The sequence below is a fragment of the Schistocerca serialis genome, chromosome 10 (assembly GCF_023864345.2).
Source record: "Schistocerca serialis cubense isolate TAMUIC-IGC-003099 chromosome 10, iqSchSeri2.2, whole genome shotgun sequence".
NCBI lineage: Eukaryota > Metazoa > Arthropoda > Insecta > Orthoptera > Acrididae > Schistocerca > Schistocerca serialis.
Window position 1 is genome coordinate 141,188,923 of NC_064647.1, and position 288,358 is coordinate 141,477,280.

Genomic DNA, 288,358 nt, shown 5'->3' on the forward strand with positions numbered 1-288,358 from the left:
GGACAGATGAGAGGAATAGATTTACGGTGAGGAGCGTTATGTGTACTTTACTGACCTGTTTAAACTTCTGTAAATACAGTCGCACTGACTTCTATTAGGCAAACCTGAGTTGCTGAATGAAATTTCATCTTTGAAGAAATATGATTGCAGTGTGGAATCCACAAAACCATAAATTCCTTGTGTTCACTAAGAACTTTTTGTAGTGATTGTTACTGTATGTCTTTCTACATTCTGTGTTATAAATGTTACATTTCTCAAGAAGTAAATTTCTGAAAACTTGAAATGTACTTCTTTCCAGTCCTTCCATTCTTTGTTTGGTTTTGTACACGCACACACACACACACACACACACACACACACACACACACACACACACACGCAAATATCAGTGAAGACTATATTTGCAGAGGAAGAAGAAATGTTAGCAGTAAAAGTGATATTTAACGAGAAATAAAAATTGTCCCACTTTTTGACCAAGAAAATGTATGAAAGTCCCACTTTTGTCCGAAGAAAATATGGTCACCCTAGACGATGAAGATGTACGATTTTAGATATGAAATATTGCGAGCTCTATGTATCATATGTGTGTGTGAATAATATTATACTGAACAATATTATCAAGTATATTTTTTATTTTTTGAAGTGAAGAGAACAATACATAAGCAGAATTTTCTTGATTACGACATGCGCCGGTGTTCATGGAGTCCGTCGCCTGTAGGTACAATTAAAATGCAAGCCAAATCCGATGCCCAAAAGATACAAATAAGCACTGAACACTTTTTTAATAACACAATCGTATTACATCCTACAACAATGTGTTTTCAGACGCATAGTCAATAATATTTAGTACTATTTAATTAATTTATTCATTTCTTTTTTTATTACACCATAAGACATTGGAACAGAGAAGACTCCGAAAAGGCCAAAATATTAAACGCCTTTTCAATAACTGTTTCACAGAGGAAGACCACAAAGTAATTTTTCTTTTAAATCGTGGGACAAATGAAAGATTTCGAAACAAGTAACCAAGGAATAGAAAAGACACTCAGATCGCTCAATGGGACCTCACGTTACGCCAGTTCTATCCTACACAGAGTATGCAAAGAAATTTGCATCTGTTCTAGCAGCAGTGTGCTCTAGATCTCTAGGAGAGCTAATTGTTCCTAGTAGTTGGAGTAGTTGGAGAAGCACTGGTCATATTCATTTCCAAGAAGGCTCATCGAACAGAAGCACAAAACTATAGACCTAAATCTTCGATGTTGCTCTAATGTAGGATTTTGGAACACATTTTATGACAGTTCTGGAGACAGAAAATCTCCTCTGTAGGAATCAACATCCGTTCGTCCACTAGTAGACAAAGGGGGTAGTTACTGTGTTTCTTGACTTCCAGAAGACACTTGATACAGTTCCGCCCTGCCGCTTAATGTAGAAGATACGAGTGTACGGAATATCAGACCAAATGTGTGATTGCATTGAGTATTTTCTAGCAAACAGAACACAACATGTCATTCAAATGGAAAGAAGTCTTTAGACGAAAAGTAACTTCGGTTGTGCCACAAGAGAATGTTATAAGCCCATTTCTTTTCGTAATACAGGGTGCGTCAAAAAAATGTATACAAACTTTGAACTGTCATAGACAATTTATTTCCCGTTCTATAAGGTTAAATATCTGTGAGAAAGTAATGTTATGTTTCTACAACAGGTGGCAGCAGTGGCAAGGAAGTAACTGCAACATGGAGGACGTGCGTTTGAGCTTCGAAGCACGGAAGCAGATAATTAAGTGGTACTGGAAGGTTGAGAATGCAGCTGCGGTTCGAATACAGTGGAGAAGTGAGTATGGTACAGAACCACCTTCAAGGTTAACAATTACACGTCTACGAGACAAATTCGAAATTCGTGGAACAGAGTGTGATGTGCATAAAGGTCGGGGCGACCTCGTACAGCTACAAGTGATGATTTCACAACTGTGGTCTTGGAACTGTTTCAGCGTTCGCCTCAAAAATCTTCAAGACAAGTGTCATGTGAGAGTAATGTAAGTGTTAGTAGTGTGCTACGCATTCTGAAGAAAGGCAAGTTTCGTGTGTACATTCCAAGGCTGGTGCAACAGCTGTGACGATGATCCAGATCGAAGGTTAGAATTTTGTGAATAGGTTCAGGAGATGGTGAGACGTGAACCGGCATTTATGGGTAGCATAATTTGGTCGGATGAAGCCCAATTCAAACTCAATGGAAGTGTCAATAGGCTGAAGATAATCCTCACATTACAGTTGAAAAGGCTGTGAATTTGCCTGGCGGAAATGTGTGGTGTGGTTTGTCTGCAAGGGGACTCATTGGGCCTTCCAGCTTTGAAGGTACTGTTACTGGAGAAACGTACCTAACAATGTTTGCTGACTCCATATTCCCTGCCATTCGTGCATTATTTGGTAATGATGAGTTTTATTTCCAACAAGATGGCGCCCCGCCGCACTATCATAGGGATGTACGAGCATACCTGGATCACAATGTGCCAGGCCAGTGGATAGGATGCAGGGGACCAATCGAGTTTTCTGCACGTTCTTCAGACCTCTCGCCGCTGGATTTCTTCTTATGGGGCACAGTAAAAGATGAGGTGTATAAACGTAAACCACGTAACCTGGACACACTTTGGAATGAGATGCAGGCGGTGTGCCCAGAAATCTCATTGGACACTTTGGTACGATGTACGCAATCAGTGGTGACTCGTACTCAGAAATGTATTGATGCTGAAGGCCACCAGTTTGAACATTAATCACATTTGAAAAGTACATTTATTTTTCCAATTGGACTTTAAGCTTTCCATTTCCAGAAATTTAACATTGTAGAACGGGAAATAAATTTTCTATGACGCTTCAAAGTGTGTATACATTTTTTGACGCACCCTGTATATGAATGAACGACCTAGAAGATAACGTCGAGAGTTCCATGAGGCTTTTCGCAGATGATAGCGTTGTACACAGAGAACTCGCAATGTCAGAAAATTGCAGCGAAATGAGGGAGACCTGCAGGGGATCGATGCCTGATGCATACAGTGGCAACTGACCCTCAACATAAACAAATGTAACACATTGCGAATACATAGACAGAAGAACATTTATCATATGATCACGCCATTGCTCAAAAATCAGCGGAAACAGTTACTTTCATCAAATACCTAGGAGCATGTTTATGGAGTAATTTGCATTGAAACAAAATAGGATTGATAGAGGAAATAAGGAAGACCCAAAAAATAGCGCGTTTACTTACAAGTTCATTTAGTATATGTGGAAGTGTTGTGGAGATGGTCAGTCAACTAACACTATTCATACTTTCCTTGGTCTTCTGTGCTGGTTGAAAGGCAGTTCGAGGTGATGTCACTTCAGCTGCCCTCCCATGTCCATTGTTTTGCATGCAGTGACACTGCATCTACCTTGATAATGTTGGGTGCTGCTAATTGCGAATACATCATCCAGCATAGCTGTCAATCTTACTACTTCTCTCACATCTAGGCTTCCTTTCAAGCTAATAGTCGTCTTAATCCCTCCTTTTCTAAAAATGCACACAACTTTACCCAAAATTAATTATGTATGATTACAGCTGAATCATCTAGGTCTCTCCATTCATCCCCACTGTGACTAAGTCGTCCTCGTGGATCATTTTGCATTTTTTACCTATAGCACTGATAATATAAATGCCACTCACTAGAAGGACTGGTACGTTGTACCACATTCCAAGCATTTGTTTTCTGATTTCTGCAAAACTCCATTAATGTTACTGCTAGTGTCCACTAATGGACGTCTATAGTTGGTTGTACTACCTTACTTGATCTTCTTCATTTTCTCATCATAGGTTTCTCATAACAGTCAGTATTATTGTCCGCTCTTTATATCTGTATCAACGTTGCTGTTATACAGTTTGTCTCCTCATTAGACCTCATCAAGAACACTGCTTAATTTTCCTCCCCCAGATTACGTCAGATTATGGTTGTTCCTAAATCTCGTCTGCACCTGTGAGAATGGAAGCGTGTGCAGACAATTCGTCATTGTTCACGACAACTCCCTGTGTTGTACCTACCAAGCGTTTACTCTTGTGTGTACAGAAGAGAAAGTGAGATATTGGCAGTAAGTCTTATCACCCCATGAATAGTACATTATGTTTTTTTTTCTGGAGTTAATAATCGTCAAAGAGGTTTTACCACATACACGGTAGGCTGAATAACCACCTTTTATGGCGTGGACTGCTGTGAAGCGCTCAGGAAGAGACTCAGTGAGGTTCTGCTCTGTACTGACAGGGAGATGTATTTGCTGATTCTATTGTCATTGCCAGGTCCACTGGGTTTCTTGGTTGAGGATCTATGACATGAGCCGGCCAATCAAGGTGGCCCCTTATATTCTCGATTGGGATTAAATCCTGGGAGTCAGGTGACCAGGTAAGTATGGTAAAATCATTATTGTACTCTTCAACCTGCACACGTAGACTGTGAGCTGTGTGACAGTTTATATTGTCCTGCTGTTAGATGCCATCGTGACGAGGAAAAAACAAATCGCATATGGGGGTGGACTTGGTCCCCAAGGATAGATACATACTTCTGTTGATCCATTTTGCATTCTAGAATGACGAGATCTCCTGGGGAATGCTATGGAAACATTCCCCAGACCATGTCTAAGACTGGAAAGTTGCACAAATCGCACCAATATTCAAGAAATGTAGTAGGAGTATTCCACTAAATTACAGGCCCATATCATTAACGTCGCTATGCAGCAGGATTTTGGAACATATATCGTGTTCGAACATTATGAAATATCTTGAAGCAAATGATCTATTGACACACAGTCTACACGGATTTAGGAATCATCGTTCTTGTGAAACGCAACTAGTTCTTTACTCACACGAAGTGTTGAGTGCTATCGACAAGGGATTTCAAATTGATTCCATATTTCTGGATTTCCGGAAGGCTTTCGACACTGTACCGAGCAAGCGGCTTGCAGCGAAATTGCATGCCTATGGAATATCGTCTCTGTTATGTGACTGGTTGAGTCATTTCCTGTCAGAGAGGTCACAGTTCGTAGTAACCGTCGGAAAGTCATAGAGTAAAACTGAAGTGATTTCTGGCTTTCTCCAAGGTAGTGATATAGGCACTTTGCTGTTCCTTATCTAGATAAACGATTTGGGAGACATGAGCAGCGGTTCTTTGCAGATGATGCTGTCGTTTATTCTCTAGTAAAGCCATCAGAAGATAAAAAAAAATTGTAAAACGATTCAGGAAAGTTATCAGTATGGTGCGAAAATTGGCAATTGAGTCTAAATAATGAAAAGTGTGAGGTCATCCACATGAGTGGTAAAAGGAATCAGTTAAACTTCGATTACACGGCATATCAGTCAAATCTAAAGGCCATAAATTCAACTAAATACCTAGAAATTATAATTACAAACAACTTAAATTGGAAGGAACACATAGAAAATGTTGTGGGAAAGGCTAACCAAAGATTGCGTTACATTGGTAGGACACTTAGGAAATGTAACAGTTCCACTAAGGAGACTGTCTACACTATGCTTGTCCATCCTATTTTAGAATACTGCTGCGTTGTGTAGGAACCTTACCAGATAAGATTGACGGAGTACATGGAAAAAGTTCAAAGAAGGGCAGCACGTTTTGTATTACGGCGAAATAGGGGTGAGAGTGTCACTGAAATGATACAGGACTTTTGATGGACATCATTAAAACAAAGGCGTTTTTCGTTGCGGAGGGATCTTCTCAAGAAATTTCAATGACCAACTTTCTCCTCCAAATGCGAAAATATTTTATCGACGCCTACCTACATGGGGAGAAACGATCACCATGATAAAATAGGGGTAATCAGAGCTCTTAGGGATAGATATAGGTGTTTGTTCTTTCTGCACGTTATATGAGATTGAAATAATAAAAAATTGTGTGGTGGTTCGATGATCCCTTTGACAGGCTCTTAAATGTGATTTTTAGAGTATCCATGTAGATGTTGATAACACTCCCTACTCTGGCCTGGACCCTTCTGACTTGTTCCAGGGCAACACATGCCAGTGGTTATCAGTATGATGTAGTGTGATACATGATTCATCTGTAAAACAACTTTTCACCACTCAGTTGACGTCCAGTAACAGTATTGGGATGCAGATTTGTCGCTGATGAGGAGCAGTCAGTGTTGGTGGACGAGGCAAGCAGCTGCTGCAGAGTTCTCTTAACAGTTCTCGAAGAGACGCTGTTGGTAACCCCTTGCTTCATCTGCGCTTTCATTTTCTCAGCGTTGCTCACTTATTCCCCTGAACACATTTCCGCAGCTGTTGTTCAGCCCTGTCATCTATGGCATGTGGTGCACCACAGTTGCCTCAGTGCCCATTTTGGATAGCGCCCTTTTGTCATGCATAGTACAATTTTAGCACATTTTAAATCAAACACTTTACAAACTTAACTGTTTCGGAAATGGTTCGACCCGTGGCTTGAAAGCTAGTGATCATGCCATATTGGTTGTCAGATGATTGAATTATATTCTCTGGAGAAGCCATGGTTCTGTTTTATTGGTGTATATCCCATCACCCATGAGGTGTTTTCATTTCAGGCCATGTCTTCCTGCTGTGTGGAGGTCCCTTTACGTTCTGCTGCCTGTGTATGTTGTTATGACTGTCAATGTCCACCCCACCAGACGGCCCAGTTTAAAAGAAGATACAGGAGTATAACTCTCTTCATTGTTTATCCTAAACTAAGGTTCACGAGAAATATGACCATCTTCATCCTGTGTCGATGACACCTAACTTGCCTCTGTTATGACCTTACCCTCCCTTTTCCTTACGCCAATCGCGCCCCCTCTCCTCTCCTCGTCCCCTGACATTCCATGGTCTTTCCCCCTATTGTCGGTTCCCCTTCCTGGTTAGAGAAGCGTTCCCTTCTCCAGTGCCCATTGGTAATGTAGCTTCCTTCCAGCACCCCTTGACTGGGTGTCTTCCAGGCTAAAGGCTTACTGCCAAAACTCGGCCATGGAACCCAAAGTACATGGTTTGCAAGACCTCCAGCTCTCTCTCAGTTCCAGATCTTACAAAAGCCTGCTCGCTCTCTCTCTCTCTCTCTCTCTGTCTTCCTCCATTCCCTACCCTCGTGACATTTCACACAGAGGAAACATAATTTCCAGGACAAGGCCCCATTCGGTGCCCCCTGACGAACTACCTGCCTCCTCTCAACTTGAGTGTTAACCTCCTATGTATCGATGTCACCATGTCCATGTTGGTGATGGAGGGTGACTTGTGATGACTTAGTGGCATGATTGGCTCCAACTCGTTCGCCTTTCAAGAGGATCGCCATTCCATGCTTATTCAAATTAATTCTCCCTTACTGGAGTTGCAATTCATTATTTCCTTTTACTCTACAGCTTGTATCGTTCTCCGGGAATCTCATTTTATTGATGCTCACTCATCAACCTTTCATGGATTCCACGCATTCTGTCAAAACCAGGTCGGCCCTTTGAGAGCTTACAGTGGTGTTTGCATATTGGTCTGTATGGGCATTGCTAGTACATGGGCCCCTTTGTACCACATTGGAAGCATTTGCTCTCCATGTCCATTTGGACTCTGTGGTCATGATTTAAATCTTCATCTCCTTCCTGCCGAACTGCACTCCTTCAACAGCTGTCCCCTCTATTCTTCCTCGTAGGGAATTTTAGTGTCCACCACTCTTTGCGGGATAGTGCTTTTTTTTCTAGTTGGCGGCTTCTAATTTACCGTTTCTTACAGACCATGACAAGTGCCTTCTTGATGTTGTTTCCCCTACTTGTTTTAGTGTCGTCTATGGCACTTTCTTTGTAGTTGTTGTTTTACTCATTTCCCGTCTCTTTCTTCATTCCTTACACTGGTCGCCAAACAATGCTCTCTACCACAGTGACCACTTTCCATCGATTCTCATATTCCCTTCCCACTTCCAGATGGCCAGATTACCCCACTAGGATTTCCATCGTGCTGATTGGCCACTCTGTACCTATCAGGTCGTATTTTTGCCTTCTTCATTAGGTTGTATTGATGAAGTAGGAGTGATCTGTGCAATAAGATATTTCATGCTGCAACATTACTGTTCCTCACTCGACTTGTTGCTGACCAGTTCTGTGATGGAGCATGGCCATTGACACCGCCATTCATGCTCGCAGTCAAGCCTTGCAACATCTTAAATGGCAACTGTCCCCCACCAGTCATATAACCTTTAACCATCTTCACACCAAAGCCTGTTCCATAATCAAACTTGAGATCACGTTGTCTCCTCCCTAGGTTCTGTACCTTTGTCACAGTTATGGGTGACATTCAGCACCCCACCCCCTCTCCCAAAACTGTCAGCAGCTATTCACGGCCTTCTGCTTCCAGTTGGTGGATAGCTCAATGATCTCCCACAAAACACCTCATGACCCATTTTGCAATGGATCAGCATCAGTCTCCTATCCAGCTGCATTCCTGTTTAGAAAACAGAGGGATGAATCTTCTCACTTATATTTTTCTCCTGGTCAGGTTGAGTCCTACATTGAACCTTTGACTGAATGGGAATGTCTTCTGGCCCTCTCTTCCCACTACTCAGCACCTGGCCCTGTTCCATCCATAATTAACTGCTTCAGAACCTCAGTCGTCCACAATGACAACATCTCCTCCAGGTTTTTAATCCTATTTGGGTCCAAGGCATTTTCCCCTTTCAATGGAGAGACAGTATTGTGATTCCTGTCCTTAAGGCAAGGCAAGGATCTATTGTTCCTCGATATTTACCGGCCGTCCTCTGCAATTTATCTGAACAGTTGGTAGCTTGAGGGCTCAGTTGGTTCCTGAATTCTTGGTATCTTTTACTCCTTGTCAGTTGTCGTAAAGGCAGGTTAGAGGCCATAGGTGGGGGAGTGTTCATAGCAATTAACAGAAGTATTGTCTCTATTGAGTTTGATGTTAAGTGTGACAGTGAAATCATCTGGTTGTTTGTAACAGATGTTGGTGAAGCGAAGTTAATTGTTGAATTTTTTACCGCACACATGATTCTGCTGTGACAGTTCTAGAGTCATTCAAAGAAAGTCTATGGTCGATAGCTCGTAAATACCCAGATAATGCAATACTAGTTGGAGGCGACATTAACCTGTTAAGTATAGACTGTATGTCCCTGGATTCATTGCGAGGGTTACCGTAGTCATGCGAAATACTTTACGTTTTCTGAAAACTGTCTTGAGCAGTTAGCTCGGCAGCCCACATGCAATGGAAATATCTTAGACCTTGTAGTTACAAATAGGCCAGATCTTATCGACAATGTCAGTATAGAATCGGGGATTAGCGATCTTGAAATCATTATAGCGACTATGATTACAAAAGTTAATAAATCACTCAAGAAGGCTAGGAGAGTGTTTCTGCTAGATAAGAGTTCCAGTAAAATACATTTAGAGGAATTATGGGCAAATTTCAAGCAGATAGTAGATCATGGTATAGAGAGTTATTTGCCTAGAAGGTGGATAAAGTGTGGAAAAAAACCCACGGTGGTTTGGTAACGAAATTCAGAGGATGCTGAGGAAGCTGAGGCTGTTGCGCTCTTGGTTCAAAAGGGAACGAACAAATGACGATAAGTGAAGGTTAGTAGAGATTCGTGCGTTTATGAAAAGATCTATGCACGAAGCATACAACAACTACCACCGTCACACCTTAGCGAAAGATCTGGTGGATAACCTGATAAAATTCTGGTCCTATGTAAAATCGCTATGTGGGTCTAAGGCTTCCACTCAGTCTCTTGTTGACCAGTATGGCGTGGTATTTGAAGATAGCAAAACGAAATTCGATGTTTTGAAATTTATGTTCCAGAAATCGTTCACACAAGAGAATCGTACAAACATACCATCATTTGACCATCGGACTGATTCCCGTATGGACGACATAAAATAAACATATGTGATGTAGAGAAACAACTGGAAGATATGGGAACAAACAAATCACCAGGTCTATGTGGAATCCCAGTTCGATTTTATGAAGAGTGCTCTACAGCATTGGCAGCTTATCTAGCTGGTATTTATCGTGCACAAAGTCCCAAACCACTGTAAAAAGGTGCAGGTGACTCCAATATGTAATAAGCGTAAAAGAATGGACCTGCAGAATTACAGACCAATACCCCCACTAACTTCTCTTTGCTGCAGTTCGAATACCATAAACTTTCTTGAGACAGAACCATATTTCCACGAATCAGCATGGTTTTAGAAAGCATCGCTCGTGCGAAACTCAGCTTTCCCTTTTCTCACATGATATACTACGAGCTATGGATGACAGGAAACGGCCAGATCCCATATTCCTACACTAATGGCCATTAAAATTGCTACACCAAGAAGAAATGCAGATGATAAACGGGTATTCATTGGACAAATATATTATACTAGAACCGACATGTGATTACATTTCCACGCAATTTGGGTGCACAGATGCTGAGAAATCAGTACCCAGTACAACCACCTCTGGCCGTAATAACGGCCATGATACGCCTGGGCATTGAGTCGAACAGAGCTTGGATAGCATGTACAGGTACAGCTGTCATGCAGCTTCAACACGATACCACAGTTCATCAAGGGTAGTGACTGGCGTATTCTGACAAGCCAGTCGCTCGGCCACCGTTGACCACACGTTTTCAATTGGTGAGAGATCTGGAGAATGTGCTGGCCAGGGCAGCAGTCGAACATTTTCTGTATCCACAAAGGCCCATACAGGACCTGCAACATGCGGTCGTACTTTATCCTGCTGAAATGTAGGGTTTCGCAGGGATCAAATGAAGGGGACAGCCACGGGGCGTAATACATCTAAAATGTAACGCCAACTGTTCAAAGTGCCGTCAATGCGAACAAGAGGTGACCGAGACGTGTAACCAATGACACCCCATACCATTACGCCGGGTGATACGCCAGTATGGCGATGACGAATACACGCTTCCAATGTGCGTTCACCGCCATATCGGCAAACACGCATGCGACCATCATGATGCTGTAAACAGAACCTGGATTCATCCGAAAAAATGTTTTGCCATTCGTGCACCCAGGTTCGTCGTTGAGTACACCATCGCAGGCGCTCCTGTCTGTGATGCAGCGTCAAGGGTAACCGCAGCCATGGTCTCCGAGCTGATAGTCAATGCTGCTGCAAACGTCGTCGAACTGTTCGTGCAGATGGTTGTTGTCTTACAAACATCCCCATCTGTTGACTCAGGGATCGAGACGTGGCTCCACGATCCGTTACAGCCATGCGGGTAAGATGCCTGTCATCTCGACTGCTAGTGATACGAGGCCGTTGGGATCCAGCACGGCGTTCCGTATTACCCTCCTGAACCCACCGATTCCATATTCTGCTAACAGTCATTAGATCTCGACCAACGCGAGCAGCAATGTCACGATACGATAAACCGCAATCGCGATAGGCTACAATCCTACCTTTATCAAAGTCGGAAACGTGATGGTACACATTTCTCCTCCTTACACGAGGTATCACAATAATGTTTCTCCACGCAACGCCAGTCAACTGCTGTTTGTGTATGAGAAATCGGTTGGAAACTTTCCTCACGTCAGCACGTTCTAGGTGTCGCCGCCGGCGCCAACCTTGTGTGAATGCTCTGAAAAGCTAATCATTTGCATATCACAGCATCTTCTTCCTGTCGGTTAATTTTCGCGTCTGTAGCACGTCATCTTCGTGGTGTAGCAATTTTAATGGCCAGTAGTGTAGATTTCCAGAAAGCATTTGACATGGTGGCCCATTGTAGGCTGTTAACGAACGTACAATCATATGGAAAAAGTTGAGAGATATGTGAGTGCTCGAAGACCTCTTAAATAATATACACAAGGGTACCAACACGAGTGCCCCAGGGAAGTGTAATAGGAGGGCTGGCGTTCTCTATTCAAAAATGATTTGGCCGACAGGGTGGGCACCGAGCTGCGGTTGCTTGCTGACGATGGTGTGGTATACGGTAAGGTGTCGAAGTTGAGTGACTGTAGGAAAATGCAAGACGACGTAGACAAAATTTCCAGTTGGTATGATGGAAGGCAGCTAGCCATAAATGTGGATAAATATAAGTTTATGCAGATGAGTAAGAAGATCAAACCTGTCATGTTCAGACAAAGTATTACTAGTGTTCTGCTTGACATGTCAAGTTGTTCAAATATCTGGGCATAACGTTGCAACGCAATATTAAATGGAATGAGCGTATGAGAACTTTGTCCGTACCAGTACAGATTATAGGAAGACACAGAAGCAATTCAGAGGTGGGCTGCTGGGTTTGTTCCTGATGGGTTCGAACAACACATGAGTGTTATGGAGATGCATCGTGAACTCAAATGGGAATCTTTGGAGGAAAAGCGATGTTCTTTTTGGGAAACACTATTGAGGAAATTAAGACAACCGGCATTTGAAACTGACTGCTTAAAGATTCTACTGCTGGCAACAGACGTTGCACGTAAGGACCATGAAGGGAAGATACGAGAAATTAAGGCTCATACACAAGCATATAGACAGTCGTTCTTCCCTTGGTCTATTTACGTGTGGAACTGGAAAGAAAATGTCTAGTAGTGTTACAGAATGCCATCCGCCACGCACCATATGGTGGATTGCGGGATATCTATGTAGATATAGGTGTAGACTTTCGAGAGTGACAGTCTCTGATCGATCATCTTGATCATTTGCTTCGATTGGAAACTGCAATTCGACAGACCTTTTCTCAGCACCACCATCTTTTCGCAGTTCTCTTCAATCTCTGTAAGGTTTACAACACAGTTTGGCGGTGTCATATCCTACTTACACTACATCAGTGGGGCCTTTGGGACAACCTCCCTACTTTTATTCGCCAGTTCCTGTCGCACCAATCGTTCAGAGTTTGGGTTGGCACCATTCTCAGCTCTCCCCCGACCCAGGAGAACAGTGTTCCAAAGGAATCCATATTAAATGTCCTTCTTTTTCCCATTGATATTAATGGACTTGTGGCCTCCACGGACTGTTGGTCAACCTTGCTTTGTATGTAAGTGATTTCTGTATTTGGGCTAGCTCCTGCTCAGTAGCCTCTGCAGAGCGGCAGCTCTGTGGTGCTATCTGGTATGCCTCTGCATGGACATTCTCGAGTGGTTTTCAGCTCTCTCTTCTTAAGTTGGTGGTGCTGCATTTCTGTCGCCATACTATGGTCTATTCTGAATTCGAGCTCTACCTTGTCAACCAACATCTGACCGTGCTCCCCATGATCCATTTCTTGGATCTTCTTTTTGACCACAGTCTTACTTGGTTGCCCTGTATCTGCTTTCTGAAGATTGGCAGTTTTTGTAAACTCAATGTCCTTTGCTTCCTCGCCCACACATCTTGGAGCATGGATCGTCTGATTCTTCTCTACCTTTGCTGGGCATTATTTCTGTCTTACTTGGGCTATGGTTGTTAAGTTTATGGATCAGCTGCTCCTCCCATGCTGCTCCTCTTGCGCCAGGTTTTCTATCGTGGTATCCTTTTAGCCACTGATGCGTTTCGCACTAGACCTGTTGCTGATGTTGTGGTTGATGCTGGGATCCCTCCGCTTTTGGTTTGGCAGTCTCATTTCCTGGTTTCCTATGCCAGTGCTACCCAATCTTCCCCTGCTCACACCCCGTATTCTATTCTTTTTGCAGCTCTGGGATGTTGCCACTAATCCTCAGGCATGTTTACTGATTAGGCACTTCCTGACGTTTCACTATTTCCATTTCTATCTCCCTTCCTTCGCTTCGCCACCTTCTTTCCCGACCCCCCCACCCCTCTTGATTAGTTTCTCGACGCCTTTGCCACAATGGTGTTCTGCTGTTTGTTCCACTAGCTCTTTGAGAGTTTCAGGATGCTGTTGTTTCTTGCACTGATGGCTCTGAATCCACCAGTGATGTGGGATATGCCTTCACATCTTCTGTTGGCGTGGAACGCATCTCTTCCCTGCCATATGAGGGGTGTTTACTGCAGAGCTGATGGTCATCTATTGGGACCGCTTCCATCACCTGTGTTTTCTTATATGTGAAGTCAATAAATGGCCTTCAGGCTATGTCACTGTTTTTCCCACCACCACTTGACGCTGCCATCCACAACCTTCTTGCTGATCTTGACACTGCTGCTTCTTCATTTGATTTCCTTTGAACTCCCAGGTAATGAACTTGATGATGTGGCTGGCATCCCTCCACCTCTCTGGGGGTGTATTTGTGGCTTTATGTCAAATACCTTTTTGCTCAGTTGTGGGGAGATTCTTTTAGGGGAGGGGGGGAGGCACCTCTCCCCACCTCTCCCCCCACCTAATCCCCGCCTCCACCTACCTAATAAACTTCGTGTAGTCAATAAAACTTCCACAAAATGGCGTTCTTTGCTCCACCTCTCCTGGCAGGAATCTACCACCCTCTGATGTCTTTGTATGAGCCAAACTAGGTTGACCATGGCTTTTTACACCACAATGAACTGACTCTCATTTGTAATTGTGGGGTCCTCTGTCAGTGATACATATTTTGCTGAGTTGCTCCCATCTTTTTGCCCTTCACACTAAATACACCCTCCCACCTTTCTTGTCCTAGGTGTTAGTGGATAAGTGATTTGTATTCGCAGATTGGAGCACCTGATTTCCCTCTGTTTCTGGAGTCTCTTAGTTAACATTGGCGTTGGTTATGGAGTCATTGGGCATGCCTCCACGCCAGTCAATTTGTTTCCCCTTTCCTTGTGTCTGCTTTCCCTGGTGTTGTTCCTGTTATGATCGTGGTATGGTGTGGGGATCAGGAAGAATCAGTGGCAGTGCTGATGCCCCTATGCACATAGTGTCTCTGGGGCATTCCTGCTCTCGCTGTCTCCTCCCTCCTGCTCTTTACTCTTCCTGCAGCCACAACATTTCTTTTACCTCTTTGTTTGCCCGTTTTCCCTTCCCCTTGATTGGACTGTGCTCTTTGTCTAGTTCCTCCCTTGGTTTCTGCCGCCTTATATGAGACTAGTGAGCACGCTGTTTGACCCTGTCCACCAATCACCCAACCAACCAACCATCTTGAAGGCGTGTCTTAGCAGACATCTCTTATTCATGGCTGTGTGTGTCAGTCTCGTCGTAACTGCCGTCTGCTTCACGTCTGCTGTGCAGCGAGCTACCTTAATTTAAGTATTAACTGTATTTTTCTTACTTGTCACTTCTTCTTCCGTGTGTATTTGCTTTTAGGAAGCTTTAATTGTCGGGTGCTATTAATAGTGTTCCATAGATTTCGTGTTTGTTTTGAATACAGTCAGAGAGTCTCTTTAGTCAGCCATAGTGCCAGTAGAGTCAGTGTCGTCGTAACTGCCGACTGCTTCACGTCTGCTGTGCAGCGAGCTACCTTAATTTAAGTATTAACTGTATTTTTCTTACTTGTCACTTCTTCCGTGTGTATTTGCTTTTAGGAAGCTTTAATTGTCGGGTGCTATTAATAGTGCTCCATAGATTTCGTGTTTGTTTTGAATACAGTCAGAGAGAGTCCCTTTAGTCAGCCATAGCGCCAGCAGTGCTAGTGTTTGTTTTCAATACAGTCCAGAGACAGGTAATGCTATTTTCATTGTTTTCTGCAACAAGTGTCTAGTAACCACAGTTTAGTCAACTATCATCCGCCTTTAGTGAATTAGCAGTCTAGTTAAAGGTTGATTAACTCTCTTCAGTAAATTGATTTCTTAGGATGGATAGGATGTGTGACTGCTGTGTACGGACGCAGGAGGAGCTGGCCACTGTTTGCGAACAGCTCAGCGTGTTGATGGGCGCGGTCAGCCGTCTTCAGGCTGCTGCCTCGGAGTGTAGCGGCAGTGGGAAGTCTGGTGCGTCGCAAGGTACACCCCAGGTGTTACATGCTTCACCCACTGTCCCTGCCGTCAAGACATCTTCGCGGGTACCGGGCGCGGTTGGGCCACCCTCTCCACAATGGGAGTGGCGGGTTCAGCGGCGTTCGCGGCGCACGAGGCGGAGGGTGAATGTGGAGGCTGGCCGTGTGGCATCACCCGCTCTGCCTGTGAGTGGACATGTGGCTGCTCCTTCAGCAAGGTCAGAGCAGGCACACGGGGGAAGGGGTTTATTAGTTATTGGGAGCTCCAACGTTAGGCGGGTGATGGAGCCCCTTAGGGAAATAGCGGAAAGGTCGGGGAAGAAGGCCAGTGTTCACTCTGTCTGCTTGCTGGGGGGTCTCATCCGAGATGTGGAGGAGGCCCTACCGGCGGCGATAGAGAGCACTGGGTGCACCCGACTGCAAATTGTTGCTCATGTCGGCACCAATGACTCCTGCCGTCAGGGTTCAGAGGTCATCCTCAGTTCGTAAAGGCGGTTGGCGGAATTGGTGAAGGCGGAAAGCCTCGCTCGCGGGGTGAAATCAGAGCTAACTCTTTGTAGTATCGTTCCCAGAACCGATCGCGGTCCTCTGGCTTGGAGCCGAATGGAAGGCTTAAACCAGAGGCTCAGACGATTCTGCGGAGATCTGGGGTGCAAATTTCTCGACCTCCGCTATCGGGTGGAGAAATGTAGGGTCCCCCTGAATAGGTCAGGCGTGCACTACACGCCGGAAGCGGCTACAAGGGTAGCGGAGTACGTGTGGAGTGCACATGGGGGTTTTTTAGTTTAGAGAATCCCCTCCCTACGCCCGACAAGACGCCTCCTGAGACGCAGCAAGGTAGGAGTAGGCAAAATGAAACAGGGAATAACAATATTAATGTGCTAATAGTAAACTGCAGGAGCGTCTACAGAAAGGTCCCAGAACTGCTCTCATTAATAAACGGTCACAACGCTCATATAGTACTAGGGACAGAAAGTTGGCTGAAACCAGATGTAAATAGTAATGAAATCCTAAACTCAGATTGGAATGTATACCGCAGAGACAGGCTGGACAGTGAAGGGGGAAGCGTGTTTATAGCGATAAGAAGTGCAATAGTATCGAAGGAAATTGATGGAGATCCGAAATATGAAATGATTTGGGTGAAGGTCACGGTTAAAGCAGGCTCAGTCATGGTAATTGGATGTCTCTATAGGCCTCCTGGCTCAGCAGCTGTTGTGGCTGAGCACCTGAAGGATAATTTGGAAAATATTTCGAGTAGATTTCCCCACCATGTTATAGTTCTGGGTGGAGATTTTAATTTGCCGGATATAGACTGGGAGACTCAGACGTTCATAACGGGTGGCAGGGACAAAGAATCCAGTGAAATTTTTTTAAGTGCTTTATCTGAAAACTACCTTGAGCAGTTAAACAGAGAACCGACTCGTGGCGATAACATATTAGACCTTCTGGTGACAAACAGACCCGAACTATTTGAAAAAGTTAACGCAGAACAGGGAATCAGCGATCATAAAGCGGTTACGGCATCGATGATTTCAGCCGTAAATAGGAATATTAAAAAGGGTAGGAAAATTTTTCTGTTTAGAAAAAGTGACAAAAAGCAGATTTCAGAGTACCTGTTGGCTCAACACAAAAGTTTTGTCTCAAGTACAGATAGTGCTGAGGATCAGTGGACAAAGTTCAAAACCGTCGTACATAATGCGTTAGATGAGTATGTGCCAAGCAACATCGTAAGAGATGGAAAAGAGCCACCGTGGTACAACAACCGAGTTAGAAAACTGCTGCGGAAGCAAAGGGAACTTCACAGCAAACATAAACATAGCCAAAGCCTTGCAGACAAACAAAAATTACGCGAAGCGAAATGTAGTGTGAGGAGGGCTATGCGAGAGGCGTTCAATGAATTCGAAAGTAAAGTTCTATGTACTGACTTGACAGAAAATCCTAAGAAATTTTGGTCTTATGTCAAAGCGGTAGGTGAATCAAAACAAAATGTCCAGACACTCTGTGACCAAAATGGTACTGAAACAGAAGATGACAGACTAAAGGCCGAAATACTAAATGTCTTTTTCCAAAGTTGTTTCACAGAGGAAGATTGCACTGTAGTTCCTTCTCTAGATTGTCGCACAGATGACAAAATGGTAGATATCGAAATAGACGACAGAGAGATAGAGAAACAATTAAAATCGCTCAAAAGGGGAAAGGCCTCTGGATCTGATGGGATACCAGTTCAATTTTACACAGAGTACGCGAAGGAACTTGCCCCCCTTCTTGAAGCGGTGTACCGTAGGTCTCTAGAAGAGCGTAGCGTTCCAAAGGATTGGAAAAGGGCACAGGTCATCCCCGTTTTCAAGAAGAGACGTCGAGCAGATGTGCAGAACTATAGACCTATATCTCTAACGTCGATCAGTTGTAGAATTTTGGAACACGAATTGTGTTCGAGTATAATGACTTTTCTGGAGACTAGAAATCTACTCTGTAGGAATCAGCATGGGTTTCGAAAAAGACGATCATGTGAAACCCAGCTCGCGCTATTCGTCCACGAGACTCAGAGGGCCATAGACACGGGTTCACAGGTAGATGCCGTGTTTCTTGACTTCCGCAAGGCGTTCGATACAGTTCCCCACAGTCGTTTAATGAACAAAGTAAGAGCATATGGACTATCAGACCACTTGTGTGATTGGATTGAGGAGTTCCTAGATAACAGGACGCAGCATGTCATTCTCAATGGAGAGAAGTCTTCCGAAGTAAGAGTGATTTCAGGTGTGCCGCAGGGGAGTGTCATAGGACCGTTGCTATTCACAATATACATAAATGACCTTGTGGATGACATCGGAAGTTCACTGAGGCTTTTTGCGGATGATGCTGTGGTGTATCGAGAGGTTGTAACAATGGAAAATTGTACTGAAATGCAGGAGGATCTGCAGCGAATTGACGCATGGTGCAGGGAATGGCAATTGAGCAAAGTTTCGAGAACATACCTTCACCGAAGAGTCAAGCAATATATTGCTCCCTCCTACGTATATCTCGCGAAGAGACCATGAGGATAAAATCAGAGAGATTAGAGCCCACACAGAGGCATACCGACAATCCTTCTTTCCACGAACAATACGAGACTGGAATAGAAGGGAGAACCGATAGAGGTACTCAAGGTACCCTCCGCCACACACCGTCAGGTGGCTTGCGGAGTATGGATGCAGATGTAGATGTAGGTGTAGATGAGTGTCCTTAGGATACGGTTTTGCGTGTGATGTCACTCATCAGACAACACTACATTTACATATAATTAAAAACCTACTTCTGAGTTCTTGTGTTAGCTGTCTCTAAACTGTGTCCCACACAAAATAAACAGACACCATCCTTACAAGTCTTGAAGGCCCAATGGTACCGATCGACTACTTTGTCATCCTCAAGTGCCACCAGATGCAGATAGAGAATGGCACGTTGTCAGCACACCACTCTCCTGCCCATTGTCAGATTTCGTGACTGGTGTCGCTACTTCTTAATCTGGTAGCTCCTCAATTGGCCTCACAAGAGCTTAGTGCACTCCACTTGCCTACAACACACAGCAGACCTGCACGGTGACCCACCTAAGTGCTAGCCACGCCTGACAGCGCTTAACTTCGGTAATCTGACGGGAAACACTGTCAGCACTGCGGCGAGGCCGTTGGCGTACACCACATAAAAAGAAATAACTATATAACTTTAAATTTAATGCCATCCTATACTAAACAAGGAATCAGAATCGTATCTAGATGCAGTTTAAGCCTCTCAACCCAACTTTCAAACCCGAAACTGTCAATTGACAGGTATGTCTCCTCCACATCAAAGCGAATACTGCATCTCATGTCTTAGTGTCAACTCCCAACGCACTAAAAATGCTCTAGTTCCTGTACAATATTTACTGACAATAATTTATGGTTGCCTTTCTTCCTTTCTAGTTCAGAAGCGGCCAGGTATATCTGAGTGTCATTGACACAGCTTTCTTTTCAGTTCTGAATTTCGTACGACTATGTAGTTAGCTGTAGGTGGATGGGTCACAGGTGTCTCTGCTCGTCAGCGGCAAGTGCCACGTATTGATCGACCAGCACGCAGCAGTCCCGCCGATCTATGAACATAGTAATACACTTTTTTAAACTACATATGTAACACTGAAAGATCTAACTTCCATTCATGACGTCGACTGATTTTCGTTGCAGGGATGTCCGTAAAGCTGTCGCCACTGTACTGTGTCTTCATACACCTCCATTGTGGCCGAGCGGTTCTAGGCGCTACAGTCTGGAGCCGCGCGACCGCTACGGTCGCAGGTTCGAATCCTGCCTCGGGCATGGATGTGTGTGTTGTCCTTAGGTTAGTTAGGTTTAATTAGTTCTAAGTTCTAGGGGACTGATGACCTCAGAAGTTAAGTCCCATAGTGCTCAGAGCCATTTGAACCTTTGAACACCTCCATTAATGAAAAAAAAAAGATCGTTGCAACGAGTCGTACTGTCAGAGTAGTATCATGTTGTTACACTACTGGCCATTAAAATTGCTACACCACGAAGATGACGTGCTACAGACGCGAAATTTCACCAACAGGAAGAAGATGCTGTGATATGCAAATGATTAGCTTTTCAGAGCATTCACACAAGGTTGGCGCCGGTGGCTATACCTACAACGTGCTGACATGAGAAAAGTTTCCAACCGATTTCTCATAGACAAACAGCGGTTGACCGGTGTTGCCTGGTGAAACGCTGTCGTGATGCCTCGTGTAAGGAGGAGAAATGCGTATCAACACGTTTCCGACTTTGTCAAAGGTCGGATTGTAGCCTATCGCGATTGCGGTTTATCGTATCGCGACATTGCTGCTCGCGTTGGTCGAGATCTAATGACTGTTAGCAGAATATGGAATCGGTGGGTTCATGTCGGTAATACGGAACGCCGTGCTGGATCCCAACTGCCTCGTATCACTAGCAGTCGAGAGGACAGGCATCTTATGCGCATGGCTGTAAGCGATCGTGCAGCTACGTCTCGATCCCTGAGTCAACAGATGGGGACGTTTGCAAGACAACAACCATCTGCACGAACAGTTCAACGACATTTGCAGCAGCATGGACTATCAGCTCGGAGACCATGGCTGCTTTTACCCTTGACGCTGCATCAGACAGGAGCGCCTGCGATGGTGTACTCAACGACGAACCTGGGTTCACGAATGGCAAAACTTCATTTTTTGGAATGAATCCAGGTTCTGTTTACAGCATCATGATGGTCTCATCCGTGTTTGGCGACATCGCGGTGAACGCACATTGGAAGCATGTATTCGTCATCGCCATACTGGCGTATCACCCGGCGTGATGGTATGGGTTGCCACTGGTTACACGTCTCGGTCACCTCTTGTTCGCATTGACGGCACTTTGAACAGTGGACGTCATATTTCAGATGTGTTACGCCCCGTGGCTCTACCCTTCTTTTGATCCCTGCGAAACCCTACATTTCAGCAGGATAATGTACGACCGCATGTTGCAGGTCCTGTACGGGCCTTTGTGGTTACAGAAAATGTTCGACTGCTGCCCTGGCCAGCACATTCTCCAGATCTCTCACCAATTGAAAACGTGTGTCAATGGTGGCCGAGCGACTGGCTTGTCAGAATACGCCAGTCACTACTCTTGATGAACCGTGGTATCGTGCTGAAGCTGCATCGGCAGCTGTACCTGTACACGCCGTCCAAGCTCTGTTTGACTCAATGCCCAGGTGTATCAATGCCGTTATTACGGCCAGAGGTGGTTGTCCTGGTTACTGATTTCTCAGGATCTATGCACCCAAAATGCGTGAAAATGTAATCACATGTCAGTTCTAGTATAATATATTTGTCCACTGACTACCCGTTTATCACCTGCATTTCTTCTTGGCGTAGCAATTTTAACGGCCAGTAGTGTATTTTGTCATCCGCCAACTGGCTCCTATCCCAGCATTGTTGCGTGTTCTGCTTGGTAGCGACTACAGCTGCCACTCTGCGAGAATTCCTCTCAAATCTGTCGTTATTTTTGGCCTTGACGCAGGGCGTGGTAGGTGCAGGCTATCGTAGCTGCCTGTGTTAAGAGGCCGTCTGTCGAAGCTCTACATCTACATCCATACTCTTCATACGACTATGGAGTGCATGGCAGAGACTACATTCCGTTGTACCTGTTACTTGGTCTTCTTCACTTTTCATTCACGTATGAAACAAGTAAATAATGTTCAATAAATATGTTAACCCATCAACGTTCTGAAATAGTAGCAAAAAGGTCCATGTCCTTTTATGACAATTGTTTGTTAACCGGAGGACTACTTTTGGTTTCGATTGTCATTTCTAGGTGAATACTTGCGCAAATTTTCAGCAAATTCTAGTTTGAGCGTTTTCTGTCTTTCTGCTGTCATTTAAATAGTTTTTTTCGAAACATCTGCAAGGTTTACATAGACTTCTATTAATGGAACATCTCTTCAGTGGTCCTCACTCTGTAAAAGTGTTTATTCATCAATGCTCCAAAAGCAAGATAGTGTTGTTTTGTGATCAATGACTTCTGGGTGGTAGGAGAGCTATGAGAAGAGCTTAAACCTGTCTCCTCATATCACTAAGACAATAGGAATACCTGAAATTAAGTATTCTTCTCACACCGACAGTGATTTGCGGAGTATATATGTTGATATAGAAATATGCATTAGAGTTTTATGGTCCCTCTCAATTAATTTCTTTCATCTGCCAGAGTACTTATTGTTATTTGCGTTATCCTGATGTTTCATTCAAAGTAATCCTGCTATCAACGAAATTGTCTAAATCTAACTTCTGTGGAATGCTCTGTGACAAATTTTGCGAGATTTTGGATTCTAAAGTAATGCCTCACATGAACTCTGGTCCCTGTGCTGCCACTCGAAGAGGCCAAAAGATTATGTCCATTGAAGGCAGTGTGTTCCTACATTATAACCTTGTTTGCTGGATGTTTGAGACGGTTGACATCACAGCCAATTTTTCATTTACAAACTTGCAGTGTTATGACAATAGTTCATGTCACATTTTTCTCTGCTTTCTGCACTACTATCCCTGTTGATGTAGAGGACGACAAGACTGATCATGACAGCATATACGGGAATAAAATTTGTACAAGACATCTGAGGCACAGATGTGGCAGCTGCAAAAAGATGCTCCACAGTTGCAGGAACTGAAGGAGCACACAGACTTGAAAAGATGTGAACTTCTGCAGTGGTGTAGCATGTGTCAGAAAACGTCTGAAGACTTAGCAGTTTGGAGCGCACAGTGGTGAACGCCCATACAGCAATGGCGTTTGCAACAAGACCTCCACTCAAAATTCGCAGCTGAAGCACGTCAGCGGTTGCACCCTGGGGAACATCGCTACAGCTGTTGGGTTTGCAGCAAGACATTCTCACACAAAATTAACCTGAACAAGCATATGCAGTTGCACGCTGGTGAACTTCCATATAGCTGTGGCGTTTGCAACAAGACATTCGTGCAAAAGTTGTCACCTGGAGCAACAGTCGCTTATGCATACTGGCAAACGCCCATACAGCTGTGGGTTTTGCAGCAAGATATTCGTACGAAAAACTTGTCTGAAGAGCATTTACGGCTACACACTGACAAACAGTCCCCCATCTGTTTCGTCTGCCACGAGACAATCAGCCTTTGGCAACTGAAACATCCCTCACAGCTGCACACTGGTGAACGCTCCCATAGCTATGGGGCTCGTAGCAAGGCATTCGTAAAAAAAAAAGTCATCTGAAGCAGCATTTACAGTTGCATACTGGCGGGCGTCCGTACATCTGTCGCATCTACAACAAAATATTTGCGCAAAGTTGGGCACTGAAGCAGCATTCACAGCTGCAGGCTAGTTCATAAAGCTGTGAGGTATTCAGGATTACCAGCAAGTTGAAAGAATGGTCGTGACTTCACACTGATGAAAAGACGTAGATTTGCAACACTCGCCAAATGTACGCAACTTTAGAATATACCTACTTTTTCATGTTTATATACTTGTGACGTTATACTGCAGAGATTCGCAATGAGCCACAGACGAGAAATATTCACATTTTCTCACAGCACACGTAAAAACCATCAGAACCTAGACTGTGAGTGCACAATGGTGGTATTGATGTGATTGTACTGTAAGTAGCTGGAGAGGAGAAACAGCTTAAAAAGTGCTTCCGTAATCACGCATCAAATGTGATTCAGATGTCTCTATGTCCTGTAAGGTCAAAAGTTTTCATTATCTCATCTAAAAAGTAATGTTATATTGTTACTTTTCTTGGTGTAAATACCTGGTACACATGGAGATCTCTGTGCCACAATGCAGTAGCAACTAGAGCACACAAAACAAAATTTATCAGCCTATCTGCACTTTGTCAGTAGCCTGCGCCACTTTCTCTTTTCTCCTCTAGTGGTGTGCTACGGCATTTTGATGCATGGATTTCAGCGCATTGCAGATTTGTACACACACGAAAGATGTTTTACATCACCTCGGATTCGGGGGTTCCGGAACCTGCACAGAAAATTGGAATAGAGATCAACCTAAACATCATTTCCGCCCTTTTTATTGCTCATGAAAACCGCACATTGCACGTTGTACCACCATACAGCGAGACCTTCAGAGGTGGTGGTCCAGATTGCTGTACACACCGGTACCTCTAATACCCAGTAGCACTCCCTCTTGCATTGATGCATGCCTGTATTCGTCGTGGCATACTATCCACAAGTTCATCAAGGCACTGTTGGTCCATATTGTCCCACTCCTCCACAGCGATTCGGCGTAGATCCCTCAGACTAGTTGATGGGTCACGTCGTCCATAAACAGCCCTTTTCAATCTATCCCAGGCGTGTTCGTCAGGGTTCATGTCTGGAGAACATGCTGGCCACTCTAGTCGAGTGATGTCGTATCCTGAAAGAAGTCGTTCACAAGATGTACTCGATGGGGGCGCGTATTGTCGCCCATGAAGACAAATGGCTTGCCAATATGCTGCCGATATGGTTGCACTATAGGTCAGAGGATGGCATTCACGTATCGTACAGCCGTTATGGCGCCTTCCATGACCACCAGTGGTGAACGTCGGTGCCACATGATGCCATCTCAAAACAGCAGGGAACCACCACCTTGCTGCACTCGCCGTACTGTGTGTTTAATGCGTTCAGCCTGACCGGGTTGCCTCCAAACACGTTTCTGACGATTGTCTGCCTGAAGGCATATGCGACACCCATTGGTGAAGAGAACGTGATGCCAAGCCTGAGCGGTCCATTCGGCATGTTGTTGGGCCCATGTGCACTGCGCTGCATGGTGCCTTGGTTGCAAAGATGGACCTCGGGACGATGGGGGTGCACACAGTTTGGGTCGTAACACGACGTCGTGTGGTTGCACGAAAAGCACGATTGTCACGCTGAAGGCATATGCGACACCCGTTGGTGAAGAGAACATGATGCCAATCCTGAGCGATCCATTCGTCATGTTGTTGGGCGCATCTGTATTGCGCTGCATGGTGGCTTGGTTGCAAAGATGGTCCTCGCCATGGACGTTGGGGGTGCACACAGTTTGGGTCGTAACGCGACGTCGTGTGGTTGCACGAAAAGCATTATTCAACATGGTGGCGTTGGTGTCAGGGTTCCTCCGAGCCATAATCCTTAGGTAGCGGTCATCCACTGCAGTAGTAGACCTGAGCGAGGCATGTCATCGACAGTTCCTCTCTCTCTCTGTATCTCCTCCATCCCCCAACAACACCCCCCCTGCGGGTTCTGGGGTTAGAATAGGCCCGTGGTATTCCTGCCTGTCGTAAGAGGCGACTAAAAGGAGTCTCACATGTTTCGGCCTTATGTGATGGTCCCCTCTCAGGTTTGACCTCCATCCTTCTAAATTTATCCGAAGAGCGAGCCAATTGGGGAAGGGCGCCTTACATGGTGCACTGTATCCGTCGTGCAATTAGACCTTTAGCCGGATTTCTCGTCGTTGCAATGGTGTTCCCCTCGTTTTCGATCTCTTGGGCGAGGATACGTCCCTGGGTGCGATTACCACGCTGCCCTCTGCAGTGTTTCTTTTCACTGCGACGATGACCTTGGACATTTTTGCACCTAAGATCCAGCACGGTAGCCAGCCCATTGTGGTGGGGCCGCCATGTACCCTCTTGGTTGTAGCCCCCTGACAACACAGGGATCGCTCTACTGATGCCTGCGCCGTTAACTCCCCACGTATGCCAAGGAGTAGATGCCTATCCTCCTGGGGTATCGGGACTCCCGGCAACGGCCCTCCTGCCAGGTGGCCTTTGCTGTGGCTGGGTGGCGCCCGTGGGGAGGGCCCTTGGTCGGAGTAGGTGGCATCAGGGCGGATGACCCGCAATGAAGCGTGGTACATCATCTCTCGCTGGCGGCCAGCCGCCAGCAGTCTCTAAGCGTTCTCGGGCTCAATTTAATGCTCAGAAGTACGATCCGAAAACGTTCCCCTCCCTGGCCACGCCGTGGGAAGACCGTAAGTCTCAGGATGGAGGTAACAGTTATTCGCCCCAATTCTTAATTTGTACGAGAGCTGATGGGGATTCTTTTCTCTCCACAAAGCCTCAGTTCTTCGTCGAACATTTAGAGGACAAGTTTGGGGAGGTGGAGGGCTTGTCTAAAATGCGCTCTGGGTCAGTACTGATACAAACGGCATCCTCCGCCCAGTCACGCAGGTTACTTGCTTGTGACAAGTTGGGGGATGTTAACGTTACTATTACACCACATAAGAGTTTAAATATGGTCCAGGGTGTTATTTTCCATAGGGACCTCCTTTTGCAGTCTGATGACGAGCTGCGCGCCAACTTAGAACGTAGAGGTGTTCATTTCGTCCGGCGCGTTCATCGGGGTCCGAGGGGCAATCAGGTTGCTACCGGTGCCTTCATCTTGGCCTTCGAGGGTGATACGTTACCGGAAAAGGTCAAGGAGATGGTCTACCGATGTGACGTCAAACCCTATATCCCTCCCCCGATGCGGTGCTTCAAGTGCTGGAAGTTCGGCCATATGTCTTCCCGCTGCACTTCCAGCCTCACATGTCGAGATTGCGGACGCCCATCTCATCCCGATACTCCATGTGCCCCGCCTCCCATCTGCGTCAACTGCGGGGAGCACCATTCACCTTGCTCGCCAGACTGCAAAGTCTTTCAGAAAGAGCGCAAAATCATGGAATATAAGACCCTGGACCGGCTGACCTATACTGAGGCCAAGAGGAAATATGACAGACTCCATCCTGTGAGAATGACATCTTCTTATGCAGCTGCTACACCTGTGCTAGCCCCATCAGTTTCGAGACTTCCAGCCAGCTCGATAAGCAGTAAGACTCCTCCTGCCCCCTTGCCAGTGGGGGGCTCTACCCACCGGGTTGCTCCTGCGCCACCTACCTCAGGGGCAACACCATCCCCCCTATCAGGGACGTCCGTCCCTGCTTCTAAGATGGAGAAGTGTCCAACTTCTTCGGCTTCTCACGCTCGCAAGGGGTCCCTCGGGTCCCTCCCTTCCCGGGTTTCCACCAGTGGGAAGGCTGACGACCGACAGTGGCGTAAGTACCCGCAATCAGCTGGTCGACGGGCTTCACGATCCTCCTCAGTCCCGGAGACTGAATCGGTGAAGCCCTCCCAGCCAGTTAAACCCAAGGAGCAGCGTGAGAAATCAAAGAAGAAGAGCTCTAAGCCCAAGGAACTCGCGGTGGCAGCCACCCCACCGCCACCTTCCAGATCTGCGTCTGAGAATGAGGTGGAGATCCTGGCGTCCGCTGAGGACCTCGATCTCGCCGGTCCCTCAGACGCCATGGATAGCGCTAGCACGGGTGCTCAATCGGAGCCAGCAGGTGACCCAGCGGCGTAATCTGCCTTCCCAGTCCCGTCACGCCTTTGTCCGCCATGGACACTACCATCCTCCAGTGGAACTGCAGCGGTTTCTTCCACCATTTGGCTGAGCTCCGCCAACTTCTCAGCCTTCGCCCTTTCTTCTGCATTGCTCTCCAGGAAACTTGGTTTCCAGCGATGCGAACCCCGCCGTCCGTGGCTATCGGGGTTATTATAAGAACCAAGCAGCTTATGAAAGGGTGTCTGGTGGCGTCTGCATATATGTCCTTCACACTCTGCACAGCGAGTCTGTCCCTCTCCAGACGCCTTTAGAGGCTGTCGCTGTACGCGTGTGGACGCCACAGGCTGTTACCGTCTGCAGTCTTTACATTCCACCGGATGGTGATGTCTCGCAGCCTGTCCTGGCTGCACTGGTCGCCCAATTGCCGCCACCTTTCTTGCTATTGGGCGACTTCAACGCCCATAACCCTCTGTGGGGTGGGTCAGTGGCCACAGGTCGGGGCGCCATCGTTGAGCATTTATTGTCGCAGCTCGATCTCTCGCTGTTAAATGATGGTGCCTTCACACACTTCAGTGTGGCGCATGGCACCTACTCCGCCATTGACCTTTCCATCTGTAGCCATAGCCTCTTACCATCTGTCCAATGGAGTGTGCATGACGACCTGTGTGGTAGTGACCACTTTCCGCTCTTTTTGTCACTACCACAGCGTCACTCTTCTCATAGCCCTATCAGATGGGCTATGAATAAGGCTGACTGGGATTTGTTCTCCTCCACTGCCGCTTTTGAGCCTCTCTCTACTGATGACATTGATGCGGTGGTTCAATCGGTCACCACCGGCATCGTTACTGCCACCGAATCTGCCATTCCCCGTTCTTCTGGGTCTCCGCGGCGGAAGGCTGTGCCTTGGTGGTCGCCTGAGATCGCTGAAGCGATTAAAGATCGCCGGTGGGCGCTCCAGCGTCACAAGCAACATCCCTCCTTAGCGCACCTTATCGCCTTCAAACGGCTGCGTGCGCGGGCCCGCCTCCTTATCCGCCAAGGCAAGAAGGAGTGCTGGGAGCGGTATGTGTCCACCATTGGCCTCCATGTCACTCCCTCGCAGGTCTGGGCCAAGATTCGATGCGTCTACGGCTATCGGACCCCTGCCAGCGTCCCTGCGCTCTCACTGAATGGAGCCGTGTGTACTGACTCCGACGTCATTGCAAATCGCTTAGCAGAGCATTTTGCTATGAGTTCCGCTTCTGTGAATTACCCCCAGGCCTTCCGCTCCATTAAAGAGCGGCTGGAACGTCGGAGCCTTTCGTTTCGCACCAACCACCCGGAATCTTACAATGCTCCATTCAGTGAGTGGGAATTTCGCAGTGCCCTAGCTGCTTGCCCTGATACCGCTCCTGGGCCAGATGGCATCCACTGTCAGATGCTGAAACACCTTTCAGTGGACTGCCAGCGGCGCCTTCTCGATCTTTACAACCGTCTTTGGGTCGAGGGGGAGTTTCCGTCGCAATGGCGGGAAGGCATTGTCATCCCCGTTTTGAAACCTGGAAAGACCCCTCTGGAGGTGGACAGCTACCGTCCCATTAGCCTCACCAACGTTCTTTGCAAGTTGCTTGAACGGATGGTGAGCCGGCGCTTGCATTGGGTACTGGAGTCTCGGGGCCTTCTGGCTCCGTCTCAGGGTGGGTTCCGTAGAGGCTGCTCTGCCACAGACAATCTGGTGAGCCTGGAGTCGGCCATCCGTACTGCTTTTGCCCGCCGTCAGCACCTGGTCGCTGTCTTTTTCGACATGCGGAAGGCGTACAATACGACGTGGCGTCATCACATTCTTTCTACGCTTCATGGATGGGGTCTTCGGGGCCCTCCGCCGATTTTTATCCGCAATTTTCTGTCGTGTCGTACCTTCCGCGTGCAAGTCGCGGCCTCGTATAGTTCCTCCCACGTCCAGGAGAACGGTGTGCCACAGGGCTCTGTTTTAAGTGTCTGTCTGTTTTTAATAGCCATTAACGGGCTTGCTGCGGCCGTGGGAAATTCTGTCTCCGCTTCCCTGTATGCTGACGACTTCTGCCTTTACTACAGCTCTACTGGCATTGCAGCTGTTGAACGTCAGCTACAGGGCGCTATCCGTAACGCGCAGTCTTGGGCTGTAGCGCATGGGTTTCAGTTTTCGGCAGCCAAGACCCGCGTTATGCATTTCTGCCGGCGCCGAACAGTCCATCCTGAGCCGCGGCTTTATCTTGCCGACGAACTCCTTGCTGTGGTGGAGACCCACAGGTTTTTGGGGGTGGTTTTTGATGCCTGGTTGACTTGGCTGCCTCATATCCGGCAGCTTAAACAGACGTGTTGGTGGCATCTAAACGCTCTGAGATGCTTGCGCCACACCCGCTGGGGCGCCGACCGCTCTACCCTGTTGCGGCTCTACCAGGCGTTAATCCAGTCCCGTCTGGATTATGGGAGCCTGGCTTATGGCTCAGCATCCCCATCTGCGTTACGGGTGCTGGACCCAATTCTCCACAGCGGGATATGCCTTGCCACTGGTGCTTTCTGCACCAGCCCTGTGGACAGCGTACTAGTGGAGGCAGGTGTCCCTCCACTGCGGGTACTGGCTGCTTATGCTGCCCATGTTTTTAGTTTGCCCGGGCATCCAAATTACCGTGTCCTGTTCCCGCAGTCGGTCGTCCATCTGCTGGACCGGCGGCCCCGGTCGGGTTGTCCGATCGCCGTACGCGTCAAGGAGCTTCTCTGCGGGCTTGGGTTTTTCCCTGTTCCGCCTCCTTTCCAGGTGCCTCTGCGTACACCCCCGTGGTGTGTTCCTCGCCCTTGCCTTCGGCTCGACTTGGCACAGGGCTTGAAGGACTCGGTCCCTCCAGAGGCCTTCCGCCGCCGCTTTTATTCCAGCCTTGCCACGTATCAGGGCTCTGGAATTGTTTACACCGACGGTTCGATGGTTGCTGGTCGTGTCGGGTATGCGCTAACTTTAGGGGACCATTCCGAACAACGGTCCTTGGCGGCTGGCTGCAGCGTCTACACTGCTGAGCTAGTCGCCATCTTTCGAGCCCTAGAGTATATCCGCTCTTGCTCAGGTGAGTCCTTCGTGATCTGTAGCGATTCCCTGAGCGGTTTACGAGCTCTCGACCAGTGTTTTCCTCGTTCTCGTCTGGTGATGGCTATCCATGAGTCCCTGCATACTCTTGCGTGTTGCGGCCGCTCTGTGGTCTTTGTGTGAACCCCCGGTCATGTCGGTATCACGGGCAATGAACATGTTGACCGCCTGGCGAAAGAGGCCACGTGTAAACCATCTCTGGATGTTGGCCTCCCAGAGACTGATTTGCGGGAAGTCTTCCGCCGCAAAATCTTGGCGCTATGGGACGATGAATGGTGCGGACTGACACTGCGCAATAAACTCCGTGCTGTGTGCCGGTCGTCCCTGCGAGCCACTCGCAGGGACTCAGTAGTTCTTTGCCGGCTCCGCATTGGCCACTCCCGGCTGACACACAGTTATTTACTGCGCCGGGAGGACCCTCCTCTATGTCGCTGTGGGGCGGCTTTGACAGTAGCCCACATTTTGATGGCCTGCCCCCTTTTAGCTGTGGTCAGGCAGACATTTGCGCTGCCTGCTACGCTCCCTGCCCTTTTAACAGACGACTCCACTATGGCTGACTTGGTTTTACGTTTTATTCGGGCAGGGGGATTTTATCATTTAATCTGAGTGTTTGTTTTATTTTATTGGTTTGTGTTGATTCTGGCCTTTGGCCTATGATTTTAAACTGATTTTTTAAATGTGTTTCTAAGTGGTTGGCTTTTCCTTTTTATTTCTATGGTCGGCCAACCACCGTCAAACTCTGTGTGGTTTTATTTCGTTTCGTTTTGTCTTGTCTTTGTCTCAGTTTCTCTTGTTCTGTCTCGTCTGTGGTCTCTTCTGTCCCTCGTTTTTATTCTCTGTGGGTGTCTTTGTATTTGGACAAAGGGACCGATGACCGTAGCAGTCTGGTCCCTTTAATCCCCCAAACTAACCAACCAACCCCCAACAACATCGCTTTGGTTCACTACGAGATGCCTGGACACTTCCCTTGTTGAGAGCCGTTCCTGGCACAAAGTAACAATGCGAACGCGATCGAACCGCAGTATTGACCGTCTTGGCATGGTTGAACTACAGCTGAGCCGTGTACCTGGACAATACGGACTGTGTCGAAAATGTTGAGTGTCACAAGGAGGTTGTATATTTTAATTTGATTATTGTGAGGTTTAACATATATTTAGACTCTTGTAAGTATAGACAACTGTTCTAAAGACATCACCATTATTGTATAGCGAATCTCAAGCTTATTTCGTGAACAGTACTTCACACGAATGGCTTCCATCGTTGGTGCTTCACTGCTGAAGATATTCAGGGAAGCTCATCATTACGGTCTCAGACATTTTTTGAGGGATAGCCTCTCTTTCTTCCTGTATTACAGCTTTCAGCTCATTAGTATTCTAGAGTTGCCGTGAAAAAACATTGCTCTGGAGATGACTCCACAGAAAAAATTAGGGACTGAATGATCAGATGATCTTGCCGGCTATATCATCAGCATAATGTTTGTGGAAAGTGGGGCCCCAAGGTAGTCATTGAATTACAGACCACCTGGGCTGTAAGCCTACTTGCTATAAACATATCACATTTAGATGCAATGTTCCTGCATCTGTGGAATGAAGATATTATTATGTACGAACACACACTGTCGCAGCAAAACCCATTCATAAAATATTCTCAGGATTAAAGCTACATCAGATGGTTTAGTGTCCACGAGCTTCCGCGAGAGGCCTCCTCTACCATTGTCCAGAGTTTCACTGTCGTGTGGGTGCCGCAGCCGTGCTTACATAGCTGCACCATCACCAGTGACATCACCGGTGCTCAGTCCCACACCATACACGGTAATGTTTCAGTGGCGTGACTGTCATGCCCACTTCAACTACTCAGTCACAGAATCCTAGGCCTTACTCTACTGCAATCCGACGCCTTTATTAAGGGTGTTGCCCAATATTTTGATCTCTGTTGCCTTGTTTATTACGCTTTCCCAGCAGCCTTTGCTCCATTCAGAAACAGAAGTCTCGTCGAACCCAATTCTGTGTTCATTTTTCAGTGTATGTTCCGCTACAGCCAACTTTTCGGCATAGTGCATGTTCTGTGCAGCGCTGTTCATTAGTGCGGACAGTCTGACCGACATAAAACTGACAACACCCACACGGTATTTTGTATATGCCTACATCGTCATTCAAAAGGTTTAAGTGTATACAGAACGCCCTATGCTTACAACGTTAAATTGAGCTAAAAGTTAGGAACATTTTCTCATTTGTTATTTGGACGATACTCTTGATTTTTTCACAGAACGCAGAGGTATGTTCTGCTGTTATGCTGAATTATTAATTTTGGAAAAACAATGTATAGTTTTTCAGATATTTTATTTTTTGTAAATGTTAAAAAAAGTTATACATTTTAACAAGTATTTTAAAATTTACATCCATTAATACAAAATAATTCCACATATATTTTAATTCAGATATATTAGAAGGTCTTAAGGAACAACTACAGAAAATTTCATCTTTCTACCATAAACAGGCCCTGAGAAAATGTACCTTATACACAAAAAAACTAAAGTTACGGGAAATTAGCTTCAAAGTTTTTACTTCAGTACAAGCCTGCTCCATAGCTTGTATCATCAGAATCGTCCAACAGCTTCCTCTTGATGGCTCTGCTATGCTGTCTAGCCATCTTTGAATATACTTTTATGGTATTATCTGAAGACCTGAGCCGTTCCTTGTCCAAACAAAGCATAGCTGTGGCAGTTCGTAGTCCTACACAGAGCCCCAACTTCTGCAGAACTTTGCACTTTGTTATATTGCCCTGATTGAATGATGGAACAGCATCATAAACGCCAAAGTGGAGTGTGCTTATACCCACAAACACAGTTTTAGCTAGTCTATTCCATATCACATGGTTCACACACTCATTTGGATTTTGAGTCCGGCCATGAAGACATTTCTTTAGTAGACTAATATCTGCGAGGTCTCGGATTATTGGTTTTATTCCATCCATTATGGCAGGTGGCAGGTGATGAGGGTGATTGTATTGTTTCTTAGTTACCTTGCCTCTGTTGTACTTGCACCAACTATCGTCTCCTTTTGGACATAGCCCATGTTGGGGATTCCCATTGTTTGAAGCTGTATGAAAAAAGAGCCCAGACTGCTCTTCTCATTGATTCTGCATCTGCTGTATTCTGTCTTATTGCTAGACCATAGCACTTCTGAATATGATCTATTGTAGCATCTGTCAGTCTATTTTTCCATCGCTCATTTTCTTGCCTTTCATGCTAGCCTTGAGCCGTCGAAGTCTTGATCCCATCCTTTTCTGAACATGGGCAACGCACTCCAGTTTGGAAATCTTCACATCGTTGCCACATGGTCTCAGTTCCTCAATTTCTTTGAAAGCCTTTGAGTCACCATCTTCAAGATAATTTATGTACCTAACGTTGTACCATTTTACTGAGCGTTGATAAATACTTCTTACACCAGCAACTTCCATATCACCACTTGACCCATAGTAATTTGCCATGCACTCCTCTTCATGTTTAGTTTTCATTTTCTCCTTACATCTGCAATGCTTGGAAAGTATTGTCACATCAACTACCTTACCAGTGTCCACACTTGTAGCTGTTACTACACCATTCAGAGATGTGTGGCCTCTCTTCTGCCAGCTTCCATCAAAAGCTATGGACATGTCTCTGCTATTATTATTTTCAACAACTGCTTCCTCAATAGCATCTTTCATGTTTTCCTGTGCCACATCTTCTACAGCAGAGCCTATTGCAATTATGTGTTTGTTAAATTCTGAAGGTGGAGGAGGGAGGTTCATCACACCACACAACATGGCACCTGCAGCCCTGCCCTTTCCTATACACCGTAATCCATAAACCAGTCTAATGTTTATATCGTATAGTTTACCTGTATCTGCAGTAACATGTGAGGAATTGAAGAAAGTAACACTGTGTTTGCAATAACTGCACATTAACTTTAATTCACAAGCAAGTCCTACATGTAAGTTTGTTTTCAATGAAACACCACATTTTCCACATTGTTTGCAGCACACATTGTTCTCCAAAACGTCTGATAATAAAGAGACGTTAATTACCTCATATTTTGTAGTCCCAGCATTTAGTTTCCTGTATTCTTCTTCAATTCCAGCTAGTTTTCTTCTTGAAGCACTTTCCGGTGTAGTGGCAGCAGCATCACTCAATGTATCACTACCAGTGTTGAGGTTAGTCGCTACTGGGACATCAGATACTGATGAAGATGAATCAGACGAATTTTTAGTACACTTTACTTTCTTGCGCCAATGTACACGCTTTCTAAATACCTTCAGACTAGGTCTTGGCATGTTGAAGGAAAGAAAACTCAATGACTTCTCCACATACGACTTTCACAACAATGACATGGATGTACTCACAAAGGAAACAATACAAATGGTGCAGAATCTATTGTCAACTGTCTAGCAGTGTAGCCAACAGAAAAGCTAACTCTCTTATGCTCAATTATATCTCTGGCAAGGCTGTCTATATCAGGTATATTTCGCATCTCATATACAAGGTGCAGAACATCGTGTGTCGAAATTATTTTAAAAAATTATTTAAAATAGTTCTATTCACGTCATCCAAATATTTTATGCATGGTATTAAACGGGAGAGTCTAAATTTTTCGAAAATGCATTTACCCAAAAATCGATTTTTTCATCGAAAAACTCATTCCGTATACCCTTAATAGTCATCCGATTTACTGAGGTTGAAGGCTGTATCGATTTTATGTCTCTTCAGGACCCGTCTAATCTTCCCTGTTATTGAGCCACAAAGAGGTAAAAACGCAATCTTGTTCGTGTCCTCTTCAGAGGCTTTCTGCTGTCGTGGCTTGGATGAAACTGCTTGCGAAATTTGTCTGTTGTTGCAACCATTTTCCGTGAAAACTTTACGTAAGTGGCTGAGTTCCCTCAGCAGATTTTTGACATCTGAAATGGTTTCAGCTCGATGTACAAAGGTCCTCGGAGCAGACCGTTTCTGTGCTGAGTGGGCTTGTGGTAACGCTGTGACCGAGGCACGCATTGGTTTCACAGAAGACAAGGGCGTTCGGGAATGGCAAGGAACCCTTCTTCTCTACTTCCATCATGGACTTAATGTGGTGCCCGCATCTCGTGGTCGTGCGGTAGCGTTCTCGCTTCCCACGCCCGGGTTCCCGGGTTCGATTCCCGGCGGGGTCAGGGATTTTCTCTGCCTCGTGATGGCTGGGTGTTGTGTGCTGTCCTTAGGTTAGTTAGGTTTAAGTAGTTCTAAGTTCTAGGGGACTGATGACCATAGATGTTAAGTCCCATAGTGCTCAGAGCCATTTGAACCATTTTGAACTTAATGTGGTCATGATACCATATAGCCTCACGGACATTAAAAGCTGGAAGAGTTCCTGCAACACATCAACAATATCGACGACCACATATGGTTATATAAGTTATACAACCACAAAAACAGCATCCAAACGACAGTCAACCACTTGACAGTGGCAGAGGAGTTCTCTGTCAAAAGGTCTCGTACAGCTAACCACTAGACACGGCTTAAAAACCAGAGAATATTTCATTAAAAGAAGATATTGTTAATCATAACCACCTACTGCTCAGAATAGACAGTCGCCGGCCGTTGTCTTCAAAACAGAGGTCTAACAATTTCAGTGGTAACCATACAACGACTTTTGGTCTACAATGTGCCTTTTCGTGAATGAGTTTGAGGTTCCTGTCCTAGTAATATCAGAAATTTTTTTTTACTAATAAACCCATTCAGATGAAAATTTGTCTCGTCAAACACCACAACATTTTTTTCATAAAGGAGTCATCCTGGTCTGTTCTGTTCAGTAATGTAATTGTGCATTCTCATTTGCAGCCTAAAAGATTGAGATCTTAAATCCTTTTTACAAGCCTCTGCAAAGATGTGCTAGGGACTTGTATTGTTCTGGAATATCGACAGACAGATCCCTGAGTGCTTTGTTGCAGAGCTGCTGAATTTTTTCGTCCACAAAATTTTTATATTAATACCTCTCGTATTTGTGGCTTGTCCATCTGTAACAGGGTGATTTGGTTTACTCGCGTGCATCCAGCACTACCTATCCATTACCGTTGTTCTTCTCAAATAGAAATGGCAGATTATTGACTTGACAGAGAATGCTAGAAGTTTTGACCTTAGGTTAAATCAGTAAACGGTTCATAACCATCTGCCCAGACATTTTGCGGTCATAATGACATTGAAGCAGAGGAGACGCAGAAAATGCTAGCCACCCTTTTCGAAAACCGTTTCACACTTTTATTCGTCCATTGAATCGTTGGATAAATGACAGATATAGAAATCAGTGAACAACGAATGGAAAAGCAACTGAAATCGTGCAACTGGACCTGGAGGGATACCATTTCGATTCTGCACAGAGTATGCACAAGAATGTAACCATCTTCTACTAGCAGAGTACTGTAGGCCTCTGGAAGTGCTCCTAGTAGTTGGAACAAGCACAGCCACTCCAGTTTCCAAGATGGATCATCGAACAGCCGCGCAGCTGTAGACCTAAATCTATGAAGTTGCTCTGATGTAGAATTTTGAAATATGTTTTATATACACTTATTAGCACACATCTGGAGACGGTAAATCTTCTCTATGGTAATCAACATAGGTTCTGAAAACACCGATCGTGTGAAGCCCAGCTCACTCTGTCCATCCACGAGCAGATGCAGATGCCCATGTAGTTCTTTGAATTCCGGAAGACATTCGATTTAGTTGTGCACTGCCACTTACTCACACTCACTCACACACTGGTCATACCGGACTCGGGAGTCCATTATCGCAGCAACGTATTTTCGCCATCTGTCCCTGTCTTGGGCTATTTCCTTCCATTCACCTTCAATACCTAGGCTCCTCAAATCAGCCTTCACATTGTCCTCCCATCTACGCCTCGGTCTCCCCACGGGACGTTTTCCCTCTAAGTGCCCTACCAGTACTCTGCGCGCTGCCCTGCCCTCATTCGAGCTCCGTGACCCGCCCATCGCAGCCTACGTGATTTAATAATACTGATTATGTCAGGGCTTGAATAGAGTTCGTGAACCTCTTCGTTATGCAGTTTTCGCCACTCTCCGCTAATGTCATCCCTCTTTGCTCCGAAAATTTTCCTCGAAATTTTGCGGGGGGGTAAAACATCTGAAATGTAACGTCCACTGTTCAAAGTGCCGTCAATGCGAACAAGAGGTGACCGACACGTGTAACCAATGGCAACCCATACCATCACGCCGGTATGGCGATAACGAATACACGCTTCCAATGTGCGTTCACCGCGATGTCGCCAAACACGGATGCGACCATCATGATGCTGTAAACAGAACCTGGATTCATCCGAAGAAATGACGTTTTGCCATTCGTGCACCCAGGTTCGTCGTTGAGTACACCATCGCAGGCGCTCCTGTCTGCGATGCAGCGTCAAGGGTAACCGCAGCCACAGTCTCCGAGCAGATAGTCCATGCTGCTGCAAACATCGTCGAACTGTTCGTGAAGATGGTTGTCGTCTTGCAAACGTCCCCATCTGTTGACTCAGGGATCGAGACGTGGCTGCACGATCCGTTACAGCTATGCAGATAAGATGCCTGTCATCTCGACTGCTAGTAATACGAGGCCATTGGGATCCAGCACGGCGTTCCGTATTACGCTCCTGGACCTACCGATTCCATATTCTGCTAACAGTCATTGGATCTCGACCAACGCGAGCAGCAATGTCGCGATATGATAAACCGCAATCGCAATAGGCTACAATCCGACCTTTATCAAAGTCGGAAACGTGATGGTGCGTATTTCTCCTCCTAACACGAGGCATCACAACAACCTTTCACCTGGCAACGCCGGTCAACTGCTGTTTGTGTATGAGAAATCGGCTGGAAACGTTCCCCATGTCAGCACGTTGTAGGTGTCGCCACCGGAGCCAACATTGTGTGAATGCTCTGAAAAGCTAATTATTTGCATATCACAGCATCTTCTTCCTGTCGGTTAAATTTCGCGTCTGTAGCACGTCATCTTCGTGGTGAAGCAATTTTAATGGCCAGTAGTGTAGATTGACTCTTTGAGCTCTCACTTATTCCCGATTCCTACTTCTTCAAAATTTTTACTGTCTTGTACTTTGATTTGTTGAATTGGGCACAGTTGTAAGAAAAGTATTGTTCCTTCGCATGTACCTTACATTCTGCAGTCGTTATGATCATTGTCTGGTTAGAAAAAATCTTCTTATGCCTGTGCAATACCTCAGCAACACTGTTGATACTTTCCTTGGTCTTGTGTCCTGTATGCAGTGTCACTGCACTTGCCTTCATAGTGTTGGGTGCTGCTAATAGCGAAAACATCAGCCAGCATATCTGTCAATTGTACTACTTCTCTCCATCCAAGCTGCCTTTGAAGCTAATAGACGTCTTAATTCCTCCTCTTCGCAAATGGACACAATTTTGTTTAAAATTAATCCTATAAGACTAGGTTAGAAAATTTAAAAAGGGAAATGGATAGGTTAAAGTTAGATATAGTGGGAATTAGTGAAGTTCGGTGGCAGGGGTAACAAGACTTTTGGTCAGGTGAATACAGGGCTATAAATACAAAATCAAATAGGGGTAATGCAGGAGTAGGTTTAATAATGAATAAAGCGGGTAAGCTACTACAAACAGCATAGTGAACGCATTATTGTAGCCAAGATAGACACGAAGTCCACGCCTACTAAAGTAGTACAAGTTTATATGCCAACTAGCTCCGCAGATGACGAAGAAATTGAAGAAATAAATGATGAAATAAAAGAAATTATTCAGATATTGAAAGGAGACGAAAATTTAATAGTCATGGGTGACTGGAATTCGGTAGTAGGAAAAGGGAGAGAAGGAAACGTAGTAGGTGAATATGGATTGGGGCTAAGAAATGAGAGAGGAAGCCGCCTAGTAGAATTTTGCACAGAGCACAACTTAATCATAGCTAACACTTGGTTCAACAATCATAAAAGAAGGTTGTATACATGGAAGAAGCCTGGAGATACTGACAGGTTTCAGATAGATTATATAATGGTAAGACAGAGATTTAGGATGAACTGTAGATTAAAACCGAAGAAACTGCAAAAACGTGGGAATTTAAAGAGATGGGACCTGGATAAACAGACTAAACCAGAGGTTGTACAGAGTTTCAGGGAGAGCATAAGGGAACAATTGACAGGAATGGGGGAAAGAAATACAGTAGAAGAAGAATGGGTAGGTTTGAGAGATGAAGTAGTGAAGGCAGCAGAGGATCAAGTAGGTAAAAAGACGAGGGCTAGTAGAAATCCTTGGGTAACAGAAGAAATATTGAATTTAATTGATGAAAGGAGAAAATATAAAAATGCAGTAAATGAAGCAGGCAAAAATGAATACAAACGTCTCAAAAATGAGTTCGACAGGAAGCGCAAAACGGCTAAGCAGGGATGGCTAGAGGACAAATGTAAGGATGTAGAGGCTTATCTCACTAGGGGTAAGATAGATACTGCCTACAGGAAAATTAAAGAGACCTTTGGAGAAAAGAGAACCACTTGTATTACTATCAAGAACTCAGATGGAAACCCAGTTCTAAGCAAAGAAGGGAAAGCAGAAAGGTAGAAGGAGTATATAGAGGGTCTATACAAGGGTGATGTACTTGAGGACAATATTATGGAAATGGAAGAGGATGTAGATGAAGATGAAATGGGAGATACGATACTGCGTGAAGAGTTTGACAGAGCACTGAAACACCTGAATCGAAACAAGGCCCCGGGAGTAGACAACATTCCATTAGAACTTCTGACGGCCTTGGGAGAGCCAGTCCTGACAAAACTCTACCATCTGGTATGCAAGATGTACGATACAGGCGAAATACCCTCAGACTTCAAGAAGAATATAATAATTTCAATTCCAAAGAAAGCAGGTGCTGACAAATGTGAAAATTACCGAACAATTAGTTTAATAAGTCACGGATGCAAAATACTAACGGGAATTCTTTACAGACGAATGGAAAAACTGGTAGAAGCCGACCTCGGGGAAGATCAGTTTGGATTCCGTAAAAATATAGGAACACGTCAGGCAATACCGACCCTACGACTTATCTTAGAAAATCGTTTAAGGAAAGGTAAACCTACGTTTCTAGCATTTGTAGACAGAGAAAGCTTTTGACAATGTTGTCTGGAACACTCTCTTTCAAATTCTGAAGGTGGCAGGGATAAAATACAGGGAGCGAAAGGCTATTTACAATTTGTACAGAAACGAGATGGCACTTATAAGAATCGAGGGACATGAAAGGGAAGCAGTGGTTGGGAAGGGAGTGAGACAGGGTTGTAGCCTTTCCCCGATGTTATTCAGTCTGTATATTGAGCAAGCAGTGAAGGAAACAAAAGAAAAATTCGGAGTAGGTATTAAAATCCATGGAGAAGAAATAAAAACTTTAAGGTTCGCCGATGACATTGTAATTCTGTCAGAGACAGCAAAGAACTTGGAAGAGCAGTTGAACGGAATGGACAGTGTCTTGAAAGGAGGATATAAGATGAACATCAACAAAAGCAAAAGGAGGATAATGGAATGTAGTCGAATTAAGTCGGGTGATGCTGAGGGAATCAGATTAGGAAATGAGACACTTAAAGTAGTAAAGGAGTTTTGCTATTTGGGGAGCAAAATAACTAATGATGGTCGAAGTAGAGAGGATATAAAATGTAGACTGGCAATGGCAAGGGCAGCGTTTCTGAAGAAGAGAAATTTGTTAACATCGAGTATAGATTTAAGTGTCAGGAAGTCGTTTCTGAAAGTATTTGTATGAAATGTAGCCATGTATGGAAGTGAAACATGGACGATAACTAGTTTGGACAAGAAGAGAATAGAAGCTTTAGAAATGTGGTGCTACAGAAGAATGCTGAAGATTAGATGGGTACATCACATAACTAATGAGGAGGTATTGAATAGGATTGGGGAGAAGAGAAGTTTGTGGCACAACTTGACTAGAAGAAGGGATCGGTTCGCAGGACATGTTCTGAGGCATCAAGGGATCACCAATTTAGTATTGGAGGGCAGCGTGGAGCGTAAAAATCGTAGAGGGAGACCAAGAGATGAATACACCAAGCAGATTCAGAAAAATGTAGGTTGCAGTAAGTACTGGGAGATGAAGAAGCTTGCACAGGATAGAGTAGCATGGAGAGCTGCATCAAACCATTGTCAGGACTGATGACCACAATAACAACAACATACGACTAATGATGAAATATCTCGGTCCTCTCCATTCATCCTGCTGCGACTAAGATCCTCTCAATCATCATTTCGCTTTTTTGCACCTAGAGCACTCGCAGTACAGATGTCACTCACTGGTAGGATTGGTATCGTTGTGCCACATTTCAGGCATTTGCTTTCTAATTTCTGCGAAACTCCATTAATATTACTAGCAGAGACCACTAATGGACGTCTATAGCTGGTTGTACTACCTCACTAGGATCTTCTTCATTGTTCCTCGTAACAATCATATTGCTGTCCACCCTTCATATCTGTATCGTCATTGCTGTTGTACAGTTTTTTTTCCCACGAGCGGACTTCATAATGATCCATGTTTAATTTTTCTCACCCAGATTGCGTCAAAGTGGCTAATGTTGTTGTTAAACATCGTTTGCACCTGTGGGAGTGGAATCGTGTGCAGACAATTCGCCGTTGTTCATTACGATTCCTCGCACTGTACCTCCGAAGTGTTTACAGCGTAGGAAACAGAGGAGAAGGTGAGAAAACCCTAATAGGTCTGATTACCCTACGAACGATGCGTTGTTGTTTTTTGGAGCTAATATTCGTCAGACAGGTTCACTACATACACTATACATTCTGTAATTTTTCTGAAAGTATTTAGAAATGTGTTCCCAAGAGCATGGAGTGACCGAAAGAGAATTTATTACGTTATAGGTTTCATCCAAGGTAACGTCCGCCCCCGCTAGCTGAGTGGTAAGCGCGACAGAATGTCAATCCTAAGGGCTCGGGTCCGATTCCCGGCTGAGTCGGAGATTTTCTCCGCTCAGGGACTGGGTGTTGTGTTGCCCTAGTCATCACCATCTCATCCCCATCGACGCGCAAGTCGCCGAAGTGGCATCAAATAGAAAGACTTGCACCCGACTAACGGTCTACCCGACATTTACATTTATCCAAGGTAAAGCAGCTGTCTAGGCATATAATGAAGCCGACAAATGCGTGATATTGAGCAATCTGAAAGAACTTTCTTGGCCAAATTTTGGTACAAGACCGTATTGTGGAACCAGAGCCTTTCAATGCTAAATATGGTAATTTGCGCCGGTATTTTGAGAAATATTTGAATATGGGCCACTTTCTTGATGAACCTGTAGCTACGCACGACACTCTCCACGCACTGAAAGTCAGACTGCCTTTTAGCATTAAAGAGAAGTTGCTGCACATTCCAGACAATAATGGAGAATATTTTCTGTCTGTGCTTCATTCTGTTGATATGTTATATGTGGATCAATGTTCCGCACAGCAAAATAGCTGTCACAATGTGTACGTCAGTGGCATGCAAAACGCGCAAGCTGGCCAACTTAATCCTGGCTAGCCAACTTAATCCTAGCGCGCCGGCCGCTGTCGGTTATGCAGCGCAGAATTAACACCTTCCTTCCGCCAAAATGGTTCAAATGGCTCTGAGCACTATGGGACTCAACTGCTGAGGTCATTAGTCCCCTAGAACTTAGAACTAGTTAAACCTAACTAACCTAAGGACATCACAAACATCCATGCCCGAGGCAGGATTCGAACCTGCGACCGTAGCGGTCTTGCGGTTCCAGACTGCAGCGCCTTTAACCGCACGGCCACTTCGGCCGGCTCCTTTCGCCAACCAATACAAGTACCAACATCAGTAGACACACGCCATTATGAACAATAATCATAATATCTTACACATCAAGCTACAACCCATACAGGAGGCGCCGCGACAATGGTAATGGAAATAACAGAAACGGAAACAACAAAAGCTGGAACAAAAGCAGAAACAATTATCAGCCTGTACAAAATCAACAGCGAAACTGGAACAGTAACTACGGTAATGCGTGCCAAAATACTGGTCCACCACCACAGTACAGCACCAACACAGATCCGTGGCAAATACCGCCATAGCTTGTACAAAATCAAAAATTGGGCTTTTCCCACTAGTCAGCAGGTAAGTCAAGGTGCTAAACCGCGAAAGCCACAACAGATTGGAGAGTGGATTACACAATACCCTAATGTAAACGTAATAGAAGTGTCAAGTGAACCCGCGGTCTAGGGCGCCTTGTCACAGTCTGTGCGACTTCCCCCGTCGGAGGTTCGAGTCCTCCGTCGGGCATGGGTGTGTGTGTGTTGTCCATAGCGTAAGTTAGTTTAAGTTACAGTAAGTAGCGTGTAGGCTTAGGAACCGATGACCTCAGCAGTTTGGTCCCATAAGACCTTACCACAAATTTCCAATTTGTCAAGTGAAACTCCACCTCCGCCTGTATCATCACCTGCACCGTTTACGACGACGTCAAACTAAAGACAGTCACTACTGAGCCCCAGGTCGTGGCTGAAGAAGGTTTGGGGGGAAGACTTCGATATCAAATCATTGTTTGATACACCCACTGATGACCAACACAATGATTATGTAGCAAATAGTTTTAAGCAACAACTACTGTTATTTATACGCTACGATCATGACGGCAGCTTATCTGATGAACTACTGCAGGAAAACACACATTGTCGTTCATATAACAATGAACTAGTTTTACTACAACAAATGATATAGTAGGAGGAATTCCAACCAGCATTGTTTTGGACACAGGAGCGGCTGTGAGTGTTTTGTCGTATAATTTCTATAAGAAAATTATCGAATTTGAACCTGTACGAGAGTTCCCTCTTCAGAAGTGTAAGATTTTAACTGCCGGGGGTAACAAGTCTAGAACAGCTACGAAACATGTTTTTGTGACCATTAAGATAGGTAATGGAACACTACAATGGCCATTCCTCGTGGTCCAGAATCTAATTACTAATTGTATTATAGGTTTGGATATGTTATGTGAGAAGGACAGTATTACTGACTTCTCGAAACGTAAATGTTTCCTTAGACATAAGCGCAGTGAAATCACGATTGGATTGGATACCAGGACTCTCAAACATGACAAGAGCAACGAAGCAAACATACAGGTACTCGCAACTGATAAAGAATATGACGACTTGAAAACACTGATTAGCCGTAAGTAAAGTGAAACTACTGCTATTACTGGTGATGAACGCAATGAGCTGTATCAAGTACTATCTAAGTGTATACAGATCTTTACCAAACAACCAGGTGTCATTAAGACATTTGTTTATAAAACTGAAGTAAGGTCTCGTCGAATTTTCTATCACAAAACCTATAATGTACCACTATCTCAACGGACTGCAGTGTGGCAAGAACTCAAACAGATGTTAGAGTGGAAAATCATCGGACCTTCCACATCTCCCCACTGTAGTCCATGACTTCTTGTCAAAAAATATAACAGAAATATTAGAGAGGTGTTGGACGCGCGTGCCATAAATTAAATTATACTACCTGTACGCACTAAACCAGAATGTTTAGAGGAACGATTACAATAACTTTTAGATGCTAAGTACTTTTCCACCACCAACTTAACAACTTCGTTTTGGTAAGTCGCAAGCACTCCTGATTCCAGAAAATACACTGCTTTCATATTCGGGGGGGGGGGGGGGGGGGGGGGGGCGGCGAACGTATCAATTCTGTGTTCTTCCTTTTGGACTGAGCGTCAGTTCACGCGCATTTATTACTGCTTTGGATACTGTGCGTGGTGACGAGTTAGTTGAGACTGTTACATATTATGTCGATGATCTTTTGATAGCTACCAAGACTTGGAATGAACATCTTGACACTCTTGAAAAGATTCTGGATAAATTTGCGCAAGCTTGTGTAGCTGCTAACCTAAAGAAGTCAAAATTTGCTTGTAGTGAGATTAGGTACCTTGGACACATAATTAATGCACAAGGTATACATCCTGATGTAGGTAAGTTGGACACTATTAGGAATTTTCACACTAAAAAACAACTGAAGTATTTTCTAGGACCCTGTTCTATCGACGGTTCCTGTCACAACTATCGAACAGTAAGCATCTCCTAGATTTACTTAAGAAGAATCAGGTATGAATCTGGTCTGCACAGTGCCGGATAGATTTTGATAACATTAAGCATGCACTGGTACATGCAAACATTTTAGACCACCTAGACTTTAGTTTAGACTTTTGTATGACGTGTGACACGTCATGCAGTGGCTTGGGTTGTTACCTGTTTCAAGTAGTTAAGAATGGGGAATAGGAGCAGGTAAAAATCATTGGATTTGCAAGCCGTACTTTAAGTGAAAGTCTATCTATCTATATCCGAATCCCGCTCCAGCTACTGCCGGGTCTGGGTGCTGATGAGTCCTTTCCATTTGGCTCGGTCCTCCCACCACTTTTCTTCCTCCACTTGCTGCCAGGTCACATCTCTCCTTTCTACAGATATTCTCACTCCCATTTTCCACCGTGTTCTTGGGCGCCCTCTAGGTCTTTTCCCATCGATCTTTAGTTCTTCCATAATTTTGGGGAGTCTCTGCCCATGCATCCTCTTAACATGCCCATACCATCTTAATCTCTTTCTTTCAATTTCTCCTCTGACACTTTCTTGTTTAAGGTCATTTCTAATCTCTCCATTCCTTACTCTGTGCATTCTTGTTTTTCCCTTAACTGCTCTGAGAAATTTCATTTCCCCTGCTTTCAGTCTGCTCCAGTCCCATAGGGATGTAATAATTCTTATACATAAGGAGTTTTGCTCTTTCTGAAACTTCATCATTCCAAATCAGGTGTTTTATTGTTTGGTAGAAATTGCCTCCCTTCTGTAACCTCCTATTAATTTAGTTAGTTATTCTTCCATCCCTAGATATTTCACTCCCTAATTAAGTGAAATTTTCTACCACTTTGAGGGGTTCTCCATTCAAGGTAATATTTCCGTAGATCCCTTTCTCTCTTCCAAATACCATTACTTCACTCTTATCTTTATTTATTTTTAATCCATACCTTTTCATTATTTCCTTCCACACATCAAGCTGTAACTGTACATCTACCTCTTTATCACCCCCTATTACCATATCATCTGCAAAAATCATCTTTTGTCTTTTTCTTTTACTATATCTTTAACTGCTCTATTTATTCCCTCCATCACAACATTAAAAAGTGCAGAAGATAGAATACTTCCTTGCTTAAGTCCTTGTCTTATTTCGAAGTATTCAGAGTTCCCCAATGGTGTTCTAATTCTACAATTGTGTCCTCTGTACATTGTCTTTATAACATTAATGTATCCACCTTCTATATCTATCTTCTTCATTTCTTCCCAGAGTCTTTCCCTGTCAACTGAGTCATATGCCTTTTCTATGTCTATAGAAACCATTATCACCCTTTTGTTATACCCCCAACTTTTTTCCATCAGTTGACAGATAGAAAATATCAGGTCGATCGTGCTTCTTCCTTTCCTAAACCCATGCTGTTCTTCACTCAGCTCCTTTTCTATCTTTTCACTTATTCGATTTAGTAAAATTCTTTCAAAAATCTTGCCTGTATGACTCATAAAGGTTATTCCTCTGTAGTTTTTACAAAGTCTTTTATTGCCTTTCTTGAAGATGTGAACAATGTCTGCTGTTCTCCAGTCGTCAGGTATTTTACTACTTCTCCGCACGCTTGATAGTACTCTATACAGCCACTGCATTCCCACTGGAGCTGCTGCTCTTATCATGTCCACTGATACTTCATCAGGTTCTTAAGTGAATGTGAACGTACTTAATCAACAACGGAATTTGAAACTCTTTCTATTGCCTGGGTGTTCAAAAAGTTTAACTATTATTTGTACGGAAAACACACGAAAATTTATACAGATCACCAAGCTCTGACATTTTTGTTAACATGTAACTTAGTTCATCCTAGATTATCACGCTCATTTGAGATTGAATACATTAAAGGTGAAGACAACATAATTGATTATGCTTTGTCCCGTCTTCCACAAGGTATGGATGATTCTAAAACTGAGCTTGATAATGTCAACAACTACAGAGAACTTCTAATGCAGGATAAACAATATTACCAATATTAAATTGCTTTGGGTAGAAATATGGCAGCTTTACAAAAATCTGATCCGCACTGGAACAAGGTAAGTACTTTAGTCATAGATCGACCTAACCATCCACTGTCTAGTCGTTATCTAATATATAATGACGTGTTATTCTATCGTCGTCATCCTCATGACTCTTAACTGGTGTCAATGTATTCCCAACAGCTCGGAACACAACTTAATCTGGCAGAGACACTTAGTTTGGGGACATTATGGAATGAAGAAGTGCGTTGCAAAACTTAGCATGTATTGTTATTGCGCAAATATGAGACGAAAAATTCACACTGTACTTAAAACGCGCATATCTCGCCAGAAATGTAAACCTCAGAACCTATCTTCAAAGACAGATCTACATTCCATACTACCCAGCAAACCTCTGGAGATAGTAAGTACGGACATAAGTGATCCACATCTAGCAAGTAGTGGTGGTGTGAAGTATGTTTTAGCGTTTTATGACATATTTTCTAAACATGTTGAGCTGTACGCCATAAAATCTGCAACTGCTAACTCAGTCATCAGCTGATTCTCACGTGACTACATTCCTCGCGTGGGAAAACCCAAGGCAATTTTATCTGGCAACTCTACGTACTACACAGGGTACAAATGGCGTAAATTCTTGAAGGACAGTAGCATTAAGAGCTTCTTTATCTCCAAGTTTAGCCCACAGTCTAATCCTACTGAACGAATTTTCAGAGAAGTGAACAGATTCATGAGGACGTATATACCTACACAGCATTCTAATTGGGTAAGTTATTTGTCAGTATTTGAAGAAGTTCACATCACCCTGAATATATATGACACAACCTATACACCTAATGAGCTTATGTTCTACCGCAAAGAATCAAATGAGTGGAGTGATCCGCTGCCGAAGATTTCACCTCAGCAGCTGTCGCATGATGAAAAGGTAAGAGAAGTACTAAACACGCTGACGCAGCGTGTTAATGCAAGAAACAGATACTATTCTAGTACTATCAGGGTGCGATTTGTGCTTTTACCAGTGGGGGGGGGGGGTGTTTTAGGGGGTTAGTAGAATTATATATGTTACTAGCTTGGACTGTGGCGTTACGCATGGTTAAACAGCTATTTATAAATAGATGTTAATGCCGAAACTCACTATTCACGCGTATGCACTATCAGAAAAGCCATCCCTTGTTATATCTTTAAAAGTACATTATAGATAAAGCTTGTTTACAAAATCATCTACATACAGGTATACAAGGGGAATTCAAAAAGCAGAGGCACATTTGTGAAAAGCTGTACTTATTCTGATGATAGAAAACTGAAACATATTAATAGTATTAATAGTAAGACTTATTAAAAACTTTCAGTGTTCGGCTCCACAAATTTAAATTATATGAAAAGTTTTACTACAGTGCATGGGAACTAAACATCCCAGGTTGGGATGCATAAACTAAAACCAGAGGAGGGGATGGTCTGATGCAGAGGGGGGGGAAATCCCCCCCCCCATCCACCCCGTGCAAATCGCACACTGAGTACTATTAAGCAAAAGCAGGAATTCAAGGTAGGCATCCATGCACTATTGCGTACTTACCACAAATCTTCTGCACTAAAACGGCGCAATGCGAAGTGGTGTGTGCTGTACGACAGTCCGTATGTAATTGTCAACATACAGCATCCTGGTGCATACCTGTTGCAGAACATAAAAACAAATAGAATCATTGGGCTTTACGCTCATCGACAAGAGTATTTCATTCTAAGTAGAAAACATATATCTGGTAGTAATGAGTAATTAAACTGTATATTTATAAAACAGGTACCTCTCAGTACTACTGCAGGGAAATAAGGCTGCATAAGAAATTTTATTTCAACTGATCCAGCCAGCAGCAGAAGAAGAAAGAAGAGATTTCGACTTCGCTGAACGTACATAAATAACCTCAGCCTGAATTTTAACTCAAATGTTATAACGACATTTACACAAGTGCGATGACAATATTTTTGAGGCAACATTATTGACTAACTGTAGCGTCGGTCAAGGACTATTCATGAGTGATTGACGTGTACACAAAACCACACATCAACCAAACACTATCACCTAGGAACAGATTAGATGCACTTCATACTGCATAACACATGTTTTGTGAAGCCAAGGCCATATACACACTCTACACACATTCGTAACGCGAGAATTCTGTAGGTTTGATTCACATATACTAATGGACAAACATCTAAAGCAATTAGACGTTTGTCCATTAGTATATGTGCGCTTGGGCTCGTTTGCTGATGTATCCAGATATTGTGTATAATCTTTCCAATTTCAGGTGACATCCTTGCGCGAATGCAAGATTTGGTTCAAAAATCTGTAATGTCTATAAAATTATGTAAACCCAAGATGTAATTTATGTATAATTATCTATATTGATGTAAAGCAAAATGTAATATGTTGGTATGTAAAGGTGATCAGAATTTATAATATGTATAAAACTGAGTAAACCACGAGATTTACGTGAAAGAGACTGCTTTAAAGATATTCTACATACATCGCAATGTCTGTAACCGCGATGAAGTATGTGTGCAAAATTGTTACAACTATTCTTCATATATCGCTAAGAGAATGATCGCGATGAAATAATTATGTAAAAAACTTGATAACATTCTTTGTACGTCGCCATATGAACTGTGAGCGCGCTGGAACTCTGCATGTGAAGTGCAATAACATTTGTAGTGCATCACCTAATGACATTTACCACAATGTAACTGTGCATAATAAGGACCTGGAAAATACTGAACCTACGGTCGAGACGCACAAAAGCACTGAAGACAACTCCAAGGGTGGAGGAATTTTCGATGGGACATCAGGGAATGTAATGTTCTAGGAATACAACAGCCACTCTTACCTGGACAAATCGCTGACCGATGCCAGCAGTTTGCCGTCCGAAGTCTTGCATCCATGCCTTCACGGAACTTATGTTGTGGAATGGAAATCCACTGGTCTTCAATAATGCGACGCATGACCTAGGAAGAACAGTGTTATCAGTGAAAATAAACAGTGCAACGAGAGAACATGCCCACATATCGGTTGACAAATCTGTGTACAGTGACGTCGATATGCAATAATATGTACATTAGGCAAACTACCAAAACAATGCTCACCTTTGCGCTATTATTGTATGTATTATGTATATGAACTGCAAAGGAGGACACATTGTACAAGAACAGCTAATCTAAAACAGAAAGACATTTTAAATTTTATACTTTCCATGAGAGACAACGACCAATAATGAAATGTATTTTGCTTTAACCCGCGATCACTTGCGTTGTTAGAAAAAATCTAGCATTTATTGTTTTAGTCAAATATTCCAGCACATTTCCAAGATAATGAACTGACGATCTAGAAATATTTTCTTTCATATCCTGTGCTTCAATTAATCTGTGACTCGGCAATCAGATTTCAAGAATAGCTTGACAGTTGTGCCATAATTTGAAGTGGTGTGCAGCGTTAGATTTTTTTCTAACACGGGAGTCTTCCCGTAACAATTACTTCTGCATTCGTGGAATACCGCCTTGCTCCACTTTGAGTCTGTTTCTTGTACTTGTAACATGTGGCTGTGTTCGTTTGTTTTCTCCTGAAAATGTTCAGCGTATGTTACATCTTTTATAAGAAAAGTTAGTATTCTTACTGGGTTTTACGAATTGAATGAAACAATTGTTTATACAGAGTACATGACATTCTCTGTCGGATATGAAAATATATAAAACTTTCCAGGGAAGAAGTCATGTCAGAGGAACAGATATTGGTGCGGTTAGATGAACCACTAGAGGAGGATATTTGCATAGTGGGTCTGTCATCAGATACTGACACACCCTCTGAGCATGAAGAAATCAATGCCGCAAAATATCAGTTAGACAGCGAATCTGATATTTCTGCTACAGCTTTCTTGGTAAGGATGGAATAAATAAGATTGGTTGAAGCAACACGCTCCTCCAGCAAAAACTGCCCATCAGAATACTGTAACACAGCTTCCAGGTGTGAAGGGTGTTGCAAAAAATTTGAAAACAATTTTGGAATGATGGATATTATTTTTTCCAGACAGTGTAATTGGCGGCATTGTGGAATACACAAACCAAGAACTTGACAGAATGGCAGCATCCTATTCACAGCCTGCTCGAGATTGCTCACGGACAGATTTTGAAGAGTTATCTGCTTTCTTTGGTGTATTACATCTCGTAGGAATGAAAAAGGCACAGAATCTCAATATTGATGAGCTATGGGCCACTGATGGGACTGCACCGGATTTTTTTATTGCATCAATGAGCAAATGAAGGTTCCACACACTTATCCAAGCCAAGTCCCTACCACGCCGTAGCGGAGAACCGAGGCAACTGTCCCCCAGTTGAAGCAGCTGATCGCCGCCATTTGCAGGGATGAATCCTAATACTGGTGTTGTGATTTGAAGTGTATGAGATGCAACAAGAGCAAATTGAAGCACAAATTAAACACGTTTGTTTAAAAAAAAAACTGAGTATTCAAGTCTATTTTAAAAGTATACTTAAATGAATGATGTTTCCTAATTTCCGAAATACGTCTGCATAGAGACGCGAAATTTAAGAATGTAAGACTCTTTCCTGACACTCTTTCCTGAAACTTTTAAAGTAGCAGATAGTACGATTATATTTGCCCGTAACTCCTTTGCCATTGCAATATTAGTGAAAAGTCCATCACAAGTAGCAGCTAACACACTGACATTTACATCATACAACACTGTAATGGCCATCTCCAATAACATGTCACTGTGAGTAGCGTTAATAAGCGAGATTACTTTATCGTTTACTAAGTTTTTAGCTTTTAGTTCTTCTAAAATATTTGCTAATTTGCAAATCTTCTGCATCTGTCTTTTGCACTTTTTGTTCACGGTATTTAACTTTGTCTTATATTGCACAATTTTTTCTTCCTTCCTTTCTTCAGTTTTTTCGAACTTTCCCTTCAGCTGACTTAGACTTGATGGAAATGAATAATTGTGGTCTCCAGTGTAAGCAGAAACGTGCACATCCACACACACGTTTTCTGCTGTCTCAACATTTCTTGGCTTTGGCTTTGTAGGTTTTCTTGCCTTAGTAACCTGGAAAAGGAACGTTCAAAATTATACACACTGACAGTATTTCCACACTATTTAACCTAGGCCTATATTGCACGATTTCCAGGACACTATACCTTTTTCAAATGAGTTGGAAATCCAAATACTGTCGGTATAGCACCGTCCTTCAGCTGACGTCTATTTACATAATTTTCCATGTAACAATTCTCTTCAAAATGAAGAGCGCACAGCAAATGATTTGCTGTCGGTTGGAAGTTCTCTCTCCGAGTAGCAACTATCCATTTCCGATTTAGAAAATCACGTGTAAGGGGAAGCCTAAACATGATACATGATGTATTATTTCTCCATGAAAATACTATATACAAGTAATAGAAAGTAACAAACAACCAGAAATGACTGACCTGTGATATGTAACATTGTTTCCGTCTTCGTCTTAGCTTCCATTCTTGCTGTTACAATTAAAAGCAGCACACGAACGAACCATGTTTACGCACTGTTTCCCTGAAAATGGCGACTTCCATCACGTTCAATGTGGGGACGCGACACTAGCGCCAATGTGCGGTCTAGTTTTTATTTAATAAGTGTATGATCCAAGCTATACGTTTTGACGACAAATCTACGAGAGCTGGGGGAAGGGAAACAGTTAATCTACCACTTATTAGAGAAATATTTGACGAATTTGTGGATGTTTGCAAGAAGAGCTATAGTGCCGGTGCTTTGACAACGGTAGACGAGATGTTTGAACCATTCTGTGGACGTTGCAAATTCAGGCAGTATATAGCAAATTAGTCTGCAAAATATGGCATCAAGGTATATACGCTCTGTGATGCCAGAACGTTTTATACGCTAAATATGGAAGTATACGCAGGCAAACAGCCTACTGGGCCATATCAAGTACCCAATGATGCAGATGATGTGGTGTTACCATTGATTCGACCGATTGACAAAACAGGCAGAAACGTGGCGATGGACAATTATTTTACATCTATAATATTGGCTAACAAAATGTATGTCAATCATTGACTCACAGTAGCAGGTACTCTACCGAAGGATAAAAGAGAAATTCCACCAGAACATCTGGACGTAAAGTGTAGGCAACTAAACAGCAGCATATTCGCATTTGAAGAATAACCAAACAACAACTGCTTGATTTGCTAACACGTCCCAAAAAAGAAACAGGAAAGGAATGTTCTAATGTTATCCTCCATGCACAGCGACGATGCTATACTCGCTGACAGTGGCGGAGTAAACAAACATGAAGCCATTACATTTTACAATCTCACAAAAGGAGATGTGGATGTTGTCGACCGTTTGAAATCAGAATATTCTGTTTCAAGAATAAGCAACCACTGACCTCTTACACTGTTTTTCAGCTTGTTGAATATCGTAGCAATAAATGCTCAAATAATATATAAAGTAACCACAAATGACTTAATTACATGGAGAAGATTTATCACAGAATTGAGTATGATGCTTACAAAAGCCCACACGATCAAACGCATGTCGATTCCGAGGATATTACTTCGCTTGAAGGAGAAAATAAAAGATGTTGAACACATTTGCAAACTACCGACTGCTAAAGAAGAAAATGTATCAAGAGAAAAAACAAGATGTCACTACTGCCCTAAAAGGAAAAACAGATTGACACAGCATCGCTGCCATCCTTGTTCCAGCCCTAACTGTAAAGAACATACAACATCAAGTGATCTTATTTGCCAGGGGTGTATGTCACAAGAAGCCATATCTGGATTTGATGAGTAAAAAGGAGTGTGGTTAATCTTAATTCATCACTTGCTATAAATATTACGAACTGCTGTTCACACAAGTGCTGTAATTGTAATCAAAAAAGTTAGTGAAATCTTTGCATGTTGAAATATTTTTAAGTTTAGCAAATTACATGTTCCTTACCATGTTTATACTAATTTATAATGCTTTGGTAATAATAAAGAAATGATTTGTTTTATAAACATGTCTTTGCATGGCATAAAGAGATATAAAAGGTGCAAGATCTCACTGATAGAAAAAATCTGACTCGGGAGTTGTCGCGTGACAACAATATACACTAGTGACCATGGGTTAATATATGTAGTAGTTTTAAGATTATTCTTCCTGTTTTAGATGTTAGTGCATATTTTTTGTAAAAACTTCTTGGAATGTCCTGTCACAGTGATATCTTGCACACATGAATTGTATATAAACTGTGATCATTGTTGCGAGTTCAACTAACGGCTACTGCCAGACTGAAATATACGAGATTGCACATGCACAGCAGCTGCAATACCAACATTGAAATCTTCTGGGCCCACGCGCCTCATTCAGTATTGTATACCATGAACTGTATTTGAATAAATGTTGTACTGAATGTGCTTTAGAGTGAATTACTGGCTTGCAGGTGCGTTCTTTCGCCTCGCAATTCAGGAGACAATTTGAAGGCACATTTGGAGGATGGGCATGGATATATAGCGAAAACGTCGGTATAAGTTCAGAGTATAAATAAAGAATTACATAAGATATTAATTAGTATATGTGCTTGTATTGATTGTGACATGCAACCGCTGAAACATTAGAATAATTATGCAGTTCAGTTGCCTTGCCGAAAAGACGGCATCTTTTTTGTTCTGGAAGCCGTCCTGACCGGATGTATTTCTACCATCGCTGCAGATAATTATTGGGCACACCACCATTAATATACAATATATATCGAGGCCTAATCTCAATAAGCATACTCATAGCTGCACACAGCAACAGAATTTATGTAAATGTCTGTATGGTTAATTTAGTATAATATTTTGTGAATACAGTGCTATCACTTAATTTTGTGTTTCATTCATGTTACAAGCTATTGTTTCAACTAAACGGCGTCTTGGCAAGGCTAAAGGTTCCGTGTTACAAATTATATCAAAGGTCCATTACGAACTAAAACTTTGGAATTATTCAAACTACGAAGTCCGATATTTTCAATAAAATCATGGTCAATTTAGAATGAACGGATCTTACGCAAAAAGCCATTATCAAGTGCGCAAAGTTTGTATAAACTGACCACATACTATTATCATTAATTATTATTATTTGCTTGTTCTTCGATTTACTCAAACCAAACAGGAAGAGTCATAGCGGGCAAAATCAAAGCCTCTCTAACTAACTCTTATGACCAACAAGTGAATGTGGTAGCAGCTCGATCAGTTCTTTAATTGCAAAAAAACCGTCAGATAAATCTTATCACGAGTGGGCAACAGATTTGCAGGGTATCACAAGGAAATGTAAATTCAAATCTACTTGCAATGCTTTATATTCGGATGTTACGTTGTGTGATGTGATCATGTGCATCGCACCTGATGTCAAATTCAGAGAACAAATTTCGAAACGGTCAGATCCATCATTTCAGCAAGTAGTGCAAATCTTGGATCAGTACGATTCCGGTGTCTTGTCGGCTCATACATTTGAGCAGCCTGATATTTGTTGGGTTTAGTCCCTTAGTTGCAATCTCCCCATTCCGCACCGCGGCGTGTGCTGGGCACGTCGAGTGAACAACGTTCCACGCAGCGTAAGCAGTTCGCTAAACAGGGGGCTACACAAGCGAACAGAATTAAGTCTTGCCCTAGGTGTTATTCGCGGTACAAATGCCAATACTGCCCCTCCCGCCAAGCTTGTGGTAGAAAAGGATATGTGTTTGCAACGGAACAAACGTCAGAATTCGGCCCACTCACAAAAAACTCGTCACAAGGCCCACTTCATTAATGCAGTATATTCCAAATCTGCAACTAGCAGGAGGGTAGTTTCGTCACTGATACGTCAGTCAAACGAACCTTTTGTTCATTTACCTACTTGTTTGTGGGAAACGTGTGAAATTTCAGTTGGACCAAAGGCGGGGGGGGGGGGGGCTGTCACATTGCTCAATTATCACACATATGAACTGTTAGGCTCCATACGCCTGTCTAAATCTAGAACGCAACTGACGGCTTATAATGGACAAGACATTCCCGTTCATGGAACATGTGCTTTGCATGCTATGTGGTGCTCGCATACGTGACCAGTGACCTTTACAGAACTACAATCATACGTTTATGAGAACATATTTGGCCTTGATTCTTTTGAAAATAAAAAGATAAATAGTTTGTATTCTCATAAGAATATTAAAATGTTGTTGTTGTGGTTTGATGCAGCTCTCCATGCTACTCCGTCCTGCGGAACCTTCTTCATCTCCCAATCAGTGCCTACTGCAACCTACATCCTTCTGAATCTGCTTTGTGTATTAATCTCTTGGTCTCCCTCAACGATTTTTACCCTCCATACTTCCCCCCAATACTAAACTGGTGATCCCTTGATTCCTCAGAACATGTCCTACCATGCCACAAATTTCTCTTCTCCCTAATTCTATTCAATACCTCCTCATTAGTTCTGTGACCTACACATCAAACCTTCAGCATTCGTCTGTAGCACCACATTTTGAAAGCTTCTATTCTCTTCTTGTCTAAACTGGTTATCGTGCATGTTTCACTTCCATACATGGCTACAATCCATACAAATACTTTCTGAAATGGCTTCCTGACACTTGTTAAATCTATACTCGAAGTTAACAAATTTCTCTTCTTCAGAAACGCTTTCCTTGCCATTGCCAGTCTACATTTTATATCCTCTCTACTTCGACCATATCAGTTATTTTGCTCCCCAAATAGCAAAACTCCTTCACTACTTTAGGTGTCTCATTTCCTAATCTGATTCCCTCAGCATCACCCGACTTAATTTGACTACATTCCATCATCCTCGTTTTGCTTTTATTGATGTTCATCTTATATCCTCCTTTCAAAACACCATCCATTTCGTTTAATTGCTCTTCCAGGTGCTTTGCCGTGTCTGACAGAATTACAATGTCAACGGCGCACCTCAAAGTTTTTATTTCTTCTCCGTGGATTTTAATTCCTACTCCGATTTGTCTTTCGTTTCCTTTACTGCTTGCTCAATATACAGACTGAATAACATTGGGGATAGGCTACAACCCTGTTAGATTAGATTAGATTAATACTAGTTCCATGGATCATGAATACGATATTTCGTAATGATGTGGAACGAGTCAAATTTTCCAATACATGACATAATTAGGTTAATTTAACAACATACTTAAGTTAATATAACAACTTTATCTTTTTTTAATTTTTTTATTTTTTTAAATATTTTTTCTTTTTTTTCCTTAATTTATATCTAAAAATTCCTCTATGGAGTAGAAGGAGTTGCCATTCAGAAATTCTTTTAATTTCTTCTTCAATACTTGTTGGTTATCTGTCAGACTTTTGATACTATTTGGTAAGTGACCAAAGACTTTAGTGCCAGTATAATTCACCCCTTTCTGTGCCAAAGTTAGATTTAATCTTGAATAGTGAAGATCATCCTTTCTCCTATTATTGTAGTTATGCACACTGCTATTACTTTTGAATTGGGTTTGGTTGTTAATAACAAATTTCATAAGAGAATATATATACTGAGAAGCTACTGTGAATATCCCTAGATCCTTAAATAAATGTCTGCAGGATGATCTTGGGTGGACTCCAGCTATTATTCTGATTACACGCTTTTGTGCAATAAATACTTTATTCCTCAGTGATGAATTACCCCAAAATATGATGCCATATGAAAGCAATGAGTGAAAATAGGCGTAGTAAGCTAATTTACTAAGATGTTTATCACCAAAATTTGCAATGACCCTTATTGCATAAGTAGCTGAACTCAAACGTTTCAGCAGATCATCAATGTGTTTTTTCCAATTTAATCTCTCATCAATGGACACACCTAAAAATTTGGAATATTCTACCTTAGCTATATGCTTCTGATTAAGGTCTATATTTATTAATGGCGTCATACCATTCACTGTACGGAACTGTATGTACTGTGTCTTATCAAAATTCAGTGAGAGTCCATTTACAAGGAACCACTTAGTAATTTTCTGAAAGACAGTATTGACAATTTCATCAGTTAATTCTTGTTTGTCAGGCGTGATTACTATACTTGTATCATCAGCAAAGAGAACTAACTTCGCCTCTTCATGAATATAGAATGGCAAGTCATTAATATATAATAAGAACAACAAAGGACCCAAGACTGACCCTTGTGGAACCCCATTCTTGATAGTTCCCCAGTTTGAGGAATGTGCTGATCTTTGCATGTTACGAGAACTACTTATTTCAACTTTCTGCACTCTTCCAGTTAGGTACGAATTAAACCATTTGTGCACTGTCTCACGAACTTCCCTACTACTGCTTCACTTTCATGCCCCTCGACTCTTATAACTGACATCTGGTTTCTGTGCTATTAAAATAATATTATGAATAACATATTTATTTTCGCAGATGTTGCAGTTAGCTGTCAAGTAATTTTGTAAATAAAATGTTTCTGTTTTCATATAGTATCCAGACGTAGGGATTTTTTTCTAAAAGTGCCGTTAAGTTACGCGATTTTCCAGAAACTTAGACCCTTCAGCTCATATTAGAGGTGCTACTGTTCTCTCGCAGTTACAATATTTATCTGTTGTTACAATGTTCTTAATGATGTTTTGTTAAAATATGATAATTATACTATTTGAAAGTGCCATCAGCTCATTTTCAAATAGTAATGAATCATATTTGTATAAGCCATTAGCTCTTTTTACATGGTGTTACTGACTTTAAAAACGACTTGTCTGAAATGTTCTAAAACTGTTGAACATTACGCGTAAACATCAATCGCAGATATACATCAACCAATGTGTAAATAGCAAGTCAACAATGAACAGACTTTAAAAGAAAATAGGAATCATTGAAATTATTACTCGTGAGGATGATCGATTAAGTAAAATCGATTATCAGAACAAGCTCGATTAATTGCTACGAAAAGCCCCAAACCCCCTACTAGTAATTTTACAAACAAATGTGAAACGTCAAACAAACTCATTGAAGATGTAATCAAGTTTTAACTTAATGTTTGTGAAAGAGAAGTGACATGCTAAAAGAAATAACCTTAACTGACCTTCTGAACATTCACGCCGGAGATGTATATCTTTATCTATTTTGTCCTTAGCATCTGATAGTTCACACAGTGCAACAGAAGAACTTTTTTTTAAAGTTTACGTATATTTCAAGAGTTGTTGTCGACAAGAGACTTTATACGGTACTTTTGGGAACGTTATTGACCAGCTGAAGGCCAATGTGGAATGCTTCCTCTTGACTAAATTATGTATTTGCGCGTAATACATGCAGGTCTGTGAATTTCACAGTTTTGCTTTAGTCTGCAATCGGCGGCACTGTGTGTCCCGTTTTTTGAAAACGAATTTTACAGTGTCGAAAATATGTAACCAAGACAGCGTTAGCATCTCATCGGTTTGGAAATGGATTTTGCAGGAGTCTATAGCTTTACTTGCTTTAATGATTATCATGGCTTTCTATTGCATTCTGAAAGTCCTAAAGGTAGCTAGAGAAGACGGATTGAAGCACCACTTACGGCCATCCTAAGGACATTCATATATTAATATTTGTTGCATAGATCATGAAAACGACATTTCGTAATGATGTGGAACGTGTCACTTTAACATAAGTTTTGTTGTTGGTTGAATATCTGTCAGACTTTTAATGCTGTTTGGCAAATGACCAAAGATTTTTGTTGCAGCATAATTCACCCCTTTCTGTGCCAAAGTCAGATTTAACCCAGAACAGTGAAGATCATCCTTTCTTCTAATGTTGTAGCTATGCACTTAGCTGTTATTTTTGAAGTGGGATGAGTTATTAATAAATAATTTCATAAGTGAATATATGTATTGGAAAGTACTGTGAATATCCTGAGTTCCTCAAATAAATGTTTGCAAAGTGATTGTGGATAGGCTCCAGCTATTATTCTGATTACAAAAGCAGTGAATGAAAATAGGCATAATAGGCTAATTTACTGCCATGTTTATCACCAGAATTTGCAATGACCCTAATAGCATAGGTAGCTGCACCTAACCATTTCAGCAGATCATTGTGTTTTTTAACAATTCAGTTTCTCATCAATGCACATTCCCAGAAATTTTGAATATTCTACCTTAGTGACAGACGTGTGTTCATAGTCTATAGGCTACTTATCAATGGTGTTATATCGATTTTTGCAAACTGTCTGTACTGTTAAGTTCTACCTTTGGCATTCTTCCAGTTACATATTGATTAAGCCATTTGTGCACTGTCACACTTGTACCACATTACTGAAGCTTATGTAGAAGAATTTCATAATCCACACAATCAAAAGTCTTTGAGAGATCACAAAATATCCCAGTGGATGATGTTTGGTTATTCAGTCCATTTAATATTTGATCAGTGAAAACATATACAGCACTTTCTGTTGAAAAGTGTTACTGAAAACCAAAATTGACATTTCATTAGTACTTCATTTTTACAGAAGCTACTGTTGAATACATTACTTTTTCAAGAATTTTGGATAAAGCTGCCAGAAGTGAGATTAGGCAGTAGTTGTTTGCATCAGACCTATCCCCTTTTTCATGCAATGGTTTAACAATAGCATATTTCGGTCTGTCTGGAAAAATGGCCTGTTTCAGTGAGCCACTACATATGTGGCTGAGAATCCTACTTACCTGTTGGGAACAACCTTTAATACTCTGTTGGAATATGCATCAATTCCATGTGAGCTTGTACTTTTGACTGAATTAATTATTTTCCTTATTTCAGTAGGAGAAGTGGGTAGAATTTCAATTTTATCAAACTGTGTTGGCATTGCCTCTTCCATATACTGCCTTGTCTATTCTAATGAATAGCTTGATCCTATTTTCTCTACAACACTTAAAAAATGGGTATTAAAAAGGTTTTCTACTTTTGACTTCTTGTTAACAAACTTTTCATTTCCTGTGCTATTGGTTGCCCAGTTTCCCTTTTAACAATATTCCAAATTGTTTTAGCCTAATTTTATTACCAGATGTGCTAATCTCGGACATAATGCACATACTTCTGGACTTTTTAATAACATTTCTTAATACAGTGCAGCAGTTTTTATAATGTTTCACTGTTTCTAGATCGGCCACCCAATGAAAATCTTATTTCATTCAACGCCACATTGGGCAACTTGCCCATGAATGATGAGGATGAAATGAGGACAACACATCACCCAGTCCATGAGAGGAGAAAATCTCCAACCCTGCCGGGAATCGAATCCAGGCCAACTTGCATGGGAGATATGGAATCTTTCAGAAAATTCACTTTGAAATCCCCACAAACAATAATTTGCTTTCCTCTGTCTGACAGAGAGCACAACAAAGAATCCAAGTTTTTCAAAAATAACTGAAAATTTCCCTGTGGGGACCTACAAGTTGCTACAATTATAAAAGTACCATTATTGAGTTTAAGCGCACATACACATGCTTCTATATGTCACTCTACACAAAAATTTTTAGGCTCCAAATTTTTTACACTATAACTCATTTTAACATACAGTATATGGAAAATCCTCCCTCCGTAGTGTCTCTACTTATGTCTGCTGAAAGCTTATATCCACCTGCATTTACCTTTTCCATACCTCTGACTATATGATGTTCAGGCAGGCATAGTACATCTACTCCACCCTCAATTTCTAAATCTTCTAAACAAACAAGAAGCTCATCTACTTGGTTTTTAATTTGCTGACCTTCTGATCCAATATACTAACATTATATTTCACTGCTTTTATGAGAATCTTTTGACCTACTAGCATTGTTTTTCACTGTCTTCCTATGAGAATCTTCTGATGTCTCTACTACCTGCCTGTTTGAGCTTCTTATTGAGCTTAATTTCAACCAATGTTGGATGATTGGACACTGACCTTAGCCTAAAAAAGAGGTTCACTGTCCCCCCCCCCCCCTTCCCCAAATATTTTGCTATCACCCCATCCAGTTTACCATTCCCTTTCCCACTGAGATGCAAGCCATGTCTTGAGAAATCCCACCTACCAGTACCACCAACAGGAACCAAACCTATGCCTGACAAAGTAGTAGCCGAAACAGCTGATCTTGCTCCATATTGGCCCTGCTGACAGAGCTGTTCAATTGGAGCCGATAAAAGCTGGAATGAAACCAACATCTGTATGGTTTTCTGCAAATGCTATTTTTAATAGGTCACACTCAATATTGCAGCCCTGACCCTATCAGTACTATCTCCTGCTACACCCACTATCATACGTGATCCTGCTTTGTAAAACACTTGCACAATGATTCTACATCCTTTATCAGTTGGCTAAGACCTGCACTGGGCTTGAAAATAGTTGTGTCTTGGTACCTGTCACCTAATTTTTCCTGCAAGATTTGGCCCATACCTCTTCCATGGCTGCTACCTAACAACATAACTTTTCTCTTACTTTCTACTTTTTTGAAATGGTTGGTTTCCTAGTGAAAGTCTGTTGAGTGCTGACTACACTTACATCTACTTGAGCCTCTTCCTTAATTGACTGAGGTAGCAAGGCAAATCTGTTGTTTGTACCAATGGTGAAACTGTCAGATATTGTTCTCTTTCTGTGACCCCTGTTCCTTTCTACCACTTCCCACCCGTCTTCACCCTTCTCCCCCTTTAACCTCATCAGTTCCTCCCTAGCATTAAGCAGCAGTTCAGCCTTAAGGCCTCTAATCTTCCCTTTCTGTTCAGCTATTTTCCTATCCTAACAGTTCGAGATAGTCTATATATTTACTACACTGCATATTATAATACAATTGTGGCTTTAAATAATTGTAGAATCAATTTGGTAGAAAGTAATTTGTTCTTTATACAGTCAGAAAACACACATGCATAAAGTAAATAAATTTTAACTTAAAGCAATTGAGTGGAACAGGAAATAATTTGGGCAGCAGTGCCCAATACATTCTTGTGGAGACATACCAGAAATTTTATTTCTGAATGTTCTTGGAGAATTGTATAATTTGCTTGCAGTAACAATCTTGTTTCCCTCAACAGCAGCCTCCAGTGGATTTTTAACTTCACCAATAGAATACTGAAATATCTTATTCTTTGTGTGTGTGTGTGTGTGTGTGTGTGTGTGTGTGTGTGAGTGAGAGAGAGAGAGAGAGAGAGAGAGAGAGAGAGAGAGAGAGAGAGAGACACAGAGACAGACATGCAAGTAACACCACAATCTGTAGAGATTTACTGTGTATTATATATGTCTTATATAAATGTTTGAAAGTGACTAAAACAAGACACACATAAGTCTGTACTTCTGACCATAACAGGGAACAAAGACTAAATGTGGATCTGTTAATGGCCATTGAAGTTTAATTGTACTTAACTTTACCTCCCAAAACATTAAGTTTCTGCTGTGTACAGTTGTTTCGTTTTTAGATTCGAATATGCATCTCCACATCTGTCATTTTATAGATTTTGTCTTCTGTTCCTTAAGTGCTAGCTCTGCAAATAGAATTATGAGGAAGTAATATCAATCCATGTTGCTGCACCCTGATTTGTGTTGAGGCAGTAAAGAAGTTTGCTATTCACAAATGAAACTTCTATCGGCCAGAAGTGCAACTTCTCGGTATTTGAAGAATCTACTCTTAAATATAATCTGTTTTTACTGCTGAGCTGTTCTGTCAACTCTTATCCTCTAGAGTCAGTTTGTATTCTAACATAACTATTGGTTATCAACACTGAACTGACTGTTCCTTTGTATAATTTGTTATCAACCGTGTTTTGTGTGAGGAGGAATTCTGTTACTCTTGAGAATCTAACATGTAAAAGAAGATGGAAAATTGTCCTTGAGCAGAGACAACAGTGAAGTGGTGAGACTGGGTGAGGCAAGGAAAATTACAGTAACTATAATGAAATTGAATGCTGTCAGGGCTAGAGAAAACTGTTCATTCAGACATGTTTTGAAGACTCTTTCATTCAGTAGAATCCACAATAATGTGAAAAAGATAAAATATACATTTCTGTAGCCTACATATCCAAAAAACCACTAATAAATGTGGTTAGAAATAGATATCTTTTGTTATTACTTACATCATCAGACATAGAAGTAACTTTAGACGTGCTCCAGGGAAGGATGATGGCACCCTTGCTGTTAATGTTGCATGTTAATGACTCGTGGACAATATTGGTATAACCTCAGGCTTTTTTCAGGTGGTGCAGTTACCTGGAATGAAGACAGTCTGAGAGAAGCTGCATAAATATTCAGTTAGATCTTGGTGAGATTTCAAAGTGGTGCAAAGATTGTCAACTTGCTTTAAATGCTAAAAAAATGTAAAATTGTGCACATCACAAAATAAGAAACCTAGTATCCTAGATTGTAATATCAGTGAGTCACTGTTGGAATCAGCCAGATCCTACAAATACTGGTGTGTAACACTTCATAGGGATATGAAGTGGAATGATCACATTGGCTTAGTTGTGGGTAAAGCAGATGGTAGACTTTGGTTTGTTGGTAGAATACTGGAGAAGGGCAATCATTTTACAGAGGAGATTGAAAACAAATCACTAGTGTGACAAGTTCTAGAATATTGCTTAAGAGAGTGGGACTTGTACCAGATAGGACTAAGAGGAGATATTAAACATATACATAGAAGGGCTGCACAATGGTCACAGGTTTGTTTGATCCATGGGAAAGTGTTGCATAGATACTGGAGAAATCGCACTGGCAGACTCTGGAAGACAGATGTAAACTATCCCAAGAAACTCTGTTAGTTTCAAGAGGCCTGCTTTAAATGATGACTTTAGGAATATACTACAATCTCCTACAAATCACTCGCATAGGGATTTTGAGAATAATTACAGCATACTCATACTCATAGGCTTGAACGACCATTCTTCCCTAGCTCCATACCTGAATGGAATGGGAAGAAACCCTAATAACTGGTACAGTGGGATGTACCCTTAACCATGCACTTCACATTGGTTTTCAAAGTATAGATTTAGATATGGATATAGAAGCATTTACTATATTCTGTTTACAGTTATACATATGTAGTGTAGCATCTTACATTATTACCAGAAAATCTCCTGTTTTGTGCTATAGATTATTCAGATGCTAGCCGGCCGAAGTGGCCGTGCGGTTAAAGGCGCTGCAGTCTGGAACCGCAAGACCGCTACGGTTGCAGGTTCGAATCCTGCCTCGGGCATGGATGTTTGTGATGTCCTTAGGTTAGTTAGGTTTAACTAGTTCTAAGTTCTAGGGGACTAATGACCTCAGCAGTTGAGTCCCATAGTGCTCAGAGCCATTTTATTCAGATGCTATTCATCAAATGCTAGATCCCATAATGTTTCTGTTGAAAAAATATATTTGATGCTGTATCATGAAGTAGCATTTCGATGGAACATTATTTGCTACAAATTCTAACAGTGCTTTGCAAATCAGTAGTCAGTGTTGAGATAATTTTTGGAATGAGTGCCTAATGAGACAGTCATTTCATTTTGATTGAATTTCTGAAAGATTTACTCTTTCCTGTTCTAGTCTAAGGGCAGTTGATTTTAAGAGAATCTAGATTCTTGTAAACAAACAATAATGAGTGAATGCAAACTAACTCCACCTATGTATGTGTATAGCAGTTAAGGTTTTAAAGATTTGCCTAATTTTAACTTCTACAAAACACTAATCAGCTGGTTGAAGCTTCAGTGAAACAAAATAAGCCTTCCTTCAAATACATGCATTAATTCTCCAGCAAACGAATCTAGGACTTTACACCTACTTTTGTTATGGTACATGATTTAGTCTCAGACTGTTGTTTGTGGTTGGTGTTCATTTACATGTTTTTGTTTTTCAGAAGATGGCATCAGGGAAATGCAGAAGTTCTGTTTGTGGTGCAACTCTCATCAAACAAGAGCCAGTATGTAATGTTAATATGACTAATTATGTTGTTTGTTAACATTCAGACAATAAGTCAAAAATAAAACCACTTCCTCTTTTATCAATAAAGGAAAAGGAGTAAGTGTTAAAAATGGTTTATTATTCGGTGCAGTCACATAAAATTTCAAACAGAAATTATTGATTGAGGTAGTCAGATCTTTTATTGCTCATACCTGTTTTGGCACCTACATGCCAACTTCAGTGAGTCACACTTATTTTTTGAAAATATAGTACATGTTTGACTGTTTTTTTGTTATTATTTTAGGTTTCAAAGTTAGATTATGTGTATCTATCATACTTAGGACTTGGAAAGTCTGAGATGGAATAATGGCAATATTATGAAAAGAAAATTTGCTGCTCACCATGCAGTGGAGATGCTGAGTTGCAGATACATACAACAAAAAGACTGTCACAATCAAAGCTTTTGGCCAAACAGGCCGTAATCAGAACAGACATCAAGTGCACCCCCGACCCCCGCCCCCTCACGCGACCTCAGTATCTGACCTGTTACTGGCACTGTTTCACTGGCCTTGGGTGCAAGAGACTGTGGTTGTGTGTGTGTGTCTGGGGGGGGGGGGGGGGGGGGAGGGGGGCAGGGCTGATCCAGCATCTCTGTTATATGGTGAGCAGCAACTTTCCTTTTCTTAATATTGTCATACTTAAGACTTTGATTCAACAAAGCAACATGTTGTAGATTTTGTGACCTGTCAGCAGGTTTTTTTTTTTTTAGCCTCACTGCTCTTCCTGGTGTGTTAACTGTAGAATGTTTGCATCTCACCTATTGCAATTTCTCTGCTATTTTGTTTCATCGGTTATTAACAACAGAATGAATTATTACAAATTTTTGGGTTAATCTGTGAGCTGGTTCTCTCAACATGTTTCTTCACAGTTTCACACCCCAGAAATCTTTGGCTAACTGAAGTGCTCTCTTTGTTTTTATGGTTGATGTTATTCAAGTGTTTTACTAGTCTTAATGCACTACCATTTATTTATTTTTGATATAGTACTTCCATAGATGCAGTCATGTTGCTTGTTTGTATTTGCAGTATGTAGGGTGTTCAAAATAGTCAGATAATAAGAGACATGATAGTATTCATTGGAACAAGAAAACAGGTCTGAGGAACATAGGTGTAGAAACACATTTATTGTGGGATCAGAACATTACTTCATAGGAGAGGCTCAGTGTGATAACTGTTGAAGACATTGCATCCCTCTGCTCTTTGGAACTGGAAATCACACTTCCTTCGGAGCTGATGCTTTTGTTGTACGTGTGGGCATGTATTTGATATTGTTGGGCTCGGGGGAAGTGGAATTGTACACAGTTCTTCCACCTTCACTTAGGAGGTGTTCTTTATATCTTACTTTGAACGGTCTCCGTATCTTTCCTTTGTAATTGTCGGTACAGTCATTACATGTCATTTTAATGTTCTTCTGCCATAACATAGTATGTAGTAAGTTTGAATAATCTTTTGTATTTGTAATGAGATATTATTGTGCCTTTTTATATATATCTTAACATGTTTTCGTTGTTAAGCTGTCTAGGTTGTCAGTATTTATTTCTGAAGATGATGGTTTCATAAACGTTAAGGAGTTTAAATAAACTTTCCATTTTGCAACTGATTGGTTGTTTATTATTTCGTCAAGATGATTTTGTTCTGAGATTGCTGCTTCAGCCATGTACAAAATTTAAAAAAGTTAGTACTTGTTGTGACTCGCTGATCATTCAAAGCGCCGCCACGCAATTATGCGCGTCCTCTACGTGCGGCGCTGTCTGCCAGACATGCAGCAGCTGCGCCACCTAAGCGGCCAGCCGAGCAGCGGCCGCTAGACTGGGACTCAGCGCTTATTCGAATGCTAACATGTACACATGTCTTGCTTGTCAACTTACTCTGTGACTTATATGTGTTGTGTCGTTCTGAAATATATTTGTTAAACTTGACGTTATAACAATTGGCGACAAGGTAGTGGATTTTTCCTTTTCACCGTTGACCAACAGGTTTCCATGGCTACTGTCGAGCAACTATTGCAAAATCTCCTTGAACAGCAAATGCTTCTAACAGCGGCGATTCGCGATTTCGTTGCGGCGTCAAATGCGGGGCGTTTCTCGTCGTTGGCTATACCTCCTTTTCCTCCTTACGACGAGACGGCGTAAGACTGGTCTGATTATGAAAAACGTCTTCAACAGCACTTCTTGGCATTTCATGTCACGGACGAACAACCATGTAAGTCTCTATTCCTTTCCTGGATTTCACCTCAAATATATCGGTTATTGTCACAATTCGCTCCTTTGAAGGATCCTGCGTCTTTGTCCTTTGCTGAAATGTGCTCACTTCTGTCTGTCTATTTTCAAAAGCAAACGCATGTGGTAACCTCTCGTGTTGCCTTTTATCGTTGTCAGAAACAGCCGCATCAATCCTATCGCGCTTGGGCTGCTGAACTTCACGGCCTCAGTTGAAAGTGTCAATTTGTTACTGACGTTCACAAAGAATCCTATGCCAATTCCATGGTACGGGATGCTATTATCCAGTCGGCGCCCGACAAAGATGTTCGGCAACGTGCCCTTCAGTTGGCAAATCCGACTCTAGATGAAGTTCTCTCCATTGCGCAGTCTTTTGAAATTTCTCCCACTGCTGGGGCGCAAATAGAGGCGTGGGGTGATGTCGGGGAAATACAACCTCTGTGCGCTGTTGACGACGCGTGCGGCGCGTCCCCGCCGGCCGACGTGGCCGCAGTGCGCTCCCATGAGCAGCCTCGACCTAACCGTAAACAACCTGCTAAGAAACTGCAGCAAAACCCCCGGCAACTTCCTTCATGTCCACGGTGTTTTACGAAACATTCACGTATAGGATTGTCCCCAACGTTGGGCTGTGTGTCACAATTGCAAAAAGAAAGGTCATGTGTCTTCCGTTTGCAAATCCGACCGCATACATGATGTTCATGAACATGACGCTGATTCTGATTCTGTGTTGTCTGTCAATTGCACTTCTTCCCTTTCAGGGAAGTTATTCCTCAATGTCCAAATCCTTGGTTGAGATGTTCGCATGCAGGTGGATACCGGTTTTGCTGCCACCATAATTATTTCTCAGACGTATCTTCAATTGGGTTCTCCACGCCTGTCACCTGTCACTCGGCAATTACAGACGTACAATAAGCAGAAGATTTCTCTCTTGGGACAATTTAATGCTGAGGTATCTTACAAATCCGTCGTTTGCACTGTTCCCATATTTGTGGTCGACCAGAGTAACTCAGAGAATCTTTTTGGTTTCGATGCCTTTCGTGTTTTTGGGTTCTCCATAGATGACTCTGTCAATATCGTCTCTGATGCTATTCCTTATGCTCAATTGGATTCCTTGTCGACGACATTTTGTCCCTTTTTTCTCCTGGGTTAGGCTGTGCAAACGGCTTTGAAGCTCTTATCACGCTCAAACCCACTGCTCGGCCTAAGTTTTTTCAGGCTCGGCCCATTCCTGTTGCCCTTCGTGATCGGGTAAAGCGGGAGCTGGATCGTCTCACTACTTCAGGGGTCTTGCTTCCTGTCACTTCCAGTGAGTGGTCCTCTCCTGTCGTCGTCGTTGTTAAGCCAAATGGTGATATTTGTCTCTGTGACGATTTCAAAGCCACTGTAAATCCTCAATGCCTCATCAACACTTATCCTATGCCCGGACCTGAAGAACTGTTCACTAAACTTGCTGGAGGCCAGTATTTTTCTAAAATTGACCTGTCAGAAGCTTATCGTCAACTTCCTCTCGACGCTGCTTCCCAGCAGTTTGTGGTCCTTAACATGCCTTGCAGCCTCTATCAATACCAACGCTTGCCTTTCGGGTTGCTAGCGCCCCTGCTCTCTTTCAGCGATTCTTGGAACAATTATTGCTCGCTATCCCTGGGTGTATCAATTACATGGACGACATTGTTGTCACTGGCTCCACCACTGAAGAACATCTTCAAAATCTCCGCACACTTTTTCATGTCTTACAGACTGCCGGTCTTAAGTGTAATCTTCAGAAATCACAATTTTTGAGGCATCTAAACTCTCTCGGGATGGTATTCGTCCACTTCAGCAAACTGTCGCTGCGATCGATGCCCTTCCTCGCCCAACATCTGTTAAGGAACTGCAGGCCTTCTTGGGGAAAATAGCATACTATCACAAGTATGCGGCTTCGGTAGCTCAGCCATTGCATCCCCTGTTGCATAAAAACGTGCCTTTTCACTGGTCCGCGTCATGCGATGCGGCTTTCCAGAAATTGAAGACTATGCTGAAACAGGCCCCATGCCTGGCTACTTATCGAGCTGGCCAACATCTTGTTCTTGCCACAGACGCCTCTCAGTACGGGGTCAGTGCAGTCCTTGCGCACCGTTTTTCTGACGGTTCTGAATAACCCGTTGCTTATGCCTCCAAAACGCTCACGGATGCCCACTTTTTTTCTTGTTTCATCCATCAACGTCACTTCGGTTATGCTCTAACTCTAGGGGACCATTACAAACAATAATCCTTGCTGGCTGGCTGCAGCATTTTCACTGCGGAGCTGGTTGCCATCTTTCGTGCCCTAGAGTATATCCGCTTCTGCTCAGGTGAGTCCTTTGTTATCTGTAGTGACTCCCTGAGCAGTTTACGAGCTATCGACCAGTGCTTCCCTCGCTCTTGTCTGGTGGTGGCTGTCCAGGAGTCCCTCCATGCTCTTGCCCATTGCAGACGCTCTGTGGCCTTTGTGTGGACCCCAGGCCTTGTTGGGATACCAGGCAATGAACATGTTGACCGCCTGGCCAAACAGGCCACCAGTGAACTGACTCTCGACATTGGCCTCCCGGAGACTGATTTGCGAGCAGTCATCCGCCACAAAGTTTATGCGCTTTGGGACGCTGAATGGTGCGATCTGACCATGCCCAATAAACTCCGTGCTATCAAGGAGACGACGACTGTGTGGCGGTCATCCATGCGAGTCTCTCGCAAGGAGTCTGTTGTCCTCTGCCGGCTGCGCATTGGGCACACTCGCCTGACGCACGACCAATTATTGCGCTGTGAGGATCCGCCTCTATGTCGCTGCGGATCCGTTTTGTCTGTGATCCACATTTTGTTGGAGTGTTGCCTTTTAGCTGTGCTCATGCAGACGTTCGCGCTGCCTGACATGCTCCCTGCCCTTTTAACTGATGACTCTGCCATGGCAGTCTTGGTTTTGCGTTTTATTCAGGCAGGGGGCTTTTATCATTTAATCTAAGTGTTTGTCATGTCCTTTTTGTTTTGAGTCTGGCCTTTGGCCTACGATTTTGGATTGAGTTTTTAATGTGTTTCTTGGTGGTTGGCTTTGCCTTTTTTTTTCTCTGTGTTCGGCCAACCACCGTCACACTCTGTGTGATTTTAATTTGTTTTCACTGGTCTTTGTCTACGTTTCTCTTGTCCTGTGTCGTCTGTCATCTTTTCTTTGTTCACTTTAATTCTGTGTGGGTGTTTTTAAGTTTTGGAAAAAGGGACCGATGACTGTAGCAGTCTGGTACCTTTAATCCCCCAGACCAACCAACCAACCAACCAACCCATATATCCTACTCGAGAACCTTCAGTGGCAGTGCTCAGAAGTCATAGGTGGAAAAATTGGTAGTAATGGAGACCAGGATCAGGGTGAGAACCCTAATAGTTACGGCAGCTGCTTACAGTTAGTGGGAAATCCAGGCACAGAGTTTCTGTTGTCAGAATGTAATCATTTATGTTCTGTAGGCTGGTTCTTGTATTCAGTGTTGCATCTGTAGTTAACTCTTTTCTTTTCATTCAGGTTGAGGCTGACCCACTTGCATCCCCAGAGCAAGAGATCGAGCACATATCTGTTAAGCAAGAAACTCCTGTAAGTACTAAAAAGACAGCTGTCTTCAGAGCTTGCAAAAAGTAATGTGGCTCGTCACAGAAACATGTTGTCTTCTTGAGTGCTGAGCAGTTGTGTCCCTCTGTTTTGAACAGGTAGTTGCCTCAGTTTACAGCCACTTGCTGACCTGCACACCTTGAACATTCTCATTGCTATCTCTTCACAACATAGAATTCCACTGCAGTCTTAGCACACCTGTTGGTTGCAGGGAAAGCTCATCATAATCAAACACATATGATTATGTGCACAACAGCCAATAGAAAATCTAGGATTGACTGATGACAGTGTTATGAAACTCTCTGGATCCATTGTGGACACGGGACAGCGACTGTTCAAATATTTACCAAGCAAAATCGCCAGATTGGCACATCTTTTGAGAAGTTATTTTATTTTGGCAAGTAGTTCTGATATTTTAATGTCATCTTCAAGTCCCATATGCATTTCATGCGTAGACCATCATATGTACTGATATTAGCATACTGGTACCATCAGTGTCTGCATGCCGTGAATTCATTATTCAAGTGCTTCCTTTGAAGACATAACAACTTGTTGTCAAGTTCTCAAAGGAAGCACTGGAATAACATATTCACAGACCATCCTGGGGGCTCGCCACTCTTTGGTGTCTTTTCCCTTCCATGCTGAATGTATATTCTCTTGCTATTCTTTTTCCCCTCTCTTGGGAACATGTCTAGGATGTTATTGGGAATGTTCTGCATTGTCTGTCGTTGACATAAGAACAGTCTCACCTTTGTTTTTCGCTCCCTTTTCCTTTTTTTGTTTCCCTTCTCCTCTTGTTCCTCCGCTTCAGCACTTGAGGTTCCTCTTTTTCTTTTTCCTCCCTGTGCGCTCCAGACAGCTGGCCCATGTGTTTTATGCATAACAGGTGACTGGGTAATTTGTAATTCCCAGCCCTGGGTCTACAGGTAGGGTTTTCACGTACCCCCTGCTACTGGTCAGGACCAGGGAGTGGTGATTTCCTGAGCTGCTACCTTCCCAAATTGCCAAGTGGTCTCTCTGTCAGGTGTTTGGGAGGTGTGACCTAATGTGTGGACAATCATCTAAGGCAGGTGTGCCCTCTTGTGAAAGGGGACCCCAGCTGGAAGGAGTGCACCATTTGAGATACTGGCAATCATGGGGGATTTTCTCGCAATGAGCCAATCATCTTCACAATCAGTGTCTACGAAATGTAAACAGAATCAGGCTAATGATTCAGGGACCCTTCCAGCTACACCACAGTTCCTTGTAGTTTCACGTGCTGAAGATGGTCAGTCCTTCACAACGGTAATTCCATCCATTATTCAGAAAGGTGTTGATGCAATTGCCAGTCCTGTGAAATCCTGCTCTCATGTACAGAATGACACTTTGCTTTTGGAGGCTGCTTCTGACTCTCAAGCAGAGCTGCTTGCTGCCTCTCTTCTCGATTGCTATCCTATTCGTGTTGAGGCCCATACAACTCTGAATTCTTCCTGTGGTGTTATTTACACTGGGCTGCTTGGCAGTCTAACTAATGCCAAAATCCAATCATATCTGTCTGATCAGGTTGTTATTGCCGTCCATTGGGTGATGAAAGAAGTAGATTCCTCTGTAGCGCCCACCCTCACACTTTTTCCCACCTTTGATAGAGTGGTGCTTCCATCCAAGATCAAAGCAGGCCATGAAATTATCAAATTCTGACCGTATATTCTGAACCCAATGTGCTGTACCAGTGTCATCATTTCAAGCACACTAGGAGTCTTGTCGACACCCAGCCAAATGTGTAATCTGTGTTACAGATGTGTACAAGAGTGATTGTCTGCCTCCTTCTCCCCACTGTATCAACTGCAACGGCGGCCCTGCTATGTCCTCTCACGATTGTCCCATGTATCTTGATGAGCGGGCTGTCCAGGAGATCAGTGTAAAGGAAAAAGTGCCTAGACAGTCACTCACAAGTTATTGGCTAGTCACAAACCCTGTGTTCTCCCATGTGGCACTTATAGTTCTGTTCTTGGTACCTCTCGCTCCATGAAGGACATTGCCATGCAGACATGCAACCTCAAATTCAGCTCTGAGGTTGTGAAATCGTCCAGTGTCAAGGTAGCATCACAACCCCGTCATCCAGCTGTGAAACAAGCCATCAAACTCTCACTTCAAGGGGCGGAGCCACCTGCCAACCAGTATCTGAGTTTTCCTCTGCTAACTGGAAAAGCTCAAAGAAGTCCAACAAAGGCAAATGGTCTTCTTCGCTGACTTCAAGATCCTCATTGACAGTGTTATCACATGATACCTTAGCCCACTTGGCCTCTGTGTCACCTGTATGCACCACCAACTGTTTTTCAGTGTTGGACTCCACGGACTGACCTCTCAAGCAAGCTGATGCTTCTGTGGACCTCATGGAGCAGGATCCTCTTCCTTTTGTACCCTGTAGCAGCAAGTCTTCGCAGGCTACCATTCGGCAGCCTTCGAGCTAACACCCTTTCATTTCTTCCTCATCATGACTCTCTTCCATGGAATGTTTGTGGCCTTCGGTTCCACAATGAGGTTTTTAACTCTGCTTACATTATATTATGCCTTAGGAAAAGGTAAACTGCACAAATGACTGCTAGTACTGCAATTATACGTGTAGCTGTTACATTAATGATAATTGCATTCTGCTTTTGTTCACAGTGGTATTTCTGAACATATCATCATTTCATCAACAGCATTCTGAAGCATTCATATTTTTCAAAAATAGTTGTACTTCACATGACCAGTTATCTGTCTGAACTGTTCGTTTAGGATACTTACCAATTTTTTTCTGATAGAACTATGAGAATTTCCTGTTGTTTAGATACAAGTAATACTTTATTAACCAAGAATGTAATCCTCTGTCTATAAGACTGACTCCATCCACTTGGATGTGCATTACTTTGTATACCATTGAAATTGTGATGTAAAGCTAGTTACTGATAATTATAGATAATTAACTATGGAAGCATTATAGTAAAATGCTACACTGCTCTTATTTACAGAAATCACAGCCTTCAGACGTGCAGGGAAATTCCTTTTCTGCTTGCAATAATCTCTGAAAAAATGTTTTTGGTGTTAACAGCATAGTGCTCAATTGTTTATCTATAGGATGGTGGACAACTTCTTAAATTTCCAATTGTATTCTAGCATCACTTGCACTGCTTTCTATTTCTCTCATTAGCCTAGCTAATTTTTTTCAGGTGATTCTGTATTATACTTGAATCCTTATTCATGGCAATCATTGAACATTAGCATATTGCTGTAATCCAATTGTTATTCTATTGAACATTTTAGTCATATTTAACAATCCTTGCTCCATACCTGTAATTTGGGTCATATGCTAATGCACTGCTGTTTCTCTGTTATGCTACTTCTTGCACTTGACCTATTCTACTATTTGAACTTGAAATATCATCATTATTTGCTGTGCCAGACATGGTGTTTAGTAATTTACCACTCACATTCAGCCATCCTCTCTTGCTCCTTACTAGAGAATGTTGTACCTCTTACTTGCTGCTATTCCTCTCTCAGCTTATCATAGGAAAACTTAAGTTCATAATATTAACTCCATATGTCTCCCATCATATTTCCCCATTTTGCTTCCGTTAGCTCCTTTAAGAGGATACCTTGCAACCTTCTCTCTTTGTTCATCACCTCCCAGATGTTGAAGATTGGTCTGAATGACCATCTGTGATTTGTGAGGAGTGCATCCAGCTGCTGCATTAGCAATACCCCATTTCTCAAAGGCTGCTTGACAATTCCTTGTGCTCTGAAGATGAGCAAGATCATGACATTCACTAAACTCCATCTAAGTGTCATCCTGTGTATTCCTTGGTCTCAACCTGTATGGCCTATTCTGTGGTATTTCTTTATTCATTTGCTTTTCTAATTGGTGTAGCACTCCTGGATATTTCTTTCTAAAGGAAAATTTTAAAACAGAGTTGGGAATTTCTACTTTTACTTTGCTACCATTAACTTCAGTTCCTTTCTTATCTGTGAGTATCTGAACACTAACTTTAGTACCACTAATGACCCCCTGCGGGTTCGGGGGTTAGAATAGGCCCGCGGTATTCCTGCCTGTCGTAAGAGGCGACTAAAAGGAGTCTCAGACGTTTCGGCCTTATGTGATGGTCCCCTCTCGGGTTTGACCTCCATCTATCTAAATTATTCCGAAGAGCGAGCCAATTGGGGAAGGGCACCTTACATGGTGCACTGTATCCTTCGTGCATTTAGACCTATAGCCGTCTTTCTCGTCGTTGCAATGGTGTCCCGCTCGTTTTCGATCTCTTGGGCGATTACCACGCTGCACTCTGCAGTGTTTCTTTTAACTGTGACGACGACCTTGGCCATTTTTGCACCTAAGATCCAGCACGGTAGCCAGTCCGTTGTGGTGGGGTCGCCATGTACCCTCTTGGTTGTAGCCCCCTGACAACACAGGGATCGCTCTACTGATGCCTGCGCCGTTCACTCCCCACGTATGCCAAGGAGTAGATGCCCATCTCCCTGGGGCATCAGGACTCCCGGCAATGGCCATCCTGCCAGGTGGCCTTTGCTGTGGCTGGGTGGCGCCCGTGGGGAGGGCCCTTGGTCGGAGTAGGTGGCATCAGGGCGGATGACCCGCAATGAAGCGTGGTACATCATCTGTCGCTGGCGGCCAGCCGTCAGCAGTCTCTAAGCGTTCGAGAGCCCATTTTAAAGGTAACGTTTATGACCCCAAATCGTTCCCCTCCCTCGCCACACCATGGGAGGAACGACAGGCATTGCGTGACACTGAGACGTATTCGCCCAGATATCTTGTCTGTACCAGAGCTGATGGGGAATCTTTTCTATCCGTGAAGCCGCAGTTCTTTGTAGAGCATTTAGAGGACAAGTTCGGGGAGGTGGAGGGCTTGTCCAAGATGCGGTCTGGATCGGTGTTGATAAAAACGGCATCCTCTGCCCAGTCACGGAGGTTGCTCAATTGTGACAAGTTGGGGGATGTTTCCGTTAGCATCACGCCGCATAAGAGTCTGAACATGGTCCAGGGTATTATATTCCACCGGGATCTTCTTCTGCAGTCCGACGATGAATTACGCGCCAACCTCGAACGACGAGGTGTTCACTTCGTCCGGCGCGTCCATCGGGGTCCGAGGGATAATCAGGTCGCCACCGGTGCCTTCATCTTGGCCTTTGAGGGTGATGTCTTACCCGAAAAGGTTAAGGTGATGGTTTACCGTTGTGATGTGAAACCATATATCCCTCCTCCGATGCGGTGTTTTAAATGCTGGAAGTTCGGGCACATGTCATCTCGCTGTACTTCCAGCATGACGTGTCGGGATTGCGGACGTCCTTCGCATCCTGATACTCCATGTGCCCCGCCTCCTATCTGTGTTAACTGCGGAGAACACCATTCCCCCTGCTCGCCGGACTGTAGGATATTGCAGAAAGAACGGAAGATAATGGAATATAAGACCTTGGACCGGCTGACCTACCCCGAGGCTAGACGGAAATATGAGAGGCTCCATCCTGTGGCAATGCCGTCGACCTACGCCGCTGCTGCAACGCCGGTTCTCCCGTCATCACGAATCGGCTCTAAGATCGGTCAGCATCCACCGGCCCCCTTGCTTGTGGGGGGCACTTCACACCCTGTTGCTCCTGCTCCATCTTCTTCAGGAGCAACACCCTCCCAACCTTCGGGGACATCAGCTCCCCCTTCCCAGCCGGAGAAGCGTAAGACTTCTTCGGCTGCTCTCGCCAGGAAGGGATCCCTTGGGGACCTCCCTTCGCAAGTTCCGACCAGTGGCAAAGCGGACGCCCGCAAGTGGTTGAAACAACCGCCAGTCCCTGGTCGTCGGGCCTCGCGGTCGTCGTCTGTCCCTGAGACTGACCCAGTGAAGCCCATGCAGCCTGAAGAGCCGAAGGCACAGCGTGATAAGCAGAAAAGGAAGAAAGTCCCCAAGACCAACGGTAATACGGTGGCACCGATCCCGCCGCTCCCTACAAGCTCTGCCTCTGAGGACGAGGTGGAGATTCTGGCGTCCGCTGAGGACCTCGCTCTTGCCGGTCCCGCGGACGCAATGGATGGCATTTGCACGGATGCTCCATCGGAGGCAGCAGGTGCCCCAGTGGCGTAATCTGCCTTCCCAGTCCCGTCACGCCTTTCTCAGCCATGGACAATACCATCCTCCAGTGGAACTGCAGCGGTTTCTTCCACCATTTAGCTGAGCTCCGCCAACTTCTCAGCCTTCGCCCTTTCTTCTGCATTGCTCTCCAGGAAACTTGGTTTCCGGCGATGCGAACCCCCGCCCTCCGTGGCTATCGGGGTTATTACAAGAACCGAGCAGCTTATGAAAGGGTGTCTGGTGGCGTCTGCATTTATGTCCTTCACACTCTGCACAGCGAATCTGTCCCTCTCCAGACGCCTTTAGAGGCTGTCGCTGTACGCGTGTGGACGCCACAGGCTGTTACCGTCTGCAGTCTTTACATTCCACCGGATGGTGATGTCTCGCAGCATGTCCTGGCTGCGCTGGTCGCCCAATTGCCGCCACCTTTCTTGCTATTGGGCGACTTCAACGCTCATAACCCTCTGTGGGGTGGGTCAGTGGCAACAGGTCGAGGCGCCATCATTGAGCATTTATTGTCGCAGCTCGATCTCTCGCTGTTAAATGATGGTGCCTTCACACACTTCAGTGTGGCGCATGGCACCTACTCCGCCATTGACCTTTCAATCTGTAGCCATAGCCTGTTACCGTCTGTCCAATGGAGTGTGCATGACGACCTGTGTGGTAGTGACCATTTTCCGATCTTTTTGTCACTACCACAGCGCCACTCTTCTGGGCGCCCTAGCAGATGGGCTATGAATAAGGCTGACTGGGACTTGTTCTCCTCCACTGCCGCTTTTGAGCCTCTCTCTACCGATGACATTGATGCGGTGGTTCAATCGGTCACCACCGGCATCGTTACTGCCGCCGAATCTGCCATTCCCCATTCCTGTGGGTCCCCTCGGCGGAAGGCTGTGCCTTGGTGGTCGCCTGAGATCGCTGAAGCGATTAAAGATCGCCGGCGGGCGCTCCAGCGTCACAAGCGACACCCCTCCCTCGACCACCTTATCGCCTTCAAACGGCTGCGTGCGCGGGCCCGCCTCCTTATCCGCCAAGGCAAGAAGGAGTGCTGGGAGCGGTATGTGTCCACCATTGGCCTCCATGTCACTCCCTCGCAGGTCTGGGCCAAGATTCGACGCGTCTACGGCTATCGGCCACCTGCCAGCGTCCCTGCGCTCTCACTGAATGGAGCAGTTTGTACTGACTCCGACGTCATTGCCAATCGCTTAGCAGAGCATTTTGGTATGAGTTCCGCTTCTGCGACTTACCCCCAGGCCTTCCGCTCCATTAAAGAGCGGATGGAACGTCGGAGCCTTTCGTTTCGCACCACCCACCCAGAATCTTACAATGCTCCATTTAGTGAGTGGGAATTTCGCAGTGCCCTCGCTGCTTGCCCTGATACCGCTCCTGGGCCAGATGGCATCCACTGTCAGATGCTGAAACACCTTTCAGTGGACTGCCAGCGGCGCCTTCTCGATCTTTACAACCGTCTTTGGGTCGAGGGGGAGTTTCCGTCGCAGTGGCGGGAAGGCATTGTCATCCCCGTTTTGAAGCCTGGAAAGAACCCTCTGGAGGTGGACAGCTACCGTCCCATTAGCCTCACCAACGTTATGTGCAAGCTTCTCGAACGGATGGTGAGCCGGCGCTTGCATTGGGTACTGGAGTCTCGGGGCCTTCTGGCTCCGTCTCAGGGTGGGTTCCGTAAAGGCCGCTCCGCCACCGACAATCTGGTGAGCCTGGAGACTGCCATCCGTACAGCCTTTGCCCGCCGTCAGCACCTGGTCGCTGTCTTTTTCGACATGCGGAAGGCGTACGATACGACATGGCGTCATCACATTCTTTCTACGCTTCATGGATGGGGTCTTCGGGGTCCTCTGCCGATTTTTATCCGCAATTTTCTGTTGTGTCGTACCTTCCGCGTGCAAGTCGCGGCCTCGTATAGTTCCTCCCACGTCCAGGAGAACGGTGTGCCACAGGGCTCTGTTTTAAGTGTCTGTCTGTTTTTAATAGCCATTAACGGGCTTGCTGCGGCCGTGGGAAATTCTGTCTCCGCTTCCCTGTATGCTGACGACTTCTGCCTTTATTACAGCTCTACTGGCATTGCAGCTGTTGAACGTCAGCTACAGGGCGCTATCCGTAAGGCGCAGTCTTGGGCTGTAGCGCATGGGTTTCAGTTTTCGGCAGCCAAGACCTGCGTTATGCATTTCTGCCAGCGCCGAACAGTCCATCCTGAGCCGCGGCTTTATCTTGCCGACGAACTCCTTGCTGTGGTGGAGACCCACAGGTTTTTGGGGGTGGTTTTCGATGCCCGGTTGACTTGGCTGCCTCATATCCGGCAGCTTAAACAGACGTGTTGGCGGCATCTAAACGCTCTGCGGTGCTTGAGCCACACCCGCTGGGGCGCCGACCGCTTCACCCTGTTGCGGCTCTACCAGGCGTTAATCCAGTCCCGTCTGGATTATGGGAGCCTGGCTTATGGCTCAGCATCCCCGTCTGCGTTACAGGTGCTGGACCCAATTCTCCACAGCGGGATACGCCTTGCCACTGGTGCTTTCCGCACCAGCCCCGTGGACAGCGTACTAGTGGAGGCAGGTGTACCTCCCCTGCGGTTCCGACGCCAACGTTTGCTGGCCGCTTATGCTGCCCATGTTCTAAGCTCGCCCGGGCATCCAAATTATCGTCTCCTGTTCCCGCGATCGGTCGTCCATCTGCCAGATCGTCGGCCCCGGTCTGGTTGTACAATAGCGGTCCGCGTCAAAGAGCTTCTCTCTGGGCTTCAGGTTTTTACTGTTCCACCTACTTTCCGGGCTACTTTGCATACACCCCCATGGTGTGTTCGTCGCCCTTGCCTTCGGCTGGACCTGGCACAGGGCCCGAAGGACTCAGTCCCTCCAGAGGCCTTCCGCCGCCGCTTTTATTCTATCCTGGCCACGTATCAGGGCTCTGGTATTGTCTACACTGACGGTTCGATGGTTGCTGGTCGTGTCGGGTATGCGCTCACTCTAGGGGACCGTTCTGAACAACGTTCCTTGCCGGATGGCTGCAGCGTTTACACTGCTGAACTGGTCGCCATCTTTCGTGCCCTAGAGTATATCCGCTCCTGCTCAGGTGAGTCCTTCGTTATCTGTAGCGATTCCCTGAGCGGTTTACGAGCTCTCGACCGGTGTTTCCCTCGTTCTCGTTTGGTGATGGCTATCCACGAGTCTCTGCATACTCTCGCCTGTTGCGGCCGCTCTGTGGTCTTTGTGTGGACCCCCGGTCATGTCGGTATCCCGGGTAACGAACATGTTGACCGCCTGGCGAAAGAGGCCACCAGCAAGCCATCTCTGGACCTTGGCCTCCCTGAGACTGATTTGCGGGCAGTCTTTCGCCGCAAAATCTTGGCGCTATGGGACGAGGAATGGCGCGACCTGACAATGTCCAATAAACTCCGTGCTGTCAAGGAGACGACGGCTGTGTGGCGGTCATCCCTGCGAGCCACTCGCAGGGACTCAGTAGTTCTTTGCCGGCTCCGCATTGGCCACTCCCGGCTGACACACAGTTATTTACTGCGCCGGGAGGACCCTCCTCTATGTCGCTGTGGGGCAGCTTTGACAGTGGCCCACATTTTGCTGGCCTGCCCCCTTTTAGCAGTGGTCAGGCAGACATTTGCGCTGCCTGATACGCTCTCTGCCCTTTTAACAGACGACTCCGCTATGGCTGACTTAGTTTTACGTTTTATTCGGGCAGGGGGATTTTATCATTTACTCTGAGTGTTTCTGTTTTATTTTATTGTTTTGTGTTGACTCTGGCTTTGGCCTATGATTTTCCACTGGTTTTTTAATGTGTTTCTAAGTGGTTGGCTTTTCCTTATTTATTTCTATGGTCGGCCAACCACCGTCACACTCTGTGTGGTTTTAGTTCGTTTTGTCTTGTCCTTGTCTCCGTTTCTCTTGTTCTGTATCGTCTGTGATCTCTTCTGTTCCTTGTTTTTATTCTCTGTGGGTGTTCTTTGTCTTTGGAAAAAGGGACCGATGACCATGGCAGTCTGGTCCCTTTAATCCCCCAAACCAACCAACCAAGTACCACTAATGGCTTTTACAGTGACCGTGTACCACAAAGAGTAGCTCCCACCATGGACAGTTCTACTGAGTACAGATTTATCAAATGGATGATTACACTTGAGCCATAGTTCTTTTACCTGCTCCTGCCCAGTGCTAAATGTGTTTCCATATTGAGATATGACAATAGTGCCTCTGTATCTAGTTTACTGAACGTATAACTGTTCGTACTAGTTTTAGCTGATCTTCTTTTGAAATCAGATTGCATTGTTAAAAAATTTGTAAGTAGCGCACACACGTGAAATTTATAACAGAGCAGGTCAGAACCATCCAATATAATGTAATGTAATATAATGTAACGTAGCATAATATAATGTAATTGTTTTCCTTATTTGATTTAGTCATATGAGTAACGCATGTACGACTGTTACAGAAATTAACTGTTTTCTTATCCCAACAGGGAATTTTAAAGTCTGATTGTTCAAAATATAATTTACAGATCACTGCTGCAGATCTACCTAAATTTAACCTGTTCCTGCAATTGATGACTAATAATTATGATAATAAACTTAGTGAATTAATGTCACATTTTGTTATTATTCTAAGAGCACACATTTTGTTTCTGCCATATTGCGATAATTCTATGTAAAGAGGAAACTGTATAGGCAGGGTAAGCCACAGTGTTCTACTGACTTGAGTCCTTCAATGGTGCTATTCCCATATATCCCACTTGAGAACTTCTAGTTGCAATGTTTGGAAATCACAGGTGGAAAACCTGGTGATAATGGAAGTCAGAATCAGATTGGGAAGTGTGCTCAGATATTGTAATAGAAGGTGTCTGCTCAAGATAACTGGCAAATTCAGGCAGTGTTTCTGTTGTCACAGTGTAATCATTTATATTCTGTAAACTAGTTTCATAAGCAATTCTTGTACTCAATGTTGCACCTGCACTTAACTCATTTCCTTTCATTCAGATTGATGCCAACCCACTTGCATCCTCCAAGCAAGAGATGGAGTATGTATCTGCTAAGGAAGAAACTCCAGTAAGTAATAAAATTCACCTGTCTTCTGAGCTTGCAAAAAGTAACGATGCTCTGCACAGAAACACATTGTCTTCTTGAGTGCTGGGTGATTCTGTCCCTCTGTTCTGAAGGAATGGCTGCCTCACTTTACAATTGCTTTCTGGCCTGCATGCTTTCAGCATTCTAATTTCTTACTCTTTACAACATAGCATTCGGCTGCAGCCTTGGCACACCTTAGGTGCAGGGAAAGCTCATAATAACCAAACACACATCATTATTGCAAAGTCAACCAATGGTAAACCCAGGATGGAATAAAGACAATGTATGAAAATGGTAGATTGCTACTTACCTTACACTGGAAATGCTGAGCCACAGGCAGAAACAACAAAAACAGTGCGAAACACAAAAGGTATACTTTCGGCTGAAAGGCATCCTTCAGAAGTACACAACATACACCACACACACACACACACACACACACACACACACACACACACACACAAAAAGCTCCACCATTGTGTTTTTAAACTGCAAGGGTTACATTGTGAAGGACTCGATTCGTTCACCTATAAATCCTGCTCCAGTGATCCCATTCCAGAAATCTAAAAGGATCTCTGGTCCCTCCTGAAATCCGTAGGCCCATCGCAGAACCTTTCATCGTAATCTGTCTCTCTCCTCACGTCTACCACTCCCCACACTATCTTCTACATGCTTCCTAAAGTTCATAAACCCAACCATCCGAAATGCCCCATTGTCACCACTTATTGTGGCCCCACTGACAAAATCTCTGCTCTCGTAGACAAAAACCTTCACTCCTGTTCCTTTACCACCTGGTGACCTCATCACTATTGATGCCACCTCCCTTTTCAGTAACATCACTAATGACCCTGGCCTTGCTACTGTTGAACACTAAATTTCCCAACAATGGCAGATTCTGAACCTACAACCTCCTTCCTGGTCACCTTCACAATCCTAAACTAACCTCCTGACCTTGTACAGAAAATGATCTCCCATGCCTTATCTCTTCAGTCACCCATCACTTTCCAAACTCCCACCTTCTGGTCACAGAGGATCATTCCCCTCAGGACTCTGTACAACCCAGGACTGGAGCAATTGAATCACATTCTCCGCCGGGGTTTCGATTACCTCTTGTTGTACTGGAAATGAGGAATGTGTGCCTACTATCCTTCCCACCTCTCTGACTCGTATTTTGCCACCCACTGAACCTATCCATGGTTCAGGAGATATATGATAGGATAGATACTGAGATGCGTGAAAAACTGCTGCATAGTGCATGATATTTAAATTTGTTACTACTCTCGTTGCAACTCTATACAGAGCACATTTTGCAGACAGTATCCACATATGTCACTGAATGTAGTACAAAATTAGATCATTGTATGACACTTCTGTTAGTTCAAGGGATATGAGATATGTGAAAAAATGCCACATTGTGCATGGATTTTTAATTCACTTATTCTTTACTACAAAGAAACTTCTGGAGTCGAGTCAATTCAGGAAACCCCTGGCATCTGGCAGCACTTTTGACTGTCTTTCAACTTGAAACTGAAACAGCTATATCCAACGATAAGTCTGTAGAGCTGTGAAGAGGCATTGCCATAGAAACATTTACAAAATCACCAAGCAGGGCAATGCACTGGTTAGCATACTGGAATTGCATCTGGGAGCAAGAGGGTTCAAACCCACTTCCGGCCATTCTGATTTAGGTTCTCTGTGATTTCCCTAAATCAGTTAGGCAAATGCCAGGATGGTTCATTTGAAAGGGCACAGCTGATTTCCTTCTCCATCCTCCCCTAATTGGAGCTTGTGCTCGATCTCTAATGATCGCATTGACCGGATGTTAAAGCACTAATCTCCTATTCCTCCTGTTGTAGTCAGGCATAGCAGCTATGCTAAACATACAAAAACTGCCTGGGATCACATTTCTTAATTTGGATTTTGTACTTATACATTTGTACATTATGCATATTTCTTTGTACAACTGTTTCATAATTTTAGAGGTGGTTTCACAAATACATGGAAATTCTAATAGTAAATTGACAAAATGAACACTTGGGTTTTACAGCTAGCTATCTATGTAAGGATCATAAATTTAAATTCTACATTTGTTAGCCCCCATCTCGCTAAAAAAAAAACTATTAATTGCAAAGGACTCTAAATTAGAAAGGGCTGGCTGGCTCTGCATACATCATTGGCTGCACGTTGTAGAAGGGGGAAAAAAGTTGGTTGGTGTTTATGATATGACTTAAGCATTTATACGAACACAAGGGTAACTCTGTTTACTCCTTGTCATTGTTTGCAGGAGTGGGATGTGCCTGATGACCACGATAATACGCATGATCCACAAAGCATCATCAAAGAGGTGAGTTGTTCTAATGTTGTGGTGGATAATTGCACTACATAATGTAGAATAGTAATTTATTTGTTCCCCATAGAGTATTTGGATTTTGAACATATATGCCACAAGTAATGTCATAACTTGCTGGAAACAATTACAAAAACACAGTTTATCTCAATTAAGTATGGATAGTATGGTGCAAATGAAGGTAATCTATTTCCTTAAAGTGCATTCATTAATACTATAAAACACTTATTACTAAGATATTCCTGTAGAGTGACTTCCCTTTAGGTACTTTGGAAGCTTGTTAAACAATTTGATTCCTATGTTACACAGTCTGTAGTTTGTATAGTGCCTTGCCAGGTGACACACACACACACACACACACACACACACACACACACACACACACACACACACACACACACACGTGGACAGAGAAAATAAACAAATTCGGTTGTTGCTATATCAAATCAAGTGAACATCAATGGTAACTACACACATCAGCAACATTAACTCTGTATTCAGTGGAGGGAAAAAGTGTAACTTGTGAGTGGAGTAGTACAAAACATTTATTGTGTTTGTGTGTGCATTTCCACATCATCATCAGTTGTAAGGAAACACAAAATGTCTGTGTATAATGAAATTACATTTCATAGATAACATGATTTGCTAACTTAGTAACAAAGCTCACAGTAACACCTTGTAGTTAAGATGACAAGCTATCACTGTACAGTAATGCAAAGTGGGCCCACTGAACTCCAATATTTGAAAACAATACTTTGTCAGCGTCAAAGCAACAGCTCACAAACTCAGTTTTACTCACTACCTTGTTTGGAACATAACAAATGAAAATGGTTTACATCCTTACCATGCAGACAAGCCTAGATGAGAAAGTAGAAGATTATACAAGCTATGCCAATTTTTGTGCCTGAGCTGAGGGCGACATCAGTGCTCAACAGTGTTAATATTCCATATGTCATCTCGTTTATGTATATGACAATTTTTACCATGGAAGCAGTATTTAATGTCCACAACTGTCGCCAGTATTAATATGAAAATCCTCATCAAATTCAGTAAATTGGTCACTATGATTTTTTGACAATGTCTGGTCATCTTTATTGAGCCTCGTTTCCCCTCCTCCTTGTATAAGTGGACGCAATTATTAACAGTTCTTGCAAGTGGAATTGCCCAGAAAGTGTTCCTGTCCTAAGGTAACTCATTTATATTTTTATGCAAGATTTAGCTTTCACCTGATTTTTCTTGGTAACATAATCTAAATGTACTATCACATGAAGGAAATTAAATTGATATTGTTAGAATGGTAATAATATATATTGTGCTTAACTTCAGTGCAGTATACAGAAGTTCAACATTCTAGTTGTTATTGAGTAACCTGACATACATTTCTTAATAGCTTCAGTTTTTATTTATTTTTCAATGGCAAAACAAACACACACACACACACACACACACACACACACACACACCCTGTTTCTTTCACTCCTTCCAACAAAAAGTAGTGCCATGTTTCTATTCAATGCAATGACCGGACAGTCACATGTTGTTGTTGAATGCTATCTGACTAAATACTGTACATCAGTTAAAAGTGTGTGGCTATTTATGAAATTTTTAATAGTACAGAGCAGTATTCAGTTGTTAGTAAACTTAACCATAATTGAAGCAGTTAGTGTACAAAGAGTAATAAATTTCTAGTGGTATTTTTGTTTATTCAGACCTTGATATTTGAAAGTACTACTTTTTAAGAACATAGTAAGTACATAATAGTTAGCAAATTCCAACACTGTATTTTTAATTTGTAATTTCATACCTGTGTTCATTGTAACATTATTGTTAACACTTTCAGAGATACATTATGAATTCTTTACAGTGCTGTATTACTGAATTACAAATAATATTGTTCTTATTGCTGAAAATTTGTGTGAAAACTCTTGATACAATGAGTGCATTTTGTTTACGAGCAAGTGTTAACAAAAAGTAAAATGCTGTAAGAACTTATATCAGCACAGAATAAATATAAATCATACATATGTCATTTATTTACATCTCAGTATGGTGAAATGAACATTGTTTTCTTAATAAATTAATGTAAGTATGTGAAATACACATGGCATTGTGTTATTTACTACATGAGAATTGCGTTCACCAGCACTACCCAACATTTGAATATATGTTATGCTCTTCACGTACACCAAAGGATCTTGTTGCAACAGAACAGTGTTCTACCACATACTACTCTGGCAGTCTGGTGAGTCAAGTATTAGAGTGCAGGTAGATTGGGTGTGGTTGCTCCCCCCTCCCCACTCTGAGAGTGGCCTGTCAGATTGCTTTACTAGGCATTTTTATGTCGTGTTTCGTGAAAGATCACATCTACAGGACACCATTCAACATTCATTAAGAGCTGATTGCAATCATTTTTTGAGACAATGCTCATCATGTTAGACAGTTGCTGATGTTGCTGATGTTAACTTTGCACCAATGTCAAAGGCAGGAATTGTATGGCATGTGGGTAGATTAAATAACTAATGAGGGAGTACTGAATCATACTGATTGGGGGGAGGTATTTATGGTAAGGCTTGAGTAAAAGGAGAGATTAGTCAAGGACACATTCTGTGGTGCCAAAAAAGTCAGTTTGGTAATAGGATGAAGTGTGAGGGGAAAATATTACAGGGGGGATTAAGGTTAGACAGTAGTAAGCAGGTTCAAACGTACGTGCATTTCAGTAGTTACACCGACATGAAGAAGCTTGCTCAGGATAGACTAATGTGAAGAGTTTCATTAGTAAACAGATGACACCTTTATACTTAAGATCGTGTCCTATCAACAGATCCCTTCTCCTAATCAAGTTTTGCTATAAATTTCTTCTCTACAGTTTTATTCATTATTTCTTTATTAATTATCCAATGACCCCATTAATCTGGGGTGTTCTTCTGTAGCAGCACATTTCAAAAGTTTCCTCTCTTTTCTAGATGGTACTGTCTATCTCCCACCTCTCACTTCTGCATAAAGTTACACTTCAAATTTTTCAGAAAATATGCCTGCATTTTTGATCCTCTTTGCTTCTAAAATCTTCAGTTATTAAGCTCCCAAATTGCAAATTTTTCTGTTTCCAATATCTCATTTTGCAGTCTTAGTCTCCCAACATCACCTTATTTAATTCAGCTGCATTCCATTACTATTCTGCAGTTAGACACATTAATCTGTACTCCTATTTTATTTTTCACCTGTTGACAGGCGCAAAAAAAAAGACAGGAAACTTTCTTAGATTTTGGACAAATGTTTCTTTTGCACTGGAGTATGCACAGGCGCACACACACACGTACATGTATGGCCTCATTGTGCAAAATGGAGTGGGTGAGGGGAGAAAAGAGGCAGGGAGTGGGAGGGAGGCTTGGGGAAGGATGGCCGATGGCTCGTAGGGAGGAAGCAGGTGTGTGAGATAGGAATTTGCGACAACAGCACACGTCAACACACGTGACAATGTGATGATGTGAACGTGGTGACAGAATAGAGGAAGGAGAGACTGCAGGGAAGAGGGTGTTTGTAGAGGAGGGTAGTCAGAACCGGCACTCATAAATGATTTACATTCTGCTAGAACCTTCCATGCCTGTACTTACTTGCTCCTTATTAACATATGTTTCTGCTTGCAGACACACTCATGTAACACAGTGACATTATAAGTTATAGAGTGTAGCAATCAGTGGTCCTTTTTTAGATTTTATTACACAAATCCAGATTTCGGCTAGTAGCTAGCCATTCTCAATGCACTGTTTTCTATTCTCAGTGCATGTAAGTCCCTGTTGTCCAGGCATCAGTCACAGTTCTTTGAATACAGTAGTGCATTGAGAATGGCTAGCTCCTAGCTGAAATCTGGATTTGCATAGTAAAATGTAAAAAAGGACGACTGAGTGCTGCACTCTATAATTTATGTCACATGTCACCGAGTGCAACTACTTTAGTGCAACCACTTAAGGTTACCTGGCAGTGGCTTTAAACATTAGTTATGAATGTGATTTCATGAACTACCAGCCATATGTTTGCTACCATTTTTACATATTTTGATGCACTTCATCTATTATAAAGATGTGATAGAGACGGCCTGTTTATTTGCTAAAAAAAAAAAAAAAGCAGCAGCTTTTATTTCAAGTGATATTATACTCCGAAAAGTGGTGACTAACGGGGCTTTGGTGAAGCTATGATAGGCCAAGCTAGCCAGCAGTGGATCTACAACCAGCTTCCAACAAGGTAACTAGTCTTAGATAGGATGGACATAAAATATAACTACCCAGAAATGCAAATGGACTACAAATTGGAACTGTGTACTTTGGAACACTGAGAGGAAAGGTAAAAAAGATGGTGGATATGATAGAAAGGAGAAAGCTTGATATTCAAGGCATGGGAGAGACAAGTAGAAGGCACCAGGAAACTGAGGAGAAGTTACAGATAGTATTGGAGTAAAATGAGGAAAACAAAAGGGAGTGGGAGCTGTTGTGAGCGATCTTCTAAAAGAAGAATTACAGAGGACAAGTGACAGGATAACGGAGAACAGAATTATCTATGTAAGCATAGACCAGATGTGGTTTAAATTCAAAGAAATAGTTTTGATAATTGAGAGATTTGTACCAAATAAATTTAAAAGATGTGGTACTGATATCCCATGGTAATAACATAGGAACAGTCGGTATTGTAGTCGTAAACTGTCATAGTTGTGCTGGGAAAGAACCACAGCTCCAGGTGCTAATAGAAAGCACCAAATCTGAAATTGCTATAGGTACAGATATAACATTTTTCAGAAAGCATAGATTAAATACAGTTGGTGGTAGTGTTTATTGCAGTCAGAAGTAATTTACTTTGTAGTGAAACTGAAGTATATAATTCCTGCGACTTAGTATTGGTCGACATTATATGTGACAGTCGTAATAAATTAATAACTGGTTCCTTTTACCAGTCCCCAAACTCAGATGATACAGTTTTTGGACAGTTCAAAGAAAACTTGAGAGTAATTTCAAATAGGTACCATCAATCATATAGTTATAGTTGTTGGGACTTCAGTCCACCATTAATATGTTGGCAGAGATACAAGTTTGAAGTTGGTGTTAGGCATAAAACATTGTCCAAATCATTCTGAATGCCTTCTCAGAAAATTATTTTGAACAAATAGGAGCTCACTTGCAGTGTAAATGTTTGCAAAAACATACTTGAGCTCTTAACAACAAATAATTCTGGCCAAAAAGGGCGCATCATGACAGGTACGGGGACTGGTGGCCACAATATTGTTGTAGTTAGACTGAATACTGTAACATTCAAACCCACCAAAAAGAAACATAAAATACATCCATTTAAGAAAGCAGATAAAAATTCGCTTGACACCTTCCTTAAGAGACAGTTACCATTCCTTCCTGTCTGATTGTATAAACATAAACCAGATGTTCAAATTCAACTGAGTGGTATATACCAAATAGATTAATAAGAGATGATACTCATCCCTTGTGGTGCACAAAACAGGGCACAACACTATTGAAGAGACAAAAAACCATGCAAAATTTAAAAGAACACAAAATTCCTGAGATTGCCAAAGCTTTACAGAAGGTTGAAATATAGTGTGAACTTCAATGCAAGATGCTTTTAATAGTTTCCACAGTGAAACTCTGTCTCAAAATCTGGCAGAAAACCCAAAGAGATTCTCATGATATGTAAAGCACAACAATGGTAAAATGCAACCAGTACCTTCACTGTACGATAACAATGGTGATGTTATCGATGGTACTGCCAGTAAAGCAGAGTTACTAAACTTGGTTTTCTGAAATTCCTTCACGAAGGAAGATGAAGTAAATATTCCAGAATTCAAATCGAGAACAAGTGCTAACGTGAGTTATTTAGAAATAAGTGTTCTCGGCGTAGCGAAGCACTTTAAAACACTTAAGAAAGGAAAGGCTTCCACTCCAGATTGTATACCAGTCAGCTTCCTTTCAGAGTATGCTGATACAAAAGGTCCTTAGTTAGCAGTCATATCCAACTACTTGCTTGTAGAAAGATCTGTACACTAAGACTGAAAAGTTGCATAAGTCACACCAGTGCCTATGAAAGGAAATGAGTAATCTACTAAATTACAGACCCATATCACTAATGTCAATTTTCTGTAGGATTTGAGAACATATACTGTGTTTGAACATGATGAATCACCTTGAAGAAAATGATGTATTGACAAATAGCTAACATGGATTCGGAAAGTATCGTACTTGGGAAATACAGCTAGCTCTGTTTTTCATGAAGTAATGAGTGCTGTCGACAGGGTACATCAAATTAATTCCGTATTTTTGATTTTCAGAACATGTTTGATACCATTCCTCACAAGTGAATTCTAGTTAAATTGTGTGTCTGTGGAGGATGATTTGTGTCCTGTCAGAAAGGTTCCAGTTTGTAATAACTTATGGAAAGTTACCATTTAAAACAGAACTAATATCTGGTGGTCTCCGAGAAAGTGTTACAGGCGGCCCTCTGTTGTTCTTGAGCTATGTAAACCATTAAGGAGGCAATCTGGACAAGCCTCTTAGATTGTTTGCAGATGATGTTGTCAGTTGCCATCATGTAAAGTCATCAGTTGATCAAAATGAATTGCAAAATGATTTGGACAAGATATCTGTATGGTGCAGAATGTGACAATTGACTCTAAATAAAGAAAAGTATGAAGTAATCCAGCACTAAAAGCAATCTGCTGAATTTCAGGCACACAATAAATCAGTCAAATGTAAAGGCTGACAAATTATTCCATCCTGGATTTTCCATTGTTTAAATTTAAATGCTGTAAACTCAACTAAATACAGATAATTGAAATTTCAACGATCACATAGATAATGTTCTGGGGAAAGAAAGCAAAAGACTGTGATTTATTGGCAGATAACTTACAAAACATAACAGGTCAAGTAAGGAGACTGCTTATACGAGGGTCAGTCAAAAAGTAATGCCTCCTATTTTTTTTTCTACGTTTAATTGTCAGGAAATTTAAATGCAATTACATAGGTTGAAAACCACAACATTGAGGATCATTTTGTCATTTTTCAATGTAATCTCCGCCCATCTCTACAGTTTTGGTCCATCTTTGAACAAGGGCATGTATCCCAGCACGGTAAAAATCACAGCTCTGCTTCCTAAGCCATTGACGCACGGATGTTTTGACGGCCTCCTCATCTTCAAAATGAATCCCACGATGAGCTTCTTTTAGTGGCCCGAACAGATGGAAGTCTGATGGTGCCAGGTCAGGGCTGTATGGGGGATGAGGCAAAACTTCCCATCCAATTTTGACAATCTCGTCAGAGGTGTGACGACTGATGTGTGGTCTTGCATTGTCATGCAAAAGAAGAACATCTGCCATTGATTTTGTTGGGCGAACTCGCTGAAGACGTGCTTTAAGTTTGTTGAGGGTTGTGACGTATTGAACAGAATTTATTGTGTATCCCTGCTCCAAAAAATCAACCAGAATCACACCCTCTGTATCCCAGAAAACTGTTGCCATAACTTTCCCTGCCGATCGCACAGTTTTGAATTTTTTCTTCCTCGGCGAGCTTGTGTGACGCCACTCCATTGACTGCCTCTTTGATTCGCGTTCAAAAAAATGCACCCATGTTTCGTCCCCGGTCACAATTTTTTTCAGAAACTCATCTCCCTTCAAACGGAAGCCCTGCAAGTGTTGGGAGGCTATTGTTTTCCTTGCCTCTTTATTCTGATCGGTTAACATTCTTGGAACCCACCGTGCACAAACTTTTGAGTACCCCAATTGTTTAATAATCGTGATCACACTGCCTTTACTAAGAGAAATAATGCGACACACTTCATCTGCAGTCACCCGACGGTCACCACGAATGATGTCATCAACTTGCTGAATCTTGTGTGGAGTCACTGCACTCACCGGCCTGCCGCTCCGCTTTTCGTCAGTCAACGGTGTTTGCCCTTCAGCTTCCTTACAACGACGAACCCATCGTCTAACAGTGCTGACATCCACTGTCACAACACCATACACCTTCTTCAGTCTTTCATGAATGCGTATGGGCGTTTCACCTTCTGCATTCAAGAATTCAATCACACAACGCTGTCTCAAACGAACATCGATGTCGGCCATCTTACAAACTTCTGCTGTGCTGCCACCTGTTGACACAGAAAGTTACTACTGCAGTGGATTGCAGAAGAAGGTTTGAGGAATGGCGCCAAATTCAAATTTTTCACTTAACTTAATTTCTTTAAGTAGAAAAAAAATGGGAGGCATTACTTTTTGACCGACCCTCGTACTATACTTGTTCTCCCTCTTCTGCGGTATTGCTGTATGGTGTGGGATTGGCATCAGATAGAGTTGATGGAGGACATTGAAATTTCATGAGAAGGTCCTGTCACAGCAAAAACACCTTTGTTTTAATGACTGCAACACCAATTCACGTATCACATCTGTGGCAATCTCTTCCTTATTTTGCGATAATACAAAATGAGCTCCCTTTCTTTCAATTTTTTCTATCACCACCTTTCTCCTCAGAATGTGAAAATATTTTTTGATGCCCACCTATTTAGGGAGAAATTATCACCATAGTAAAATAAATTAGGGATCATATGGAAAGATTTAAGGGTTTGATTTTTCCATGCACTATTAGAGGGTGGAACGGTAAACAAGTACCTTAAATGTGGTTCTATGAATCCTCTGCCAGGCACTTAATTGTGAATTGCAGTTAATAATGTACATATAGACAAGGGAAAGAAGTATGGAGGTAGTTCAGATGTATGCCACTCAGGTGGGTTACACATATCAAGAGGAGGAGGAATTTGAGGAAACTAAAAAATCTTTTGAATGGACAAAGTTATGGGCGACTTGAATGCAGATGTAGGGAGTGAAAGCCAAGGGTATGAAATGTACTGGGAGCTGAAGGATGGGGGAAGTAGAAATGAAGAAGGAAACAGTTTTCTGGAATTCTGCAAGAGAAATGGTTTAGTGATAGGTAACTCCTGGTTTCAGAAGAAAGAGAGCCATGAAATAGTGTGATACAGAATGAATCTAACACACAAATCTTTGGTGGATTATGTTCTCTGTGACTGGGAAACAAAGAGGACTGTAATGGATATAAATGTACTACCATCTGACGCACTGGATAGTGACCACTGGCTACTAGCGATGAGCATGAGAATCATGAAGGAATGGAGGAAGAGAGAGAACCAGGAAGGGAGAATTAGAGTATGGAAACTGAAGGAAAAGGAAGTGAGGGAAGAATACAGTGAAATTATAAGGGAAAGGTTACCAAACAATGATCTAAAAGCAGGAGAAGAGGAATGGAGCGCAATTCAAAAGTGCTATGGTTGAAGCTATGGTAGGTGTATCTGGACGAACAATTGGCAGAAACGTTGGAAAGTGACACCATGGCAGAATGAAAATGTCAGGGTGGTAGTGGGAAGGAAGAGCAAGGCCTTCAGATTGTGCTTCTTAGAAAGGACTGAATTACCAAGAGAGAAATATCAGAAAAAGAAGAAAGGGGCACATAAGACAGTGGCTGAGGAGAGAAGAAACTGGATGGAAGAATGGATAAAGATGATAAAGGAAGTTAGCTAAGAAAGTACCATATGGAATGGTCAAAAGTAAGAGGAGAGGTTTGAGAGAAGATGTAACGATGATGGATAGAAATGGGAAGGGGGAGGGAAGGAGAACTTGACATGATAAAAAATGGAAATAGTGCTGGTCAAGATGAAAGGAGGAAAGGCACCAGGGATGGATGAGGTAAGTATCGAATTGGTGAAGGCGGCAGGGGACGGTGATGATGTGGATTGAGAAGACTCTGGAAGACTATAAGAGGGCACTAATTGTCCTTGTATTCAATAAAGGTAGTAGGGAGGATTATAGGAACTACAGGGGAGTCACACTGATACCATACTGTGCCAAGGTATATGAAAAGATCCTGGAGAGCAGAATCTGGACAAGGGTTAAGAACAAATTGAGAGGGGAACAGCATGGCTTCAGACCTGGGGAGGTCAACTGTTGGCCTCATATCTGCAATGAGGCTGCTCTAGTAGCACCAATATGAATTTGGGGGAGACCTTGTGGTGGCCTTTGTTGCTATAGAAGAAAGTTCTGGGAAGCACTGGAAAAAAGACACAAGTATAGTGGAGAAGGTGTACTGTGGAAGTCTGAGTTGTGTGAAAATGGAAAATGAAAGAATAGATTGGTTTATGCAAACAAGTGGTGTTAAGGGCTGTGCATTGTTATATTTCCTCATCATGGATGAGGTCATGACTGTGATGGCAGTAAAAAACTGGAGAAGACAAGATGAAAGAAATGGTGGTCACGGATGGCTTGATGATAATCTGGGGAAATAGGGAGGAAGAGATTCAGTAACAGCTGAATGCTTGGGAGAGAACCGTGGGACAGTATGAAATGAAATTTAATGTAAACAAATGTGAGATCCTGTTACAGCTGGAAGGAAAGATAGATCAACTAGTGGGATGAAGATTGGAGGTGAACAATTGAAGAAAACTGAAGTGTCGAGTACTTGAGAAGTGCGACAGAGGAAAATAGAAGAAATGAGAAAGAGATCAGTGAATGTGGGAGACAGGTAGAAACATTCCTGTGAAGTGTTAGGAGCCTGGTTTGGATCAAAGACCTCCCACAAAAAAAGAGATGTAAGCATATTACAGGCATGTGAAATGAATTTCCTCAAAAGTAGGCTAGGAGAATAAAATGGTAAGGGAAATAGTGAAATAGGAACCCCTGCAGAGACATCAAGGCTAAGATGGAATGGTCAGTTAAAGAGAGGGGACAGCAAGAGGATTCCCAAGAAGATAAATCAAATGGAGGTGAGAAGGAAATGACCTAGAGGAAAACCAAGGGGGTAAATGACTGAAAAATGTGGAATGTGCTGAAAAGATAGGCGAGGAGCGGACCAGAGTGTACACAGAAGATGGTGGGAAAGCAGGACTAGATGGGGAGCCTTTCGTTCCAGACAGACTCAGCCAGAGGCAGGAAACTGTTCATCTTCATGATGATTATGACGACGATAATGATATGATACTTGATGTAATTATTCTTCATTTTTGATAACTCCTCTCTTCCATCAGTGCAAACTTACCACTTATGTAAGTGAACGCTGTCACATGATCCCAATGTCACTAACACCTATATCTGAGCTCCCTTGAATATTTACATATGCTTAAATGAACTCCGACAGGTCAACATTGTCACCATTTTCTGTAAATGAAGTGCAAAATAATCAGTAAACTCACAAATGGCTGACCAAAGATTTTTTTCTAGACTCTGTAGTAGTTAATTATGCAACACGGTCCCATGCGGCTGTCATAACATAAATTTTGTCTTCGACACTTATCAATTTCAAATTTTTTATTACACCATTTCCGCTCCTTTTCATGAAACTTATGCATCAGCTGTATCTTATATATGTGCATAACATTTTCCAGATCTTATTGGTCCAGTGGTTGTAACAGATCTGTTATTTTAGGCTGCAGAAATTTCACACTGATGCCACCACTGACCCGTTCTTCTACATGTGGGTGTAGCAGAGCATTGTCAAGTGACATTATGGCCTCCAGAGACAAATCTTCCTCTTTTAGAGATTTTATTACACTTGGCACAAAATCTTCAAAGAATCAGTTTTCAAAAAGCAAACTGTCCATCTATAGATTCGCCCCGCCTCGCCCCGCCCCCCTCGCCCCGCCCCTGCCCGCCCCGCCCCTCCCCTCCCCTCCCCTCCCCTCCCCTCTCGTCCCCTCCCCTCCCCTCCCCTCCCCTCCCCTTTGCACTGGTAACATTGCTTGACCAATCTGCAGACATCCTTATACAAGGTTGGCCAAGTAAGGTGTTCCCTGACTCTAGCTAAAGTCTTGGCCAGACCCAAGTGTCCACCAACCACCGAATTATGGAAGACAGCAGGAACCAGCTCCGTAGGAAGACAAATCTTTTCTCTGTTATCTCTCTTAGTGTGATAGCAGACAATCCCTTTATGGACACAATACCCTGACACCTCCTTCCCCTCGGCAAGCTGGCCTTTAATCGGAGCGATGTGTACATCCTGCTCTTGCCTTTCATGAAGATTACCAAAGAGTTCAGGAACCTCGGATAAAATACCCATTGCCCAACTACAGGGTTCGACCCCAACGGCTTCCTGCTCATTACTAGTCCCTTCGTCAAACATCCTGCTTAGAGCATCGGCGACAGAGTTCTCCGTTCCTTGAATATGTCGGACTGTGAATCTAAAGGCTGATATTCTAACTGCCCACCGAGCTATTCTACCAGTTCTCCTGGGGTGCGCCAAGACCCAACTCAAGGCCTGGTTGTCTGTCTCCAGTAAGAAAAGCCTATGCTGAAGGTAGAATCTGAACCTATCAAGTGCGAATAGAACGGCAAGCGCCTCCAACTCACACACGGAATATTTGAGCTCCGCTGCAGAAAGCATTCTTGAAGCATAAGCAATAGGACCCTTCTCACCATCACCTTCTTGCAGGAGAACGGCGGCTACGCCTGAAATCGAAGCATTAGTTTGAACTACGAAGGCCTTACGAAAATCGGGGACAGCAAGAACAGGTGGGTTCGCCAGAGTGGCCTTGATTGCCTCAAATGTTGACTGCTGGGACTCACCCCACTGAAATGCTTGATTTTTCTTATGCAGAAGATTCAAGGGCGCAGCCAACTGAGCGAATTGGGGTTCAAACTTTGTAAAGAAGTTCGCCATTCCAATAAAGCGAGCAATTGCCCTTCTATTCTTTGGAGGAGGAAATTTTTGAAGATCCTTAGTCCTGTCCTTATCAATACGGACCCCACCGGCTGACACCAAGTGCCACAGGAATGAAATCTCCTTGGATGCTAACTTAATCTTAGATCGTTTGACGGTAAGACCCACACTACGCAAGCGTAGAAGGACCTGTTCAAGGTGTCGAAGATGCTCCTCAAGACTCGCACTAAAAATTACCACGTCGTTAAGATAATTCTAAAGAAATTTATACTTAACATCGCCTAAGACATTATCCAACAACCTAGAAAGGACGGCAGCACTGGTAGACAGACCAAAAGGGACTCAATTGAACTCGAATAAGCTCCAGTCAGTGCAAAATGCAGTAACTGGTTTAGACTGCTCAGCAAGAGGAATCTGGTAGTATGCCTGGTTCAAGTCGAGTACAGTGAAGATCTTTGCCCCCAAAAACCGAGTAAAGCAGTGATGTAGGTCTGGCAATGGCACTGATTCCAAAACTACCTTCTGATTAAGCTGCCTATAATCAACTGGCCTGTAGCCTGAATCTCCCTTGGGGACCAGGAACATGGGCGACGAATAGGCAGAAGTGGATGGTCTAATTATCCCCTGTTCTAACATTTTATCTATAATACGACGCAAAGCACCATCTTAGGGGGCGACAGGCGATAAGGCGGCAGCCTAACAGGAACATCATCAGTTAATTGTATCTTGTAACATATACGGTCAGTCACCCCTAACTCATCAGTTAACACATCAGGGAACTGGCTCAAGAGCCCCAAAATGCTTTCTCGCTCCCCCTTCTCCAGATGACCGACACCAAAGCCGGAATCAGACACCGAAACCTTATTAACACCCGATACCCTCTGGCAAGAGCACAACGAAAACTCCCTATTAGGACAAAAATTAAAGAAAAACTTCTTAGCAGCATAATTCAAAATCATGCCGGTATGCATCACATCCGAGCAACAGACGAACAGCAAGATTCTTAACCACCAACAATTCGACAGGCCAGGAAAAATCACCTACAGACACACTCCCCATACAGCAACCTACTAGAGGTAACACCTGTCCATTGACAACACGACATCCCTATAAGGCAAATCGCAAGGAGGGTAAGCGACACTTCTGTTTATTATCCAGATAAGACTGGTAATCCAACAAAGAAAAACTACTTCATGAATCCAACAAGGTGCAGACTGGTTCGTGGTTAAGGAAGGCACAGATCAACGGCAAGGACTGACCGAACACGGTCCTTATCCATTTGCAAGACCTCAAAGGTGGTTTATCGCGTCCAGTACCTCCCAAAACTTGGCATCAGCTTCTTGGATGCGGCTTCCTCTGCTCAGGACATTCACGCACCAAATGATTCAAAGCACCACAACAGAAACAAGCGCCTCTTTTACCTGCCATCCTCGATCCCCCACTACGGTTATGCTGACGGTTAGAGAAATTGGGCACGGGGTTTCCGGAACTTACATTTCGACTCCCAACACATTCTCCTACACAGGTCTGCGCCCCCGCATGACCTGCCCCACCACGCCTACTGTCAGCATAACGTAATCCTTCAATGGTCAACATGAGCCTATCTAGATCCTGGAAGGACACGGGCTTATTGGCAAACATTATTCGCGACCTATCCTCGGGCCTATTACCTTACAAAATAATGTCTATCACCTCTCCTTCAACAACATTTAGATTCAGAGCTCGTATGCAACCCTAACATCCTCAATATACTGCTGGAGTGTCTGAGTCGACCTCTGAACCCGGCGGTAGTACTGGTTAACTAAATCTGCTCTCACGCGTTCGGTCAAGCGACTATCAATAATCCTCCTACGCAAGTGCGACAAGCCCTCTCCGTGCTCCAAGACTTGACCAATGATAGAGCTCAACATTCCTTCACACAAGAGATAAATAAACTGCAAAATAGTATGATGTGTCACCTCTAATATATCAGCTTGAATTTCCAAACGTACTAATAACCATAGAACTTTGACAACACCGGGCAACTCATCCAAGGTCAGTTTATTTATTCCGTGTACAAATATGAGCAAAGGGTCAGGTAACTTAGCAAAGGACTCAGGGGGACAAGGATTAGTCCTAGCGCCACCACCTGCTAGGTCAGAATCATCCCCCCTGCGGTAAACTAACTCTTCAACATGCCCTACACTCTCTTCAAGGCAACCTACCGCATTAAGTTGAGTCTGCAACTGCATTACCTTCCTGACTAATTGTCGAATAGTAGTACTTTGCTCCGGAGTAACCAGCACTCGTTCTAAATCATGCAGTCTACCTGCCCAGTGATTGAGATGGGCTTGAATATGACCGATCTGTTTGCGAGAAGGATTACTACCACCCATAAACTCCAAATTGTCTTGCACACTTGAAAGGGACGTGCTACACAACGCAAACGTGGCACCTACCTCACCGACGCCCTCTACCGTTGCGCACACCGGCCGGTCCGAGACGCCCTGTAGCCGCGCGCTCAACTCGGCCACGGTATCGTCAGAAGGAGCCCCACGAACCTCCGACTTATAAGCTAGCAGCTCTCTGCGCAAATAACCGATACCCGGGCAACTCCTCAGCTGCGAGTGGCTCGTCTGCTTAGCCTGAAACATTTTTACAAGAGAAAGTATGCGCTCCAAACAAATTTCAAACATAATACTACCTAAGCTCGCAATTGTGAATAGTGCTGCTAGCACACGTAACCCAGACACTACCACACTCTGCTACCATTGTACTGGTAGATAGGACAGCTTGGCTGTGGAAGTGGAAGGGTAGCCCACAACATAGACAGACAACAGTATTCACAATTACAAGCGCCCAAGCTTTAATGATCTTCCAGCAATAAAGGCTCTTAACAAATTTCAATTAAGCAAGGACATAAACTTGGTTGCAAGCATATGTTAACCTTCAACCAGTGAATAACTCCAATAAAGAATTACCAATCAATATATCGTAGATCCCCCCCCATGAACCATGGACCTTGCCGTTGGTGGGGAGGCTTGCGTGCCTCACCAATACAGATAGCCGTACCGTAGGTGCAACCACAACGGAGGGGTATCTGTTGAGAGGCCAGACAAACGTGTGGTTCCTGAAGAGGGGCAGCAGCCTTTTCAGTAGTTGCAAGGGCAACAGTCTGGATGATTGACTGATCTGGCCTTGTAACAATAACCAAAACGGCCTTGCTGTGCTGGTACTGCGAACGGCTGAAAGCAAGGGGAAACTACAGCCGTAATTTTTCCTGAGGGCATGCAGCTTTACTGTATGGTTACATGATGATGGCGTCCTCTTGGGTAAAATATTCCGGAGGTAAAATAGTCCCCCATTCGGATCTCCGGGCGGGGACTACTCAAGAGGATGTCGTTATCAGGAGAAAGAAAACTGGCGTTCTACGGATCGGAGCGTGGAATGTCAGATCCCTTAATCGGGCAGGTAGGTTAGAAAATTTAAAAAGGGAAATGGATAGGTTGAAGTTAGATATAGTGGGAATTAGTGAAGTTCGGTGGCAGGAGGAACAAGACTTCTGGTCAGGTGACTACAGGGTTATAAACACAAAATCAAATAGGGGTAATGCAGGAGTAGGTTTAATAATGAATAGGAAAATAGGAATGCGGGTAAGCTACTACAAACAGCATAGTGAACGCATTATTGTGGCCAAGATAGATACGAAGCCCACACCTACTACAGTAGTACAAGTTTATATGCCAACTAGCTCTGCAGATGACGAAGAAATTGAAGAAATGTATGATGAAATAAAAGAAATTATTCAGATTGTGAAGGGAGACGAAAATTTAATAGTCATGGGTGACTGGAATTCGAGTGTAGGAAAAGGGAGAGAAGGAAACATAGTAGGTGAATATGGATTGGGGGACAGAAATGAAAGAGGAAGCCGCCTGGTAGAATTTTGCACAGAGCACAACATAATCATAACTAACACTTGGTTTAAGAATCATGAAAGAAGGTTGTATACATGGAAGAACCCTGGAGATACTAAAAGGTATCAGATAGATTATATAATGGTAAGACAGAGATTTAGGAACCAGGTTTTAAATTGTAAGACATTTCCAGGGGCAGATGTGGACTCTGACCACAATCTATTGGTTATGACCTGTAGATTAAAACTGAAGAAACTGCAAAAAGGTGGGAATTTAAGGAGATGGGACCTGGATAAACTAAAAGAACCAGAGGTTGTACAGAGATTCAGGGAGAGCATAAGGGAGCAATTGACAGGAATGGGGGAAATAAATACAGTAGAAGAAGAATGGGTAGCTTTGAGGGATGAAGTAGTGAAGGCAGCAGAGGATCAAGTAGGTAAAAAGACGAGGGCTAGTAGAAATCCTTGGGTAACAGAAGAAATATTGAATTTAATTGATGAAAGGAGAAAATATAAAAATGCAGTAAGTGAAACAGGCAAAAAGGAATACAAACGTCTCAAAAATGAGATCGACAGGAAGTGCAAAATGGCTAAGCAGGGATGGCTAGAGGACAAATGTAAGGATGTAGAGGCCTATCTCACTAGGGGTAAGATAGATACCGCCTACAGGAAAATTAAAGAGACCTTTGGAGATAAGAGAACGATTTGTATGAATATCAAGTGCTCAGATGGAAACCCAGTTCTAAGCAAAGAAGGGAAAGCAGAAAGGTGGAAGGAGTATATAGAGGGTCTATACAAGGGCAATGTACTTGAGGACAATATTATGGAAATGGAAGAGGATGTAGATGAAGATGAAATGGGAGATATGATACTGCGTGAAGAGTTTGACAGAGCACTGAAAGACCTGAGTCGAAACAAGGCCCCCGGAGTAGACAATATTCCATTGGAACTACTGACGGCCGTGGGAGAGCCAGTCCTGACAAAACTCTACCATCTGGTGAGCAAGATGTATGAAACAGGCGAAATACCCTCAGACTTCAAGAAGAATATAATAATTCCAATCCCAAAGAAAGCAGGTGTTGACAGATGTGAAAATTACCGAACTATCAGCTTAATAAGTCACAGCTGCAAAATACTAACACGAATTCTTTACAGACGAATGGAAAAACTAGTAGAAGCCAACCTCGGGGAAGATCAGTTTGGATTCCGTAGAAACACTGGAACACGTGAAGCAATACTGACCTTACGACTTATCTTAGAAGAAAGATTAAGGAAAGGCAAACCTATGTTTCTAGCATTTGTAGACTTAGAGAAAGCTTTTGACAATGTTGACTGGAATACTCTCTTTCAAATTCTAAAGGTGGCAGGGGTAAAATACATGGAGCGAAAGGCAATTTACAATTTGTACAGAAACCAGATGGCAGTTATAAGGGTCAAGGGACATGAAATGGAAGCAGTGGTTGGGAAGGGAGTAAGACAGGGTTGTAGCCTCTCCCCGATGTTGTTCAGTGTGTATATTGAGCAAGCAGTAAAGGAAACAAAAGAAAAATTCAGAGTAGGTATTAAAGTTCATGGAGAAGAAATAAAAACTTTGAGGTTCGCCGATGACATTGTAATTCTGTCAGAGACAGCAAAGGACTTGGAAGAGCAGTTGAATGGAATGGACAGTGTCTTGAAAGGAGGATAGAAGATGAACATCAACAAAAGCAAAACAAGGATAATGGAATGTAGTCTAATTAAGTCGGGTGATGCTGAGGGAATTAGATTAGGAAATGAGGCATTTAAAGTAGTAAAGGAGTTTTGCTATTTGGGGAGCAAAATAACTGATGATGGTCGAAGTAGAGAGGATATAAAATGTAGGCTGGCAATGGCAAGAAAAGCGTTTCTGAAGAAGAGAAATTTGTTAACATCCAGTATTGATTTAAGTGTCAGGAAGTCATTTCTGAAAGTATTCGTATGGAGTGTAGCCATGTATGGAAGTGAAACATGGACGATAAATAGTTTGGACAAGAAGAGAATAGAAGCTTTCGAAATGTGGTGCTACAGAAGAATGCTGAAGATTAGATGGGTAGATCACATAACTAATGAGGAAGTATTGAATAGGATTGGGGAGAAGAGAAGTTTGTGGCACAACTTGACCAGAAGAAGGGATCGGTTGGTAGGACATGTTCTGAGGCATCAAGGGATCACCAATTTAGTATTGGAGGGCAGCATGGAGGGTAAAAATCGTAGAGGGAGACAAAGAGATGAATACACTAAGCAGATTCAGAAGGATGTAGGTTGCAGTAGGTACTGGGAGATGAAAAAGCTTGCACAGGATAGAGTAGCATGGAGAGCTGCATCAAACCAGTCTCAGGACTGAAGACCACAACAACAACAACAACATATCGTAGATAAAGGACTGCTTTACAAGAATGCTTAAATTAAGTAAAATCATGAAAGCTAAGTTACAAATTTTATGTTAAGCTTCAACAGGTGAATAACCCCAATAAATAATTCTCATTTAAATAAAACATAGATAGGAAAATCCCTTACCAAAATGCTTGAATTGTGTAAAATCATGAAAAGCTGAGTTACAACTTTTCTCACAAACTACTTAGGAATTTACAGCAAATAAACACGTTTGATCTGTTTAACCAGAAGGTTACTGCCAAGTCCAAGCAACTGAAGCCACTCAGAGCGGGCTACCGCCACAACGCTGGTCATCAACCGACATCGTCACGGCCCAGTGGCCACCGTGCTAAAACAGACTAACGTTTCGGTAAGTGACCGAGAGCAACACAGGAGTAACAGTGACTGAAAGTCGGCGTACGCCTTACGAAACACGGCACACCCTGAAGTGGGAGCAGGCACAGCTGACTAGCGACCATACAACCACGAGCAAACAAATCTCATGCTGCCTGTACTAACGCAGCAAATGATAGCGAGCAACAAGACGCCACACGCAAAGCAGCAACCGTGCCTACCCCTCGACCACAGAATGTGCCCTGTCTCCTTGTCTATGGTAATACAATTTATAGCATACAAGAAATGATTTAATAATGGCATTAGTTCAACGCAAGATCAGTGAACAGTTAGGTCCAGTAAAGATTTACCAAAGGATTTACCTTCCAACCAACTTCTGGACCACAGGCGGAAATTAGTAAACTTGGCATAAGTTTTCACCAGACCGATAAACAAGAAATCAAATTAAACAGTTGCCAAAAATACAGTCACGATACGCAAGCCCTTCAAGACCTTGCTATCTTACTCACAGTTATCATTAACGGCGAAACATACACAAATGAATGACAAGAAATTCACCATTGAAAGCAAAAAAACAACACACCACAAAGGTTAAATTAATTAATTTGCAGACAAGCCAGTCACTGAAAGCTCAGTTTCACAAGATTAGGACTAACCTCACTCAGCAGCAATACACTTGTGTGCGTGATAACTAGGTTGCCCAAACAGGACTCCAAAACCCAAAACAACAGGTCACACGTTAGCTGTCTTGTTCTCGGATACTAGGCACCACCGGGCTAAGACAATCGCGACGAAAAAAAAAAAAAAAAACTCTGAAATTACAGCTGCCTGCAGCAAAACAAATGAGTCATGGTGCATGAACTTAAAGCACAAGCCACTGTTCCAGTCGGAGTGTAACCTTTTCAATGCACATACGGACAGAACAACACACGTGGGCAAAAGGGAGCAGCAGATACGTACCAAGCAAACTATACTGCGCCAAAATGTGACCCACGTCACGTCCACAAACCGGAGCACTGCTCCCGGAGCTGGTATCTGCTCGCTGGACTGCCGCAACGCTCTGTCCCCCGGAAAGCGATGCTGACTGCCGCCTTGCTCAATGCTCCCTTCTCAGCCGTGCACAACAACTCTTCTCTTGTCGCCTCAGAGTGCGGCCGCAATGTCCGTTCTCTCCTGCCGTCCACCCCAGACTCCCGTACTCATACTCCCTCCCTCATTAGGACCCGCTCCGACAGGAGGTGCTCGCGATCGCACATAGTGCCGACCTCAACCAGAGGAGTAATTGATAGCGTCTTGCGCCCGAGAGCCGCGCCACGGCTCACATAGGCTTATATAATGCTGCCAGGAACACCATTACAGTGTTTGATTACTTTGTGAAGCAAATATGCCTGTCAAATAAAAACACAGGTTTTGTTGCTTTACAGCCTGAGTATGGTACTTCTAATAGACAAATATGGAAAATGTCGTTTCCTTTTTCACATTATACAGTAATCTATGGAAACACATCTTAAGTGTGGTACTGTATTATCTGTAAAAATCAGTACACATTATCCGTTTGAACTTGCTAACTGTATTTAAGCCATGGACTGCCTCTTCCATTTTTATCCCACAAACTTCTTTCCTCTACTGAACTGTTATTTCCTGAATCCTTGTGGGTGTGTCCTATCTACCGATCCACACATCCAACTGTTTATTAATCTGTAGCACCACATTTGAAAAAGCTTCTATTCTCTCCTTGCCTGTCCTGCTGATTGTGTAAATTTCACTTCCATGTAAGGCTACACACTATACACTTTCAGGGAATAGTTTACATTAGGTGGTTCAAAATTCCTTTTCTTCACAAATGCTGTTCTTGCTATTGCCAATTTGTATTTTATCTCCTCTCTGTTTTGGCCATTATCACTTACCTTGCTATCCTAATAGCAAAACTTTGCTATTATTCCCTAATTAATTCCCTCATCAATTGCCTGATTTAATTTGACTACATTCCTTTACCCTCATTTACTTTTATTGATATTCAGGTTATACCCTCTTTTTGAGCCAATATTCATTGTATTCAACTGCTTTTGCAAGTTCTTTCCATCCCTGACATAATTATGATGTAACTGGCTAACAGAAATGTTTTAATTTCTTGCTTGCGCCTTAATTCCTCTCCAAATTTCTCCTATGTTTCATTCACTGCTTGGTCAACTTACAGACTGAACATTATCAGGGAGAGGCTACACCCTTGTCTCATTATCTTCATCTACTTTTTCGCTTTCATGCCTTTTGACTTTTATAACTCTGGCCTGGAGTCTGTAAAGGTGCAAATAACTTTTGACTCCTTGTATTTTATCCCTGCCGCCTTCTGAATTTCAGAAAGTGTATTCCAGTCAACACTGTCAAAAACTTTTTCTAAATCTGCAAATGCTGTAAATGTAGGTTTGCCTTTCTTCAACCTATCTTGTAAGGTAAATCATAGGGTCAACTTTGCCTGTTGTGTTCCTTCATTTCTCCGGAATGTTTACTGATCTTCCTCAAGGCTGCTTCTACCAGTTTTCTGTTATACTTTAAGTAATGTATGTTGGACTTTTTCAACCATGACATATTAGATGGTTCAGTAATTCTTGCTTCTGTCAGTACCTGCCTGTTTAGGACCAAAATTATTACATACTTTTGCATATCTGAGGGGTTTTTATTTGTGTGATAATCTTGCGCATGAGGTGGAATAGTTTTGTCATGGCTGCCTATTCCAAGAACTGAAGACTGTGTAGAAGCAATAGGTCATCTACAACCTGGACAGATTCCTGACTGCAGCTCTAAAGATTGAAGAAAATCAAAGAAAAGCAAAGAACCTGCAAAATTATTTGGATGGAATGAATAGTATTTGAAAAACTAATCATGTTAGAAGTAAACAGCATATAAAATTCTGAAAAGTCTTCTCTATAAGTATTCTTATGGAATGTTGCTGTATATGGAAATAAAGGTGGACGACGATCAGGGCAAACAAGCAGAGAATATAAGCTAGAAGCTTCTGAAATTTATTGCTACAGGAGAATGCTGAAGATTACATGGCTATTTGAGTAAACAAAGTGGTGGTAAATCCATTTTGGGAGAAAATAGCGTGGTGGTACAACCTGACTCAAAGAAGTGGCTGACTGATAGGACACATTTTGAGACATCAAGGGATCACCAATTTAGTATTGAAGGGAAGTTGGGGGAAGGGGGTTAAAAGTCATGGAGGGAGACCAAGAGATGAATATAGTTAGCAGATCCAGAAGGATGTGGGTAGTGGTTGCTGTTCAGAGATGAAAAGACTTGTGCAGCGTAGGATAGTGCAGAGAGGTGCATCTAGTTAGTCTTCAGACTAAAGACCAGAGCTACATTATTTAGACTCACTATTGTACAGTTTTACAGATTAGCAGCACTCTTGTAGAAGATGTGCTTAAGTCAGATAAACTCAATAAATTCTAATCACAATATTTGTTGTGGAATTAGTTCCATAGCTACACTTTGCCTTTGTTTTATTTATTTATGTTTCTAAATCTACATCTTTATACATACTCTGCAAGCCACCATACAGTGGGTGGCTGGGGGTACCCTGTACCACAACTAGTCATATCAATACCTGTTCTACCAACAAATACAGCAAGGGAAAAATGACTATGTACAGCCCTCTGTATGAGACCTAACTTTATCTTCATGGTTGTTGATGAAATGTATATTGGTGGCAGTAGAATCATTCTGCAGTCAGCTTCAAATGCCAGTTCTTTAAATCTCCCCTCCCCTGCCAGGGGGCTCATGGTTCGTTCACGAGTTCATGTGTGGTGCACATGGGGCCTCGCACTATGGCAGCCAATTCTTCTTTCCCTGGCTGTGTTTCCTTCACCCTGCCCACCCTCCCTATCCTCACTCCTTTCGCATTGTTGCCTCCTTTCCCTCTTTTAGTGTTGTGATTTATGCTGACCTGGCTAACCACCTGTTTCTTGTATTGGTTGTAATTTTGTTCCTTTTGCCTGTACTTTCACCGTTTTGGCGTTTAGGTCCCAACTTGAGGTTTGACCTCCACTTCAAAATTTCCTGTTTTTAGTGTGAACCATGGGGGGAAGAACTCCCTCCCTGGCATCTACAGTGTGGATTCCTCTGCCCTCTTCCTTCCCCTCTCCCTTTCCCACTGTAGCCCCTTCTGCCCTGCTAGGTCACCAGCACGTGTGGCCAGTCCATGTGGTGGGGCTGTTGTGTACCCATATGGCTGAACTCTTTGACAACACAGGGATCACATTACTGATGACTAAGCTATTCCCTTCCCACGTATGCCAAGGAGTGGTTGCTTGTCTTCTTGGAGCATTGGAACTCGCGGCAACGACCGCCGTGCCAGACAGCCCTTGCTGTTGCTGAGTGGTGCCCATGGGGAGAGCCCCTGGTCAGAGTGGGTGGTATCAGGGTGGATGCTTGGCACACGAAGTGTATCAAGCTGCAAAAATCTGATCGTTCTCAAACAACTGTCTCTTTGAATGGTGAAGGACCTTTGAATGCTACTTTGTATGACCCAGCAACTTTCCCTCCCCTGGCTACACCATGGGAGGAGGGCCAGGCTCGTCACCTCGTCCCTACTGGGATGGATGGGGACACTTTCACCACCACAAAGCCATTATTTTTCTTGGAAAATATTGAGGACAACTTTGGTGGAGTCTCTTAGTAAGATGCGGTTGGTGTCCCTGTCGATCGAAGCTCCTTCTGCCACCCAGTCTGCAGCTCTTTGTGTCTGTGATTGTTTTGGCAATGTCCCAGTGTCTTATCACTCCTCACCAATCTCTGTATATGGTCCAGGGAGTAATTTTTTAAAGGGGTCTCATCCTGCAAACCGATGAAGAACTCCGGGCTAATCTGGAGCAGTGTGGCATTCTTTTTTTTTTTTGTGATGTGTGCGGAATGGTTGCAAAGACAATCACACCGATACTGGTGTCTCCATTCTGGCTTTTGAGGGGAATACCCTCACAGAGGTCAAGGTTATGTGCTACAGATGTGATATGAAGCTGTACATCCATCCACCGACACGGTGCTTTTGGTGCTTGCGTTTCAGGCATGTGCCTTCTGCTGTACACAGACCCTTTGTGTGGTGACTGTGGCCACGCACTCCATGATGGAAGCCCTTGTGTTCTGCCGTCTTTGTGTCAGTTGTGCTGACCACCACTACCCTCACTTGCTGGACTGCCCGGCTTACAAGAGAGAAAAGAAGGTACAAGAATACAAGTCCCTGGATCATCTGTTTTATGCTGAGGCTTGCCAAAAATATGAGAGACTCCATCCAGTGTCACTATCTTCAACTTTTGCCTCTGTTACTTCCTTTCCTCCTCCTCCCTTGTTCTTATCCCAGCTCCATGCCACTCTCCCCTCCGCCTCCCCTGCAGTTCTCACAACCTCCCGTCAGGTAGCTGCTCCCCCTCCCTGGCCAAAGAAATGTTTCCCTTCTTTGACACCTGCACCGGTGATCGGGCTCCTTCCTGGGACCTCTCTGTCCGGCGTATCTCAGGCCAGACATCTGTTACCACCACTTGGCTGCGAGGTGCACCATCTGTGCGCCCCAAGGTTGCCCGCTCTCTTTTGGTTCCCAATCTTGCAGAAGCCTGTACTCACCCTATGCTCTGCCCTCCTCCACCTCAGAAAGAGAAGAAGAAGCAACATAACTACCAAGACAAGGCGTCCCCAGTGCCCCCGGAGGTGCCATGTCCCCCCTTGCAACCTGTATCTGACGTATTATTTATCTATCTCACCCCATTCTTGTCGGTGACAGCTACTGACCATGTGACCTGACCTCCTCCTTGGCTTCTTCATGTCTATCCTGGACTCGCACCACATGATCATCCAGTGGAATTGTAGCAGATACTATTGTCACCTACTGGAAATGCAACATCTTGTCTCTTATTCTGCGTTCTGTCTCGTTATTCAAGAAATGCATTTCTGTGATGACCACTCTCCAACTTTTTGTGGTTATCGGGCATTCTGTCAGAACTGTGCTGACCCTTGGGTAGCATCTGGTTTGGTCTACACTTTGGTTTGCTCAGATGTCATTAGTGACTGTATTCCCCTACCACCTGGGAAGCAATAGCAGTTAGCGTGCAAATGACTCCTGCAATCACCATTTGCAATGTCTACCTCCCTCCAGGAAGGCCACTTGCTTATGTTGCACTGTATACCTTAATCCAGCAACTCCTGCCCCAATTTCTCCTCCTTGGGGACATCAATGCCCACCATCCAGTGTGGGGGAGTGTCACTTCAACAGGTAGGGGTATCCTAATTGACCAACTTATCACAGACCTCGATTTGTTTCTCCTCAATGATGGTTCCCCTACCCACTTCAGTGCCGCTCATGACACCTTCTCTGCTATGGATCTCATGATCTCCTCTCCTGCTCTCGTGGCTTCCCTACATTGGTCATCCCGTGATAACCTTTGTGACAGTGGCCACTTTCTGATGATTCTATTGGGACCAACTGGCCTTTATATATGTCTGCTGTCCACTTTAACCCCCCCCCCCTCCCCTCCCAAATTCCATTGATGTAGTCATGCAAGGCATCTCTGCCACTCTTCTTCATGCTGCTGGCACTGCTGCCCCCTATCCACAGGTCCCCCTCTTCATCAGCCAGTACCGTGGTGGACCAAGGATGCCACAGTTGCCATCCAGGACCGCCGACGGGCACTGCAGTGATTTAAGTGACACCCTTCACAGACCAACCTCCTCACTTTTAAGCATCTCCATGCTAAGGGTCATTACCTTACTAAGCGGAGTAAAAAGGAATGCTGGGGGTGCTTTGTTTCCTCCCTGGGGACATGTGCCTCATCATAACAAGTTTGGTCAAAGCTTCGTAGCCTTCTGGGCCACCAGCAACAGTCAGCTGTCCAGGTTGTCAACCTCCAAGGAACTCTGTGCACTGATCCATTGGTCCTCACAGAACACCTCGTGACTCACTTTGTGATGGCATCGTCATCCTCTTCATACCTTACTACCTTTCTCCTGCAGAAACCCCCCCCCCCCCCCCCTATGTTTCATCCTGCACCACATTGAGCTCTATAATGCATCTTTCACTGAATGGGAATTGGTGCAGGCTCTTAGCTCTTCATGAGAAACAGCCCCAGGGCCGGATTCCATCCACAACTAGATCATAAAACACTTGGCAACAGCTCCTCAAGGTCTTCAATGACATTTGGCTCACGGGTGCTATTCCGTCACTTTGGTGAGAGAGTATAGGTATCCCTGTCCTTAAGCCTGGAAAAAACCCAATGTCTCTTGACAGTTACTGCCCCATTAGCCTTACAAATGTACTTCGTCAACTGCTCGAAAGGATGGTCAACTTCAGATTATGTAGGGTATTTGAATCTTGAGTCCTTTTGTCCCTGTATTGGTGTGGCTTCCAGGCAGGGCGATCTCCAACTGACCATTTACTCCAATTGGAATCAACCATCCGACAGGGTTTTACTCACTGCCGGCACCTTGTCGTAGTCTTCTTTGACCTACATAAGGTGTATGACATGGCTTGGTGCCATCACATTTTAGTTACCTTCCATGACTGGGGCTTCCGTGGTCCCCTTCCTATTTTTATCTGGGAGTTATTATCTTACTGGCTCTTCTGGGTTTGCCAGCCACTGTGGCCGAGCGGTTCTAGGCGCTTCAGTCTGGAACCGCGCTGCTGCTGTGGTCGCAGGTTCGAATCCTGCCTCAGGCATGGATGTGTGTGATGTCCTTAGGTTAGTTAGGTTTAAGTAGTTCTAAGTCTATGGGACTGATAACCTCAGATGTTAAGTCCCATAGTGCTTAGAGCCATTTGAACCATCTTCTGGGTTCGAGTTGGCACTTCACTCGATGCCCCTCAGATTCAGGAGAATAGTACCCCACAGAGTTCTGTGCTAAGTGTCGTGCTCTTCCTCATCCCCATCAATGGGCTTGCGAACTCTGTTGAGCCTCTGGTTACCCCAGCATTGTACATTTTTTGCATCTGGTGCAGGTCCCACTCAGTAGTGTCTGCTGAGTGCCAGCTCCAATTCATCATCTGACAGGCCTCTGCGTGGGCCACTGCCCATGGCTTCCAGTTTGCTCCCTCCTAAACGTAGGTGATGCATTTTTGTCATTGACCCACAGTACGCCCCGATCCAGAACTTTATTTAGGTGACCAGCTTGTCGATGTTGTAGCACATTCCCGTTTCTTGGGTCTTATTTTTGATAACAAGCTGACATGTTTGCCCCCACATTCGCCCCCTAAAGATTACATTTATGCAGAAGCTTAATGCTATCTGCATCCTGGTCCACACATCTTTGGGTGAAGACCGTTCCGGTCTTCTCCATCTTTACCGTGCTCTGTTCTTGTCCAGACTAGATTGTGGTAGTTAGGTTTACAGTTCACCAGCTCCTTCCACTTTTAAACTCCTTGACCCTGTCCATCATTGTGTGGTGTGTCTGGCGATTGGTGCCGTTCTCACTAATCCTGTAGATAGTCTCCCCACAGAAGCAGGGATTCCTCCTCTATACATCCAACGGAGCCAACTCCTTGTTTCTTACACAATCGCCATTCGCCAATTCCCTGACCATCCTGTGTACCCTGTACTCTTTGCCAATGAGGGATGTCTCCCCCCTAACACCCACCCATGGGTGGGATTGCTGGTTGGCACACGTCTCACTTCCCTCTGTTGGGATCTCCATCTCCACTCACTGGACTGCACCCTGTGTCTTTCCCGTCTTTCCTCCCATACCCCCACCCCCAGGTGGTGCCTAGACCATGGATAGGACCAATCTATACGAGGGTCCTAAGGTCTCTGTTGCTCCTATGGTGGTTACCGGCGACTTGTATGTGCCATCCGTGTAGAGTTACAGGGTGCCACCATCTTTTACACTGATAGTTCTAAGACTATTGATTAGGTGGGATATGATGTCACATCTCCTACTGGCTTCGAGCACCGTTTATTGCTGGGTTCATGCAGTGTGTTCACAGCAGAGCTTATAGCCACTCCCAGGGCACTCCTTTTTGTTTCTCAGGTCTCGCTCCACAGTGTTTTAATTTGTTCAGACACCATGAGCAGCCTGCAGACTATCAATTGATGTTACTCTCGTTATCCTTTGGTCTCTGCTGCCCATGACCATCTCTCTGCCCCTGAGTGTGTCGCCTGTTCAGTTGTCTCTCTCTAGTTCCCAAGTCATGTGGGTATCCCAGGGAACGAGTTGGCTGACCATTTGGCTAGAGAACCAGATACTTACCCCCCATTTCCTTTCATGATTCTAGCTGCAGATATTCAGAGCTACATCAAATCTCTCTTTGCCCAACAGTGGCATGCCATCCGGAGTGCCACTGCTCATAGTAAAAAAGTCAGCACAATCAAGGAGTGTTCTGCAGTTTGGTGCTCTTCTTTCTGCTCCTCTTGGAAGGAGTCCACTGTTTTATGCCGTTTCTGCGTTGGTCATACCCGTCTCACCCATCGTTTCCTTGTACGTAATGGCCCACCCTCACAATGTGGTTGTGGAGTTAGACTGACGATATCTCACACATTAGTGGAATGTCCCCTTCTTTCAGCCCTTCATGTAAAGTATAGTCTTCCCAATTCCTGAAATGTAATATTAGCAGAAGTTCCACAGATGGTTGACCTGGTCCTCGGTTTCCTCCAGGAAAGTGGTAGTTTTTATTTCCAGGTATAAGGATCTCCTCTAGTCTTGGAGCAGGGGTGGGGTGGTTGTAGTAGGGACTTCTTTTACAGTCTTCTCAGTCTGTGACCCCATGACACCCCCCCCCCCTCCCTTTTTTTGCAGTTTTTAGATTTAGTTTTACCTTTCATGTTTTTACTGTGTTTGTTTAATGTTCATTATTTTGTAATTTGACTCCCCTGATGATCTGTCCACTTTTAGCAGACCCTCTTTCTTCTGTAGCTCACTTTGGAACTGCGGGACTGATGACCTTGCTGTTGGGTCTCATACCTCTCTCAATCAATCAATCAATCAATCTAAATTTTCTCAATAGTATTCCTTAAAAAGAACATCCCCCCACCCCCCTCTCCCCCAGAGATTCCAATTTGATTTCCCAAAGCATCTCTGCAATAACTGCATGTTATTCAAACCTAATGGTAACAAATCTAGCTGCCAGTCTCTGAATTACTTCAATGTCTCCCTTCTATCTAACTGGGGTGGATCCCAAACACTTGAACAGTATTCAGGAATAGTTTGCACTAGTTTCCTATATGTGGTCTCTTTTACAGATGAATCACACTTTCCTAAAATTTTCACAATAAATTGAAGTCGACAATTCTCCTTCCCAACCACCATCATCACATGTTCTTTTTGCAACATTATTCCCAGATATTTAAACAATATGACTGTGTGAAGTAAGACACCACTGATACTGTATCTGCAAATAACAGGATTGATTTTTGCACTCATCTGTATTAATTTAAATTTTTCTACATTTAGAGGTAGCTACCATTCATCAAACCAACTAGAAATTTTGCCTGTCATTTTGTATCGTCCTATACTCACTCAGCTTCAACAGCTTCCCATACGCCCCAGCATTATCAGCAAACCACCTCAGATTGCTGCCCACCCTGTCTGTTAGATTATTTATGTAAGAAAATAACAGCGGTCCTATAAAACTTCCACGAACACTTGCTGTTAAGAACAACATACTGGGTTCTATAACTTACGAAGTCTTCGAGCCACTCATATATCTGTGAACCTATTCCATATCCTCTTACCTTCTTTAACAGCCTGCAATGGTGCACCATGTCAAATGCTTTTTGGAGGTCTAGAAATAGGGAATCTGCCTGTTGTCCTCCATCCATAGTTCCCAATATATCATGTGAGAAAAGGGCAAGCTCAGTTTCACATGAGTATTTGAAAAACTAATGCTGATTCATGGACATATAATTTCGGTCCCAAGAAAATTTATTATGTTCAAACTGAGAATATGTTCAGGGATTCTGCAGCAAATCAATGTAAGGGTTGTTGATTTTTAATTCTGTTGGTATGTTCTGTTGCTGTTCTTACGTATGTGAGTCTTGGTAGTCTCCTGTGCTTTCTGCCCAGTCACTGGTGATTGCACTGGGCAAGGTAAATGCAAGCTAAGAAAAGGGCCAATAGTGTAAAGTACTCATTGTAAAACCGGACTGGGATTCCATCCGAACCTGGCAATTTAATTGTTTTGCACTCTTTCAGTTGTTTCTGTGCACCAGGAATGCTATGTTGTCCATACAAGACTCTTTGTGATGGTCAAACAGTGGTGTGTTTGTATGATTCTCGTGTGTGAATGATTTCTTAACCTCGGAAAGTTAAAACTTCAGCTTTCATTTTACTATCTTCTACTGCTGCATCAGACTGGTCAATGAGTGACTGGATGGAAACCTTAGTGGTTTTACATAGGAACATAATTTTTCCAGGTTCTCGGCCAGTTCTTGTGCTAACGTATGACAGTGGTAGTTGTTGTATGCTTAATGTGTAGATCTTTTCATAGACACAAAAAGCTCTAATAACCTTTTCCTTTCATCAGCTCTACATTCTCTTTTGAACCAAGAGTGCAACAGCCTTGCTTACTCAGCATTCTTTGTCTGTAGTTTTGGGGTTGCTGGCCATGTAAACTTTTCATTTCTTAGAATGTCAGCCATTTGTATGGATTTTCAATATTTTTGTTAAGAAAACTAGCAAACATTTAACTGTGACAATAACATTTAGTGGAAGCCTAAAACTGATACTCCTCAATTATGTGTTTCTAACTTCTTTGGGTGTTCAGTCCTGTTTTCCTTGCATGTTTAAGGAGCATTAGGCTACTTCTGGGGGTAAAATGCCCTTGAACTGGCCCTACCTGTAAGAGACCTTCTGAAACACCACACAAAAATGTGTTATCCCAGTTTATTGCACTGTTTCTCCTGATAGGTCAACAGGGCATTTTTAAATCCGTGTTACAAACTTCTTGAAGAGGCGAGTGAGAATGTTTTGAATAGGAACCGATGCACAATAGTGTACCATTTCTGTGCTACACCCATTTGAAAACGTGTTTGCCAGGTAGGTTTTGCAACAGGGCAGTCATAGTGGGGGTTGCTTACATGGGATTGGCTGATGTCATTTAACATCTATCCTACCTCTCACATGGTTCAAGCATCATTCACATATCTGTGAGTGTTAGAGGTGGTATGGAGTGTTGGTGGTGGTATGGATATAGTTGTTGGTCATCCTCCACAACTTTCCAGTTTGTGCTGGGAGCAACACTGGTTGCATGAGCAATTGCTCGTGTACTCATTGACGAGTTCTCTTCAACATGATGCAATACAACCTCTTCCAATTTGGGTGTGCAGTGTCTCCTTGGAGCACCATAGCTCCACTCGCTGAAGATGAAGGTACCCCTTCCTCGAAGCCATTGCGTAATTGTGGCTAAAACGGTATATGATGAAGTCGGACATTGTGCACAGTGATCTTGATAAAGGCGATGAGCATCTCTTCCAGTACTGTGAGCTTCATCACACACAAGGAGCATGTCAGTGTATTCTGTGAACCTGTACTTAGCCATGTTGCTCTAAAACTCATAGACACATGAATGAGGCTCAAACCAAGTCAGAGAGATAGGCTAGACATCAAATGACATCAGCTAATCTGATGTAAGCACCTCTGCCCCACACCCAATGGTGAGCACCCTGTTGCAAACCTACCTAGCAAAATGCTTTCAAACTTTTGTAGCATGGAAACGGTACATTTCTGGCCTTGGATATCTATTCAAAATAATATCTACTCACTCCCTTCTACAAGTTCTAGAAGTCTGTAAAGTAAATATCTGAACACATTGTATACTACAGTGCCACCCAGTGCTATCTGTTTCAAGTAAATCAGTCATCACCATGACAGTGTCCTCTCATGCTATGACCATTGTGGCTGAGCAGTGTGATGTGATGTTGGCATTCTCTCTATTGTGAAAACACCACCATTTGCCATGATGTTACATAACATAGATGTCCAGGTGAATCAGTATAATGGAGCTTAGTGGTTTGATTTTTAATGTTTTTCAGCAGTAGTGTATACTGTGCCTGACCCTAATCAAACTTGGTGGGAGATTCAATGTAGTATTAATGCCATTTTGGCAATGTTTTTCTTCTAGATTTCTCTGATAGAGCAGCAGTAGTCACAACACCTCAACAGGACTGAATGGAACTCCTTCCATTTATCATGAGACTCTTTCCACTGATATGCAGAGTTCCATTTATCCTCTGTTAGTTTGTATTTAATGGCATAAATTTTTGACATATTCAGATTATCTGTTGTGAAACCATATTACAACTGTCTCATCTGTCAGTACTGATAATTTTATGCTTTACCTTAAAATTTCTATGCCATTAGGGACTGTCAAATGTAAAAGGCCAGCAGGAAACATGCATTGCCAAACATAAAGACTGATCCTAGCACATCTCATATCTGGCATCAAACTCTAACAAGGCTCAACTGTAAACTAAAGGCATATGCTTTCGCCTACCAAAGATAGTATTATTTTCCATTGTTTGAAAGATAGTATTATCCTAGACCATATGTATCACAGCCCAAACAATGCTACTGTCTATCAAATAATACACTATGTGATCAAAAGTATCCGGACACACCATATTAGATGCATTGTGCTGCCACCTACTGCCAGGTACTCCAAATCAGTGACCTCAGTAGTCATTAGACATCCTGAGAGGAGAATGGGGTTCTTCATGGAACTCACAGACTTTAAAAGTGGTCAATTGATAGGATGCCAATTGTGTCATATGTCTGTGCACAACATTTCCACACTCCTAAACATCCCTAGGTCCACTGTTTCTGATGTGATAGTGAAGTGGAAACATGAAGGTACACATACAGCACAAAAGTGTACAGGCTGACCTCATCTGTTGACTGACAGAGACCGCTACAGTTGAAGAGGGTCATAATGTGTAATAGACACATCACACAGGAATTCCAAACTGCATCAGGATCCACTGCAAGTACTATGACAGTTAGGTGGGAGGTGAGAAAAATTAGATTTCATGGTCAAGCGGCTGCTCATGAGCCACACATTACACCGATATATGCCAAACTACACCTCGCTTGCTGTAAGGAGTGTAAACATTGGATGATTGAACAGTGGAAAAAACGTTGTGTGGAGTGATGAATCATGGTACACAATGTGGCAATCCGATGGCAATGTGTGGGTATGGGGAATGCCCAGTAAACACCATCTGTCAGCGTGGGTAGTGCCAACAGTAAAATTCGGAGGCGGTGGTGTTATGGTGTGGTCATGTTTTTCATCAAGGGGGCTTGGACCTCTTGTTCTTTTGCATGGCACTATCACAGCACAGGCCTACAGTGATGTTTTAAGCACCTTCTTGCTTCCCACTGTTGAAGAGCAATTCGGGGATGGCGATTGTATCTTTCAACATGATTGAGCCCCTGTTCATAAAGCACGGCCTGTGGCAGAGTGGTTACACAACAATAACATCCCTGTAATGGAGTGGCCTGCATAGAGTCTTGACCTGAATCCTATAGAACCCTTTTGGGATGTTTCGGACCACTGACTTCATGTCCAGCCTCACCGACTGACGATGATATCTCTCCTCAATGCAGTACTTCGTGAAGAATGGACTGCCATTCCCCAAGAAACCTTCCAGCACCTGATTGAATGTAGCCTGTGACAGTAGAAGCTGTCATCAAGACTAAGGGTGGGCGAACACTGTATTGAATTGCAGCATTACCAATGGAGGGTGCCACAGACATGTAAACCATTTTTAGCCAGGTGTTCGGATACTTTTGATCACATAGTGTATTTTTGATGTGTCATCGAGGAATTTGTTTTTCTGCATCTTTCTCTCAGTTGCTAGTACCTCCAGAACAATTCTTTTAATTTCTTGCTATTATTGATTAATTACTTGAGAGCCTGGTTTTTCTCGAAGTGTGCAGGACTTGGGCACATCTAAATTGCATTCCTACGTGCTAGTATGATGGCACTTTATCCTAATGCACAGTATAAATGTTCTGTATGATGTTTGTAAGTACCACATTCCTAGCTATATCTCTTCCTAAAAACCACTTGTTAGACTGAAACCAAAGGAGATTGGATAATTATTTCTCTATAACTTTGATTGTTAGTTTGGTGTACCCTATGACCTCATGGGGGCATTTTCTTTGAACTGTTTGGTGAATGTTACCTTAAAAAAGATTTCCTCATGTGAGCATGATGAAGATGAGGAGAAGAAATTTAGCCAGGGCAGTTGAGAGGTGAGTCATTTTTCCCTGCAACACAATGACCATAGCCAGTCTCTCCAAGTGTCAGCACATGTACATGTGCATTGACATGTGGCCTCCAACTAAGAAGGAGACCCAGAATAGTTATTGTGTCATACATACAGTTTAGATTATGGAGCCGGACCTAATAACTAACTTGCATTATTTCCTGTATTCCAAGTTTCGTTAACCTTTAAATGCAGATTATTTCCTTATTGAAAATTTAAAGAGAAAAGAAACTGTAATACAGTTATTTCATCAAGATGACAGCAACTGTTAAATTCAGATAAAAATTTAAATGACTTCTTTCTCCTTCCTTGAGGCGATGCAGTGATACAAAGGCGACTGTTTTAACTGTTGTAGCCAAGTCATAGCATGTACTTTTTAGCCACTGCTCCTTTCAGTAGTTGGTACTGGCCCTATTTTTTTGGGACCAGAAGGTCATTATGAGTAGACACTCTGAGGTCATAAAATTGTGAATTGCAACCACTCCAGTCTCACTTTTTGCCAGCTTCTCTTCTGACCATTGGTTGCAGCTAGATGACTCCAATATGATCACACTCCACTCTTGTCACTTGCTGCCTTGAGCCAGAATACATTTTGCCTGTTCATTACTTTGAGTAGAAGATAGTAATGTCACTTGCATATAGGTGCCACTATTTTCACTTGCCATGCAGGAGTAGGTTGTGGTATTTGCCATTAAATGACAGCTTCAGCCTTGTGGGAGGAAATCACAGCAACTGCCTGCCTTTGTCACCTCTGTCGTAATCGCATAAATTCAGCCCTCTCTGTAACACATTAGGATTCCTACATGTGTTGAATTGTTTCATGCACATTAGTGCAGGGCGTATATTCCCTGAGACAACTGGGAAATCTGGGAAAATTGTGGGATTTTTTCATCCAGGAAAATTTGGTGAAAACCTGGGAATTTTTTATACTGGGTGTTTTTCATTTTTCAGTTAAGTTTTATAATTTTAACTGGGAAGAACTGTCACTAACAAAGAATTTTAATTTAACCTACTACTGCAGTATAATACTGCAGTAATAAAATGTAAATGAGAGGCGGACACCAAAATAAAACTCTAGTTGCAAAGAAAATGTGTCATTTACAACAACATGGACAGTGCACAGACAGGTGTCTGCTGACGCCAAAGTATGTCAAAGGCCTTAGGACGAAGACTATACAATACTATGTAACAACAAAATGCTTTCAATGAGCATGACACCACAACTGTTTACATTTCTGAAAGCTCATAGGAAAATATTGCAAATGGTGGTTTGAGAAGCTTTACTTTCAAAGTATATTTCCTCTTATGCAAGATGAATTATGTTAGTTGTGAGGATGTGTGCTGAATTTCTTCACTCATGGAGCATTTGATTCTCATTCAAAACTCAACTCTTTGAGCAGCAGCCATTTAAAAAAAATCTTGCCTAAAAGACAAGCTATTTATGTCATTATTAAAAATTTTAGAGGCGTATCTTAAAGGGTAACACTTGCTAAAATTGACCAGTATCAAATATGAAAATTTAGCTTTTGTTGTAGCTATGCTGTGTGTATATCCGTTTAAACTGTTAACTTTTCCTGTTTCGTGTTCACGGTACTTAATTCATGTTGCTATTGGCAAAAGAGAACCACGTGTATGAATATCAAGAGCTCATATGGAAAATCAGTCTTAAGCAACTAAGGGAAAGTAGAAAGGTGGAAGGATTACATAGAGGGCCTGTACAAGGGCAACATTCTTGAAGGCAATATTATGCAAATGGAAGAGGACATAGATGAAGATGAAATGGGAGATATGATACTGCATGAAGAAATTGACAGAGCACTGAAACACTTAAGTTGAAACAAGGCCCCGGAAATAGACAATATTGCATTAGAACTACTGATAGCCTTGGGAGAGCCAGTCATCACAAAACCCTCCCATCTGGTGAGCAAGATGTATGAGACAGTTGAAATACCCTCAGACTTCAAGAAGAATATAACAATTCCAGTCCCAAAGAAAGCAGGTGTTGACAGGTGTGAAAATTACCAAACTATTAGTTCAATATGGAAAAACGTGGAAGTAAACCTTGGGGATGATCAGTTTGGATCCCGTAGAAATGTTGGAACATGTAAGGCAATACTGACACTATGATTTATCTTAGAAGATAGGTTAAGGAAAGGCAAACCTGAAAGGAGGATATAAGATGAACATCAACAAAAGCAAAACAAGGATAATGGAATGTAGATTACCAAATGAGACATTTAAAGTAGTAGATGAGTAGATGAGTTTTGCTATTTGGGAAGCAAAATAACTGATGATGGTCAAAGTAGAGAGGATATAAAATGTAGACTGGCAATGGCAAGGAAAGTGTTTCTGAAGAAGGAAAATTTGTTAACATTGAGTGTAGAATTGTCAGGAAGTCTTTTCTGAAAGTATTTGTATGGAGTGTAGCTACATATAGCAATTAAACATAGACTATAAATAGTTTAGGCAAGAACAGAACAGAACAGAACAGAAGGTATAGAAATGTGATGGTACAGAGGAATGCTGAAGGTTAGATGGATAGATGACATAACTAATGAGGAGGTACTGAACAGAATTGGTGAGTAATTTGTGGTGCAGCCCGGCTAGAAGAAGAGATTGGTTGTTAGGACACGTTCTGAGGCATTAAGGGATCACCAGTTTAGTATTGGTGGGAAGTGTGGCCGGTAAAAATCATAGAGGGAGACCAAGTGGTGAATAAACTAAGCAGGTTAACAAGGACTCCAGGTTACACAGTGACTCGAGGATGAAGAGGCTTGCACAGGATTGAGTAGCACGGAGAGCTGCATCAAACCAGTCTCTAGACTGAAGTCCACAACAACAATAAACAACATTGGCTGACTGTATCATGTGTCCTATGGTCTGAATATCTGCTGTCATTGGCTGGCGATATCACATGACGTGAGCTATAATTGGCTGACAAAAGTGCATCACAATCTTGATTTCAGTGGTGCTGAAGCTACCATGCTGTATTTGGTGGAATTCATATTTATACTTTCATGATATGAAAATGTGGAGTTTCCATGTTTCCATGGATCAAAGATCTTTCCAAAATGCCTTGTTTTTTGCTGGGTTTTATTTCCTAAAGTGCTGGAAAATTTAATACTGGTGTATAAAATCTTAACCAATTAAAGGATTGATAAATTTTACAGCTCCGAGAGACAGTATCTTACCCCTTAACACACAAAAAAGGTGCTTTCACTTGGATTATAGTGTATTTTCACCTTGGGAAAAAATGTATTTGTAACTGGAAAATCCAAGAATTTTTCTCTTGTCCATGTACCCACTATGCAGTAGTTCATATGGTATTTAAGGCAATTTGTAGTTTCATGTATTGATTCCTGTATTCATTGGTTGGTACCCCTATCTTTGTGATATATTTGTAGTTTTAGAAAATCAGTGACAGCTGCACTGGGCTCTGCCAATCTGTTTGGAAAGGGCTCCCAAAACCAGATTTCGTAAACTAATTTCCCAATACTGCTTGTGGGTGCCACAAATTGGTTCTGGAAATCTGCTTCTAGTTACTGGTTTCCCAATTCTGCAATCAGTTTTTGCTCCCATGTAAATGCAGCAGGTTTTGAAATGTGCTTGGGTTGTCAAGTTACATCTTGTTTTCAGAACATTCGTTTAATATGGACTTACTTTGCAATGAAGGAGAAGCAGAAATATTAGACTGAGCATGAAACTGTCTGTAATATTTAAGTGAAGAGAAATAACAATTGTGTTGACTGTATCAGAAAGTGGATCAGCTATTTTCAGACTTATAGAGTACACTGATGGAAACAAAATTGCAGCACCAAAGAGGAATTTTGTGACATAAACAAAAGTTTATAGGCGTGTTTCCAAATCTGAAATAAGTCTCTTCATATTTCGTGCCACTCGTGTGAGAGAGGTGCTGGTAGCGCCACTATGAGGATGTATTTATCTATAATGAAGTACTGTCTAAAAGAAACCGCATAAATATTCGTTCGGATCTTGATAAGATTTCAAAGTGGTGTAAAGATTGTCAACTTCGTTTAAATGTTCAGGAATGTAAAATACATAGTATCCTACAACTGTAATATCAGTGAGGCACTGTTGGAATTGGGCAGCTCATACAAATACATGGGTGTAACACATTATAAGGATATGAACTGGAATGATCACATAGGTTCAGTTGTGGGTAACACAGACTTTGGTTTATTGGTAGAATATCGAGGAAGTGCAATCAGTCTACAAAAGAGATTGCTTACAAATCACTTGTGTGGCTGGTTTTAGAATACTGCGCAAGTGTGTGGGACCCATACCAGATAGGACTAACAGGGGATATTGAACATATACAGAGAAGGGCAGCACAAATGGTGACAGGTTTGTTTAATCTGTGGGAGAGTGCCACAGAGGTACTGAAGGAACTGAACTGGAAGATTCTTGAAGATAAACATAACTATCCTGTGAAAGTCTATTAACAAAATTTCAAGAAATGGGAAAATGGTAACTCTAGGATTACGCTAGAACCACCAATGTATCGCTCCCTTAGGATCATGGGGTTAAGATTAGAATAATTACTGCATTTACAGAGACGTTCAGTCAATCATTCTTCCCACACTCCATTAGTGAATGGAACAGGAAGGAACTCTAATGACTGGTACAATGGGGTGTATCCTCTACCATACACCTCATGGTGCTTTACTGAGTATAGATGTAGATATTGATTGGACATGGTGAGTTGACATAAGTCAAGAATACCTTTAAGGTGGCGAAGACACCATTATCAACATCTCACTGAGTTTGAATGAGGTTGTGCAATAGGGCTACGAGAAGCTGGATGTTCCTTCTGCAATATTGTGGGAAGACTTGTCATTAATGTAGTCACTGTCATGATTGCAGCAGTGCTGGTCATGAGAATTTACTGATGCAAGAAGGCTAGGCTCCAGATGGCCACATGGCACTATGAAGAGGAAAGACAATCGTGTTTGACATATGGCTCTGGTCCATCATACTGATCTGCAGCAGATATTTGAGCAAAAATTGTCACACAACAAACTATTACAAACTGGTTACTTCACGGACAGCCCCGAGGTACAGGCGTGCATTCCACTGACCCCAAACCACTGTCATTTGCGACTTCAGTGGTGTCAAGTGAGAGCTTGTTAGAGGGCAGGGTGAACATTGGTTGGGTTTTCTGATGGAAACTGGTTCTGCCTCGGTGCAAATGATGGCTGTGTGTTGGTTAGGATGTGGCGATTTGAGGGCTTGCAACCAACCTGTCTGTGTGCTAGACACGCTGGACCTGCACTTGGAGTTATGGTCTGGGGTGCAGTTTGATATGACAGCTGGAGCACTCTTGTGGATATTCCACACATCCTGACTGCAAATTTGTACATCAGTCTGATGTTATGACTGGTTGTGCTGCCATGCATGAACAGGATTCTAGTGGGGTTTTCCAATGAGATGACGCTCGTCCGCAACTGCTATTGTAACCCAACATACTCTACTGTGTGTCAACATGTTGTGTTGTCCTGTCTGTCGCCAGTCAAGCACACATAGGAGATCATTGGATACCAACTTCAGCATCATCCACAAACAGCATTAAACATCCCTGTATTGGCTGATCAAGTGCAACAGGTGTGAAACTCCATCCCACAACAACAAACTGTATGAGGCATGTTGCATTTAGATGAGATTTTTAATGTGCAGCATCGATTAATCTATATTTATGCAGTATGCTGATATAAATATAAAAAAGAAACACAAATTATGGCACTTCAGCTTTAGAAACATCAAAATCAACATGGTGGCCACTCTATTTGCTTCTGTCAGCCAGTCACATGATATAAACGTGTTATTGGGTGGTACTAAAGAACACTGAAAATTTTTATTCAGTATTATTTTTACTATTTCATGAAAGAAGTTAGTGGTGACAGATTGATCTGTAATGTAAGTTGAGGTCTACATTCAGTTGAAAGGTGACAATTTGATAGTTGGCAAAGGCAAGGAATGTGATTCCATAAAAAGTTATCGTACTGTCATGAGATGTGCTGTGTCTGGTGTGGCCTAGCGGTTAGTACCGATGACTGGGTCACTTGTTCTAACCTGACTGCGCACAGTTTCTTGTCATTTGGAATTTATCAATTTTGGAAGATTGCTGAAATTTCTTATGCCTGTAATATTTGTATGTTCTGGAATATTTGATGTTTGTGTGAATAGCTACACTCCCAGTCCAGAAATTCAGTTCTGTTCTGGCTTTGCTATAAATACATTTTCAGTGCTAAGTGTTGGAATTCACTACTGAGCCTGCTTTCAGATTTTAACTTGATTGTTGTTACAACTTGCCACTGGTGCTCATGCAGCATGATTTAAGTTCTTCCACATATCATATGTGATTACTGTGATTACTGTTATGTTTGTATAATGTTTGTTGTTATCAGTCACCTGACTGGTTTGATGAGCCTGCCACAACTTCCTTTCGTGTGCTAATATTTTTCCTCAGAGAAGTACTTGTAGAAAATTTCTTGAATATTTGTTGGATATAGTCCAGCCTCTGACATCCCCCACAGTTTTTACCTTTTGCAGCTTCCTCTAGTACTAAGGAAGTTATTCCCTGATTCCTTAACACACATTCTGTCGTCTTGTCTCAGTGTTCTCCATGTATTCCTTTCTTCAGTGTTTCTGGGGAGAACCTCCTCATTTCTTGTCTTATCAGTCGAGCTAGTTTTCAACATGTCTCTACAGCACCAATTCACAAATACCTCGATTTTCTCCTTTTCTTGTTTTGTCATGGTCCACGATTCACTTCCCTACAATGCTGTGCTCCAAACATATATTCTCAGAACTTTCTTCCTCAAATTAAGGCTGATGTTAATATAGAAGACACCTTTTGGCCACTGCTGCCCTCTTCAGCAGTGCTAATATACTTTTTATGTCCTTGTGTTGTCTGTCATGCAGAATTGCAGAATTCCTTGACATCATCTACTTCTTCATAACTAATTTTAATATAAAGTTAACTTATAATCTCATTTCTGCTTCTTCTCATTACTTTCATCTTTCTTAGGTTTACTGTTACTCCGTAGTGCGTTCTGGACTGTTCTTGACTCTTCATTCCATTCAACAAATCCTGTTGTTCCTCTAAACTTTCACTAAGACTAGCAATGTCATCAGTAGATCTTATTGTTGTCATCCTTTTACATTGATTTTAATCCCACTCATGAACATTTCCATCATTGCTTCTTCAGTGTGTAGATTGAAAATAGTGGTATACCTCCTGTCTTACAACTTTTTTTTTTAACATTCTTGGCTTTCCATTCTTGTTTTTCCTTCTTGGTTTTTGTACATATTGTGTATTTTGTATCTTTCCCATTGGTTTACATTTGTTGTCCTGGGAGCATCTTGCACCATTGCCAAATACTTCCTATAGCTCATCAGATACTTCGAACACATCTTGGTTTTCTTTAAAATCTTGCTTCCATTATCAAGCGTAACTTCAGAATTGCCACTCTGGTACCTGTACCTTTCTGAAAACCAACTCAATGTCATCTAACAGAGCCTCGTAATTTTCTTTTCCATTCTTGTGTATATTATGCTTGTGATTGAATGTTAGAAGAAGGAAATTGAACAGGTTCCAAGGTGAACTCTGTATTTTTGTAGCTTAAGCGTGATATTTGGTGGTGCTCTACAAAAATAAACAGTTGAATTGATGCTGCACATTAAAGATCTCTCCAATAACATTATTGTTTGGGTACAATTTGAGGTGCAAAACTGCCAATACATAGTTGAGTAAAACTGATAATGGAATGTTGAAAGCAGGCTGTTTTCAAGTGAAGTCAAATAGAGAGCATCAGTCATTTTAAGGTTGTATGCATACCTTAGCCTCATGATGATGATGATGATGATGATGATGATGATGATTAACTGAGTTCAGTATGAACATTTAACAACTATCAGTTTACAATATTGGTGAACTTCTGCTCTCAGATGTTCAACATTTTTTCACAGAAATAAAGAAAATATCAAATTTCACTATGTTTCAAGGGAACTGCCGATATCACACTTTGTCATTAAAAATAACGGATTTTGTGTAATAATATTATGAGAAGGAAGTTGCTACTCACCATATAGCAGAAATTTTGAGTCACCGATAGGCACAACAAAAAGACTCTCACAATTATAGCTTTTGGCAGTTAAGGCCTTCGTCAACAATAGGCACTCACAAACATGACTGCAGTCTTAGGCAACTGAAACCACACTGCAGTGGTTCGTGGCTGAAACCTATAATTGTGAGAGTCTTTTTGTTGTGCCTATGTGCGACTCAGCATCTCCGCTATATAGTGAGTAGCAACTTTCTTTCTCATAATATTGTTGCATTCCATTCTGGATTTTCCATTATTTATTTACACAAAATTTTCATACATTTTGAAAGGTTTGTACCATAGTTTTCCTGTTCCTTCAGTTCTCCACAATGTGCAAAAATTACCACACAACCTTTGTCAAGAATATCCTTTATTTATTTTGCTTTGGCCATTAACAAATTGTAGCAGTGTTGCAAGTTTTTTGATGTAAATACTATGTTCTGATTTTTTAGAAGACTTGAGTACTGACCACCTCTATGTCAACATGACATCAAAACCTAATCTTCCTTTTGTAAGATGGACAGCCTTCCATACACTCACTTTCACTGTTTCGTAATGCTCTGAGCAACATGATACAGAGTTTATGTTTTCTCTCTTGTGGAGACACCACCATTTCCTATGACGTACATTCCATCATCCCCAACCATGTGACTCGGTGTTAAACCAGCTGGAGTTGTTGACATTTGATGCAATTGAACAAGGACATTATCTGCTGGACTGATTATAATGCCTACATGTACCTGTGCATTACAAATGTTCTATATAATGTTTCAGAATGCCATGCATTTAGCTGTAATCACTTCGGTCAACGCGTTTGATTAGATGTGAAAGAAAGAAAGTGGACAGAGTATTTCTCTGTGATTTTGTCTGAAAGTTTGTTGTAGTCTCTCTCTTGTCTTGTGTGTTGTGGTCTTCAGTTTTATGTAGCTCTCCATGCTATTCTGTCCTTTACAACCCTCTTCATATCTGCGTAACAGCATTGATTTCAGCCTGCTTCATGTATTAATGCCTGTCTCTCCCTCTGCAACTTTTACCCCTAGCACTTCCCTTCGCAACCAAAGTAGTTACTGCTTGATGCCACAAGATGTGTCCTATCAAACACTCCCTTCTTTTACTGAAATTTTGCTATAAATTTCTTTTTTCCTCAATTCAGTACCTCCTCACTCATTATTCGATCCGCCCATCTAATCTTCAGCATTCTTCTGTAACAATACATCTAAAAACATCTATTCTCTACTTGCCTGAACTGATTATTGTACACATTTGACTTCTGTACAAGATTACACTCCAGATAAGTACCCTCGGCAAAGATTTCCTAATGCTTAACTTGATATTAGATATCTGCAAATTCCTCTTTATCAGAAATATTTTTCTCACTGTAGCCGGTCTACATTTTATGTACTGTTTTCTTCAGCCATCATTAGTTACTCTTCTGGCCAAATTGCATAAGCCATCAACTACTTTTGGTGCACTGTTTCCTCATCTAATTCACTCAGTATCACACGATTTCACTTGACTGCACTGCATTAACTTTGTTTTACCTCTTGTCTTATGAAGCATTTTTAAAATTGTTCCAGGAGTGTTCATCTTCAGAAGACTTTCTGAGTCCTAGCGCTCCCAGTATTGAGGACGACGACGAGGAAGTTGAGGATGCAGCGAGTGAGGATGACTTTCAGGTGAGTCGTGTTTCCCGTGGCCTGTCCACCACTGGTGTGTTGCTGACAGCCATGTGCAGCAGAGGAAGGTCAAGCTACATATCATGTATAGTCCGATTCACAAAGAGTGGCGGTTCATGCAGGCCGTAGCAAGGATGGGGATTATATTGTTGCCTGTTCCAAATAACAGTTGCATTACCTGTGTACATGTGCTTTGTGCTTGAAGAAAGCCTGTATCTTGCAGATTGCATCCCTCACTGCTTAAGTAGAATTTCTCGCTTACTACCACCTCCACCACCACCACCACCACCACCACCACCACCACCACCATTTAAGACAACTCGGAAGAAATGGATTAAAAATTCAGAGAATAATTTACTATAATCACATTTAATACTCACATTGGCTATGCTATTCACACAGCAGACAGCTCAGAACACTACTGAATGCTCATTGGCTGTTGTAGAACATGTGATGTAGGTACGTGGAATGAGCCTAAAGTACCCCGCCATCATTTGTGATTCCAAATATAGCTGTCTGTAGAATGTTAAATTTGCTTGTCACCCTTCATGCTAATGTAGTCTAGTGAATAGGGAATCTTAGTAAAAAAAAAAGGCACACCCCTCAGTGCATTATACTTCTTATAAAGAGGTATGCAGTGTGTTTAAAAAGTTCTCATATTTGTATGACAGATAGTGCTGTCAATACTAGAAATAAAATGTCCTATAAACTTATGTCTGGAAATAAGTACTTGAAGTATGAGCCATTTTGCTTATCTCTGGAGTGGGCAGTATTCAGTGGTGCAGACTATCTTTTTGCTGATATTAATTGCTCATTTCTTACTGTTGTGTCTGTCTTTATTCGTACAAGGTGAACTCACATCCTGGCTCTTCTTCATACTTGGAGGATTTCAAGGTTATTGCCTGGGCATCAGTTTCCTAATGCAGTATAACAGAATACACACAAACAACTTGGTTATTCATCTTTAAAGATGAGAAAAGTTCAGAGTGCTATTAAGTACAAAACTTTTATCATCAGTTAATATAATTAGCAGTAACTCAGTCTGTATGTAGAAGCCTAGCAGTCGTGGAGTTGCTGGATTAAATCCCAATTTATTTTTACTTGTTTTCAGATTTCATATTTAGTACTAAGTAGAAATGTTGGTTATCAAATATTGGCTCATACTTTTAATAAAAATAACATATTTGTTAATAAAAGTGAAATGCAAGTAATAATAAATAAAGGTGCAAATAATGAGATTCTAAACAGGAAACTTACGATTACTAGAATTTCATGGTATGCACTCGGCTTGCAATGACAGCATTAAAACATAACAAATGTTTCGTACATTCTCAGCAATCTTCTAATTTTCAGTTGCAGTTTTTAGAGTTTCTTTGAGATTTCTACTGTACTGCTGTAGGCATTTCATTACAGACTGTAAGTATGAAGAAAATCAAAGAGAGCAGATCAGTCTGTAAGGTCTTCTTGTTTGGGCTCTGATTGTAATGCTGTTGTCAGACAGTAGCACTTAAAACTGTCTCCTAAATTGGCTTAGATTGGTGTCTGTTGGAATTAGAATAAGATTAGTGATTCTGTGGAGTGCGAACAACATTAACAGAGGAATGGAGTTCTATTATTCCATATGGGATAAGGCAGACAAAGAAGCAGTCATGGTATAATGCTACAGTTTATCTAATTGTGTCAACTGACAGGTATATTTTGTATGCCTCAAGTGACCTCTTCAGTTTTGCATTGTGTGTGGAAAAGTATTCAGCGGTCTCTTCCAGCAACTTACAGACAAGTGATCATTTGCAAGTAGGATAAGGGATTGCAGTAGAATCCCCGCAGTTTGTAAACCAGATAAAGGGGAACAAGTGTTACAATGAAAAGAAAAAGATCCTGAGACAAGTGAGCAAGTGTTTAATTCTCCATGGCCACTCTATGCAAGCTGTCAAGCCACAAGACCTCAATGGCAGATTACACTTCTGTCAATGGATCCTAAGATGGAGAGCTAAAGATGCGCAGTTCACGGCTTGCATTTAATGTGCATGTCAGGATGGTAGCAGGTGGGCATCTGGGGTGTTTTCCCTCTACAGAAATTGATAAATGCCAGGATTCATGGAGAAGGTGGACTTTATTGCTAAAAGTTACCACTAAGTTATACACCATTCATGTAAATTGGCTATGGCCATGGAGTAAACCGCACATTGTACGAAAAGAGCATTTCACCCTCAATAGGAAGCATGGGACCCAGCCAAGAGTACTGTGGAGTAGTTTATGTAACAGCTCGTGCCACTGCCCGAGGCTAAGTTAAAATGATGGAAGTAAAATACAGTAAAAGTTTTTACTATAGTTATTTGTTGCCATGTACAATTTCTTCCCCCTTCCATGAGAGGCAGTTATGCGTGTGTGATTGTTACAATTGTTGACACTAATCACTCTGAATGATCAATCCAAAACACACAGTTTTTCTTTTGATGTACATGGTAGATGGCCAACATTAGTGTTTCTTATTTAAAAAGGGGCCTTAAAGCTAGTGGAGGGTTGAATTCTCATTTTGAAAGTTGATCGTAAAATATACACTTAGGGCAGAGGGGTACAAAGTTTGTTTTTACTTTACAGTACCATGATCCATTGGTGTCACTTGAGTTGTTCATAACTGGAAGTCTCTGTTAATATAATGTCTTTTTTCTACACACTTTGCAAAGCCATCGGAGTTGGTGCAGCAGCTGGTAGTGGAATGCATGCCTGGAGCCAATGCACTGGTAGGCACCGTGGTGCTGACTGGCTCGGCTGGAAGCGTTGTCATCCAGGCACTGTAATACGTCCCCGGAGTCAAAATGGATAGAGGGTCGACTGGCCGAATGAGAGGATGTCAAGTACCTGCGACTGCAACACTCACAGGCAGGAATCATGTCAATGGGGGCTCAACAGACTCAGAATAAACAGGGGTAATTCAACAATATGAATACAGAACAGGCCTGTAAGAGGTGTAATTGGCAATTAAAAAATGAAGTATTATTATTTTCATTGCAAATAGTTTACTTTTACTCATGGTATCTGAAAACTACTTGCCCGTAACCTGTCTTTCATAAATTTGCTTGTAACTTAAATACACTCCTGGAAATTGAAATAAGAACACCGTGAATTCATTGTCCCAGGAAGGGGAAACTTTATTGACACATTCCTGGGGTCAGATACATCACATGATCACACTGACAGAACCACAGGCACATAGACACAGGCAACAGAGCATGCACAATGTCGGCACTAGTACAGTGTATATCCACCTTTCGCAGCAATGCAGGCTGCTGTTCTCCCATGGAGACGATCGTAGAGATGCTGGATGTAGTCCTGTGGAAAGGCTTGCCATGCCATTTCCACCTGGCGCCTCAGTTGGACCAGCGTTCGTGCTGGACGTGCAGACCGCGTGAGACGACGCTTCATCCAGTCCCAAACATGCTCAATGGGGGACAGATCCGGAGATCTTGCTGGCCAGGGTAGTTGACTTACACCTTCTAGAGCACGTTGGGTGGCACGGGATACATGCGGACGTGCATTGTCCTGTTGGAACAGCAAGTTCCCTTGCCGGTCTAGGAATGGTAGAACGATGGGTTCGATGACGGTTTGGATGTACCGTGCACTATTCAGTGTCCCCTCGACGATCACCAGTGGTGTACGGCCAGTGTAGGAGATTGCTCCCCACACCATGATGCCGGGTGTTGGCCCTGTGTGCCTCGGTCGTATGCAGTCCTGATTGTGGCGCTCACCTGCACGGCGCCAAACACGCATACGACCATCATTGGCACCAAGGCAGAAGCGACTCTCATCGCTGAAGACGACACGTCTCCATTCGTCCCTCCATTCACGCCTGTCGCGACACCACTGGAGGCGGGCTGCACGATGTTGGGGCGTGAGCGGAAGATGGCCTAACGGTGTGCGGGACCGTAGCCCAGCTTCATGGAGACGGTTGCGAATGGTCCTCGCCGATACCCCAGGAGCAACAGTGTCCCTAATTTGCTGGGAAGTGGCGGTGCGGTCCCCTACGGCACTGCGTAGGATCCTACGGTCTTGGCGTGCATCCGTGCATCGCTGCGGTCCGGTCCCAGGTCGACGGGCACATGCACCTTCCGCCGACCACTGGCGACAACATCGATGTACTGTGGAGACCTCACGCCCCACGTGTTGAGCAATTCAGCGGTACGTCCACCCGGCCTCCCGCATGCCCACTATACGCCCTCGCTCAAAGTCCGTCAACTGCACATACGGTTCACGTGCACGCTGTCGCGGCATGCTACCAGTGTTAAAGACTGCGATGGAGCTCCGTATGCCACGGCAACCTGGCTGACACTGACGGCGGCAGTGCACAAATGCTGCGCAGCTAGCGCCATTCGACGCCCAACACCGCGGTTCCTGGTGTGTCCGCTGTGCCGTGCGTGTGATCATTGCTTGTACAGCCCTCTCGCAGTGTCCGGAGCAAGTATGGTGGGTCTGACACACCGGTGTAAATGTGTTCTTTTTTCCATTTCCAGGAGTGTAGATAGTTATAGAAAGCTATTGGGAGGGCTATGCCTGTGAAGTGATGTGACTCATCAGAAGTTACCAATGGTATTCACCATTTGGCTGGGGGTTCTGGTACAACCTGTGGTGGTGGCCCACGGACTTACAGTAGCCATATTTATTCAAAACCCATACAATAATTGTAATGATTAGTAGAGATGCAGGCACAGACATAACCCTTGGAATGACCACCCGATTGGAATAATTCTGAGCGTACCATTCAGCAATGTGCATGGTAGCATGGTCAAGAGTAATTTGTCCATGTTCCTTGACTAGGAGTCCATTTATGGGCTGTAAGAGGTGGCTTTGAGATGTGTTGGATAATGTCAGGTAGGGTAAAGATACCGATACTTCAGGCAGGTACAGCAGGAATGGCTTAAGACCAACATTATGGGTATAAAACAAATTAGCTGAAAATTTAATAGTAGATGTGATGTTCAGTAAAAGGCTGCTGTCTGCTAAGGTGATATTGCATGCCTGAGACACGGACATAGTCTGGTAACAAGTTGGGAAGATTGTAGTAAGCTGATGCATGGAATACATTAGACTATTGCCGACAGGGGTGAACCAAGGCCATGCATTGTCAGAACAATGCGAGGGCAAGAAGAGCTGGTAGTTTCTTCGAGAAACATTGTCAGCTCACACCTCTTTACCTGAGTATTAAGTGATAAAGAGGGACACATGTAGTAATTGGTGTGTGAACAAGACTGAAGGTCATTGAGATGCAAGGTAGCGTGTGTTTGACGATCTCTGCTAATTACCGGTATGTCATTGGTTTGCTAGAGTATGTGTTTTTCAATTGTAGGCCAGATAACTGGGAATGGATGTAAGTGGTAGCATTCAACCTTGCAGTTGGCAGATGTGATGGGTGTGCTTGCTGATTGGAACAAATGTACCTGAGCAGTGGAGGAATATCATGATAGAGTTGATTCCCAAATAGTATAAATCAGCTGCATGGGTGGCAACAAGTGGGATGACATATTAGTGAGAAACACTGTGTAAGAACATCTTTACGGTTAGTAAGTTAGGGCTTAGTTTTTGTTGTAGGCCTAACTGAATAGTAGTATGAAGGGTATTGACATGCAGTTGGAGTGCATGTGTATTGTAGAGTAAGATCTGTGGCGCTCTGGTTACTTCAAGAGAAGACATATTCATTAGCTCATGGCACACATTAACCAATTCCAGCTGTATCGAGCTTCTCAATTCTTCATAGTGGTATATTAAATTGTTGGGTGGTTGATAACCTTCTATCTTCAATATGTTCAAGACATACGTGCTTGGGTACAAGAATCTCATGGTTTTTGTTGGAAAGGGACGTGATTGGTTCAAAGTGTTGTCCCATCGATCAGCATTAGTCTGATCAGGAGTGCCAAATACTGTTTTCAGTATCATATTACCTGCATTAAACCGAGCTCGTTTTACCCGATGGGATGGTACCGTGTTTGCGGTGCTTCCCAATTGTTTCTGGGCGGCAATAAGCACCCGTTTGACATCCCATAGGGTATGAAGGGTCTCAGTATGGCTTAAAAGGCAGAGTATTGATTTATAAAAAATTAAACAATTGGTAACCTGTTTTAAGGCTGTTTCTTCTTCTTGTAAAACTGTCAAATTCAAGTTGGTCACTATGAACATTTGATGTGACAGGTACAAGAAGTTATCCAAATGTTTGAATGCCATACCTGATGAAGATGGATGGTTTGGAAAGGGTGGAGCACCCTCAATACTAATGAGTAGGACAAATGCAATATAGCATCTCACCATCAAGAAAGTGTACAAGACTCTTGACTAACACGGTAGTTCTGTTTGGATCGGGTCGACAGCTATATCAACTTGACCACCAGGCTCCTACAATGAACCAACATACTAGTTACTATAAAAGTGTTATCGGGGAGGGGGGGTGGGGTGGAAGGGGGGAGGGGGAGAACTCTGCTGACACCGATTAATAAATACATAAATGACACAGATAATCCTAGCAATCTAAAGAAGCTGAAAGCTATACCAGACACGGACACCAAGATGTTACTTGATGGTGAATATATCACCTTTTTGGACTGGAGATTTTCACTCCACCGCAGAGCAAAAATTTCATTCTGGAACCATCCCCCAGGCTGTGGCTAAGCCATGTCTCCGCAATATCCTTTCTTCCAGGAGTGCTAGTTTTGCAGGTTCGCAGAAGTGCTTCTGTGAAGTTCGGAAAGTAGGAGACGAGGTACTAGTGGAAGTAAAGCTGTGAGGATGGGCCGTGAGTCGTGCTTGGGTAGCTCAGATAGTAGAGCACTTGCCCGCAAAAGGCAAAGGTCCTGAGTTTGAGTCTTGGTCCGGCACATGGTTTTAATCTGCCAGGAAGTTTTGAAAGTGCATAGTTCGCCATTTTTGATTTATAACATTTTACAAACTTGTGCAAACAGTGCAGACATAAAGTCTGAGCCTTGATCAGTAAGTATTGCATCAGGACTTCCGAAAGGCAGGACAAAGTGATTGCCAAAGGCGCAAGCAATAGTTTCAGTGGTCATATCCGCAATTGGTACCAAAATTAAGTATCTAGAAAAATGATCATTAATAGACACTATATATTTATTATTTTTGGTGCTTTGTGGAAATGGGCCGCAGATACCTATAGCCACAATTTGAAATGGTTTCACTGCTTCTGGTAAGGTCTGTAAGGGAACTTTAGTCCTTGGTGGAGGCGCCCTTTGCAACAAGGCAGACAGTGTTTGTCTGTCAACCTCTCCACCAATAATTTGAGGCTATTCTTGCTTTAGTGGCTCAATGCCCATTTTGTCAGGCCTGTAAACTATCATGACACTGTGCTATTATTTGTTGTTGCAATTCTTTAGATATTACTACTTTGTTACCCACCGGTGTCTTATGATATACTATACCATCTTCTGTAACAAAATCAATTTGTGATGCATACCGGTGGCATTCTACATCTCTTTTCCTTGTAATTCTTTCAGTTCTTCTATGGAAACCTCATCTTTTTGCACAACTCTAACCTTCCTGCTTAGGCCGTCGGCATTGCTGTGCAGGCGACCAGGCATATGCCGAACTGTATAGTCGTATACTGACAATTTTAATTCCCATCTAGTCAAATGACTATTGGGATCTTTTAAGCTTAACATCCATACTAAAGCAGCGCAGTCCATAACCTCAATAAACTGACATAACACTTAAAGTAATTTGTTCCAAACATGAGAGCGAGCAACTCCTCAGTGGTTGTTGTTGTTGTGGTCTTCAGTCCTGAGACTGGTTTGATGCAGCTCTCCATGCTACTCTATCCTGTGCAAGCTTTTTCATCTCCCAGTACCTACTGCAACCTACATCCTTCTGAATCTGCTTAGTGTATTCATCTCTTGGTCTCCCCCTACGATTTTTACCCTCCACGCTGCCCTCCAATACTAAATTGGTGATCCCTTGATGCCTCAGAACATGTCCTACCAACCGATCCCTTCTTCTGGTCAAGTTGTGCCACAAACTTCTCTTCTCCCCAATCCTATTCAATACTTCCTCATTAGTTATGTGATCTACCCATCTAATCTTCAGCATTCTTCTGTAGCACCACATTTCAAAAGCTTCTATTCTCTTCTTGTCCAAACTATTTATCGTCCATGTTTCACTTCCATACATGGCTACACTCCATACGAATACTTTCAGAAATGACTTCCTGACACTTAAATCAATACTGGATGTTAACAAATTTCTCTTCTTCAGAAACGCTTTCCTCGCCGTTGCCAGCCTACATTTTATATCCTCTCTACTTCGACCATCATCAGTTATTTTGCTCCCCAAATAGCAAAACTCCTTTACTACTTTAAGTGCCTCATTTCCTAATCTAATTCCCTCAGCATCACCCGACTTAATTAGACTACATTCCATTATCCTTGTTTTGCTTTTGTTGATGTTCATCTTATATCCTCCTTTCAAGACACTGTCCATTCCATTCAACTGCTCTTCCAAGTCCTTTGCTGTCTCTGACAGAATTACAATGTCATCGGCGAACCTCAAAGTTTTTATTTCTTCTCCATGAATTTTAATACCTACTCCGAATTTTTCTTTTGTTTCCTTTACTGCTTGCTCAATATACAGATTGAACAACATCGGGGACAGGCTACAACCCTGTCTTACTCCCTTCCCAACCACTGCTTCCCTTTCATGTCCCTCGACTCTTATAACTGCCATCTGGTTTCTGTACAAATTGTAAATAGCCTTTCGCTCCCTGTATTTTACCCCTGCCACCTTCAGAATTTGAAAGAGAGTATTCCAGTCAACATTGTCAAAAGCTTTCTCTAAGTCTACAAATGCTAGAAACGTAGGTTTGCCTTTCCTTAATCTTTCTTCTAAGATAAGTCGTAAGGTCAGTATTGCCTCACGTGTTCCAGTGTTTCTACGGAATCCAAACTGATCTTCCCCGAGGTTGGCTTCTACTAGTTTTTCCATTCGTCTGTAAAGAATTCGTGTTAGTATTTTGCAGCTGTGACTTATTAAGCTGATAGTTCGGTAATTTTCACATCTGTCAACACCTGCTTTCTTTGGGATTGGAATTATTATATTCTTCTTGAAGTCTGAGGGTATTTCGCCTGTTTCATACATCTTGCTCACCAGATGGTAGAGTTTTGTCAGGACTGGCTCTCCCACGGCCGTCAGTAGTTCCAATGGAATATTGTCTACTCCGGGGGCCTTGTTTCGACTCAGGTCTTTCAGTGCTCTGTCAAACTCTTCACGCAGTATCGTATCTCCCATTTCATCTTCATCTACATCCTCTTCCATTTCCATAACATTGTCCTCAAGTACATCGCCCTTGTATAGACCCTCAATATACTCCTTCCACCTTTCTGCTTTCCCTTCTTTGCTTAGAACTGGGTTTCCATCTGAGCTCTTGATATTCATACAAGTGGTTCTCTTTTCTCCAAAGGTTTCTTTAATTTTCCTGTAGGCTCTATCTATCTTACCCCTAGTGAGATAAGCCTCTACATCCTTACATTTGTCCTCTAGCCATCCCTGCTTAGCCATTTTGCACTTCCTGTCGATATCATTTTTGAGACGTTTGTATTCCTTTTTGCCTGTTTCACTTACTGCATTTTTATATTTTCTCCTTTCATCAAGTAAATTCAATATTTCTTCTGTTACCCAAGGATTTCTACTAGCCCTCGTCTTTTTACCTACTTGATCCTCTGCTGCCTTCACTACTTCATCCCTCAAAGCTACCCATTCTTCTTCTACTGTATTTATTTCCCCCATTCCTGTCAATTGCTCCCTTATGCTCTCCCTGAATCTCTGTACAACCTCTGGTTCTTTTAGTTTATCCAGGTCCCATCTCCTTAAACTCCCACCTTTTTGCAGTTTCTTCAGTTTTAATCTACAGGTCATAACCAATAGATTGTGGTCAGAGTCCACATCTGCCCCTGGAAATGTCTTACAATTTAAAACCTGGTTCCTAAATCTCTGTCTTACCATTATATAATCTATCTGATACCTTTTAGTATCTCCAGGGTTCTTCCATGTATACAACCTTCTTTCATGATTCTTAAACCAAGTGTTAGTTATGATTATGTTGTGCTCTGTGCAAAATTCTACCAGGCGGCTTCCTCTTTCATTTCTGTCCCCCAATCCATATTCACCTACTATGTTTCCTTCTCTCCCTTTTCCTACACTCGAATTCCAGTCACCCATGACTATTAAATTTTCGTCTCCCTTCACAATCTGAATAATTTCTTTTATTTCATCATACATTTCTTCAATTTCTTCGTCATCTGCAGAGCTAGTTGGCATATAAACTTGTACTACTGTAGTAGGTGTGGGCTTCCTATCTATCTTGGCCACAATAATGCGTTCACTATGCTGTTTGTAGTAGCTTACCCGCATTCCTATTTTCCTATTCATTATTAAACCTACTCCTGCATTACCCCTATTTGATTTTGTGTTTATAACCCTGTAGTCACCTGACCAGAAGTCTTGTTCCTCCTGCCACCGAACTTCACTAATTCCCACTATATCTAACTTCAACCTATCCATTTCCCTTTTTAAATTTTCTAACCTACCTGCCCGATTAAGGGATCTGACATTCCACGCTCCGATCCGTAGAACGCCAGTTTTCTTTCTCCTGATAACGACATCCTCTTGAGTAGTCCCCGCCCGGAGATCCGAATGGGGGACTATTTTACCTCCGGAATATTTTACCCAAGAGGACGCCATCATCATGTAATCATACAGTAAAGCTGCATGCCCTCGGGAAAAATCCTCAGTGGTACTGTAATTAATTTCTGCTGAATTCATTTGTCTGGAGGCGTAAAAAATTGGTCTTTTCTCACCATTATAGTCATGCCTTAAAACAGTTCCGACAGTGTAATCTGAAGTGTGTGTCAAAAGAATAAAAGGTTTTTCAAAATCTGGATATACAGGATGTCCCATTTATCTTGACTACCCTAAATAACTGTTTTCCAGATGCAAATAAAAAAAAATGTTTCAAGAAAATGTTCTTTAGCTGTCAGGATGACATCAATCAGCAAGGTTGCCTTCATTGTAGCTTTGTTTTTTACAAAGATATGATCAGTGGTATGACTTTTTTAAATGGCACCCAGTATTTTTTCAGTAATTCATTTCCTCTCGTAAAGACCTATTCAAAAATGTATCACAGTGTACCATTCACTGAAACACATCATCATTCATTACATAACACAACACTGACTTTGAGCCTGGGATCACAAACTCATCCACTTGCTGGAGTTGTCAGAAAACAAATGAAAACCAAGTAAAAACATAGCACAAAATTAACTTTGAATGTTCTCCTCCTGGGCGAGGAGAGTCAAAGGTGCTCAAAATGGTGATCCCGGACACTGATACACTGGGGCACACATTGAATGTAGGAATTATTTACTGTTTCCAGTGTTGCCTACTGAAGAGAATTACAAGCAACCACTATACGTTCCTGCATGTCCTCTGGAGTTGTTGGAATATCACGATAGACAACGTCTTTAATGCATCCCCAAAGAAAAAAGTCCAGAGGATTTAAATCAGGAGACCTAGCAGGCCAAGTAACTGTTCCTCCTCAACCAATCCATCTGGCAGGATACCTTCGGTTCAGAACACAATGTGCACATAAGGCATTATGTGCTGGACATCGATCGTGTCAATACCACATAAGTGTTCTGGTTCTCATCGGCACTTCATCCAGAAGAGGAGGAAGGATTCATCTGAGGAAGTTGACATACGCTGTGCTGTTTAGACTACCACTGATGAAATAAGGGCCCATAATTATAGTACCAAGCATCTTAAACCAGACATTAACACTCCATTGACGCTGATGTTCCACCTGCCGAAGCCATCGTGGTTGTTGCTGGACCAATAATGCATGTTCCTTGTATTTACCTGTCCTTTGTTTGAGAAGGAACATTCATTTGTAAATAGAACATCGGAGAAGATGTTCGGGTTGGCGAGGATTTGCTGCTGTGCCCACTGACAGAACTGTACATGATTCTGGTAATCATTCCCATGTAATTCTTGATGTAGTGTACGTGATAAGGATGAAACCAGTGATGTGTAAGAATATGATATACACTTGTTTTAGGAATGCCAAGCAGTTGAATGGAATGGACAGTGTCTTGAAAGGAGGGCATAAGATGAACATTAACAAAAGCAAAACAAGGATAATGGAATCTAGTCGAATTAAGTTGGGTGATGCTGAGGGAATTAGATTAGGAAATGAGACACTTAAAGTAGTAAAGGAGTTTTGCTATTTGGGGAGCAAAATAACAGATGATGGCCAAAGTAGAGAGGATACAAAATGTAGACTGGTAATGGCAAAGAAAGCATTTCTGAAGAAGAGAACTTTGTTAACATCAAGTATTGATTTAAGTGTCAGGAAGTCGTTTCTGAAAGTATTTATATGGAGTGTAGCCATGTATGGAAGTGAAACATGGACGATAAATAGTTTGGACAAGAAGAGAATAGAAGCTTTCGAAATGTAGTGCTACAGAAGAATGCTGAAGATAAGATGGGTAGATCACTTAACTAATGAGGAGGTATTGAATAGAATGGGGAGAAGAGGAGTTTGTGGTACAACTTGACTAGAAGAAGGGATCGGTTGGTAGGACATGTTCTGAGGCATCAAGGGATCTCCAATTTAGGACTGGAGGGCAGGATGGAGTAAAAATTGTAGAGAGAGACCAAGAGATGAATATACTAAGCAGATTCAGAAGGATGTAGGCTGCAGTAGGTACTGGGAGATGAAGAAGCTTGCACAGGGTAGAGTAGCATGGAGAGCTGCATCAAACCAGTCTCAGGACTGAAGACGACAACAATAAACAACAATAATCTCTTGTTCATGCTCTTGTGTGCTCACATGTGGATTCATAGCAACGGAAGCGAGAAAGTAACTGCGGCTGCTTTGTTTATGTGAATGCTATAACGATTACGTTGTCATGGGTAGAAACTTCCCGTTTCCTGAAGCGTTGCAGCAAGATGAGAAAACATCCATCGGGAAGGTGGGTTCTTATCAGGATATCTCTTTCCGTACAGTTCTGCTGCCTGCGTAGCATTTCACCTACCTTCAACAACAACAATAAAAGAAATGTTATGTTGATTTGTAGGAAGGACAGCCTTTACTGATTGCCTACTCTACACAACAGTTTTTAAAGGGGCTAAACCACTGTACTAAATGTACCCGTGCATAAGAAAACAGTATTGCAATTATTGTTCTGCTAACAGTTCTATTCCAGTTTTATTTTACTTCACATTGTGATAAGGCTAATATCACCTCACGAAAATTTCTCCATTGTGTTATCCATACCATACCTTTGCACTGTTACATTAATACCTGTTATTATCTTGTGTGGCATGAGTTGTGTGCACTTCATTCTGTAGACCTCCTACTATATGGCAGAAAAATAGAAAGTGTTAACCTGGTGTACACATCCTAGCAAATTAGTAAAGTAACTGTGGTGAGGTCTGTAAAAGCGGAAATAATATTTGTGAAGGCAGGGTGTGTGTTGCACAAGAAGCAGAAATGTCTCTCTGGAACTGTGGCTGGCAGTGCTGTATTCTCTGACACTAATGGTAAGACTAGTGTCTAAAATATCAGTTTCTCTGTTTCATAATGTTTGACAGAAATTGCTTTCCCTCTTAATTGTTGAAGCAGGTTTATCAATAACATAGTTTGAAAAAGATTTCTTACCTAAGTGCACATCAAAACAACAAGCTTTCTGCATCATTCATAAATATTTATTGAACACTATAGTTTTTTATGCAAATATTTGTCAAGATTACAACATAGAAAACAGTGCTTGCTATTTTGAACTGTTTAAACAGTAACTTTCAGATCTGGAAGTTGTTATAAAAAGATACAAGTTAGAAATACTTCAGAGTAGAATTAACTAGAGTAATTGTGCAAAAGCAGGATACATGCTTGCAATGTCTATATGGAGAGAATAGGTACGACACTTAATTATTTCAGTGTTGACATTCTCAAGCAAATGTCAACTATAGAAGAAAGTAAAATATAATTGTATGAGTATGATCCAAAGTTAGTGGTATGAAGCCGCATGCAAATGAAATTTCAGTAAAAACATATCTTACAGTCATATTTACGATATATGTATGTCAAACATAGTGTGTGAAAATCATTGTCGTAATGATCAAATAACTTACAGATGGGTGACCTCATCGGCACCTGCCGATATTTTGACAGGAGCACGTGCTGCCATTTTTGAGGCAAAATTGTGGAGAGTAAGTGCTGTACAAAGAAATTTAAAACCTCAGTTTGCAGAGGAACTCTGGAAAGATTCTCCCCCCTCCCTCCCTCCCACCCTCCCTCCCTCTTTTCGCTGCCCCTCCTTCCCTCCCTCCCTCCCTCCCTCTTCTTCCTCCCTCCCTCCCTCCCTCCCTCTTCTTCCTCCCTCCCTCCCACTTCTCCCTCCCTCCCTCCCCCTTCTCCCTCCCTCCCTCCCTTCCTTCCTCCCTCTTCTCCCTCCCTCCCTCCCTCCCTTCGTCTCTTCTCCCTCCCTCCTCTCTTCTCCCTCCCTCCTCTCTCTTCCCCCTCCCTCCTCTCTCTTCCCCCTCCCTCCTCCCTCTTCCCACTCCAACCTCCCTCTCCCCCTCCCTCCTCCCCCTCCCTCCTCCCCCTCCATCTGCCCCTCCCTCTACCCCTCCGTCCTCCCCCTCCCCCTCCCTCCTCCCATTCATCCCTTCCCTCCCCCTCTCATCACCCCCCTCTCATCGCCTCTCTCACTCTCTTATTCCCTTACTCTGTTATCCCCTTACTCTCTCACCCCTCCCTCTCTCTCACCCCCTCCCTCTCTCTCACCCCCTCTCTCTCTCACCCCCTCCCTCTCTCTCACCCCCTCCCTCTCTCTCACCCCCTCCCTCTCTCTCACCCCCTCCCTCTCTCTCTCCCCTCCCCCTCTCCTCTCCCCTCCCTTCCTACACTGTCATCCCCTATCCCCTCCCCTCCCATTTCCTCATCACCTCTCCCCTTTCCTCCTCACCCCTCCCTTCCTCCTCTCCCCTCCCCTTTCCTCCTCACCCCTCCCCTTTCCTCCTCATCCCTCCCCTTTCCTCCTCACCCCTCCCCTTTCCTTCTCACCCCTCCCCTTTCCTTCTCACCCCTCCCCTTTCCTTATCTCCCGTCCCCTTTCCTCCTCTCGTCTCCCCTTTCCTTCTCACCCTCCCCTTTCCTCCTTTCCCCTCCCCTTGCCTCCTCTCCCCTCCCCTTTTCTCCTCTCCCCTCCCCTTTCCTCGTGCCCTCTCCCCTCCCCTTTCCTCGTGCCCTCCCCCCTCCCCTTTCCTTGTGCCCTCTCCCCTCCCCTTTCCTTGTGCCCTCTCCCCTCCCCTTCCCTCCCCACCCCTTTCCTCATGCCCTCTCCCCTCCCCTTCCCTCCCCTCCCCTTTCCTCCCATCTCCTTTCCTCCCCTCCCCTTTCCTCCCCTCCCCTCACCTCCTCTCCCCTCGCCTCCCCTCCCCTCCCCTTGCCTGCCCTCCCCTCGCCTTTCACACGCCCCTCCCCTCCCCTTTCCCAGGCTGCTCTCCCCTCCCCTTTCCCACTCCCCTTTCCCCCTTCCCTTTCCCCTTCCCCACGCCCCTCCCCTTCCCCTCCCCTTCCCCCTCCCCTTCCCCACGCCCCTCCCCTCCCCTTCCCCCTCCCCTTCCCCACGCCCCTCCCCTTCCCCCTCCCCTTCCCCACGGCCCTCCCCTTCCCCCTCCCCTTCCCCACGGCCCTCCCCTTCCCCACGGCCCTCCCCTTCCCCACGCCCTCCCCTTCCCCCTCCCCTGCCCCCTCCCTTTCCCCCTCCCCCTTCCCCCTCCCCCTTCCCCCTCCCCCTCCCCACGCCCCTCCCCACGCCCCTCCCCTCTCCCCCTCCCCACGCCCCTCCCCTTTCCCCCCTCCCCTTTCCCCCTCTCCTTTCCCCCTCCCCTTTCCCCTCCCCTTTCCCCCTCCCCTTTCCCCTCTCCCCTTTCCCACGCCCCTCCCCCTTCCCCCTCCCCTTTCCCCCTCCCCTTCCCCTCACATCTTCCCCACGCCCCTCCCCCCTCCCCTTCCCCACACCCCTCTCCCCCACCTTACCCCTTCTCCCCCACCTTACCCCTTCTCCCCCACCTTCCCCCTTCTCCCCCACCTTCCCCCTTCTCCCCCACCTTCGCCCTTCTCCCCCCTTTCCCCCTCTCCCCCTCCTTCTCCCTCTCCCTCTCCTTATTGGGAGGACGACGATTCAATCCTGTGTCCGGGCATCCTGATTTAGGTTTTCCGTTATATCTCAAAATTGCTCCAGGCAAATGCTGGGTTGGTTCCTTTGAAAGGGCATGGCAAATTTCTTTCCTCATTCTTCCGTAATCCGATGAGACCGATTAACTTGCTGTTTGATCTTCTCCCCCAAGCAACCCAACCCAATCTCCCTCTCTCCACCCTCTGTCCACCCTCTGGCCCCCTCTTCGCCCTCCTCCACCCTTTCTCTCTCTCTCTCTCTCTCTCTCTCTCTCTCTCTCTCTCTCTCTCTAACTCTCTAAATGCTAGCACCATCAAAAACCAAAGATGACCTATGCCAGAAGTTATCAATAGTGGAATTAATAATCAACAGGCAAGGAAGCATTAACTCTGTCCCTCTGCTTTTGACAAGGGAGAGACCAGTATTCTGTGCAGAATTTAAACAATATCCAACATCTTTGTTTATAAGCTTACTTGCTACCTTAATTTCAACTGCTTCCTTAAGAACACTATTTTAGTAGCTGAACGTGCTTGTCAGAATCTCTGTGTTGTTATATTCCATGGGGTGAACTGTGACAAGAGAATGTTCTGCAATGGCAGATTTACTTGGCTGTTGTAAGCATGTGTGATGCTTCTGCTCAGTACACCAGTCCTCCACAATCTTGATAATCTGACCAATATGTGACATGTTACAATTCCTGGAATATCATAAACACCCGCCTTATGCAAACCAAGATCATTCATTACACAACCAAAAAGGATTGTGATCTTAGATGGTGGTTGATAAACACTTTTCACCTCATATTTCCACAAAATGCAATCAGTCCTGTTAGAAATGCTCCCTGTGTAAGACAAAAAGGCAATAAAATTTTGTAGCACTTCTGTATTATCACCACTCACCCAATGCTTGTCTGGTCTGTCTGTCACTATAACCATTCTTATGAAAGGTGATCTTGAGATGGGCTAACTCATCTGACTAACTCTCTCGGTCCAAGATAACATGGGCTCTGTGAATGAAGGTATGAAATATCCTTCACGTTGATCTGGATGTTGACAACTATCAGCCCACAGATACAAATTAGAGTGAGTAGGCTTCCTCTATACGGCATGTCCCAGTGTACCAGCAGCTTTCCTCCTGACCAACACATCAAGCAAAGCAGACAATCATCCTTTTCTACCTCCATTATGGAGTAAATATGTGGGTGGATTTAATTCAGGTGTTCCAAAAGTATGTGGAAGTCAACAGACATCAAAATAGTTTGTTAATTTAGCACTAAAATTAATCTCAATCATTCCTAATAAATTAGATGGGGGAATGTAACTGAGCTGAGAGACCACATCAAAACTTCTAGAGTAACAGTGTCAATGAAAGACATATCCTCTAAACAGCATAAGAAATCCTCCAATTTCTGCTATAAGGATCAAGAGAATAGCAAGGTATTTTGCTGCATGATACATCACAATCTGACGAAAAGGAACCTTTTCTTTATGGACCTTAAAAGACTATATAACATAGGGGTAACAGCACAGTAAGAATTAAGATTCTAGATAGTCTCCTGTGACAAGGAACTTTTCTTCAGAAGGCTGTTAGTTTTTCTCTTGGCTCTTTTGTGGTATCAGCACTGTTCCTGCAGTCTGCTGGATCAGTTAGTAACACTGCATCTTTTGAACATAGCCCTGCTTGTCCAAAACATTGGTAGTATTGCTCTTGTCCGTAAGTAAAATAACAATATCTGGATGAACTGCACTCCAAGTGAATATAAAGCAGCCCTCTCAGTTGCTATTATATTACTCTTGGGTGGACGTGCCCCAGTCAACACGACACGCTTCTCTCCTACCCTCCTCTGCAACATCAGGAGATAGTTTAAAACCAGCCTGTTCAACAGAACTAATTAAATCAACCACTGGCAAATGCTTGGGCGTTGATGCAAAATTTAAACCTTTTCCTAACATAGATAACCACAACCTTTATCCATGTGATCTATCACACAGTTTCAAGATGTGTGTTGCCAAATCTTTTTTTTACCCTGTGAGGGATAAATGTTCATTGGGAAAAAGAAACGGGATTTCATTTCTTTACCATGGACAAATGAAACACAAAATTACTTTTTGTGATTTATTGGTCTTCATTATATTTTAATGAAGAATTTGTAAGTTTTAACATTCATTTGTTCGATTTCCCATATTAAAAAAAAGCAATGCAGCTATAACCATAGTTGAAAATGGTCATTAATTCACTTTTTATCAAATTTGAGGTGCATTTATTTCGTACATCATTCCATTTCAATCTCATCTGTGAAAAAACACTTCCTGCGAAGCAGTTGAAGCTAGGGGTACTATAGATAAACGAAAAGACTTGAAAAATGTTAAGGATTTAATTCTTGGAAAACCTATATTTGATTTTCTTCCATTTGTTAATTAGACCTTTACTTGTGACATCAAAAGACTGTGCCACAGCTAGGCTTCTTTTAACTATTCAAAATTCTTGGTATTAGGGATCCATGTTCAGGTAAATGATCCTTAACAGTTCCACAACTTCACATGTGATTATCTTTTCTAATAATTCATTGTGGAATTATAGAAAATGAGATTTTAGGGCAGGCCATATTTTTAATACTCTTTCAACAGCAGGACTAAGAGATAAGGATCTTGGGGTAACATGTTTCATTATTTCCTCCCATTGCATCTCATTCACTTTGAGTTGGAGTTGCAAGTCCACTCTTCATTTTGCAGATCTACTGAACTGAATGCCTATATTCAGCATCAAACTTTCTACAGCAACTTTTAGGTTACCAGTATTGTATTTTGCAGCATTGTGGAGAGCATGGACGGGCAACCAGCATTGGAAATTTTATCATTTTCAGCTAAAAGAAGTATGTAAATGAAATATTTTCTATCAAAGTTTACACTGGTATTGTCAACAGTGAATGCCAAAACTTTATTGAAAGATAATCCATTCTTGTCCACTGTGTCTGTTAATAACTTTGAAAGTTGATATGCACATTCTTCATTACAGTCTACAAATTCCAGCAGATGGTTTACAACAACAGTATCATAATTAAAGTATTATCAGCAATTTGGAAACATTTTCTATTTTTTATTGCTTGCATCTGTCACTACAGAAAAACATATATTTGATTCATTGGACAATACTTTGCATGCAGTAGTTTCTGCTTTGTTCTTGCACAGCTAAAATTTCAGCGCTTTTTGACACTCTGTGGATACATGCTAATAATTTGTTTGTAGAATCCATACTATTGTAACTAAGAGAATGCTTTACCACGTGATGAACAGATGTATGTTCTCCAGCAGTAATCTTGTCCATCTCTAAGGCAGGTGGTTCAGGCATTGAGAAATATTTGAATGAGGTACTTGGTCCTCTAATCATCATCCAATACACAAAAGATGATGGTTTGTGTGTGATGAGGCACAGACGGAGATTGCATTGTTGACAGTTCCAAGCAACCATTGCGGTAAGCGCATGCCCGTGCTTTCTGTTTGAAGAAAGTGTATATCCTGCAAATTATGTATCTCAGTTACTTATGCAGAATTTATCACTTATCACCACAATCGACAATGACAACTTGCAAAAAATGGAATTGAAATTCATTAAACAATGTGCGACTATCATGTTTAATGCTTGCATTTATGTACAGCATTCCCAGCAGAGGGCTTCGAAGATACTGAACGCTCTTTGGCTGTCAGAGCGTACATAACATAGGTGTGCAGAACTGTCCTAAACTCAGTTGCCATTGTTCGTTACTCCAACTATAACAACAGTCATTTGAGATGCATGTTGTTTTACATCAGTGGCGCTTCCATGAGCATAGAGGAATCTTTATTGCAGAGGCGACAGTACACCTTGTATGAGTTTCCTTGTCTTAACCAGGAATAACTATTTTCCCAGTTTGGATTATATTTGGTAATCCTTTTGGTTTTCTTAGAAAGTATTCCATCACTTGTAGAAGAATTATCTGTGTCACTGTCACTTAAACCACACATTTTGTCTACAATTTTAGAAATATTTCATGAGCGTAACACGTTCAACCCTCAGCAGTTGTCACAAAACAATGAAAAACTTTTAAACTAGGATGACATTCAAGAATGGAATTAAAAAAATCCTACCAGTATTGTTAATACATGTTGACACAGCATTTAAACGCGTTAGCAAAGGGCGAAAATGTTAAACACAAAAAACACAAAATTGTAGAGTGAAAGTGGGATGGATAATAAACAAATAGAATAATGTAAAACACAGACTGAGTTAAACAGGGATGTGTGGCACTGCATAAGAGGATGGGAATCGTTGCATATCAGCCCTGCCTGGCACAATCATAGACTGAGACCTGAGCTAGTCATATATTCGTGATGCACATGCATAAGTAACAGGTACGTACAAGCTGTAGCACAAAAGATTTCGCAATATGGGACAGAGCCTGTCTTGGCGAAACATTTAAAATTATGTGGGAAATATGGGAGTCTGGTAAGACTAGTCAAGGTATATTATTAGACTCTGGGCCAGTAAATGTTCAAAACTGCCAAATGCCAGACACTTACAGAATGTAATTCCCTTTCAGACTGTGTCCATGAAGCACTATCCAAGCAATACCAAGAAAAAGCTGAAATTTTTGAAGCAGTCATTAAATGAAGCTGAAACAATTACTTGGAAACAATTAAGTTGACGACAAGTGTAGTGGATCCTTTCACGCTTGCAACAGCTGAGCAAATCCGCCATTGCAGAACATTGCCTTTGCACCGGTCATCCTATGGAATATAACAACATGGGGATTCTGGCATGCACGTCCAGCTGTTGAGATCATGTCATTCAGCAAACGGTCCAAATTAAATCAGCGAGTAAAACCTTATAAATATAGTCTGTGAGTTTTGTTGAACCTTTATATGGAATCCTGCTCTCTCCATTGTCAAAAGTTCTGAAGTTGATTGTCTTTGGTTTGTGATGGCACTGTGTGTGTGTGTGTGTGTGTGTGTGTGTGTGTGTGTGTGTTTCTCTGCAAACCATTGTCCATATCATTCAAACTCTCTTATATTTTAGCACTGATTTTCTTGTTAGCCAGTCATATAATTTTAATCTGAAATTTTTAAATGACAAGGATCAAACAGCAAAAGGAAACATACCAAAAATTTTCAGTGTTCATTTTATGGGAGTTTGCTGTTATTGTTCGCTTGTGCTTTGGGATGTCAATGTTTGCCTTAGTTCTAGTCTCATGTTTATGAATTGTTCCTCTGGTAACACATTCTTTAATGTTGTTCTTGATGAAAAGTGCAGACTCATAGACACACTTATTCACCTCTGTTAGTACCCTAAGCTTGATGAAAAGAGGGTGGCAGTGCTCTTTAGGACCAGCCTTTCATATGACACTGGCAGCTTTTTCTTCTTTCTGTCTTTTTTTTTCTTTTCTTTTATGTTCCTGGTACGAGGAGAATGTCCCCATATGAGTAGGCCATATGAAATATGTGACTAAAAGAGTGTGAAATAAGTCATACATAATTATTGATAATCGTAACTCTGTTTACACCTGAGTTAGAACACTCTTCAAATCTTCTTACAGGCTTTGTTGATACATTCTTCCCAATTGAGTTTGCCATCAGTATGTATTCCCAAGAGTTTGACATATTTATTATCTACATTCTTTGACAGTCCTAACATAAGCATTTGGGTTTTGTTAGGATTACAAACAAGTTTATTTGCCAAACCAATTTAAGGCAGTCAAGAATTTCTTGCATAATGTTCTCAAGAGTTGGGATGTCATGATGTGAAGTAAGTAAAGCTGTATCATCAGTGTAGTTGATAACGGACTGTGATACACAATGGGGCATGTCGTTGACAGCTGCAGTTAAACACAAGCGGCCAAGAACAGAACCCTGTGGAACACCTGTACCCATTTCTACTAAGAAGCCGTCTGCTGCTGTTCATGTAAGAAGAAATTACTGCTAATGTAGATTTTTTTATACCTTAATACCCTAATTTTGTTAGCAAAAGGAATGCATTCAAATGCTTTACGTAGATCAAATGACATTTTCTTCTTATTTTCTAAAACTGTTAAAATCTTATCAGCAATTTCCAGAACAACTACAGTGGTATATTTACCTGGTTGAAATTCATACGGACTGTTGCAAAGGAGTTCATGTTTGTTTTTCAAAATAATTGCTTAATTGAATGTTCATGAGTAATTCAAAGAATTTTTAGAATATTGCCACAATATGAACTGGTTGGTAGTACTGAGGGAGCTGCATATTACCCATCTCGAATATGGGGTAACTTCTGAGATTTTGAGTGAATCCATAAAAACTCCATATTCTAAACATTCATTGAAAATAATGGTTGTTTTTATAGTATTAAGAGTATATGCAGTGTGCATGTCTATTATGATACATGGAATAGAATAACAATCAAAAGAGGAAAAATAGTACGAATGGCCATTGAATGTGATCATTTTAACACTTGTGTCCACGTTGGGTTACCTGCATTACCTTTATAATTATAACAGGCAGTTTTTCAGATGTATTGAAACTAGTGTACACAATCCTCAGTTTATTCCTAATTTTGTCTTTACAAATGTCATAATAAAAGCAAATTTTAAATACCTTCAAAGAACAGCATTTAAATTTGAAGGAATGTAATGCACCCTCTCATCTTTATTTGGGTTACCCATGTAAACACACATCTCCGTTAGAGCAGGTGTGGAGTTCACAAATGAAAGATTTTGTTTTGAATAATATATTAATAGTATTGTTATTTATTAGAAACCAAGTAATAGTACAACAGATATAGTCATAAATATGTGGAAAATATATCAATGTGACATAACTATTAAGTTTTGCTGCTCATTACAGTGTAAATGTAAACTTGGAATTATTATTTATTTACAAAGTACATAGACGGTTGTAATGCAGTGTTCATCACATATTGGTTTCTTATATTTCTTGCAACTCCTCTATCTTTTGTTTAATTGAGATTTGCACACACAAGTCGCTAATGATTTTCAGCCATCCAGAAGCATCTTGCTTTGGCTGAATCTCCACTTGTTCAGGAACTAGAGTTAGAGGTCCTCCTATTATGCACTTAATACCTGTTTTGACAGAAAAATTTCTCGAACGGTTCAAATGGCTCTGAGCACTATGGGACTCAACTGCTGTGGTTATCAGTCCCCTAGAACTTAGAACTACTTAAACTTAACTAACCTAAGGACATCACACACATCCATGCCTGAGGCAGGATTCGAACCTGCGACCGTAGCAGTCGCACGGTTCCGGACTGCGCGCCTAGAACCGCGAGACCATCGTGACCGGCAAAATTTCTCATACATTTAGGACTAGATGATGTAAAGACAGTGGAAGGCATTGCCAAATGTTTCCCAGATCCAGTAGAAACAGTCTGCATATGAGTGTGACATTTTTTACTTGATGATTGTTTTCTGTGTAAATGATACCCCCAAGCAAACAATATTCAGAATGTTGTAAAAAAATGCTAGTAGCCATCTCTGTGTCCTCCATTTTACACTGTAATGAGAACACACCTTGTCCATATTATCAGTGCCCCATTTTGTTCTGTTATAATTATGTACAACATCTGGCTTTGAAGCAGGGCCAGAAGTGGATGCACCATAATGCATAAAGGATAACATTAGAACTAGTTTCTTCTTTTTTGGAGCATACGAACACAGAGAAACATTACCTTCACTGATTCCAAATATAGAAGACAGCTCTTGGCATGAAGAGGAAGGGTGCATTTCTGGCGGCGCATAGGGCTTGTTTCTTTTCACGGTACCAGTACCAACTGTGGACAGATGCCAAGTCAAAAGCCTTGCAAATGTTAGAATTATGAATAAATTGTCAGTGACTATATTTCTGCGAGTACCTTTGAAATGAATGATGGGCTCCATGTGGTTCCCAAGTGGTGCAGCGACTGTAAACCATAAAATCACCAAATATGCAGCAACCAGTTGCAAAATCATGTTTTATTTATTCAGTTTTGCAAATCGATTTCAACTGATTAACAGCCATCATCGGTGATTTCAACCAATATGTACCCTGAGTAGTAATACTATCTTAAGCAGAGGTCAAACATAAACTTTATGACTAATGACATTGTAATTTTGTCAGAGATGGAGAAGGACCTGGAAGAGTAGTTGAATGGAACGGACAGTGTCGTGAAAGGAGGATACAAGATGAACATCAACAAAATCAAAATGAGGATAATGGAATGTAGTCGAATTAAATCGAGTGATGCTGAGGGAATTAGATTAGGAAATGAGACGCTTAAAGTAGTAAATGAGTTTTGCTATTTGGGGAGCAAAATAACTGATGATGGTCAAAGTAGAGAGGATATAAAATGTAGACTGGCAGTGGCAAGGAAAGCATTTCTGAAGAAGAGAAATTTGTTAACATCGAGTGTAGATTTAAGTGTCAGGAAGTCATTTCTGAAAGTATTTGTATGGAGTGTAGCCATGTATGGAGGTGAAACATGGGTGATAAATAGTTTGGACAAGGAGAGAATAGAAGCTTTCGAAATGTGGTGCTACAGAAGAATGCTGAAGATAAGATGGGTAGATCACTTAACTAATGAGGAGGTATTGAATAGAATTGGGGAGAAGAGAAATTTGTGGCACAACTTGACTAGAAGAAGGGATTGATTGGTAGGACATATTCTGAGGCATCAAGGTATCACCAATTTAGTATTCGAGGGCAACATGGAGGGTAAAAATCATAGAGGGAGACAAAGAGATTAATACACTAAACAGATTCAGAAGAGAGTAGGTTGCAGTAGGTACTGGGAGATGAAGCAGCTTGCACAGGATAGAGAAGCATGGAGAGCTGCATTAAACCAGTCTCTGGACCGAAGATTTCAACAACAACGACAACAACAACAACGCCTGTGTCTACATTTGACCAAATGATAAACTGTAAGGCAAAGTCAGTGCCCTTTTGTATGTCAGCTACAGAACAAGGAATTATAAAAGACATGTTACTGTGGGGTTAGACTGTTAAGACAGTCACCCACAGATATAGTGAAAATGTCATAGTGCTTATGTTGGTATTTAGATGGCTAAGTGCTGAACAAAATGCTTATTTGTTAATGGTGCATATTATACGTAGACCTATGTCTATGGTACAGGCTTGAACACATTCTAAATCACAATACAGTACCAATGGTTCTGTGTATAAATAACCATGAAACTGCATCATACTGGATGAAGTGACAACATGAGCTTTGTCAATGCCTGTCTTGATGCTAGATGCCTAGGTTATGAGATTAAGAACTGTTGTGCAGTAACAAATGCTGCAATTTTAATTAACTCATGGCAAGTAGTGTGTTTGTACCGAGGAGAAAATATCGTCATAAGTATGATGTCTAAGTGTACACCTGAAATTGCCTTAATGTGTGCTACATGGATGATATTTATAGTGACTGATATTAGTAAGTATCATCTAAGAATCAATTTAAATTGAAATACATTGTGGTATCCAACAGAATTAACCATCATGTAATTATAACTATTGAGAACAGTTGGTATGTATCCCAAACATCACTAAGTTTTCACGTAGACATTGGGCTACATATCACTTCTGCTACCAGCTGATTATTGAAACTTTTTTCCCCATACAACAAGTTGTAGTTGAATCATACATGTTTTTTTTTTTCCTTACAGCTATATTAGATGAATAACAATGTCTTTTGGTTACAAAGCTGCTATTATAGACAGAAGCTGTTTCTCCTGGCTGTCATGTTGTGCAGTTCAGTGTAGTAAGTTTTCTTTTAGCCTAGATGTGTATTAGGTGGTGTTTTTACAACAAAGACTAAATAATGAAATATTTTTACTGTCAGTTCTCTCTACATATTATTATTATTATTATTATTATTATTATTATTATTATTATTATTATTTTATCGTAATATTACTCTGGCATTTGGCTCTGTGGAAGTAGAATGCCTGCTAAAGGTAATGGACCTACATGGCCATTAGAGGGTACAGACTTGCTGCTGTCCTGTACTTACAGCATGAGCTCACCACTGATCTCACTGCGTGAATACGATTCCCATAGTGTTCCTTGTGGTCTGTATAAATACGGCTGCCCAGCGAATGGTTTATCAGTTCTGTACTCACGTCTGATATTGTCAGTTGCTGTCATCACTTCACTGCGGGCTGTTGGATAATAATCTCATTTGGTACTTCCATCTGGTCGCAATTGGAATTGTGTCTATCTTTGCCCTTTGCCTGTTGACATAGTGGCAAAGGTTTCCAATTGGTACTTCATTGTTTACATAGGTTGGTTTGTTCTTGTCCTCCTTGGTGTCCTTTTCGCTCTCACTCAGCTTTGTTCAGCTAGGATCTGCTTGACATTTTGTTCTCTTCCACAGGCTGCACTCCCACTTGCAGCTTCAGGTGGATCTCTTCTGGATTCTGATGTGTGCACTGATACAGCAATTATACCATTTGTAGGTGTCTTCTATCTGTGCTGCCTAAGTTTTATTACACAAATTGTAATAGTTTTATAACCATAATTGTTGGTTGTATTTGTTTTTAAATTACTGTGTAGTATTTCCCCCTTTACATAATTGTGTTACATTTACATTTCATTTTATTATCACGAATCTGTGAACCCATGTACACAGTGTCAGTCAGTTGATTTGCTGCCTCAATGTTGGTGACCTTGACTGACTGACATTATGGCCAGGCAGGACATCTTCTCTTACGTCACACCCAAGTCGCTAAAATCATGATTGCACACTATGTTTCACATACGTATATTGTAAATACAATTGTAAGGTACGATGTGCTGAAATTTTATTGTACATAGCTTTGTGCCATTGACTTTAAGTCATATCCATATAATTTTATTATATTTTGTTCTACAGTTGACGTTTACTTAAGGATATTAAAACTGAAATTGCTAAGTATCTTACCTATTCCCTCAATAAAGGCACCACATTTTTGTATCCTGGTATGTACTTCCAACAGCCTTTCTGTAATTACTCCTATTACTGGTATGGTTTTTGGAAGTATTTCTCATTTGTGACCTTTTATAACAACTTCTAGATCTGAAGATGACTGTTGTAACTGGTTGAAAATAGTAAACATTGTTTCCTATGTTGTGATCTTGATAAATAAAGGTTTTCATGAAAAAATCTATTTCTTTCTGTTTACATGTCACTCTCTCCATGCCAACTATGTGAGGTAATAATAGAGTTTTATGTAAAGCTAACAGTCAGAGGCCAAAATGTTGTCCTATGAAATGTGTGATATGACCCTAAGCACATCACTGGAAGAAAATTGTATCTTTTAGTTGTTTGTTCTGCAATAATTTGCCAAATGCATTGAGAATGATCATTTCCATCTCTGTTCATACTGTGGAAAAAAGGTCCCAGAATTTATTTGGTTTTGAGAAAAGATTGAAATTTTCTAATGAAACAAGGTATAAAGCTGGTTGGAAATGAAATTTGTAGGTAGTAAATATAATGAAAGATCAAAATAGACTCGTCTCAAATTGTGATCACTGTAAGGAATTACAGTGTTAAGAGCACATATGGAGCTAGCATGGCAGACATTGTTCAGTGCTGCCAACAGGTCACTTTTGTCGCCTGTAGTCACCATTTTTTTTTCTTCTAGTTACTCTTCCTTGTTAGAAGTCACTCTTAAACAATTTTTCTGTACTCAGATGTGATTTGGACAGCTTGGTGGCAGAGAGAGAGAGAGAGAGAGAGAGAGAGAGAGAGAGAGAGAGAGTAAACAAAAATGATCTGTAGGGAAAGTGATATGTAGACTTGATATTGGTGTCTTAACAAATGAAAATATTTACACATTCGAGGCTCTCGTGAGACAGTGACATCAGAGTTTCCATTTGTCGTATTATCTTCTGCAACAACTTACTGCATTGGTGCATCATCTGAAGGGCAATGGGCAGATGTTCTGTGAGAAGTAACTGGTTTGTCAAGGAGGATGGAAGAGGAGCCAAAATGTTTGAGTGGTCAAAGAAACACTGTGAACTTTAATTTTTTTGTTGTGTGTAATACTGTCATAAATGTGGAAAAGGAAGGGTTTCAGGCTTTGAACCAACATGCAGTGACATCAAGACATAAGTTATTTTGTACAAAAATGTGTGCCACAGCAGTTTGGTCTTGCAGGTCCAGTGTGCAGTTCAGCATCTTCTGTGAACACTGATGATCTATCACTGTCTCTTTGAACAGTGAAATTGCATATTGTTAAGGACAGTGCCATTATTGTGGAAACAATATGATTATTAAAAAGTGCTTGTTCAAATTGTGTAGCTGCTTTATGTCAAGGCATCATTGATCTTTTTGTGAACTCTGCTTCCTGGAGCTGTTCCACAAGATTCATTTTGAGTAGAACTTATTCCAGTATATTCTGACTGAAGACCTAGAAACTTATTTAAAAAGCAGCTGCCAAATGACATCGATAATGCATATTGTTCTCTGTGTTTTGATGAAACAACGAACAGTGGTGGACAAAGTAACAAGAAACTGTGTTTTGCTGTTGGTCAGCAGCTCAGAGTAAAATTGTGAGCCATTGTTTCCAGACTTTTTCAGTGGTGAAGCAACATCTGAGGATATGGTTTGTAAACTTACAAGCACATTAGATTCAGCAAAACTTTCTTTTTATAAACTGTTAATGTGTTGGATTAAGCCCCAAATGTTAATAAGAAAGTAATGAGGCATTTTAATTCACAAGTCTGTCTTGTAAGAAAAAAGAAACTTATTGATGTAGACTTCTATAATATTCACCTCCTGCGTAATTGATTGCGTTGTCTAGGAGAATATGCTTCTGATCTGATTGTGTATGTATGTCTGTAAGTAATGTCTTAAATGGTTGTCCATAAGGAGTAGAAGACTTCTTGGACATACAGCGTTCATTGAGATTGTCTAGGCGTTCTGTCATAACGTGTTGTCCATCCAGACAGTTAATCCTGGAATCAGCTACAGGGAGAATGCTTCAGCTGCAGGCTCATGTCAGAAAATATTTCTTACACTTGCTGCTCTAACTTCAAACAGTGAAACAGACACTTTGTTCAGCTTCTTTAAAATCCCACAGTGAAAGCTGAACTGGCATTTACTTGTTCCACTGCATACATTTTTGTCCAATTCTCCAGAACATTCCAGAAGAAGGAGCCATTGAACCTTTGCTTCCCTGTGAAATGGAGAGACTTTAGGTATTGGCAGGAAGAGTTTGTAAACCATTTGTATTGAAGATGTACGAACTTTCAGGAAATATTTCACAGGAATACAATGTGCAGCCTTCACTACAAAAATGTTTTGTGGTGATGACTTTACAGCAGGTGTCTAAAAAGGACCACCTTCAATTCTTGACACATGTTGAGAACTGTTTTACTGAGGCCTGTAAATATTAGTTTTGTGCATAAGTTTGTGCTATTTTCATTTTGCGTGTTGATATTCCATTTGCTTTGGGTTATTTATTGATTTTCATTTTTTTATTTATAATAAATTGTCCCAATTTGAGTTTACATATTGTCACTTTGTTATTAGGAGATAGTGGATGCTGGAAAACGGAGTATCAAGCAGAGAAATCAGAAAATTTTTGCACCATATTCTTCTGTTTGAGTTCAATAGAGGTGTGACAACAGCAGAGGCAATTACAAATATTTTTGCTGTGTATGGGGATAATGCCATTATACAGACCATGGCAAGAAAATGGATTTCTCATTATAAGGATGGCTGTTCTGACATTAGTGACCCGACACATTCAGGAAGACCTTCATGGCTTGATGAAGATGGTTTAAATGCATTAATCAACAATTATCCACTTCAGTGTACTCTACAATTGGTAAATGTGATGAACTGTTGTCATTCCACCATCATATGACATTTGCATACAATGGAGATGATTCAAAAATTGGATGTATGGACACCGTGTACTATAAGCTAAAATCACAGAAGTTAGCGGGTGGCCAGATGTGCATCTCTGCTTGTTCATCTTCAATTGGCAGCTGAATAATACTGATGATTCCTATCCTGTCATTACTGGTTATGAGAAATGGTGTCTTTATGCTAACATAAGGAAAAGAAAGGGATGGTCGAGCCCAAAGAAAGCAGTAACTCCCTGTACGAAGATCTGCACACATCCACAAAAGATAATGTTTGCACCTGGTGGAACAGTGGTGGTGTGATGCACTATGCATTGCTTCCTTGAGGTGGAACCATCATTGCTGACATTTATTGTCAACAACTGAGATGTCTTGCAGAAGCAATCCAAGAACAACAACTGGGAACACTATGTGAAGTGATGATACTCCATGCTAGTGCACCCCCACCCCTCTTGTCATGTTCTGGTAGACACAAAAACCACTATACAGGAGTTCGGTTGAGAAGTCATTCTGTGCAAACATTACTCACCTTATCTCTTTCCCTAAGAGTTTCACTTTTTCTATCCTGTCAAACAACCTTGAAGGAAGTTCCTTTCAGGATGAAAATGTGTTCCAAACATGGCGTGATGAGTTTTTCACCCCAAAGCCACATGATTTCTACAGTCACAGTATTGGAACATTACTCCAGCATTGGCAGACTGTTATAAATAGTGAAGGAGAATATGTTATAGACGACTTAAGTCTCTGTTATGTGTATCTGTTGTGTTTATTAAACTTATGTGAAAATGTTATGAACTTGTGCTCCAAACAAATACATTCTTCTTAAGGCAAACCTGGCAGGGTCAAAGAATCTGTAGTATTTTTGGTGTCTTCAGCCATGTAAGAGAACATTAGCAAAAAGTATCAGTGATAATGTAAGCCTCACAAAAGAATTGGTGCAGGATGTGGATTGTGATCAGCTAGTGGATGAAAGGAAGCTTCTACCATTGAAAACTGGCGTAAGTTCAAGTGCAACACTGACTCCAGTTGATAGTTCTGGGAATCAATTCATAAGGATAGTATGTGTGGCAGGAGAACCAAACTATCTGCACCCAAGTAAAGTGATACTCTTCTAGCTGTGTACCATGGGAATGCTGAGGTTGAAAGGAGTTTTTCTGCATCAAAAGGATATCTTACAGAAGACTGGACATCACTCTTGGAAACAGCTGTCAGTGTACTAACAACAGTAAAAAATACAGTGAAATTGTATTACAACAAACCAGAAAAGGTATCTATGATGAAAGAGATTCTTTCTTTGGTGCAGTGTACATAAAAGAAACACCATAACTACAAAGAAGAAGAAGATGAAGAAGAAGAAGAAGAAGAAGAAGGAAAGGAAAAACAAAAATCTGAAGAGCAAAAACGAGCAACACACGAGGAAGAAAGTCAACAAGAACTGGCAGCAGAGGTAAAGGAGATTTCATCATGTGAAGAAATACTTAAAAGATAGCAGTAACAGCAATAACTTACTGCAGTTCAAAAGCAGAATTCTGGAGCAAATGAATGACCGAAGGATGCCTTACAGAAGAAACACTTTCAAGAAGAAAGATTTTCACAGCCCATGTTGATAGGTGCTCTTCAGGTTCAGAAAGATGCTCAGAATCAGAAACGAGATGCAGATACTCTTTTTTCTTAAAATCGTTTTAACAAAAAAAGCAAAGAATTAGAAGTGTTAATTACTTCAGTGTAATTTTCTATGCAATAACATGCTAATTTATCCATCTTTTCTTACCTACAATATATGACTTAAGTTATGATATAAAATATTCATTAGTAAAGATAGAATGTTTGCAAACTGTTCACTGATTATGTAATTATATGTAAATAATGGCCAAACCACGTAAAAAAGTCATGTATTTACTATCAATATCCATGCATTAAACTGAAAAGAAGGTAAAATAAGTATAAAGCACGTCACTCCACACAGGTATTACAGTAAAGGTCAAATAAATTATTTCTTCTTATTTGTTCTAAAGCTTCAGTTAGAATGTATGGGAATTACTCTCTGCTCAAACTGATACCTTGTGGAGCAGCTACAGGGAAACATAGCCTCAACACCGTCACGAATGTCTTGACGTTAAGCAGTTGAATAATTGAAACAATTATCCTGTACCATCTTCTTCGAAGAGCATGTCACTTCTCACAGAACATCTGTCCATTGCTCTGTGTCAGACAAAATAACTGTCTTCAGCACTGTGGTGGGTTCTTAGATCACTTCTTGAGGAGGCCGAGATCATACAACAACATATACTAACACATTGGATTACTTTATTATGGCTTGAACAAGATGAAATGCTTACCTCTGAAATAATCCGTGGCCACAGGAATGTCATGTATATTTGCGACTGTCACAGAGCACAACTCCCTCCCATTCATTGTTGCACCTGGCAGTGGCTGTACTCACTTGTGATTTTGTTGCAAGGTACAAATCTTGACATATCACCCCATTCTTTAGATGACACCTCATTTTCCCCCAAAACACTTCCAGTCATATTGTTGTGTCACATGACAATGGCAGAGGAGGGGCAGGACACTGAATGCAGATGTAGATGATATCTTGCGAACCATGGATGAAGGGTATCAGACGGATGCCATATTCCTTGATTCCAGAAAGCGTTTGACTCAGTGTCTCGCTGCAGACTCCTAATTAAGGGACGAGCATATGGGCTCGAAAACTTCTGAAGTAATAGAACCCAAACCCAGTACGTTGTCCTCGATGGTGAGTGTTCGTCGGAGGTGAGGATATCATCTGGAGTGCCCCAGGGAAGTGTGGTAGGTCCGCTGTTGTTTTCTATCTACATAAATGATCTTTTGGATAGGGTGGATAGCAATGTTCGGCTGTTTGCTGATGATGCTGTGGTGTACGGGAAGGTGTCGTCGTTGAGTGACTGTAGGAGGATACAAGATGACTTGGACAGGATTTGTGATTGGTGTAAAGAACGGCAGCTAACTCTAAATATAGATAAATGTAAATTAATGCAGATGAATAGGAAAAAGAATCCTGTAATGTTTGAATACTCCATTAGCAGTGTAGCGCTTGACACAGTCACATCAATTAAATATTTGGGCATAACATTGCAGAGCGATATGAAGTGGGACAATAATGTAATGGCAGTTGTGAGGAAGGCGGATAGTCGTCTTCGGTTCATTGGTAGAATTTTGGGAAGATGTGGTTCATCTGTAGCAGAGACCGCTTATAAAATACTAATACGACCTATTCTTGAGTACTGCTTGAGCGTTTGGGATCCCTATCAGGTCGGATTGAGGCAGGACATAGAAGCAATTTAGAGGTGGGCTGCTATATTTGTTACTGGTAGGTTTGATCATCACGCGAGTGTTACGGAAATGCTTCAGGAACTCGGGTGGGAGTCTCTGGAGGAAAGGAGGCGTTCATTTCGTGAATCGCTACAGAGGAAATTTAGAGAACCAGCATTTGAGGCTGACTGCAGTACAATTTTACTACTGCCAACTTGTATTTTGCGGAAAGACCTCAAAGATAAGACCAGAGAGATTAGGGCTCGTACAGAGGCATATAGGTAGTCATTTTTTCCCTCGTTCTCTTTTGGAGTGGAACAGGGAGAGAAGATGCTAATTGTGGTACAAGGTACCCTTCGCTACGCACCGTATGGTGGATTGCGGAGATGTAGAAGAGGAGACAGGAAGTGTAATGACAGATGATGGCTGTAGGGACCTCAGTAGCCACCTTGTGAGTGACCGGGAACACCAGCTAAAAAACTGGCCACAGGGTGCACACCTGCATCCAGTAACACATGTTGTAGTTGGGGAGATGTCAGCTCAGGCTGCAGGACGGGTGCTGATGATGGAGACATGAGTCATACTGGTGATGCAACATCAATCTCTGTCAGCACCACTGTGGCAGCGCCAGCCATGACTGGAGTAGAAGTGAATATTGCTGCTGTTGTTGACCCAGTGACGCGCTGTGTCTGCTGGTAAAAATTCTGTGACAGAATCACTGACATAGTGCTGAAGTTGACACTGATGCAGCCCAATGGAGCCTTAGAAGACATAAGATGAACATCCAAAAACCTTTGTGATGACACCATGGTCTCAACGCTGTTCCAAAATATTAAAAGAAGACTTCATTCTGTCATCGAAACTTTACCCAAACTGACAAAACACGTTGTTACCAAGGAGCCATGGAAGATACAACAGGCTATGCTGGCAATGACTATATAATAGTTCTGCGAGTGACTTCCTGTCACTTGGAAAGGAGTGGTAGATCTTTAAGATGGTCTCCCTATGAGAGCTTAGAGTTACTGAATGTTACACACCAAAGGAGGTAGTGCAGTGGTTAGCACACTAGACTCACATTCAGAAGGATAACAGTTCAAACCTGTTTCTGACTATACTGATTTAGGTTTCCTGTGATTTTCAGAAATCACTTCAGGCAAATGCCGAGGTGGTTCCTTTGAAATGTTGAGGCCAATTTTCTTCCCCTTCCTTTCTTAATCAGAGCTTGTGCTCCATCTCTAATGACCTCATTGGTGATGGGGCGTTAAACAATAATCTCCTCCTCCTCCTCCTCCTCCTCCTCCTCCTGAATATTACAGGTCACTGGTAGATCTTCATTCGCAGACAAGTGTGTGTTAGCAGGATGAACCCTGTTCATTTATTACCTGTTCTAAATGTTCAGGTTCTTTGTGAAAGAAGGAGCACTTTTCCTTGTTGCACTTTAAACCAGGCACTGAAAGAACTCGAAACAAGCAGTCTAAATTTGCTATACATTCAACAGGTATACGACCCATGACAACAATATTGTCAAAATAGTTTGTGCATGGAGGGACTTTCAGAGTTATTTGTTGCAGCACCTGTTGAAAAATAGCAGGAGCCAAAGCAGTTCCAGACAGTAGTCTTTGATTAGATTAGATTTACTTTCATTCCAATTGATCCGTAGTGAGGAGGTCCTCCAGGATGTGGAACATGTCAGAAAAACAACAATACATGACAAATATTTACAACTAAAACAAATAAGCTAATGTACCATCCCACAGGTCCCAAGTGGAATGATCGTCATTTTTTAATGAACACTAAGAGTCATTTTACAAATACTAATGCACTGAATTTAAAATAAAAAAGTTTTTTTATTTATTTATAAGGTACACACACACACACACACACACACACACACACACACACACACACACACACACACACACACACACACACACACACACAAATTTTCAATGAACACATTACTGCACTGAAATTGTGCAGAAGTTATGTTGTACTTATGTACAAATCAGTTGGTTTTACTAAGAAATTGATCAATGGAGTAGAAGGAGTTGGCCACCAATAAATCCTTTAGGCTTCTCTTAAACTGAATTTCATTGGTTGTTAAGCTTTTTATGGCTGCTGGCAAGTTATTGAAAATGTGTGTTCCTGAATAATGCACACCTTTTTGTACAAGACTAAGTGACTTTAAATCCTTGTAAAGATTATTCTTATTTCTAGTATTAATTCCATGAATTGAGCTGTTGGTTTGAAAAAGTGATATATTTTTAATGACAAATTTCATTAAGGAATAAATATATTGGGAAGCAGTAGTTAGTATCCCTAGTTCCCTAAACAGGCTTCTGCAGGATGTTCTTGAGTTCACACCACATATAACTCTCACTGCACGTTTTTGTGCCCAGAAAACTTTAGCTTGGCTTGATGAATTACCCCAAAAAATAATCCCATATGACATTATGGAATGAAAGTAAGCATAGTATGCCAGCTTTTTCATTTTTATATCCCCTATGTCTGACAAAATTCGCATTGCAAACAGAGATTTGTTAAGACGCTACAGCAGTTCTGTGGTGTGCTCCTCCCAGTTGAATTTATTATCAAGCTGTAATCCCAAGAATTTAACACTGTCCACTTCTATCTTCTTGTCATCGTATGTTAGACATATATTCTTGGGACACCCCTTACAAGTTTTGAACTGCATGTAGTGTGTTTTTTCAAAGTTTAGTGACAATGAATTGGCTAGGAACCAGTGATTAATGTCCACAAATATTTTATTGGCTGATCTTTCTAAGACTACACTTGATTTGCTATTTATTGCAATGTTTGAAACTGTAACAATCCAATTGTGAGTGTTGACCACAAAATATTGCTTGGGCAGCTTGTCCAGGGATAACAGGAAGTATTCCTCATGTAAATCAATCCTGTAATAGACTCTGATCTGTCTCAGTCTGTCCATTAATTCCTCCAGCTGTGGGAGAGGAAGTGAATATATGAAAATCAGCACACACAAGTAAATTTCCTAGCAGGTTTTATGAATGACTGAAGGTGATGCCCACTGATTTGCAGAAAACTGTTGTGTAACCCCACTTTTTTCCATTGTTGCTATTCCTGAGCAGATTTCTGACATACTGCGTGGGAGACAGGCCTTGCATGAGAAAACCATGGTTGCGCATTGTCTTTAACGGTAATGTACACATTAAGATTGTTAGCACTTCATAATGCTACAAACAGTTCTCTTTACTGATTACAAAAGTCATAAAGATTAGTATGAGCCACAGAAACTCTGATTTGTAACAAGTTGTCTTGTATGCACGGTTTGAAGAAATCAAACAAGTCTAAGGAAAAATTTTTGCACTGTTCCTAGAACTAAGTACATGGAATGAAACACATTATCTAACATCACAAAAAGTTGCTGACAAACTGCATATGTCAAGTTCTGATGTTTCATGGCCAGTATATGCCACTGGAAATATTTCGTGTCATTACAAGGACAAGCTTGTCTGACAATTTGAAAATCACTGAGTAAAAGACGTCCACACTTATTTGTAGTGCATGTCATGTACCACAAACCTGAAAGTTTTTATGTTGAGGTTTACTGTTAATCGGAGCCCTGTCTTTATTCACATTAAAATTAGCGTGAACTGAGTGTCTTGTGCACTTTTAACATGAGAAATACATGGAGCCTCAAAATCAACCCCAGTAATTCCACAAGAGGCAAATCTTTTTTCAGGCTATTTTAGAATAGCATCATGAATGCGTACATCTGAAACATTTTAAGTGATTGCATCATGTAACGTAATGCTGTTATAGCTTAGTCCACAAGAACACTTGAACTTTTTAGTCCCCTAATTTTGGATATGCACTGTTTTAAAGTCAGATCAGGCTGCTTCTTGAGCCAGAAAATTTTAAACCTCACTTCAGTGACATGATCCTGAGCATCAAAATGTTCACCTAGCATCCGAACAAGCTCATTGTAACTAGCATCTTCTGGGTGAGAAATTTAGCACAGTTTTAAAAACAGACAGTACTTTGTCGGCTCCGACCAGTGAAAGGAAAAAGCATTGTGTGCCATACCTGTAATGCTGTATGTGGTGAAGTGAGCTTCTGTCTGCATTTGATATTCTAACTAATCCTCTTCATTACTGTTAAATGGGTGAAACTTGGGTGCAGCAACCAGCTGTGGTACTGCTTGTTATGATAGTATTGTAGCCATTTGTTGTAAGCTGATGAAGTCACTCGATCTGCTGCAACTGAAACTAAACAGTATAATTTACAAACATTTGCTGTGGCAGCCCAAATATGGTTGAACACTTTATATGATGCACAAAATATATAAATAGTACTTCGTGCTACCCTTCTCTGTATGTATTCAATACCCCATTACTCCTATCTGGTATGGGTCCCGCAAGTGATTTGTAAGCAGTCTCTTTTGTAGACTGATTGTACTTTGCCAGTATTCTATCAATAAAATGAAATCTACCACCTGCTTTACCCACAACTCAACCTGTGTGATCATTCCATTCCATATCCCTACAGTGTGTTACATCCAGGTATTTGTATGACCAGGGCAGTTCCATCAGTGACTGACTGATATTATAGTCATAGCAAACTACATTTTTTCTTTTTGTGAAGTGCAAAATTTTACATTTCTAAACAAATAGAACAAGTTGCCAATCTTTGCACCATGTTGAAATCTTATCAACATCTGACTGAATATTTATGCAGCTTCTCTCAGGTAGTACTTTATTGAAGATAACAGCATCATCTGCAAAAATCCTGATTTTACTATTAATATCATCTGCACGGTCAGTAATATACAACATGAACAGCAGGGGCCCCAACAAACTTCCCTGGGGCACATCTGAAGTTACTTCTGCATCTGATGATGACTCTCCATCCAAGATAACAAGCTGTGTCCTCCCTACCAAAAAGTGCTCAATCCAGCCACAAATTTCAGTTGATACCCCATATGATTCTACTTTCAACAATAAGTGTAGATGTGGTACAGAGTCAAGTGCTTTTCGAAAATCAAGAAACATTGCATCCGCCTCGTTGCCTTGATCCAGAGCTTTTGGTATGTCAAATGAGAAAACTCGATGCAGAATGGTATGAGCAAGTTCTCAATTGTTTGTTACAAACAGAAGAGTGCTGGAAACTGTTGCCGTCATGCATATTTTACACTAGAAATTCAGTGCTACAAAAAATGCAGAATGTTAAAAAAATTTTATCACTTTACACAAAAAAATATTGCCATTTGTGTTTTTGCATTGACTGGTAACAGATTAACCAAACATCATCTTGTGTGATTCTCAAAAGTTTTCAGATGGGGATTTTTGAGTAAATAATTTGTAAGAACTGTAAAAATGCAGTTTTTACATTTTTAGTAATAAGTATTTATATAATGCAGATAGCTGGAACAGAGAAGATACTGTTTATAATTACATCAGTTGTATCTGGTAATGCAACAGAAAAGATAGCATTCTGTGTCTTTCCAAATAAGAAAAAAATTGTAAAAATTAACTTAAATTTTGTATTTTTGTCTTAAATTGTAAGTTAAAGGAAGCAAATAAGTGAGCAGGTGTCAGCTAAATTTCAGCACACTAAGAGAGAGCCTTAATGCAAAACATCTGCCATGTCTCCAGTACTTTTGGTTTATTAGTTATATTTTTTTTGTTCTCCATTGTTTTAAGAGTTATTTACAAAATATACATTTTCAAAGGGCTGTACCATTTACAGAAACTAAGATAAAATGAAACTACCTTATTTCTTAACACTTACGATATGGGGGTCTAATATAAATTTTTTCCATAGAGATTCATGACAACAAGTTGACATGACCTGTGTGATTTGAGATGAAACCACCCATGTACTTTTATATGCTGTCACATTTGGTACAGTGTTAGACACAGCTTAGCATTTTAACACTGTTTGCACCAATGAAGTGTCATGTTAAATAATTTCATAGTAATATATTCTGTTAGGTTTGTTTGTGAGTAAGTGGTTTACGATGATGTAATGCAGATGGTGGTGATGACTTTGAATTTCATACTAATTTGGTTTCTTTCCATACTATTTATGGTTTGCAATGAACAATGTTGTGTGTCGCTGTAGCATTGACTGATAGTATGTGCTGCTGTTGTTGTTTACTGTTCATTGCTTTTAAATGCACTACTGTTTTGGGAAACATTTTAAAAAATATATCAAAAAGCCTTTAAATGTCTTGCTGTTTCTGGAAAATTTTTAAAACCTGAAATGTGGTAGTTGCCTGTACTTTCATAGTATTAATTTTTGTGCTTGGTAACTGGAAATTGTAATAAATAAATTCCCCCCCCCCCCTCCCCCCACCTGAGGTTTCCTTGTGTCAGTGTAGGACCTAGACCATCAGTATTATGTTTGTTCTGCCAGTGTTCATAGAAAAATATGACTTTGGTAGACATGTATGTACAATCTTAACACATATTGCGTGCTGTTACAGAATATACCATTTTCTGTATTTGGTAAATATCTCATGGTATGATATGCTCTGTATCCTGTAATATGCACTCAGTTTTTATAACAGTGTATGAATAAATATTAATTTTAACTTTCTGCCTCACAGAATGATTTGAAAATGGGTTCAAGTAACCTGAAATTAGACTCGTGAATTAAATTTGAAAAAAATTGAATCTTACTAATTTGGCTGTTTTCTACATGAAACTGGTTAACACAAGTTGCTGTCCCATTATTTATCTAGCATGCTGGAAATCCATATAAATAATATTGTCAATGGGAGATAATAGTTTACCATCATTAACATAAAATGAAGAAAGTAATGGGCCTAATACTGGTCCTTGTGGGACCTCTGTTAATACATTCCTCCATTGTGGTGTTTTCGCTTTATTACACAATGTTGGCAGAATATAAGTGTGAGTGGAGCCATTGTACAGCATGTGTAGAAAAATTTGACTTTTGATTAAGCAAGTAGAGCATCAAAGTTGGCAGTATTGAAAGCTTTGCTGCAATCCTAAAAGTACATAATAATTTCATCTCATTTGTTCATAGCTGGTTTCAGTTTGTCAGTCACTTTTATAAGAGCAATTGTCATGGTGCACTTTCTCCGGGAAAAAGGTTATTTGATGTATAGCACTTTGTAAGCTAATTGTGAATTATGTATTTCATTGGCTTAGATAATGCTAGTAGAACACAGATGGGCTTGTAGTCAGTGTGTTCATTGGAGTATTCCATTTTGGGGAGTGGTTTTATGAGTCACTGCTTCTAGGCTATTGGGAGCTTTAGGAGGCCAGAGAACAGAGTTGTGGATTGACAAGGAAATTGATCATTGGCACTGTAATGTTATTGTGTCCTTCAGCTGCTGAACGAATTTGTCTTCTGGACCTTATTAAAGCTTATTGGCTGCAGAAATATTTTTTTTTTTTTTTTTTATTTATCAACCACTGATTCGTTAAGGGAATGGATGGTATGTACACTTACTTATACATTGGTGAAGTGAAAATGTTGGTGTGGTGAAATATTCATTTAGATCCTCAATAGGAATTAGCGGTTCAGCTCTGGATTTGAGTTTTGCTTTCCCTAGTCTTCATTGGTTTTTCTGCAATATCTACATCTACATCTATACTCCACAAGCCACCCAACGGTGTGTGGCGGAGGGCACTTTACATGCCACTGTCATTACCTCCCTTTTCTGTTCCAGTCGCGTATGGTTCGCGGAAAGAACGACTGCCGGAAAGCCTCTGTGCTTGCTTGAATCTCTCTAATTTTACATTCACGATCTCCTCGGGAGGTATAAGTAGGGGGAAGCAATATATTCGATACCTCGTCCAGAAACGCACCCTCTCGAAACCTGGACAGCAAGCTACACTGCGATGCAGAGCGCCTCTCTTGCAGAGTCTGCCACTTGAGTTTGCTAAACATCTCCATAATGCTATCACGGTTACCAAATAACCCTGTGACGAAACGTGCCGCTCTTCTTTGGATCTTCTCTATCTCCTCCGTCAACCCAATCTGATTCCACACTGATGAGCAACACTCAAGTATAGGTCGAACCAGTGTTTTGTAAGCCATCTCCTTCATTGATGGTCTACATTTTCTAAGGACTCTCCCAATGAATCTCAACCTGGTACCCGCCTTACCAACAATTAATTTTATATGATCATTCCACTTCAAATCGTTCCACACACATACTCCCAGATATTTTACAGAAGTAACTGGTACCAGTGTTTGTTCCGCTATCATATAATCATACAATAAAGGATCCTTCTTTCTATGTATTCGCAATACATTACATTTGTCTATGATAAGGGTCAGTTGCCACTCCCTGCACCAAGTGCCTATCCGCTGCAGATCTTCCTGCATTTCGCTGCAATTTTTTAATGCTGCAACTTCTCTGTATACTACAGCATCATCCGCGAAAAGCCGCATGGAACTTCCCACACTATCTACTAGGTCATTTATACGTATTGTGAAAAGCAATGGTCCCATAACACTCCCCTGTGGCACGCCAGAGGTTACTTTAACGTCTGTAGACGTCTCTCCATTGAGAACAACATGCTGTGTTCTGTTTGCTAAAAACTCTTCAATCCAGCCACACAGCTGGTCTGATATTCCGTAGGCTCTTACTTTGTTTATCAGGCGACAGTGCAGAACTGTATCGAACGCCTTCCGGAAGTCAAGGAAAATAGCATCTACCTGGGAGCCTGTATCTAATATTTTCTGGGTCTCATGAACAATTAAAGCGAGTTAGTCTCACACGGTCACTGTTTTTGGAATCCATGTCAATTCCTACAGAGTAGATTCTGGGTTTCCAGAAACGACATGATACTCGAGAAAAAAACATTTTCTAAAGTTCTACAACAGATCGACGTCAGAGGTATAGGTCTATAGTTTTGCGCATCTGCTCGACGACCCTTCTTGAAGACTGGGACTACCTGTGCTCTTTTCCAATCATTTGGAACCTTCTGTTCCTCTAGAGACTTGCAGTACATGGCTGTTAGAATGGGGGCAAGTTCTTTCGCATACTCTGTGTAGAATCGAACTGGTATCCCGTCAGGTCCAGTGGATTTTCCTCTGTTGAGTGATTCCAGTTGCTTTTCTATTCCTTGGACACTTATTCTGATGTCAGCCATTTTTTCGTTTGTGTGAGGATTTAGAGAAGGAACTGCAGTGCGGTCTTCCTCTGTGAAACAGCTTTGGAAAAATGTGTTTAGTATTTCAGCTTTACGCGTGTCATCCTCTGTTTCAATGCCATCATCATCCCAGAGTGTCTGGATATGCTGTTTCGAGCCACTTACTGATTTAATGTCAGACCAGAACTTCCTAGGAATTTCTGTCAAGTTGGTACATAGAATTTTACTTTCGAATTCACTGAACACTTCACACATAGTCCTCCTTATGCTAACTTTGACATCATTTAGCTTCTGTTTGTCTGAGAGGTTTTGACTGCGTTTAAACTTGCAGTGAAGCTCTCTTTGATTTCGCAGTAGTTTCCTAACTTTGTTGTTGTATGAAGAGTATGTAAAAGTCCTCAGCTAATGATTTGGCACACCTGAGTTTTACTTTTCTCACAGTCATCCTAAATTGTTTCCATTGTTGATTGTATGTGTGTTGATTATCAGAGGTCTGGTGCCATGTATATTTCCTGTGTGCTGCATCTCTGATACTCATAAGATTCCAAGTTGATCAGTAAGCTGTGGTGCTGATTTTCCCCTGACTCATACAGTTTTTATAGGAGTGTGTTTATTGTAGAAATTATTGAGTCTCTCAGTGAAGTTAGCTACTTCATAATTCATGTGAAACATATTTTTTGCCATTGCCTGCCAAGAAATGTCAGGTCTCAGCTGTAAACTCGAAAATATTCAAGCACTTAAAATCTTTAAAAATCATCACTTGCAATTCATTCTTTGGATGTTATAACAAGTAAGTCATGTAACTTAAATCATGAGCAAACCAGACAACCATGGAGATCTGATTGGTGTGAATTTCCCTATTTGGAGACTTGGTTGCTACGAGTGTCAACTGCATGATGATATGGCCCAAGTGAAAGCAGTGTAATGTTTGAGCAGGAAAGTCTATATGTCAATTTTGATATGGAGGGACTGTTGTTTAGAATATTTGTGTTCATATCTCTGGCCACAATTGTGTGTTCACCACAAAGATTCCAGACCGTAGAGTGAATTCTAAGCTCAAGAGCTGTCCAACTTTAGGATGAGAGGGGAGGGGGGGGGGGGGGGGGGACATGATGATGGTATATTGCACGAGAAGATACTTTCTGGTGAGAGATTTAATTTCAATGAACATGTGTTTAGGTTCTTTGTCTTTATGTCTGGACGTGAGAACGACCTTGGGGAATAAATTTGCATTTACACACGCCACCACACCACCGTCTCATTAGTTATATCTAACCTGTCTCAGAAAGATATAGCCATCAAGACTTGCAGAACCGGGAAGAATGTGCATCCGGCATCAGGCACTTTCCCCAACTGAAGTATGACATGAAAGTGGAGTTCCTGAAATACGTATCTGAATTCACTCAAGTGGGCTGTTAAGGGCTCAACATTCACATGGGCAAGTTGCAGTGTATGGCAATCGCAAATTGTTTCCACTGTAATCCTGCATGTAGGAGGAATAGCTGCTTTGGAGACAGGCATCGTATGTTATGGAAAGGAGTGATGCACATAGTGCAACAGACAGATTGGAGACAGGAGAAAGTGGGGAGGTTTGAGGTCGGGTATATTTGCCTAGTGTGGAAGTTGATGGCATGTGAGGTTACACAAAAGGACCTATTAAATAAAGGAGAATGGAAACAAAGATTATTTGTTGTGAGGAAATATGGTTGAGGATACTGACAAATGCATAAACAATTAACCATCTATACTAACGGGTTAAAATTAGTAAATGTATTTTACAGTAAATGCTCTAATCCTCTTTTTCAGGAGCTCAAGCATGAAGTGGAGTCAAGAAGTAGTGGCAGTGAATCAGAAAGGTATTGTACAACTTTTTTATATCTCGTCTTTTTCATTTTGTGCATGTGTTGTTTTACAGCTTTATGTTGTAAGCATTGTGGCAGAAAATAATGTTACACGTGTGCACATAATACTGAACATTGGTGACAAGTGCCTGTAATGTTTACACATTTGATATGCCTTGACACATTCAGCCATGAACTCGTTTCCACCAGCAGCTTGTGTTCGAGTAATTAGTTGGTATCTGTAGTGCTGGAGAATGTCAACTCTTTGAAATTATTTACATGAACCTCCGGTAAAATTGCATATCACGATGAAGATTTTGAGAGAAGCCTTTGGACTCTGGAAGTTTTCAGTCTGTCATATTTTGAAGATGTGTGGATGACACTTTTGTAGAGGGCCCCACAGTGAGGAGAAACTTCATCAAATTTACCATGAGTTTGGAAATTATTGATGCCTCCCATTGATGGACGTCTGGGTTAAATTTAAAACTGACATCACCGTGGGTCATGGCGTCTTCCGCAAGCCGACAACTAAATATATTTGCTTTCGAGGGGGCAGCTGTTGCCATTCAGTGAAGGCAGTTGTGTCCCCAATAACCTTGTTCATGGTGCACATATTATTGCTGACGAGGACCGGGATCATCTACAGGAAGAACTCGAACACCTCAAAGAAGTTTTTGGAAATAAATGATATCCACCATGGAAGATCTGCAAGGCTTTGCAATCAAAACTGAAGGAGTGTGTACCATCTCAAGTGGCTGAAGAGGAAAGGATCATGAGGAAGCTTTGTTCTAAAATAGGTCCTACGCTCATGAAACATGTTTCAGGCTATTTTTCTATCAGCACCAAATATTGCTACACTCCTTGACTGTGTGAAGGGTGACTTGATTTACAGATGGCAGATGTGTATAAGTTTCCCTGTCAGTGTGATTTATCAAATAAAGGACATACTTTGCATATAGTTCAAGAAAGTTACATGGAACATTGACCTTATATCCTCCTGCCTCGGCATGATAAACCTGCTGTCGCCAGACATAATATAAAAGCAAGTCGAGCAGTTGACTGCAAGAACATGCAGATTTCAACATCTGTTTCACCCATCTGAGATTCAATTTTCAGGGAGGGTACTGAAATATATTGGTTGTGATGGTTTCAACCTTCACAAAATATTGAATCTGGCACTGGCAGTAGTTCTCTCTTATAGGCAACAACTGTTGACCAGAATTATGAAACATCTTTCACAGTAGGATCACATTACATTGTATCTTTGCCATCCTTGTATTTCTTCCACAATGATTTATCACATAGTAATACACACTTGGCTCACACCATCAGTATATCAGGTGGACAAAGTTGCTTTGCCATCAGTCTTTCTGGCTAACTCTGAAAGTGGCCGAATGGCTTGTAGCCAAAATATTAGCAGCAAACAGGGTTTGATTCTTGCTGATTTCATCAAGTTTTATGGATCTCTAGTAAAATTATTCATATATTGAGAGCAGAAAATTCACACATAAATGTGGGCTGCACTTCTCAGTCTATACTGATTTGAAAGTGTTGCTAATTTCTAATGGCAATCCATATTTAAAATCATCTTGCCTGATGTATACAGCTTTGTAATATGTATGTTGTTCCGTTTAGTACAGTTGCTGATACGTGTAAGGTGCTCACTTCCTGTTCATAATGGTGAGAGCGATTCTTGCTTTGCACGTGACTGTAGTCTCTGTAACATGATAAGAGATGAAATTTCTGACACTTCTTGATCATTACAATGTCATTTACATTGTAGAATATGCTTTTGCTTGCATTGATATTCATATAAAAGCATCAGATCCATGCATACTCACATCTTCTGAAAACAGCTCAAATGCACATGTTAGGTAACCTCCACGGTGTGTCACACATGATTAAAAGTTAGCAATATTTATATTATTATTTACCCGTATAGACTACACAGAGCCCATATATTATACAGCTCAATATTATACTCTTCAGTGTGATAGCGAGCATTTGGAAATACCTTTGTTGCTCATGAAGCACAAGCACTGTCATTTAAAGTCAAAAACTAGAAACTAGGTAAAGAGAAGTGCAAGCCAGCAACACCCTCAGGATTTTTCTATGTGTTTGCTATATCTCCATCAACGCTCCCAGGATTCTCCAGAAAGTTCAGGTTCATATGGTTTTTCACCTTCCATCGAAGATTGCAGATCTTCAGTGATCAGTGAAAGCAGATTTGTTGTTGTGAAAGGCTGCAATTCTCAAAATACCTTGGCTGTGTGGTAGGGCTTACATATGCCAGGCCATGCACACCAGGGAAAAATGCTCCACTGGATATCAACACTGCACTAAGCTTTTGCAGTCAATTAAGTCTGCTACTGGTCAACATTGTATCCCCACAGAGAATTAAATGGTATGTGATGAACATTTAGTTAGAGAAACATCTGTTTGGACTCCATTATTAAAGAATCTGTGGAAATACACATGGCAGAAAATTAACCGTGACAACAGGTATCAGTGAGATAACCTGTGGAACCACATCATTTCCGTAATTTGCTCTAAATGAAGATGAAAGATTACACCAATGCCAACAGTGAGCAGCAACCCAGAAAGAAGTAGAGCTCCACAATTCCACAAGTGACAACAGTGCCTGCCATATAATGTGGTCACTCTGTGAGTATGATTTGAAAGCATGCATGGAATACAGAGACCCAGCATGCTAATAAATTGCAGAATGGTGAATGACTGGCACACACCCAGTCGAAATATTGTGGAGTGTCGTGAATGACAAAGGGCTGCAAGCCCAAAACGTCTTAGAACACATGCTACACTTTAACTTTGACTGCTATTTGTGACAGTTACAGTCACGCTTTCAGAGGTAGCATGATGCCAATATGAGCACCACGCAGTGATATGGCTATATGTCTACATTTCTGCAGCAAAACCTTTCAAAAATGTTGTCAAAAAATTCAATAAGTAGATGTGTACGTTTCTCTGGGTATGAAACAGAGAAGGGGAGGCATGATATCAGGTGTCCCATTACACAGTAGCAAATGGCAAATATAGGCCCATATTGCATATTACATAGTGGTGTAGAGAATGGTTAAGATAAATATGTTAAACCCACTAACAAAAAAAATTTCTCATGCAGCCCTGTACAAGGAACATAGGCTGATGACTCAAAACATTATGACTCCCTGCTTAAAAGCATGCTGCTCCCACTTTGGAACCCAGTGCAGCAGCAGTACTGCATGGCATTGATTCAACAATTCCTCCATAGGTTTCCAGAAGTACGTGACAACACATGTTTATGCACAAGTCATGCAAAGTAATGAAGCTATGGATATCCTGGACTGCTTTTATGCAAATGAACTGTCAAGCTCAGGGTGACAAGGTATTGGCAGACAAAAGAGGGCAATGGTCTATGATGTCACACCAGATGGCAGCAGAGAAAAGATGGTGAACAATTATGTCACATAGTTTGTGACCCCCCCTTTTTAAGGCAATTGTGTTATGATGACACCACGTGCATTGTACAAGTAGAAAAAAATCTGTCCATTATCTTGTTGGAATTTAGGAAATGTGTTTGCTTCACTACCAATCACATGATCGTCAAAAACTGATTGGATATGTTCAAATTGGCATCATAGGAAGCCATATAAAAAAAGACCAATAAATAAGAAAGTTCCACCTAGCTCAAGAACTTGTGACATGATCATCGAAAATCAGTCGCACAAGTCTGAAAAGGGTATTAGGAAGCTACATAAAAAAGATTGATAAAAAATGGCAAGGGAGTAGAATATTGTTGATGTACCACTGTTCAATATGATTGGTGCAGATGACAACCCAGGGGGGTCCTGCAGTGAAAACAATAATACTCCAGACCATTACCCCAGGTTGTCAGGCCATGCATTAGACAGCAGCATGTATGGCATCCCACCATTGTTCGGATCATTTAGTGACATCTCTCTGGCCTGTAATCTCATTGACTGGAATAGAATTATCTGCAATGTTGAGTCCCACTTCTTTTCATAGCAGGACCCCCTCGGTTGTCATCTGTGGCATCACTACAATGCTGGTAAGTGGACAATATTCTGTGCACCATGTTATTACCCTTTATGGCAAGCCATCATGGCCTTACATTTCAGCAAGACAAAGCCCATCTGCACAAGATGAGAGTTTCTACTGCTTGTCTTCATGCTTGCCAAACCCTATCTTGGCCAGCAACGTCACTGCATCTCTCCCCAATTGGGAACATTTGGAGCATTGTGGGCATGGCCCTCCAATCAGCTTGGGATTTTGGTAGTATTACGTGACAATTGGACAGAATTTGGCACAATATGCCTCAAGAGGACATCCAACAAGTCTACCAATCAGTGTCAAGCCAAATAACAGGTTGCCTAAAGGGCAGAGCTGGACCAAAGCATTAGCAACACCATCTATTTGTGGAGCTATTCCTCTTAAATAATTTATCCAATTTTTTATGAAATTTTAATCATTTGTTTCTTCACACATGTACATCACATCTACAGATTTCTGCACTATTTGAGTTATTCCTTTGTGGTGTGTGGTTTTTTTTTTCGTGGAGCGTATATTGGGTTCAGATAGTTTTGTCTTAATGTTCCATCATTGAGAACTGTGCAAACATTTTGAACTTAAACTATGCAGCACAAACAAGATATACATTTAAAGAAATCACACCATAATGATTAATTTATTAATGAAATTACTAAGGTGAAAATATTTTCTTAATTATTTTTCATCACATTTACAGCTTAGTGATATTCTGGATGGTGGAAAAAAAGGTATACTGGTAAGAATTCTAATCATGAATGTTAACCCATGTGGTGTGCACTACACTTGTTCTGTCAAAACATAATTAATGTTACAGATAATGGTGATAGGTCTAGAACTTCAGCATCAGTTTTAGCAGAAAATCAGGGTTCTTCACAAGATAAACCACTCTCCAGGTACTCAGGACTGGTCCCTCTACAACATACATAGGACTCATTGAAATCTGGTGCTTATTATATATTCTGTAATTCACAAGATTGCAGGTATGGTCAATGTGATATGATTGTCTGCAGGACACTACAGCCATATTAAATGTACATCATGCCGTGATCTTGTCAGAGGTAGAATTTCTGTTAAATACCTTCACAATCATTACATACCTCCCAACATGTGAGTCATTTTTCTGCAGATGTTATTGTAGATGTCAAATGTAATGCAGATATCTGAACTACAAATGCAATTGAGGACTTTCAATGCAAACCTCAATGCAGTATGAATCTCTAAAGTTAGTTCTGAACATCATGTGACTGACAGTTTTGTAGTTTTTCACCAATATTGGATCCAGCTTCTGCTCTATATAGTTCAGCAGGTAATTGACTGTAAATGACAGAATGCAGATTCATGATGCAGAATCTGTTGTTTAATTCTGGATGCATGTTCCCCAAATGTAGTTTAGGAAAGTCTGTTATTCCTTTGGCATACATTATAAGCTGCCTGAAGAAATACATGTCCAGATGTTGAGCATATTTTGTAATTTTAGGTGGATACCTGTTCTCTGCTGTATTGGAAATAGCTATGTCAAAGCTGAGCTGGGAAGGTAAGGGAATTAGAATTAATGGAAGAAAGCTTACCAACTTGAGATTTGCTGCTGATATTGCCTTACTGGCCAAAGACTTTGCAGAGCTCCAAAACTTAGTTACAGATCTTGCATCGGAATGTCAGCTGGTTGGCTTGAACATGAACCTTTCCAAAACAAAAGTAATATCCAACAAATGGGTCCCAGCTGGAGATGTGAAAGTCAAGGACAGTCTACTAGAAGAGGTCAGTGAATATGTCTACCTTGGCCACATTATAAATATGAAGGGAGACATAAGGCCAGAAATCTATCGATACATCAAGCTTGGCTGGCAAGCATTTGGGAAGAATTCAAAAGTATTCAGATCAAAAATGCCAGTAAATCTGAAGAAAGCAGTATTTGATCAATGCATTCTTCCTGTGATGACGTATGGCTGCGAGACATGGACACTGAACTCATTCACAAAACGGAACTTAGGACAGCACAGAGAGCCATGGAGAGATCAATGCTGGGCTATACAAGAAAGGACAGGAAAAGGGCAGATGACATCCGGTCTGTGATGAAGGTTAATGACATCTTAGAGAGAATAATTCCTTGAAATGGCAGTGGGCTGGCCACGTTGCAAGAAGAAAAGACAACAGATGGACGAAACTAGTACTGGAGTGGAGTCCGAGAGAGCACCAGAGGCCTAGAGGAAGACCACCAGACAAATGGGACAAAGACATCAAGAAGATCGCTGGTAACACCTGGCAGAGAACTGCCCAAGACCGTCCCACTTGGAGAAGACTTCTGAAAGCCTACCTGAATCCACAACTCGAAGAGGCCACATCATCTAATGATTGAATTGGCTGATGATGATGATGATGATGATGATCATCATCATCATCATCATCATCATCTACATCTTCTGCTTCAGAGGCTTCCAGTAGTACTTCCTCGTCCTTATGACCAGACTAGGAGTCACAAAGTAGTAGTGATATTGGCCGGAAATGTGGATTCAAAATGCAGAAAAAATGTCTGCAAATGTTCTTTCATCTTTGTCCTTGCATCTACAAAGATATTTGGATGCCATTGTTTTTTGTTTTCCTATTTCCCTTGATGCAATGGATCCAAACTTTCCATTCAGTTCTTGGATACATATTTGGAGTTTGTCTGCCCATCATCCATCCATTGCTATATTAGCATTGATCACGTAGCTGTTTGTGTTACACCATTAATCGATTGCAATGCAGGTCACAGTGACATTTTCTAATTTGTGAGTGAACTCTGGTTTGAGCAATCTTATCACACTTCTTGGATGGTTCATGCATAAATAAGAAAACATAAGGAAATATCTTTCCTGATGCCATTATGGTGAAGGAATGACTAATCTTGTTCTGAACGCGATCTGTTGTATGTTGATTGGCACTGGAAGCCAGTTTGATTGGTGTTAATTACATAATCATATGCCTGCTTATCTGGGTGGGAACCTGCTTGCCTCCCATGCACTGGGCCGGGGTTCGATTCACGGCCAGGTTTGAGATTTCCTCCACTCGTGGACTGGGTGTTGTGTTGTCCTCATCATCATTTCGTCCTCGATCATCAGTCACAAGTTGCCCAATGAAGTGCCAACTGGAATGACTTGCACTTGCTGGCTGAACCCAAATGGGACCTCCAAGCCGACAATGCCATATGATCACTTTTTCATTTATTTCATAATAGAGGTCCAGATTATGGATGACCACTTTAGTATATATCTAGAGTCCTTCCACAGCTGCCAATACTCTGTCTAAAATCACCCATTAAGTCACTGCTAGAAGACTACATGTGCAGTTCTATTTCTTTTGTTACCTTGCATATATTTATCCTTAATTTGATTGGGAAATAAAAGCAATTTTTTGGTGGTATACTATTTTACATCATATGTGAGGTGCAGTAAGCCATTTTTCACTGATACAATATTTTCTCAGTAACTGTTTTTTGTTCATCATAAATTCTGCCTGCATGGTGATCAAACCAATAGGAGCAACAATATACTTTGTTATGGAATTTGTAAATTCAAAATGTATGGATTTAATATTTATGAGTGTAACAAGTGCAGGTGTAGGTACTGTGGGTAGATGAATTTGTACATTGCTCTGAGTCATTCACATGTACACTGTGCTCCTGCCTATAACAGGTGTCATTATTGAATATAATTCTAACATATGATTGCCATGGACTCAGTCTTTCTAACACAATTGATAATGCACTCTGTAGTTCACATAAGTTGATAATAATTGAATGATGCAGGTAAATGGATGAGTCCCTAGATCTTACCTTGAGTGTTGCATTCCCATACATCTCTGTGATGGTGACCTTAATACGAAGTAGAACTATAACTGGAAGAGGAGATTGAGATGGTTCATACTCTGTTGTCATCTGAGTATTGATGTACAGTGTTGCACAATGTAGCTCATCTCACTCACTCTGTACAAACTGCGCTGTAGCACAGTGTTCAGTATTCTCAATTTTTATTACTACTTGGTATTCACTGTCTGCTTTTATTGCCTTTATTCCCACACATAGATCCACTGATGGTCAAATTATGTGTTCTGGTAAAGAGTAGTAAACAAACCACATAACTGTCACTTTAGGAAAGGGTGAGTGTGTTAATCAGATATATCTGCACTGCTGTGGCTCAACAAGTAGATGTTTGAACATCATGCAGTCCATATGAATCACTTTGGGGGATCCAGTTCCAGTATGTCAATTTCCACTTGTTCAAACAGATGTGAGCCCTGCTCTAATACCTCAATGGGGTTTTGGGCTGTTGAAAAGAACATCATAAGTATTTGAAAAAGCACACAGAAAATGAGATAGCAATTGTAAAGACTACTTTACGCCAAATAAATGTAAGATAGTAACAACTATTATGAAGTGTGACTTAGTATTTACATGCAAAATCTCTCTTCTTATCCTGCCTGGGGCTGTTAGATGCTGGAAACTCATAGCCTGGGGTATTTTAATCAGATGAACCCATAGCCTATCTGTGTAATGCTGTGACTCAACAAGTAATGGTGCATGTGTTGCATGTCCTGTTCCAACATGGTAGCTAGTGACACATCAGGAGGCTGCTATTGAGCTGTTGAAAATAAGAAAAGATCATGAGTATGTGAGACAACACACAGAATAATAATGGATGGGTTAATAATAATACAGCAGTTACATTCCTATGTGGCAGTATTGTTCTTTTTTTTCCATGGCTGATCTCTTCTGATGATGAGGCTTCATGGTCCTTTCACTACAGTGAACAGTACACAAGTGGCTTTGTTGATATAGAGTTGGGTGGTGCAGTGGCTTGCATCTGGGAGGACAACAGTTTAAACATACATCTAGACATTCTGATTTAGGTTTTCCAGGCTTTCTCTAAATTGCTTAAGGCAAATGCTGGAATGGTTCCTTAAAAAGGGCATAGCTGCTTTTCTTCTTCATCCTTCCCTAATTTGAGCAGGTGCTCTATCTCTAATGACCTCATTGTTGGCGGGACATTGGACACTGATCTCCTCCTCCTCCTCCTCCTCCTCCTGACTTGATTGGTAAGCAGTTGCAGCACCAACCGCTATGTGACATCATAGTCTGCCATCTTGGCAGACATATTGTGATGTCATCATTTGGCATCATAAACTGTTCCAACTTTTCCCAGTTGTTTGAAAATGGGGATGGGACAGGAGAGATAGGCATTTGGCAACAACATTATTTTTTCCTAACGGATGAGGTCTTATCCAATGCATATAATTTTCTTTACAGGCAAGATTTCTCTGACAGACTCCTTGAAGGCAACAGCATGCGTGAGCGTATATAATAATGCCAACCTCCTGGTTATTATTATCAGGCCTTGACACTAGCATTAGCTCACTTTCGACACATGCATTATGTTTGTCTATAGACAGTAACAATTTCTGTCAATAATAACTTCCTCATGTTGCTTTACACACGTTCCCATGGCTCCTTTATGTTTTTCAGTGTTTCACTTTTTGTCAGAATACTGTGAAAGACGACATCTTGAAATTGGATCCCTTGAAGTGATTCATATGGTTTGTATGATGTAGTATACTCTATTCCTCATTTTACTGATTTGGGGGAAGTTGTGTGTGTGTGTGTGTGTGTGTGTGTGTGTGTGTGTGTGTGGGCGCGCGCACGTGCATGTGGTCGGGTACATGCAGAGTTCATCATCACAGCAGCATGTTGAGAACTTCCTCTGCTTCAAAACACGTTGCAGAATTCTGAGAAGCATTGTTCAGTGCTTTATATGCTGTTGAAAAGAAAACTGCCATTATGGCAAGCGGAACATGAGTTACGGAGGTTGTTAAACAACTGCAGCACCTTGAACACACAGTCCGACAGCTTGTGACATCATAGCCTGCCATCTTGTCTGCCCCCACCTTGTATGATGTCATAAACCCTCATCATGTTTGGCCCCATCTTATTTGATGTCGTAGTCCATCATCTTGTGACCTTCGCCTTGGCCTTGGCTTACTTTGACTGCTATCTCCATCAACCCTATAATGTCCTGTCTCCCACTGGGCTTCCTCAGCACCCTTTTTGTCGACAATTTTGCATCTATTGCAGTTCTCCACAGAGCTGCCTCATTGAGCGGCACCTTCAGTGATGTCTCGATCATCTTTACTGACTGAGCATCAACAGTGGCTTTCATTTTCCCACTGACAAAACCATTTGTATGAATTTCTGGTGGTGCAATTGGTTTCTTCCACCATTTTTACATCTTGTGCCTGTTGCCCTTCTGTTCATTGAAACTATGAAATTCCTGGGGCTCATGCTTGTTGCCGTCCCCTAATTTTCTACATGTCCGCAGTGGTAGTTCCTGGGAAGCCAATCGTACCACCCTCCTCCACTTGTACTGGTTCCTTGTCCGTTCAAAAATAGACTATGGGTGTTCTGTTTATGCATCAGTACTTCCATCCCTCTTCTGCTGTCTCAGTACTGTCTACTATCGTGGGATCCATTTGGCCACTGGTGCCTTTTACACAAGTCGGGTAGAGAGTCTTTATGCAGAACTACTACTGTCCTACAATCGTAATTTTCTCCTCAGCAGATATGCATGCAATTTTCTGCTATGCATGGCCACCCATCCTATGCCACCTCCCCCTACATATCCTTTGTTCACCAGTATGGTGCATGTCCCTCTTCTCTGTTACGTCCTGGAGTTTACTTTCAGCTCTTTCTCTGGCAGCTTAACTTCACACTATCTGCCACTTTACCGTTGGGGTGTGAACCTTGGCTTTGTTTGGTGGTCTGTGGCGTTCATTCACTTCCTAAGGACGTTGATCGAGCCTCACCCTGTCACCTTCAGTTTCATGACCTTTTGCATGGAACTTTGCGATAGTACCTTAGTGAATACTGATGGCTCTTGGACTGACAGTGGTGGTGGGTGTGCCTTCGTCATTGGCACTGACATTTTTCAGCATTGGTTTTCGGTATGCTGCTCATTATTTACAGTTGAGCTCTTTGCACTGTATCAGACCACACAGTACATCTGGGAATACAGGCTTTTCAATTGTGTCAAGTACTCTGACTCTCAGTGCCTTTCAAATCCTCTGTGTGCTGTAACTGTCCATCCCTTTATGAAATGGGTCCAGCAAAGCTGTCACTTGCTCACTCTTGATGGAGCCACTGTGGTGTTTATTTGGGTTCCTGGTCACGTCAGTCTTACAGGAAACGAGGCCGCTGACATTGCTGCCAAGGCTACAGATCTTGTACCTTGATCCTTTAGTTTTTACATTTCCTCCGATGATCTCTGTGTTGCCATCTGTCGGCAGTTGGTGTCACTTTGGCATCACCACTGGTCCTCCCTTGATGGGAAGAAGCTCCGGGTTATTCAGCATCTTCTAGTGGCTTGGACAACCTTCTCGGCCCTCTCCCGTTGAGGAGACCATTTTAGCTACGTTGCGTATTGGGCACTGTCTTTTTAGCCATCACCATTTGTTAAATAGTGCTCCCCAACTGCGTTGTGCTCATTGTGTTCATCCCATGATGATCCGTCATTTCCTGATGAAATGCCATTTTTTTAACCACTTATGTTCTGATTTGTGTTTACCATTGGACTTACCGGCCGTTTGAGCAAACGACACGCAGACTGTCGACCTGGTTTTACTTTTTATCCGTTCTAGCAATATGGCGAAGGACATTTAGTTTTTAAATCAGGACTCCAGTTCTCTATAGCTTATTTTATAGACGTCTCTCCACATCCCTGTTTCTAGCTGGCTTCTCTTCTGTCACTTGGGAGTAATGTGTAGTGGTTTATAACTTCTCTCTTTGTCTTCATGTTCTACAGTTCCCACGTGGGCCGTATCCCTCTAGTTGTTTTTGCGCCCCAAAACAAAACAAAACAGTTGACTGTGGCAACCGATTTACATTAAGTTCATTTGCATAAAAGTGGCCCTGGATGCCCATAGTCATACTTCTATGCTTTCCCGTGAATTATGAATCTGAGAGTTTTTGGTTTGGAACTGGATAGTGTTCCAGATGCCTTACATTGCTCATTTCAGTTGCATTTGGTGACCAAGACATCAATTTGAGTTCAGTACCATGTCTCCAGACTACTGTAGTGGAATTCTGGCCTTATGCTACAGGCTGTTATCTTGCTGGCTTACAAACACTGCAAGTGTGTTATTAACGCACCTGCAATTACAGTTGCTCCAAGCCCTGTGAGAAACTAACTCTAATTGTGTGAATGTGTAAATTCCTGATAGTTGCAGGCATTGTCCCTTGAATCAGTGGCTACTATGCTATGAGATAGCCGTAACTAAATATCTAATCCCTGTCTGCTGAACTTAAGTTGCCTTTAAATCAGAGGCAAGCTTCGCACAACTACTGCGAGGGATATTATTTAACTGCTCCTTTCTCGCAGCTAAATAATTTCTGTGATGTTCCTTACATAAGCAGTGATTTCAAACACAAGATATGTTTTGTATATTAGAAACTCTGCTTTGATCATTTTCTTTAGCACAAGGGTTAAAACTATCTCACTGTAGAATAAGACTCACTGAACTTCATTTTTTCTCCTACTGGATTAGGCTGTACCTTCCTGATGTCATTCAGGAAGATAATAAGAACCAACTCTCTTACTATACTCTCAGTAGGCTATAGTTACTTCATGTATGTCGTAGCAGGCCCAGATGGCAGTTCAGAGGTTGAGCAGATACTACAAAACACATATCGTATATTAGTTCAATTTAGTAAAACTCTTAATACAGTATGCTTAACCTGGATGCAATCCATGCCCATGGAAATGACAATATATATTTAGTTCTGTTGCGTAACAGAATAATAACTGTCAATTACTTTGATTGGTACTAAATGACAGTGAGGTATCACATTCATTTAACTATAAAGTTTGGTACTCGCTTCTGACTAACAATACTAGATTACTCCTGAATCCCAGTTACAGTGATACTGATATCAGCGCTAACAGAATGGGGCAAGCAGCGCTGTGCTCTGATGTAAGTAGATTTCCGGCAGCAGTGGCATTCTGAACCTCATGAGGACGTGTCTTTGCTGTCTCTCTTCATGAATGTGTCTGGCAGCAACTGTCCTGTTCCATCTGGACCTCACTTTTCAGATGACACCTCACTTAGATTTAATCCTCATCCTATTTTCCACTTGTCATGTTAGCTGTATTTAAAAGTACACTCTAAGATAAAAAGACGATGTACCATGAAGGAATTAGCTGAATGAGATGGAAAATTACAAATGTGATGTACATGTACAGAAAACAAATGGTTACAGTTTCAGAAAAGTTGAATGATTTATTTAAGAGAAAGAGCTTTACTAATGTGTTGGTTCATCTCTGGCCCTTATGCAAGCAGTTATTTGGCTTGGCATTGATTGGTAGTTATTGGATGTCCTTCTGAGGGATAACATGCCAATTCTCCGCAATTTGCCCATTAGATCGTCAAAAATCCTGAGATGGTGGAGGATGCTGCCCATAGTGCTGCAAATGTTCTCTTCTGGGGAGAGATCTGGCAATGTTGTTGATGAGTCTATCAGTGTGCTTCTTTCCTGTACTACCCAAGTAGGAAACTCAGTAAATGATTTCAAATTGAAAGAACCAAGCAGTACTTCAAGGTTGTGCTTCTGTCAGACTCTTTCAGAAAATCTGCATTGAAATCCCCACAAAAAATAATTTGCTTGACTGACAGTTGTTGCACGTCCATCTGAGGAGGGGTACTGTACCTAATTATGACCAATTTACCCCTTAGGTCATCAATAACCCAAGCTGGCTGGAGGCTCTGCCCATAATTCTTCAAATGTTCTCAACTGAGCAGAGATCTGGTGACCTTTCTGGCCAAGGTAGGATTTGGCAAGCTCGAAGACAAGGAGTGGAAACTTCAACCATGGATGGGTGGGTATTATCTTATCTTGCTCAATATAAGCGAGGGATTGCTTGCCATAAAGGGCAACAAAACTGGATGTAGAATATCAGTGATGTGTACTGTCACGCACTAACAGTGCTGTGGTGAAAACCAAAGTATACTGCTATGAACAGAAACGTTTGCACTGCCGGCCGTGTAACTTGTGAACCTGACAGCTACACTCATGCTCATAAATTAAGGATAATGCTGATACATGGTGAAAAAACGCTGTGGTGGGTGTTTTGCGGGTTTATATTACCTTGTGGTATGACAATGCAGCGCATTTGACCTGCGGTCATAGCACGCTGGCTTTGGCAGCAGTCCACTTATGCAGAGGTGTTTTGGTGCATGTCAGAATACGGTTCACCGAGTAAGTTTGCAGACGTTTTCAGATGTGCTACTGGTGACTGTGTGTTGAAAATGGCTCAAAGAACACATGTTGATGACGTTATGCGGGTTAGAATACTAGGGCAACTGGAGGCTGGTCAAACACAGCAGGTCTTAGCACGGGTCCTCTGTGTGCCACAAAGTGTGATCTGAAGAATATGACAACAATTCCAGCAGTCAGGAAACGTGTCCAGGCTCTATAGTACGGGATGTCCACAGTGTACAACACCACAAGAAGACCACTATCTCACCATCAGTGCCCACAGACAGCCACGGAGTACTGCAGGTAGCCTTGCTCGGGATCTTACCGCTGCCACTGGAACAGTTGTCTCCAGACACACAGTCTACAGACGACTGAACAGACATGGTTTATTCGCCCGGAAACCTGCAAGGTGCATTCCACTGACCCTTGGTTACAGGAGAGCCCATAAAGCCTGGTGTCAAGAACACAGTACATGGTCATTGGAACAGTGGTCCAAGGTTACATTCACGGACGAGTCCAGGTATAGCCTGAACAGTGATTCTCACTGGGTTTTCATCTGGTGTGAACCAGAAACCACATACCAACCCTTCAACCCCTTAATGTCTTTGAAAGGGACCTGTATGGAGGTCATGGTTTGATGGTGTGGGGTGGGATTATGATTGATGCACATATACCCCTGCATGCCTTTGACAGAGGAACTGTAACAGGTCAGGTGTATCTGGACGTTATTTTGCACCAGTATGTCCACCTTTTCAGGGTTGCAGTGGGTCCCACCTTCCTCCTGATGGATGATAATGCATGGCCCCACCGAGTTGCCATTGTGGAGGAGTACCTTGAAACAGAAGATATCAGGTGAATGGAGTGGCCTGCCTGTTCTCCAGACCGCAACCACATTGAGCACGTCTTGGATGCTCTCGGTCGACGTCTTCAAACACCTACGACACTTCAGGAGCTCCGACAGGCACTGGTGCAAGAATGGGAGGCTATACCCCAGGAGCTGCTCGACCACCTGATCCAGAGTATGCCAACCCATTGTGTGACCAGTGTACATGTGCATGGTGATCATATCCCATATTGATGTCAGGGTACATGTGCAGGAAACAATGGCGTTTTGTAGCACATGTGTTTCGGGACGTTTTTCTCAACTTATCATCAATAATGTGGATTTACAGATCTCTATCGTGTGTTCCCTATGTGCCTATGCTGTTAGCACCAGTTTTGTGTAGTGCCACGTTGTGTGGCACCACACTCTGCAATTATCCTTAATTTACGAGCATGAGTAATTTACAAGCATGAGTGCAGTTACAGGATACACAATAGCTGTATACAGTCTTCCAAAATAGTGTGTTCGAATAATGATATAACAGTCACAGATCTTAGGGAAAGCTTGCAACGTTTAGACTGGAATGAGGTGTGCATGGAATCTGACGCAAATTTAAAATGTAACTAATTTCATGATACTATTTTTAGTATATTTCAAAACGTTTTCTTTAAGAAGATTGTGAAATTGTTGTTATTGTAAGAAACTATCTAAGAAGCCATGGCATACTAGAGAGATAAAAATATCTTGCAAAAAGAAGAGGGAAATGTGTCTTATAACTAGAAGGAGTAATGATCCAGAAACAGTCAAATATCATAAAAACTGCTGCAGTGTATTAAGGAAAATTATTAAAAAATTCATAGGTATGTGCAATATGTTAGAGATGACACAAAATTAAAACAATTGTAATATTGTTAAAAGGGAAACAGGGCAACCGAGAGCACAGGAAGGCTGCTTTTCTGTGAGAGTCAGTGAATTTTGTTAACAAAAAGTAAGAAGTAGAAGGTATTTTTGATGATAATTTTTTAACTGTTGTAGAAATAAAGGATCCAGCTGGTCATTAGAAAACACAATGGACTTTGGTCATGTAAGAGACAATACCTATGCAGTTTGATAAAATTGAAATTCAGCCCACCTCTCCTACTGAAATTAGAAAAAAATAAATACACTGAAAAGTAAAAGCTCGCATGGAATTGATGGTATTTCCAACACAGTAATAAAAGCTTGTTTCCAATAGGTAAGTAGGATTCTCAGCCATATATGTAGTAGCGCACCGAAAGAGGGAATTTTTCCAGATTGACGGAAATATGCTATTGTTAAACCATTGCAAAAAAAAGGGGGATAGGTGTGGTGTGATGCTAACAACTTCTCCCCAAACTTACTTTTCACAATAAAATTCTTCAGTGTATCAGACCGCATCGTCATAATTTAAAATGCGCCAACGTTTTGGCCAGCGTTGCAGCTAGCCTTCATCAGGGCCTTATGTTAACTGCTAAATGAACACACTTGGTTCCTTGAACAGCTGCATGAGATAACCGTGTCGTTACTTGATTGGCTGTAAAAGGAGGAGGAGGAGGGGTGAAAGGTATGCTTTATTGGTGTTTCCTTTATTATCTGTCATTGGCTGAAATAGCTGTTTTCTATTGGTCTTTATATTAATCCACCCCATTGGAGGAGATGGACGAATAGCGAACAGGTGATGGCTGTGACGTCACACTGTTTCCATGCTGTCCAGAAGCCGGCTGCGGCGTGCCATTGCTTTGTGTGCTCGCGACCACTACTGCGGCTCTCCGCGTGTCTGCATGGACCGCCACGGCTCTGCCACCGCTCCGTAGCCCTGCTATTGCAGGCAGCCAAGACCTCGGAAGCTTGTACCCGTCCTCTCTATTCATGTTGGCGGGTCTTTTGGCTATTTCTATCGCCTCTCTAATCTTTCTTTTGAAAGTGAGAGGCTGTTTCGCCAGGACGCGGGCTTCTTGAAAAAACATTGGTTTCCCGCACTCATCTCGGTGTTCCGCCACTGCTGACTTAGTGTGTTGTTTCAGGCGAATATATCTTTCATGTTCCGAGAGCCTTGTGCTAATCGGACGTCCCGTCTCACCTATGTAGACTAATCCACACGCACAACCAATTTCATACACGCCAGCTGTGTGTAGTTTGTCAACTGCATCCTTGGTAGAACCGAGCATGTCTGATATTTTGTTTCTGCTTCAGAAAATTGGTTTGATGTCGGCTTTTCGTAGAATTTTGCCAATACGTTCGGTGACCCCTTGTACATATGGTAACGCAGCAATGCTCTGTGCCTCCTTCTCCTCTTCCCTATTAGTCTTCTCCCTTGTCGACATGGTGCTGTCTATCATCTGCTTCCCATAGCCATTAGTTCCGAAGATGGACCTGAGGCGTTCAAGTTCTGTCTTCAGATGTTCTTCGTCGCTTATCCTGTACACTCTCTTCGTTAGTGTGCGCAGGGCGGACTTCTTCTGCGTGGGGTGATGGTGGGAGGAGGCGTGAAGGTACCTGTCCATATTGGTTGGTTTCCTGTACACTTTGTGGCCAAGTTTACCATCAGGTTTTCGATAAACTTCCATGTCGAGAAAAGGCAGCACCCCATTCTTCTCTGTTTCCATTGTAAACTGAATTTTCCTATGCTGTTGGTTAAGGTGCTTGTGGAAGTTCTGTAACTCCTCTTCTCCGTGGGGCCAGATGACGAAAGTATCATCGACATAGCGAAGCCAACAATTTGGACGTAATGGTGCGGACTGGAGGGCTGTTTCCTCAAATGCCTCCATGAAAATTTCTGCTGCGATAGGCGATAGGGGTGAGCCCATAGCTACACCATCAGTTTGTTCATAAAATTGACCACTCCACTTTAAATATGTGGTCGTCAGACAATGGCGCACAAGCACACATATATCAGGTGCCACACGTTCTTCTAGGATGTTCACAGTATCTTACACTGGGATATTCGTGAATAGGGATTTGACGTCGAAACTAACCATCAGATCTTGGTCCGTAACATGCATTTCCTTTAGGAGAGACACGAAGTGAGTGGAATCCTTAACGTAGGACTCGGTTTGATGCACTAGGTGTCGGAGCCTAGGTGCCAGTTCTTTCGCTAGGTGGTAGGTCGGCGAATTTATACTGTTTACTATGGGCCTTAAGGGGAAGTCGGTTTTGTGTACCTTCGGTACACCATATATCCTTGGTGCCTGTGTCACTTGCCGGATGAATCTTCTGGCCTTGTCGAAGTTGATTCTAGAGTGCTTGAGCAGTGCCTGCGTCGTTTTGATTACCTTGGCCGTCGGATCTCCCTGAAGTTTCTTGTAGATAGGTTCTGCGAGAATATCTTCCATTCGTTTGTTGTAATCAGTTGTGTCCAAGACTACAGTGGCGTTGCCCTTATCTGCCTGTACCACTACTAAGTGGGGGTTGTCCCTGAGTTCCTTGATGGCATGGTATTCCTCAGCGTTGATGTTTTGCTTCGGTGGCTTTGCTTTATTCAGAACTCTGACCGTTTCCTGCCGGATCTTCTTCGCCTCGGCCTGTGGCAGATGACGTACCGAAGCCTCTACGGATTCTATGATATCTTCTTTTGGAACTCGCTTAGGTGCGACTGCGAAATTCATCCCCTTGGCCAGAATTGCTGTGGTTGCTTCGCTCAAGGTGTGGTGGAGAAGTTGACCACTGTCCGTCGCCTGTCCAGCGTCAATGTTTCGTCCGTGGCTTTCTGTTGTAGTTTGACGTACTTTCTCATCTGGCGGTTAGTAATACTATTGCTGGTCCTTGATGCTTGCTGAAAGGTTAACCTGTCGACTTTATCCCAGTCTTCCATCTTTTATGAACAAACTGATGGTGCAGCTATGGGCTCACCCCTATCACCTATCGCAGCAGAAATTTTCATGGAGGCATTTGAGGAAACAGCCCTCCAGTCCGCACCATTACATCCAAATTGTTGGCTTCGCTATGTCGATGATACTTTCGTCATCTGGCCCCACGGAGAAGAGGAGTTACAGAACTTCCACAAGCACCTTAACCAACAGCATAGGAAAATTCAGTTTACAATGGAAACAGAGAAGAATGGGGTGCTGCCTTTTCTCGACGTGGAAGTTTATCGAAAACCTGAAGGTAAACTTGGCCGCAAAGTGTACAGGAAACCAACCAATACGGACAGGTACCTTCACGCCTCCTCCCACCATCACCCCACGCAGAAGAAGTCCGCCCTGCACACGCTAACGAAGAGAGCGTACAGGATAAGCGACGAAGAACATCTGAAGACAGAACTTGAACGCCTCAGGTCCATCTTCGGAACTAATGGCTATGGGAAGCAGGTGATAGACAGCACCATGTCGACAAGGGAGAAGACTAATAGGGAAGAGGAGAAGGAGGCACAGAGCATTGCTGTGTTACCATATGTACAAGGGGTCACCGAACGTATTGGCAAAATTCTACGAAAAGTCGACATCAAACCAATTTTCCGAAGCAGAAACAAAATATCAGACATGCTCAGTTCTACCAAGGATGCAGTTGACAAACTACACACAGCTGGCGTGTATGAAATTGGTTGTGCGTGTGGATTAGTCTACATAGGTGAGACGGGACGTCCGATTAGCACAAGGCTCTCGGAACATGAAAGATATATCCGCCTGAAACAACACACTAAGTCAGCAGTGGCGGAACACCGAGATGAGTGCGGGAAACCAATATTTTTTCAAGAAGCCCGCGTCCTGGCGAAACAGCCTCTCACTTTCAAAAGAAAGATTAGAGAGGCGATAGAAATAGCCAAAAGACCCGCCAACATGAATAGAGAGGACGGGTACAAGCTTCCGAGGTCTTGGCTGCCTGCAATAGCAGGGCTACGGAGCGGTGGCAGAGCCGTGGCGGTCCATGCAGACACGCGGAGAGCCGCAGTAGTGGTCGCGAGCATACAAAGCAATGGCACGCCGCAGCCGGCTTCTGGACAGCATGGAAACAGTGTGACGTCACAGCCATCACCTGTTCGCTATTTGTCCGTCTCCTCCAATGGGGTGGATTAATATAAAGACCAATAGAAAACAGCTATTTCAGCCAATGACAGATAATAAGGGAAACACCAATAAAGCATACCTGTCACCCCTCCTCCTCCTCCTTTTACAGCCAATCAAGTAATGACACGGTTATCTCGTGCAGCTATTTAAGGAACCACGTGTGTTCATTTAGCAGTTAACGTAAGGCCCTGATGAAGGCTAGCTGCAACGCTGGCCGAAACGTTGGCGCATTTTAAATTATGAGGATGCGGTCTGATACCCTGAAGAATTTTATTGAAGAAGACAACGGCCGCGGAAGTCTACGCTTACATTTACTTTTCACAGATTTATCCATAATTCTTGAAAAACTAATGTATTCAGGGGTAGCTTCACATATTTGTAAGAATGAAGTACTAACAAAATGTCAGTTTGGTTTTGAGAAAGGCTTTTTGACAGAAAATGCTATATATGCTTTCACTAATAAAATATTAAATGCTGTGAATAATGTAACATCACCCATTGGGATTTTTGAGATCTTTCAAAGCCTTTTGACTGTGTGAGTCGTGACATTCTTCTGGATAAGTTCAAATATTGTGGTATGAGTGGGACAATGCACAAATGGTTTAATTCCTACGTAACTGGGAGAATGCAGAATGTTGAAATTGACAGCACAGATAGTCTGCAAAAATCAGCACAGTCTAGAATTGGGGAGGTATCGAGAAGGATGTCCAACAACATTCAGTTTTGGGTCTGTTACTGTTCATAATATATATATTTATGACTTGCCACTCTATATTCATGGAAATGCAAACCTAGTTCTTTTTGATGGTGATACAAAAAATAGTAATCACTTCAAAGAATCAAGAATTAGCTGAGGAAATTGTAAATAATGTCTTTTAGATAATGAAGTGGTTCTCTGCGAATGGACTCATACTAAATTTTGCAAAAACATAATACATACAGTTCAGTACAGTAAATGGCAGAGAGAGAGAGAGAGAGATAGAGACTTCAAACAAAAGTTTGTTGTTAAAAGTAGAATATTCAAAATTTCTAGGTATGTGCATCGCTGAGAGATTGAATTGGAAGAAACACATTGAAGATATGCTGAAATGTTTTGTTTCTGCTACTTATGCTATTTTGGTTATTGCAAGATTTGATGATAAACAAATCAGTAAATTGGGCTACTATGCCCATTTTCATTTCCTACTTTTATATGAGATCAGATTTTGGGGTAATTCACCTTTAAAGTTTTCATTGCACAAAAGTATGTAATCAGAATAATAGCTGGAGCCCACCCAAGACACCATGGAGACGTTTGTTTAAGGAACTGGGGATATTCACAGTACCTTCACAATATGTATATTCACATATGAAATTTGTTATTAATAACCCATCCCAATTCAAAAATAATGTTGAAGTGCATAGCTACAATACTAGACGAAATGATGATCTTCACTATACTGGATTAAGTCTGACTGTGGCACAAGAAGGGATGAATTATGCTGCAACAAAAGTCTTTGGTTATTTACCAAACAGCATTAAAAGTTCTGCAAATAGCCAACGAGCAATTAACTTCTATTCAGTAGATGCATTTTTAGATACAAAGTAGTGTAATTGTAAAAAAAGAAAGTAACAGTTTTATAGTGCAAAGAAAATTTACGTTAAATTGACATATTCAAGATCATTACGAAATGTTGTTTTCGTGTTCTATGGAACAAGTGTTAATTAAATGTAATGCCAAGCCAATCAACTGCTAGCATAAGGGATGGAGGGGGCCAACCCATTACTGATTTGCTCATTTTCTAAAGCTCTTTCTCTAGAATTAGTTAGTCACATTTTAATCATTTGTTTCTCTGTACATGTAAATCACATGTACATATTTCCATCCCATTCGGATTTGTCCTTGATGGTTCATCATCTTTTTTTTCTTGGAGTTTATATACCACATACACAGAAATAGTGGCATAATGCTAAATTTAGTGCCAACCTACACTAAACAATGACTCTAGATCATTTCATGGTGGAATTTTGGATTCTCAACCCATCTTCCAAACTTGAGAATTGGCTGGTATCTTGTCATGGACATCAAAGCAACCACTTTGTTTCACATCTCATCGTGAACTCCCAGCAAACTAAAAACGTTCCAGCTCCTGTACTGTATTTACTGACAATAATTTGTTTTTTCCCCCCCTTTCTTCAGCATCAATAAAATTAACCAACAGCTGTACACTTTAAGATATTGTGAATTTCATTTGTTATGCAATTGCTTCACACAGAGACATGACAGCAACTGTCCAGTAATGTATGGTACTGTACAAGTTCGTTAATTTGGAGACAAGCATATGGGGCCTGAAGATGACAAATGAAATCCCAAAACTGATTGCTTTCAGAGTAAAGTATACGGCTGTTGGTGAATTTTATTGGCATTGGAAATTACTTACCAGCTGATGTCCCCTGGCCATGGTGGACCAACAGACATTGATAATTTATAGTTGTCATTTTTTCTCATCTTGTTCAGATATAGCCTGATGTATCTCGGCATCACTGACATTCATTCTTCTCTGTTCTGAATTTCGTACAACACAGTGGTTAGTACCATGGCTTACAGATGTGTCTGCTCATGAACTGAAAGTGCCATGTATCGAACTGGTAATGTGCTGTGCTTACCACTATTCCTTTTTTTGTGTGAACATATTAATAAAGATTTTTTAAAATGCATCTGGAATATTCAGAGATATTCCACTCCCGACATGAGCTGTTTGTAGGACTGTCTGTAAAGTTAATACCACTGTACTGTATGTTTTCGTGCACAGCCACGGAGGAGGAAAAAAATAAAGGATAGTGAAGGGTCGTAACAACTAGTTGTGCTGTATTATTAGTACCTTGTTAATTTTCTCATAACAGTTCATCCAACAAAACATTGTTGTTGGCCTCTCTTCCTGTCAAATCACTATTGTACATCTACAGTTTCTCCACCATCTGACCACTTCAAGAGTTTACATCACCAATGTCATGACGTGGTCAGCCTTTGTGTTGTCAGTTTGCTACCTGCTTACTCGCTCAGTTTCCTGCATTGTTGCATTTTCCGCTTGGTAGTCGCTACAGCTACCACTCTGCGAGAATTCCTCTCCAATGTAATGTAATTTTTGGCATTGATACAGTTCGTGGTAGGTGCAATGCAGGTCATGGTAGCTGCAGGTCATAAAGTAGCCTGTGTGAAGAGGCCGTCTGCTGAAGTTCTACATCCACATACATCCTCTTCAAATTAGCGTTAAGTGCATGGCAGAGAGTACATTCCATTGTACCCTTTACTAGGTCTTTTTCCCTCTCCATTCACGTATGTAGCAAGTGAAGAATATTTGTTTAAAACCCCCAGTACACTGTAATTAAATTAATTTTGTCCTTGCAATTCTTACAGAAGTGATATGTATGGGTTGTAGTACATTTATAGATTCATCACATAAAACTTGTTCTAGACAATCTGTAAGCAGGTTTTCTTGGGATTTTCGAGCATGTGCCAGTACAATTTTTTCAGCGTCACTGTGACATTCTCATGTGGGTGAAACAAACCTTTGGCCATTTGTACTGTCCTTTGTATGTGTTCAGTGTGCTCCATTAGTCCTACCTGATGCTGGTCCCACATCCATTAGCAATTTTCGAGGATGGATCAAACAAGCATTTTGTTAGCAGTACTTTTTGCAGACTGATTGCATTACCTAGTGTTCTCCCAGTGGAGCAGAGTCTGCCACCTTCTTTACCTGTGTCAGATGGTATGTGATCATTCCTTATCATACCTGTACATATTGTTACATCTAGGTATATGAGACGATCGATTCCACTTGTGACTTATTTTAGCTGTAGGATACTATGTGCTTTTGTTTTGGGAAACGCGAATTTTGTATTTATAAAAATTTAAAGCGAGTTGCCAATCTTTGCACAACTTTCAAATCTTATCAAGTTAAGTCTGAAAATTTGTCCTTTTTCAAACATCATTTCATTATAGATAACCACATGATATAGTAAAGTCTGAGTTCATTATTCATATTATCTACAATTTCATAAAATATATAACTTGTTGGGGGACACACATGAATTATCTGTCACATGAATTATCTGTTACATGAATTATCTGTCGCCAATTCTATCTAAGATAACATGCTGCATCCTCCCTATGAAGAAATCCCCAATTTATTCATAAATTTAGCTTGATATCCCACATGATTGTAATTTAGCAATGAGTGTGGATGTGGCACTGTGTCAAATGCTTCTTGGAAGTCAAGGAATACTGCCACTACATGACTGCCTTTGATCCCTGGCTTTCAAGATGCGAGTTAGGTTCCACATCGCTTCTGTTTTTGGAATCCATGCTGGTATGTTTGGATGGGGAGATTCTCTTCAAGACACCTCATTGTGTGGAATCATCAAAGTACAACCTCAGGGCCTAGATGACAGGTATCGTTTGCTCCGACATGCGCCATAATCTAGAGTTGTTTCTGCATATACATTTACATACGTATTCCGTAAGCCAGCCACTGTATGGTGCGTTGTGCACGGCGGAGGGTACCTTGTACCACATTTCCTTTACTGCTCCACTTGCAAATGCACTCCTTAATGGCCGCTGAAATATTGGACAGCTTTCAGTGGCGCCAAAGATGGTGTCCAAAGACTCATGGAGGATGGATCATACATAATCTGAAACTGCGAGCAGCAATGTGAAGCAGAACTTCTGATCTCCATTTTCAAGTGTTCTATTACAAAGGAGATTTCCAATGTACCGAGTCAATGTAATTCTCACATCACTACAAAAATGATTCATATACATATTACTTTCAAGGGTGTTTAGAAATAACTGAAATCGCTACAATTAAATAACTCCCAGAAGCTTATGTAATTGTTGCTAGAGGTAGACCATAGTTTAATATCAGTAATAGTAATAGCAGCAGCAGCTGTAGTAATTGTTGTTTTTATCCATCCAAGATCAATTTTATGAGGATATTGGACCTGTCTTCATATTGCTATTTAAGAACAAGAAAAGTACTTAAAATTTATATGTATAGGCATTTACATACTTGCAGGTCTACTTTGACAATGATAGGACAGGAAATAGGCTGTAGCCTTATAGTAGAAATCATTGCAGCATTTGGCAGAAATAATTTTCGGAAACCACAGAAAATGAAAGTCAGGATGACCAGATGAAGACTACACCCTCCATCCTTCCAAACACAAGACCAATTTGTTTGAAAGTGTACTACATCGTCTGGTTTGTTCCTAATGTACAATACTGTTTTACAAAGAAGCTGCTCAATAATGTAAAAGGCTAGTGCTATACTGTTCATTCATTTCTAACTCCAAGTCACTGCATTCACTACACAGACTATATAGGTATTGTTTCATAAGGTAACACTACACACACATCTGCTGGCTCAGGACCATAGTGATGACAGCTGGTTTCCATTCTGTGTACCACAACTTCTCTAACTACAGTATCTTGAAAAACTGAGTCACAATCTATCTATAATGAGTGAGATCTTGAGTTCGGAAAGAGAATAATGTGTAGTATTATATTTTGCATAGTTTCAGAAGAAAGTTTTTCCAGAAAAGGAAGCAAAAGAAGGAAGAAACATAGTGTGAAAGGGTTATGTCAAATGGTGTGTTTTATTATTGTCCTTATTATTTATGTGTGTACATTTTGTACCAAATCCCTACTTTGTGTTGTCTAAGTAATCGTTCAGTTTATAGAATGTAATACTTAATGCATACTTTGTAACTGCCTTTCTAAATAAGTTTGTTTAAGTAATCTCTTGAAGCGCTTTCGGCAATTTTTTGTACTGTTTTAGCCTGTGGCACAAAATTTTATCTTGAGTTGTGTGTTAATTCTTTGTTGATAAATGTAAGTTCAGTCTAGCTCTCGCTCCATGGTCAAGGACAGAGCTGTCAGTGCAGTTGTTATCAAATGTACTCACATAGTGTAGTTAAAATCTGTGTGTCTCGAACAAATTGTTACTATGAGCTCAACTGCTATTTTTGTTTATTATACCTGAGACCAAAGGTACTGAAAGTCTAGAACAGATTTTTTCATACATGTCAACCAGTATGCATTCCAAAACAGTGTTCATGTGAAAACCTACTTTCACATGTCATGAAAAACGTGGATGAATGCAGTTTGGTAAATGTAGTTAATATTTATATTAGTGGCATCATCACTTGTTTCCTCCTCCACACAGATGAGTGTAATATGTCTACTGTAAGCATTAAGTTTGTACAGCGATGTAAGTAACTGAGTTGTGTAAACATTTTTTATATACCTATATGTTATTTTATTTCTTGATTCGTCCTGAAGATGTTGTAACTTTTGGAATGTTTTTCACACCAGATGGCTTGATAATGACCAAGGGGGTGAAATTAGCTAACCTCTGAATTACCAGATAAAGTGGCTGTAGTAGAATAAAACATAAGACTATGTAGGAAAATGACATCATACAAGAAATCTGCATTAGCTACAGACCCCTATATACAAAAGATAATTTTTGCACAAAGGTAAGCAGATCTTGAATACATCTGCAAATGTTGAATATGATCTCTTCATCAGGTTTTGTTGTATCCGATGTCTAGAAACCAAGAACAAAAGCTATGTTATTACTTGGTAAACGATCAAGTGTTGAGGAGACACATGTACATCTATCAGAAAAAGAAGTCTGGTAGCCTCAGTAGTCAGACTCAACTTTGTGAGGCCATCGTCGGCTGTCAGAGAAACATCATTCCTACAAGGAGCGTCCAGTAAGTAAGTTTCACTATTTTATAAAAACACTAGGAACAATTCATCGTCTTCAAATACTTTTATTGGCATTGTACAATGCTTCTGTTACTTATCTACATAGTCGCCATGTTTTTCCAAGTGTGTTCGGTAAAATTCCGTAAGTTTTTCCAAGCCAGTTTTGTACCAGATCAGCTACTGTGCTTGTAACCAGCTGTTCACTGTTCATCTGAATTCGTCATGGGTGTTGAAATGCTTACGTCAAAGATGAACTTTGGGTTGGAGGAACCATGGAGGTAAGAATAATACCTCCATGGGAGGAACATGTGAAAATCACTTGGGGAGAGATCTGCTGAATATGGAGGATGCAGGAACACTTCCCAGTTGAATCTTTCGAGCCCTGCCAAGGTCATTCGAGCTGCATGGGGCAGAGCATTGTCATAAACGAGAGGAACTTTGTGAGGCAAAATTCCAGGAAGTTTTCTTTTGATGGCAGCTCGCTGCATTAATGGTGGTGTTGCAAGGCAGATATGAACGTATAACACCCCCTGACAGTCCCTAAAGATGGTTGTCACAACTTTCCCTGCCGAATGAGTTACCTTTGCTGTTTTTCTCCGGCACTTTCGCCAGTTTTCTCTCACATGACACTATGACGTTTTGTCTCAGGGTCTGAATGATGGACTCGTGTCTCATCCCCTTTTCAATCCTCATGCAGCCTTCCTTATAGTCAGAGATTAACTCCTGATGGATATCGACAGTGGATATTTGTTATCCTGTGAGAAACGAATCACAGAGCACAGCATACAAGTGGACAGACTTTGTAGTGGTGACTCTACGCTTATTGGAAGCATACTGGCAAGATACTGCGGAGGTACCCGATTATTAGGGGTTTTTCCTGTTTCAGTTCTTGTACTCGTAATAACTTGGCTTTGTGCAAACTACAATTAAAAATACAAATTCGAATTAATGTTTAAAGTAGAGGGATTCTGAATAAGTGAGATTTGTACTAGATCAAGAAACATGTAATATTTAACTGCAGTGTCAACAATTCAACCCAGTAGACAAAAATTCTGGTACAACATTTCGTATGTTAGCTAGTGCTCAGTCAATAAGACACTTTCAGCCAAAATAAAGGAATAACTTTTTCTCAGTGGTCATGGGTCCACACTTCGTCAATGTGGGAAGTGTCTCATGGGTGCTGTTTGATGTGGATACCAGAAGAAACGTCTGCTTATGCCTAATGTGATGTTTATATTTAAACACAGTTTGCCTCAGATAGTAAGCAATCATTACATGCCTGACGATTGTTCGGAAAACTGTAGAAATAAAGAAAACATGAGGATACTGGATCAATTATCAGCACAGCTTGAGAAAATGTTCAGACCATATATTCTGCACATATCAGTCTCACATATTCAGAGTACAGGTTAGGTCATGTGAATTACAAAATAGTGTCTGATCATCCAGAAGTGAAGTCTTGAGATTGTGTGTGATCATTGTTAGTGTATAAATTATATTGTCTCCATTATTTGCTCTTCATTAGTTTATGAGACATATTCTTAAAGTTGGTAAATAACGATATGCATTCAGATTAGTTTTGATTTTGTTGAATATTGTGCTGTCAGAAAGAGATACTTTGTCCCTTGACTATATTGATTACCATTGTTTTCAGAACTAATAACCCACTTTAATCAAATTATTTGATGATATTCAATGCATAAATATATTAACTAATCAAAATAAACTATATACTTTTATATGTTCTATTGCTTGTATACCTCAGGGCTAGGTTTCAATTTCGTTTTCAAGTTGTATATTTACGCACATTTCAACCACATTCTACTTTGATCTTTAACTACCTCCCACTATCATTTAAATAGTTCTTTCCAACGCTGTAATATTAATTTAGGTTCCCCATAGTGCAACATATATTCCATGGTCCGTCACGCTGTCAAGGTTCTATCCACCACTGCTCCATAAGCAAGGTGGAATTGCTTATAATAATCTAACAAAGTCGCCAGCCACTGTGACCGAGTGGTTCTATGTACTTCAGTCCAAAACCGGGCTGCTTCTATGGTCGCAGGTTCGAATCCTGTCTCAGGCATGGATGTGTGTGATGTCCTTAGGTTGTTAGGTTTAAGTACTTCTAAGTCTATGGGACTGATGACCTCAGATGCTAAATTCCATAGTGCTTAGAGCCATTTGAACCATTCTAACAAAGTCGCTCATTTCTTTTTATGACCAATGACTTTTAGGTAGTAGGATAGCTATGAAAACAGCATACAACAGCTTAATAAAGGCGTATCTGAAGTTACGTATATGTCACATCATCAGTGGCTCGCAGAGTATATTTGTTGATGTAGAAGTTCATTTGGTATGCATTGGTGTTCTATAGACCTTTCCAGTTACTTTCTTACATCTGTAGGAGTAATTATTGTTGTTCATGTTTTCATGATGTTTCACTTTGCAGCAATTCCACTATCATCAAATCTGCCTACATTTAACTTTGACAAATTTACAGCGTTCTGGATTCTAAAGTAGTGCTTCAGGTGAACTCATCTCCCACTGCCGCCTCTTGAAAAGAACCTAAAATTTTTGTTAATTTCATTCATTGTGCTACTACATAGTTCACTGAAATTTTTGAGATGTATGTGAACCTAGTATTTGTTACTATAATTTTTCATTCACATACTTGCACTGGTACTACAATAGTTTCTGATACCATTCTCTCTGCTTTCTGCAGCTCCATCGGTGTTGGTGTGGACAACGACAACGACACTAACGGAGACAACAGCGGTTTGATTACCAGCATTCCACTACATTCGTGCAGTGTGTGTCACAAAATGTTCACAAAGAATACCTATTTGAAGAAACACTTCAGAATCCATAGTGGTGAACGCCCATACAGCTGTGGCGTTTGCAACAAGACTTTTGCGCAAAGTTGGGCACTGAAACAACATTCGCGGCGGCACACAGGCGAACACCCATACAACTGTGGCGTTTGCAGCAAGGCATTCATGCAAAAATCTGATCTGAAGAAGCACTTCCGGGTGCACACTGGTGAACGTCCGTACACCTGTGACGTTTGCAACAAGGCTTTTGCACAAAGTAGTGCGTTGAAGCAGCATTCACGATTGCACACTGGTGAACGCCCATACAGCTGTTGCGTCTGCAGAAAGACATTCAGAGACAGTGATAAACTGAAGAATCATTCACGATTGCACACTGGGGAGCGTCCGTACGTCTGTGGTATGTGCAACAAGACATTCGCTCTAAGTGCTTCACTGAAGCGGCACTCACAAGTGCACACTAGTGAACGCTCGCATAGCTGTAGTGTTTGCAACAAGACATTCAGACACAGTAGTAGCCTGAAGGACCATTTGCGAATCCACAGCGACGAGCGCCCCTACGTATGTGGCATTTGCAACAAGACATTCGCTCAAAGTTGGGCACTGAGGCACCATTCACGATTGCACAGTGGTGAACGCCCATACAGCTGTTGCATTTGCAGAAAGACATTCAGAGACAGAGAAGAAGTGAAGAAGCATACACGACTCCACACTGGCGAGCGCCCATACATATGTGGTGTGTGCAACAAGACTTTCGCTCTAAGTTCTTCGCTGAAGCGGCATTCTCAAGTGCACACTGATGAACGACCTTACAGCTGTGATATTTGTAACAAGGCATTCAGATGCAGTAATAGCCTGAAGAAGCATGGTCGCATGCACACTGGCGAGCGCCCGTACGCATGTGGCGTTTGTAACAAGACATTCGCGCAAAGCTGGGCGCTGACGCAGCATTCACGATTGCACACTGGTGAACGCGTACACAGCTGTGGCATTTGCAACAAGACATTCACTCGAAGTTCTGCACTGAAGAAGCATTCACAGCTGCACACCGACGAACGCTTATGAAGCTGTCAAGTGTGTCATATCCCTTTACACCCTGAAATATTTTTCATTGTGCAAGAACTGCAAGTAGCATTGTTACAGTGTCCTGATGTCATTGATTGCAGAAAAAATACTGCAAACATTTTTTCATTTATAATTATCCAAAAAAGCACAAGCATGATCATACACATCAGGTGTTAATTCATTAGACAGTTCATATGATCTCGTGCTCTCATCAAATATATTACAATCATAGCAAAAATGTTTTAATAATTACATCATAAAATCAAACATTATTTTTTGCGAAATGACTTGAAACAGTTTTTTTCTTTGAATAGACTTAAGTACTGATTGTATTTGCCATGTTTAGTTTTTGCCCTGCTGTTGCAGGGCAAGTCCTTGGGGAATAAATGTCATGCACTGTTGGCCAGTGGCCATAGCCATCATACCTCTTGTCCAGTCCTGGTTTTGGATGGGGTTTGTAAATTTTTGCCTTTCTAGGTGGAACTACTTCACTTTAATTGTAGCTCGCGTTCTTCTGTCATTTTCCTATCTGGACATGACAATAGAGCCTCGGGCAAAGACATCCTGAATTTCAGCGAATCCATTACATTCTATTTTGTAAGCTGCTGTTCCCTGCAGTGCTGTTTCTACATAAACCGACAATTTACTACAATCAGGTCTGTAAAGTAAAGTAAGCACTTAAGGGTTCGGTTTTTTGTTCTGATCCATGTCTGATATCATTCAATTTGTTGGTCATTAATATCTGCTCCATCCATATTAATATTGTACTTCTTAATGACAGAAAGACAGTCTATTTCTAAATATTTATATACCTTCTTACCCCACCTTTGCACTTTGGCTCTATGCCAGCAGAAGTGGATGCCACAACAATCTTTTGATTATCCTGCCACTTATTGATAATGACTGGCTCATCTGATCTAATGTACTGATGACATTCTCCTCTATTCATTTACTTTCAGTTTAATATTTTTTTATTCTGTTTGTCATTATTGTTCCTGTGCCTTTGATTCCTCTCTCTCTGAGTTTCTCTAAGAGGGTAGTGGTAGTGAAATATCTATCAAGATAAATGAAACTTTCCTGTGATAGAGTTTGGGAAAGTTGCAAAATCTTTGGTGGTCCTAAGCTTAATGATTTATCACCAAAATTCGTACTTGCACCCTGATATATCTCAAAATCTAAAACTATACCTGAAGCTGAAGCCAAAATAAATTTCTTAAACCCTATAGGTCTAGGTTTGCCTTTGACATATTGTTCTAATTTACAATGCCCTGTGAAGGATATCATTTGTTCATCAATGCTGTAACAATTGAATGTACAGGATGAAGTATGGCATCTCTCTCTCTGTCTCTCTCTCTCTCTCAGCATCAATGAGTGGTTGAATCTTCCACAGTCTATTCGTCTACAGCATCTACAAAATGTATGTTGTATTGCAGGGCAATAAAACGGTCTCGAGACGTACTTTCACTAACTGTGCTCAGAGAAATGCATTTCTGCCAATACATAGGTAACCTAGGATACCTTATGCACCCCATAGTTAATTCCAAAAGACAGCTTAATTACTCTAGCTGTTGTATCCAAATACCGAGTGGGGCTCTGAATGGGCGAAGGATTCTGTAACAAAGAAGAAAAAATCCAAGGTGTATGGTAAGTAATAAATATAATGCCTAATGTTGTATGGAAATCAGAAGTAAAACCAACTAAATAGCGACGTAACAACCTGCCCAATTACTGTTAAGAAGTATGAGATTATTGACGTTATTCATTGCCAGTCTGTTGTATATACAATATCAAACAAACACAAACGGATATACGTCAAAAGACTTTAAATAACACAAGTTAGCTACTAACCTGAAGAACACGTGACGCTTCTGTTAACACCCACATTCACCGTTTCTGCTGCGCTCTGTTGACGTGGAATTGGAACAAAAACAAGTGAAATGTGAAGCCGCAAGTTGGACAATCGTTTCAGGCTGGTTGGAAGCAAAGCAGAAGCAACAGGTCGGCATACAAAATAAAAAACCGAACCAGCACGATCGTGTGGCCTCAGGCGGAAAAGGATAAGAGATCAGAAGCATGATCAAGTTGAAGGAACACTTGTGATTGCACACTGATGAAAAAACATACATTTTCAACATTTATCAAATGTAATTTTTGTACTGTAGAAACTTGAGAATACACCTAGTTCTCCAAACAAGGGAACATTCTATACTTATGTGTTACCACAGTTATTCACAATGAGCCACAGATTGGAGAAGCATTTACATTTGCTCAGAGGTTGTATAAGTACCACTTGAAAATACACTGTGAGTGTACAGTAGTGTATACTGGTAATGATTTGATTGTACTGTAAGCTGCTGAAGAGGAGAAACAGATGAAAAACCGGTTGTGAAATCTCACATCTAGTGTAATTCAGATGTGTGTAGGTCCTGTAGGGTCACAAGAAGTAGCGACAAAATGTTCATTAACTCATCTAAAAGGTAAACGTACATTATTAATGTGCCTACTTTTTTTATGTACATACCCGGTACACATTGAGATCCCTGTGCCACTGTGCAGCTGCATGCAGCTAGAGTAGCCAAAACAAAGTGGAGAACCCCAGCTGCCCTTTATCAGTAGCTTGTGCCATTTCCTTCTCTTTCTTATGGCAGTGTGCTACAGTAGTTTGGCATGGAGATTTTAGTGCATATCAGAATTCGATAATTTTTTCTGCAACAATAACTACCTAAATTCTACATCTACATTTATACTCCGCAAGCCACCCAACGGTGTGTGGCGGAGGGCACTTTACGTGCCACTGTCATTACCTCCCTTTCCTGTTCCAGTCGCGTATGGTTCACGGGAAGAACGACTGTCTGAAAGCCTCCGTGCGCGCTCTAATCTCTCTAATTTTACATTCGTGATCTCCTTGGGAGGTGTAAGTAGGGGGAAGCAATATATTCGATACCTCATCCAGAAACGCACCCTCTCGAAACCTGGCGAGCAAGCTACACTGCGATGCAGAGCGCCTCTCTTGCAGAGTCTGCCACTTGAGTTTATTAAACATCTCCGTAACGCTATCACGGTTACCAAATAACCCTGTGACGAAACGCGCCGCTCTTCTTTGGATCTTCTCTATCTCCTCCGTCAGACCGATCTGGTACGGATCCCACACTGATGAGCAATACTCAAGTATAGGTCGAACGAGTGTTTTGTAAGCCACCTCCTTTGTTGATGGACTACATTTTCTAAGCACTCTCCCAATGAATCTCAACCTGGTACCCGCCTTACCAACAATTAATTTTATATGATCATTCCACTTCAAATCGTTCCGCACGCATACTCCCAGATATTTTACAGAAGTAACTGCTACCAGTGTTTGTTCCGCTATCATATAATCATACAATAAACGATCCTTCTTTCTATCTATTCGCAATACATTACATTTGCCTATGTTAAGGGTCAGTTGCCACTCCCTGCACCAAGTGCCTATCCGCTGCAGATCTTCCTGCATTTCGCTACCATTTTCTAATGCTGCAACTTCTCTGTATACTACAGCATCATCCGCGAAAAGCCGCATGGAACTTCCGACACTATCTACTAGGTCATTTATATATTTTGTGAAAAGCAATGGTCCCATAACACTCCCCTGTGGCACGCCAGAGGTTACTTTAACGTCTGTAGACGTCTCTCCATTGATAACAACATGCTGTGTTCTGTTTGCTAAAAACTCTTCAATCCAGCCACACAGCTGGTCTGATATTCTGTAGGCTCTTACTTTGTTTATCAGGCGACAGTGCGGAACTGTATCGAACGCCTTCCGGAAGTCAAGAAAAATAGCATCTACCTGGGAGCCTGTATCTAATATTTTCTGGGTCTCATGAACAAATAAAGCGAGTTGGGTCTCACACGATCGCTGTTTCCGGAATCCATGTTGATTCCTACATAGTAGATTCTGGGTTTCCAAAAACGACATGATACTCGAGCAAAAAACATGTTCTAAAATTCTACAACAGATCGACGTCAGAGATATAGGTCTATAGTTTTCCCTTCTCTTTCCTTCTTCTCTGATTGAAAAATGTGCTGGTTGGTTATCTGATATAGTGACATTTGGCTATCTTTTCCAGCCAAAGTCACAGTAGCATTTTTTGCCTGCAAGACGTGATTATCTTCAGAATTCACCTGTTCTTGAAATCATGCTTCATATTGTGCAATAGAAATAATGCCATCATCTTGTAGAGAGATGTTTTTCATTTTAGGTAATAATGTGTTGTGCATTAAAAATGTTTTACAGATATAAGCTACTGCAAATTCTATTAAGATATGGGAGTTCATTGTTTACCAAAATGCTTGGATCATCTCTAATTTTCATGTGTTTAACTGTTGGCATGTAGTTGTGTTGATTATTCTGTAATACTAAATTTATATACATTTTACCCTCAGACAGGCTTACAGGCTTATATCTTACATAAATGTTAACGAGAGTTGCTCTTTTTGTGTGTGTGTGTGTGTGTGTGTCTGTGTGTTTTATTTGTCACGTTACTGCTCTTAAATACACTCAAAAACAGTTATTTCAATGATTTAATAAAAATGTAAAGAGAAAGGTAGATGTCACTAGATGGTGGTTGCATGTATTGTTATCTACAATATGTGTGACCCAGTGTTGTAATACACCCAGTTGTTCATATTGAGTTCATCATGAGGCTGAGAATGCAACATATAAGGGATGTTAACCACCATCAAAAACTTTAAATGTTTGTGGGCCCCACATGCAACTTGTGTGTGTGTGTGTGTGTGTGTGTGTGTGTGTGTGTGTGTGTGTGTGTGTGGCATGACGACATCATTGTATTAGACAGAAGACTGAATAACTCATCGCATAGATTGCGTGAAGATCCTGTGAGATACAATAAAAATTACTGGTCGAAGTATCTCAGGGAAGTGTAGTGTAAGATGCAATGAAAATAATGACTGAAGATGAAAAGTATTCAGGTAGTAACGTCCACAAACAGTGTGCTGCTGGCACCTGTGTTCCAGCTGTGATTGTCTGAAAACATCACAAAGATTAAAAATCATATAAAAGTAACATGGTTTTTGTTATACACAAAAGGCTGAATAACTTTAGCTTCATACTCTTATTAAGAAAACCTAATTATCAGTTACAGGATAATCTTTACAATGAGCACAGCAGAATGGCGTCCGTATCTTACAAGAGCGAGGCAACAAAAGAGAAAACTCACAAGAGATAACAAAACATCCAGAATAGAAAAATATCAGATGAACTAAAATACCCCAGCAATTTGATATGTGGTTTTAGGTGTTGATACACTCACATAAATGTGTAAATTTAAAGTATGAGCACAGGTGCATAGTTTACAGAGTTATTTCACAAACAGTTAATGCATACAAAATAGGATGAAATTAAAAAGTAATAATACGTGGCCCCTTTGAAGGCTTGAGGGTTCACAACACACTGAATATTGTCAAATCATTGACCAACATTAGGGTAAAAGCCATGGTGCAATGGGTTGCCATATATTCATTTCACGAAGCATTTCAGTCCATACGTTGGTACACAGGTTAAGTATACATATACCATAAGAAATTAAGATCATACTACAAACAGTAGAATCAGAAAATGATTTTGATTTAGTTGTTTGTGTTATAGTTATTTCAGCAAGTTATAATTCAGATCCAGTCTTCAAGTATTTGCATCTTTATAAGTGATACACGTATTCACGGATTACTGATAACTTAAAAGGACTACTAGTTTTTGTAGAACTACAGTGTTATAGAAGTTGGTCATAACACACCAACTTAGTTTGTTAAAGATTTCACATAGTATAGCAGGTTCCAATTATTTCATGTCTTAAGTTTGCAAACGATGAATTTTGGAATCATTGTGCTTCAAATCACTACTGTTTTCTAGAAATTTGGCTCAATACAATGCTAAGTAGAATTGACATCTCCATGGATCAGTGGTCTGCGATCCTCCAAAGAAAGGCTGAAGTTATACAAATACAATGTAGACTCGATGGCCTTTGTGGGTGGACAAGGAATTTAGTTTGACAATAAGTGAATTTATAAACACAAAGTACACTTGTGGACTTGTGACTATTGTTGATGTGCAAAAGTTCGAAGGTAATGAATTTATACAAAGCAAAGTAGTCTCGAGGTCTTTTGGTGATGGTTGTTGATGAAAGTGTTCAAATTTTAAGGAATTTATATAAAGTGAACTGGACTTGAGGTCATATTATGTTGAGTAACATCAGAATCTTCTGGGAAGACAAATGTATACAATAACAAGGTAGACTTGTGGTCATCTGGCAGATGGTTTATAAAATTGTTTAAATGATATAAACTCATTGTAGACTCATTGCTGAAAGTTTCATCCTGCACGAGCACTTGGTGGGAGAGGGGAAGAGAGCAGGCCAGCCCATTGGGTTGATGACTGCAGGTAGCCCCCCATTCCCTCTGACACAATCTGTGCAATGGCTGCATGCAAGAACTATCAGCCTCGAGAGCACAGATGTGCACTGGACGGCTCTGGAGTGTTACCAACTGTTTGCTCAGTACTCCACAGGGTTCATGAAACAAAGTAAAATCACAGCATCAGTGGTTAATAAAGACTTCTTCACATGTTGCTGCGAAGGCTATACTCTGTATTGATGTACTGACACCCATTCTGGTTTCATGCAAAACTTGGGTCATAATCTGCTTCACCGGAGACTTGCTTTATATATACATTGTCTGTAAGTTGAAACATTAAAGCTTATCTGCTGACTCAACATTCACTAATGTTCAAAACATTTAATCCTAGACAAGAAACACTGCTTGAGAGAGTAGAAATGTGACTGAAATTCACATTTATATTAAAATGATGACACACACACTGCTGGAATGTCCACATGTGGAATACATGCAAATTCTTGCTGCAATAACAGAAAGTTTTAAAGTTTAATAATGCACATGCCGTGTCAGTAATAACATTTATAGCTGAGTCTGTGTGTGATGGCTAATGTGCATGGGCAGGCGACTTTTCTTATTTTCTCATACTATTAGATTTGTCACATGCGTGTTCATTCTGTGATATTGTTTCTGAAGAGTGCACTACCTGCAGGATCACAAGATTACAGTGTCCAAGGTATTTACAATACATCAGTGTGGTACCTGATCGAGGATGGGTCGTAGTGAATGAAGATCATTATTACATACATTCTTCTATTTCATGTTTATCGACTTTACAGGGAGATGAGAAAGTTTAGCTTTGACAAGGTGTTGAGAGTTTCCTCACATTTCAGTGTGTCTGTGCATCATTATTCATCACACAACTGTGTATGAATAACTTTAGCACAAGGACTGTGCCTAATATTTTGCATCCCAGTCCCAGGATCATAACAACTGTCTTTTTAAGATTCTTTTTCGTATTATCTAATCAAATACAAATAGTCAATAAACAAGTGATTAGTGATTCTCAAACACAAAGCATAAGTAAAAGTTATTTCTATTTTCCAAGTTTGGAATCAATCAGTCAGTCAGACACTTGCAAATGGCTCAAGTTATAACAAAAAAGAGAACGTAGATAAAAGTTTGGGACATAATGACTCCAAAACCCAAACATGGTAGAAATCGAAGCAAAATGATCAAAGCCAGAAAAACAAAATACACATGACACACTTTAAACATTTACTTAATAACTCGAGTTCCGAATCGTGTTCAGAGCATAGACAAAGTATACATACATAAATATGCTCAAAGAATACACACACACACATTTGAGAAAAAGTATCAAGTTATACATTATAGTAAACACAGAAATCATAGAATTTAATATTGGTTTACTAATTAGGAACTTAAGAACTATTTTCACTGAAGTATTCAGTTCATGAATCTCAAAACTGCTATATACAGTTTGGTTCTAGTGATTGTGTCATACAAAGTTAGGTAAGAGGGACTTGACCAAAGTCCATGTTTGCTACTATAAGAAGTCTATATGATAGCTGGTTATGAATGTTGTTAGATATGCTCCAGGTGCAAAAGTCGTCCTTATAGATGGAATTACAGTGACATTTCACTCACTAGGGACACATGTAATGAGAGAATCTGCTTCATAAATGATTAAATTCTAGATTACTTTTTACTTTACAAAAAAGAACATATTAGCAAATGACAAAATAGAAACTGTTAGCTTGAATTCACTTACATTACTAAAATATGTGGTACAGAAGGCACTAACTGGTGTGTGGAGGGCACTGTTCTACTTGCACAAACATCATTTGAATTCATTATTTTGAGCGACAGGCTCTTTCATCCATGCATTATTTGATAAGATGTTAACTCGTTTTAAATATTTTACAATTCTCACATATACAAAGTACAAGATAAAAATACATCAGAAATAAAACGAGCGCATATATAGCTATATACAATTACAAAAACAAAATTTGACTTTATAAATTTCCTTAGGTCTCGGTGATGCTAATTCCTTTGGCTTGACACAAGTTCTGATACTGTAAGAGTAAGCATCCATCACGTGGAATTTTAGCTATTCGGTACGTGCTTGTATACAGGTTGTAACAAAAATATACGGCACAAATTGCTGTATACATTTGTCACACATAGATGGAGAAATTATTTTCTGTGAAAATGGGTCTGGAAACACGTTGTTTCCATGTTACAACTTATTTTCTCTAACGCATTAATTGTGGTAAGCACACAAGAACATAACATTATAATCATGGGGAACGTGCTCTCTTTGTGATATATAGTTGCATTGAGCATTGCCATTGTTTTATTTACATATCCCAGTCGCCATGCAATGTATGTCATTGCTTGTTTACAGGTAACATCAACCGTTCCAGCCATCAGTATGATCATTGCAAGCACAGTGGTTATTACATAGAGTTAGTCACAGACTTGGCTCGTGCAATGGCAGTGTACACAAATGCAGAGATGGCAGGATCTTATTTGATGCATGGATTAGCTGACGGCATTGTTGGTGAATGTTTGGTGAAACCTCACGTTCTTCAACCCAGGCTCAACGGACAAAGAAATCTTAATTTCTTAGAGTATGTTCTATTTGATTTGTTAGAAGATGTGTCTTTTGGTGTACTTCATGCATCTCCTCATGTTAGTGTTAATGTCTATCTCTTTCTATATAACAGATTCAATGACACATGGATACATAGAGTAGGACCAACTACCTGGCTGCATGCTCTCTGGAACTACGGCTACAGTACCTTTATTTGTGGGGGCATTTGAAAGCTCTTGCGTTTGAAACCTTAGTGCAAAATGTTCAGAGTCTCCATGCACATATTAAGGGAGGCTGGAAAACTACACATAATATTCCAGTGATACATCAGCGCATCCAGGATTAACTATGATGGTGGGTTGGTGCATGCATCAGTGGCCATGGAGGGCATATTGAACATGTACTGTGAGAAATTGCATGTGGTGTTTGATGTGTTCTGTTTATGTGTGAGTCGTTTGATTATTGAGTTGGAGAAAATGAGTTATAATGTGGAAAAAAAGTGCTCCCAGACCTTTGTAGATGTAACATAATTTCTTCATCTACATATGAGGAACGTGTGCTGAAATTTTCGCTATACATTTTCGTTGTACCCTGTATAATAACTGTCACTTCTTGTCTCTTTTCTTTAGAAGGGATGGCTTAGGATAAGACCTAGATAGCACCATCTCATTTAGGCCAAATGTCTGGGTTTCCCATAGCTTTTTTTCGTATGCTCTCTTGTGTGTCACAGTGCTGGCATTCAAGGATGCAAGCAGTTAGCATATTTTCTCTTCCTGTGAAGTGTCACGTGTCTGGGAGAGTGGAAGCAGAGCCAACAACACATTTTCCTCGATTTTGTTTGGCATAACTTCATTTGGTGTGTGCCCTGTGCAAATATGCAGAAGGTTATTCGTTTTCTCCTCAAAGAGGGTGACAAAATCAAGCCACTTTGCTTATGTGTGCTGAACGTCAGAATAAAACGGCTGAATTCTTTGAAGATACGTTTTGTACAATTACTTTCAGGTTGGAAACGTGAAACCAGAATTTGTTTGATGTTATCCTAGTGCAGAAATGAGCACCAAACTAGACCAGTAAAATTTGATGCATTATTGGATGAAATTGCATCCTGCTTTCCAAAACGAGGGAAATTAAAATTCTTAAAAGACCTGACCATCAAGAGGGCCTCTAATTCCGCGGCCAGGTATGAGCTTTGACACACTGTCAACACCCTTCTAGCAAAAATGATGACACGATATTTAATTTTGTCAAAAGCTTCTTAGTACTGGGAAGACCAGGACCAGGGAGCATTTTTCTTCAAGAAAGCAAATAGTATTTGGTTGTTTTAAGAGTTGATTCAAAATGAACTGCCTAAAGCATGACATCATGCCCAGAAACGCTTTCACCTGTTTTCGTGACACTGATGGTGGACATTTGGCTACACCTTATATCTTGTCTGGATCAGGATCTATACTTATAAACATGTGGTATGTCCTAAAAACTTGATCATTTGTTTACCAAATTTCGATTTCTCCAAGTTTGCAGTCGGAAAACCATTGCAAAACTTTCCCTAACAGTTTGATGTGCTCTTCCCAGGAGGCGGTGGCTATTACCAAATCATCACCATAGATGGTAACTCTATAAAACGTGGCCTGAGGCCTGTAATAAGTATGTCAGAGCTGACATTCGCACAAAGTTGTATATTACTTGCAATCCTCTATCAACAGGATCTGCCAGTACAGTGATCAGAGATCTAGTGTTACTAGGAGATTCATTCCCAAAATATTTGCAGTAAAATTTCATGAGTTTCAGGATAAGTTTGTATGGGCACAATAATTTTGCTTATGTTAACATGCATCTAGAACAAAGCACACACCTCCTCCTGTGGCTAACAGCGGACTACAGTATGGAGAGAACGAGTTCTCATTAATGACCCACACGAGCATCTTGTGTAATTCTCGTTTCGCCACCTCCCTCATGGCCCACAGGACGGCATAGGTTTCATTAGAATAAGTGTTATAGAGAGCAACATCTGTGTGATAGATGTATCCTTTCACAATACCAGGATTCTTAGAGAAAACATACGTCAACTATAAGTGTATAAGTTCATTCTTTGGCTGCGCATCAAGGCATTCAGATTCCTGAGTCTTGGTGTGAACTTTATGTACATCAGGTAGATCATCATTGACATTGACTGACACTGGTTCTGCTTTGATGTTGGTAAAATGACTGATTGGCCCCAGTACATTTACACCAACTAATTTGGTTGACAGGCCCTGTCATAATATGCGCTGCCATTCTGTGGTACGAATTAATTTTAATTTCATCTTCTTCTCGATAACAAATAGTTTGTGTGTTCCATATTTGAGACCCACACACACATTCCTCCATCTTAGGAATTCCATCCTCACTTAGCAAGGTACCGTTAGATCCTTAACCCTTAACTGACCAAATTTTTCAAAATTGGATATTTAAATTTATTTTCAATTTTTTGACTTCTTGTGCATCTAAGTAGTGCATATAAGCTATTATTTGACTCTTTTCTGCCTTAGTTTGTCTGTAACATAATGTGTCCATATGGACACGCTGGGCACTCAGATGCATATTTGAAATATTTTCTGTGATATTGAAATATATTTAAGGATATGTTTTATTAATCAGACTTTTAATACAAGTAAGGCAAAATTTGAACAAAATAATTCTTACAAACCAATTTATAACACCATACGCAAAATAATTCTAATCATTTGTTTTAGTGACTTTCATGGTACACTTCAAAGCATTCTAGACACAGTCCTGATGATTTCTGTTTCCATACACATCTTCTCTTCTCAGTTTTTTTGATATAGTGCTTTATACCATCATATCTGATATCACTTGGAACAAGCGATTTGTATACAAACATAGGATCGATAGACGGCCTGCCTGCTCCTTTTACGTGATTCATATATCTTTTTAGGTAAACTTGTACAATTTCTCTTCTGAATTCAAGTTGAGTAGTCCTAGCTCCTGTTCCTTTCTTCAGCTGCCACATATTATGTACAGATCAGCCAAGAAAGTAAAGCCCAGTACCGCTTCATGTTTCGAATGTTTATTCTGCACACGGCAATGTTTTCATCCATCCTATCCACTCCTCCCATGTGTTTATTATAGGCTGTGATAATTTGAGGACATTGTACTTGAACTGTCTTCTTCGCCTTTGAGGAATATCTTTTTACGAATGATACGGATTCAACTCCTTCACAGGTAGAAGCTACAGTAACCACTGAATTGTCCACCAATTTTGTGACTATAACACCATCATCCTTGCAAAGTGAGGATTCAAAATACCCCTTTCCTTTTTAACTAGCGCTTTCTTTGAGGAAATTGGGCACGATTTGGGAACTCTGTTTTCTCTGATAGTGCCTGTTGCTCCATAGCCCTTTTCTCTCAGGTATGACAGAACAGAAAAACCTGTAAATAGGTTGTCAAAGAAAAAGTGGAATGGCAGTAGCTTTACATCCAGTGTCAAACCATCTATCATCTGAACGAGTGGGTCTGTAGCATTACCAAACTGTGCTTCCTATACTGTATTTGAATTGGGTGATTTTCCTTGATAAAAGGAAAAATTTACCAAATATCCAGAAGTAGTGCATAAAACCCGTGCTTTATATCCAAATCGTATTGGTTTCCCCCTAATAAATTGCTTGCAAGAGTGTCTCCCAAAATATTTTATCATTGATTCATCGTAAGACAAATGTTGCTGAGGAACAAACAGCTTATTTCATTTGTCTCTTACTATTTCAATAAAGGGTATAATTTTCCACATCTTGTCCTTTTTATCAAATTTGTTATTGTCATTACAGTGCAGAAATCTAAGAATTTGTTCAAAACTATTTCTCATCATGGCATTGCATACAAAATCGTTTCATGTGTCTAAATTGGAATCCCAGTATAACCTCTTATTAGGGAGAGAGTTATAACTACTTGGAATGAGGATCCCCAGAAAACACCTCATTTCTTCACAAGTTATATTAGGATTTGGAAAGTTCTTGAAAAGTGCGTAGTTTTTTGACTCACCAGATCATCGTCAAAGAATAATTCGAAAATTTCCACTGCAGACTTATCAACATACTTGTCAGGAAAAGACTTCAAATTTGAAACTAGTGCACCATGAACCCAGTTTTTTTTTTTTTTTGCATATTTCTGTTCTTGTAATCCATATTTCTGAAATCTGTTTCTGTGTGTGTGTCTGTTAATCTTATTTCAGCTTTAGCCCTGAGTTGTCTAGGATTGAGATTATCTGCTATTCCTCCTTCATCCTCATCACTCGAATTCAGTTCTGCTGGATCAGGGGGTGTGATGTAAATTCCATCAGCCTAAGGAGCGTTTGAATCCTCAAACAGGATGTCTAAAACATCCTGCACAGTCAAACCAGGCTCTAAAGATTCTGACAGACCTCTGTTATGATATGAAAAGAGAAAAAGAAACGAAATCATTTTTGACCCTGCAACTGCCCAGCGTGTCCATATGGACATGGCTGAAATAATCACTTCATAAACAGAAAGTGAATCGATGGATAACAAATTTTCTCAAATTAAAATCTCTATAAACATATTTAGATATGCTGCAAACAGTTTCACATGCCAGAATGAAGAAGTTCTTTACGAAACATTACTTACTTTACATCAACATGCTCCATTGCGGACGTCAAAGCACTCCCTGAAATACAGGCTGTCACAATCACAGTGTAAATGGTAGCAATGAAGTGTTAAAACAATGTACGTAAAATTCAAACCTTCCCTGAAAGCAATATGTGACCGCCAACGCTAAAAATAATTGTAAGCCAGCAATGAAGTAAAAACAAAACTAGTCAACAATGTGTCCATATGGACACGCTGGGAAGTTATGGGTTAACCACTAAGAATGTGCACTCAACATCTCCACTCTCAAATGCTATTAAGACCAGTACTTGCTTCTCTACTCTTTGCATCCAGGCATCAATAGCTCCCAACGTAACACAATTCTGTATCAACAACGCTGGAACCTTAGTTCTTTCCAAAAAAATTTTTAAGAAATGAGTGGCCATCACACTCATACTACCCCCAGTGTCAGTCACTATGATGACTGGAATAGGTCTGATTACACCATTCGTTGCCACTTGTATCTGGTCTGCCCAGACTTCCCTACATGGTATCAGATCAATACACAGTTCATCATGGATATCTTGATTATGATTACAACGAAGCATGTTCATTAGATTACGAGAACTTTTGTCCCATTAACTCCCACGGCCACGATCAGGTAGTGTGATAAGACCATGTTCAGTTTGATGCATTGCTCATGTGTGGAGAGCACTCATCCAGGCACTCCACAATCTGTATTGTCTCATTTCGTGGGGTTTGTGACTATCCAGTTGTTGGTCTTGGGTTGGAAACAGGTTGATTTCAAGCGTGACTGCCATTCAGTTGATTACAATTCTCTGGACACTTTTGTCTGCACTGGTTACCATGGTTCTCCCACGATGATGACTGCCCTGCTTGTGACCCATCTTTACCATTATGGTAACCAGGGTGGAACTTATTATTCCGGTTTCTACGCTGGAATTCATCGCTGATATGCGTCTTATTACAGTTTATGTGTTGCCGCGCGTCTTGTGTGGGAGGGGTCGCATTGTTGTGAGCAGCGCCTGTCTGACCATTGTTGTTATCGCTGCAGGAATGCATTATTGGCGAGCCACTGTTTCCACTCGCCTGTCGCGTGTTGTCACGGGTTAAATCTAATACACTGACGACAGACAGTTATGGTATCTTCTTGCACGTGAATTAATTTCTCACGTATGTCCACTGGTAATCTGCCTTTTAGCATCTCGATCACATCCTTGCGTGCAATGGGATTATCCAAGTGTACATTTCTGGATTTAAATGGGCAGGCTTGTGTATGCAGTGACCACTACTTGGCCAAGAATGCTTGCTCGAACTGATCGTATGTAGAACATTGTGCGGCACTTGCTGTGACACGCAATGCAGATTCGTCTTGCATATAAGCTGTCACGAATTGTATTTACTGGCAGTCTGTCCATAATATAGGCAGCACCCCTCTAAAACGTCTTATAAACACAATGGGGTGTAGGAATTTCATGTCAGAAATAAAATTCTGAAATTGGTGGTCTTCCAGTAATCCTTTTTCCACCAATACCCGGTTAAAGTCCTGACAAACTGTAGGGTCTAGTATGTTGCTGGGATGTTACATTGTTTTCTCTCTCCTCGGCCGAATTATCGTGCAAGAACAGCTTTGAAGATGATGTCACATGCGGTGACTGTTGTATCTTTCGGAAAACTCTCGAGTTTTACATGGCTCCCCCTAGGTAGCAGCAGTGTGTGCCCAGTTCAAGTAAAACTGATGTCAGGACAACAGAAAGCGTTTTGTGTTCTATGTTTTGTGCAGTATGGGCTGCTAATAACTGTTCAACAGGACTTTCACTCTGTGGTGTGGATCCTACGTGGTTTATAAAAGACAGTTTATGTGTCACTGTTACCAAAAACAATAAATGAACTGAGACAACGCATAACAGCAGCTGTCGAAGCTTTAACTCAAGACATGCTTGCTGCAGTGTAGGAACAATTTGAACACTGCATTTGCATATGCCGTGCATCTCAAGGGGACTATATTGAACACCTATGAATAGGTATGAAAAAAAATTTTGAGCTTACCATTCATCAAAAAACAAAATTTATTGTATGTGTGTCTTAGTTTCAGAAATATAAACGTGCCAAATTGGATGATTATTTTTAATATCCCTTGTATTATTTACAAAACTACAAATGACATGTATATCATAGAAACATTTATACACATTGGTCATACCTCGGCTTTTACTTTAATTTCAGGTGCTTTTAGAACATCTACTTTGTAAATTAAATTTCTCTTCACACTCTCTGCAAATTCGTTGATGACAATCTGGTCTAAGAAATAAATTTGCAATAAATTTTCAAATAAAAAAAAACTCAGTTTTTTACTGGAAATTCTTTCTAAGATTAATCAGTTCTTGACTGATACAACTTAAAGTGAACAATGTACACCTAACAACTTGCCAGAGTTAGGAAAAGCTAACCAGTAAACGTTAGTGTGAGGTATACTGACAATCTTACATAGTCCATTATATATGAGTTTAAAATTTGAAATGGCATTATCAATCTCACTGGATTTCTCCTTCGCTTTAATGAGAAGATTTCGCGTCATGACGCCCTTTTTGCACCTCAGCTTTCTTTTTCGTTACCTCTCGTAAACATTCTTTCTTCTCCTCAATGTTAAAATTAACTCACAGAGGGAAATCAGTTTTCTCTTACACCAAACTCTTAGACTTATTGTGTAACAGGATTTCCACCATAGATTCGTGCATCAAAGCATTCATAATTTCTTCAAAATCTTTTATATATTTGCCCCACACCGGTAATTGTGGTGACAGGCAAAGTCGTACCAGCTCACGCATGTATTGTTCCACTGGATTTCCGCCTGGACAGTAGGCCCAGATGTGTATCACTTCAACCCCATTGCTTTCCATCCCTCCAGTCCAGTAAACTGTGTCCCATTATCGTACAAAATCTCTTTAGTTTTGCTGACATGCACAAAGTAATCGTTTTCATTTTTATTATTAACCGCTTTAGCTGTTGCTTTTCTTATCATATATAACTGAATGAACTTTGAAAAGGCTTCCAGCACTACTAATATGTAAGCGAAATTACCAGAGGTCTTTGACATGGGGCCATACACACTAACTCTAGTACATCATCAGGTCTTATACTCTACATAGGACCACTATTTGTGCAGTTGGTCAGTTTCAACTTCTGACACTTACCACAAGTCTTTATTCTATCTGTTATTCTTTTTAACATGCTAAAATTCACAACTTCAGCCATTTTCTCTGTACATTTCTTTGGTCTGCAATGACCATAGGCTAAGTGATAATAGTCTACTGTTTCGTTGATGTACTTGGTGGGCCAACACACCAACCAAATGTCTTCATTCTCATATTTGCGTGTGTACAGGATATTGTTGTACATCCTGTAATACTTTCTCAACTCTCCTCCATCTCCATTCTTTTTGTTATACTTGATCTTCATTAAATTCAAGCATTCGCCCTCGTTTAGATGACGACACATACTTTCACAAATACACTCTATCTTCTTTCGTCCTTCTACATCTTGAAATTAGTACAATTTCAGTACACCTTCGGATTCGTTACTCTATAACAAGTCCTCATTCACATCAAGGTCATTCCAGAAAAATCCGCCCAGCCCTGACACCGATAGCGGTTTATCTGGTGGTTTTTCATTGTCTGTTCTTTGATCTTCTTAATTTCCATCTGCCTGTTCTGCAGTCGTTTTCCCCCAACATATAACCATTTTATCAATTTCTTCGATTAACGAACCTTGTATTACCAAGTTATTCGCTAACTGTCAAATCAGATAAATTTTCTTCAGAAAGATGGCTACCATCTTCCCAATTGCTTAGTGAAATGTGCTCTGTTTTTGCTTGCAATTCTTCTCCCGAGCTCACGCAACCCATACCACTCTTGTCTGACTATATGACATCAGCCTCAACCTCGCATTTGTAAACTATGTGGATTTCAATTGGTTGTACCTGGTCATAATCGTCAAACTCGTTTTGTCCCTCTTCAGAAATTTCGCCTCAGTTTTCTTTAGGACAGCCCTGATTGTGGTTGGCTACTTCAGTGACTACAGCATTTGGAGAAGCCTGCCTCTTTGGTAGAGAGCTTTCCATTTCTTCATAAACGCTATTTTCAAACAGGTTGAGAAGCGTCAAATATTGTCTGCTCTCATCATTAGAACACCGCCCTTACAATCCTCTGTATTTCTTCAGTTCATCATATATCCGACAGAACTGACCTACCCACACATCCTCGCATTCTGTGATCCCTATATGATAGCGGAAGTTTTCTCTGATATTGGCTTCTTTAATTCCGCCGGCGAATCACACTATACTATTGCCTGCGGTATCATTGGTTGTTTTAATAGCTACCACCTCTTCCTTGTTGACCGGTACTCTATTTCCACCATTAATATGAACAGTGATCACTTTGTTGACTGTGATTTCAATTGTTACTGCGGACGCATTACTTGCTCTGTTTTCTTGCACATTCTCCCATAGTCAATTTATCCATTCGGATCTATCGTAGCGACACTGCCTAGGCTTTCTTCTGGGCTGCCAAGGTCTTCCATTGCCTGGTGGACCACAAACCATTGTGGCTATTGGTATCCCTGATTAAATGTGACTGGCCTGTTTCTATTCATATGTCACAATTGCTGATTTTGCTCCGGCCTAATAACATTCTAATGAGAACCAAGTACCATATTCACTTGATACTGGCCTCGGTCATTGCTACTATTATTGTTCTCACTATGACTGTTTTTGTTACAGTGATGTGTATTGTTATTACCATGGTGATGGTTACCATTATTGCCATGCTTATTGTTATTGTGGTTGTCGCTGTTGTGGTAATTGTTGCTATTACCACGACTCTTTGAATTATCGCAGTTATTCTGCCAATTGTCTTCATCTTCGACTTTTTCTAGGATTGCAGTAATTGTTCTATAGCTACTGCCTATGTACCTCTTGGAATCATCTAGAACCTTCTTCCACAACTCCCAGACAGTCTCCAATTTAGTTTTTGATCACACAAATATTCTAATTTGGGGATGCAATTTTCACAAAATTCTTTCATCGAGACAAGCGAATGTGCGTCATAGGATTTTGACACAACAAAATCCTGCCATTCACTCTCTTGCTTCTGGTCTGATCAATATTTTTCAAGAAACACATTCTTAAATTCTTGAAACCCCAAGTTCATAACATCGAGGTTTAAGCTCCCATCACTTAGGCTCGTCCACTGGCAAGTCAATTAGAGCATTACATTTCCTCTTATCCATCCAATTTTTAATCAAGTCAGTAGTGTGCAATCCACCCTGCTTTTTGAGGGGATCGAAATGCTCCTCCTCCGCTAATATTTCAGTATTATGTATGTGGCATAACAAAAAGTGCAGGTTTTTGGATAATCTCTTTTCTAGATCGGTTACTTTTGTAATTACTTGGCAAATGGTCATCGCTAATGTTTCCACTTCCCTATTTTTCTCATCTCACGTATTCAGCTGTTTCTTCACTCCATTACTTATGTCTGATACCAAAGTAACCTTTTCCCTATCGTCTATTTGAGCTAATTCTACCTTCTTAATTACTTTCTTTTCAATAGTGGTGTCAACAGTCTGTTCCAGTTTCTGTTTGATTCTCTCTACTTCCATCTTAAGACAACTATTTATGATTCCTATTTTTGGCTGTACCTATGTCATGTCCTGTTTAAGATTACCATTTTCGATAGACATTACAATTATTTCTTTATTGATTTCATCTACGTCTGTGTTAACAACCCTAGTATTATTGCTAACAGTCTTGATTGCTTTGGATTGTGCATTAATTGATTTGGATTGAGCCTTTATTGACTCAGCATTTTAGCATTAAGTGATGAGGACTGAGCGTTAATTGTACTGCTCAACATGCTCAATAAATCGTTTATAATAACAGCTATTACTGGTTTTGACTCATAACACTGGTTCTTTCTTAATGATTTCCTCGTATCTGCTATGAATAGATACGATTCTGATTTTTATTCCGAATTTTGTAGCATCTGCCAATGCCAGGAATTCCATTTTCCTCTACCTGTGTTCCCCTTTGTTCTATTGTTAAGTACAATCAGATTGTCAGTTTCATTTATGTTCGTCTTGTTACCTGTTTTACTAATTAAAGCAAGTTTAGAAATTTTGTATCTCATTTCCACCACTTAGTACTGCCATGCATCAGCAACTTTATCCAAAGATGGCATGTACATGTTCTGTCATGGTCGCCACATGTAACAGTAGTATTTTCATATTTATCCTGACTCAAAGAGCATTTTCGAGTAAAAATTCCAAGTTGCAAATAAAGAACCTGATTTTGCTGTTTTTCCCAAACAAAAAATCTCATTTGCCTACATCGAAAAAACCAAATTGAGATTTTTTTCACTTCAAAATTTTCAAATCTCATTTGTTTATATCGAAAAAAACCAAATTACCATTTTCTAAATTAGAAATTTTCAAATATATTAAATTTTTATAAATAAGAACTGTGAAACCTAAAATCTGAAAGGTACTTTTTTGCCATAAAATATTTAATAAAGATTCAAATTTCACTCTGTATGAATTCAACAGAAATAAAAAGGATTTATAAATGTAAAATATTGAAGAATTGCAGAATTATAGTAAAGGAAAGTATGGATTGAATTGTTAAGATTTAGGAAATTATTATAAAAATGGTTACTCAAATGTAACTAGAGAAGATCTATTGGAATTTCTTGATTATTGTATAGGAAAGAAATGAATAAAGAAATAAAGAAGAGATAACTAAAATCTTATTTTAAATCCTGTTGACAATACTAATAACAATGATAACAGTAATGAATTGAATACAAAATCTGTAAAGGAACTTATCAAGTCTGTAAAAGGAAAACAATATAAATTATTCTAAATGTGGAAAATGTCGATTAATTCATCTTACGAGAAAGTTATTTTCTATAATGATTTGAGTAGAATATCTTTAAATGAGTACAAACCTAATGGTAATGATCATAAGAAAATATTAAAAATAACAGTTATGGGAATTATTTTCAAAACCTGCTAGTACATAAATATACTAGTACATAAATAATACTGAACAATGAAAACGTCAAAAAATTTACCAATTAAATTTCCTATATGATGAAGATCTTTTCAAATCAACAACACGAATTTATAGAAAAGTTTCTACTTTTCAATCAAGAATAACAACTTATTGAATTAATAATAATGATAATATTGTTGAAGCATGAGAATTTTGTTATGAAATTAAAGAAGAATTAACATCCAAATTATAGAATTTTAATTCAAAGAAAAGCAATTAAAGTTAATATGAAATTTTATTGTAATTTTGAAAGACAAGAAGAAATGAAAAATTTAATTTTAAAAACCCAATCAGGTTAAATTAAGAACAACTGATTTAGAAAATTATTATCAAAAATCAACTAACAACTAGTAACTAATCGAAGAAATGTGAATGGTCTTTATTTTATATAGGTATTTTGGAATTAAATTTTAATAAACACAATCCAATTATTGGTTTTTCTTATATTGATTAACCAAATGTAATTAAAGAAAAACAGCTGTAGTTAACATAAGAAACACAGGTCAAAAATGATTTCTGTGGGCTATAAAATCTGCATTATAACTTTTAGATAAAAATTCAGAAAGAGTTAATAATTATAAAAATATTGGATTACAGGTGGATGAAATATGTGAAAAAGCGAAAATTAATTTTCCTGTTCAGTTAAAGATATTCAAAAATTTGAAAAGAAATAGTTCATTTAGAGTTTATGCACATGAATATAATGAAGAAGGAAAAGAAATTGTATATCCTGTTTACCATATTACAAAATAAACAACAAAGACATAGTAATATTTTTTTAATTCGAAATGAAAATAATTCACATTATTGTAGATAAAAAGTCTTTCTAGATTAATTGGTTTACAAGCAACTAAAAGTGGACTTAAATTTATCTTTGTGATCGATATTTATGATATTTTCACTTGCAAGGAAAATTAGACATTTAGTAACACGATTATAAAGAATATAAAGAAGTAAAAATAGATATGCTTGTAAAAGGTCACAAAAATTGAATTCAAAAATTATAATTTATTAAGTGTACCATTTGTAATTTATGCCGATTTCGAATTTCCTCAAAGGATTTTTAAACTTGCCAACCTAATCCTGAAAATTTATATTAACAAATATCAAAAACATAAACCAATTTCATTCAGTTATTCTCTTCAATATTCTAAAGGAAATTATAAAAGTCTAGTTAAATATACTGGTAAACATGCAGCAAAAATACTCATTGAAATGCTAAAAGGCAAATCTAAAGAGATTCCTACAATATATTAACGAAATATTCAATGAAAATGACTAAATAATATGAAAACAATTATAAAAATTTAGGAACTTGTCATATTTGGTAAAATGTATTTACTTTTGGCAAAAAGAAAGTTATTATGCATTGCCATATAACAGGAAAATATTGAGGAGCCGCACATAAAGATTGTAATAATAAGTACAAAAATCCTAAAGGTTATTCCAGTTCAGACTCATATTTTATGATATTGCGATCTTCATTTGTTTATTAAAGAATTAGCAGTTGATCATAAAAATATTGATACAATTCCAAATAATGAAGAAAAATTTATTTCAGTTAGTAAACATGCTGGAGATGGATGAACTTTAAAATTTTTCGACAGACTGAAATTTTTGGCTTTAGGTATTTCTTTTAATCTTACAAAAGAGTAATTTATAGAAACAGCAAATTATTTTGAAGGTGAAAACTTAGATTTAGTAATTATAAAGTAGTTTACCCTTACAATTATATGGATTCTGAAGAAAAGTTACAAGAAACTAAATTGCATACAAAAGAATGTTTGTATTCAAAACTTATAGAGATTATATTTCTCACGAAGATATTAAATATTAAAAGCTTAGATGAATATAGGAATCTTATAATAAATCTGATGTTCTAAATTTACCTGATATTTTCGAAATATTTGAGATGTGTGTATTAAATCTTAAATAAACTTGATCAAACTTGGTATTTTACAGTTCCAGGATTATCTTGGAATACTTTGTTAAAAATGACAAAAACTGAATTGGATTTATCTCATGATTACAATATGAGTTTATTTCTAGAAAAATGAATTTGAAGTGAGTTTTCTCAAAGTATTGAAAGATAAGCAAAATCAAATAATAAATATATGAAATTTTGACCAAACACAACCAAATTACACTCCTGGAAATTGAAATAAGAACACCGTGAATTCATTGTCCCAGGAAGGGGAAACTTTATTGACAAATTCCTGAGGTCAGATACATCAGATGATCACACTGACAGAACCACAGGCACATAGACACAGGCAACAGAGCATGCACAATGTCGGCACTAGTACAGTGTATATCCACCTTTCGCAGAAATGCAGGCTGCTATTCTCCCATGGAGACGATCGTAGAGATGCTGGATGTAGTCCTGTGGAACGGCTTGCCATGCCATTTCCACCTGGCGCCTCAGTTGGACCAGCGTTCGTGCTGGACGTGCAGACCACGTGAGACGACGCTTCATCCAGTCCCAAACATGCTCAATGGGGGACAGATCCGGAGATCTTGCTGGCCAGGGTAGTTGACTTACACCTTCTAGAGCACGTTGGGTGGCACGGGATACATGCGGACGTGCATTGTCCTGTTGGAACAGCAAGTTCCCTTGCCGGTCTAGGAATGGTAGAACCATGGGTTCGATGACGGTTTGGATGTACCATGCACTATTCAGTGTCCCCTCGACGATCACCAGTGGTGTACGGCCAGTGTAGGAGATCGGTCCCCACACCATGATGCCGGGTGTTGGCCCTGTGTGCCTCGGTCGTATGCAGTCCTGATTGTGGCGCTCACCTGCAAGGCGCCAAACACGCATACGACCATCATTGGCACCAAGGCAGAAGCGACTCTCATCGCTGAAGACGACACGTCTCCATTCGTCCCTCCATTCACGCCTGTCGCGACACCACTGGAGGTGGGCTGCACGATGTTGGGGAGTGAGCGGAAGATGGCCTAACGGTGTGCGGGACCGTAGCCCAGCTTCATGGAGACGGTTGCGAATGGTCCTCGCCGATACCCCAGGAGCAACAGTGTCCCTAATTTGCTGGGAAGTGGCGGTGCGGTCCCCTACGGCACTGCGTAGGATCCTACGGTCTTGGCGTGCATCCGTGCGTCGCTGCGGTCCGGTCCCAGGTCGACGGGCACGTGCACCTTCCGCCGACCACTGGCGACAACATCGATGTACTGTGGAGACCTCACGCCCCACGTGTTGAGCAATTCGGCGGTAGGTCCACCCGGCCTCCCGCATGCCCACTATACGCCCTCGCTCAAAGTCCGTCAACTGCACATACGGTTCACGTCCACGCTGTCGCGGCATGCTACCAGTGTTAAAGACTGCGATGGAGCTCCGTATGCCATGGCAAACTGGCTGACACTGACGGCGGCGGTGCACAAATGCTGCGCAGCTAGCGCCATTCGACGGCCAACACCGCGGTTCCTGGTGTGTCTGCTGTGCCGTGCGTGTGATCATTGCTTGTACAGCCCTCTCGAAGTGTCCGGAGCAAGTATGGTGGGTCTGACACACCGGTGTCAATGTGTTCTTTTTTCCATTTCCAGGAGTGTATATTGAATATCCTGTTGCAGATACGTAAATGCTGGGGAAATGTGTCAATTTTCACCATTTAAAAATTTCAGAATGATGCAATATAAACTTTATAATGCTGAAAAAATACTTAAAATGTCAGCTGGTGTTAAATATGGTTTTATATTAGAAGCTGATTTGGAATATTAAAGAAAATTACATGATTTACCATCAGCACATGAAAGAGTCAATATATTGTTAACAACTTGAAATGTTAAAGAAAAATATTTTTTATGTTATGGATATCTTATACAAAGTTTAAATGTAGGATTAAAATTACAGAAAAATCATAGAATCTTATCATAACAGCAATAAGCTTGGTTGAAGATATATATATAATGATTTTAAGACAAAAATGAGGAAAAGGAAGCTAATGATTTTTATAATGATTACTACAAGCTGGCCACTGTGCACAAGCGGATTCGAATCCTGCCTCTGGCATGGATGTGTGTGATGTCCTTAGGTTATTTAGGTTTAAGTAGTTCTATATCTAGGGAACTGATGACCTCAGATGTTAAGTGCTGTGGTACTTAGAGCCATTTCAAGCAATATCTACAAGTTAATGAATAGTTCAGTGTTCGGAAAAACAATGGAAAATATTGGAAAGGGACAAAATATTAAAATAATGACAAACCCAAGAAAATACACAAATTCTATTCCAAAGGCAAATTATGAACATACTAATATGTTTTCAGAAAATTTAGAAGCATCTCAATACTGAAATAATGTTAAATCAACGAATATATATTGGTATGAGTATTCTTGATATTTCGAAAATAAGAATGTATGATTTTCATTATAGTGTTATGAAACTAAAATACAGTTTAAATGATGATTTAGGTTATATTCATACTGATTCATCCGTTCATGATATACGAATATAAGATTTTTGTTAAGACATGAAATCAGCGATAAATGAATTCGACAGAAGTGATTATCCAAAAAATGGTATTTATGAACTTCTGCAACTAATAAGGAAGTTTTATGAAAAATGAAACAAGAAAATTGTGGAAAAATTATGTCAGAACATGGTAGTTTAAAATAAAAGATTATACCTGTATAGTTGGTGAAAAAAAGAGAAAAATCTAAAGGAGTTAAGAAATCAGTTGTGAAAAATGATATTACTTTTGATGATTATAAAAATGTTTAATTGACAAAATAAAACAATATACAATACTGAATTTGATTAGATCATTGAAGCATCAATTATATGCAGTTGAATTTTTCTTAAAATTGTCTTCAGTTCTTAGGATAATAAACATGTTGTACCACATTATTTAATTAATACATTATCTTATGGTCATAATAAATTGAATTCTATTCAAATAAAAGATGATAAAATGATTTCTTACATGAATGAAAAAGTTGCAGAGAAGATAGGATAAAAATAAAAAAAATTGTTTATATTTTTTTTCATAATATGTTAACGTTTCATATATTTTCAAAAAGATTAACAATCAAATATTCTTCAAAAACATTCAACATATTGGTAACAACAGCTTCTTTTATCTTTCTGATATTTTGAATCTAATATCCTACCTTTCGAGTGATCATAGTTACGAATATATTTTGAAGAATTTTCAATTTCCTTTCCATAATTTCACAAATAAATGTTTTAATATGCCAATTATTAAGAAGTTGTCATTGTTTATTTGTTTTGCAATTCGATTTTCTGGACAACTTATGTCTTGTTATTTATATTTCTATATCAGTTTCTACTTCTTTATTGCAAACTGGACAAATCATTTCATTTTCACTTTGTATAGTTGAGGAAAAAATTTAGTGGGATTAAAAAATTAAAATATATTAAATATTTTATTACCATGATGTGGCTTGCGGAACTAAAAGTAATTATATTATTTTATAATGAACATGCTCTAATAATCACTGCTAAAAATGATAAACTTGGGGGGGGGGGTTGGGTTGCTTTGGGGAAGGAGACCAGACAGCGAGGTCATTGGTCTCATCAGATTGGGGAAGGATGGGGAAGGAAGTCGGCCGTGTCCTTCGAAAGGAACCATCCTGGCATTTGCCTGGAGCGATTTAGGGAAATCACGGAAAACCTAAATCAGGATGGCCGGACGTGGGATTGAACCATCGTCCTCCCGAATCCGAATCCAGTGTTTAACCACTGCGCCAAAGCAAAAGATGTTGTTCATCTTCTAGAATTCACAAACACAAGTTAGGTAATTATAGATAATATTAGAGAAATGGACCATATTAAAAGTAAAAATTTAAATGTGATCAATTCTTTCCTGTTCTATTGTGAAAACAGGCTTTATTAATGAACCTGGATTATATTCTTTAATTATGAAATCAATTGGGTTTATGTATAAGTCTACCATCCATTAGAAAATATGGTGAATATAAGATAAAGAATAATCAAAAACGACTTTATAAAGTGCAAATAAATGATTTAAAAGAACTATCTAAAATGAGAAATAATTATATACAAAAATTACATGAACAGTTTGGTAAAGCTATAGAAATTTATCATGAAAGAAATGAAAAAATAAATACATAATAACCACTAGTTGTCTCTCAGTTAAGTGATTAAAATGTAAGATCAACTTTATTTATTTCGAGATTACAGCAGTTTTATTATGAATATTATGTTATTAAAAAATGTGTAAAAGTAAATACATATTATCATACATAGACATAAATATTGCGAAGAATTTTTAAGAATTAATAATTTAACGAATTCAGTAAATTTATAATAATTAATTAATGAAAATTTAAGAATTGTTTGCAACCATAATTATTTAATATAATTTTGACATTAAATCGTTCAGTAACCTCTATTTGAAGTTTCAAAATAATCTCTTCTCTTCAGTACCCAATAATTTTAAATTTTTATTAACAACCTCCATTTGTGTTTAATTCTTTTTATATACATTTAAAAATGTATTGTTCTTTTATTTTCCCAACGCTTGTGTGAATTAATAATACTTTACCTTTTAAAACAAACCTTATCACCCTTCTTATTTAAACAATGTAAACATCTCGAAAATTCGTTTTCAGTTCCTTTTATTTGTTTTCCATGTAGAGTTTATATGTGATTGGATTGGATTGGAAAGTTTCAAAATTATCTGTTGACAGATTGGTTGTATATCCTTCTTCAAATATTCCTTTCACTTTTAGAACCAAACAACAATATGAAAATGTGTTAACTATGTTTCAAAATAATTATTCCAAGAATGATACTAAGAAAGTTTTGTCAAATCTTGTTATAAAACTTTCACTTCTATTTCTTTTGAACATCTTTGTTTATAATTTCTTTTTCATATTTCTGTAACAAAGTATTTATTAATGATTCACTTAAAGTAGTATCAAACTGTGAGCTTTCATATTTCTAATTGTTGGAATATCATTAAATTCCCAAAATAATGTTTGTTATAAGGAACCATTTGTTTCTCAACTTCTCTGTTTTCTTCAATAGTTTTTAAATATTTTCTCCTAATCCTTCATTTCCTTGGTTAATTATTGCTGTTATATAGATAACTGTTTATTGTTCTCTTTTAAATTTTTCATATTTTGTTCTTGTTTTTCTTTCATTTCTTAAACTCATCTTTTAATTGTTCTTTTACATTCTTATTTTGGTCGGTTTCTTAACAATTTCCAACTCTTATGTTGCTAATATTTGTTAAGAATAAAACATATAGTAATTATTTTTATTTTAAATTTAACATTTATGTTATCATTTACGTTCAATTCTTTATGTTCATCACTTATGTTCGACATTTATGTTGAATGTGTACATTCAATGATAATGTTCAGTGCTTATGTTCATTGTTTGAAAAATTCTTATACTTTTTTCTATATTTACCTTCATTAGTATTTCTTGTAATATCTATCGTAATACAAACAAATTTATCTTTATTCGAACAATTACATTTCCTTACATTCATTGAACTTAACATCAACACCAACAAATGAAGTGTGATGTGTGACATACGTTTTAAATATCTATTATCTCATCTAAAAATATTTAAAAATTTACAGTTATCTACAACAAACTGTTTTCGTCTTTCATTATATGTTAGATTACATAAAAATTCTATTCCTTTATGTCTTCTTCTAGTAAAACATCCTCTAATTATATTGTCATTTTCAACAATGACAACATCAGAAATAAAAACTGAATTATTTTGACATTCATCTAATGGTATGATTTCATCATTATTTTCAACGAAAGTAACAATTTTTCCATTAATTTTATCCACAATTTTTTCACATCTTCTTATAAATTCTTGATATGTTGGTTCATCTAAACTTTTAGAATAAATATACAAATGATTATTTTTCAAGTTTAACCATCCAGATGCTCAAATGTAGTGATCAATCATTAATGTTATTTCCCACAACTACTTGGTTCTGTAACTGCACAACAATTTGAATTTGATAAAAGTTTTTCAATTAATTTTTTAATTTCTTCTCTGGAATTCTTATTTTTAGTTCCGAATCCATTATTTACATAATTTTTACTAACATAAATGAGTAGACTATTTCAGTTGACCGATAACACTTCTGTTCCAAAAGAACATCTGACTGTTTCAATAAGAGAAACTTATAAAAACGTTTCACTAGTTGGTTTTCACTGACCGTTTTTAACTCCAAATATTACATCGTTTAATAATGGACTTTACTTTGATGGTAAAACAATAGAAATTTCTGTTGGTCAGTATAGTTCGAGAAATTGAGAACAAATTATTTATTCGAAAAGTTCAAATATTCATGTTAAAACAGGTAAGATTTTAAATAGAATTTTATTGAAAGTGATAAAAAATTATACTTGGATTGTGTTGCCAAGTTTTACGATTTAGTAATCAAATTACTGAACTTAATAAAACGCTGTTGCTAAAGATGTTCCTAAAATCATTACATTTTATGTAATTAAAGTATGTTTTAATTTGGCTTATGGAAGACATACTGCTCATTTTCATCAAGAAACTAATATTATTTCTTCATTTAAACCTAATTCTGAATTTGGTGGTAAAACAATTTATGACCAAATCATGCTATAAAAACTCGAATTTCGATACTATTCCGAATTTCGAAATTACTATAACTGATGAAAACGATAATTTAATTGACTTTAAAGGATCTTATGTAACAGCTGCTTTAGAAATGAATTATTAAATTTTATCCTTAATAAATTCATGAACCAAATCGAAAGTTACCAATTTTTATTCATTTCCTGTTAATGAGAAAACAAAAAATAATTTAAATCTTCTTAATGACATAACTGAAATTAATATTAATATTGGTAATGGTTGGAGTCATCCAAATCTTTCATATCTTTATATGACTTTTAATGATATTCATACAGAAAGAACTGAGTTTTCTGAATATGATGGTAAATGAAATTTTAAATTAATTAATAATTATATGTTAAAATTGATTGATTTTATTACAATTGAAAGAGGGAATAATATTTTATCTAGAATCGAACAGCCATTAATTTCTTCTCTAACTCGTTTGAACAACTTCTTCACTTTTTAATGAATTAAATATGAAAGGACATATTCTTAAGAACGGAAAACTGAAAAATTAACAAAATCAGGGTCTGTATCCATTAGAGTTATCTGGTGAAGTTTTTAAGGATTAAAAAGAAACTATATTTGAAGGTGATTTAACTGTAATTATTACTTGGAGTTCGAGAAACGATCAGGAAGATTCTATTCTTCGTTGGACTACTGACAACGATAGTTCTACACTTCCAAAAGAAGGTAAATTTATTGTAAAAAGCGTGACAATTACTGTTGTTAAACATGAACTAGAATATTCACTTTAAATAGAACAAGAAAGACTGAATACTCCAAATCTTCTAATGTCTTTGCTCAAACTTCAAACAGTCGAATTTGCTGGTTTACATGGAAAACAAATTTTGAATTAGATATTACTAATTATTATAATTCTACAGAATTTGATATGCCTTACTTTATTTTTGTTGTTTTTCAAAGTAAACGAAAAATTAAGCAATTGCGTGATTCTTCTTTATTTGATCGTATTGAAGTACAAAATGTAAAAACAAAGGATACTCTATAATCAACTGCCATGCACCCATAAACCAGGACAACAAAAATAACCCGGAGAAAGTTGAAGAATTTTGGGAGATACTTGAAATGGAACTGGATAGATGCTCAAAGAAGAACATAAAAATGTTAGTAGGCGATTTTAACGCACAAATAGGAAGGGAGAAAAAATACCATGGAACAGTAGGCCTCTTCCCAGGTCACAAAAGAACTTCAAAAAATGGAGAAAGGCTTATAGAGGTATGTAGGCATTTCAACTTGAAAATAATGACAACACAATTCAAAAAGCTGAGCCGAAAAACTAAAACATGGAGATCACCAAATCCACTTCTCGGAGAATTCCAAATTGACCATGTGGCTATCTCACTTCATTGTCAAGAAGAAATTCAAAACACTAAAGTGCTGAAAAGCCTTGATGTTGATTCAGACCACTATTTGACTACGATTAAATTCAGACCACTCCCATTTCGAAAAGAGAAGAAAACCTTTTACAAAGTTCCAAAATATAACACAGAAACGTTAAAAAATGAAGAAATTAAACAACGGTTTCAAAGAGCATTGCACAAAGATAGCGATGGCATATCCACAATAAATAAGGAAGCGGGATGGGAGGAGATCAAAAACGAAATAGTTGAAATAGCAAAAGAAAATTGTCTCGTGAAAAGAGTAAGAAGACATCCATGGTGGGACAATGAATGTGATGAGAACCTGGAGAAGAGACAGAAATTGTGGCAGAAATGGAACTCCACAAAAGATCCTCAAGATCTTGACAATTTTAAAATCCAGAGAAGAGAAACAGCTAAGCTTTTCTGTAATAAAAAAAGAAGACAATTTCAGGATAACCTAGAACAGATTGAGGAAGACTTTAAAAGAAATAATTCTAGAGATTTCTACAAAACTTTTAGAAAACAGCTAACCAAATACCAATCCCCAAATTTATGTTTTAAAGATGAAGAGAACAAGCTAGGTTTGACAAACAAGACTAATTGTGAAATATTAGCAAAATATTTCGAGAATCTACTAAATTGTGAACCACCCAAAGATAAAATGAGTTTTGAAAACCACCGAAATACTAATACCGAGTCAAAACCTCCAGACGCTGAAGAAATAAAACACATAATACACAGTCTAAAAAACAATAAAGCCCCAGGTGAAGACTCCATAGTACCAGAAATCCTAAAAATAATGGATACCAACCTCCCACAAGTTTTGGAACATATGTTTAAGAAGATCTGGGACGAAGAAAGAATTCCTGAAGACTGGCAGTGTGCCCTGATACACCCACTACACAAAAAGGGGGATAAGATGAATGTTAATAATTATAGAGGGATCTCGCTACTACCAGTAGGATACAAAATTTTGTCAAGGAAATTACTTCAAATCGTGGAGCCAGTTCTGGATAAAAAAATAGGTGAATATCAAGCAGGTTTTAGACAAGGTAGATCCTGTGTTGAACAAATATTTAACCTGAAAACACTAATTCGTTACAGAATCTCAAGAGGCCAGAGATTTGCAATAGTATTTGTAGATTTCAAAAAGCATACGACTCGGTAGATAGAGAAACATTACTGAAAGTATTGGAAGAATTTGGGGTCGATACGAAAACAATTCAAATTATCAAACAGACGCTAACAAACAGTAAGGCCAAAGTTAAATTTATGGGTGAAATTTCAAGGAAGTTCGAAATTAAAACAGGTGTTAGACAAGGTGATGGTTTATCCCCAATCCTCTTCAACTGCGTACTGGAAAAGATATTGAGAATATGGAAAGAAGAACTCAAAGGCACCAAGAATGACATCAGAATTGGAACAAAAAAAGAAAAAATAGAAGTGGACTGTTTAGCTTTTGCAGACGATCTGGCAATAATTACAGAAAACGAAGAAATAGCTCAGAACTACCTGGAGAAACTACAAGAAGTTTCGGCCAGAGCTGGACTGCAGATTTCATTTGAAAAAACCGTGTATATGTCTAATCATAGAAATAACAAGAAAAATCTTATTACTAAATACGGCAATATTAAGAGAGTAGAAAAATTTAAGTATTTAGGTGAAATAATTCAAGTGAATGGTTTAGACAAGAGTGCAAACCAGGCGAGAGCAAGGAAAATGGAATTTGCTTTTCAAAAAACCAAAGACATATATAACAAAAAAAACATTTCGATTCAAGCTAAATTAAGACATTATAAAACTGTCATTAGACCAGAATGCCTGTATGCATCGGAGTGCCTAACTCTTAACAAAAAGGGGGAAATAGAAAACATGGAAAAGAAAGAAAGGAAAATTTTGAGAAAAATATTAGGACCGAGAAAGATTGGAGAAGAGTACAAGCTAAAGAGTAATAAGGAAATATACAAAACTATTGAGAAAGTGAGTGAGGCAATGCATAAACGCAGACTAACGTTTTATGGTCACCTGTCGAGGATGGATGGAAACAGACTAACAAGAAAAGTGTTTGAACATAGTAACAGGAACGAAAAAACCAACAATAAATGGATACAGATGGTGAAAAAGGATTTGGCCTATTTTAATGTCACCCGTGAGTCAATCAGGGACAGGGAAAAGTTTAGACAAATAGTGAACGAAATTAAGTGTTTTCCAGAAGAAACGAAACTAAAGAATAATAACAGGAAATGGTCGGAAGAGCGGAGGAGGAACCACTCGAAAATGATGAGGAAATATTGGGAAGAGAGAAAAAAAAGATCAAAAAGCCGGGCAAGTGAATTGTTGAACGTGGTCCAAAGATGGCCGAAATAGAAAGAAGAAGAAGAAGTACAAAATATCAATGTTATAAACGGAAAAAGTTCTTCCATGAGAATTATGGAATTTTGAACTATCAAATAAATTCTTAAAAGTTTATGATCCTTTTAGAGATTTTAAAAGAATAACTCAGTTAAATAATGATGTAAATGTAAGTCCATTCAATTTTATTCAAAATTATCATATTTTTGTGATTATATGTGTAGAAGAACCAATGTTTTAACTACTAAAGAACAACAATTAAAATATGTGCATTCTTTAATGAAAATATTCTAAATGATACAATTGTATATATTATTATGCTTGGTAAAAGGAATTTCACTGATGATTCACAGCATAGAATACTTACTGATAATTTCGATTTCTATAAATGAATGAAAGATTAGAAAAAATTGAAGATATTTTAAAAATTTTTCAGAAAACTAGAGACTAAAGAAGCTTAAAACTTTAGTTTCCCAAAATTTAAAACTTTTTCCAAACATTTTTCAAACCTTTAGAAAATTTTTTAATTTTTGATTCCTCAAATATTTTCTATATAAATAAAAGTGAATATGAATGATAGCACTGAAAATATTTTAACTGAACTTAACAATTATAGTAATGGTTGTTCACAAGCATTGACTATATTATCAGATACTTAAAAACATAAATTCCACCAGTTAAATTTGGAGATAAAGTTTTATTACTTTTAGACAATATTAATAAAAATACTCTTTCAGATCTATATATTAAAATCTTTACAACTGGTGATGATAAATTAAATAAAATTGTCAATTTAGATTTAATTTATCATGGTAAAGAAAACAAAGTTCATCGATTTCACATTATTGAATTTGAATAAATTTAAAAATTTTTGTATTTTCTATTAAGTAAATTAAGATTTCCATTTCTATAAATTTTTAAGCTTTTAAATAACTCAAATTTGTAGGTCATTTTGTTTTTGTTGTATTTATGTAGAATTTTATTGAGAAAAACTGGTTTATAATCTGAAATTTTTACTCAAAAATATTTTTGAGCCAGAATTGGTATGAATATATTACTTGTAGGCTACCCCTTCCTAATTGGCTCGCTGGATTGCGATATAATTGACTATAATCGCTTATGCCTATTGAAATTTTACATTGGGTAAGGCTCTCATAACTCAAGGAAAGTAATACCTGTTAGTATGAGGAAAGTGTACAACAAATCCTCCTAAAAGAAGAATCTGTCCTCAACCTAATGTAAATACTGATGATAATTTTGAAATGGATGGAATCCTAGTGAAATTTCTCACAAACCACCCCTGAGTGGAAAATGGTAGCACATGCTATTTAATAGCAGAAATACTGGAAATACAAAAAATTACTGATTACCTAAAAAGCACTCGGTTGTCAGGCCATGAGCGGCCTACTGGGACCATCCGACTGCCATGTCATCCTCAGTGGAGGATGTGGATAGGAGGGGCTGGGATCAGCACACCGCTCTCCCGATCGTTATGATGGTATTCTTGACCGAAGCTGCTACTATTCGGTCGAGTACCTCCTTAATTGGCATCACGAGGCTGAGGGCACCCAAAAAAATGGCAACAGTGCATCCAAGTGCCGACCACTCCCGACAGCACTTAACTTCCGTGATCTCACAGGACCCGGTGTATCCACTGCGGCCACGCCGTTGCCACCGATTATCTAAAAGGGGCTAATTAAATGGTCACCAGCTCCCTAGGGCAATCAGTCTCAAGAACCTTAAGAAAATTAAGGCAAAGAAATTTAAGCAAGTAGTCACTGGCTTGGAAACAGGAGATTTTTACACTTTTTCACTTCTCAACAGTCCATGAGAAAGTAAACGAATCAGAAAGCACTGAGTTTGCAGTTGCTTGTTCTGAAATACTAAATTTTGAAGGTAAAGTTAAATGAAGTTATGAGTTAAATAAATGAATTGCTTTAACTTAAACTTTGTTATGTAAAAAATAACTTTCAGTCACTTTAGCATGAAATAATGCAAAATTTAGAAAAAGGCAAATAGTTTACTTTTGATTATTGAAAGACTGAATTGAATCTACTTAATGAAATGAGTAATTGATTTTGATTTTAATATAACAACAATAAAATATATACCAAGTCAGCAGAAGTCTTTTGCTTTAGCTAAATACAGAACAAATGAAATTGTGCACTCTTAATTTGTATTGTACCTTAATTATTGGTTTTTCCAGTGAAATTTTATGTTACTTTATGTGAACAAAGTCAATACTCAAAACTGCAAATTAGTTAACCCTTTGTAATGCTTACAAGGAAAAACAATTACTGAGGCAGAAAAATTTAGACTAAAACTGGTTATTGGGAAACAATCGAATCTGGCAGTAAATAGTTAACGAATTTTCCTATTTTTATGACCCTTGGTGACTGCGTGGAAAAGAAAGGAACCCTGCTAGGTAATAATGTCTAAGGACAATGACAACACTGGTGCCCTACAAGTTTTAACTATTGCAGGTTATTATTCATGTTAGTCACACATTGTGAAAGAAATGTACTGGATAATGCCACTACAAGGTTACTTATATTTTGTCACCTTACGCTCTTATGATGTTGTAGCCATGTGGACGACAAAGAACATGGCCGATGATGCTGCTGAGATGCCTCTGTTGCTGGTGGTCACGCTGCTGCTGGTAGTTGAGAATCCCGAGTTGTCTCCAGAGCCATGGATAATTATGGAACAGGCCATAGCTGGAACTGCAGCTTCCTTCACCTGTCCACTCCTACCATGCTCTCAATGCTTGCAGGGTAACGAATTTGGTGTGCATGCACTAATGCAGTCATGTCAACACTCCTCAGGAGAACTTCTGTGATATTTGGAAGGTACGAGACTAGGTACTGGCAGAAGTAAAGCTGTGAGGAGGGTCATGAGTTGTGCTTGGGTAGCTCTGTTGGTAGAGCACTTGCCTGCGAAAGGCAAAAGGTCCCGGGTTCTAGTCTTGGTCCGGCACACAGTTTTAATCTGCCAGGAAGTTTCATATCAGCGCACAATCCGCTGCAGAGAGAAAATTTCATTCTCGTAAGAGCAGAATGTTTGTTCACTTCATTTTTAATTGAACATAATATTATGTTAGCGGCTCCTGTTCATGCTAGTGCCCGTTTTAAGAAAATGTTCTCTGGATCAGAAATTGCAGAAAGATATGGTTGTGGTCATATGAAGACTTCACATATTTTGTCCGAAAGAACAGATACCATCTTAGTATATATATATAGTACATTAATTGTCAGACAGCAATTACAGTGGATCATCTATAAAACATTTGCAATTATGTGCACTGGATACAGAAAATGGAAGTACAATCGTTTTGATTGGCTACTTTTAAAGTAGCCTTTTGCACATTGTGGACTCGATTGTTTCACACTGCTGCATCTACTAGATTCCAAAGCTGTTTACAGCTTACTGTCCCCCAATTTCCCATAGCTTAATACCAACTATTATTCTTGCCACGTTCAGGTCCATTACATTTTGTTAGGGCCTTACGTTGTCAGTAGGGCTAGCAAAGTGCTTTGTAAGTAATTTCCAAACTCGGTTACCATTAGTATGTATTATCACCATGGAACCACAAATTATGCCTTTCAACATTGAATCTGATAAGCGCCTGCTGATTAGTAAGTATCCCTGTGTTACTACTACTACTCCTGCTGCTGCTTCTATTATTATTATTATTATTATCTATGGAAAAGTGGAATCATCATGTCCATTACCATTAGGGAAACAGTGTAATTCGAAACGAACATTTCACCATTAGCAGTGTCAGAATGAAGCATGCAGAACAAACGAGAGGTGAGGGCATTAGTTGGAACAGCCTACTGTGAGTAATGATGTGTCTATACTGCATGCTCTATTCAGCAGAGATGTATTAGTTGCCATCAGAATTTGCACCCTTGACAGACTCCATGTACATTCGTACACATACCCTATTTTCTTCTTGTGTTATTTTAAGACATTATGGCAGACATATGGCATACACAGAAGATGAGTCCTTCTGGTCCTTGGTGCATCTGTTCATCGGACTGATGTTGCTGCTCATAAATATGCTGCTAGATTCCTCATCGACTTCATCCAGATAAACATGTGTTTCGTCATCTGGACTTTCGTCTTCGGGATACACTTTCTCTCCTTCCACCACTGCATGACAGAGGTCGTCTATGAGCTGGCCATACTCCAGCTACCGAGGAAGCTATTCTAGACGTCATATACGAAGAACCACGGTGAAATACACGTTCTATAGCATATTAGCTGCACGTCTCACAACACATGGTCATTGATGTGCTGGATGAACATGGAATGGAAAACTATCATTATTCTGTAACACAACATCTGCATCCTGCAGATCACTGTCTGCAGATGCAATTTTGTGAATGGTTCCAACAACAACAACACCTCCACACTTTGGAACGAATGTGTGATGATATTTAGACAGAACATTTCCAGGAAAACGGCTCAAACAGGGCGATCCAGTTGTATGGCCTCCATGTTTTCATAACCTAAATCCCCTGGATTTCTTCATGTGGAGTCACTTGAAGGAGTATATGCATTCCACTCTGCTGACATAACTGATAGCCCGTGTTTTCATTGTGTTCTTCTATCTGCAGATGCAGTCATGTTGCAAAGAATCTGGTGCTGTATGTTCCAGTGGGTTGTGCAGTGTGTGGATGTGCAGGGAGGGGGGGGGTCACTTTGTTGTGCATCTGCTCTGAAGACAATGTACTCTTTTGTAAACGTCATGTGGTCATTAACATGGAAATTATTATTGTTACTGGTTGCTAATCATTACATTTAAGCAGATATACTGCATGCAGTATAAATGACTAGTGGATGTTGAGTTATTTAACCATGCAATCGTCTTTGGCATCTAAAAACTGAAATTGTTTTTGCAGTTAAACGGTCCTATGACACGTGATTTATTTAAACTGTCTATTTCTGACTTGTCTGACCACGTTTTTGCCATGTTCGCCATTGCAAGACACTTTACCATGTCAATATCAGACATATGGCTTAACGCTGTATACTACAGTATTATATGCCAGAATGAAATTGGCAAATAAAAACAAATACATCTCGATCCAGAATTGAACTCTCCAGCTCCTGCATGCTAACCCAAAACGCTATCCACTGTATCAACTGCACTACTGCTGCATTGTTTTTGCAGTTAAACGGTCCTATGACACGTGATTTATTTAAACTGTCTATTTCTGACTTGTCTGACCACGTTTTTGCCATGTTCGCCATTGCAAGACACTTTACCATGTCAATATCAGACATATGGCTTAACGCTGTATACTACAGTATTATATGCCAGAATGAAATTGGCAAATAAAAACAAATACATCTCGATCCAGAATTGAACTCTCCAGCTCCTGCATGCTAACCCAAAACGCTATCCACTGTATCAACTGCACTACTGCTGCATGTTGACAGAGGTGATTACCGTACATGTGACTACAGTGTTACCAGGTTGCCAATCTCTAACGTCCATTTACTGCTGGAGATATAAGTAGGATGAAATTTTCTGACCAGCATTTTTTGTATATTTAACATGTGAGAAATTCCACTGTGAAGTCTGATCTTGGGAATTTTTCTTCCCTCTGTATAAAGTAACTATAGCCTACTGAAAGTGTAGGAAGAGTGCCTGTATTGATTAGCCGGCTGGGGTGGCCGATCGGTTCTAGGCGCTACAGTCTGGAACTGCGCAGCCACTACGGTGGCAGGTTCGAATCCTGCCTCAGGCATGGATGTGTGTGATGTCCTTAGGTTAGTTAGGTTTAAGTAGTTATACGTTCTAAGGGACTGATGACCTCAGAAGTTAAGTCCCATAGTGCTCAGAGCCATTTGAACCATTTGTATTGATTACTTTCCTAAACGACATAGGAAATGTACAGCCTAATTCAGTTGGAGAAAAAAATACAGTTCAGCTGGTATTATTCTATGGTGAGGTAACATTAACGACTGCACTAAAAAAAATAATTAAAGCTGTCTGTTATACCAAAATAATATCAAATAACATTTTCTTCTTGTTGAGAAAGGAACACTACAGAAATTATTTAGCTGCAGAAAAGCAGCAGTTAAGTAGTATCTCTTGCAGTAGCTGTGTGGAACTCATCTCTGATTTAAAGAAATGTAAGTTTAGTTGCAGCTTTACCCCACTGCATCATAGCTAATGATTCAAAGAACAAGAATGTCTCTAGTTACTTGTAATTCATACATTCAGATAATTAGAGCTAGTTTTTCACAGGGCAGGGCTTAGCACAACTGTGGTTGTACATGCATTAATAACACACTTGCCCTGTACATGAGCCAGTAAGATACCTGTCTGCATCATCAGCCAGAATTGCGTTACAGTGGTATGAAGACATGAGAGTGAACTCACATTGATGTCTTGGCCACAAATGCGTGTGATTTGAACCATGCAACACACTTGGAACACTATCATGCCCCAGCTCCGCATCAACTAAATATTGCCCCATGATTCACAGGAATTTAAGAGTAGTACAGCTATGGGCATCCTCAGCCACTTTTATGCAAGCGAGATTTATGCAAATGGGTTGTTAAGGTTGAGGTCACTCCTCTCCTTCCTCCTCAAGCTCAAGGTCAGAGGATGGCAGACTATGGTATAATACATAATGTCAGGACACACGGTGGCAGGCAAGATGGTGGACTGTGGCAGACTGGTGGTACAGCGAAGGTAAACCATGGCAGACTGTGGTGGTCTGTGTATGGTGTTTTATGTAGCAACGTGAAAGACTATGCTGTCAAGGCGCTGCAGTGGCTTACCAACCGCAGACACTCATGTTCCGATTGCCATAGTAGCAGTTATCTTTTCAACAGCGTGTAAAGCACTGACCCATTCCTCTTATAATTCTAAGACACTTTTTGAAACTGAAGAGCATCTCAATCTGCTGCTGTGATGAACAACTTGTACACACTCTTCCCCTGAGTCGGGAGAAAGAGGATAGACAATAGAGTATACTACATATTTTCCAGCAGATTTCAAATAAGAGCCTTAGAGCACCTGGAACAAATAGTTTCAGTGACCCCGTGCAGTGGAAATTTTCTAAGAGGAATGTAATGACTGGCAATACCTTTGATCTTCAGGTTTCAACTGACAATAAAAATTTGGAGCTATTTTAAGACAGTACACAGAGGCAACATATATCTATACTGCCAGCTCCATCAGTGACTGTATCGCAAGCAAGTATTGCACACAATGTTTGCAGATGTCTTGGGCTACTCGAATTACTGGTAGAGACAAGTATATATCATGACTATGAACCCGTGGGAATACTAGACGCACTTCGCTTTTGCATGCAGATGACGTGTTCCCTATAATTTCTACTCGGTTGCTCTTTACCTGCTCCAACAGTACTTAAAATCTGTAGCACCCGTTTGATTGAAAACCCCATTGTTCATACGACTACTGAAGTGTTAGAATTAGTGCTTGAAGAAGGCCATTCCGTAAATTTTGCTTGAGTGAAATCACACTGTGAGAGCGCTGCAAAAAGGTTGTCGACTAGTTAGAAAAAGAAGCTGCTGTGAGAGGTTAACCACCAGGACGGCAATCCCAAATATGGATTACCGATATGATGCGTGGCAGAAGACTGGAAATTGGATGGAGGGGAAACAACAAGACACAAAGGCAGGAAGTGTCAAATAACTCATCTGTAGATCCCCCATTCTACAATAGCACGTTCGAATCCAATGCCGAGATACCTCTCTAACAGCCAGATTTAAATTTAACGTCAGATGTTTCCCTTTAGATCTTCATAGACTGCACATTGCTGTGACAGTTTTCTACTCTTGTGGAGAAGAAGAGGACGCAGATGACCTTTTCTCTGCTTGTCCCACAATCCATGGAGTAATTAGAATCCTTTTACAAGAACTTATGAAGCTTGGTCGTCCATTACTAACATGTGAGACGAGTTTTGTAGCAACACAGGATCACACACTTTACCTTGTTGTCACAGATTCACTTTTGCTGCATGTATCCATATCCACATTATCACTGATATATTCACATTGTCACTGACAATGAACTGAACAGAAGTGTTCTGTAACATTTGATTTTTCATTATACGGCACTGATGTATCTGTAACTAAGGGGTGGACAAAAATATGAAAATACAAAAAACACATTGCTGTGCCCAGTACGGTGTAGGAAAACAGCTGGCGTTCAGAACAGCTTCCGGTTGCCTCTGAATGGATTAATACAAGTCCCGTACAATTTTGGCGGAAATATTTTATAATTCTTCCAGAAAAATAGTGGCAACATCATCTAACAATGTACGAAAGACACATATGGGCGGGTGTTCCCATTTTCGTAATTTTGGCTACCTGGTACAAGTCTTTTAATTTGATGTCACTTCGGCAACTTGCATGTCAATGACGATGAAATGATGACGAGGACAAGAAAAGAAAAACTTCAACGCGAACAGGAATTGAAGCCGGGGACGATCACATGGCATTCAGCTGCTCTGACCACATAACTACAGAGGTCGACCAATTAACAGTGATTGAGGTGGACAGCGATCATGCACCCTTCTCTCCAAAGCGGACCACAAAGAGCCAACAATATCAAGATCTATTAACTGTTGTGCCAAAGGGGAGATGTCACAATTCATCTTCGTGCTCCAAAATCAGAACTAGAAAATGTGAGATGTTTGAACATGGACACGCCGTCTTGGAACATAGTTTCCCTATTGGGAAATAAACATTGTTCCATGGGAAGGACCTGATCACCTGAAATGGTCACATAATCTTTGGCAGTAATGCGAGTTTGCAGAGTAACCATTGGGCCTAAGGAATAGCACGATGATGTTTGCCTCGACCCAGAAGCGAAGTCTTGACGTCCTGCATCCTAACTCAAAACCCTTACCACTGCACCAACTGTAAGCAGTACTCCTATAAGATGACAGAGATAGTTACCATACATGTGATTACAGTATTGCCAAACTGCCAATCTTTAATATCCATTTACTGCCGGAAACATGCGCAGGATGAAATTTTGTGAGAGACGTTTTAGTATTACTAGTACGCGAGGAATTGCGCTGCGAAGTCCGAGTGCGCAAATTTTTCTTCACCCTGTATGTATTGTAGCAGGCCTAGATGACAGCTCAATAGTCTCGAAGAGGTCCAGCAATTACTGTGACACATAAGAAGAATATTAGTTCAATTTAGTAAAATTCGTTAATACAGTTATTTGGATGAAATCCATGTCCACATGTATGACAATATGTACGAGGGCTATTTGGAAAGCAAGGAACGATAGGTCGCGAAATGGAAACCACAGTGAAAATCAAAACTGTTTTATTTGCAACGGTTAGCTTCACCTTTCAGCTACTTCTCTACACAGTCGCTCAGACTGTCATAGCGTTGTACCAACTTTTCAATTCCCTCGTTATAGAAGACAGCCGCCAGTGCTTTTCGACAAATTTCTACTCAAGACTGCAGCTCGTTGTCTGTGTCAAAATATTGTCTTCATAGCCAGCGGTTCATTTGAGCAGAGATGAATCTCAGGGGTAGCCAATTATGGGCTGTATTGTGGGTGATCAAACGCTTGCCATCGAAAACGCTGCAGGAGCATCTTCATTGCCCCTGCAGAGAGCGGCTGAGAATTGTCGTGTAGAAGGAACCGCTCGACAATTATGTTATGTGGATTGCATAGTTTAAGGCGAAATCTTTCACCAGGCCCTCATACTTCGCGGGAGACGCTAATTTATAGGCATCTTTACGTTCTCACTGTTAGCTCAGAACTGAAAAGAGCGGCATGGTGCGATCGACGGGCATATTACACACAGTGCCCAACGCATCTCTGCAAAACTTCATCAGATTTTCACTGTATTTTCCATTTCGCGACCGATCGTTCCTTATTTTCCGAATAACCCTCGTATTTAGCACTGTCACAGAGGACAGTAATACAGTCTTAAGAGGAAAACAGAAAAAGAAAGCACCACAAAAGTATGTCCAAATAGGACGGAAATCATTAGGTGTGAGCCACGCGGGATTAGCCGAGCGGTCTGGGCGCTGCAGTCACAGACTGTGCAGCTGGTCCCGGCAGAGGTTCGACACATTTGAACATTTTTTTGAACATTAGATGTGACACACATGTGCTGACAAACAAAGGATTAACATATTAGAAAATATGGTTGATTTATTTAAGAAAAAGAGCTTCACAACTTGAGAAAGTCAGTAACACATTAATCCACCTCTGTCCCTTGTGCAAGCACTTAGTTGGCTTAGCATTGATTGATAAACGAGTTAGTTATTGGATGTCCTCCTGAGGGCTATCGTTCCAATTTCTATCCAATGGCCATATCAGATCGCCAAACTCTCGAGTTAGTTGGAGGGCCCTGCCCATAACATTGACTTTCTCAGTGGGCGAGGAAGCTGGTGACATTGTCGGTCGAGTTAGGGTTTGACAAGCACGAAGAAACTCTTGCTGTGTGCAGAAGGGAGTCACCTTGTTAGCCCAGAGTGGTATTCCATGAAGGGCAATAAGAGGGGGCATTGAAAATTCGTCTACGTAGCACTGTGCTGTAAGAGTGTCACAGATGACAACCAAAGTCCTGCTTTGGAATGAGATGGCAACCCAGACCATCACTTGTGGTTATTGGGTCATAATTGGTAGAGAGATTGGTAGCCCACTAGTGTCTGGGGCATCTCAAGGCACAACTTTGCTAGTAATTGCGACTCAGTTGGAAGTGGGACTCCTCACTGAAGATAGTTCTACTCGTTTCTTTAACTGTAACCTTTGGTACACAGTACTGACTAATGTGACTAATGACACTAGCTCGCTCCTGGATCTTAGTTATGATAATGCTGCTATCAAAGAGTGGGGTGAGCGGCGTTTTGTTCTGATGTAAGTATACTTCCACCAGTGGCGGCGTACTAAACCTCTTGAGAGCGTGTCTTCCGCGACGTCTCTTATTCTTGGTCATGTCTGTTAGTGACTGTACTTAGCTTGCGACTCTGCTTGGGACATCACTCTTTGGACGACACCACAGTTACATTTAATCCATATTCTACTTTCCACCTCTCGTGTTAATCGTAACTAAACTTCACCGCAAACAGAATGAAATTTTCACTCTACAGCAGAGTGTGCGCTGATATGAAACTTCCTGGAAGGTTAAAACGGTGTGCCAGACCGAGACTCGAACACGTGCTTGGGTAGCTCAGTTGGTAGAGCACTTGTCAGCGAAAGGCAAAGGTCCCGAGTTCGAGTCTCGGTGCGGCACACAGTTTTAATCTGCCAGGAAGTTTTATTTCAGCGCACACTCCGCTGTAGAGTGAAAATTTCATTCTACGAGTAAAAACGTCCCCCTGGCTGTGGCTAAGCCATGTCTCCGCAATCCCTTTCTTGCAGGAGTGCTACTTTTGCAAGGTTCGCTGGAGAGCTTCTGTGAAGTTTGGAAGGTAGGAGACGAGGTACTGGCAGATTTAAAGCTGTGAGGACGGGGCGTGAGTCGTGCTTGGGTAGCTCAGTTGGTAGAGCACTTGCCCACAAAAGGCTAAGGTCCCGAGTTCGAGTCTTGGTGCAGCATACCGTTTTAATCTGCCAGGAAGTTTCACCGCAAATACTCAGCAATAATCATATAACTAATTTAGTGCCAACATGTACCAAACAAGGACTAAAGGTCGCTTGTAGTTGTAATTTAAGCCTCTCAACCCAACTTTCAAACCTGAACCTGTGAACTGTCAAGTATCTCCCGTCAACATCATAGAAATTACTTCGTCTCATGTCTCAAGGCGAACTAAACAACAAACTAAAATCGTTCAACTCCTGTACAATATTTACTGAAAACAGTATATGGTTGATTTTCTTCCTTTCTTGTTCAGAAGTGGCTCGGTGTATCTCGGCGTCATTGATACTGCTTTCTTTTCTGTTCTTATTTTCGTGCGACTACGACTATGACGTTAGCTGCAAGTGCAACAAGTGTAACGACCACCATGCAGTAATTATCTCAATTGTTGTTTTTCTTTGAACGTAGTAATATATTTTTTAAACTGCATATATGACATTCAAAGATCTAACCTCCACTCATGAGGTCACCTCATTTTCTTTGCAGATGTTTCCGTAAAGCTACTACTTCAAAAAAGGAAACAAAAATAGATCGTAACAGCTAATCATAGTGTCTCACTAGTATCTTGCCGATTTTCTTCTACATGTCATCCAGCATATAACTCTTGTTGCCCACTTAACCTGTCAACATCACCACTGGAACTATACCGTTCATCCACCACCAGACCTCATAAGGAAAACTGTTTAGTTAACATTACAAATATCGTGATGTGGCCGACCATGGTTGTTGTCATTTTGTCACCCACCTACCGGCTCTTCTTCCCATATTGTTGCGTTTTCTGCTTGGTAGAACGTGTAGCTGCCGCTCAGCAAGAATTCCTCTCAAATCTGACATATTTCTTGGCCTTGATGCAGGTCGTGGTAGCTGCACGTAATCACAGTTGCCTGTGTTAAGAGGCCTTGTGCCAAAGTTCTACATCTACGTCCATACTCTTCAAACCACTGTGAAGGGCACGGCAGAGAGGGTGTACCATTGTACCACTTAACAGATCGTCTTCCAAGTCCATTCACATATGAAGCCAATGAAGAATGGCTGCTTAAAACCCTGGACGCACTGTAGTTAAATTAATTTTGCCCTCGCAATCCTTATGGGAGTGATGTCTAGGGGGTTATACCACATTCCTAGATGCATCACTTAAAACTGGATTTTGAAACCTTGTAAGTATACTTACTCGGAACAGTTTGTTGTTCTGTGTCGCTTTGAGATTTTCCTGCGGGTGTGACAAATCTGTGAGAATTTGTGCTGCCCTCCTTTGTACACATTCAATACGCCCCATTAGTCGTATCTGGTATGGGTACCACATGCTTCAGCAACATTGTAGGATTGGTTAAACGAGTGTTTCGTTAGCAATATCTTTTGCAGACTGGTTGCATTAGCCTAGTATTCTACCAATGAATCAATGTCTGCCAACTGCTTTATTTGTGCCTGAGGCTATGTGATCGTTCCAGTTCATATCCATAAATATTATGACATCCGGGTATTTGTATGAGTTGACCGAATCCAACTGTGACTCACTGATATTTTAGGGTACATTTTTGAACATTTAAAGCAAGTTGCCAATCTTTGTACCATTCTGAAATATTATCTAGATATGACAATATTTGTGCAGCTTTTGCAGAAGTTATTTCGTTATAGATAACTGCATCATATAGTGAAGTCTGAGATTATTATTAATATTGTCTACAATGTCATTAATTTATAGCTTCCCTGGGAAAAGTTACTGTTACGTCTATCAACAACTCTATCTAAAATGACATGCCTCATCCTTGCTACCAAGAGATCCTGAACCCAGTGCGAAATTTCGCTTGATGTGCCATATGATCGTAATTCAGATAAAGAGTGCAGATGTGATACTGTGTCAAATGGTTTTCGGTAATCAAGAAATACTGCAACAACATTACTGCCTTGATCCTTGTCTTTTAAGATGTCATGTGAGAAAACTACGTATTACCTTTCACATCATTGAAGTTTTGAAATCCATGCTGGTATGCATGAAGGATGCATTCTGTTCAAGATACCTCATTATATTTGAACTCAGAATATGTTCTAAGACTGTACAACAGATGGATGTCAGGGAAACTGGATAGTAGTTTTGTGGATAATTTTTGCTACCTGTCTTGTAGACGGGTGTAATGTGCACTTTCTTCCAACTAACGGACATGGATCTTTGTTAATGCATATAAGGTGCTAACTCAGCTGAAAATAAGGCATACCATATGATAGGGGTTTCACTGGACCCTAGAGCTTTGTTCAATTTTAGAAATATATGTAGTTTCTCAACGCCAGTGGCACTAACATCGATACCAGTCATCTTTGCAGTAGTACGAAGATTAAATTGGGGCAGTGCTTCTCGGTTTTCCATTGTAAAGGAACATTCTAAAACGAAGTTCAACAATGCATCTTTCGCTTTGTTATTCTCAATTTCAGTCTCTGATTCGTCAGTGAGAGTCTCGACACTAACTTTACCACCAGCAACAGCCTTTATAGATGACCAGAATTTCTCCCAAGTTTCTATTGTTTCCTGGGTAGCCGGCTCCTCGATGCTCGTTTAGTGTATGCAATTGTCCTAACGCAGATTTCATGGCCGTCACATTGACTTTGGGTATTTCTTGTAGCTTCTCGTGTAATTGTTGTAGGATTTTCAGACAGCTGGTAATGTGATTGCCTATACCTTTACCACATTTTCTATCAGATATTCTACCTAGGTAAAGCCTGTTTCGAACCTCTCTTAGTTCCCTATAGTCCGTGAGACGAGTGATTGGTACTGACAGTTCCAGAGGGCAGACGGCGCTGTTGCCGAACGTGGCTCACAGCACGCGGCGCCCTGTCTGCTACACGCATTCTCTAGCAGCAGAAATATAAGCGAGACAAAATACAAGTCGTATTGGTACGCGTGAATCTATTTAAAGTTGATGCTTGAAATATATTAACTCGAAAACTGATAAGAGCTATTTAGTACAAGTATCTAAGATGCTGAAACATAATAAAGTTATTTGTTAAACTTCACAACTGAAATGAAAACTATTTTCGCAAGTTGTTGAACATTAGCAGTTTTGGTTTCCATTGTTAAGTATTAGCATTATTAATTTGTTCTACTACAAGCTACAGAATAATTGGTCAGTGTATTAAGAGTTATAATCTGAAGAAAGTACTCACAATATGATGATCTGGTTGTAGATCGATAGCAAACTCCCTCCTTACATTCCTGTATACGTTGTAGTTCGTTGTAGTTACTGTAATGGAAAAACACTACTCACATCACTGTCAGAATCTGATTTGACATTGTCTTCCTCAGCACTACTCGAACTATCACTGCTCTCTCCCAGATGTATAATTAAATTTTCGATGCATTCTTCCACAACCCCTTCGGTTTTGGCCGCCTCTCTGATGGCACTTGCAGTGCTGTTTACAATTTTAGCCCACGTCTCGCTTGCCACTTTATTGATAGCTGCTGGAAGGAGAGTTTCCACTTCAGAGATTGTGAATTTTTTATTGTTTGCAGCAATGTAATTTTTCATCTGCGCCCACACTCCTTCAATTGCATTGAAGTGACAGTGGTATGGAGGAAGCCGAACGATTTCATGCCCGTGCCTTTTAGCAATCTCGTCAATTACATATGTTGGAAATTGGGGTTTCTTTTGGGCCACAATTTCGAGCAGTTCCGCCTTCCTTAAATCTTCTCTGAAATCTACTTTTCGCCGTTTCAACCACTGAATGATATCGTCTTTTTTTGTTGCCAAGGTTGGTGCCTTATCGTGAACAACGGAATGATAAGGCGCATTGTCCATAACAATCACTGATGGACTTGTCAGATTCGTCATAAGCGATGTCTCGAACCATTCTTGAAATACTACACTGTTCATTCCTTCATGGTAATCTCCCGTCTTTTTTGACCGAAACATTTTCAAGCAGTTTGGCACAAAACCTTTCGATGTTCCTGCATGTAAGACAATAATACGCCCTCCTTTGCCAACAGGCACTGCCATTGTCCCCTCGGGCGTTCCATCATTCCAGCCTCTACGTAAAGAATGGCTGGCATTGACCACGTTTTATCTAACCACACTATACTTTCGAATTCCACACCCACGATCCTGCGCAGAAATCTGCACCGCCATGCAACTACATCTGTCCTTTCCATTAATATTTTGCGTCCGTTAAACAGTGAATAGCTGAAGCCTTTGTCTTTCAACACTGTACGCAATGAAAATTTGCTCCCTTTAAAAAGATCGTCTTTCTGAAGCGACACCAGTAATTTAGATAGAGTGGGATGTTCCCTTCTCTTATAATAGCTACAGGGTGTTTCAAAAATGACCGGTATATTTGAAACGGCAATAAAAACTAAACGAGCAGCGATAGAAATACACCGTTTCTTGCAATGTGCTTGGGACAACAGTACATTTTCAGGCGAACAAACTTTCGAAATTACAGTAGTTACAATTTTCAACAACAGATGGCGCTGCGGTCTGGGAAACTCTATAGTACGATATTTTCCACATATCCACCATGCGTAGCAATAATATGGCGTAGTCTCTGAATGAAATTACCCGAAACCTTTGACAATGTGTCTGGCGGAATGGCTTCACATGCAGATGAGATGTACTGCTTCAGCTATTAAATTGTTTCTGGATTCTGGCGGTACACCTGGTCTTTCAAGTGTCCCCACAGAAAGAAGTCACAGGGGTTCATGTCTGGCGAATAGGGAGGGCAATCCACCCCGCCTCCTGTATGTTTTGGATAGCCCAAAGCAATCACACGATCATCGAAATATTCATTCAGGAAATTAAAGACGTCGGCCGTGCGATGTGGCCGGGCACCACCTTGCATAAACCACGAGGTGTTCGCAGTGTCGTCTAAGGCAGTTTGTACCGCCACAAATTCACGAAGAATGTCCAGATAGCGTGATGCAGTAATCGTTTCGGATCTGAAAAATGGGCCAATGATTCCTTTGGAAGAAATGGCGTCCCAGACCAGTACTTTTTGAGGGTGCAGGGACGATGGGACTGCAACATGGGGCTTTTCGGTTCCCCATATGCGCCAGTTCTGTTTATTGATGAAGCCGTCCAGGTAAAAATAAGCTTCGTCAGTAAACCAAATGCTGCCCACATGCATATCGCCGTCATCAATCCTGTGCACTATATCGTTAGCCAATGTCTCTCGTGCAGCAATGGTAGCGGCGCTGAGGGGTTGCCACGTTTGAATTTTGTATGGATAGAGGTGTAAACTCTGGCGCATGAGACGATACGTGGACGTTGGCGTCATTTGGACCGCAGCTGCAACATGGCGAACGGAAACCCGAGGCCGCTGTTGGATCACCTGCTGCACTAGCTGCGCGTTGCCCTCTGTGGTTGCCATACGCGGTCGCCCTACCTTTCCAGCACGTTCATCCGTCATGTTCCCAGTCCGTTGAAATTGTTCAAACATATCCTTTATTGTATCGCTTTTCGGTCCTTTGGTTACATTGAACCTCCGTTGAAAACTTCGTCTTGTTGCAACAACACTGTGTTCTAGGCGGTGGAATTCCAACACCAGAAAAATCCTCTGTTCTAAGGAATAAACCATGTTGTCTACAGCACACTTGCACGTTGTGAACAGCACACGCTTACAGCAGAAAGACGACGTACAGAATGGCGCACCCACAGACTGCGTTGTCTTCTATATCTTTCACATCACATGCAGCGCCATCTGTTGTTGAAAATTGTAACTACTGTAATTTCGAAAGTTTGTCTGCCTGAAAATGTACTGTTGTCCCAAGCATATTGCAACAAACGGTGTATTTCTATCGCTGCTCGTTTAGTTTTTATTGCCGTTTCAAATATACCAGTCATTTTTGAAACATCCTGTATATATACGACGACGAATAGCGTCTTTCTGAAAATCGTCCAAAGCTGTCACCTGCTTATTTCTCGGTCGCTTCTTTCCTGGTGTGTGCAGCTTTGTTGTGCCACTCTCGTCACAATCTACACTATACTGTTCTTTCCCTATCTTTACAACAGTGTTCTTACTTGTTTTCAATGCTGCTGCAGTTCTCTTCACAACCTGAACATCAGGAATTAAGGGCCCACCTTTGTCCTTTACTTTCTCAAAGTAATCCCTCACAGAGCACACGAATTCACGGGCCTGGGTGTGTAGCACACTTTTCTTCCTCCGTTTCACTTCTTGTGTTGGGCTGGTACTACCCGCCGCACTAGACATTGTTTACAACGAAACATAAACAAAGAAACACTAGAAACAACAAAAACGAAATAAACTGCGAATTCAACTTCAGACAAACGACGAACGACCGCACCGCCTGCACGCGAGACACTGGTAAGTTTCATAAGCGCGCGCGACCGGGTTTCAGAGCGGCAACATGGCCCTTGCTACCCGCTCAAAGTCAGGCCGTCATTGGCTGCCTGCCTGCGGTCGCTAGGCAACGGAAAGACGCTACCGAGTTGTCAATACCAAAGACTCGTCTCCCGAGCTATAGTGGAGCATCTGAAACCCCTTTCTCAGTTCCACATGTTGTCATTGTTGTTCTTATTATTCTGATTTTCGGTTCAAAGACTGGTCCCCTCAGGGGCCCATTATTCGATAGTTTGGTATGGGATTGGTGACTTCAGGGTTTCTGAACTGAGGAGTAGTAATGAGTAGTAAGCAGCGCTAGTCCTCTTCCATTGTAAGCTCTGGGCATGCTTTAGTGACCAGTATGTGGTGCGACAGTGGAATGTTGTGTGCCACAGCGAAAGGGGATCTTCCCTTGACTGCCTGGATCGTTCAGATGTAAAAACCTCTATAAAATAAACCCTCAATGCCAAGGTGTGCTGTACACAAATATGATGCATGGTGGCCAAGGCGGAACAGTCGTTTGAAGGCAACCTCTGGGGAATCTGTTGCACCTCAGTTGCATAGGGTTTACGCAGACAAGCGTAGCTCTGTCGAGGCAGACACCTGATTCCCCAGCTACACGTTGGACTTCTGTGAAGTCTAAACCTGTTTCGTGTATTCCCAGCGGTACAGGAGTCGCTTGGGCAGTATTAGCACATAAACCTCGAAGAGACCTCATGTGACTAGACCATCTGAGACGCCTTTGAGTGCATCCAGTCTTATTAACGGAGCACATCATATGGTTAATAATGTATTTATTGTTGTAAGGTGCGTATAAGTTTCGTTTGAAAAGTTGTCACCTTCAAATACATTCATAAAGCTCTAGAGGGACTTGCAGGACACCTTAAATCTATCAGAAAGCTTCGTAACAGCCTGCTCCTGATTGAGACACTGCAGATTAACGAAGTAAACAAGCTATTGAATGGTAACTTACTTCGAGAATATCCAATCAAGAATGAACTCGACACTAGGCTCAGTTATTGTACAGGAGCTGTGACATGCTGTGACATTATGAATATGGTTACCAAAGAACTACATTAGGAATGGGCAAGCGTGAAGGACACTGAAGTAAATCATGCTATTTAAAGAGTCAACATCTTTTATTCTGACATTCAGTTTACCAAATCTGCCTGAACGTATTGCAGCCGCCAAACGCACGTCAAAGTTCACCTCTATGTCCTAACCCAATCTGGTGCTATAAGTGACATGCTTTAGTCATCGGTTGCAATGGTCAGGCTAAATGCAAAAATTGTGGCTTCACTGCCGACGAACCTGGCATTCAGTGTCCTATCTTCGCAGAAAAGAAGAAAATCCAGGAGAGTAAAGTGACACAACACCTCTCACACTCCGACGCGAAAAAGATGTTAAGACTTCGTATCCACTCACTTTCGTGCAGTTGTTTGCCTCAGTGTTGAAGCAGCCTGTACAGAAACTAGTGTTGGCACCCAAGCCTCGGCAGTTGATCAAGGCAACTCCACCTTCATTTGTAAATGCAGGTGTAAGCGCAACCGGTAGCCCAACAATCCAGCTTGCCCACCACAGCAATAGTACCGGCTGCAGAGCATAGTGTCAGAAAAGATAACGGAACCTCATGGCAGACAGTAACGAGACCTAGCCTTATCACCATCCCTAATATCCAAGCTGAGGACGAAAACCATCAAGGCAAATGTTCAGCTCAGAAACTGTCGTACCATGCAAGCTCGATCCTGTCTGATGGAATAGAAAATGACTGTACTTTCGATGGTTGGACATCGATATCTGCCAGAGGGAACTGGCGAGTCTTTCAAGTCCAATCACCCCATCACCCCGCCCCAATGCAATCTCCCCACCACGGAGGAAGGACAAGGGGAAGTACAATGGAAAACCTCACCATTAAAATGGCTTCCATACTGCAGTGAAACTTGAATGCTTTAAGGATATGTGAAGGAAATCTGTCTATCAGCACAGGGTAAACCAAACGTGTCTCTGTCTTCAAGAAACACATTTAAATCCCCTGACACCCCTGAGCTACGTGGCTACATTCTCCAGAAGGAGGACGACCTTAGTGTGGAGAGAGAACAACTAAAGAAGGAGTGACTATTTTTGTCAGCAACGCCTACCACTCCTCGCTTCTCTCCCTCACAACCACCCAACAAGCAGTCGCTGTATTTGTACATGTGCACCATCAGTTGATGATTCGTTCAATTTACCTGCCCCCGTTTGAGGTGCTAGACATGGAGGCTCCATGTGATTTCCTTACTCAGTTTCCCCACACCTTCAGTGCCTGGAAGACATCTGCCATGAAAAATACTATGTAGGGTAGACTGGACATGTGACAGTAACCTAGCTATGTTTGAACACCGTGACAGCATCCGGCAATGGTTGGAATATTTTACCCAAATGATCCCTGAAGCATCCATTCTGCCAGTCGAAAAGGCAATCTCTTCACTGGTGGAGCAGTGAATGTCATACTGCTATCACGTCCAGAACTTTGCAGCCTTCTGGGTAGCGAGGATGAAATGTCGCCGAATTGTTAGTGAGAGCAAGAAGAGAGCGTGGCAGCAGTTCCTAACCATCACATGTCGCTGCGTTAAAAGTGTAGTTGTATGGTAGGCTATCAGCAGGGTTTCTGGGAGATGGGAGGTGCCCAGTGGCTGCTGTTCTGGGGAATGACACTCTCCAAACCAGCTTGCGAGACACTGCACAGACTACGACGGCCTATTCTGCCACTGTTACTGCCAATGACAGTCATAATGCAGCTTTCTGGCGCCACAGAATGGTTGCTAAGAGGTGTGGTTGGGACTTCTGATCCATGTGGGAGCTGGATTCTGCATTTTCTGCAGCTCGTGACATGTTCCCTGCTCATGATAGATACATTTTTGTCTGCGAAGGCACCTCACAGGGCTATCAAAGAGATCACTCCACCATTTTTAACCTAACTGGGGCGACCACTTACCTAAATCGGGGGGAGCAGCCATCTCAGTTCCACTTTTGAAACCTGGTCACTAGCTGTGTAGGAAAAACCGTGGAGCAGATGGTCAACTGCCGCCTTGTCTGGATTTTAGCATCAGACAGCTCCATAGTCGCTTTCAGTGTCGATTCAGGATATATTGCTCCACCTTTATAGCATGGCTTTCCTTGAAGCGTCCATACAACAGGCTTTCCTTCGCCACTGTCACCTGCTGGGTATATTTTTTGGCATCGAGATGGCCTGTGGTACTGCTTGCCTGCGTATTATCCTCAGGCAGCTCCATGAATGTTCTTTTCGAAGATGTCTTCCCATCTTCATACAATCCCTCTTCTCTCCCCACTATTTTAGATATCGATTCAGTGATGTCCTCTCTGACTGCTTTAACAGGAGAACGAAATCCGTCGAGGTAATGTTGTAAGTGTGACTGTCTTTACAACAGCTATTAAAAACCTCACATCTGTTGTTAAATTTCCCATCCAGTATTCTTCATTCGTTGACGGCTTCTCCATCTTTCGTTCCTCTCTAAGCCTCGCAACAACAACTCGTCAGTTGCAACTGACTCTTTGTCGGTTGTCTAGTATGATACAAAAAGAAAGGTTAAATATATTTGATTTTTTTTATTTTAATCTGATATATATATATATATATATATATATATATATATACTCCTGGAAATTGAAATAAGAACACCGTGAATTCATTGTCCCAGTAAGGGGAAACTTTATTGACACATTCCTGGGGTCAGATACATCACATGATCACACTGACAGAACCACAGGCACATAGACACAGGCAACAGAGCATGCACAATGTCGGCACTAGTACAGTGTATATCCACCTTTCGCAGCAATGCAGGCTGCTATTCTCCCATGGAGACGATCGTAGAGATGCTGGATATAGTCCTGTGGAACGGCTTGCCATGCCATTTCCACCTGGCGCCTCAGTTGGACCAGCGTTCGTGCTGGACGTGCAGACCGCGTGAGACGACGCTTCATCCAGTCCCAAACATGCTCAATGGGGGACAGATCCGGAGATCTTGCTGGCCAGGGTAGTTGACTTACACCTTCTAGAGCATGTTGGGTGGCACGGGATACATGCGGACGTGCATTGTCCTGTTGGAACAGCAAGTTCCCTTTCCGGTCTAGGAATGGTAGAACGATGGGTTCGATGACGGTTTGGATGTACCGTGCACTATTCAGTGTCCCCTCGACGATCACCAGTGGTGTACGGCCAGTGTAGGAGATCGCTCCCCACACCATGATGCCGGGTGTTGGCCCTGTGTGCCTCGGTCGTATGCAGTCCTGATTGTGGCGCTCACCTGCACGGCGCCAAACACGCATACGACCATCATTGGCACCAAGGCAGAAGCGACTCTCATCGCTGAAGACGACACGTCTCCATTCGTCCCTCCATTCACGCCTGTCGCGACACCACTGGAGGCGGGCTGCACGATGTTGGGGCGTGAGCGGAAGACGGCCTAACGGTGTGCGGGACCGTAGCCCAGCTTCATGGAGACGGTTGCGAATGGTCCTCGCCGATACCCCAGGAGCAACAGTGTCCCTAATTTGCTGGGAAGTGGCGGTGCGGTCCCCTACGGCACTGCGTAGGATCCTATGGTCTTGGCGTGCATCCGTGCGTCGCTGCGGTCCGGTCCCAGGTCGACGGGCACGTGCACCTTCCGCCGACCACTGGCGACAACATCGATGTATTGTGGAGACCTCACGCCCCACGTGTTGAGCAATTCGGCGGTACGTCCACCCGGCCTCCCGCATGCCCACTATACGCCCTCGCTCAAAGTCCGTCAACTGCACATACGGTTCACGTCCACGCTGTCGCGGCATGCTACCAGTGTTAAAGACTGCGATGGAGCTCCGTATGCCACGGCAAACTGGCTGACACTGACGGCGGCGGTGCACAAATGCTGCGCAGCTAGCGCCATTCGACGGCCAACACCGCGGTTCCTGGTGTGTCCGCTGTGCCGTGCGTGTGATCATTGCTTGTACAGCCCTCTCGCAGTGTCCGGAGCAAGTATGGTGGGTCTGACACACCGGTGTCAATGTGTTCTTTTTTCCATTTCCAGGAGTATATATATATATATATATATATATATATATATATATATATATATATATATATATATATATAGCGTTTCATACTAGAATGTCGCGTTCCCAGTTTGGCACAGCTTTGCCACAGGAAACACGAAAGCGGTCGAAGACGTCCGTCTTCTGGTCGGCTCCTGATCGTTGTCAGAAGGAGGCTAGTTTTTGATTACGCAAAGACTTCTATTATTTGGAAAAGAACAACCCGGATTTCTTTACGTAATCAGTATGAAATTTATAATCACCTAAGGGACCTTTAACAATGAACAATAAAAAAATTGCGTTTTCAAATGAAATCATTAATAAATGGGGCAGCTATGAGTTGTATGGAAGACAAGGAGCTGCCTTCTGTCTACGACCGGGATGCCGCAGTATTCTCTGCTGTAGTAAAGGCTGTTTGATATTCACAAAAAATAATATGACATGGAGGTAAAAAAAAAATATAAAGGAAAAGAATAGAATAAGAAATCTGGTAAACACTAAATATATTCAAACAATTCTCACAAGCATTTAGGTCTTATTTATAGACAGTATAACTTACATAAGTACTTTTCTAACTGTATGGTGCGATCAGATTTCAGCCTGTCCTGTACTAGCTCCTTGGTTCACGTTTTTATCACAAATTACAGTCATTACTTTTCTCCTTCCTTCGAGACAATTATTGCACCGTTCAACACCATCATAACAATAACTTGCCGATTTATAGTATCGAACATAAATTACTTGAATTTTATAAATTAATAACTATTGTCTGCACGCTGGCAAGACCGCTCACTTTTATGGCCTAAACACGACCTTCTTTACGCTTTCACATCACAAGCAGAAGTGCGATAAAATCTGAAGATCTACAAAAGTTTTTAACTGTCATCTTTTATTTAGATCGAAGCGGAACTTTCAGTTCAGCTTCTGTTAAAATGTTTCTTTGACTGCGCAATCGATGTATTAGCGTCCGCGCTAGACGCGCATCTTTACAGTTACGTAAATTATACAAAACAAATTTCGTTCAAAGAATAGGTCTCATCTCATAAGTTGATCATTTAATATACAGATAGGTGAATGCCTTTCCAAGGGTACTCACAGCTTCCATACTACGGAAATCCCTATAATATTACAGTTGGTTGAATGGAAAGAGAAGCGGGGGTCTCAACCGAGAAGTCTGTGTCTTTCTTAACCGATCGCATTCAGTTTTAAACGTTCCTGACTTGCGGATGATGGCATTTTCCCCTCACACATGGCGTTTTAACCTGTCGAAGGAACCTCCCTATCTGTCTGTCTGTGATACTTGTGGTGTGCAAGTCAGTACCACGCCCCATTTTAAAGGAGTGCATTTTATTTCGCGACAAGCAGGCAGAAGCGAAATTACGTGGGGATCTGCTCTCTATTTTATCTGATGACGAGGTGAGTGTGGTCAAGCTTCTAAAATTTTGAGATATGTCAGGATGCTGGCCTAAGCATGTAAGCTGGAGGTTTTAGTATTTTGCAGAATGATTGGTTCAAACCCTTTTCTTCCAACGTCAGGCATCCAGAGATATCTGCTTTCTTCTGTTAAATGGACACTTCAGCCAAAGCCAATAAAACAGCGGTCGCAGCGCTTAAGGTCCACAAAAACGATAACCCCGTTTGGGACAACGGCTACACGGGTAGCAGGGGTTGTGTGGCGTGGGCTGGGCGGTTTTTTTAGGTTAGATGGCCTTGGGCAAGTACAGAAAGGGCAACAGCCTCAACGGGTGCGGGGCAAAGTCAGGACATGCGGGGACCAAGCAGCAATCGGTATTGTAATTGTCAACTGTCGAAGCTGCGTTGGCAAAGTACCGGAACTTCAAGCGCTGATAGAAAGCACCGAAGCTGAAATCGTTATAGGTACAGAAAGCTGGCTTAAGCCAGAGATAAATTCTGCCGAAATTTTTACAAAGGTACAGACGGTGTTTAGAAAGGATAGATTGCATGCAACCGGTGGTGGAGTGTTCGTCGCTGTTAGTAGTAGTTTATCCTGTAGTGAAGTAAAAGTGGATAGTTCCTGTGAATTATTATGGGTGGAGGTTACACTAAACAACCGAACTAGGTTAATAATTGGCTCCTTTTACCGACCACCCGACTCAGCAGCATTAGTGGCAGAACAACTGAGAGAAAATTTGGAATACATTTCACATAAATTTTCTCAGCATGTTATAGTCTTAGGTGGAGATTTCAATTTACCAGATATAGACTGGGACACTCAGATGTTTAGGACGGGTGGTAGGGACAGAGCATCGAGTGACATTATACTGAGTGCACTATCCGAAAATTACCTCGAGCAATTAAACAGAGAACCGACTCGTGGAGATAACATCTTGGACCTACTGATAACAAACAGACCCGAACTTTTCGACTCTGTATGTACAAAACAGGAAATCAGTGATCATAAGGCCGTTGCAGCATCCCTGAATATGGAAGTTAATAGGAATATAAAAAAAGGGAGGAAGGTTTATCTGTTTAGCAAGAGTAATAGAAGGCAGATTTCAGACTACCTAACAGATCAAAACGAAAATTTCTGTTCCGACACTGACAATGTTGAGTGTTTATGGAAAAAGTTCAAGGCAATCGTAAAATGCGTTTTAGACAGGTACGTGCCGAGTAAAACTGTGAGGGACGGGAAAAATCCACCGTGGTACAACAACAAAGTTAGGAAACTACTGCGAAAGCAAAGAGAGCTCCATTCCAAGTTTAAACGCAGCCAAAACCTCTCAGACAAACAGAAGCTAAACGATGTCAAAGTTAGCGTAAGGAGGGCTATGCGTGAAGCGTTCATTGAATTCGAAAGTAAAATTCTATGTACCGACTTGACAGAAAATCCTAGGAAGTTCTGGTCTTACGTTAAATCAGTAAGTGGCTCGAAACAGCATATCCAGACACTACGGGATGATGATGGCATTGAAACAGAGGATGACACGCGTAAAGCTGAAATACTAAACACCTTTTTCCAAAGCTGTTTCACAGAGGAAGACCGCACTGCAGTTCCTTCTCTAAATCCTCGCACAAACGAAAAAATGGCTGACATCGAAATAAGTGTCCAAGGAATAGAAAAGCAACTGGAATCACTCAATAGAGGAAAGTCCACTGGACCTGACGGGATACCAATTCGATTCTACACAGAGTACGCGAAAGAACTTGCCCCCCTTCTAACAGCCGTGTACCGCAAGTCTCTAGAGGAACGGAGGGTTCCAAATGATTGGAAAAGAGCACAGATAGTCCCAGTCTTCAAGAAGGGTCGTCGAGCAGATGCGCAAAACTATAGACCTATATCTCTTACGTCGATCTCTTGTAGAATTTTAGAACATGTTTTTTGCTCGCGTATCATGTCATTTCTGGAAACCCAGAATCTACTATGTAGGAATCAACATGGATTCCGGAAACAGCGATCGTGTGAGACCCAACTCGCCTTATTTGTTCATGAGACCCAGAAAATATTAGATACAGGCTCCCAGGTAGATGCTATTTTTCTTGACTTCCGGAAGGCGTTCGATACAGTTCCGCACTGTCGCCTGATAAACAAAGTAAGAGCCTACGGAATATCAGACCAGCTGTGTGGCTGGATTGAAGAGTTTTTAGCAAACAGAACACAGCATGTTGTTATCAATGGAGAGACGTCTACAGACGTTAAAGTAACCTCTGGCGTGCCACAGGGGAGTGTTATGGGACCATTGCTTTTCACAATATATATAAATGACCTAGTAGATAGTGTCGGAAGTTCCATGCGGCTTTTCGCGGATGATGCTGTAGTATACAGAGAAGTTGCTGCATTAGAAAATTGTAACGAAATACAGGAAGATCTGCAGCGGATAGGCACTTGGTGCAGGGAGTGGCAACTGACCCTTAACATAGACAAATGTAATGTATTGCGAATACATAGAAAGAAGGATCCTTTATTGTATGATTATATGATAGCGGGACAAACATTGGTAGCAGTTACTTCTGTAAAATATCTGGGAGTGTGCGTACGGAACGATTTGAAGTGGAAGGATCATATAAAATTAATTGTTGGTAAGGCGGGTACCAGGTTGAGATTCATTGGGAGAGTGCTTAGAAAATGTAGTCCATCAACAAAGGAGGTGGCTTACAAAACACTCGTTCGACCTATACTTGAGTATTGCTCATCAGTGTGGGATCCGTACCAGGTCGGGTTGACGAAGGAGATAGAGAAGATCCAAAGAAGAGCGGCGCGTTTTGTCACCGGGTTATTTGGTAACCGTGATAGCGTTACGGAGATGTTTAATAAACTCAAGTGGCAGACTCTGCAAGAGAGGCGCTCTGCATCGCGGTGTAGCTTGCTCGCCAGGTTTCGAGAGGGTGCGTTTCTGGATGAGGTATCGAATATATTGCTTCCCCCTACTTATACCTCCCGAGGAGATCACGAATGTAAAATTAGAGAGATTAGAGCGCGCACGGAGGCTTTCAGACAGTCGTTCTTCCCGCGAACCATACGCGACTGGAACAGGAAAGGGAGGTAATGACAGTGGCACGTAAAGTGCCCTCCGCCACACACCGTTGGGTGGCTTGCGGAGTATCAATGTAGATGTAGATGTAGATGTGGAGCAAAACTGCCAATTGGACGGCATTTCGGTGACCAGCGTGTGCCAAACCAACCATACTAATACTATCCACGAATAAAGATCAACACTTTAACATAGAATGTGAATCACGTCTCGTTCCTTCAGTCAGACATGAAGACTGGGTTAAAGGTAGGCTGAAATATTGCTTGGTTGGTTACACCAGGATCTGATCTCACATTTATGATTCCAGGCATGCTCTAAACTACGTTAATTGCTTTATTCTTCTGCCCCTTTCTTCGTCGTTTACCTACAAAAGTTCTGTGTTGGTGCACTTGACATCTCTCAAATACCATCGACAAGAGTTCCACTCAGTTTTTTTTCTACTAAGACGCTGGTCAGTTCCCTGACAGAACACACTGGCCTACCGTGCTGGCATTAGCACACCAGTAGGATCAACAATATGTAAGCCTATGTACTCTAGAGACACTCGTGGTATTTCATTGGATCCAAATTTTCCGTAAAAACTTCCCTGAAAATCTGTGTGTCATCCTCTATCACACACTGTCATTTGAGCAGCTTTGTACATAACATTCGAAGAAGCTTGGCTTCAGTAAAAATTTCACTGCAAGAAATATTCGCTACATTGGAATTTCATCCGTGGATTCTGCTGTTAACCGTTGTTCCTCTTCATGGGTAAACAGCACAAGGAAAAATAAGGAAGATACACGTCTGAAATAGGCAAAGGCGACATTATAAGCCTTTGTCTCATCCCTTACTGGCAGATCATTTTCCGGCTCACCTCGTCCAGACGTATGTGACTGTCTGCAACGGTACTCCACGTCGCTCTACATTACTCGTAAAGCTGTGTTATTAACACGACATTAACAGTACTGCAGCTTTTGGCGAACATCGACGCATTAAAGGAATACGGAGATGTCCTCTTTCCTGGGATCTCCTCTCTGGTGGAAACCGACATCCAATTGCGCCACGAATTGTTGAAGAAGTTACTGTTGCCAACACTTTTAGAATGCTGGACGAAATGTGCGATCTTGAAGCAGTCCACGTCTGTGCCGCGACAGCTGATCATCCTACGGCATACAGTTCTTAATAGTGCTGCGAACAATTGAGAGTACGAGGTGCATTCAAGTTCTAAGGCCTCCGATTTTTTTTCTCCGGACTGGAAAGAGATAGAAACATGTGCATTGTTTTAAAAGGTTTTTTTTTCTCCCGACTGGAAAGAGATAGAAACATGTGCATTGTTTTAAAATAAGGCCGCGTTCATTGTCAATGCATCCCAGAGATGGCAGCACCGTATGGCAGATGCAATTTTACTACCAGCGGCGAGAATGAGAACTGTTTTAAATACTTATAATGGCGACGTTTTCCTTACTTGAACAGCGTGTAATCATTTGTTTTCTGAATTTGCGTGGTGTGAAACCAATTGAAATTCATCGACAGTTGAAGGAGACATGTGGTGATGGAGTTATTGATGTGTCGAAAGTGCGTTCGTGGGTGCGACAGTTTAATGAAGGCAGAACATCGTGTGACAACAAACCGAAACAACCTCAGGCTCGCACAAGCCGGTCTGATGACATGATCGAGAAAGTGGAGAGAATTGTTTTGGGGGATCGCCGAATGACTGTTGAACAGATCGCCTGCAGAGTTGGCATTTCTGTGGGTTCTGTGCACACAATCCTGCATGACGACCTGAAAATGCGAAAAGTGTCATCCAGCTGGGTGCCACGAATGCTGACGGACGACCACACGGCTGCCTGTGTGGCATGTTGCCAAGCAATGTTGACGCGCAACGACAGCATGAATGGGACTTTCTTTTCGTCGGTTGTGACAATAGATGGGACGTGGATGCCATTTTTCAATCCAGAAACAAAGCGCCAGTCAGCTCAATGGAAGCACACAGATTCACCGCCACCAAAAAAATTTCGGGTAACCGCCAGTGCCGAAAAAATGATGGTGTCCATGTTCTGGGACAGCGAGGGCGTAATCCTTATCCATTGCGTTCCAAAGGGCACTACGGTAACAGGTGCATCCTACGAAAATGTTTTGAAGAACAAATTCCTTCCTGCACTGCAACAAAAACGTCCGGGAAGGGCCGCGCGTGTGCTGTTTCACCAAAACAACACACCCGCACATCGAGCTAACGTTACGCAACAGTTTCTTCGTGATAACAACTTTGAAGTGATTCCTCATGCTCCCTACTCACCTGACCTGGCTCCTAGTGACTTTTGGCTTTTTCCAACAATGAAAGACACTCTCCGTGGGCGCACATTCACCAGCCGTGCTGCTATTGCCTCAGCGATTTTCCAGTGGTCAAAACAGACTCCTAAAGAAGCCTTCGCCGCTGCCATGGAATCATGGCGTCAGCATTGTGAAAAATGTGTACGTCTGCAGGGCGATTACGTCGAGAAGTAACGACAGTTTCATCGATTTCGGGTGAGTAGTTAATTAGAAAAAAACAATCGAGGGCCTTAGAACTTGAATGCACCTCGTATAACTAGTGCGCCTCCGGGCTGTCGATGATGTAGATGGTCGTCACGATGAACAATGTTTGTAATCTTGAGCGTAAACACGGTATGCAAGCAGCAAAATTAATGTCATCCTGTCATGCAGAAATTAAAATGTGTTTCCTTTATCTCTTTATTCCTTATTTGTCTTCCTCGTGTCCCTACAAAAGTTTCCACAGAGTTTTATGTTCCAACGGCCTCTCGTTGTTCATGGGGGCCCTTCCAGATAGGGAATGTTTAATTTTAACCATCACGTATATTCATGGACGTTAACATTCACCACATCTAGTGATTCGAGTCGTTTACGTGCGTATCGAATGTGGCCGCACTAGCGCGATACGACGATATTAAATGTAAAATAATTTACACCTGCTCGTAGCCGCATAGTACAGTTCGAGAAGTGAAGAAAAACAAGTGAAAGAAAGAATACGTAAAGAGATCAGAGCTTGAGGACTAAACGCAAACTGAACTAAGCCTCGCTGTAAATATAACCATTCTCACACGTCTTTGGCCTGGAATCTAATTGACTGGAGTAGAACTGTCTTCAGTGACGGGTCTCGCTTCGAACTGAGGCCTGATGACCAGAGACGACGTTTCAGGAGATCTCCGGACAACGTTGGTATAGCAACCTGAGTGTCATCCGCCATACAGCCTGACTACAGGGAGTGACATTCTGTTGTGTCATATCTTTCCATAGCAGGACCCCTTCTGTGTCATCCACAGTACCCATCACCACAACCGTACGTCAACGATATTCCATGCCCCATTTTGTTCCCCTTCATGACAGGTCATCCAGGGCTTACATTTGAGCAAGATAATATAAGCCAGCAAGCGGTGAGTGTTTCTACTGCTTGTGTTCGTGCTTGCCGAAACCTATCTTGACAAGTCAGGTCGCCGGGTTTCCCCCCAACTGAGAAAGTTTGTAGCATTATGGCTAGGGCCGTTCTAGCAGCTCCGAATTTTAGCGATCTAACGCTCCGATTTTACAGAATTTCGAACTATATTTCTCAGACTGATGTCCAGATACTCAATCAATGCCTAGCCGAATAATTACTTGAATAAGGGTCAGAGGTGGTCCAGCGTGTTATTGACTTTCTCAATTTGTGAAGCCCTTTCTCGCGAGTAAATAATGCATTTTTTTAAAATTGTAATAATTTGTCTCTCTTCACTCGTGCAGCACATCCTCTGATTTTCGTCTCATTCGGATAATTACTACGTGGACATGGTTCTCAATCCCATACAGCGTATAACGCTGAACACCAAACAACTTTGCCGGCCGGTGCGGCTGAACCGTTCTAGGCGCTTCAGTCTGGAACCGTGCGACCGCTACGGTCGCAGGTTCGAATCCTGCCTCGGGCATGGATGTGTGTGATGTCCTTAGGTTAGTGAGGTTTAAGTAGTTCTAAGTTCTAGGGGACTGATGACCTCAGATGTTAAGTCCCATAGTGCTCAGACCCATTTGAACCATTTTGAACCAAACAACTATATTCAGCGCACTTCCCGACACTTAAATTTACATGTCGTCTCAAAACATTCCCGCTTTTAAAAATGCTTTCCTTAGTGTTACCTGTCTGCAATTTCTGATTTACTTACCGTTATCGTTGCCAGTATTAGCAACAACATGGCAAAACTTGTCTACTAAGTTTAGTATCTTCATTTAGCGTCTTCGTAACTTTGGTTACTTTTATTTATGTTCATCTTATAACCTAGATGCTAGGTACTATTCATTCCTTTCAAAAGATCTCCCAAAAGGTCTTTGCCGTTTCTCACAGATTTACATTGTTATTGGCTTGCCTTACCTTTCCTAAAGTTTAATTCACATTCCAAATTATACTTGGTTTTCTTTGTTGGAAACGTAGGGAAAGATAGAACACAACAGCATGTCGCCCTTTCCTCAACGGATGAGACCATATCGAGTTCTTTAGCAGTTACAAGTAAAGTTCGGTTTCTGTAGAAGTAGTACACAAACTTAACCTATCTGTATTTTATGTATGGCACGGATATCATTTTCCAGTCAATAATGTCAATAACTTGTTCCTACATTTTTCTGAAAATTTACAACTAAGAGAAAATGACTTCTCAAGGATATGTTTATTTTTTGCTCGATATAATAAATTTGACATGCATACTTCAATTTTGAGTGACGAACGGTGTCATAAACGACCGTTTATAGATCCAAAGAGAAAAAAAATTACTCCAGTATATATTTTCTGGAGGCTGAACACAGAATATTTACAGGACAAGTCTTTACCAGGAGGTATTCGCCAACGGAGTTAAAAAAAAAAAAAAATTCAGGTAAATTAAGAAACGACATTTATTTGTTGGCTTAATAAAGACGCAAAGAAAGCCACAATTTACGTCTCGGAATTATAAATTCCTTTACACCAATGAAATGTATCCGTATGACAACGACTTCTCCCTCACAAGAGGCGTCGTCCTCCTCTACCAACTCCCTTGCATCGGCTAATATTCTTCTGGAATCAGTTGTGCAACCTCGTAAATCGACCACAGACCAGGATCTGAATAATCCGCCTCGTCAGGAGCAAATTAGAGATCTATTTCTTCCGCCAGGTGTGCCTCGATGTCCATTATATACTCCTCCAGTTCATTGTCCATTAAATCCAGTTCCGATTGCCACCTACAAAAATAAAGACAAAATTGCTTTGTTTTCGATCTTATTGCACCACAATTATCGTACCCTTAAATAGTATTAGTAAAACTATAACCGTTGCATAGCACTTTCTTGTAAGAAACGTTACAGTACAGCAAACCAAGTTATCCAAAGCATTATCAGCAGCAATCCGACGTACTTATAAAACACATTACCTGAATATGTTACACATAGCATTTCCCGATAGTAAGTAAACAGTGCGACGCACAGGTAAGCTACACACACAGTGCAGTTAGTGTGAATCTGTCAGGCACTACCTACAATGCTACATGCGACATTGGACATATGGTGAAACAATGCTTCAACATAATTTAACAACGTACGTCGGTGTCTCATTCTGGTCGTTCACTACTACTAAAGTGATTAACTCCATATGTGTGGTGACACTACAGGCATATCTCGCGGACTGCATGTTGCAGGACTATACGATCGTGTTCGCGACATCGATCATTATATGCCTGTTAAGGAGTCTGAAATCGGCCAGTTTTTAATACAGTATCACCACCAAGAACATAGATGTGGACGGATGTTACAGTACAATCTCCGTAAGGTTAGTGTCAGTTACGGAGAGCTTCTACAACAGCCAAGTCAATACGAACACAGCCTCCCTCACTCGTTCTGCCCCACTGCGCTGTGTCCATGTTGATCAGTGTACTGGCGATATTCAACATAAGTTTCCTGTCCCTCCCCTGTAGGCAACACCTGTAGTTATATAAATTTCAGTAAACCAATTTACATAATTGATTTAACTGAGGAATCTTCACCTCATCTACTATTCACGAATACATCATACTTACATTTCAGTTGAGAACGTGAGCTCCCACAGAAACCTGAAAAAGAAAACGAAACAATATTAACTTTCGTATCGATTGACGTGCGTAAGTTTTTTATTTTGACTAATAACAGGCAGTACTAGATATGCTTCAGCAAAAGTACTCTGTTACGGTTTCTGTATCGGCAACCCCTAATACTCCTGATCTACAAAGAGTAGATTACCGAAACATGTGTTTCGGTGCGAAACTTTGTAAAAACTTGGAGACACGAGAGGAGTTAGTGCCGGTATGCCTTGCCAGCCACACGATAGCTCGCCCGCGAACTAACCACGTGACTGACGGAGCAATACCGGCCAGCAGCGTTTACAGCGACGAGTTTGCAATGATGCGACAGCTGGCGGCGACTTACCAACATAAAATCGCGAATGCGAACTTCTCGAGCGCAGCGATAAGCACGATCAGAACCATCTTGTCCGACAGCTTAGCACTAAATGTTTCCGTGGTTACGGCGGCTGTATGTCCATTGTCGAAACAGAGGACAAGTAATTATCATGACTCACGCGTGTGGCGGGGAAAATCTGCTTAAGGAATGCTTTCTTCAATCAAATGTTTATTTGGTGTCTTCATGATAACCAAACATATTTAACGGTAGTTCCATTGGCTAAGATAGATTTCATTGCCTTTTATAATAGTTTAAAGGTTATTATTCACATTTCATTATGTGTGATATAAAGGTATCGTGAAAATACCGTGTCTGATAGATAACAGTTGGATTTGGCAGAAAGTCGAGAGGTATCCCGAGGTTCCATTTTCAGTGGTCTTCTTGTATCCACACAGCTCATTCGCAGCTGGATATCCGCTTTTTCTAAAAATCCATAGCCTTGCGTTCTTCCTCAGTGCTTACTGCCAGAGTGTTGTCCTAATGCATGTGGACAGACAAAGTCCGACTAGGTTAGAATCTCTGTATGTAGTTACCAGTCATCCCAAGCCATATAGGTGTGACAGGAAACATCCCTGTACTGTCCTTTTTAAAAAAATTCCGATGTTTGAGGCATCGCTAATCTAGTTTGACAGACAGATACAAATAACTTCAAAGGGCCTAAATCAAGGGTAACAACGGTATCCTCCTGTTCCATCACACTTTTCCACTTGGCCTGCTATCTCATGTTGTGTGATGGTGTTGTGTCCCTTTATCCAAAGTAAATGTGAACGTGTATACACAGATGTGTGGATGGAGTCCTTCGAGAAACGCAGTGGCGAATCCTAATTGATGTGATGGTCCCCGAACTCACCAGATCTGAACCTCTTCGAACGTCTGGGATGTGACTGAACGTGGCGTCAGTGCTCATCTCTCCTATCCCCGGAATTTACGGGAGTTAAGTGACTTGCGTATGCAGATGTAGTGCCAACATCCTCCAGTGGTCTCCCAAGGCTTCATTGCTTCCGTGCCACGCATACGTCACCACTGTTATTCGTGCAAAAGGTGGACATACTGGGTCTTAGGTAGGTGGTCATAATGTTCTGGCTGATGAGTGTGTTGTAGAGAAAACTCCATTACATTTTGACTTCCATTTATCATCTGCTAATACTTCTAAGGTAGGTACTTCTAGAATCAGTCATTATAAAGATGGTGCCGGAGACAATTTAGACGCATGACGAAGAGCTTCTACACAGGATAGACTTCCTTAGTACCAGTGCTAGCTTCTGACGAAAGTTTGCACATTTTCTGATCTTGCGTATCTAAACAATGCTAGTCCCACGACATGAAAAAATTATGAACATTGTCGTCCAGGTGGACGCGACGGGTTGAGACATATTAATAGGTGAGGTGTTGATTTATCCAGACCTCCACGCTGGTAAAACGGATTTGTGAGTTCTCTGTGTCCTTTAGCGCATAGCTCGGTGTAGTGCCATATACGTAACTTACTTCAGTAATTCGACGACGAGTTTATTATGCCATGGTAAAGCTTAAAATAAAACCAGAATGTCCACACCTGAGGTGCTGCACTTACTATGACTCGTAAACGCCCAACCTTGCTTGCTAAGTATTCAATATGTCGACGCCGCGTCGGCTCTTACAAAGGAACCTCCCCATCGCACCCCCCTCAGAATTAGTTATAAGTTGGCACAGTGGATAGGCCTTGATAAACTGAACACAGATCAATTGAGAAAATAGGAAGAAGTTGTGTGGAACTGTGAAAAAATAAGCAAAATATACAAACTGAGTAGTCCATGGACCACATAGGCAACATGACGACAGTGTGAGCGGCGTGGTCCAGACAATTTGATCTTTGAAAAACAAATACGATCAAGTGGCGAACATCACTATCTGGTTTAGACTTGGATTTTTTTTTCTAAAATGCCAAGGAACCTTTGTTTTATTACTTTTAAATGTCAGTTGAAAAATATGTACTACTGTGGAATGTTATGAAAGTGGCAGCGTGAGCAGCTGCAGAACGAGAGGTCCCTGGTTCAAGTCTTCCCCCGAGTGAAAATTTTACTTTCTTTATTTTTGCATAGTTATTATCTGTCCGTTCGTTCACTGACGTCTCTGTTCACTGTAATAAGTTTAGTGTCTTTGTTTTGCGACCGCATCGCAAAACCGTGCGATTAGTAGACGAAAGGACGTGCCTCTCCAATGGGAACCGAAAACATTTGATCGCAAGGTCATAGGTCAACCGATTCCTCCACAGGAAAACATGTCTGATATATTCTATACGACACTGGTGACGGCATGTGCGTCACATGACAGGAATATGTTGTCGACCCACCTAACTTGTACACTTCTTCTACCTTGCCCGATTTAGGTTTTCTTGTGGATGTGATAATCACTCCCAAAAAAGTGATGAAAACATAAGAGTTTGTCACATAAACTGAAAATAAAAGATTAAACATTTCACTCGATGGAAGATTTGAACCAAGGACCTTTCATTTCGCAGCTGCTCACGTTACCACGAGACCACAGCGCTCCTGCGTTCCTAATCTCCTTGATATTGCATATCTTCCCATGAACTATTCAGTTTGTATATTTTGTTTATTTTTTTCACAGTTCCACACAACTTCTTCCTGTTTTCTCAATTGATCTGTGTTCAGTTTTTCAAGGCCTATCCACTGTGCCAACTTATAACCAAATCTGAGGGGGGTGCGATGGGGAGGTTCCCTTGTTAGTAAAAAATCAGTGCCAGTAATTTAGGCAAGCTCTAGACTGAACCGTGAAAGGACCTAGCTGACCCGTTGCTATTTTTATACTCCGACGCTTCCTTGTATAGACCAGAACTGGATGATCTACAGCTTTCTGTCTACGGGCGGTTTTGGAACCTTTTGACAAATAGGAAAACACTATAGGATGTTTGCCATGATGGCTACACTATCAGTCAGGTGATCTTCTAAACATGATTGAACTCAGCCTATATTGTTCGTGAATCACATACCCCAGAGTCGTGAGCTGGGGGAGTGGCGTCCAGCAGGAACTTAACACACCAAAAACGCATACTGAGCGGTATATACTTACTAGTCCTACTGTCTTTAAGAAAAGACATAGGGAATAACGTGGTAATGCTGCGCTAAGTAAGTAATGGATGACTGTGAACCGTTTTAAGTAAAGCTATAACGTGTATTTTGATAATAATGTGCAGAATCTAGACTTCGCGTTCAGTTCCCATGCACACTCTGTGAAAAGAGTAAAGGCCTCTGAATGCCTTGTATAACAGATGTGGGTGAAGGATTAGAGTCTTCCAGTCATACCTCTAAATGTGGTCGTAATTACACTATTTTTTGTGCGTGCTGTCACGAAAATATCCAAGAGCCAGCGAGTAGGGTGGATATGGTTTTATTTTCTGTATACATGACGGCGTACTAATAGAGGAATTCCAGTTTAAAGACAACCTTTCCCATTTATAGGAAGGTAGTAAATGCTTATTTGAATAATAACACCGTGTGTCTGTAAAATCACTAACAGTGTGTGAGGGTAGGAGATTTCCCACGTGTTGTGTAGCAAAATTTTCTAGCTGTAATCACCGTCATGATGGGAAAATTATTCGGAGGCGGCAACGAATCTTCTGCGCGAACCTTGGCGTCAAGGAATACCAGCGACCAGTAGATTATAACAATAATGTAAATACAGATATATTGATACTCTTGATTCTTTCGGAACTAAGGAGCTGTACCTAGCTTCTCTTTTTGTTTCATTGCACTGAAATCCGAAAACCTTGTTGAATGATCAAAAGAGAAGTTCGAGAAGATAGCGGTTACAGTTAAGAAGGAAGACGCTACTGTGGATCCGAAGCGAGTAGTGGTGAATCTCTCGTCAGAAGTACTCGATGAAGCAGGTGTTTCAGTTCTGGGCAAAGGTCTGAATTTCGCAACTACACCGAAGAGAATACCTGTTGAAGTGCCGTCGAAGCATCCCTGTTTCGTCTTCCGAAGGTGCAGGCCGAAGAAGTAAGACAAGATGTGTCGAGAGTTCTACGGAAATCGAAACCTCCGAAAAGCAACATATCGGCGCAGGAAAGGAAATCTCTTATTGAACTCATGAGAAACGAAAGCATCGTTGTAACAAAATCGGATAAGGGAAATGCTACTGTTGTTTTGGACGTTGTGGATTATCACGGGAAGATGGAACAACTACTAGCTGATCCTGTGTATCGCAAGTTAAAAAGCGATCCGACGAACAGAATCGTTCGGAAAGTGAAAAACCTGATATCAGACTCCAGACTAGACAGCTCTATTACAAAGAATCTAACGCCTCGAATACCTGTCTCACCCAGAATGTGCGGACTACCGAAAATACATAAAGAATCGGTTCCTTTGAGGCCTATAGTCAGTGGTATTAACTCGCCGACTTATTTTTCAGCACGTCATTTATCTGGCAAACTGAGACATCTCGTTGGTAAAACAAATACTTTTATAAAAGATTAGAAACATTTTTTAGAAATTATACGCACGCTGAGGACATCGGCAGGTGACATTCTTGTTAGCTTCGATGTGACATCGTTGTTTACTCACGTCCCAGTATCAGATACAATTGAGATCATAAGAGAGTATGTTGCTCTAGATGTTTGTGACTTAATTGAATTATGTCTTCGTTCGAGCTATTTTAAATACAATGGTGAATTCTATGAACAGGCTGATGGCCTTGCCATGGGTTCACCCATTTCGCCAGTTGCAGCTGAAATTTTTATGGAACATTTTGAGCAACAAGCGTTAAGTAGTGCTCCTTTGTAGCCTTATTGCTGGCTCCGGTATGTGGACGATACATTTCTTATATGGCCACACGGTGAAGAAGAACTTCATGAGTTCCACAATTTCTTAAATGGAATTCTCCCCAAAATCAAATTCACCTTGGAGGTTGAGAGTGAGGTCGGTCTCCCGTTCCTAGATGTGTTGGTATACAGAAGATCTGATAACACTCTAGGTCACAGAATGTACAGAAAGCCGACTAACACAAACAGGTATTTAGACGCCACTTCGCACCACCACCCAGCCCAGAAGCAAGCAATACTTAACACTCTGCCTTCACGTGCCTTCCGTATCAGCGATGACGACAACTTAGAATCGGAGTTGAATTTTTTAAAGAGGACATTGAAGGCAAATAAGTATGATAGTTATTCAGTCAACAGGGCTTTTAGGTGGAATATTTATACCTCTAATAAGAATGACGAGGAACCGCCTTCTCACTCAGTCAGCTTACCGTTCGTTTCCGGGGTCACTGACCGCATTACCAGAATTTTAAAGAAAAATGGGATTCAGACATCTTGCTTTAGCCAAAACAAAATAAAAGACTTTTTCCGACGGAAAACGAATGCACCTGATTACCTCCACAATGCAGGCGTCTATCAAGTGTCATGTGGCAAAGTGCATATAGGCGAAACGGGAAGAACTGTTAAAGAACGCATTAAGGAACACGAACGGCACATGCGGCTAAAACAAAGTGCAATATCGGCAGTAGCGAGAACTGTGGCTCTGACATCAATTTTAATAACGTATTTGTACTTGCTAAAGAAACAAACATTTATAGAAGAAAGGTCCGAGAAGCGGTTGAAATTTCTAAGAATGCGTCTAATTTCAATAGAGAGGACGGCTATAGGCTTCCCACATCGTGGCTCCCCGCCATCAAGGAAGTAAATACACGGCCGCGGTGTGTGAGCGGCATAAACAACGCGCTGCAAGTCACCTCGGCGGGCAATAATATTTTGGCTAAACATTCCCCCTCTCTTGCTCTGTCCGTATCGAATCTAGCCGCTGATGACGACCAACCAATAGCAGTAGCAGCCATTTCAACCAATAACCCTTCTCCAGCAAGTGTTGAACAGTGCCTCTCTATCCAATGACGATGACCGCCAATGGTATCCACGGGAGATGAGCTACCAACGCCACTTCTTCTGTATTAGCCTATGGCTATGGCCCACCAATGGTAGCCATATATACTATTACTTCTCCAACACGAACGCCAGAAAATTCCCCCTTTATAAGTGGACGCGACACTCGTCTCTTCAGTGTTTGTTATGTGCTACGCCATCCGTCGATACCTTTTATGCTCCAGTCATACTGCGCCTTGTGTTCTTTTAATTGTCGCAGTGTGTGCCTTTTTGTGTGTGCTACTTTTAAACCGTTTTTTATCTCTATTTTACAGTCACCACGTTTTTTGTCTATTGCCTTCCACGATGTTCCCCCTTTTTTTATATCTATATTGTCCATATTCTCTCCTTTATTATTTTTAAATGTCTTCTATTGTTTGTTCTATGTCTTTCGGCTGAAGAGCAGCGCATGTGCTGCTGCCAGCCCGCCCCGATGGGGAATTGAAATACAATAAAGAAAAAAAAATCGTCTCTGACAGTGTTCTAGCAGTAGTGGACACCAAAAGATCCTGAGGAAGATCCCAGCAGAGGGGTCGAAACGTCGAACATTTTAGAAGAAACATGATGCGGCCTAATAACCCAGAAGATTTTAACTTCAGTGACAACGGCCACGAAAGCCTGCAGGCTTACATAAGAAGAATTATCAGCAAGTTAGGGGCTCACAGACTCGTCGAAGCTGAAGACCAGCGACGAGATAATTTATAAATTGACTGAACTCTCGCAAGCTGACGGCGACAGATGTCGCAGGCAAACAGCAAGATTCAGCTATTTGGCCGGCCCTAACTATTCAACTGCGTGATAGACACGACATAACACACAAAACCGTAGCGACAAGTAATCTCGCAGTCGGGGCTTAGAACATCTGAGGCCTCTCTCTCTCTCTCTCTCTCTTCTCTCTCTCTCTCTCTCTCTCCTTCTTTCTCTCATCAAAGAACGTTCATTTTCCTCCAAAACACTCCATTGTACATGCACAGAAATCAATAAATATCCTACAACTGATAACACCGGAGAGAACAATCGAAAAAATTGGTCAGTGTACGCTAAATTGGTTTATAAATTAGACATTAACACAACCGCATCCTCACACATACAGAATTAGCGGACGTGTGACAATTTCGTTTTGTCTTTCCAGAATGCACCATCACTCCACGACTAAGACAGATGCGCTATCAATACCTCAGTCTAATCGTTACAGCTCTTATCGACATATTACTGAAATGGTTCGAATGGATCTGAGCATTATGAGACTCAACATCTCAGGTCATCAGTCCCCTACAACTTAGAAATACTTAAACCTAACTAACCTAAGGACATCACACACATCAATGCCCGAGGCAGGATTCGAACCCGCGACCGTAGCAGTCGCGCGGTTCCAAACTCTAGCGCCTAGAACCGCTCAGCCACCCCGGCCGGTCTTGTGTGATCACACTGTATCCAGATTTTCTACGGAATTTTTGACATTTCTCGCATTGCCAAATGTTGATCTATTTCTTCGATATTCCATAATGTAAATATGCAAGTATAAATATGCTCTCACCGCTTACATAACCAACTGTAGTCTGTTATGTTTTTATACTAATCATTTCTGATACAGTGTGCCAACTCATCCAGGGTATCTACTTATTCATAAAAATGGCAACACTGAGTGCCAAAGCGAACGATAAAACCACACACACACACACACACACACACACAGAGAGAGAGAGAGAGAGAGAGAGAGAGAGACGTACGTCGATTGCTGTTGGAGGTAACGTCTGACGTTATTCTACTGTAAACACACACAGTACAGTTAAGCTATTACACGTGTTGGCTTCCAACTGGGGCTCCCTCCCTCTAGTGAAGCCAAAGGCCATGCTCAAGTTGTCGTCGGAGGGAGCATTGTACCTAAGGTGGAGGATTCCCCTTTTAGATGCTACCACAGATCATACGTGGGGGAATCCATACCGAACAATAACCAGCAATTATTGCCCATGTAGATCAGTCCCAAGCATTATCCCAGATAGATCCTCCCCAAAGAACATTACAAATATCGAACATCTGATGCGGGCGGATCCACTTTTATGGGCGTCCTATAATCTAGTAATGTAGTGGTGGTTTCTCTATTGTGGAGTGTTATTTATTTTACATACAGTATTTCTGATTAGAATTTGGAAGTGCTCATAGAGTTCTTTATAACGTCATTATTTCCACGAATGTGATTGCTTCTAATGATATGACGTCACACACCAGCAATGGAATGGTCATTAGGCAGTGATACGTAAATCGAGGCTTTGCTGCACTGTGACTGACTGACAAGGTCTATATGGGGCAACAAGATGTACCTAGAAACTGGCCACGTGTCTGCTATACTTGTACTTCACTGATATGCAGGTTAGGGGGCAGAAGCACGATGTTATGCAGATCACACCAAAGGTATTTTATACTGAACGTGCAAACGCTGTGTAATGCAATCATACGATGACCATCGTATAAATCCTACGTGGAGTGCTAGTTTCTTATATAATTTATTCATTCACTTAAATGATCGAAGTTCCCCTCCAAAAATGATGATGGGGAAGTATTATAGCGAGCGTAACTGTTCAACAGATTAATGGTGTCCTGAAAATTTACAGTTATATTTATTTTTGTAAAAGGAATACAAAACTGATCGTAAATTTGTATAAGGGACACTCACGTATATTAACGCAAGCCAAACTTAAAAATAGTCCTCATTTGGTAAGATGTTTTCAAGAACTTAGTGTAAACGACACTGCAAGGAATCTAGTGCGTTCCTCTACTACGGGAAGGGGACGCAAAGACAACAGGTGAAATGTATAATAACGATGAGCAAGAAGGTAATCGGATGCAATACCACGATATCACCCAAGGGAGCAAAGTGGTCCTACAGATTGCGCCGGTGCGAATCCTCACTCGAATTCAGGGCGGCTGATAAATCAATCGAAACCCGACAGGCCAGGGCTGCGTGTATTGCAGACAAGACGGCGCAAGGCGGCGTGATAATGGTGGCTGCCACTCGTGGTCGGCTGCGCTGCATGGAGATGGACTCCGCCTTGGAGACCGATCGAACGGGGAGCGCGAAAACAAAACTGGGTCATTGTCCGGTTGGTACGGACGTGTGAAAACTGCGAATGAAATTACTCTGCGGCGAGGGCGGAAAAGCACGCGACAGACCCCTGCAGCGGAAAGGAACCAGCAGCTGAATTCTCCGCCGCTCCGCGCCCAGAGGACAACCGAGTCACTTGTGTCTGAACTCGAGCAGTCGTCGCCGGTAAACAAAGCTTTCGCCTATCATGGCCTTGCGACAGATTCACTAACATAACATACTCCGTCTACCTAGGAGCCAATACCTTACCTTCCCGTCAATTCCCAATGGTGACTGCAAACGGGTGCAACCTTTCATAGTCTCCGTCAGGAATTTGCTCTGTGGTTACAGGCACCAACGGAATTAGGTAACTGGGTTGCTGCACGTGACGCCGTTCTGTCAACTGTCCAGTGGAGCTGGACGACCATTTCTCCAAAATGTGCCAAACAATAGCACAGCTCAGGCTCTGAGCTGGCGCGTTCCTGCCAAAAACATGAGGCTTTCGAGAGGAAGCTGCCACCAAAGCATTGTGAAAATAGCGAGCGTCTGTCGCTCTGGCTCCTGAAACCCGTAATCAAAACAGAAAGTGTCCAGGCTACTGCCGATCGCGTGGATGCCAGCACATAGCATCCGATTACCTACTTCGCGTGGCAGTGTAATGAGCTATGCGATATGACATACACTTCCATGTATGCAAATTCAGATTTTAGAAACGCAAGGTAGGCTGGTTTGATAGCTTTCCATAAGTGTACGAAGAGGTCAGAGGACTTGCCACCGTTCACCTCGACACGATCGGACGCTGTGATGTGACGTTGTGACGTGACGTCGTGACGTGATGCGACACATTATTGAGACGATGATGACAAGTGGCTAGCGTAGTTTAGTACAATGCACAAAACTGTAGAAAATACGGAAATAAATACGTAGAGGGGTTGGGTTGGTTGGGGAAGGAGACCAGACAGCGAGGTCATCGGTCTCATCGGATTAGTGAAGGACGGGGAAGGAAGTCGGCTGTGCCCTTTCAAAGGAACCATCCAGGCATTTGCCTGGAGTGATTTAGGAAAATCAAGGAAAACCTAAATCCGGATGGCCGGACGCGATAAATATGTAGAATTTTGTATGAATAAGAGTAATTACGTGTCTGTGAGTGTGGAGCTATTGATGGTGACTTTAATGACAAACTACTGAACTGTTAAAAACAAATACATAGTATATCCTGTCAAGGAAGATTACAAAACCTGGATCAATATCTTGTCACACACGTACAAACAAAGTGATGACCTGTGTCACCAAAGCCCACATCTCTGCCGTGGAGCCACAGGTAAGTCGCTATTTATCATTGCCCATACTCTGAAACTGAGGGCACAATTGTCAGAGTCGTTTCGCGACTGCATCAGTGTGCCGCGTGCGGCTCGTGTTCATCCCGTTTCTTGTTTGTCATCTTCTCTTACGGTACTGCCGCCTCGTTTTCTTATTCCATTTACTGGTGTCACTAACGTCCTGCCTTACCTGCCCATTAGTGGCAGCAACAACGCTAATCGATAAGTGTACTGTCGTACCATCTCTGGAGCGACCGATAGTATTTCCGGGTCGTGGTGTGTCTTGTTTTGTGTTGGGAGCTCAGTCGGGGCGCAGCAGCAGTGAAGTCGGGACGGAGCAGCAGTCAGTCGGCGACGGAGCGCCAGTGAGGTGTGGACAGCCAGTGCTCGCCGACTGCTGGTGACACACATGAACTGATCGACGGAAGGAGATTGGAGCGGGACGACCGTTGGTTGGTCGTTCGATTGGTCGTCTCATGGGGGGCCGTGTATTTGGTCTTTTGACCGTGTCTGGACCTCATCACTTGGTCATCGTGCCGGAAGGGATCGGTTCCTTCCCTGCGCAGAGATGTCGTGGCCAATGGGCAAGAGTTACCTTTGAATGGATGGGTCAGAGCCAGTGTGCCCATGTCGCCATGTCTCCGAGTTCCGAACGGACATGGAGTTGAGTTGGGCTGGAGCTGCAGTCAGCTTCGGACAGCCAAGACTCGCCCGACGTTGCCGACACGCGTAACTTGAGTGGGAACGACCTGTCTTGGTCGTTCGATCGGTTGTCTCATCGGACGTCGTGTATTTGGTCGCCGACCGCTTGTGGAAACTCTCTGTGTGTCGATCTGATTGGTCCTTGTTGATCCACAGTGATTGCTTTTGTGATTGTTCGGTTCAAAAATGGTTCAAATGGCTCTGAGCACTATGGGACTTAACTACCGAGGTCATCAGTCCCCCAGAACTTAGAACTACTTAAACCTAATTAACCTAAGGACATCACACACATCCATGCCCGAGGCAGGTTTCTTACCTGCGACCGTAGCGGTCACGCGGTTCCAAACTGACGCGCTTAGAACCGCACGGCCACACAGGCCGGCGATTGTTCGGGTTCTTGGGTAAGTGTGTTTATGTGGAATAAAAAAATCGTTCAAATGGCTCTGAGCACTATGGGACTTAACATCTGAGGTCATCAGTCCCCTAGAACTTAGAACTACTTAAACCTAACTTACCAAAGGACACCACACACATCCGTGCCCGAGGCAGCATTCGAACCTGCGACCGTAGTGGTCGCATGGCTCCAGACTGATACATGGAATCGTGTGTAGCTTCTGTGATTTCCAACGAGTAGATGATTGCTGTCTGCATACTGGAGTAGTCAGTCGGTCGGCTGAAAAAGAGCAGCGAGTGTGTCGGGTGGAAGGGAATTGATTAGGCTGTTGGTTGGTTTCTCAGCCGTCCCTAGGTCGTGTTGCCACCCAGTTGTTCAGTGTTACACTTGGCTGCCCGTCTCACCTAAACTGTGGTTAGAGGTTCCTCCGCAGGCCGAACCTCTGAACATTTCTGAGCATCACTGTCTGTTGTTTGTGATTGTTATTTTATTTTATCGCAGGTACTGTGCCAGGTCTTCAGTCGTGTGTTAATATTGTCTGTTTTATGTCTAGTATATGGCCTTCAGCTGAACTTCATAACTTTAAGATTAGGCCTTCAGCCATGTTTCATTTACAATTATTGTTTCTCTGTATTTAGACCTTCAGCCGTGTTTGTTTCGGAATCTAATATGTAAATCCTTGTCTGTAAGGTTTCTCTTTAATTATTTTGAATTATTGAAATGGCCTTCAGCAGTGTTCTGTAAATGTTTATCTTAAGGTTGTCTAATTATTCTTGAGTAATTGCTTGGGCCTTCGGCCGACAAGATACTTCAAGTTTTCTTAAGATGTTTTTCTGTTGTATAATGTAAACGCTTATCTTTAACGTCTCTCTATTATCATGTAAAGAAATTTTTTTTAATCGGGCTTTCAGCCGAAGAATTAACTTGAATTTTCCTTAATATGGCCTTTAGCCGGAATTTGTAAATGCTTGGCTTTTAAAGAATTTCCTTAGCTGATCCGAAATATTATTTCGGCCTTTATCCGAGAAGATATTGTAATTTTACTTAAGTAAGGCCTTCAGCTGTTACCTTGAATCCTGGTGTTTTAAAAGCAACCATTTAAAGTTATTCTGGAGAAGTTACTTGGTCCCTCAGCCATGAATTGATCATTGTTGTTTTAAAGAGAAAACTATACATTGGTTTAAGGAATAAAGTTGTGTATGTTCTTCTATAACTAACAGTAATTGACCTTGGCCCCTTCCCACAACCTGATCCGCTCTGTCCTGCGAAACCAGATTCCAATCGGGTCAACGGTTTACCATTTACTTTTAGGTACCACACTGCACATATCTCTGTATCTAACTAAAGATGGTGTACTGACCGCTATACCACACACAAATTGACTTGTGGAGGCCTTCCCACAACAGGATCGAGTCACATCACCAGTGCAATACTCTCTGGAAGCGTGCTGCCAATAGCCTGATGAATATTTTTAAGTTGCACTTATGGAGCGTCTGCTGTCGTTAGTCCTGTATGCATATGCCACCCAAGGGATTGTGTATCGATTAATCAGAGGCTCATCAAAGCCCACGATAAGGGCACATCAGAAGACATTAATTCACGACAAATAGTCCATCGGAATGCCATCTTATAGCTAGAGGTCCTATCAGATTCTAAAGGGAATCCATGTGCTCCTAGTAATTTATTCACCGCTCCCCTATCAATGGATTCCACCACTTCCTCCTAAGTAAATTCCTCCATCAGTAGTGGGTTCCAACACTAGTTTAATGGTGCCAGAAATCGTATGCGTAACTTCTGTAATGGCCACCATGTCGCTGTCCACTGCAGGAGAAAACTATGTGTAATGTTGTTATTGTAGGTGTCTGCGATCATGCTTGTCCACAACATGTATCCGGGCTCTTCATCGTATTTTGGTTTTGTTGATGATATGAAACATTGAAGGGTGTTCCCCTGCAACCCACTTTAGTGACTATGTCCGGTCAACTGCCCCTTCAAGGTGCCATGACGGATGTAATTTTGGCCTTAGCATGTTGTACCGCCTCTTGCCACTACAGAGAAGGTGCGTGATCAGCGCATTTCTGGTTCAAATGGTTCAAATGGCTCTGAGCACTACGCGACTTAACTTCTGAGGTCATCAGTCGCCTAGAACTTAGAACTAATAAAACCTAACGAACCTAAGGACATCACACACATCCATGCCCGAGGCAGGATTCGAACCTGCGACCGTAGTGCCTAGAACCTCACGACCAGCGCATTTCTGTAGCACCGTCTGACATTACCACACTTCCTGCTCACGACCACATGTCATCATCACACAGGCGGAGCACCAGTTTGGCACAAACCATCCACCAATCAATGGTCGCGGGATACGCCTGAAGGTGTTCGCGAAACTCTAAACGTCTCCAATAGCGTCCAGACAAATTGTGAACATGAGGTCGGCGACCTTCAATTTTCAAGGGCCGCTACCCCACAACACCAGCTACCACTGGATGGGGATCCAACATATCCACTGGTATAGGCATGCTCATTCAAATACAAAGATATATAAAGGGCGGAATACGGCGCTTGGATCGACAATGCGTATATAAGACAACAAGTGTCTGGAACAGTAGTTATGATCACAGCCATAGATGGAAGCATAAGCGGCATAGGCACTACTAGTTAGGGCATAACCACCTATGGCTAGCTAACATACACCCACAAGTGACAACGTCGGCAAGCACCTGCATATCAGCAATGTTGACTGGACAAGCGAGCTGCTATTAAAGCCGATCAACAGGCTGCAGCAGAGAAACCGACAAGCTCGCACTCTGATGCACAAACAAATCGCCAGCATTACCCTACACTGTGAATCTGATATATGACCTATCGGACGCTAAACGATGATGACCCTAACTGCTACAGGAATGCTGACGTTGACCGAGAAATCAACACCGGCACCCAGAGGCAGCCGCCGAATAACATCACCGCACAACGTCAAAGGTATCGACTTGGATGACACCCACTGCTAACAAAGCCTGCCCTGGCATGACCTGTCACAGGCAGCAAGAAAATCTCCGCTGCTCTTATAACCCGACCCAACTATCACAGAGGCTTTTACCCCCTTGGCTCTTGCCTTGGTACTTTTGTCCCTCTGCTCTTCAAACCATTAACCTCATTTCAACTATCGACCCAATCTGTCTCCAGTGAGTGTTTATTAATGGTCAACCTTAACCAGACGTACGCAAACATCGCAGTACCCAGATCCTTCGAGACCTCACTCTAGTGAAAACTAACCCTCTTACAGAGATGGCAGTAGACGTTTTATGTTGGCCATCAAGCTGGAGTGGGCGTGCGGGGGCTCCACCTCTTTAGAAAGAAATGGCACAGTAGTTGGAGCGGTTTCTGCTGCCACAATGGCAAGTTATCAAGATTTAAGTGAGGTTGAACGTGATGCTATAGTCAGCACATGAGCTATGGGGCACAGCTTCTCCGATGTAGCGACGAAGTGGTTGTTTTTCCGTACGACCATTTCACGAGTGTACCGTGAATATCTGGAATTTGGTGAAACATCAAATCTCTGAGATCGCTGCCGCCAGAAAAAGAATCTGCAAGAGAGGGACCAACGACGGCCGAAGAGAATTGGTTAACAGGACAGTATAGCAACCCTTCCTGAAGTTGCTGCATATTTCAATGCTGGGCGATCAACATTTGTCAGCATGCAACCCTCCAAAGAAATATTGTCCATATGGACTTTCGGAACCAAAAGAACACTCGTGCATTCTTGAAGACTACACGACACAAAGCTTTACGACATTGGACTATTGATGACTGGAAACACATATCCTGGTCGCACAAATTCTATTGAGCTAATCTGCGTGTACGCATATGGAGAGACCCTCATGAATCTATGGACCCTGCATTCCAGCATGGATTGATCAAGCTGGTGTAGGCTCTGTAATGGAGTGGGGAGTGTGCAGCTGGAGTGATATGGGAACCCTTATACGCCTAGATACGATCCTGCCAGGTGAAACGTATAGAAGCATCCTGACTGATAACCTTCATCCACTCATCACCAGTATCCATTAATGTCTACTGTGCATTCCGATGGACTTGGGCAATTCCAACAGGACAATGCGACAACCCACATGTCCAGATTTGTTACAGAGTGGCTCCAGGAACACTCTTATGAGATTCAAACACTACCATTGGTCACCAGACTCCCAAGACATGAACATTATTGAACTTGCGTGGAATGCCTTGCAACATACCGTTCAGAAGAGATCACCACCCTATGGTACTCTCACAG

At 41.5% G+C, this 288,358-nt stretch overlaps 1 protein-coding gene across 17 annotated transcripts; it reads left to right on the forward strand.

The window, feature by feature from the left end:
• The first annotated feature begins 59,767 nt into the window (after window positions 1-59,767).
• On the forward strand, window positions 59,768-207,822 carry LOC126424828 (zinc finger protein 501-like). Of its 17 annotated transcripts, none has more exons than XR_007576220.1 (9): window positions 59,768-59,916; window positions 66,614-66,676; window positions 72,459-72,527; window positions 83,625-83,693; window positions 85,996-86,055; window positions 130,339-130,437; window positions 174,745-174,794; window positions 188,601-188,743; window positions 204,444-204,551. XR_007576220.1 is itself a non-coding variant. In XM_050087625.1 (9 exons), the coding sequence occupies exons 3-9, from the start codon at window positions 66,617-66,619 to the stop codon at window positions 205,612-205,614; spliced, it is 1,578 nt and encodes a 525-aa protein (XP_049943582.1). In that variant the 5' UTR covers window positions 59,777-60,122; window positions 64,977-65,041; window positions 66,614-66,616; the 3' UTR covers window positions 205,615-207,822. The 17 variants fall into 17 exon arrangements, 16 of the variants coding, with proteins under 16 accessions (XP_049943579.1, XP_049943594.1, XP_049943587.1 ...); XM_050087625.1 differs by lacking the exon at window positions 188,601-188,743 and adding an exon at window positions 64,977-65,041 and having other exon boundaries at window positions 59,777-60,122; window positions 204,444-207,822; XM_050087626.1 differs by lacking the exon at window positions 188,601-188,743 and adding an exon at window positions 64,977-65,041 and having other exon boundaries at window positions 59,777-60,122; window positions 66,617-66,676; window positions 204,444-207,822.
• Window positions 207,823-288,358: the final 80,536 nt, after the last annotated feature.

What these genes read in the sequence shown, in the direction of transcription:
- LOC126424828 (XM_050087622.1), top strand. Translation starts at nt 59,866, where the DNA reads ATGCTAAAAGAAATAACCTTAACTGACCTTCTGAACATTCACGCCGGA. An exon ending in CTCTCATCAAACAAGAGCCA is followed by an intron (nt 66,677 to 72,458) that starts GTATGTAATGTT and finishes CTTTTCATTCAG; the next exon opens with GTTGAGGCTGACCCACTTGC. An exon ending in AGTGGCAGTGAATCAGAAAG is followed by an intron (nt 174,795 to 204,443) that starts GTATTGTACAAC and finishes TGCTTTCTGCAG; the next exon opens with CTCCATCGGTGTTGGTGTGG.